Genomic DNA, 267,397 nt, shown 5'->3' on the forward strand with positions numbered 1-267,397 from the left:
AGTCCAATTTATCGATTTTTTTCTTTTAGGGATCATTCTTAGTTTCATATCTAAGAAATCTTTGCCTAACTGAAGACCACAGAGATTTTTCTTATGTTTTCTTCCAGATATTTTGTAGTTTGGGGTTTTGCATTTAGGTTATGATCCATTTTCAGTTAATTTTGGTGTGTGGTATAAGTTGAGGTTCATATTTTTACATATGGATATCCCAGCACCATTTGTTAAAAAGACTCTTCTTTCTCCAGTGAAATTACCTTTAAATCCTTGTCAAAAATTGACCGCATATCTATGAGTCTATTTCTGGGCTATTCTGTTCCATTGATCCATGGATCTAACTTTCACCAATAATACCACACCGTCTTGATTATCTTTATATAAGTCTTGAAGTCAAGTGGGAGTCCTCCAATTTTGTTTTTTTCAAAAATGTTTGGCTATTCTAGTTGTACCTTTCCATATACATTTTATAATCAGCTTGTTGATTTTTACAAAAATTCCTGCTGGGATTTTGACTGGAGTTATGTTGAATCTGTAGATCAATTTGGGGAGAAATGACATCTTAACATGGAATGTTCCAATCCATGAACTTGGTATATCCTTTTTTTTTAAAGTCGTCTTTGATTTTTTTTTTAAATCAATGTTTTCTACATTTCACATACAGATCTTGTACATTTCATGTTTTGTGGTGCTATCACAAATAGTCATTTTAAAATTTCAGTTTCTAAATGTTCATCGCTACGACGCAGAAATACAGTTTTGTATACTGACCTTGCTAAACTCACTTATTCTAGTAGCTTTTTTTTTTTAAAGATTCTTTGACTTTCCTATATAGGCAATCACATCATCTCCAAATAAATATTACTGTCTTATTTATTCATTTCCAGTCTATAGCCTTTTTCTCCCTCATTGTACAGTGACCTCCAACACAATGTTGAGTAGGAGTGCCTTGTTCCCAAACTTAGGAGGAAAACAAACAGTCTTCACCATACGTGATGATAGCTGTAGGCTTTTTGGTAAATTCTTTTTATCAGTTTGAGGATCCCTTCCATTCCTAGTTTGAAGTTTTTTTTTTTTTAAATCATAAATGAATTTTGTTAGATGATTTTTTTGTACCTTTTGGAAAAAATTTTTTGAGATATAATTTATATACCATAATCATACTTTTAAAGCATACAATTCAGCAGTTTTTAGTATATTCAAAAGGTTGTCTTCTGCAACTTTTGAAATGATCATATAGTTTTTCTTCTTTTGTATTTTGACAGTCAATTACATTGATTTTTTTTAGAATGTTGGGTCAGACTTTTATTCCTGGGATAAACCCAACCTGGTCATGATGTATTCTTTTTATAAATTGCCAGATTTCATTTGCTAATATAATAAATTACACAGTGACATTAAAGTCTGTGGCCTTATAATAAACATTACCCTAGATATACTTACTTTCTTATTGCTTTTGAGTAAAAATTAAACATGCCTTAAATGCTTTCATAAATCTTATTTAAAAGTAAATTTTTAATTTAAAAAACATAACTTTCCTTTTATAAAATCACTTAGATCATAAAAAGCTCACATTGGTCTACAGATATTGACAAACCATGCATTAAAGAAACCCTAACAAGGAAAAACAAACAAAAGCCCTAAGTAATTTACATAATAGAAAATAACTCCAGTAGTAAAGGCTTTCTAGCTGATGTGCTTCCCTCTCCTTTGGGCTGCTGCTCCAGAATTCCTACATGAATTGCTTCAGGGATGTAATAGGACCACAGTTAGGGCTGGAGGTCCTGGTTTGAAGCTGTATTTACATAACGAGTATTCATTTTCTTAGCTGTTTGTGTTACAGAACAATAAAAATAGAAAACTTTTCTAAAGGTACTTTTATTCATATTTTACATAAGATTGAGAAAATGTCAGCTGCCCATGTCAAAGAATGGGGAGGCTAAAGCAGGAGTCTCTGCCCAGAGACACTGCTCTGCTGCTTTTATTACCTGTCACATTAAGGTTCTGTTCCTAGACAGTCCAGAGATAAGACCTGCAGGTTGCTTTTAGTTGAGAGAAAAGGAAACTAAGAAAGATGCTCACCATAAGAACATCAAACATTAAAAGAAAGAATAGATTGAGTTTCTGCCCTTAAAAGAAGCAGTGGAAAAAAGAGAAGACATATTTCCGTTTCAAAGCAATATGTTAATAATTGGGAAAAATGCTAGATTTATTTTTTAGTTGTGTACTTTCAGAACTAATGTCAAATTTACTTAAAATCAAATATTTTAAAAGGTTTCTTCCATGTTAAATGGTTAAAAGTGGTGTTATTAAAGAAAAAAATGCAAAACCTTTTTTTTTTACAGAATAGTATAAATGTTTATTTTCTGTATGATTTACTTTGCTGTCCTGTTTTTACAATATAGAAAAGTGTATTCTTTGAATAGCTCTAGTAAATATAAATTTAATCTTTCTACTTTGGGATGTAAATAGAGCTAAAAAATTATATACCCAACCCTCCCCAAATAGTCTTTTAAAATTGTTGAATTAATGTGGATATTAATCTTGTTCAGCAATTTGATGCAAATGCCTAAATACAAAAAGTTGTTTAGTAAGTACTACACAGGAAGGAAAAAGCTTAATACTTTAGATAGCTTCTTGAAAATCAGAAAAACTAGTAGCATTTGATTGCACCTTCAAATTTTTACAAGCAAAACGTTCTCAAGCAATGCCATCATACATAATCTACAATTGTGATCCAAATTTCACAAACATTTTCTGCACACTGTATATAAATACACATCACAAAGGTGCAATTAGAATTAAACACAGAATATTTACAAAATGAACAAAGTTTAGATTTAGACCAAAAAGGTACTGTAATCTTTTGAAAAATAACGTGATTAGATATTATTTTATCCTCTTACACTAATTTACATTTATACAAATTTTAATTAAACATACTAGATTGAGGTGCTAAGAATGTTTGCACTATCTACATTTAAAGTTACTGCACTATAATTTTATAAATCCAAATTTCAAAAGATACTCTAATGAATAACGGAATCTTTTGGATTACTTAATTTCTATTGCCTATATCTTACGTGTTCATATGAACATATATACACACTTAATACATACAACTATAGATTCCTCGGAGGAAATGTAATAATCATATACTAATAATTACTGAGGATTAAGATACCTAACAAAATGCCTCAATTCCAACATGGTTTTTTCTTGTCATAAAATCCAGAGTCCTATTATAACAAGGCTCTTAAATTCATAAAGCTTTGAATTTTGAATTACTGAAAGTGATTTAGGTCATTTTAGTAATTATATTCAGCTTACCAAATCACTGGCTAAAAATAATGCCATATTAAGCTTCCCTTATAAACAGAAATCCCACTACAATTTTGAAAGCTTTGTTAGGAGGCCCATTTCAGTAAATCGAGTAAAAGTCATATATTGGTTTGAAACCTTTTAGTTCAAAAGTGTATAAAGAGAACTGTTTGTAAGATGAAAAACCCTTCCCTAAATTCATCTCTTAGAGCTTCAATATTCTTTATTCTCTATCCAAGCCAAATTTTACACCTGATAATTATGTAAGGTTCTATATTATCGCTACATAATAATAATATGTTTACTTCTATTCATATGCACCTTTCATTTTAATAGTACCCAGTAATCACTTTGAAAATTTATTATCATTTCAAATACATACCACCTCCTTGAAAGAAAATGGAAACATCCCAGGGCATTTCTTAGTCACTCATTATGGAAATACATTGCCCATCCTTTGAGAATTATTTACTGTCCTGTAACACTTTATATGTTTTTTTAAAAAACAACGTTTTTATTTTAAAAGTGTGCCTACGGATTACTTCCCCTTCTGACATTCCCAAAGTGACAATAGGATATTATACCAGAATCTTCCCTAGAAAGTTGACTTCTCTTAAGAAGACAGTACTTTTCTAAACAACATGTCATTTGAATATGTTTCATAAGAATTTGTTTATGTAGACATTCTATCTGCTTATATTCTAGGTCTAACACCAAAGAATGACTGGGTAATACCAATGCTTCTTTGGCTTTTTCTACTGGAACAAAGTCATACAACGCCATACATTATAAATTATAGTAATTTATAAATGTTCTTTGTCAATAGAATCAGAAGGATAGAACATCTAATTGTTAAGAAACCCAAGCAAATTAAAAACATATATAATACAATAAAGAAAAATTCAATTTAGAAGGGGCATAAGCAGATTTAACTAAGATTTAAAATGTACTAACTTCCTCATTTAAAATTTCTTTTTTTTTCAATATAATCTCAGGTCTCACAGGACTGAATTAACAATACAATAATTGTTAAACTATCTTCCAGAAAATAAAGTGTCCCTGCACCTTCAATCTTCTGTACAGTTCCATTTATCAGTCTTTTGTGCAGGAGTTAGCAATTCATGGCACAAGGGTCACTTTTTGCTTTTCCTGCAGAGTTGATGACGCTCATCAAACATCGTCCGAATTCCTCAAGTATCATCCGTTCAGCCGCTGCCTTTGATTTCCCCTTCTTGTCTGCCTGCTCTGCCTGGGCAAGAAGGCAATTACACGTGGCTTCTGCTACTTCCTTAGTTACAAATGTAAATGGCAATCTGAAAGGATTTTTGAAAGAGAGAGAGATGATGATGGTGTTGAATGACAACAAAAGTGAGCGACATTTTTTCATCTGGAAATCTCTGCTGACATTTTCATGATTCACCAGCACACTGAGCATCACAATTTGTGCAGTGAGCACAAGCAATCCTAAAGAGCTTTAAAAAGTTAGACCTGTTTTATTATTGAGCATATTTTTAAAATATTGTCCAGAAAACATAACATTTTAAATAAAATATATGTCTTATTACCTAGACAAGGTTATCTGGTTAACTAGAAGATGTAATTCTACATACTGACTGAGTATTTCTATAACAAAAGTCCTCCCAATTCATGAAGGTATGCTCCATGAGTGCAGTCTTTGCTTCATTTATACTGCTATTTCTTTACTGCCTAGAACAGTGCTGGACACATAAGACACTCGATGAATATTTGCTGAATGAATGAATGAAAGAATATTGAGAATTGAGAGCACTGTCTCCTGGACAACACTGAAAATAAAGCACTTTCCCATAGTCCCACATATTGTTTGTAAAAAACAAAAAAGCACCCCAAAATTTTGTATTCCATTGCAACAAACAAAACAAAACAATGGGGAAACCCAACACTGTTGTTTACATGGAGTTTTGTTCATTCATTCATAAAGACCTTAAGAATTGAGTATTAAATTAGAGCACTCCATCCTGAGGCTTGCTATTGTAGCCAAGTTAAATCTTAAAGTTGTCAAGAGACAAAATCAGGCAACCTAATCTAACCACTAACTCAACAACCTGTTACTAAGCAGTCACTGACAGAAGGAAACTGCAAGATAAAATACATGAAGTCTGCAATTAAAGCCCACTATGACAAGAGAGGGTAATTGATTTAGGTTGCTATACAGTTGTATAAAAATCTTTCAAATAAACAAAAGCACTTTAAAAAATCAGGGCCGGCCCCGTGGCTTAGCGGTTAAGTGCGCGTGCTCCGCTGCTGGCTGCCCGGGTTCGGATCCCAGGCACACACCGACGCACCACTTCTCCGGCCATGCTGAGGCCACGTCCCACATACAGCAACTAGAAGGATGTGCAACTATGACATACCACTATCTACTGGGGTTTTGGGGGAAAAATAAATAAATAAATAAAATTATAAAATAAATAATTAAAAAATCATATTATAATTACAATAATGTTAATATTACAGTAATATTGTATAATTAGTGATACTGTATTTGGAAGCTATAGAAAAGTAAAGGGAAAAAATTCAAATTTTTGCCACTCAAAGACAAAAGCTTATTAACATGCTAGTATAACTTTTTTAATAGTTTTTTTACATAGTTTTGATTATAGTGTATAATTTTCTGTTCTTTTATACTTCATAACATCATGAACATTTTCCCAAGTTGAAATATTAATTGTAAATATTCTACTGTATCTTTAATCTCCACAGGGAGAGTAGATTTAATCATCTAAAGGATTATTGAAAGCAGATGACCAAAAAGGATCCCTTGTTATAACGCTCATGAAGGTGTCTGCCCATTTCCACTTTATTCAGTCAAGAACCATTTACTCATTATATTCCAGTTATAAGAGTTCTTTAGAACTAATAAGTGAAATTTTTGTACAAAAGCATTTTTATAAGCACTGGATCTTATTTCAAACTTAGGCATTTTAAATAATATGCCATTTGCAAGGCTCATTCCATTTAATAATTCCTCAAATTAACCTCTAACGTCTAATACAAATCCAAGTCAGGAAGCTATGCTGCATTGGGCCCTGCCAAATGCTGGGGGAGAGATGCTTCACTCCTCACGGCCTCCTGGTAAGTAAGGTGATTTGAAGAATAAGAAAACCAAGGCTCAGAGATGAAGAGCTTGTCAAATTCACAAACTACTGCAGAGCACAGACAGTATTTTTTGTGTGTGTGTGAGGAAGATCAGCCCTGAGCTAACATCCATGCTAATCCTCCTCTTTTTGCTGAGGAAGACCGGCTCTGAGCTAACATCTATTGCCAATCCTCCTCCTTTTTTTCCCCAAAGCCCCAGTAGATAGTTGCATGTCACAGCTGCACATCCCTCCAGCTGCTGCATGTGGGACGCGGCCTCACCATGGCCAGAGAAGGGATGCGTCGGTGCACACCCGGGATCTGAACCCGAGCCGCCGGTAGTGGAGCATGTGCACCCAACCGCTAAGCCATGGGGCCGGCCCGAGCACAGACAGTATTTAAACTCAGGTCGGCCTCACTTGAAAGCCCCAACTTTCCCACTCCAGAGCTCAGCAGCCTAGTGTAATGAGAAGCTACACTAACACAGTGTGTGACAGGTGCTCCAATAGGATGGCAAAGTGTTCAAGGGCACGGAAAAGGCAAGAGAAGGTAAGAATGTGCAAAAATATGAATAATGACACTACCAGTAAGAGGTAGAAAAAATTTGGTTTTTTTCTTAGGAGTTTGTCAAATTACATAATTACCTCATTTTAGCAGGGAGAAATCCAATTAAATTAAGCACAGTGAACTAAAGCATTACGTGCAATTTAGAACTGTACAACAGATCTGACAGCGGTTTTTCTGTTACCTTTAAAATCCTTTACAAGTAACTAAAGATAGAAAGAAAATGCAAAAGTCAGGTTTGCAACAACCAAAAGTATGAACTCAATTTTGCCCAAAACAAGAAACTTTAAAAAAAATGTACATTCATGTCATACTATAAACAGAGATTAAAATATTGACTTACTTTCCTCCTCCGCTATTCAAAGCTGGTGTTGGCCTGGTAAGCAAGTCCGAAATTTGAGAGGATAACTTAGTCTTCGCTGCTGTCTGTTGCTGTACCCTTACTTCGGCTGCATCTGCCAAGTGCATCAATGTCTTTCTTTCTGGGCTTTCTTCAAAATTCTTACAGCCAATACATTTGCATATCGAGGAACACATTATTTTTGCCTAAAAGATTTACAAAAGAAAAGCTTCCAAATCAAAACCAAAAAACATTACTGTAAGTAGACTCCATGATCAAATTAACATAATAGAATTAACTAGTCAACTGACATAAGATAAAATGGAAACATATGCCAACAAACACTAAATGGGCTAACTACACACGTGAATAGGTCAGGTAGTCTTAAGTCTAAGAGGGGTTCTGCAATGTTTGTGTTTGAGCCCTTGTGTCAATTTTTCCCCCACTACAGATTCTCCTCCTGATATGAATACCATGTTTTTTTTATAAAGAATATGAATGATACATTACAATAGTAAAAAAATAAGGGTCATCCAGAATCCAACCACCTCAACCAAATCACCATTAACATATTGGTGACCTCCCGCTTACACAAACACACACACATTAAAGGGGTTTCACAGATGCTATTTTTATTATGAATACCTCCCTTCCTGAATCCCCTCTCCAGATTCCCCAAACCCTTCGACAGTCTATATTAAACCAGTGTCTCCTTTCATGTCAAAATATGTAAAATATATGTATGTTTATGAAAAACATAGACCTTATATACATACACATATATTAACTCACAAATACAGAAGTCTTTCCTTGTTTGTTTTACAAAATCATATACCCACTTTCTCCATCTTCCTTTTCTTGCACGATGCCTCATGGAATCTCTCCCTCCAAGTCATCTGGCATAGGCTGAATTCATTCTATTTAATGGCTGGGTATTAATCCTTGTTATTTGGGCATTCACTCCCCTACTGATGGGCATTTAGTTTGTTTCCAGTTCTTGAGTACCACAAACAACACACAAACAGATTTTTGTATATATTATGCTTTTATTTCTATGAGCTAGATTTCTAGAATTGGGCTCAATGGCCAAAGGGTACGTGCATTTTAATTTTAATAGATGTGGCCAGATTGTTTTTTCAAAAGGCTGTAACACGTCACATCTCATCAGCAACATATAAAGGAAGCCTTTCCCACATTCCCCCCAATGATGTTTATTATAGCTCATTCAATATTTACCAATCTGATTGGGGGAAAGAGAGAAAGTGAGATCTCACTGTTCTTTAATTTACATTTCCCAGACTCCTAATAAGTCTGAGTATCTTTTCTTGGCTGCATTTTCTTTAGTGAACCCATGTCAATTTAAATAAACAAACCCACCGTCCTTTCTCTCTACAGCACCTAACGAGATAAACGGGTCATATTATGAACACATTTACCCAGCTCCTTTCTTACAAGACACGAATAAATTCCATTTACCAAGGGAAAAAAATGGATATACGTTTTGCATTAATTGGGTTACTATGAGCCAGTCTGGGAATCTAACTAAAGCAACACTTAGGGCCAGCCCCGTGGCTTAGCGGTTGAGTGCGCGCGCTCCGCTGCTGGCGGCCCGGGTTCGGATCCCAGGCGCACACCAACACACCGCTTCTCCGGCCATGCTGAGGCCGTGTCCCATATACAGCAACTAGAAGGATGTGCAGCTATGACATACAACTATCTACTGGGGCTTTGGGGAAAAAAAATAAATAAATAAAAATTAAAAAAAAAAAAAAAAAGAAACTGCCAAACTGTTTAAAAAAAAAAAAAAAAGCAACACAATAATTATTTAATGATGCAGAGATAAAATCCCTGACCTCAAGGGAGAAAAAGACATACCAATAATGGTAATTTGGATTGAGTTTTAAGAACCATAAGAAAGGTATAATAATATCTAACTAATAATGTCTAACTCAGGAGGGACAAATGACAAGGCATCCATTTAGCTTTGCTAAGTCAACTTCCCCTGTGGCCAAAAAAAAAAGAGAAGAAAAAAAGGTCACAAAAAAAAGGCACAACCATTTAAATAACATGAACAGTCACTCATCCAATCAACAACCCTGAAAGACATGTGAAAGCACAGGAATGTGTTATCCAGGTGCAGACAGACCAAAAAAAGCCAATCCAATTCAATGCACCAAGAATTCAAAGCAAACTCAGACACCACCACAGCTAATTCATGGTGAGCCAAATGGCCACTGCTAGTCATAGTTTAGTGTATTCCAAGTTTTTCCATTTCTTGGTCTTTTAGAATGAGAAATTAGTTATTAGACATTGTGTATGTCCTGAATGTCAAGGATTTTATTATAATACATAGGGCAGCATTCTCTCTTCTAACATATTTCAACCAGTCCACTGCCTTTTCTACTTCTATTAATTCACAGATTTGTTAACCAGTTCAATTAAATTCTAAGTTCATGTATGTTTGAATTTCATATGCCTAGCATGTATTAACTGTTCAATGCCATATGCATGAAAGGGTTTCTTTGCTCTTCTGACCCAACTTTACATCAATTTCCACTTTCTCTTTTTTGTGGACTTGGTTTTATAGCTTACATTTTTACATATTCATGACAATTTTTATATGATAGGCTTTATGAACAGAAGTCACCTATTTCATCAAGTCTTCAAACAAGAGTGCAACTTTTCCAACACTGGATGAAAAACTGACTTGTTGAACTCTGAGACACTATTTAAGAGACTTTCAAAAATACTCTTGATTATATGCAATTTTCACTCAATATTGACTTTAGGAATAACAAGATGTTACTTTACTTCTTGAGAGGTGTATTTGACCTCTGAAATATGTAAATGAAGAATTCATTACACAGAGAATACACAAAGCCTTTACCATGACATATTTGTATGGAGGGGTCACTAAACTGCAGGCACATGCTCCTGGAGCAGAGCAAACCTGCCCAGGGAGAGTGTAGTCCTCGGTGGTATTACTTTACCAAGTGCAAGGCTAGGCCTTCTGCCAAAACTAAAAATAAGGTCTCCCTCTGATTATGAAATTTGAAAGAATGAAACATAACAGATGAGAAGAGCCAACTGTAGGAATGACTCAACCCAAAAGATTGTAAAGAGTTTCAGGCGCACAGAGAAATCAATTACAATAATCTAGAGTTAATCTCAGGCAGGACTAGATTGTTATATTTAAGGTTTGAAAGTAAAAATAATAAACTATATAGTACTTGGTCTGAAGCAAGAAGGGAAGATTTACATGGCATCTGTCAAAGCAGAGCTTCAACTACATTCTCCAGAAAGCATGCCTGATCCATAAATAAAAACACCATCAAGTCGGATGGTGAAATGGTAAAAACGGATGCAACCACCTCACAATGACCAATAACCTCATCCAGCAATATTCTATATTCCTTCTTTCCTATTTTTATGCTCACAAAGCAAACTTCTTAACACAATTTAGTTTCCCACAGAGCAGTGTTCTTCAACAGGGCACTATTGGCATTTTCAGCAAGATAAATCTTTACTTTCAGGATGGCACCCTGGAATGGAGGCTATTTTGTATCCATACGTATATTTCCAAAAAGCTCGTGGGGGAGAGAGTGGGTAGGGCTGCCCCTCAGTTGAGAATCACAGCTGTAGAGTTTCTAATCCACTTTGATGTTATTACTTTTATTGAAAAATCAATAAACTGGTACTCTGATTTGCACAGTTCCAGGTATAATGACCAAGAAGTTATGAACTGGTAATCAGCTAATGAGACCCCAAGCTGTCATGACAAAACCAAGGTACTGTTCCTCTGAAGCCCTGCTTGGGATTCCCAAGTGAGGGCCCTTGGGCCAACTGTGCGTATTTTTAAACTCCAATAGCAAAGTAATTCCCCAATTCTCAGGTAAATTTTTATAGTATGCCCTTTCTAAAGTTATTTTCAAAAGATGATTACATTATTTTCCCCAGCCAGCATCTCACCTCATAGCATTCACAATAGTTTTTAAGACATCCTGATCGTTTGCAATTACATCCTTTGCTGTGACGTCGATCTGATTCTCCCTCCTTTCCTTTCCCTATTTTAGGCTTAAAAGCTTCTGGATTTCTGTCGAGGCATGCCTATCAAAACAGATCAAATATCAGCTGGAATTAAATCACAGGAGATTAAACACTGCAAAGGGAATTAATTTTCTTTGTAAACAACTGACATCCAAAAAACAGGTGAAGTTGGAAATTTCTGTCAGCTAAATGAAATAAAAAATAATCACCTTTATTGCTTTTTGCCTTTCATTTTCATGTTCCAAATTATTGTAACAATTAGTACAATTGCAGTTGTTGCAAAATTCACCATTTGCAAAGCAATCACAATATCTGGAATATAAAAACCAGTGTAAGTCATATAAAAAGGTCATTGTTAAACAAAATTAGAATTTATCTGGTTTAATAGCATTATATATGCAGTAAAGCATTTTAGAGATGTACTCAGAGCCACCTAGTTATAGAGATAACCATATATATTGACTGTCAACCACTTACAGCTCAAAATTTTATTTTTTTATTTTTTATTTTTTTGTGAGGAAGATCAGCCCTGAGCTAACATCCATGCCAATCCTCCTCTTTTTGCTGAGGAAGACCGGCTCTGAGCTAACATCTATTGCCAATTCTCCTCCTTTTTTTCCCCAAAGCCCCAGTAGATAGTTGTATGTCATAGTTGCACATCCTTCTAGTTGCTGTATGTGGGACGCGGCCTCAGCATTGCAGGACAAGCGGTGCGTCGGTGCCCGCCTGGGATCCGAACCCAGGTCGCCAGTAGCGGAGCACGCACACTTAACTGCTAAGCCATGGAGCCGGCCCCCACAGCTCAAAATTAAAGTCACCAGCTCCTAGAATTCTGGTTTAGAAACTTAGTTCCAGTAGTAACAACTGTCAACACAAGAGCTATGTGATTTTATGTGCCCCCAAAGCAAGTTTTCTCAAAATTATGAGAAAGGAAAAACATGGGCCATATTCTATAGTGAAACCTGCTCACGTGAACTACTGTCATGCTTCTTTGGATTCTAAACCCCATAAGACCAATGCTTTTCATTTAACTGTTTCATGTCAAATCTCTTAGTTTGGTATTAATAGGCAAATTAATCATCCAACAATTTTTAAAACTACTCAGAGTATCACTTCATTTAGGAGACAAAATATAAAGGTCATAAATAAGATCAAATTTATTATTTTTCAGGACAGAGACTGTGTCTGTCTCATGCTGCTGTGTCCCTAACTCCAGCTCCTCAGGTATGGTAAAGACTCAAAAATTATTTCTTTTTGAATGAAAGAGTATTTTTTACATTGTCATATGTACTTGAACATTCACTTACATATTTAAATTACTTAGACTTATGAAATTGGTCTGTTAAGAATTTTTAGTTAACTCCATTTATTTTTAAAGCACTTTCAGTTATACCAAATGAGAAAACAATAGCAAAAAGACTTACAATTTCAAGCACAGTGATTTTGTACAATTACAGGGCTTTCTGGGCCGACTGGCAGACTCGGATGGGATTATGCTATACAGACACAAAAAAAAGACATACATTTTAATCAATTAAAGGTAACTATTTAAAATTAGAAAAGTCTCCAATCTGTAAATTCCTCCTAAAATAAAGCTTTAACAAATGTATCCATCTCTAATAAAAGTTTGCTATGTTGTTCCATTTACATTAAGTTCTAAAGAAAGCCATAATGTGAAAAGAGACATAGAGAGCCAAGAAATGGATTCAAGAAAAAAAAAAGAAGTTATCAACAGCTTCTAAATAACAATCCACAGAAAATACTCTTCCTCCTGAAAGAACTAGAGGTGAAATCTCCTCAAAACTTTTAGGATTCAATTATAAAAGGTAGTGAGAAACAAGGGTGTGTGGGGTGGGAATTTGGGAGGGGGAGGGGTAGACTGGTTCCATGTAATTAACTAAACACTGCTTCTAAACCAATACTGCAAGGGCAGCAGTTAACAGATTAAAAAACAGACAAATAAAAAAAGCAAGGACCTAACATAATAATTTAAAAACTAGTTAATATCATTTTAAAAATACAATTAGGATGAGACAGAGAAGAGACAGAGAGTGAGAATAATAAAACTCATGTGGCAGAATTGGTTAATCCAAGTAAAAGATACTTGGGTGTTTCTCTGACTATTCCTGTAACTTTTCTGTTTAAAGTATTTCAAAATAAAAAGTACCGCAGAGGCATGCTCACGTGGCTTTGAGGGAAAAAAATCAAATAAATGTATTTTGAAATATACATGTTTGATACTGCATTTAACCTGATCCAACAACCTAACTTACATATTTTCAAAATACTCACCCATTGAATGGAAGCCTTGCCTGGGTCTGGATACCAGGTGTTCCGGTAAAGTTAGAGTTGCTTGCTATAGACACATATGAAGACTGCTGTAGCTACATGTAAAAAAAAGGTAATTTTAGACTATATTTAGAAAAACAGACAATACTCTCATATATAATGCTCAGTAAGAAGCACAAATTCATCTACGAAAATAGTGAAAATAGACTGGAGAATTTCAGGGCTGGCCCCTTGGCCAAGTGGTTCAAATTCCTCGCACTCCAGCTTGGTGGCCCAGGTTCGCAGGTTCAGATCCCGGGTGCGGACCTACTCCATTCATCAGCCATACTGTGGAGGCATCCCACATACAAAATAGAGGAAGACTGGCACAGATGTTAGCTCAGGGCTGATCTTCCTCAAGCAAAAAAAAGAGGAAAACTGGCAACTGATGTTAGCTCTGGGTAATTCCTCCTCACCAAAAAAAAAAAAAAATACAAAGAATAGAGAATTTCATACAAACACACGACCCCAAAGAGTTCTTCTAAAGACCCAAACTAATAGTAGAGGTGAAAACAATGTGAACATTTTAAAGTCTACATAGTACATATATAAAAATTTTTTTCATAGAGGAGTAAGTATATCAGTATTAGGAAATTCTAGATGAATGCCCTGAAAGGTACTGTAATAACCTGTACTGGCTAGAAAAATGCAACGTGGCTACTTGTAAATAAAATAGGCACTATATTGATCATTCATCACAAATTATACAGAGAATGACAAGTTACATGCACAATAATTAAGTTTCTATTTTACACTGATTTCTAAACATAAGAGATGCTAATGATAAAAATACCTAAACATTAATTTTTAAATCAGTAGCCATATAACGTACTCCAAAGTACATTTCATTAAAGTACACAGATAACTTTCTGTTTCTCTCTCTTATAATCTGAGTACAGTCATGCATCCTTTAATGACAGCGACACGTTCTGAGAAATGTGTCATTAAGTGATTTTGTCATTATGCAAACATCATGGAGTGTACTCCCACAAACCTAGATGGTAGAGCCTATTACACACCTAGGCCATATGGTACTAATCTTATGGGACCACCATCATGTATGTGGTCTGTTATTGACTAAATGTTGTTATGCGGCGCATGACTGTAGATCAATTCAACAGCTTAGAACATGGTGCTAAATTCCTTGACTCTTATATGAAAAAGAAAACTTCTATCTGCTTTCTAGAAGGAGTGCTCCTAACCCAAGCCAGCCAACTGGATAACACATGGCTTTGATTCTAAAGATGACCAGATGAGAGTGTCTAGACAGATCATTAAAGACAACATCATCTAGAAATGCATCCTGCTGTGTATTTTCCAAGAAAAAATCAGTGGCATCATATTCATACGTGAGGAAGAGCTTTATTAATAGTCACAGTCCTTTCTAAATTCATCTGGACTCTGCTGACTTTAACTTCAACTTATTTTCTCTTATATTGACAAGATCTTGCCTCTCATCAAACTGCTCTTAGCTCCAAATTGTCTGATCTGTACATTCGACTTGTGCTGTATATTTCTAAATGCTAAAGGTAGGTAAAAATAAATTCAGAAGTTTTTGTTAACATTTCAAGATTTTGGGAAGAGCCATTTTAATACTCAGTTAGATGTTTCTGAGTAGTTTCAGGATGTGATAGCACTAGACATCTTAGACCCAATTTTCCTTTTTGAAATGCAATGACAATTTTTTCCTCCTACCTGAGTAACGTACTGAGCTGGAAGCACTGCGTAACCCACATTCCCTGTTCCCGGAGCTGGTGCCAGCACGGTGCCTGGCGGCAGGTTCGTGAGGTTTGGCTGGATCTGTGGTAGTGGTGTGGCCGGCATGATGAGCCGCTGCTGTGGCTGGCTGGTAGTAACTATTTGTGAAGTTGGATTGATCGGTTTTGGAACAACCTAAAAAGAAAAGAAGTATATCAATGATTACAAAAGTAAATTTACAGCTTCTCAATTCAGTATAAATCTCTTGTACTTAAATCTTTTTTTTTTTGGTGACGAAGATTAGCCCTGAGCTAACATCCATTGCCAATCCTCTTCTTTTTTGCTGAGGAAGAGTGGCCCTGGGCTAATATCCATGCCCATCTTCCTCTACTTTATATGGGATGCCGCCACAGCATGGCTTGACAAGTGGTGCATCAGTGCGCGCCTGGGACCCGAACCTGCGAACCCCCGGGCCGCCGCAGTGGAGCATGCACGCTTAAGTGCTTGCGCCACTGGGCAGGCCCCTTAACTTTCAATTTTAAAAGTAAATTCTGTTTGGGAGAGACTAAGAAAAGAAGTCACATGATACTTACTTGTTTGACAGCCTGCGCTGAGACAAGGGGAACTGACATCCGCACTGGAGTGGTATTAACCACCACTGGTTTTGCTTTTTTAAAAAGAGGAGAGAAAAGGACAATTTATTTACAGAAAATAGTATTTAAAACATTTAAGATACCTAGTTCTCTCAAGATAGCCTCATGAAAGAGCTTAAAGAATTCCATTTGTTTCCTATTTGGAGCGATCTTTAATCTGGATAGTTACCTTTTAAAATTCCTTAACCCATCTACCAGGAAAATGAAAAATTAATTTAAAAACTGCCCTTCGGAAGCTTGAGTAACGATGCTGTTCCACACTATTTCTAATTGCTGTGTCTGTATTCAAACCAGAGAAAATATCATTCTTGTATAATTCATTATTCAGAGTACCTACTATAAGGCAGCGTAGCATGAAGGTGGAGAACACAGGCTGGCTCTTAAACCATAAGACCCTGGGGGTGGAGAGCCCAATTCCGCTCCTTTCTAACTACTTCAACTCTCTTTGCCTGTATCCTCATCTGCAATATGGGGATAGTATCTCCCTTATTGGGTATGAGGATTAAATATATTAATTCATGAATATTTATTAGAACAGTGCCCAAGAAATAGTAAGTGCTTGATAAATGTTAGTTGCCTTTATTGTTATGAGTGTTGTTACTATTACAACCCTTATTACTATATACTAAATGGCATTGTGGACCATGTTCCAGGGAAACTAAAGTACAAGACACATGCTCAAAGAGATTATTTTCAAGTATAGCAGATTAGACAAGTACACAAATAACATAAATACTGTTAAACAAGAGAAAGTGCTATAGGAGTCCAAAGGAGACAGAACACACAACTGATTGGCAAAGGATGGGAATACAGAAAGAATGCACGGAGGACACAGTGTCTGAGACGGGTCCTGATCAATGGACAGGCTGCAGAGAGGGCACACAGACTGGAGGAGGACATTCCATGCAGAGCAAGAAGCATGAGAGGTGGAGGCTTGATGCTAGGAAGCAGCAAAGCATTTCACAAAAGCCGGTGAACAGACCAGTTTGGCTGGAAGCCAATGTTAAAGTAGGCAAGGAAAGGCAAAAAGGCAGATTGTGGCCTTTTTTTTTTTTTTTTTCTGAGGATGATTCGCCCTGAGTTAACATCAATGCCAATATTTCTCTATTTTGTTTGTGGGTTGCTGCCACAGCACGGCCACTGATGAGTGGTGTAGGTCCATGCCCGGGAACCGAACCCAGGCCACGGAAATTGAGCGTGCCAAACTTAACTACTAGGCCACAGGGCCAGCCCCAGATTGTGGCCATTTTGTTGAAGTCCTTGAATGTTAGGATAGAAATCTGTATTTTTAATCTATACTTTTAATTCAGCAGCCAATGAGACATTTCTGAAGTACAAAAATATTATTGGAATAGCACAAAAAGAAATTGTATTTAGCAGCAGTGTGTAAAACAGAATGGATTGCAAGAAATAAGGAAAAGTTAGAACAGTGTAAAAAATGAGGGTCTAATCTGGGGTGACAGCATAGGGAATGGAAAGGAGAGAGCAATTGAGAGGCATGGTAGAGGTGAAAAGAACATGAACTATCAACCAGCTGAATAGCAGGAATTGTAGGTATAAAGGAAGCAAAAGTAAGTCATCATGAAGCTTTCAAGTGACCAGGAAAATGACAACTATTAGAACTAAAAATTCAAGGACGAGCTGATTTGAAGGGAAGATGAAACCTGACATGCAGAAATGCTATGATGAAATTCAGGAGCGAGGCTGACATTACACTGACATATTTGGACCAAAAACAATTTTTAATACTGCCTACTACCATTTCCAGTCTAAAAAAGGATTTAAGAAGACTGAAAGGACATCCCTTCAGGTTTCATTTACGCAAAAAGCCTAGAGTCTGGTATGAAAGAGACAAGTGAGAAAATGGGATCTAAACTGCTCTGAACAATAAAAGGAAAAGAATAGAAAGGCTGTTAATATTAACAGATTTTTTATTTTTGGTGGGGATGAGAGGGCTGATGGCTGAAGAGAAAAAGTTGAGAGTCGTGAAAGAACACGAGAGAAAGAACTCTGATCTCAAAGGGAGCAGACCCCTGTAGCAGGTGACAAACTAGGGAGGCGGTGGCGGGGAAGGTGGGAGACCTCCAGGCAGTGTATGATTAGTGGTGATGACTGCATCTCTCTGAATATACTAAAAACCACTAAATGTATGTTTAAAAGGGTAACTTTTATGGTAGATATGAATTATATCTCAATAAAGTTACTATACAAAAAGAGCATGACCATGAATTATAGGAAGTGACATCTGATACCCAGTTTGAAACTGTTATCCTTTCTGATTCTCCTCAGTTATTTTAGCTCTAGTAGAGTTATAATAACTACTGTAGACTGGTCTCAGGAACACCAAAGGAATTAAAAGGAGTTAAAAGCCTGAATTCATGCTTGGGACATAGAAGAGTGGACTCCCTACACCACTTGCTCCTTGGACAGACGCTGGTCATCATTCCATGAGCACATAGAGCGGAGATCTGAAGCGAGGGCGACAACCAGAGGAATGTAAGAACTTCCTGGTCTGTGAAATAACGGGGAAGGAGCATGTGGCTTGCCCTCAGTCACATCAAATGGGAGACTTGGATGATTCTTATTTGGATAATAAAGAAAAAGTAAGTGTCCTCATGTGTGTAACACACACAAACACAGATAGAAAACTTGGGAACTCTAGGTTTACATTAGTTTGGCATCTCCATGCTGGGTTTTAACGAAAACCCGAGGAATGAAGAAAATATAAAATGAAGTGGTCAGAAAACAGAACACTAGGGGGTCATATTGATGTTATATAACTAAATCAACAGTCTGTATTTCTCCTCCTCCTCAACTTTGCAGCATGGTCTCACATTAATACTACTGCAGTTTTCATTGAAGCTGGCATAATCTTTTATTTTTTAGTCTTTAACAGGAATTCTGAACAGTCCTTTTAGAACAGCCTTCTTCCAAACTTCAGAAACCATACCTGCAAGTGTTTGATACTTTTTAATTTCTTAAACTGATTTCCTCCCTCACCAAGATGGCAGGAGATTATATTCTAAAGAGGTTAACCAAGCACTCTTCTGCGTCTTTCTACTGTGCTGCCTGCCACCCAGCCAGCAATTAACATGGTGGAGCCTTTGAACACTGGTTTTTGTATGGCTTTGGCGGGAAAATGTACAAGATGAGCCCAATTCCCTCTGGCATAAATAAATCCCTCAAAGGAAATTAAGCCCTTAGAAAGACACATTAATACATTTGATGAACTAGAGCAATTATTTAGTGTATCTCTAAACAAAAATTATAAATTTAACTTGTTATTCCTGTGAAATAATATATATTATATATACCCAGATCTATTGTGGGATAGGAGAGAAAGACAAAAAGAGAAAAATATGAGTAGATATAAGGGAAATCACATGTGTGGTATGCGGATGTGAGTGGGTGGGAAGAAAGAGGTACACACAGAGAGAGAAGTGAAGGAGCTAGAGGGACAGAGGGCAGAACAGAGAGGGAAAGTTGAGAGTGGACAGCAAAAAAGGAAGACACAGGGAAGCAGATGGGGGGCTGAGGGATTTCCAAGAGGCCACTAGAGAGTAGAGAGAGGCAGAAAGACAGACATCAAGTTGGAAAACAAGGCAGCAGTACATACACTAGAATTATGAAATGTCCAACCCTCTTCTCCACTTTTCCTGGATCTTCCACTCCTTTTCCTACTTATACCAAAGACTTATCCTTGATAATGAGTAAATTAGTGTTAACATTACACTGGAAATGGATATTCAGGATATTGTATACATACAAACACACACATAAAATATAACCAACTTTATCTAATGACTGCTTTAGATTATTATATCTAAGTAAATTGGACTTGTAGCACTTCTCCTAGTACCCTAAGAATCAAGAATATAAATCTTGACTCTCTTAGTCAGCAATATGCAAGTTTCATTTTTCTTCCCATTAAGAACAGTATAATAAGAGATTTTCTTCCAAAATCAGTTTAAAGAGGGACTAGAAGACACAATTACTTGTTATGTCTAATTTTAATAGAATACACACTAAATACTGTTTCCCTCATGCATCCTCCATTTCCTCCCATCAATAATTTAAAAAATAAGTAGGTTTTTTCTTTCACAGTTTTCCCTTGGTGAACTAGCTATCAGCAATAGAGAGCTCCAACCCCCTGATCCCTTAATAAAAACAAAAGCATCAACAAGCGGTCTTTACTTCTTCTATATACATCCAGTGAACAATAAATCACTCACTTGCCATCAACTGCTTTTTGATATGGATGGAATATGCAGCAGTCTTCCAAGGAAAAAAATCAGGCCCTAAACTATAAACTGTCCTGATCCTTTCGTATCACTCAATTTCTCAACAAGTATATAAATATGGAGAAGGTTATGCGTGTGAGTCTGTGTCTGTGTATCAGGTGGTGGGAACGTTAAACACAGACAACGGAGGGACCACACACAGGAACACCTCTAGGAGAAGTACAACTGAGCAAAATGACAGAACATTTTAATTGCTTTTTATTAGCAATTACAGATTCAAAATAAGTAAAGGATGAAAGTGATATAAAGATCTTACTTATGATTTATACCTTGCCCCCTGGTCATTTCCACTGACCCAAACCCTATCAAGAGGCTTCACAGTTAAGAAAATAAGATAATTTAGTTCCATCTAAATCTATCCCACTGGCATAAATAGTAAGTTTTTAAACCAGCAATAAAATGGCTACTCACAAACTGATGAATAATTAGGATTATGTGGTATTATAGTATCACCTGTGTACCAAGTTCCAGCAGAATGAAATACTATAGTTTATACAACTATAATTCTATTTCACTGCCTTCTGCAACAGCTGCTGATTCAAACTCTCAGCTGAAATGCCATACTTAATCAGGATTTCAGCAAGAAAAGGACCAATGTTCTTTAATAATGTTCAAAGCATTGATTACTGTTTTTAAAAAATGGTTACTAACCTTGCTGAAGAGGCTGAGTGTTTGTACTGGGATTCTGACTAACGGGCTGGGTTGAGCTACTGGCTGTTGTGGCAGTAACAAGTCGGACATAATGAAACTTGCTTCCAGGCACTTGAATCTGCTGGACATTGGGAGCAGTTGCCAGAGGAATAATTGTCTTAAATTGTGATGTGCTCACGCCTCCAACAGTGATAGTCTGCACAGCCGATTTCACTGCCTATTAAACAATACAACACGGCTATCATTAATCTGGGATTTAACTTTCCTACTCCTTTTAACGTATGACAATTGCTCAAGTAAAAAAGCATGTTCCTGTATTTCATCAAAAACTGTTGAAAGGAACAACCTGTTCAAAGAAAAATGAAAAGAACAGTAATGAATACAGGAGTAAAACCAAAATTAATGAGTTCTACCTTCCATCTCTAGCAGTTAACTTCCTTGATAGTCCAGGTCAGATGACTTGCTATGAAGAAATTATTACTTAAATCAAAGAACTTACACAGTTTTGGTAATATCAGGTAAAATTTATACGAAAAAGAATACTTTAAACTCCCAGAATTAAGCCTCACATTCAACATAGAGAAAAGAATATGCAGATATTTGGTTTTCTTGCTATCCACCAAATTAACTATGATAAATTTCATTTTCACATGTTCTAAAGAAGAAAGAAACCCAAAAGAAAAGCCCATCTTTAAAAAGAAAAGAAAAGCTCATCCTATACCCTCAGTAAGTCTAGTCAATTCTGAAAGGCGTATATACTCCACAGATACAAACGTACCCACTAACATTTGGGTAGGAGGCCAAATTCATTCCAAATTACCCCAATTTTGGTTGTCTAGAGAAACTAGTTTGGGGTAATTCAGATCTGAGTCAATATAATCATTTTAATCGTTTTTAATCCTTTCCTTCAGTCCTACAAAAAGCAATGTGACTTCTCAAAAAGCTAAATAAAACATCAGAGGTAGAATGGAACAAAAGTCTTTTAAGGTGCCTGCAATTCATGTTTAATCAATGTACAACAGACTATCATTCAAAGCAAAGATTCTCTAACTAGTTCTATGGTATTATTTTATAAAGAATTACATCCCCACCTATTCATTCAGAAGCCCTCATGCTAAAAGACAACTGACATGATGGAAGAAATCTATATTCATTATGTGGATAGTAATTTATGAAAGAATAATTCTAAAGAATTTGAACATTTTCATAAAAGCTCAGAAAAAAAAAGAAAAATGTCATTTTGTTTGGAAACTCTACAAGAAAGAGTCAAAGGAGATCGCCTGGTGCAAGAGACACAGTCCTTGCTAGAGCAGCTCAAGATGGAAAAAAAAAAACTATCTTAAGAAACAAAGTGCCCCAAACATAATAGTTAAGTTTATTGGTACTTAATACGCATGGAGGACAATGCTTTTAAAAATGGTAAGATGATGTGATCTAAATCTAGCAGCCACATTATGAGCTAGCTAAAGCATGGACCAAGCACAGGGGCTGCTTTAGTTAAATTTGCACAGTGTATCTTTTTCCAACTCATTACTTTCAACCTTTCTGTATCCTAAACTTCAAACTACAACTCTTACAAGCTGTATACAATTGGGTCTTTTAAAAAAAATCAGATCTGACTGTATATATTTTTTTAATTTTATTTATTTATTTATTTTTCCCCCAAAGCCCCAGTAGATAGTTGTATGTCATAGTCGCACATTCTTCTAGTTGCTGTATGTGGGACACGGCCTCGGCATGGCTGGAGAAGCAGTGCGTCCGTGCGCGCCCAGGATCCGAACCCGGGCCACCAGCATCGGAGCGCACACACTTAACCGCTAAGCCACGGGGCCGACCCTGATCTGACTGCATTTTTTATCGCTATTGTCTGTTTACATCTAACATAGTTAACTAAATATTCAGATTTAAACCTACCATTGTACTATTTCCTATATGAAACACTCATTCTCTTCTGCTCCTTTTTCTCTCCTCTTTTTTCTTCTTTCGGGTTAAATATTTTATTATTTCATTTCTCCCCTGTATTAGCTTGTTCTTTATACATTAAATTACTATTCTTTTAGTGGTTACCTTAGAGATTACAATTACAATGTAGGATTTAAATTCGTACTTTCACATCACTCAGACAATGAGAGAACCATAGAACACTAATACCATCTACTCTTGCCCCATCTTTGTGCTATTGTTAAGTATTTTAATTCTACGTATAATTTAAACTCCATAAGACATTCATTTAGATATACTAACAAATTTACCCTTTCTGAATGTCCTACATCTCTGTGCTTCCAGTTGGGATCATTTTCCTTTTGCCTAAAAAAACTCACTTTAGGATTTTCTTAAGTGTGGGTCTGCTGATGAGAAAGTCTCTCCATCCTGTTTCCCAAAAAATGTCCAATCTTTTCTTTATCTGTATCTAATTTGCTGATAAACTCATCTACTGAATTCTTAATCTCAGTTTTAAGTTTTTAGTTTGAAAATATTCATTTGATTCCTTTTTATAGTTTCCTGTTCTCTGGTGAAATTCTTCATTTTCTTAAATAAATATCCTAAATATTTTAATCTCAGTTATTTTAAAAATCTGAGTCTGATAACTCCACTACCTGTTACATCTCTTGGTTTTGAATAATTTGGTCTGGTTGCCTGGTATACCTGATGATTTCTGACTAAATGCCAGACACTGTTTATGAAAAATTAAGGAGATCATTTGAGGCTCTGACTGATGCTATATTCCTCCAGAGAGAATTCACTTTGGCTTCCAGCAGGCAGTCAAGAGGAGCAGCAGACTATCCTAAATCAACTGTGAACTGAGCTTATTTGAAGCACAGCTTCAACCTTTGGGAGGCCTTGTCCACCTCTGGTTCACTCTTCCCCCATCTAGTATGTTAGTGGCCCCAACCAGGACTTGGGTGTTTACCAGAGCTCCTCCTCCTCCTTGCTAGGGCCTGAACCCAAATTTTTGCCCATGAGACCTATAAGAGTGACAGATCTGCTCAGCACCTCAATCTTTCTGTGGCCATTCTCTTCTCATCTTCTCAGTCACAACTCACAAATCAGCAAATGCCCTAAGGGGAAGTGTCACAGTGACGACCAGGCTGACTTCTCCAGGCTTCCCTTTACTTCAGGATGGTGGCCTCTGAAGTCCTGGCTCCCTTGGTAGGTCTCCAATGCCTTTGAACAGATTTTTAAAATATTTTTTATTCTTCTTTTTAGCTGTTCTTGGTGGAATGGTTGTTCTGCAACAAGCTAGTTCTATATAGCCGAAAACAGAAAATATAGACTGCCTAGGTTTTAATCTAGGCTCCAACATTTCCTCGTTGTGCAAGTAACTAAACTTCTCTGTGCCTAAGTTTCTCCATCTAAAAATATGAAAATGGTACCTTTCACATAGGATTGTTGTGAGGATTAAATGAGTTAAATTATATAAAGTGAAAATAATAACTCATCACATATTACAGTGCTCAATAAATGTAAGCTGCCATTTGTAGCATCATCATTATGCCCATTATAGAGAGATACTGAGAGAAACTGAAGCTCAGAAAGATTAAGTAACTTCCCAAAGGTCACACAGAAAAAGTAGCAAAGCCAGGATTTGAACCAGATCAAACTTCAAAGCCCATCCTCTTAACCCAGCCATTATAATGCCTCCTACCATAGATGCTTAATGAACAGTTACTAATTAATTGAATGAAAGTAAGTAGCATCCAGTTGTCGAGAACTCTGTTAAGAACTAACGTTGCACATCTGCCTCTAAGAAACATGAAAGTATTTTTTAATCAGTTTGTATACCGAATAGAAGTAAAAGCAGTGTTTTTAAAAAAATTTTTAAAGATATTTTATTCAGATTTCACCAGTTTCTGTAAACACTTTTTATTGATGTATACTAAAGACCACAGATTCATGGAATCAACATCACCATCAAGATGCAAAATTGTTTCATCACCACAAAGAAACTCTCTTGTACTATCCTTCATATTCACACTCTCCGCCAACCCCAACTCTTGGTAACCACTGATTAAACTGCATTGTTTTAACACCTAAAATTAAGTAACATATAAAAGTTACCACTTTTGCAAAAGACAAAAACATTTAAATATACTTAATTGCTTTGGTCCCTTTCCTGAAGTACAGTGGCGTGAGAAACTCCATTTGAATGTCTCTCTGAACTTACCACATTGCCAGAAAAACAGTTCATGTGCATTCAACAAAAATCTTCAGTTATCGCTATTTCCTGATTAACATCCTTGACAACTTGGGTTAAAAAGCAAAAATCTTAATTTAAATTCAAAATAGCTACATTTAACATGTATTAGCGGCTGCCCTAAAAAACATGGACTTGAAAGATTTTTATTTGTACTATTTCCTAAGCCCTTTCTATTTACAGGTTAATATAATTTCTTTGATTGTTATTCTCCAATTAGCAAATGCCAAAAGTCCTTGCTTAATTGAAGATTTACCTAAAAGAAAAGGAAGAATAAAGCACTCTTCTTGTACTGCAAATGAGGATTCTTATTTTACTTGGTGAAGTTGGAGACAGACAGATGGATAGATGGCTCAACCAATATTCAAAGACACTGAGTTTGCAGGGTTCCATATTAATGTGCTTTTTTTTTTTTTTCTCTTTACAATTAGCAATTTGGTTCTCTTTGTAAACAGGGCTTAGAAATCATTGTTTGGACACATGGGCTTTGGTTCTAGTTTGTCTCGGTTTTGTGTGTATTCCGACAAGCAACCTAATGTTTCTTTATACCTTTGTTTCTCTATTTGCACAGGCAACAACATTACCACTAAATGAAATCTGTATAGCACTTTGGGACACCTGTACAAATAGCGCTGTTTCAAACAGATATTAAGATAGTATTTGTTTAATCTACTGCAAAATCAGAGTAATACTTTCCTTAATGCTGATTGGGTAGTGTTTACCAAAATGCGTTTGTTTCATTAAACATTAGCTCTTCAGGATTAGATGTTACATGAAATGGCCTACTTTTGTCAAATTAATTTATGAAATCCTGAGATAAAGTTAAAGGCCTTTGCAATGGGACTTCTCAGAGCCTTTAATATGCTAATGTGTATTATGAATCTCCTAGACGGGTATGATATATAGTCATGCGCCACATAACAACGTTTTAGTCAGTGACAGACTGTGTATAAGATGGTGATCCCATAAGATTAGTACCATATGGCCTACAAGTGCAGTAGGCTAGACCATCTAGGTTTGTGTAAGTACACTCTATGATGTTTGCACAATGACAAAATCACCTAATGATACATTTCTCAGAACGTCCTCCTGTTGTTAAGTGATGTATGACTGTATGGTGTTTCCCAAACTCACTTAGAATAGCATTTTGGGGGAGAAACTTTTCCTCTTTTTTTAATTTATATATAATATACTGGTGCCAAGAGAAAGACAGACAGTCTCATATCAAGACACCCTACAACAAATAGGTTTCCACAGAAGCTGTAATAAAGAATAGTGATGGTATATGGTACAACAGATAATGAATCCTAAGCAACCTGCACCATAAAGTCCTATTTGTGAAATCTCTTACAATAGCAATTCATAGGCATTTCTACATAGAAAATGATTTAAGACACAGTTTTGAATTTAGGTAACTGGCAGCTAATTTTGGTATAATTTTCTAAGAGGAAAGAGCTTATGTTTTTTTCTTGAAATATAATTGGCATATAACATTGTATTAGTTTTAGGTGTACAACATAATGATTTATGTATATATTGTGAAATGAGCAACACAATAAGTTTAGTTACATTCATCACCACACACAGTTACAAATTATTTTCATCTTGTGGTGAGAACTTTTAAGATTTACCCTGAGCAACTTTCAATATACAATACAGTGTTATTAACCATAGTTGCCATTCTGTACATTATATCCCCAGGACTTATTTATCTTATAACTGCAAGTTTGTACCTTTTGACTCCCTTCACTCATTTCACCCACACTCCCTGGTCTCTGGTAATCACCAATCTTTTCTCTGTATCTCTAAGTTTTTTATTTTTTTTTAGATTCCACATGTAAGTGAGATCACATGGTTATCTGTCTTGCTCTGTGTGACTTATTTCACTTAGCATTATGCCCTCAAGGTCCATCCATGTTGTTACAAATGGTAAGATTTCCTTTTTTGTGGCTGAATAAATACTTTGTTGTATATATATGCATATGTGTGTGTGTATATATATATATATTTTTTTTTTCTTTATCCATTCACCTGTCCATGGACACTTAGGTTGTTTCCATGTCTTGGCTATTGTAAATAATGCTACAATGAAAATGGGAGTGCAGATATCTTTTCAAGATGGTGATTTCATTTCCTTTGGATAAATAGCCAGAAATGGAATTGCTGGATTATATGGTAGTTCTACTTGTTTTTTGGAGAACCATCACACTGTTTTCCATAGTGGCTGCCATCAATTTACATTCCCACCAACAGTGAGCGTACAAGGATTCTCTCTTCTGCACATCCTTGCCAACACTTGTAATTTCTTATCTTTTTGATAAGAGCTATTCTGACAGGTGTGAGGTGGTATCTTATTGTGGTTTCCGTTTGCATTTCCACAATTAGTGATGCTGAGCTCCTTTTCATGTGCCTGTTGACCATCTGTGTGTCTTGTTTGGAAAAATGTCTATTCAGAGTCTCTGCCAATTTTTTAATCAGATTGTTTGACTTTTCTCAATTGAGTTGCATGAGTTCTTCATATACTTTGGGTATTAACTCCTTATCAGATACATGATCGGCAAATATTTTCTCCCATTCCGTAAGTGCCTTTTCATTTTGTTGATGGTTTCCTTTGCTGTACAGAAGCTGTTTAGTTTCATGTAGCCCCAGTTGTTTAGTTTTGCTTTTGTTGCCTTTGCTTTTGGTTTCAAATCCAAAAAATCATTGCCAAGACCTACATCAAGGAGCTTACCCCGTTTTGTTCTAGTTTTGTGGTTTCAGGTCTTACGTTCTTTAATTCATTTTGAGTTGATTTTTGTGTACGGCGTAAGAGATTTGTCTTAGTTTCATTCTTTTGCATGTAGCTGTCCCAACACCATTTATTGAAGAGACTTTTCTTTTCCCCTTGTGCATTCTTGGCTCCTTTGTCATAAATTAATTGACTGTATATGTGTGGGTTTATTTCTAGGCTCTCTATTCTGTTCCATTGATCTATGTATTTGTGTTTATGCCAATACCATACTGTTTTGATTACTGTGGCTTTGTAATATATTTTTAAATCAGGAACTTGTAGGGTTCCATATTAATATGCTTTTTAAAAATTTGTGACAAATGTTTATAGAGCTTATCATCATGGAAAAACTATGTTTACATTACCTTAATTCCCAAACTTTGGGTTATTAAAATAAATAAACCTACCAAGGAGCAAATTTGCAAGCTTTAAAATGCTTTCAAGCTAAGAGAGACAAATGAGAACATGAGAAGAGATAAATATTGTTTGTATTATATGACTAATGACAGAGTCAAACCTTGAGATAGATGCCAGAACTTTCAGCACTGATTTATTGACTGGTGAAATATTATGAAATAGGTGTAAGGAATTCATTTGCTATTTTTTCATGGATATTAACCCCACGGATATTATGTTTTACTAATAGTTATGAATTGTAGTGACAAGGATGAGTAATTTAAATGGGATGTATGAGTAGTCATGGAAGCATTCAAGGAAAGGGTCAAATGACCATATCAGGCAAAATTAGACAATTTGCTTTATAAGGCCTCAGACTGATAAAAATCAGAAACCAGCCCTCATAAAGATTAAAACATATTATCAACATAGGGTAAATAAAATAGTATGAGACTGGTCTAGGAACAGAGTGCTAAAGATCAAAGGAATAGATAAAGGAGGAATAGATAAAGGAACCCATATATAGAAAAGTTCACAATGAAAGTTGGCATTTCAAATCAATGGAGAATGATGAGCTATTTAATAAATGATATGGATTAGCCATTTGGTTGGAAGGGAAAAAAAAAAAAGGAGAATCCCTATATCTCCAAAGATTTAACCTAAAAAATAAAACCAACACTGGCATAAAGCCAGATATACAGACCAATGGAATAGAATACAGTCCAGAAATAAACCTGCACATATGTGGTCAAATAATTTTCAACAAGAGTGCCAAGACTATTCAATGTGGGAAAGACAGTCTTTTCAATAAATGGTGCTGGGAAAACTGGATACCCACATGCAAAAGAATGAGGTTGGATCCTTTCTCAACATCATATACCAACATTAACTCAAAAGGGACTCACGACCTAAATGTTAAGACCTAAAACCAGAAAACTCTCAGAAGAATACATAGGGCAGAAGCTTCATAACAATGAATTTGGCAATGATACTGAATTTGGCAATGATTTCTTGGATATGACACCAAAGGCACAGGCAATAAAAGAAAAAAAGAGACAAAATGGACTTCATGAAAATTTAAAAATTTTGTGCCTCAAAAGACACTGTCAACAGAGCAAAACAGCAAATCACAGAATAGGAGGAAATATTTGCAAATCATATATCTGATAACGGATTAAAATTCAGAATATACAGAGAACTTCTAAAACTCAAACAAACCGATTCAAAAACGGGCAAAGGACTTGAACAGACATTTCTCCAAAGAAGATATACAATGGCCAATAAACACATGAAAGGTACTTGACCATCACTAATCATTAGGGAAATGTAAATCAAAACTACAATGAGATACCACCTCACACCCATTAGGATGGCAACTATCAAAAAAACAAACAGTGTTGGCAAGGATATGGAGAAATTGGAACACTTGTGCATTGTCGGTAGAAATGTAAAATGGTACAGCTATTCTGGAAAATAGTATGGTGGTTCCTCAAAAAATTAAACATAGTATTACCATATGATCCAGAAATTCTACTTCCGGGTATACACTCAAAAGAATTGAAAGCAGGGTCTCAAAGAGATATTTGTACACCCAAGTTTATAGCAGCATTATTCACAATAGCTCAAATGTAGAAGCAACTCAAGTGTCTATCGACAGATGAATATACATATGATGGAATATTATTCAGCCTTAAAAAGGAAGGAAATTCTGACATATGCTACACCACTGGTGAACCTTGAGGACCCTTATGCTAAGTGAAATAAGTCAGTCTCAAAAGGACAAATATTGTACTATTCCACTTATTTGAGTTACTTAGAGTAGGCAAAATTATACAAAGAAAATAGAATGGTGGTTGCCAAGGACTGGGGGGAGGGAAGAATGAGGAGTTATTATGTAATGAATACAGAGTTTCAGTTTTCCAAGATGGAAAGAGTTCTGGAGATGGCTGCACAATATGAATGCACTTAATACCACTGAACTGTATACTTAAAAATGGTTATGATAGTAAATTTTATGTTGTGTGTATTTTACCACAATAAAAAAATAGCTATCCCCTTTGCAAGGTGGGTTATGAAAATCAGTCAGGATCAAAATGATATATTTTTGTGTGTGTGAGGAAGATCAGCCCTGAGCTAACACCCGTGCTGATCTTCCTCCACTTTATGTGGGATGCCGCCTCAGCATGACCTGAAAAGCAGTGCATTGGTGCGCGCCTGGGATCCGAACCCAGGCCACCAGCAGCGAAGCGCGCACTTAACCGCTACACCACGGGGCTGGCCCCACAAAATGATATTTTTAAAAGCTAATATTAATTTAACCATTTCAGAAAGTTTAAGAAATAAGAATGAATCTATGTTGTTCTTGTACTTAATTTGTAATAAAAGAATACTATAGGGGCCGCCCCCGTGGCTTAGAGGTTAAGCGCGCGCGCTCTGCCACTGGCAGCCCAAGTTCGGATCCTGGGCGCGCACCGACACACCGCTTGTTCGGCCATGCTAAGGCAGCGTCCCACATACAGCAACTAGAAGGATGTGCAACTATGACATACAACTATCCACTGGGGCTTTGGAGAGAAAAAAGGGGAAAAAAAAAGGAGGAGGATTGGCAATAGATGTTAGCTCAGGGCCAGTCTTCCTCAGCAAAAAGAGGAGGATTGCCATGGATGTTAGCTCAGGGCTGATCTTCCTCACAAAAAAAAAAAGAAAAAGAATACTATATGTAAAACAAATAAAACCAAATAATGATTTTTAAAAACAGATGAAATGGGGCCGGCCCGGTGGCGCAAGCGGTTAAGTGCGCGCGCTCCGCTGCGGCGGCCCGGGGTTCGCTGGTTCGGATCCCGGGCGCGCACCGACGCACTGCTTGGTGGGCCATGCTGTGGCGGCGTCCCATGTAGAGTGGAGGAAGATGGGCACGGATGTTAGCCCAGGGCCGTCTTCCTCAGCAAAAAAAAAAAAGAGGAGGTTTGGCGGATGTTAGCTCAGGGCTGATCTCCTCACAAAAAAAAAAAAAAAAAAACAGATGAAATATTTTAAAATACTGGGGTAAGGAAGATCTAAGCATGGCTCAAAAATTCAAAATTCATTCATGAAGATACGACAATATTCTGACTAATTTCAAGTGTAAAATTTCTGCAAGAAAAAAAAAGCCAACTGGGAAAAATGTCTGTAACCACATTAATAATAAAGGAGTAATTTCCTTAATATGCTATGGGCTTTTTTAATTCACAAGGGAAAAAAGACAAACCACTCAATGGGCATCAGAGTTCACAAAAGAGAAGTCCCGAAGACACAAAGATATGAATAATTTTTTAAAACACGAAAAGTGAGATATTTTAATCAGATAGATTGGCAACTAAAATGAACTAACAATGACTAAAAATGAACGACAGGAGAGCACAGAAATAGACCCAAACAAATACAGTCAACTGACCTCTTACAAAGGAACAAAGGCAAATTCAATGGAGAAAGGGCAGTTTTTTCAACAAATGGTGCTGGAACAACAGGACATCCCCGTGCACAAAAGTGAATCCCAACACAGATCTTACACCTCTCACATACAGATTATGGACCTAAAACTATAAAACTCCTAGAAGATACTATAAGGAGAAAATTTAGGTTACCTTGGGTTTGGTGATGACTTGTTATTTTTTTATTTTTTTGTGATTATCCACATTTTTTTTTCTTTTTCTTTATTGTGAAATTTTTGTTGTACATTATTGTTTGTCAGTCACCATATAAATGCATCCCTCCACCCTGTGTGCCCAGCACCCTAGCCCCTGGTAACCACCAAACAGTTCTCTCTGTCTGTGTGTTGGTTTATCTTTCACTTAAGAGTGAAATCATGCGCTGTTTGTCTTTCTCTTTCTGGCTTATTTTGCTTAACATAATAGCCTCCAGGTCCTTCCATGTTGTTCCAAATGGGACGATTTTGTCTTTTTTTATGGCTGAGTAGTATTCTATGGTATATATATACACCACATCTTCTTTATCCAATCATCAGTCGAGGGATACTTGGGTTGCTTCCATGTCTTGGCTATAGTGAATAATGCTGCGATGAACATAGGGGTGCATACGCCTCTCTGGATTGTTGATTTTAGGTTTGCTGGGTAGATTCCCAGTAGTGGGATAGCTAGATTGTAAGGTCTTTCTATTTTTAATTTTTTGAGGAATCTCCATACTGTTTTCCTTAGAGGCTGCGCCAGTTTGCATTCCCACCAGCAGTGAATTAGGGTTCCTGTTTCTCCACAGCCTCTCCAGCATTTGTTGCTTTTTGTCTTGGTAATTACAGCCATTCTAACGGGTGTAATATGATATCTTAGTGTGGTTTTGATTTGCATTTCCCTGATGATTAGTGATGTTGAATATGGTGATGACTTTTTAGATATGATACTAAAAGCACAATCCATGAAAGAAAAAATTGATAAGTCAACCTTTATTAAAACTAAAAACTTCTGCTCTGCAAAAGGCACTCAAGAGAATAAAAAGACAAGTCATAGACTGGGAGAAAATATCTACAAAAACACACGGTAAGGTGTAAAGATACAGGAGCCGTCAGGTTTTCCAGGAATTCTCGAAACTAAACGGCACTGTAGGGATGCAACCAGCAAAATCCAGACTGTGAAAGACTATAGGATATGAACAACCGGATTCTGTTTAACAACAACAAAAGACTAGGAAAAAAAAGAGATGAAGAAACTAAGAGAAATATGAATCATTCACAAACTTATCTGAATCCCAAATTCAAACACAGTGTAAAAATAAGTAAGATGATTGAGGAAATGTGAACTAACTAGATATTTAATGGCATTAAAGGAATGTGGGTAAGTTAAAAAAAAAAAGTGTCCCTATATTTTATATATATAAAAAAATATCTACAGATGAAATGACATGATTTATTTTAAAAAAAAGCAAAGCTGGGGGAAGGTTATAGATAGAAAACAAGGCAAAGTGATAATTCTCAAGTTGCATGAAGGGTATATGGGGGTTAATTATAGTATTTTAACTTTTCAATATATTTTAAATTTCTATAGTAAAAAAGTTTTTAAAAATATGGCAACAGGACCCCACAGGTATTCAGTCAACATAATTATAAAAGCATAAAATGAAATCAATATAGTAACAGAGAAAAGAGAATAAATTCTCAGTCATTTATATTCCTTCTGCTCCTTTATCTTGGCTAATGGGTACTGGTATGAGCTATATACAAAATAAAAATTCAGGCAACGGAATCAATGGAGCCTACAACCTATAGTCACCTCAACTCCAACTCCTACTAATCTTTTAACAATCTATGCCAAAATGTCATCAGGAAAACAGATTCCCTTCACTTAAAATTGTTCTCATTACCACCATGACCACCCCCAACTCAAACATGTAAGAGCTCCACAGCAAAAACAAAAGCTATCAACTCCTGAAACCTCTGTCCCAAAACTGTTCTCAACTTTTTAATATTGTCATTGCTCATATCACTTCCTGCCTGGATATTTGCAAAACAAATTCAAAATCAGTTTTATAATTAGTCTCTACCTCCCTTGAATCCACCATACAGACATTGCCTCACTGACTTTTTGCAAACTTCACTTTCATACTTTTACTATATCTCTTGTTGCCTCAGAAATAGTCCATGAGTCTCCGTTTAGTGACAAATTTAAGCCTAAATTGAAAATTACCGACAACCTAACCCTATCTTTATATGCTCTCCACTCCCTCCAAGGCTTTACTAATTCCAATAAGAGTAGCTATCTCACTGTTCCATGTGCACGTATCTACTTCACCTCCAGTCCTTCACTCTCACAGCTGACATCCCCATATAAAACGTTAAGTCATACCCATATAAAACCTTAGTTCAAGGACGCCTTCTCTAATCATCCCAACTATGGTTGGATCCCCTTACACAGGACCTCATGTCATCATGTGTCTTTTCCTGGTTTTGCAAGTTTATATGTTTGTATAATTATTTGATCCATTTCCATGATACTCCCACCCCCACCTCCATAGACTTCAGTTTCCACAGGTCTATTTTTGCTTTCTACTGTTTCCCCAAAGAACAGTCCCTAACACATAGCAGGCATTCAGTAAGGATTTACTGAATGGTGAATCAAGGAAATACTAGGACCTATCTCCTTCTCTTTCCTCTTATATCCCATCTATACCACACAACTTAGCACCTATTTCATTATTCATTATTGTTTTACTTGCATTCAATTTTATCTGCCCACCATTGTAAGCTCTTTTGTATTTCCCACAGCCTCAGCACAGGGCACACACAGCCCTCAATACTTGATAGCCACTGATAAACAGAATGGGAAGAGTGTCTCTTTATAACAGGAAACCTTCATTATTATTCAGGCTCCCACTTTCCTGCCTAACTAATGCCAATTATCTGTGTTAACGTAGCACTATTATACTATATATGGACGATTATGCTACAGACTGCTTGCTGCTAACCAAAATCCATTTTCTCTTCTGCTTCCTAGGTATATAGCCAGATTATATTTCCTAGCCACTCTTGTAGTGAAATAAGCCTACGCGACTGAGTTTTAGCTAGTGAAGTGAATGGATGCAATATGCACCCTTCCAGGTATGGCCCATAAAAGCCTCCCACATGCGCTTTGTCATGTCTTTTCCCTTCCAGCTGGCTAGAATGGAGACAATCTTCAGGGAGATGGAGAATATCACTCAATTTATTATAATTTCCAGTCTATTATAAATATTAGCATTTAAAAATAAAACTGTCACATCACTTTTTAAAATGTATTCAATAGGGCCGGCCCCGTGGCTTAGCGGTTGCGTGCGCGCGCTCTGCTGCTGGCGGCCCGGGTTCGGATCCCGGGCGCGCACCGACGCACCGCTTCTCTGGCCATGCTGAGGCCACGGCCCACATACAGCAACTAGAAGGATGTGAAACTATGATGTACAACTATCTACTGGGGCCTTGGGGGAAAAAGAATAAAATTAATAAAATGTAAAAAATAAATAAATAAAATTATTCAATAGACTCAAAGCAACAAATTGATTTGATACTCACTAGTATTTATATTTTTAAAAATACAAATAAATAATTCTTTAGCAGTCAGAAGTTCATATTATTATTTTTCCTCTGTAAATTTGTATTTCAATTCCATATTCTCTAAAAATTTTACTCTAATGTAACATTTTTGTTTGAAATTCTTTTATCATAACTCTCTGAAACAAAAAGATGTATATATAGCCATGCATCGCTTAACGACAGGGATACGTTCTGAGAAATGCATCATTAGGTGATTTCATTGTTGTGCAAACATCATAGAGCGTACTTACACAAACCTAGATGGTATAGCCTACTATACACCTAGGCTATAGAATACTAATCTTATGGGACCACCATCCTATATTCGGTCCATTGTTGACCGAAACGTTGTTATGCGGTGTATGACTATAAACTGAAATTTTAAAAACATTATTTCCTATTATTCTTGTGTAAAGTTCTAAATGTTAAATAATTTTGCCTGGATTGAGTTAATAATATAATTATTATATACAATTAATCAAAGCAACATAAATATATTACAAATTGTGATTATTACAATATAAGATTTTATTGGAAGCATCTCAATAAGATGGATGACTCATTTTTTTGTGTGTGTGTGAGGAAGATCAGCTCTGAGCTAACATCCATGCCAATCTTCCTCTTTTTGCTAAGGAAGACTGGCCCTGGACTAACATCCATGCCCATCTTCCTCTACTGTATATGGGACGCTGCCACAGCATGGCCTGACAAGCGGTGCATCGGTGCGCATCCAGGATCCGAACCCAGGCTGCCAGCAGCGGAGCGCACGCACTTAACCACTACACCACAGGACGGCCCCGAGACTCATTTTTAAAGATTACTTCCTATATCCATAGACGAATATTACATATTGCTAGAGTGAGATTCAGCACCAATTCTATCCCTATTTTTTCATAAATATAAACATTGAACAACATTGCTTTCACAAATAAGTATATATGAACAGAAGGATATTTATTGTAATAATAATATACATTAATACTTTTAATTCCTTCTGAGTTTTATACCAAAAATCACATTATTCTACCATCAAAAATTACTTTTAATGATCTAAACACTAACTTAAGTCCTCCTTCAATTTAGTATAAAGAAAAAAATTAGAACCTATCTAAACTAGATGCAAAAGAATTTTTAATAATCTACAGTTGTTTATTTCTCAATTTCTAGGAAGTATGTCAAAAAGGCCTTTTACCAAAACCTATCAAATGATAGGTGCCTTGTTAATCCTGATATATTCAGAAATAGGAAAAAAATTTTTTTAATTGTTAACTTCCTGAGGTGATAATAATGTTCTTTATCTTGACAGATGTTTGGTTTGCACAGATGTATGCATTCGATCTAAACTCATCCAGTGGTATCTTTAAAATTTGAGTATTTCGTATACATAAATTTTACCTTAAAGGAAAAAAAACCCTCTAAACAAACAGTGAATTCTAGTTAATGGCACGCTTGACGAAATATATGGGGAGAAGTATACTGGATATATGCAACTTATTTTGAAATGCATTTAAAAAATAAGATGATTAATGGATGGAGGGATAGGTAAACAAACGATAAAGAAACTATAGTAAAATGATGAATCTAGAATTTAATTATAGAAGCTTCATAGAATTCCACCCAAGCTAGAAGACCTAGAAGTAGGAAGAATTCAAAAGTTATACTGGTAATAGAAATCACGGAAGTAAGAAACTTCTACTAAACCATTTGTGCATAGCTTATTCCTCATGTGGGAGTCAAGTACATTCTGCATTCTAAATGGCTATGTGCTGGTTCAATTACTTACCACAGGCTGGGCAAACAGGAAAGATTTGTTTGCCAAATAAAGGCCAAAATAGAAGAGCACTCGCCTGGGTAGAAGAGCTAAAGACAAGCAGTGTATGTACGATGGGTTCAAGGATGTCAAGGAGCGTTTGCATAGACTTAGAAGTAAAGAGAAGGATATTTTGAAGATGTATTCACGTTGATCATAAAGACATTAAGGGCAAGAAAAGTACCCACCGACATCACATGAAGTGTGACAAGGTCTTACATTTTAGAAATATTTACTTACTCTAAGACCCAATTAGTGAGAAAGAACGGATTTCAAGGTTTCTAACTCTCGTTTGTTTGATCCAATTTTCCTGAACCCAAGCTCTGCAAAGCTTTAACCTTTCTTGAACTTCAGTTATCCAAAAGTTCAACTACCCTAAAGTCTTTCTGATCAGATTTGATATCAATCAACAGCCTGGCTATACCCTACGTACTAAGTCATCTACCTTTAAGAGACTATGGTTTCCCCACCCTAGATGTATAAGCTTAAATATCCAAAAACCAAAAAAAAAATTCTGATGGCCATTCCAGTAAAAAAATTAGAGCCAGACTCAGAGATGACACAGATGTTGCAACCATCAGATAAAAACTTTAAAATAACTATGATTAACATATTAATAGACCTAGTGGGAAAGGAAGACAACAGGCAATGAATGAAGAGGGGAAGTGCAGCAGAGAGATGGAAACTATACGAAAGAGTCAAATGGAAATGCTAGAAATAAACTAAGTACTATTATCAGAGATAAAGAAGTTCTTCAACGGGCCCATTGGAGGACTCCACACAACTGAGGAAAGAAATCAATTAATTTGAAGATATGTCAATAGAAATTATCCAAACTAAAACACAAAGAAAAAAAGTGGGGGGGAGGAAAAACAAAAATAGAGTATCCAAGAGCTGTATCAGTCTGACATCTTCGAAATTGGAGTTCTAGAATGAGAAGAGAGAAAGAATAAGGCAGGAGAACTATTTCAAGAGAAAATGGCCAAAAGTTTTCAAAAATAAAAGAAAATAAATCATAGCTCTAAGAAGCTTTAAAATCAAGATAAATATATGTTTAAAAAAGAAAACAACGAAACAACACACATCTGGACACATAATAGTCAAACCACAGAAATCCAAATATAAAGAGAAAATCTTGAAGGCAGCTAGAAAAAAAAAGACACATTACATACAGAAGAAAAAAAGACAAAAATTACAGCATTACTTCTCACCAGAAACTGTGCAATCTAGAAGTCAATGGAATGACATTTTTAAAGCACTGGGGGAAAATTGTCAACCCAGAACGTTTTACCCAATGAAAATATCTTTCAAAAATAACAGCAAGGGCCGGCCCCATGGCTTAGCAGTTAGGTGCGCACGCTCCGCTACCGGCGGCCCGGGTTTGGATCCCGGGTGCGCACCAACGCACTGCTTCTCCAGCCATGCTGAGGCCACATCCCACACACAGCAACTAGAAGGATGTGCAACTATGACATACAACTACTACTGGGGCTTTGGGGAAAAAAAAGGAGGAGGATTGGCAGGCAATAGATGTTAGGTCAGAGCTGGTCTTCCTCAGCAAAATGAGGAGGATTAGCATGGATGTTACCTCAGGGCTGATCTTCCTCACACACACACAAAAAAACCCAGCAAAATAAGACTTTTTCAGGCAAACAAAAGCTGAGAGATTCTCTTGTCAGCAGAGTTCCCTTAAAATGAATATTAAAGAAAGTTCTTTAGGAAGGAGTTTGATATCAGACTGACACTGGGGCCTACACAAAAAAAGGAAGTGTGTAGGATATGGTTAAAATGAAAATAAATAAAGGACTTGCTTTTCTTATTTTTAATCGCTTTATAAAAGGTAATTTTGGGGGCCAGCCCCGTGGCTTAGCGGTTAAGTGCGCGCGCTCCGCTGCTGGCGGCCCGGGTTTGGATCCCGGGCGCGCACCAACGCACCGCTTCTCCAGCCATGCTGAGGCCGCGTCCCACATACAGCAACTAGAAGGATGTGCAGCTATGACATACAACTATCTACTGGGGCTTTGGGGGGAAAAAATAAATAAATAAAATCTTTAAAAAAAAAAAAAGGTAATTTTGTGTAAAGCAGAAACAGTAAAATGTACTATGGAGTTTATAAGATGTAAATGATTAACAAAAATAAAATATTTAACAATGACAGCACAAAGGATGGGAGAGAGGAATTAGAATCACTGTATTGTTCTTACCCTACATGAAGTGATGTAAATGTGAAGTTAGACTGTGGTAAGTCAAAAATGTATATTTGACTCTACAGCAAATGATAAACAACAACAAAAAATTAAACTATAATAAGCCAATAGCGGAGATAAAATACAATCATAAAAAATATTCAATTTGGGGGCTGGTCCAGTGCCATAATGGTTAAGTTCGTGTGCTCCGCTTCAGCAGCCCAAGGTTCACGGGTTTGGATCCCGGGCACAGACGTACACACCACTCATCAAGCCATGCTGTGGCAGCGTCCCATATACAAAGTAGAGGAAGACTGGCACAGATGTCAACTCAGGGACCATCAGAGGAAGACTGGCAACAGATGTTAGCTCAGGGCCAATATTCCACACCAAAAAAAAAAATTCAATTTGCCCAAAAGAACACAGAAAAAGAGTTAAAAAAAGAAAAAGAACAGATGGGACAAAGAGAAAATAACTAGTAAGATGCAAGATTTAAATCCAATCATATAAACGTGGTCTATAAATATTGATTTTTTTATATTGACTATGTATCTAATCATCTTGATAAATTTATAATACATTAATTCTAATAGTTTAATAGCAGATTCTTAAATTTTAAATATGAATAATATACATAAATATGAATAATAAGGATAATAATGTAATAATATGAATAATGTAAATTGTGACAATTTTTTACTTTATTTTGAAGTCTGGTACCATTTATTTCTTGTTCTTGCCTTACTACATTAACTCAGACTTGCAGTAGAATTGAACAAGTGCTGAAAGTGGGTATCCTTTTTCAACATTGCACCATTACACAAAGTTTGATGTATTTTTCCCCCTTTTCAAATTATGAAAGCATCCTTCTATTTTTATTGTTTCAAGTATTTTGAACCAAAATGAAGGTTGGCTACTATCAGGATTTTTCTACATGTATTGAGATGTATATATTCATATAATTATTCTTTTTCCTATTAATGTTGTAAATTCAATGGATAGATTTTTGGATGTTAAACCACACTGTATTCCTGAAATAAACTCAAATATGCCATGAAAAAAATAATACTAAAAGGTAAGAATAAGATTACAGGACAAAAGACGCATTAAATGTCAAAAAGTAGAAGATAACAGCATTGTTAAAACCTAAACCAAGGAGCAAGCAAGCCAGGCAGAATCAAGTTTACATTGGTTTAATGCTTATTTGCATGGCTAATAAATATTTAAGAAAACTGAGGATTACTTTATAAGATAAATATATTTTATAAATACTAATATAATATAAAATAAATATAATTAAATAAATCTGTCATACAACAAAAGACAACTATAATATCAGTAAATTAACAAAACATTAGACATGCCCGACTTCCCACAATGAAGCTGGTAACATTAGTTTCAAAGATGGAGAAGAGAGTGAGAATGGTCTGCAGATCGTAGTGAGAAGAAGCAAGGAAGGCACTTATTCCCACCCTGCCCCCTCCCACCTGTCCAGGCTCAGTGGTATAAGGGCTGAAGGAGAAAGCAGCCATCACTTAAGAGGTCTGCAGGGGAAGCAGTATCCTCAGGGAGAGCCAGGTATCCGTGAGAGCAAGAAGATAAAAGGAACATACAGTGAAGAGGTTGAGGATTTAGGGGATTATTTTGATTATGAACTCCAGATAGGTCACAGTGGAAGGATTTCAAGAGTTGGGGATGGGTGGAAGAGGGGACAGAAAATACTGACAGCCTTTAAGGAGATTAGATGTGGGAGATGAAAGGTGATCAAGGAGTCTGGGCCTTCTGGTGGCACCCAATATAACAGGGATAAATAATGAGAGAAGTCCCGGCAGATTCAAGGCAGATGATGGTCAGACGGTGAATGCTGACAGATAGGGAAGGGTGGGTGCCTGGGGTTTCCTTTTGACCACTTTTGATCAAGGGGAGCAAGAAGATCTCCAGCAAATCCTTACTTTTTCATCTTTTTCTTAATTGACTTTTCTATGACATTTGAAATTGTAGCCCAGTAGCATTCATTTTTTTTTTTTTTGAGGAAGATTTGCCCTGAGCTAACATCTGTTGCCAATCTTTCTCTTTTTTTGCTTGAGGCAGATTAAGCCGGAGCTAACATCTGTGCCAATCTTCCTCTATTTTGTAATGTGGGTCACCGCCACAGCACGGCTTGATGAGTGGTGTAGGTCTGAGCCCGAGATCCAAACTTGCGAACCCGGGCCGTCGAAGTGGAGCACGCAGAACTTTTAACCACTCGGTCATGGGGCCGGCCCCCTGAGTATCATCCTTGAAATCATCTCCCTTTCCTATGTTTTTTAGTTTCTCCTACTACCTCTCTTACCATTCCTTCTCTTCCATTGACTCCTTTTCTTCTACCAACTCAATATTGTGTGGTTCAGCCCTGCTTTTTTTTCACTCTACACACAACCTAGTGCTCCCCGGTTGATTGTTTTAGCCACTGCCTATATTCAGCCTCCTAATGGACATCCTCCTCTACATAATCAGTGGGTACTTCTTGACAAACATCTCCAAGAACTAAACAATATCTCTTTGCCCAAATTAGCTATTCCTTCTATATTCCCTCTCTAGTATATATGTTTTCTACTATCTCAAAATTTGGCTGAAGTAGGGCCCCCAAAGCTGAGAACTACAAATGATAAACTCTATCTCAGTATAAAAAGGACAAGACATCCATGCCACGCTTTCTAAAAGACAGCATCCCTATTATCTCCTGCCTACTGAAAAATGAAACAAAATAGATTTGCAATAGAAATGAATTCATAAACGTAGAAAATGCTAGGACTTTATACCTCAGTGAGAACAAAGGCAGGAGTTCTCCATGAGAACCTCTGGGATAGGCTGGGTGATAACAATAAGAAGGGAAAACGGACACCTGAATCTTTGGCTGGCAACATATTGAGATAAAGAAACTCTTAAGCCCATCTTGGTCTAGCCACTAGAATTGAATGCAGTGAGAGAGTTCTTGAGAGAACCTGACACATATCCCCAGGAGTTCAGGGCATATGTGAACACAGAAACTGGTCCCAGCCTGGAAAATTCTGAAAGCAAGAAGTTGGATGGAGCTGTCAAAAGGGCAGAGCAAGGACATAGAGGACAGCACAGCAGTCAGGCAAGCTGCACTTCTATCACTGGGTTCTACAGTCAAGCAGATGCTGCAGAAGGGCTAAGGCATCTTAATGGGCCAAAGACATGTCCCTTCTGGAGTAAGGGCACTCCGCTGTAACCGGCTGTAGGAAGCTGTGGACTACAGGAAGTGCGAGAGAGCTAAGAAGAGACTGCCAAAGGTAGCTAGACTGTGCACCAGACCCATGACAGGGAACCAGGCAATGTGGACATATCCAAAGGGGCCTCCAAAAACCATCCTAAATGCACAGCTCTACAAGTCCACGCTTGGACAACTGCTACACAGAGGGCACCAGCAGCTGGATTACAATAGTCCCAGTCATATAAAACTTTGTCCTTTTTCTTCTACTCTTCCTTCCAAGCAGAAGCCAAAAACAGAAAGGGAGAGGAGGCAGAAGAGTAAAGAAACAGATCACAGTCCTCTTCTCCACTACACGGTCCCTGAGCATGATTAGGTCAGAGCTGAGGGGAGAAGCTTTCAACTGGATGTAAGCTTTTGACTAGACTTTTATACTTGTGAATTTAGTCACCAAAATAAGGCTTGTTCTTATAGTTAAAAATAACCTCTTGTCAAGAGGCAGAGAGGGAAGATCCAGTATGGCATGGCTAAAGTCCAGGATGAGAGAAAATAAAGTTAGCTCTTATTTGTACGCCATCAGGTATACAGCCCATAAACCAGTCATACTCATTCACAGTGCCACCACCTACTCTGTTATCCAAGTCAGGAATCTGGGAGTCATCCTAGATTCTCCCCTACTAAGACCCTGACATCCAGTCATTATGTCTTAAACCTCTTTCAACACATCTCTTCCTCCCTAGCCCCTTAGCTACTAGTCTAGCTCAAACGTGAAGTACTATAATAGTGTAACCTGGTGATTTTCTACCCCAGCCTAAACTTTAGAATTTTAAAGCACTAAATCTAATAGCTAGGCCCCAGCCTATACAGTGATTTAAATGGGGTCAGGTAGGGCCCAGTCATTAGTTTTTGCTTCTAAAGTGCAGCCAAGGTCCCCAGGTGCTTCTAAAGTGCAGCCAAGGTTGAGAATCACTAACTTAACTGGTCTCCCCCAGAATCCAGGCTTATCTTCCCCCAAACTATCTTTCATAATGCCACAAGAGTCATCTTTTTTAAAATGCAAATCTCATATTATCCTAGAGCAGTGGTTTTCAATCTAGGCTACCCATTAGAATCACTTAGAGAACTTCTAAAAATCCTGATACCAGGCCAAACTGCAGACGAATTAAAACAGAGTCGCTGGGAATAAGAACCAGGCAGTGGTGGTTATTAAAGCTCCCCCAGGTGATTCCAATGTGCAGACAAGAATGAGAACCACGTCCCAGAAGCAACGGGAAGCCACAGAGAGTCTAGAAGAACAATAAAATCGCAACTCCCTTGAAGGTAATGAGAACTTCCATCCAACCCCAGCACCCTCAGCTCTCACACTACCAAGGCAATGTAGCTTCCTAAAAGGGCTACACTTTGACACTTTCGTGTAAAGTATTACCTCAACCCAGAAAGTCCCCTCCACTTACCCACAGCTAAGACCCAAACTACCTTTAAGGTTAAGACTTTTCAAGAATAGTCTCCTTTGTATAAACCTTCCCTGACACACGCAGCAGAGCTCATCAATGCACGTGACTGATATAATTCTGTACAGCAATTCTTAATGTTTACATCTACTTCCCTGTTGAACTACTTGAAATTAGAAACTTATTCATGCTTTTATCACCAACGCCTATCACCGTGCATAACACATAGTAAGCATTCAAATATCTGCTGAATTCATTCCATTTAAGTAAATAATTATCTACATTATTATAGGTAGAATCCCATTTTAAAAAATTGTCAGAGACATCATATTTATACAATAAATGCAAGTCTCATTAAAACAGAAACCAACAGCTAGGCTTGTTAAAAATGTAAGGCAAACATTTAATGTTTGTTCTACTTATGAACAGTAACAAATTAAGGAAAAAAGTGGGTACAAAGGGCAGTATGTTTCCAGAACCACAAGGGTGGCACCTTACATAATAATGACACTTGGATTTCCACCTGAATATGTCCTTTAAAACATACCTTTTCCAAAACGTTACGCTGGTACAATGATATCTGTACGTTTTAGGAAAGTGCGCTAAGACAACTTACCTGACCTAAGGGTAAAATGATAGGTACTCCGCCACCTTAAAATGAAAACAATTATGAAAAACTTTCACATGCTTTGAACGAACTGTACTCAAGCTTAAAAAACTCTGACAATATGTTTACCAGCATTTGATGGCAATTTCTAGTACTCTGAGTACTCTGTTACCCAGCAAAAGCTGAGGTCTCCATAAAGCATAGGATAGCTTAAACAAAAGACACAGAGTATTTTACTTAAAAAAAAAAAAAAAGTTACATTTAACATTTTTAATTTATATAGTCACTATATATGTGACTTACCCAAAGACCATAATTTTGCACAGATATTACCTGAAGAGGAACTAAACACATAATGTACCTCATTCAAAAGATTTTTGTTGTACCCACGTTCATATGGGCCATGGAATTCATCTTAACATGCAAAATGATTACTATGTTACTAGGTGTTTAAAGTAAGTTTTTTATTTGTTATATATCCTTCATTACTAATTAATCCAGTATTCACTGAATGCCTATTACTTGCTTGGAAATATAGGAAAACTGAAGTATCTGAAATGACTAGTAAGAAAATAAAGGCATTAACCACAACACTTGGCATTTGTGGCTAATTTTTTTTTTTACCTTATTTGGCGATTTCAAAGGTGAGATGGCTATTTTATTTGGTGTCTGTGTTGTAGAATTTAAAGTTGATCCAATAACACCACTTTCAGATATTGTTATGGTCTTTGATGGAGTCCCGGGAGTAGATTGTGAAAGAACCCTACCTGCAAATGAGAGGCAGCAATCAGTTTGACTTTTTCAACAATAGTATAAAAACGTATGTGACGATGATTTACACCCACGAGGACTGTGGTATATAAGTTCACTACTTCATATGTATCCACGTATGAACTTAAATACTTGAGTCCCTAATGAACTATGGTGAACCTAGGCTGAAGGAAACAAAACAATGCTTAGTAACACTTAGTATCTTAATACGACTTGACATAAAGTCCAGGAAAATACTTCTGCTCACATTGTCATTAACAGTGTTACGTTATATCTATCAGAAAATAGCCTCAGGACAACTAAGCAGCACGCCCTGTGTGACACAGCTCCTCAAAGCCAGGACTTGAATCCAAGTTTTAAAACTTCAATCTCTGCTCTCAAGTATACCACAGCTGTCTTCCTCTTTGAACTTAAAACTATTCAGGATACAATTTAAATCCACATCTATAAAACAGTTAGTATTGGTTTAATACTGTCTGATTTTAGGCTGCCAAAAGGAACAAAAATTTTCTTCTAGCTGTCCTGGCCAGATTCTAACAGTAATACTGTGTTCCCTTCTGGACAATATCCTTCAGGAACAACACGGAAAAACTATAGTGTGTCTGGGTGGGCTTAAGGAATTAGAAATCATACCACAATGAGTTGAAATATTAGGAATTTTTACCCCAGGCAAGAGAGGAATATAAAGATATGACACACCTCCAAATTCCTGAAAGACTGTGTGCCAGTCATTAGTGCCACTCACGAAGAATCCTGGTCCTCTCCACTGTGGCATGTGGTAGAACTGCACTTCCTACTCCTCCCCACTCCCTGTGTTAGGTTAGGGCCACAGGACTAGTTCTGGCCAATGAATTATGAGTGGAAATGATGTGTGTCATTTCTGCACCAGAACATTTACTGCCTATACAAGACCTTGCAAGCTCTCTTTTCCTCCACCACATCTGAGATGGTGGCTTCCCCATCAGCCTGGGTCCTTGAGTAACTATGATAAGAAGAGCCCCTTTCTAACCCTCAACGGACATGTAGATAATCATCTAGTATAAATAAAAAATAAAATTTGGGTTTTTTTTTTTAAAAACTTCTGAGATTTGGAGATTGTTTATTATGGCAGGAAAATCAAGATTATCCTGACCGATCTAGGCTGTGAAGTTGAAGGATTAGAACAATCTACATCACATCAGATGCACTGCACTAATGCATAGAAACAGAAATTTTTCAGCTCAGCACTAAGAAAACTTCTAACAAAAATGTTCAATTGAAATGACTGTTTCACCATGCGTGAGTTTCTACTCACTGAAGGTGTTCCAAGCAGATGACAGATAATCAAATCCACTGGCTAACGAGGGAATTCGAGAACCCAAGAAGTAGAGAAGGCAGATAACTACATTATCTCTAAAATTCCCTCTAACCTTTAGATGCTATGATTTAACTTGTAAATATATGTAGAGATGAAAGAAAGAGAGAGAGAAAGAGAAAGGGAAAAAGAGAAAAAAGAAGGAAAGTTCTCTTTAGACAAAAATAGAAAACTAGTCCATAAGAGCTTCTGGGCTGCTTTTTCTGATAAGAATGCTGCAGTATTTATAGTTTCTTTTTTTTTTTTTAAGATTTTATTTATTTATTTTTGCCCCCCAAAGCCCCAGTAGATAGCTGCATGCCACAGCTGCACATCCCTCCAGCTGCTGCCTGTGGGACGTGGCCTCAGCATGGCCGGAGAAGCGGTGCGTCGGTGCGCGCCCGGGATCCGAACCCGGGCCGCCAGCAGCGGAGCGCACGCACTCAACCGCTAAGCCACGGGGCTGGCCCTATAGTTTCTTTTTTTAAAGGTGAAATAAGTTTTACCTGACATTTATGAATTTTAAAAATACTTTAAATATAATTTTCTTCAATTTCTTTGTAGTACATGGTTACATTTAATTTTATTGATATATTTCTTAATTAACGAATTTCAGTTGAGAGTTCTGCTGGGTTAACCTAAATTACCTAATAACTAAGTCAGTCAATTCTATATAAACTAAATGAATCTACACCAAATATTTTTAGAAGGCCACCCTCAAGTGTTAAGCCTGCCTGAAGTAACGTGTTTGCCTGTTCTGGTTTCCAAAACTTATATCTGTGGGATAAGCCTGAAGCCCCAATGACCATTATGTTAAGAAAAGAAATTACCAATAAATACACAATTTCATAAAATGCTTATCATTTATGGTTTTTACTATAATTTCCTATTTGTTAAGCATTTTATACATTTCAGAAAACATTCATATAGAAAATCCTCAATTCCTGAGGATAACTGATATCAGAAACAGGCTACTTAAAGCAAATTCATTTTAAAAAGGGACAAAAATTTCATTGTAAATAACAAAGAAAACCAAGTAAAACTTTCACTTTTTTTTGCTTATATTTAACAAAAACACAATTTATAATTACAACTACACTGATTCTTAGCATCCCAAGTTAATCACTGTTGAGTTTTAGGGATAGAGAATTCTTCTGAAAATTTGTATGACAGCACAATGACAGATTCTCTCTGATGGGCAAAACACTATCATATAGTATCATTGAGCCCAAACTATAAGGGTCAGGACTTTATTATTCATTTATAGTTAAAACAAAAAGAAAACCCAGCTTTCCTTTTCTTAATTGCTTCTACATCAACCTGAAGTCTAAACTAGATTTCACTTGGTCAGTAACCATCTGTTTCTACCAAAATATTTCAGGCTTTCATCAATTTTCCCAAGAACCCTCTATATCCTTTAAAATTCAAGTTATTCTTTTTGAAGGGCTATCTATTCATCCAGAGAGCATTTCTCCTGATTATCTAATCTAACCTCCAAACCTCTATTTATCCTTAGCTCCGCAGACGGATTCAAACAAGAATGCAAGTTATACAATTTCACCTTGAAATCAATGTGCAAGACATTTACACTCTACTGTCAGGTGTTCTCCAAAAATCAAGAGACATAATCCCAAAACTACAGATGGAAGAGGCTGGGGGCAGGGAACTAGCATATCTGAGTGAGGACTAATTCTATAAGAGATTAATTCATTAGTGAATATTTCCACATTGATGACGTTTGCTCCGCTGTAGCAACCTTGTACCTTGAGGACTCTGATAATGAGGACCTCTTTATCTCATTTAACATCTCAAAAGTCTTGAGAAGTGGTTGGTATCAACACTTTACAGAAATAAGTAAGATGAACAGATAATATATTTACCCAAGATCGCAGAGAAAAGCAATGGAAGAGCCATGACTAAAACTCAAGACTCCCAATAGCTCCTCCCACACCACTACACTGACTCCATAATACCCACATCCATCCAACACTACACACCCACGGCACCACATCTATGTGCCAGAAACTGTGCTAGGTATTGAAGAGATAGAGACAAACAAGATAAAAGAACTACCATCAATGCGGTACATATGTACAATGGAATATTATTCAGCTTCAAAAAGGAAGGAATTTTTACACATTATAACATAGATGAACCATGAGGACACTATGCTGAGTGACTTAAGCCAGTCATAAAAGGACAAATACTATATGATTCCACTTATATAAGACACGTATAGTTGTCAAATTGATAAAGACAGAAAGTCTCTCCTAGTGGGTGGGTAGGAATGGGGAGTTACTGTTTAATGGGTACAGAAATTCAGTTTTGAAAGATAAACAAAAGTTCTGGAAATGGATAGTGGGGATGGTTGCAAAACAACGTGAATGTACTCAATGCCACTAAAGAGTCTGCTTAAAAATGGTTAAAATGGTCAATTTTGTTATGTATATTTTATCACAATTTTTAAAAATTAATTTAAAAAAACTAGATGGCAAACAAAACCAAAAAAAATCACCATTAAGAAAAATCATTTAGGGGGCCGGCCCGGTGGCGCAAGCGGTTAAGTGCGCGCGCTCCGCTGCGGCGGCCCGGGGTTCGCTGGTTCGGATCCCGGGCGCGCACCGACGCACTGCTTGGTAAGCCATGCTGTGGCGGCGTCCCATATAAAGTGGAGGAAGATAGGCACCGACGTTAGCCCAGGGCCGTCTTCCTCAGCGAAAAAAAGAGGAGGATTGGCGGATGTTAGCTCAGGGCTGATCGCCTCACAAAAAAAAAAAAAAAAAAAAAAAAAAAAAAAAAAAAAAAAAAAAAAAAAAAAAAAGAAAAATCATTTAGTAGAGGAGACAGACACGAAAACCCAGTATTACAATACAGTGTGACTAACAGAAACATTAAAAGCCAGTGTGGGGGCCAGCCCGGTGGCGCAAGCGGTTGAGCGCGCGCGCTCCGCTGCGGCGGCCCGGGGTTCGCTGGTTCGGATCCCGGGCGCGCACCGACGCACTGCTTGGTAAGCCATGCTGTGGCGGCGTCCCATATAAAGTGGAGGAAGATAGGCACCGATGTTAGCCCAGGGCCATCTTCCTCAGCAAAAAAAAAAAAGGAGGAGGATTGGCGGATGTTAGCTCAGGGCTGATCTTCTCACCAAAAAAAAAAAAAAAAAAAAAAAAGCCAGTGTGCATTTTGGTAGGGCTAATAAGTCTATCTGTAATTAAAAGGTGAAGCTATGATTAGTGTGCAACACATTACAAATGACCCGAAGACCCAGCAATGACATCCACTAGCGTCAAATGTAAGAGAGGGGAAATCTTGACATTAACCAAAAATTCATTCAGACACTTCTGCAAGCACCACAGTTGTTTGGCATACAATTTTCCCCCATAACTAAAAATTTTAAGGGACTCTCTCAAACTCAAAAACAATAAAGAACATTGCACTGAGACATTTTTCCTAGTTAACCCCTTCCACCTACCCAAAACCTCCCAGGGGACCGGTGGACCCTTTTTCATCAATACATCTAAGCCCTACTCACTTTCAGCCAACTGAAGGCCCACTTCCTGAACCAGCTTCAAATCCAAACACTGTGCAATCTTTCCTCTGGGGCCATACCTGCCTCCCATGACAGCCCTCAAGACACCAGCTTCCTGTACCATCACTAATCTCGACTGAGGGCCAAAAGAGAAAGAGAACATCCATTCCCTCAACATGCCCTCAAACTACAATCCTTCCATGCCTTCTCTCACTAGCTGAAATGAGAAGCCTTGCTACATACCTTCAAAGCCTCGCTACATACCTTCAAAGCCTCAGGTAAAAGATAAATCACTGGCACTAACTTCAGAGTTGCCTACTATTGTATAATCTATAAATTTATCAAAGACAGTAGTAGGTGGTTTTAATATATATCCTAGGCATGGTTAGTTAACATGTGAAATACTCTCATCAAGAATGCACATTCTAAGAATGGGTAATTAGCGTTTGAAAGTCTCTAGCCAAATTCTTCCATCCAGAGGTGCTTCCATAAGCCCCCAGCACAACAGAAATGAGAAATGAGCTCCTAACTGGTGAAAAGTGTAATGTCACTATAGCTCTGAATTAAAGACCAGTTAGCATGGCTGTATGCTTTTCTCTAGAAGTATTGAGCTGCACGCCAGGCAAGGAATAAGAAGAGAACTGGACTTAAGCAAGCCATTATAGCGACAGGAGAAAGAGAATCAAGTGTTTGCAGGGGAGCGATAATGAAGGGTCATGGACTCCATGTTGAGTAGGGAAGAATTTGAAGACAGGAAGGGGGTGATTATTAACCAGAAAGTGGAAAGGCTAATGGATCAGAGATTTCAAAGTCAAAGAACTGCTAGATTGGGAGTACAAAAGCAGGTAAACTAGAAAAATAAAGAGAATGAAATATTTGAAGGCAAGATTTCTGAGGGGATAGTTATTGGTGGTGACAAATTTTAAAGTACATAATAAAAGAGAATTGGGCCACACTAAGGAATTTGCTGGTAAAAGTAATATAGCTAAAATTCTTTTATCATTTAAGTAATTACTATCATTGTGATAATTTTCTGTTCATGGAGAACTGCATATAGAGCATAGTAAAATACTGAAACCAAAAATTCAAACAGAAACCATGAAATACTATACTCTCACGTGTATTAATTTAAGCCTATTAGACTTAGCACATGTGCTCTAGAGACAAACTGCCTGGGTTCAAATCCCAGCTCAGCCATTTACTTGCTGAGCACCTCTTTCCACTCTGGCAAAAAGGGGCTGTTACTAGTACCTACCTCATAAGATTGCCAGAGGATTATATAAGTCACTGCACGCAAGGAGCTAAGGACAGTGCGGGGCACATAACAAACACTATGTAAGTGTTAGCTAGTATTACTGGAGTTCAAGACCTTGCTACTTTCATGGTAAAATTATACCCAAAACTAAGGAGACTAAAGTAGTGGACTGATTTTGAGATAAGGCATTTTGCTTAAAGCACACAGTTAATAAGTATAACATTTCTTATTAACTAGTTTGGTTTATAATAATAAGCTATACTTGTTGCACTAAAACATTTCAAGGTGCCAGAACCTTTTTTAAACCTAAAAGGAAAATAAATATATAGCTTAATAAACTATAAAGAAATATAACCTGCAACGACTGGTGGTGACACTTGAGTTGTCTGTCCTGTAACTGCTTTACTATTAATTGGTTTTGCAAAGATCAGCTTCGTGATTACTGGACCAGAAGTTGGTGTTCGAGACTTCTTAGCAATCTGAAATATATAAATAACTATGAAGACCATTTGTTTCTATAAAACACCTATTCAATCAAAATTATACAAAAGATTTATATACAGAAGTACATGTGAAACTAGTTCATTTAACAAACTATATCTAAGTATTAATGTTAAAAACATTTAAAATGCAACCATTCATCAAAATATTAATATGATCACAACCTTAAGCCAATATATAGTAATACCTTTGCATTTTACTGCAAATCCTTATTTTAGTCTCTGGGATATATGCATATGATGAAAACCAAATTAATATTTCAAAATAATATTTATTGTTTAACAATAATCCTTATTTAATAACATATTTAACAATAATAAAACACTATGGCACAGCAATATTCTTTCTCAAAATAACAAATTATTCAAAAATAAAAAGATGGAGTAGAGTAAGCTAAGAAAGCATAGTGCAAATAATGAACCCCTTATAAACATAATTACATTGGCCCCTGGAAGCAAAATGTAAATACACATTAAAGATAGGACTACGACTAGATCTTCAGCTTTAGATCTAGATATCAGGGACAGATAAACAAAGAACTGAACAAGTTAACGCCCTAGGACACAAAAAGACAAGTTTGGCAAAACAAAGACTATTCTAAAGGCAAGGCCTCTGAAATATTATTTACTAAAATACTGTTTACTAGACTATACATTCCTTGAAGGGAGGGTCTATATTTTATTCATCTCTGACCTCAAGTTATATATTGGCACACTGTTGACCTGAACTAAAATTCTCCACAAGACAAGACAATATAATTTTTTATATTGAAATTATCAATGTATGCAAAGACACAGCTTCTTTTAAAAGTTAGAAGCAAAACTTTAGCTAATGATAAAAATCATAAACTTTTAGAGCAGGAAGGACATTAAATATTAATTTTATCTTTTGGCAGATATGAAATTGAGGCCCTGAAAGTACAATTTATTATTGGAAATAATGACTCAAAATGAATAAACATGACCAACTTGAATGACAGAAATACACCAGAAGCTGTAACAGATCACAGGCTAGATAAATATCAGCTTTGTACTCAAATTATAAATTAAACTAAATAACATATTTTCTTACGCTATGTAACGAACATATTACTTTCTTACACTCAGCACACATTACTGACAAAACAAAATGTAAATGAAATGTAAAACACTTAAAAAAAAAAAAAGCAGATCTATTACTATATTAAAAAATACCCAGCTTGCAAAACTCTGATACACCCAAATAAATCCATATTTGTACTTTAAAAAACTGATGCAATTTGGGAGACAGAGAAAATATTTCCCAAGTGTGTTTACAGGTCTAAACCTCTAAAATAAGTTAGAATATGTCATCTATTGACTTAGTATCAATAATCCCAAGAGGTAGAAGCATTGATGTTCTTGGAAATCCATGTCTCGCAATAAATAATCTTAGCTATAAAGATTAGGAGCTTAAAGTATTTCCTCATTTTTACTGACTTACACAATCATATGACTATATGAATACTTACCAATCAGGAAAAAGATGTAAACAATACAACCAAAAGCACATTAATTATTCAAATGAACAATCTCAACTTGCCCTTGTAGTTATGTTTCTTTAGTGGAGCACTGCTGAAAATAATGATTTCCAGTTCCGTTAAGGAAGCATGATTTTTGCATTATGAATTCTAAACTACCTTAGAACAAACTTACTTTATTAAGTAAATCAAAGCATAAAGGACCATTTTTAACAAATTTTTGTAATCAGCAGATAAGACAAAAATGAATCAAAAAAGGAAATTTACAAATAAGATAGCCAAATATGTGATCAAACAAGACATGCAGGTAATTTTTGGCACCGTGGTGTACAGATTCAGGATCTAGGAAGGAGTTATGTTGTTCCAGACTGCTGGTTATTTGTTACTCATATATTACGCACAAGAAACATGGGAAAGTGTTTATATATCTGTAATCAAGTGTAACTTTACCTCTTTGGTACTGCCTCTGGCCTCAACTGTCACCTCTTTCTTCCATTTCTCAGAATGGGTCTCCTTCTTCCACCTTACCTATTGTCCATACCCTAAGAGTTTCAATACTCTGATTAAACTTAAGACAATGCTGAGAACTGTCTAGAAAAAAAACCAGAGGACAATATACACCGTGTAATACTAAACCAGATATTCTGGTGCCTAAGAAGGAAACATACAGATGTGTAGCTTTTTATTTGTTTTTTCTGTGCCTCAGAACTTTGTAGGTTACTTTTGCGTTGGAAAGATTTGAGTTGCCTAAAAATAACTGGACAAGTAGAACAATATTCTAAATGGGGTTTCTTTTGTTTTTGTTATTGTTTTTTTTCAAATAGAAGTTGTTTTTTAATAAATAGAATCAGGTTTTATAAAAGTAACAACAATAAAGGAAGTTATAAGAATTAGACCCTAGTCTTTGCTTTTATTGTCAGTACTTACGAGATTATAGTAGAAAACTAGTGGATACAAGTAAACTGGTCATTGAAACAGTGTGTATACATTGCTCTTATAAACGAAAAAAATGACATTCTGATTTACATTGCCAGTTTCTTATGAACATGGTTAGAATCTACATCCCCAAAGCCAGATAAACTCTTGTAAACCAACAAAAACCAGTTTCAAAACTGATTAAAAAAAAAAGCTGAAGACAAGAAAGATGCTTGATGGCAACAGGATATCTCATTCAAGAGATCCTCATCAGAAGAAGTAAAATGAAGTCAAAGGTAAGTAAGAGATGATAATTAACAAGAGAGAAAAGAGCACCAAATGTTTAACAGTGGCAGAAGGGACATGGGAAAATTACAACGTTTCAGAAATCTTATGAAGTTCTCAAACAAAAAGCCCACGAAAAATAAGTTTCTAATTATTTTGCCAACATAATAACCAAAACATTATTTCTAATATCAGCTGAGAATGGATAGTTCTCCAAACCTTCGACTTCCTTATATACCTGCTTTCGTTCTCCAACTCATGCCTTCTCTCTTTTTCTAAAAGGCGACTCTTCCAAACAGGGCATGTGTTTGTGGTCCCTGATCTTAAGTGGATCATTGTACTTCTAAGAGTAGTGGTGACTTAGAAGGGCCTATCTGGGCATGAAAACTGGGGACTATTTAATCTATGTTCTGGTAACCTTCTATCTTAGGGTCCCATTCATACTAATAATAGGTACTATTTTGAAGATCCTCTATGTTTTGAGAACTATACCAAGTACATACTTATCTTTTCCTATGTGTTTCATCATGATCAAACAGCCATCTTACAGCTAACGTCAAAAACTAAGAGAAGATAAGTAACCTATCCAAAGTCCCACAGCTGGGAGGGTAGCACAGAGGCGACTCGAATCCAGCTGGTCCAACTCGAAAGTCTAGATGTTACCCTCCACCACATGGCACTGCCTTTTCCACACTGCAAACATGAGTGACGGCAAGGGACAGTAAACTCCAAAGAAGAGGCACACACTGGCCAGTATGCATGACTGCTTGCTCCAAGAGTTTCTCAGAGCAGCAAGTTTTCCTAGACTTTGGTCATCTGTTAACTGAAAAAAATCATGTCTGAATGATTGACAGCCCAGCAGCAACTCTAGCATCTTTACACCAGCAGAACATCCTTGTAATCAAACTACTACTAAGAATAAAATGCATTTAAAAATGAGTAAAAAGCTATAAATACACCAATTTGGAATTTAACCAAAATTAAGTTCTAAGTTCTCCAGCAAAAATTTTCAAAAGCATTAGACATATCAAACTTTACAAAAAACCACACAATTACTAAAAGCAACATTCAAAAGAATTCAGTAACAACTATGCATTTTATCACCCTACAAACACAACTACGAACCAGTTTAATTTTTAACATGCATTTTAATTAATAAGCCCCCTTTTTTTTTACCTGTACTGTTTTTAACTGTTGGGTCTGTAACACAGAGGGCTGAGTTGTAGTATTAATCAGTTGACTTCCTGGGGTCAATGCTGAGACACCAATGACAGGTTTCACCTCTGGCCTCCCTCCAATGGTAACTACTTTAATTTGCTGCGGTGGTAACTTAGCATCTCCTGACTGGGCCTGAGTTGTAACTTTCTGAGCCTGGGGTAGTTGGCTATGGGGTAGTGCTAAAACAATTGGTGAACCAGACTTGCCCAAAGTTGTTAAAATTAACTTCTGTCCATCTGGTTTAAGGGTCTGATTGCCAAGTTTAAGATCAGATGTCTGTGATACTTTGTTTAAAATAATCTGATTGGCTGATATAGTCACAGGAGTCTGAGCACCAAGTTTTTGAAGGCCACTTGGAAAAGCTGGTTTCACTGTGGTATTAGAATCTGCTTTAGTAATTGTGGTATTCACTGCAACTTGGTTAGTGTGGTTACTGTACACTGTGATTGGTTCCGTGGAAATGGGCGTGGCTGTAGAATCACCAGTAGAATTTATGTTGACAATTTCTTCCAGTTCTGTCTCCATGGGAATTGGGGACGAAACAATAACAGCCTCAATACTATCATCATCCACTAAAGTTATACCAGTGTCCATTATCTCCTCTGGAAGCAAACTATTCACCTCAGCTGGCACCACCTCCATGATCGTTCTCCTGCTAGAAAGTTGATCAGGTGCTGAAATAAAAGTGGAAAAATGAAGAAATTATTAGGTTTCAAAACAGATTTAAGAGAAGAAAAAAATTATTCAAGCAAAATGCAAATGACAAAATAATTTCTTATTGATGTATAAGTGAATGAAGGATATTCCTGATGCATATTTGGGTTAAACCATTTTAACACACCCTCAACCTTCAAGAATCTGCAATATAAGTCATATGAGACACAAAACTAGCAGCAAACATTTTCATTCGCCATGTTTCAACCCAAAAGTATACTGCTTTCAGGCAACACTAAGTCACATAATTACAGGAAACTCTCTTTCCAATGCCCACTCATAAAACTTTTTAATCCTTGACATGACTGATCATCATATTTCTTCCCAGTTATGTTTGTTTTTTTTTTCCTATTGACAGACTTGAAAACTGCTGATTCACACAAGGAAATAAAGATTTAAATCTAAACAGATATTGGAATATATCTTCAAATCTCCAGTGAGCTAGGTCCTAAAACGAGGGTACTACACCATTTATAAAAATACAATAAATACTCAATTTAATGTTAAAGGAATTTCTAGTGTAATCCATCTCAGCAACTGCAGATCAAATGGCTTATCTGGCCCAAGTTTGACCAATTAGCTTCATACCAAAGAAATCTTTATTTGGAAAGAAGATTCTCAGATCCTCCTCAGCCATTTAAAATGTCAAAAAGGAAACCATTTAAGAGTCCCCATAAAGGAAAGTCCCCATAAAGGAAAAAAAAATGGTAATAATAATAAAGCAGATTATGAACAAATCAGAACTGTGATCCTTTCAGCCCAAGGTCATGCAGAACTTCTAATAAGAGAGTCAGTACCATTATCTTCCCATATTAAAGACAGTACATCATGTTTATGACTGACTAAATAGCCATAAGTTATTTGCCCAGAGAACATCAAAGATCCATAGGAACCTAATCAGTAATTCTCTTCTCTTTTTAAAAAATATAAAAATGCAATACCCATTCTGAGATTAACAGTAACAGACATGACTAGTAAACTATAATTAATAGCATTGACAAATACTAATATTGCCAAAATTAATCACCATTACTGAGTGCTTACTATCTACCAGTGATGGCATAATTTAATTTATCTTGACAACTCTGAGATGGTATCATTATCACTCCCATTTTACAGACGAGGAAACTTAGAAAGGTTAAATAATTTGCCCATGATCACATAGCTAGTATATGGTAGAGTTGGAACTCAAACTCAGGATATGTTTTATGATATCGAAGGTCATAATTTTAATCACAATTCTATTGTCTTAAATTTCTACCACTGGTATTTTAAAATGAAAAAAAAATAAATCTACTCCTTTACAGTCAATCCCCTATCCCAAAATCCCACCGTACACAACCACTGATCTGTTATATCACCATAGATTAGTTTTGTCTTTTTGCCTATTCTAGAACTTCATATAAACAGAATCATATTTTATGTACTCATGACATAAGGGAATATATAGTATGAACTTTTTCCTTCATCATGTTTTTTGAGATTTATCTTTATTCTTGCACTTAGTAGTGGTTCTGTTCCTTTTTATTGCTGAGTAATATTCCATTGTATGAATCTACTATAATTTGTTTATCCATTCACCTGGGGATGGACATTTGGATTGTTTCCAGTTTGGGACTATTATGGACAATAATGCTATGAACATTCAAGTTCAACTTTTTTATGGATACATATTTTCATTTCTTTTGAATAAATACCTAGAAATGGACTTGTAGGGTCATAAGGTAAGTTTATCTTTAACTTGGCATGCAACTGCTAAACTATTTCCCAACTTGGCTGTACCATTTTGCACACCTACCAGCAATGCATGAAAGTGCCAGCTGCTCCACATCCTCACCAATGATTAGTCTTGCTGGCCTTTTTAATTTTAGCCATTCTAGTGAGTGTGAAGTGATATCTCATTGTGGTTTTAATTTGCAATTCCCAGATGACTAATGATGTTGAGCATCTTTTCATACGCTATTGTCTATTTGTATATCTCCTTTTGAAAAGTGCCTGTTAAAGTCTTTTGCCATTTTTTTAAAATACTGGGTTTTTTTGGTCTTCTTATTGAATTGGATGAGTTCTTTATATATACTGCAAAATCATCAGTCACAATACTTGCAGCTCAAAGGAATCATTAGCTTTGGGGACCTCAAAGTACCAGCACTTCTCTACACGCAGCTCTTCCTGATCAGGAGAATCCTCTCTGGCACTTCTGGTCATTTACAGCACAGCCGGGTATAAACATCAACACCAATTATATCTTCAGCAGTGGAAGCCACAACAACAAAGGGCCCCACCCACAAGGCCACACTAGCTTCCCTTCCCTACTGCAAACCTTGCACAAGCCCCATCAGCTGAATCTGAACACTCCATCCCCCACAGAACAAAGCAGGATGATGACTTGGGTGCCCGTATCCAACAGAACCATAAAGTTTGACTCCCTCCTCTCCTTGAAGTTCCCCCAGCATATTTAGACATGTGGGTATGGCCTTTGGTCCCCTTTAAGGACAGGGAGACCTCAGCCCAAGCCCTATTCCTCTTTCTCCTTAAAGCATCTGAAGTCAAGGTGTAGGAGGAGGGAGAGGTCAGGCCACGGAGGGAGATAGTGGCCTGATAGTGCACTTACTTTCAGTTTCAAGCACCCACACTTGCAGCTCAACTAAACAAACTTCTAATGTTTTCAATCCACCCAAGGCTCTGTATCCTCATTTCTGACACCATTTTCTCAGCTTTGGGGAATCCTTGTCTCAGCAGCTACAGCCACACTGCCTTTCAGCTGGGGCCATCGAGTTGAGTGTACAAGAACCAAAGCACCATTCAGACTACTTCTCAGCTCAGCCCCTAGATTTCATTAAGAGGTAGAACACTTAAAGACTTTTACTTTCCCGTTACCCTTGCCCACCACTTGGGTCAGAGCATTCATTACCAGATGCCAAAGAGTCTTTTCACATCCCCTAACCCAGCCCTCAAGGTCAGCCTTCATCTTTCAGAAAACCATGTCTCTCAGCACTCCATCCTTATGGTCAAAACTGTCAAGAACTGTGAAGGGTCTGGGAATTAAGACCCTTCTTGCAAGCTAACAAAGTAGCCTGTTACTGTTTCATGATACTGACAGACAACAGAGTAGTCCTAGGTCAGAATCACAGGACTTACTACTCACAGCACAGCAAGGAACACAAGCATCATGTGTGTATCAGTTCCCCTGCTGCTCCCAAGTCCCACAGGGCAGACATGGAGAGGCCCGGAGAGATGCTGTGCAGGCAGTGGGTTTGCATCACAACTGAGGAACTCTGAACTTAGGGAACCTGAATCATTCATAATGGACTGAAGCACACTTGCCCTTTGTCCAAAGGGAGATGTTATCTTTATTTTACTGGACAATAAGCGAATCTGCCCTTTTCTACAGCAGGCGTCACTAACTCTCATCTAAGGCTGTGTGCTATACAAACATCCCGGAAAAGATCACTTAAAAAGGCTGTCATGCCTCACTTGCAAGAGGTGGAGAAATGTAAAGACCCATGGAGAACTGCCCTCCTTTTATTTAAAGATGAATTTCTCTACTTATTTATCTCAGCAATGTTTTGTACTTCAACTGACTGGCTCTTACACATATTTTGTTAAATTTATCCTTAAGTGTTTCATGTTTTTTGGTGCATTGTAAATGGCCTTTTTTCCATTTTACAATTGTTTGTTGCTAGTATATAGAAATACAAATGATTGTTTTATATTGTCCATGTATCCTACAACCTAGCTAAACTCACTTATTAATTCTAGTATCATCTCAATGTAGATTCCTTAGGATTTTCTACAAAGACAACCCACGTTGTCTGAGAATAACATCTGTATTTCTTTCTTTCCAATCTGCACATCTTTTATTTATTTTCCTTGACTTAATACACTGGCTAGGACCTCCAGTAAAATGCTGAATAAAAGTGGTGAGGGCAGACATCTTTGCCTTGTTGCCAATCTTACCTGTTAGCTGTAGGTATTTCATAAATTCCCTTTATGAGGTTGAGGAATCTTACTTATATTTTCAATTTGCAGAGTTGGTTTTTTTTAAATCATAAATGGATGTTTAATTCTGTCATATGCTTTTTCTGCAACTTTTGCGATAATCATATGGCTTTTCTCTTTCAGTCTGTAAATTATATTGATTGATTGTTTTTAAAGCTAGTTTTGCATTTCTGAAATAAACCCCACTCAGTCATGATGTATTACACTTTGTATATACTGCTGAGTTCTATTTGCTAATATTTTGATAAGCATTTCTGTCTATACTCATAACGGACATTGGTCTTTAATTTTTCTTTTCTTGTAGTGGCTGTCTGGGCATAATGCTAGCTTAATAAAATGAGTTGGGATGTGTTCCCTCCTCTTCAATTTTTGGGAAAAGTCGGCATAGAATTTTACTATTTCTTCCTGAAATGTTTGCTAGAACTCTCGCCAGTGAAGCCATTTAGACATAAAGCTTTCTTGTGGGAAGGTTTTTAACTATAATAAATTCAATTTCTTTAATAGATGTAGAGTTTTTCAGCTTATCTCTTTCTTTTTGAGTGACCTTTGCTATTTGATAGTTTGTATCCTTCAAGGAATTTGTCTATTTCCTCTAACTTGTGAAATTTATTAGCATAAAGTTATACATAATAATTTTTTTTTTTTTTTTTGGTGAGGAAGATTAGCCCTAAGCTAACATCTGTTGCCAATCTTTCTCAGCAAAAAGGGGAAGATTGGCCCTGGGCTAACATCCCTGCCCATCTTCCTCTACTTTATATGTAGGATGCCTGCCACAGCATGGCTTGATAAGCAGTGCGTAGGTTCACGCCCAGGATCGGAACCTGCGAACCCTGGGCCACTGAAGTGGAGCTGGTGAACTTAACCACTATGCTACTGGGCCGGACCCTCATTTTAATGTCTGTAAAAATGTCGACTCTTCATTCCTCATTTTGGTAATTTCTATCTTTTTGCCTTTTTTTCCTGATCAGTCTGGCAGGAGATTTATCAATTTTATTAATCTTTTCAAAGAACCATTTGGGCTTCATTGATTTTCTCAAGTGTTTGCCCATTTTTTATTTAATTGACTATTACCTTTATCTCCTTCCTCTGCTTACTTTAGGTTTAATTTGTTCTTTTTCTAGAAGCTTAAGATGGAAGCATAGATCAGGATTCAGCAAACTATAACCCATAGACCAAATCAGGCCCGTGGTCTGTTTATGTTTTGCTCTCCAGCTAAGAATGGTTTTTACATTTTTAAATAGTTGTGGGGGGACAGACTTACGTGGCCTGCAAACCCTAAAATATTTGCTATTTGGCCTTTTATAGAAAAAGTCTGTCAACCCTTGGTTTAGATCATTGATTTTAAACCTTTCTTCTTTTCTAAAATAAGCGCTTAATGTTAAAAATTTCTCCCAATGCTGCTTTAGCTGCAATCTACTAATTTCAATATTTTTCATTATCATCCACCTCACATGTTTTCTAATATTCCTTGTGATTTCATCTTTGACACATGGAAAATAAAGAAGTGTGCTATTTAATTCCCAAATATTTGGGGATTTTCTATCTTATTATTATTGATTTCTAATTTACTCCTGTTATTGTCAGAGAATGTAATACTCTATGATATTTCCATCATTTGAAATTAGAGACTTGTGGGGCCAGCCCGGTGGCGCAAGCGGTTAAGTGTGCGCGCTCCGCTGCGGCGGCCCGGGGTTCGCTGGTTCGGATCCCGGGCGCGCACCGACGCACTGCTTGGCAAGCCATGCTGTGGCAGCGTCCCATATAAAGTGGAGGAAGATGGGCACAGATGTTAGACCAGGGCCGTCTTCCTCAGCAAAAAAAGAGGAGGATTGGCGGATGTTAGCACAGGGCTGATCTCCTCACAAAAAAAAAAAAAAAAAAGAAATTAGAGACTTGTTTCACAGCTCAGTATACGGTCTGTCTGGGTGAACTATGCATGTGCACCTGAAAAGAATGTGTGTTCTGTAGCTGCTGAGGGCAGCGTTCTATAAATGTCAGTTAAGTCAAGTTGGTTGATAGCGTTGTTCACATCTTCTCTATTCTTACTTTTTCCTCTTCTATCAATTACAATACTGAGACAGGCTGTTAAAATCCCCAAATACGATTGTGAAAGATTTGTCTATTTCTCCTCTTCTGTGCATTTTTGCTTCATATATTTTGAAGTTCTGTTATTAGGAAGAACATTTGTCCTGTTAAAAGAGACTACAAGTTACAGGACTAGGACTCTCCCTTTAAACTAGGAGTAAAGTTCAAACTTCCAACAAGAAAAGGTCTGATTGGTTTGGCCAGTCTCTATGTAGTATGGGGCTGTGCAGAGTTCTGGAGCCAGCACCCCTCATAAGCCACTAAGCAGACTATGATAACTGCTTTATGATTAGACATCCATAGCTGTTTCAATCAGGGTCACATGCAGGGCATGGTGGCCTATGCTAAAAGAACTCTCAAAAAGAGCTTGTGGGCATGGCAGGAAAGGGTTTGGCCATCTAGCTACATGAATCATCACTCTAATTTTATCCCTTAGGAATGGAAGATATGTACTAGCACATGCAAACTCATCACCACTGTGTTGAGGACCACTTCAAGGAAAGAGAGGCTCTTCACAAGCCAAGAGGAATGAGGAGCTTTAGCTCACCTCCTCTGTACAAGGGGTTACCTGCCAAGGTACGGTAGGAAAAGAATACAGAACATACAATGCATTCCTCAGGCCTCCAGTATTTTTCGCTCATAAAACAAAGTTCTAAAGGCAAAGTATGATTAGGGAAGCCAAAACATTGCGTTTTTCCCCTTCACAGTTGAACATGGTTGAATAGTTTAAGTCTAAAGAGAGGTAAAGATTCACTCATTTCAGAAAGTCTAATTATTTCTAAATTTGTCTCAGTTGTATTACATTTATAAGATCTTTCTAAAATAGCGCCCCCACTCTCCTCTCTACTGCCCTAGGCATTCTATCACAATACCCTGGTATTTCCATCACAGCATCTATCATAATAGTCTGATTCTCCCTCCCCCACTTCTTTAGAATGCAAGCTCCATGAGGACAGGAACCTGTCTGTCTTCATTACCACTGCATCTCCTATCCCCGATGCCTAGAACAGAGCTGGCAAATAATGATAACCTCTCCAGCCGGCCTGTGGCTTAGCGGTTAAGTGCGCGTGCTCCGCTGCTGGCGGCCCAGGGTTCAGATCCGGGCGTGCACCGACGCACTGCTTCTCCATCCACGCTAAGGCCGAGTCCCACACACAGTAACTAGAAGGATGTGCAACTATGACATACAACTATCTACTGGGGCTTTGGGGAAAAAAAGGAGGAGGACTGGCAACAGATGTTAGCTCAGAGCTGGTCTTCCTCAGCAAAAAGAGGAGGATTAGCGTGGATGTTAGCTCAGGGCTGATCTTCCTCACAAAAAATAAAAATAAAAAAAATAACCTCTCGATACAAACCTGAAGAATGAATAAATTAATCATGGAGAAGGGGTGTTACCTAAAACTCTAGCATTATTTATAGTGGGCTCTGACAGATAACTTTGGTTTGTCTATTCGAATAGGATGGGTTTATATAATGTTCTGAGACTTCACAACACTTCAAATAAAATAACAAACTCACATCATCATGAGGCACACTAACAAACTGAGCAACTCCTTTTCAAATAAGTTTTTAAACACTCAGATTTAGCTTTTAACCAATATCCCCTGCAGTTACATTCCAGCTTAAAATCTACAAGGTTCTCTTAGTTTTTAACTAGTTTATGATTTTTATAAGTCATTTAATTAACAAATACTTATGGCTTCCCAACTTTGTGGAGGGCTATGGGAAATTAACCAAAGACTTTGCCCTGACAGAGCTTAGAAATCGGCAAAAGAATGGCATGATCAGTTTTACTTCAGGAGGATTAACTTCATCTCAGCATTTTATTGGACTGGAGGCAAGGAGACCATTTAGAAGGTTATTACAGTAATTAGTTCAAGACAGAGAAAAATGGAAGGTCTGATGTAGGATAGCGACGATTAAAAGAAATGAATTAAATATAAAAAATAATATGAGATAGAAATGACAAATGTTTTACGCTTTTACATCTTTTAAAGAGTTTCTTATACAATGTTAGCAGTGCTGAAACACTGTTTTCTTAGTTACAGGTGGAGGACAGCCTGGGTGAACCAGGTGCACATAATAATACAAAGTGGTGACCTATCACCCTATTACAGATGTGTGAGTCATTTGTCAGATGTTTACAGAGAAATATCTGAGTGTTTAAGAACTATACTTTTGTACCTAGAGCTTACCACCAGCACTAACTGGTTAACTACATCATTTGGATGTTAGCTTTGATTTCTAAAATCAAACATCAACAACTCAAAAAACTAGGTACAGAACTAGATTTCTCCAACTAAACTGGGAGCAGTGGACTGTAAGCCATGAGTCCTGAGGTAGACTGGAAAAGCCTGTATTTTCATTTCGATAATATATACAAAAAAAGGATATTCTGGATAACCCACCTCATATCTACAATCAACTAGAATTAGGGTGGGCTAAAGAAAAAGGCAAAGAAAGGTCTTATAAGGTAAATGATGTCATTTATGCCAAGTGAAAGCAAAACCACCTAACCTGTGATTTAAGGAGGAAAGCTCTGCAGCATTCAAACACAGAAAAGTGGTATAAAAATTGAGTTATCACAGGATATATAATATATAGAAAACTGCCAGCCTTGCCAAGGCATTCACTATGCAAAGAAAGGTTTCGTTTCAGCAAAACATCATCATCCACCACCCTAAATTTAATTTGTTTTACTGATTTTTTAGTTTTGTTTATATTTCATTTATCAATTTACTTTTGTTTTATACTTGCATAAAAGCAATAAGCATAAGGAATTTATATTTATATATATCTAAAAATTTGTGTGTGTGTGAGGAGATCAGCCCTGTGCTAACATCTGCGAATCCTCCTCTTTTTTTGCTGAGGAAGACTGGCCCTGGGCTAACATCTGTGCCCATCTTCCTCTACTTTATATGGGACGCCGCCACAGCATGGCTTGCCAAGCAGCGCGTTGGTGCGCGCCCGGGATCCAAACTGGCGAACCCCGGGTCGCTGCAGCGGAGCACGCGCACCCAACCACTTGCGCCACTGGGCCAGCCCCGAAAATGTTTTACTAGAATAAAATTATTTAGGCAATACTGGGGATCCACAATATTTTCTTTCCCTTTAAAGGCAGGCTGTATATTATTCACGCTTAAGACTAACATGGTGGAAAAAAACATGGGGATTCAAATCAGAAAGACTCATTTCCAAATCTTGACTCCCGAAGTTGTTTAACATGAAACCCTAAGCAATGATCTCTCTAAGCCTCAGTTTCCTTGCAGGGTTACTGTGAAGACAGTTATGTGGTACACTGTAACTCAAATGAAAATTCTTTTCCTCTTTATCTAAATTAGCTTCTCCTGATTTCTCTTTTTTTATGGCATTCAATATTCTATCAAACAGCAGGGTTTAAGAATTGTCATCTTTGATGTCTCTCCATAGAACTATTAATCTGTCATATATCATGCAGACTACACCTTCACAATGTCTCCTTCCCACTGCAATCAAGAATTTCCAAATCTCCAAAGCATGGAGCTTACTATGGTATTTTTACCCCCATCTCCTCCTACCCACAATAGCCCTCTGTGATTAAAAGAAAAAGAAAGCCAATGAAAAAGCATTCTAATCTCCCTCTTTATTTTAATCACTTTTTAAATTCTTAGTCTTACTACTAACTTTGCAGCTGGGGTGACATGGACCAAATAATTGCAACATAAAAGCTATAAGAAAAAAAAAAAAAACAGAACCAAACCTCTACTGGATAATACCAGAACATCAAATAAATGATTTTTTAAAAATTCATTAACTAAACCTTCTGAGCACCTCTCAGTTATTTCCCCTAACATTTTTTTTGGTCTCTTATTCTTTCAGTGAGTGAAAGCCAAATGTCCAAGCTACACACACACACACACACACACACAAAATATTTCCCCTCTGAATAAAATACATAATGTATGATCATGTATAACATACTATGACATCATCTCTTTGTAGGAAACTTGGATGAGGAAAATTACTGCTAATCATAAACATTACCAATGGGCATTTCTCAAATATTCACCTCTCTGTTCAGGCTCATATACTCAATGTCACTGACCCAACCTTCCACTACAAAAGCTGGAAAAAAAACAGAGGGTCCCAAATTAATGTATAAAAATTGGATTCACTTGTAACTTTTCAGTAACACTACCGTTGTGTGCAAGGAGACAGACTCCTTAGGGATCTGCAGCACAATCTAAAACATACTCGGATCTTTAGGTAACTTAACAAAATTAAACTATGGCTGTCATAAAGTTAATCAATCCAATTCTCCAGCTCTTTAAACAAAGGCTAACAAGTCCAGTATTCAGAATAAAACAGAGGTCTCAATGCATCTTTACCAACTTACTGTACTCACATCAAGTGCGTGCATAAAGCCATCACAACTTCCTTCTTAACAATGAAGGTAAAACTTGTGAATCAAAATAGAGCTCGCAGAGCTGTATTTCATTTGGCTTATAAAATCTCCTGCAAAATCTTCCATAACTTTACTCGCAACAGATTGGGGGGAGGGGGCAGGGAAAAAAATGGATATGAAATATGACTGACAGCATCTCGACTGTTATTTGCCAAATGGCAGGAGCAAAGGGGTCACTCTATGGATGACAGAGCCATAAAAGAAAAAGACAAAATTTTTAATTGTTACAAAACTGGTCCATATGCTCAAAAAATGTGAGCATCCACACCCCAACAAGTTATAGACTATGATCTAAGACACAGAGCTTAAATGCAGAATAAAATGCCAACGCTCTGCCTCCCCAAAGAAACATCCAACCCCATAAACTGCTGAACATCATCACACCAACATCCACCACAGTGGATATTTTAAATATTAAATCAGGAAATCATGGTAAGTGCTAGCGGTTCCTCTAGGCCTCAGCAGCAGCCTTAGGTACAAGAGCAAACTCGAGCCCTCTTAACACTCAAAGAATAATGTTGATGTCATTACGAGGCTACTGATTCTTTGCACTCCGGACTCGTCATTCCTTGATCCACAACGCAATTCTTCCCCCGCCCACCACTCCCCAAATAAAGAGATCTCAAGACAGAGAAGCCCTCGGGTAGCCCCTTCTCCTCTACCTCCGGCGGCTGTTGCTGTCTCCTCCCTCTGGCTCCGAGGTGGGGGCTCCAGAAGGTCCCGGGCAATTCCGAGCCCGGGCGGTGCTTGTTTTGCCAGTGCACGGTAGCTCTGGCCAGCCGCTTCCTTTCCCAGTTTGCCCGAACTGGAGCGCTACAGGAGACCGGGGGGCCGAGGAGGGAGCCCGGGCCGCGACGCCGCCGCTGCCGCCGCCTCTGGTATGTCAGGGGCCGGGATTGTATTTCGAAAGATCCGCCATTTTCACCTCGTCATCACCATCACAGCTCAGCAGCTTCCCCGACAGCCCGAGCCCGGGCCGCCGCCGCCGCCGCCGCCGCCGCCAGTAACCTCCCCCTTCCTCCTCCTCCCCTGCTCGGCCCTCCCCTCCCGAGAGGCGCACACCCACATATCCGGGGAAACCTCCCGCCGGCCCCGCCAACCTTCAAATACACAGGGAGGTACAAATGCACACACAGCCCACGCCGAGACCTTTCACCCCGCAACGAAACATGGTGCTCCTGCGGGCCCGGCAGCCACGCGAAAGGAAGTCGCGCTACCCGCGGGGTCCCAAGTCCGGCATACTTTTGTTTTGAAGAGTAAAAGCCATGCGGAAGGCGGCAAACGGACAATAAAGACCCCAAACTCTTTCATTTTCAGAAAAGCAACTTGAGAGAGATGATGGAATGCGTTTTACTCACTGTGTCCATCTCAGACACTAAAAACATGATCAAGACCTTTAATGTCATTCACCAGCTCTGACATTTTCCTCCACCGTCAGCAGCACTACTTTGACAGAATGAGCTATTTCCATACGCACGCCTGACCTCTCGGACAAATTTGCAAATTACAAGCATTGATCCTCACGTAGATACTGTGGTCAAAACATCTAGTTTTTAAAAAAAAAAAAGTTCTGAACTATTTTCCTCTCCACTTAGTGCTCCTGGACAGAAATAATCAGATGAAATTGTGTCTTCCAGTTTGCTTGTCATTGACTCAGGAGGTCAAAACACAGCTGGGTTTAAAATGTATTGATCCTATTCATGAATGAATAATTTCTAAAATATACAAAATATACCTAAGATAAAATTCTTTGCCAAATGTTTCTAGGATCTAAGTCCGCAAATTAAAATAAAAACCATCTGCTGCTGATATACTTGTTCAATGGTGATAATAAACAGCTTGCTTTAGAACAAAAAGACCCCTGAGTTGTCCACAACCCCCACCAGCTCCTCATGCAGTTTAACAAATAAAGAGAACATAGATATTTTTTAACCATCAAAGAAATAACAAGCAGACATAAACTGCAAGGCTTTTCACGAGACCAGAATTTTTTAAAAACTAAATTGCCCACCTTTGTTAATTTCAGAAAGATCTGATAATCACCCATTCAAAAGCTGAATTCTATAACTAATGCATAAGCTCTAGAAGACCTATCTGAAATGAGCAAACTGAATTTCAAGGTTGCGAATAGGGCTACTCTCCTGTCTTTTTAGAAGTTAGTCTAAGAAGAGCGAGGCAGAAGTTGAAAAAGCCATTTCAACTTACCTTGCTTGAATGACAACTCCATTTAAAAGTCGGTAGATTCAGGCTTAAACAAGTGCTATTTACCACCCAGCCCAATCGCCGTTTCTATATGCAGCCTGCTAGAGACTGAGGGTATCAATCAAATCTTCCCAGCTTCTTCATCTTTAAACTTTATTTCCCACCGCCAGCCCGGTCCACTCGCACTCTGCTTGGTGTTTACCGTTGCTTGGCCAAGCCAAGAGCCGGCCCGCTCCCTTTCCCCGTGCACCTCGGGAACATTATGACATTTAGCTGGTGGGCTTCGCGAGGAAAACGGACATACACGAAGACGACACCATACAAAGGGGCGTAGGGAGAACGAGGCGGCGGGCAGCGGGGAAAGGAGGAGCTGGTACAAAATGACACAGCAGCCAAACCGGTTCCCAGAAACCCGGCGCCGACACGGCAGGCTTCTCGGGCCACGCAGTGTGCGTGTCAACAGCCGCGGGAGCCCTTCCTCTAGACCGCCTGGAAGGGCGGGCTGCCGGCCGAGCGCCGGCCCTGCCGGGTGACAGCCGCCCTCCCGGGTGCCGGCGGGAAGGGGCCGAGCCCGGAGGATCCTCCCGCCCCCTGCGGCCCGGGGATGGGGCGCGGCGGCCCCCTGCCTGCAGGTTCCCGCTCTCCGCCACGACCCACTAGCCCGGGCTCCCGGAGGGGGCGGTCCGGCGCCCTCCGCCCGCGCCACCACCCGCAGCGGGGGCCGGCGCCCGGTTCCCGCCCGCCCGCCCAGATGCCCCCACCCCGGGGGCTGACACTCACCAAAGCCGGCGGCGCCGCCGCCTCCTCCTCGCGCCGCGCTCCCTGGCCTCCCAGCAGCCGCGGCGGCGGCGGCGCCTCCGAGACACAGACCCGGGTTTGTTCAAAATCACGCGCCCAGCGCCATTCCACCGCCGCATCCCATAATACGCTAGGCCCTCCCCGCCCGCGCGCCCCTCTCCGCCCGCCCCTCCACTCCACCGGCCCCGCCTCCCCGGCCGGCTTCCTTCGCCCCGCCCCTTCCGCGGCGCCTTGCCCCTCCCCTTGGCAACCCGAGCCCGCGTCATTCCGCAAGGCGCAGTGAGTACGCTCCAGCTCCACGTGACTCCGAGTGGGCGCTCTGTCAAAGCTTTCGCACGGAATGTTCCATCTGGCTGAGGCTGGGAGGGGAAGAGCGGGATCGCGCCTGCAGTTGGGAGGGCCTGCCTCATCCTCTAGCCTTCCTTGTTAGGAAAACCGTGCTGTAGGTGCGATTTCCAACATCCTGCCGCTGTCTGATGTGCGTGCGGGGGAGGTGATCAATAGTCACAAATGCCAAATCTCTTCGGTTTTTAGGCGCTCATTTTGCAGGGGTTGCTAACAAGTCCCTGGGAGACCACACAGAGTTCAAGTTATTTTTGAAAGGGACTTTTTTGCAGTATGCAGCTAAGACTAACACAATCAAAATTTTTTGTATTTAATCACCTTTGCCTTCTTTTATTTTTCCCGCTATCATTTATTATAAGGAAAGATACTCAAATTTGGAGTCGGAGAAATAGGCACTGACAGATTATTCAGTTAATAACTGGTCTGTGTGAGACAAGAACTACACAAACAAAACAATAGAAAATACAAAAGAGTGTAATGTAAAATGGTGTGGTACGGTCTGTAATTGCTAATGGAGCACGGAGGACATACAGATCAACGTAAGAGGCTGTAGTCCCAGAAAACAATGGAGGAGGTCAGACATGTTGCAGTGGAAGCAGCAATCACTTTGGAATCAAGCAGTCCTGGTTATAAATTCTGCACCTCCACTTATTAGTGTATAACATTTGTCAAGTTTATTTTCCCAACTACGAAATAAAAATAACAAAGCTTTCCAGGATTCTGAGGGTTACCTGGAGTGAGGGGTGTCAAGCAGCTACATAGTCTCTACCTCGAATGTTAGTTCTGTATTCTGTCGTAATCAACGCCACCTCCTACCTCCCTCCTCAAACTCAATGGTTAGGATTTAGCAACGCAAGTGGCAGGAAATTAGCAAAAGCTTGGAAGCAGGAAGGTCTGTGGCCTGTGCAAGGAACGTGAGAAAGCTGAATGATGCACAGGCTTTGTTGGGGATCAGTAGGTGAGTCCAGTTTATGAGGAGCCTAGTATGAGAAAACATCCTTGTGGTTAAATGATTGGTAGTACTGTGGGGCACCTCTGGAAAGAAGAAGGGAGTGAGATGGGGTACCCAAACCTGCATGGATTTTGGGAAACAAAGAATCTCCAAAAAAGGAGAAAATTTCCCAGTTTATTCTACAAAGTTAGCATAATTCTGATAGCAAAACCCAAGGCAAACAGTACCAAAAAAGAGGGGAGGAAATTCTTCTGTTCTCACTCTTTGTTACAAAGACAAAATTGAGTATTAAGATATCAAATCCAGTAATGTGGTAAGAAAAATTCACACCACCACAAAGTATGGTTTATTCCAAGAATGGTGGTTTAACATTAAGAAATCTGTGCGTATAATTTATTAAATTAAAGGAGAAAAGCCAAATGATATTCTCTAGGGATGCACTGTATAACATTCAACAGTCATTTCTGAATCTTAAAAATTCTTAGTAAACTAGAAACAAAAGAACATTTCCTTAATTGGATCAAGATAATCATCAGAAAACAACAGTAACAGCATATATTAGAGTGAAATGGCAGAAGTATTCACATTAAAGTCTGGGACCCAACAAGGATGCAGGGCTGTAACAGCTATTATTTAATATTTTTCAGGGTGTCCAACTAAATGCAATTAAATGAGAAAAAAAGAAAGAAGAGGTTTAAATACTGGAAAGAAGAGACTAAATGGTCCTTATTAAAAATAATCACAAAAGAGCTCAGTGTTGTGGTTAATTGCTCTGGAGCCAGACTGCCTGGTCCCAAATTCCGGCCCTGCCACTTAATAGCTTGTTTGACTTAATAGCAAGTTACTTTCCTCTTGTCTCAGTTTCCTCAGCTGTAAGTTGGGAATAGTGTACACATCATAAGGTGGTTGTGAAGATTAATGAGGTAATATGTGTAAAGCATTTAGACTAGTGCCCGGTGTATGGTAAGCACTCAATGACTGAAGACTATTAATAATCAAAGCTACAATACCGTCTAAAATATAAGCTAATCTTTTACTTTTTCAAAGAAAGTATTTTAGCTTCTAAGAGCCACTTCTATTCAAAACATCTGTGTTTCAAAAGAGACTCTTTGCTTTACATTTGCATTATGGCTTTTCCAGATGAACTAAAAAAACATTTATTCAGCAAATATTTGAGGATCATCTACTGGATCCCAAGCACCATGCAAGGCACTAGGAATAAAGTGGTGAACAGGACAGAGCAACTCTATCCAACAGAACTTTCTGCAGTGGTGGAACTGTTCTATAGCCACACTATACAGTACAGTAGGCATTGATACAGTAGCCACTAGCCACATGTGGCTATTAAGCAACTAAAATGTGGCTAAGGAATGGAATTTTTCATTTTGTCATTAAGTTGTTTTTTGTGTGTGTGTGTGAGGAAGATCAACCCTGAGCTAACATCCGATGCCAATCATCCTCTTTTTTGCTGAGGAAGATCGGCCCTGGGCTAACATCCATGCCCATCTTCCTCTACTTTATATGTGGGATGACTGCCACAGCATGGCTTGATAAGCGGTGCATCGGTGTGCGCCCGGGATCCAAACCTGCAAACCCCGGACTGCCAAAGCGGAGCTCGTGCACTTAACTGCTAAGCCACCGGGCAGGCCCCTATTAATTTAAGTTTAAATAGCCACATGTGGCTGATGACTACAGTACTGGACGGCACAGTTCTAGAGGAAGTGACAGACAATAAACAAGTAGAAAAAAAAATAAAGCTTTTTAAATAAAGGAAGTTTCTGAGGAAAATATCAATACAAAAAATGAAAAGAGAGTGGTATAGATGTATGAGTTGGGTAGAACCATCAATGGACAAAACAAAATGTATTACTGGGTACCTGCTGCGTGCCAGGCATACTACTAGGTAAGAAGTACACACCATGGGCCGGCCCCGTGGCTTAGCGGTTGAGTGCGTGCGCTCTGCTGCTGGCGGCCCGGGTTCGGATCCCGGGTGCGCACCGACACACCATTTGTCCGGCCATGAGGCTGCGTCCCACATACAGCAACTAGAAGGATGTGCAACTATGACATACAACTATCTACTGGGGCTTTGGGGGAAAAAAGGAGGATTGGCAATAGATATTACCTCAGAGCCGGTCTTCCTCAGCAAAAAGAGGAGGATTAGCATGGATGTTAGCTCAGGGCTGATCTCCTTCACAAAAAAAAAAAAAAAAAAGAAGTATACACCAGTTAATAAAAGTTTCTTAAACTAGGTTAGTTTCCAAAAGATTATTCAGAAGTTCCTTTGTTCATGAGTCCATTTGTCATAAGTCCAGGATGTCTCTATATAAGCAACCAACTTGTATAAATCTATATAAGTGTAATTCTCACCTTTATTTCTTTTTCATTATCATATAACTCTTTTTATAACAGATCCATAATCCCTTATCAACAATTTCAAAATCCAAAATGTTTTGAAAACTGAAAGGTTTCTGGAAGCTTATGACAAATTCATTTAGCAGGAAAACCTCACCCACTATGACATAAGGTGTTAATAGTCTTTGTAACATTCAGTGTGAATATCCATATATGTGAGTGCAGAAATATCAGTGTGTTTGGTTATTGGGTTTGATTAAGGCCTAACAGGTTGGAAGGAACTTTCTGGGTGATAGGAATGTTTTTAACCTTGATTGTGGTAGTGGTTGCATGAGGGTATACTATGGCCTAATCTCAGTGGGTACACTTAAAATGGATATGTTTTATTACATGTAAATTATACTCCATTAAAATTGGTTTTAAAAGAAAAAACTGAGAGTTTTAAAAATTGTTTGTGCATATTCTTTTCTTTCTTTTTTTTTTGCTGAGGAAGATTCACCCTGAGCTAACATCCACTGCCAATCTTCCTCTTTTTTTCTTATGTGAGCCACCACCACAGCACGGCCAGTGACAGATGAGCAGTGTAGGTCCATCCCCAGGAACCAAACCAGGGCCACCAAAGTGGAGCGCACCCAACTTAACCACTAGGCCACCAGGGCTGGCCCTGCATGTTCTTTTCTAAAATCCAAAATATCCTCTATTCTAAAACACATTGGTACCCAAGGGTATGGAAAAAAGAAATGTAGATTGGTATCACTTTGAAGACATTCCATGTTTTTTCACTTATGGTACATGATGTGATTAATAATGTCAAACCATCTAAAAAAATAAAATCAACCACCAAAACCATCTGTTGGTGGCAGGTAGAATTCATTTACTTTTCCACCGGCAATAAGATTTCTTTGCCTCTATAATAGTTGTTTTTGTTTTTCTAATTAAAAGGATAGAGGTGGAGGATCCTCTGTAATGTTCTGACGTACTCGTTCCCCTGCTAGGAGTATAACCATCCCTGTGGTTAGGAGTGGGGTTTCTCCTTAAAGGAAGTAGGTATTGCCAATCCTCAGAAGAGGCACATCTTGAGACAGGATATGGGAACTTGAAAGAAGGGCCCACACTGAGAAAGGGAAGTGCTTCCCCTCTCTCAGCCTGGCTCATTTGGACCTGGACGCAAAGAGTTTAATATGTTTAAAGGAATATACCCATCTTTCCACCTAATAGAAAGAAGAAAACGTCTGCCTCTAGAGATACTGGAAACTAGGTAGAGTTTTGTTTATTTTTTTAATTACAAAACATCTTAAAATTCTTCATGGCTTATAACCACAAGCATTTGTTTTTCTCCTGAATTGGCTGGGTTCACTGATCTAGGCTGGGCTCAGCTAGGCCAGGTTGGAAAGCAGGCTTATGGTTGGGTTCCCATCTGGTTCCATATATCTTCATTCTGGGGCCCAAGCCGATAGGGCATTAGCTACCTGGGGCATGCTCTGCTTCTGATGGATCCCAGGAACACAACAGGAATGACTGGAAACATGATGTCCTCTCTAAGGCTACTCCTCCCCCTCAACCAAGTGGCACACTGTCACATCTGCCTGCATTTCATTGGCCAAAATAAGTCATATGGTCAAGCCTAACATCCATGAGATGGAGGAAATATATTCTTTCTACTCTAGTAAGAGGTACTGCAAAAGTACATGAAAAGGGTGTAGATGTATACTTCTAGTACAGAGAGGAAATAAAGAATTGGGAGTGATGATCCAAACTACCACAAGAGGTACCTATGAAGATGCTTTGCACATGGGCCTGAAGAGTTGTAGCATGGTAGGAGACTGGAATACTTTAATACCTTATAATCTCCATGAAAACAACCCATTTTTTTGACATAGACAAATGACTCTTCGGTCTTTTGTAAATTGCGATACCCACACAGCATTAACCTCCTTATTCCAATCAAAGCGCTGTTCTTTGTTCCTCCAATGTAAAAATTCTGGAGCTGGCACTGGCCTGAGGCCTGTGAACACACAAAGATACCCACAAAGCTATCCACTATGTAGTTGTAACTTACTATGTGTAGTAACTAGGCTGCTTTCTGCTACAAATTAGAGAAAACCCAAGTGAAAGTACCTTATATATCTCATAACTGTCTTTATATCTAGAAAATAAATAGTAGAAATAGGTTTTTCCACATGTATATAGAACCTTATTATAATATTTTTTTATGTCTGGCTTCTGTCACTCAGGATAATGTTTATGAGACACATTGATGTTATTGCGTGTATCTGTAGTTTTTTCCATTTTAATGCTGAGTGGTATTTTATTGAGTGAATATACAACACTTTGTTTATCCATTTTCCTTTGATGATGGACATTTGGATTGTTTTCACTTGAGGCTATCATAAATAAAGCAGCTACAACATTTTTACACAAGTAAACATAAGAAAATCATGATTTTTAAAAAACAACATTGAATATATATTGAAGAAGAATGATTGAATCTTGCTAAGTAGCCTGAAAAGTGGAAAAGATATCTCAAAACACAGAGCAAAAAATATAGAGAGAAATTATGATGAAAAAGTCAAGTCACTTTAAAGATAAATCCCAGAGACCTGATATAGGACTATTTTGCCTTCCAGAAGAAGAGACAGGAACAGATAAAAAAAAAAAAGAGATAATAATTAAACAGATAATAATAGGAATTTTCCTGACCTAAAGATAGACTAGCATCTGTATATGAAAGGGATCACTGAGTTTCAGGCAAGATCAATGAGAAAAGATACACCTAGGCATATCCTAGGAAAATTTCTGTAAAGAGAAGATCTTAAAAACTTCTAGGTGGAAAGAACAAGTTCAAAAAGAAGAAAAACAAGAAGAACAAGGTTGAGGATGATGAGGTGAAGAAGAAAGATGTGGAAATAAATGAAGACCAACCAAACGAGAACAAACACAGGCTATCTATTCAGAGCTTGCTATACCAAGGGAGTTGGCCAGCATGGCTTGCATATGGCAATGACTCAAAGGCAGGCAGAGGAATGGGAATGCTTTCTAGTGGAAAAAAGGGAATTCAGGTATGCCCTGATGGAAGGCTGTTGGCATGGGGAAGCTGTTGGCAGGCTGACTATAAGTGGGGCATCCTGTGTGACTGGTTATGAGAGCATATCTGGTTTTCTCCGATTCATCCTAAGTTAGAAGTGGGGGCAAAAATTAGGGAAGCTGTCAGTTATTGATCAAGTACTGGCCGTTTGGGGCTGATTGCTATAGGAGTTGTTATTTGGCTTTCTGGGATGGTTGCTGCAGGTGGTGAATTGGTTTCCTGGACTTGTTGCTGCAGATTGTCAGTCAGAGTTTTATGTTTATATAAAAATAAATGGTCTGGCTATTGTCCTCATATCAAGAGAGAGAAGATGAAGAGAAGAGTAATTTGTGGTCAGTAATTTACTTTGAATTTATACATAATGTAAGTGAATAACAACAATGTAACTAGGAATTATAACACAAGTGGTAAATTAAGGATTCCTAAAATAGAAGAAACATACTGCAAAGGGAAACCAAATACTTGCTGAAGTGGAACAAAGTACCAATCTATCTCAATGAAACCTAGGAATTAGGTGGGGGTGGAGGGTGCAGAAGTAAATATGTTTCACTTATTTGAAATAAAGGGTCAAGAGTGTGGAAGCAAACATATTCTAAGAGTCTCATTTATTGAGGTGTGATAAAGAGGCAGTGAGGGGCTAAAGTGTCTAGAAGGGAGGAAATGGCTAAAAACTTGTTCTCATATAATATTAGAGAAAAAATGATAACGAATGTCAGAGAAGGGAAGATAATCACTAATTAAATTGAAAAGAGGATGATATATATATAATATATATTATAATATATATATTATAATATATATTATATATATATTATACTATAATATATATATATATATAAAGGCTTAATACACTTTTCACACTAGTTAAATAGAAAAGAAAATGATAGAGGACATGACAGAACAACACAATAAGAATTAGAAACAGAATGAGTGGCAGAGCTCAAGAAAGAATTAGAAATAAAAATACCATTTTAGAAATGAAGACTAAACTAGAAGGAAACCAGGAGTAAATGAAAATGACAGATAACGCCTTAAGAGAAATAGTGAAAAGGAGGAAATTTTTAAAAATAAAAAAGATGTGAAAGAAGAAATTAAAGATTTTGAGAAAAGGTGACTAATATTAAAGCTAGGTAAAGAAGACCAAACGTATAGATAATAGTAGTTTCTGAAGAAAGAAACCAAAGGAATAGAACAAGTACAAAATAATTATAACGAAAGATAATGCTGTTGAAAAAAAATTGAAACTACATATTGAAAGAGCACACTGTGTACCTGAGAATGACCAACACCAACACATAGTTTAGTAGAATGAGCAATTTTAGATGAAAAAAAATTAGGGGGCATCTAGGCAAAAAGAGTAGGTGACTTCTAAGGGAAAGAAAATTAGACTCTCATGAGATAGCTTTCAACAATGTTTTATGCCACAGAAAATGGAGTACAGTACCTAAGATTCTCAAGAAAAGTGAGTCAAGATTTATTATCTCTAACAAAACTAATTTTCAAACATAAACGGCACAAGATGTTACCAAGATGCAGTCACATGCAAGAGTATGGTTTCCATGAGCTCGTCCTGAGAAACCTGTTGAAGAAGTAGCTTCAGACATCCAAAATGACCAGAGATATAAGAGCTCATGGTGAGCATGAAACATATATTACTTATAGAACTAAGACTAAATGAGGATTAAAAGGAAGACAGTATAGTTTGTAATGCCACATGTGCTCACAATATAGATATGGTACAATAATAAAAAATGAGAGGAAATGGGGAGAGAAATAGCAGGAAAACATTGAACTCTTTTCAGCAATCACATTGGGGGTGGTAGTATTAGTATTGTTATTCTGAGGCTGTTGTGTGTATAATGTGGGATGAATGAAATGAATAATTGTGGAATATTCTGATTCTATAATCCCCTATGTAATTATGAACCAGGATTCTGGATGTGGAAATAAGGAGATACAGATGTAATATAGAAGAGGTTAAGTAAAACTACCTAAATTGGAAGTGTCAGTATGAACTCATGAGTTACTTATACATATTTTACCCTTTCCTAGTTCTGTCCTATGAAAAGGTCCCAAAATGACCAATACAGTATCAATGAGCATCCACAGCACTCAGACTGTTATCTATAAATATCATTTCTAAAAGGAATTAAAGGAACAAGGGCTTCTTGGAGAACTGGCTAATCCTGGGTCTAGGCTGGAAAACACACAAAATGACTCTAGAACAATTTTGTCACACAGCACTAGCAATATGTGGAATAAATGTAGAATAAGGATTAATGCTCAGAAAAGAGCAGGATATATACCATCACCTATGCTCTTGTTTCTTCTATAACGAGGCGTATTTGAGCTGGGTACATGAGACATAGAGTAAGATGCATCACAAAAAGGACCCCGGGATAATTTCCTTGGCATATTTGCAGGGAAACTGTGAGGGGATAGAAACCATCTAGTTGATTATGTAGAAACGGGAGTTTCCTGGACAGGGACATGGCTTCATTAGACAAGAGTTTAATGAGAAGAGCTCATGTACCAGTGGTGTGGACACCTGGACATTAGAGCAGTGCTACACAAACTTTAACGTGCAAGAATTACTAGAGGGATTTTGATAACATGACAATTTTGACTCAGTAGGTAGGGGCTAGGACACAAGGTTTTGCATAGTGTTAAAAAACTAGGATTTGTGCACTTCCCTTGAGTTAATTCAGATATGCCTAGCTAACTTCTTGCTAAGCAACTGAAAAGAGGGAGGGAATAAGCTTCCAGTGCCATCCAGGTTTGTTTTCCCTCACTGCTGTTGACCTTAAACAAATAGACAGTCAGTTATTTCTCCAACAAAAATGAGTTTATTCGAGATCAGTAAAGAATTGCAATTCAGAGTCTGTAGTGCAAGTCTCCAGCAGCAAAGGGAGGAGAAACTCTTATAGACGTAAAGAGGAAGCTGGGAGGGCTATTGTAAACAAAGAGTTTGAAGTGTAGTGGCTTTTCATTGGCTGAGTTGTGACAGACTCTCATTGGCTGAGCTTCTGGCTGGTCAAGAAGTCTTTCTTCTTCCTGTTTGGCTCTGCTATCAATGTAGGGCATGAGATCTCCCCCTTTTGGCCTCCCAACTCCATTTTAATGAAGTGTCTGTTTATTAATTTCCACATTTTCCCTTTTTGATCAAGATCTTTCTCTGAAAGCATTGCTGATCAAGAGTCAGCTTTTCCTGGTTTCAGCATCCTTTTGTCCCTTGGTGCCAGAAGGGACCTTTCCTGGGTATTGTGTCCCACGTCGAAGGGAAAGTACACAGATTGGAAACCTATTGTGACCATACTTGAGTAACGAGGAGGAGAAAAAGGGAGAACCCTCAGGTACTTTTCTTTTTTCTAAAGTCCACATGTTATCAAGATCATAGGCACTGGAGATCATCTGAAGCATCATGTCATCATCAAAGGTTTGGCAGACAAACTTCCAACAGGCCTGGTCCTGACATCGTGGGAAAGCTGTCTTATCAGATGTCGTCACCTGCAATTCTGAGAAATCTTTACTTTTAAGTCACCAGATGATGTGCAGGTCCACTCGGGGTTTGGTGCTTTCTTTAGGGGTGTCACGTGAATCTAAGAGTCTATTCATTGGAGGTTTATGGCACAAGGGTTAGTTAACAGTACCTGATAGAGGCCTTTCCAGCAAGGTTGAAGAGAGTCTTTCCAGAGGTTTCTTTTCCAATAGAAGAAATCTCCAGGTTACAGGTGTGATGCTTAAGGCCTTCATCTCCCTGGAGCACACTGTGAAAAGACTGCTCTACCAAAACACGGTTATTTATTTATTTACTTATTTATTTTTGAGGGAGATTAGCCCTGAGGTAACATCTGTTGCCAATCCTCCTCTTTTGCTGAGGAAGATTGGCCCTGAGCTAACATCCATGCCCATCTTCCTCTACTTTATATGGGGTGCTGCCACAGCATGGCTTGATAAGCGGTGCTTAGGTCCACACCCAGGATCCAAACCTGTGAACCCTGGGCCGCTTAAGCAGAGCGCGCGAACTTAACTGCTACGCCACCAGGCCAGGGCCAAAACATGGTTATTTTTAATGGAAGCACTTGGCCTTTGCAATATTAGCATGTATCTCCTTTTATCAACTGTGGGTCAAAAGAGGCAGGAGCCAAGTGCACTGGGTGTCCTGTGACTATCTCAAAGGGTGAGAGTTTACGAGTTCCAAAGGGGGTGGATCTGAGATTTAGAAGGACCAATGGCAATGCTTTTGGCCAAGGTATCTGGAGGGTCTCTACAAATTTTGCCATTTGAGCCTTAATGATGCTCTTAGTGCATTCGACTAAACCAGAGGATTGAGGGTGGTAAGTGCAGGGAAACTGTTGTAAAACCAGCCAAACAGGGCAGACTTGTTGAAGTACCCGACCAGTAAAATGGGTTCCTAAATCACTATGAAGTTCTAGAGGAGCTCCCCAGGTAGGGATAATCTTTTCCAAAAGGACTTTAGCCACAGAAGAGGCAGTAGCCTGTCTGCAAGGGAAGGCTTCAGTCCAATGAGAAAACATCCAGACCATGACTAAAACATACTTACATCCATAACATGCGGGAAGCTGTATGAAATCCATTTGCCAAAATAGGCAGTTTAAAATCTCCCAGAGCAGTACCAGCAGGCTCCCCTGAGTTGTATTTTGGACAAGTGGGACAGGCGAGGTGGGCACTTTTTGCACCCTTGTTGATATTTCCCCACCAACATTGATTCACGAATGGCATCATTTTGTCAGTAGACTAACAGTTAAATGCATGTGTAGTGGTCAGGAGTGGGAATTTTAGAGTCTCTGGCAGGACTGGTTGTTATTTTGTCTGAACCAGAGCTTTCTCTTTTTATAAAACAATTGTTTAATTTCCAATCTTGTTTTTCCTTTTCTGAGGCCAGTTGTTGGGCTTCTCTAGTCAGTTTTTCTAAGTTATCATTTGGAGAAATATCCCTTTGGACCATGACAGAGGCTTGACTGCTGTTGGTTCCTTTCAGGGCTGCATTCCTTGCAGAAATATCAGCAAGGTGATTTCCTTTAGCTTCCAGAGAGTCAAGTTTAGAATGCCCCGGGATCTTAATAATAGCTTAAGTGGCAGGTAAAAGTATAGCCTCCAATAATTCCTGAACACAGGGGCCATTTTTAATTTTATTTCCACTAGAAGTAAGGAAGCCACGTTGCTTCCACAACATTCTGAAATCATGAGCTACTCTAGAAGCGTATCTACTATCAGGGTAAATATTGGCAGTTCTGCCCTTGGTTAAAGTACAAGCCCGTGTAAGAAGATATAATTCAGCCTGTTTGTCAAACTAGCCATAGGTAAAGGTGTTGCCTCAACAATATCAAAAGGAGTTGCAATAGCATACCAGGTGAAGTATTTGCCTTTGTCACTCTTTAAATCAGAACCATCAGTAAACCATGAGAAGTCAGCGTTACCCAGCGGGGCTTCCTGCAGATCTTCGTGAGGAGTCAGGAGGTGATCTGTCAGCATTAAGCAGCCGTGAGGTACTGTGTCTGTAATGGGGGGGAGAGGAGTAGCGGGGTTAAGGTTACCACAATGTAAGAGTTATGTGAGGAGCAGTTAACAATAGGATTTCACAGGAGGTGAGGTGGCTGACTGAAAAATGTTGAGTCTGATGAGCATTCAGGAGGGCTTCCACTGCAGGAAGTACAAAAATGGCTCAAGGGGATCCCACAACGATTTTCTCAGTGGCTTTAAGCCAAAAACGCTTAAGGCAAGGGGGGTATCCCCATGCCACAGGGTCCAGTTGCTGGCTATAATACCCTGTGGTTCGATGGTTGTCCCCAGGTTATTGGCTGAGTACCCCAAGGACATTCCCTTCCTTTTCATATACAAAAAGGAAAAAGAAAATCTGACAATTGAGAGGTCCAAGGGCAGGTGGGTTCATTAAACTCTCCCTTAAGGCCCTTAAGGCTATGTCGTCTGGTTCTTCCCATAAAATTGGGTCAGAGTTGTTGTTCTTTAGTCAAACATACAGAGAGAAATTTCGAATCCAATTTTGGCAATAATCCACTAGCCCGAGAAAACCTTGCAGTTGGTGCTTAGTTTTGGGTTTGGGGAAACTTAGGACACCATGAAGCTTATCTGGATCTAGGTGTAGCCTTTCTTCTGATATAAGATGCCCTAAATATCAAACCTGGGTTTGGGTAAACTGCAATTTCTCCTTGGTGACCTTATATCCCTTTAAGGCTAAAAGCTTTAGCAAGTGGATGCTGTCTTCCTCTGAGAAGACTTTGGAGGGAGAGCAAAGAAGCAAATCATTCACATATTGCAAAAAAGTAGAACCCCTAGGGAACTTTATATCATCCAGATCAGCCTTCAAGATTTGTGAGAAATAAGAAGGGCTCTCAGTAAAACCCTGAGGCATTACTGTCCAGGTGAATTGTTTTCCTTCCCAAGTGAAGGCAGAAAGATGTTGGCTAGCTTCATCAACCGGAGTGATAAAGAATGTACTACATACATTAATTACTGTAAAGAATTTGCTTCCAGTGGGAACGGCTGTTAGTAGCATATGAGGGTTAAGAACAACAGCATGTCTAGGGATAACAACGTTGTTTATTGTTCGAAGGTCCCAGACAAAGCTCCCCCCTTGGCCCTTGGGTTTTCTCACAGGTAAAACGGGAGAGTTACAGGGACTAGTGAAGGGATAGTGAGGCCTTGAGCCTTGTAACCCTTTACTATGGACTTTATACCTTGAGAGGCTTCTGTCCTTACAGGGTATTGATTAAGTCTGGAGAGAGGTTTTGGGGGATCTATTTGAATCTTGATGGGAGGTGCGCTGTGAATTTTACTAATGTCAGTTGGAGATTTTGCCCATAAGGAGGATGGTAACTGATTCAATAGAGACAAACAGACAGTTTCCAGAATTAGCTCCAGTACCATCAGAGGAAGGAGCAAATAAAACATGACAAAGGGTCATTTAATTCACCTGCACAACTGTTTTAATAACTACTGTCAAATTCTAGAATTATTTCCCCTTTTTGAGAGAAAGAAAGTCTGGCATGATGCTTTTCCAAGATGTCTCAGCCTAATAAGTGAATAGGGGTGGAGGAACTAGGGAGAAAAGGGTGTGTGTCTCTCAAAGGACCTAAACAAAAGGGAACAGGTTCAGAGACAGAAACTTTTTGAGGTTTATTAGAAATTCCCACTACTTGAACTGTCTTAGTACTCCAAGGCAGGGCTGCGTTATAGTAGTGGTTTGAGCGCAAGAGTATGGCTCCAGTGTCAATTAGGACAGAAAGAGATTCATCCCCAATCTGGAGAAATGCTTCTCCAAGCCAATTAAGAGGGAGGATTAGGAAGAGCCTCTTTAGTTCCTTGGAGTCACATAATTGAGGACTTGGAGGACATTGGAAAGGCTGGTTAGAGGCCTGAAGGCGCCTGAAGTGTTTAAATTAGTAACAATCACTTTTCCAATGTTCTAGCTCTTTGCAATAATAGTAGAAAGTAGGGGGTTTTTGGTTTCGTTAAGGGCCTTCATTTGCTGGAGTTGAAGATTGGAATTTTAGCAGTCTTTGTTTTAGGTGACTCATCTGGAGTGTGAGAGAGCTGGTTTGTCAGATTAACTAAACCTGGAATGGATGGTTTCCCATTTCATCCTGGTCATTTTACTAGAAGGGAAAGGTCCCAGTTAGTCCACTAATAAACATACAGTTAAAAGCTACCCAGGGGGAATCAACATCTGAAAGATGACCAGAATTTTCTTTAAAAAAAACAATCTGAAGTCGATTATAATAGTCATGAACAGGTTGATCGAGTTTTTATGCACAAGCCTGAATTTTGTTCCAATCAACAGGGAAAGCCCTAGGAATTGCCAGATGAAGTCATCTAGCAATTGCCTGAGCCTCATCATTCAACAGGTCAGTGGGGTTGGTTTCCTGGTTGTAATTCTAGAGACCTGTCAAGATTTTCCCAATTAGTGGTTTTCATCCAAAGCTGGGACTGGCCTTCACCGACAAGCATATGAACTAGCTGATACAAGTCAGAGAAACCAGGTCAATAAGTTTGAATGACTATATTAAATACCTTAACAAATCTGCGAGGATCTTTAGTTACTTTGTGAAAATGCTTCACAGTTCAGCCTTAGCCCAGGGAGTATAAGAAATTAAGGGTTTAGGGCTGGCCCCGTGGCTTAGCGGTTAAGTGTGTACGCTCCGCTGCTGGCAGCCTGGGTTCGGATACTGGGCGCGCACCGACGCAACACTTCTCCGGCCATGCTGAGGCTGCGTCCCACATACAGCAACTAGAAGGATGTGCAGCTATGACATACAACTATCTACTGGGGCTTTGGGGGAAAAAAAAAAAGAAATTAAGGGTTTAGCCTTTGGATCCTCAAAAAGCTTAATTTTAAAGGGACAGGTTCGTACAGGTTCAGAGAATGAGGGAGTGGAGAGAGATTCAGGGAAAAGGGGAAGTTTGGCAAGAGAGTTAGTATGGGGGAACTGACGGTATGGAGAAGGCATAGACGGTACAGAAGGGAAGGAGGAAGATGCCATTGGAAGTGGGGCCTGAGTAGGAGGAGCGGGGGGAGAAACATGATGGCGCTGGAGGCAGGGCCCGAGACATAGAAGCCAGGGAAGAGGAACATGAGGCGTTGAAAGCCATTTTACCTTTCTTTAATCGTTTGTTCGCCTCAGTTAATCTGAAAATTTTATTTTGTAAAGAGGCAATTTTAGACCCCTAACAACATTTGGAAGCCTCAAAATACCAATCGAAATAAACATTCCATTCAGTTTTGGAAATTACAGAGCTATGGCTGTCCAATTTAGTTTTAAGAAAAGTAAGTCTGGGGAGTTCAAAAGTCTCCCACAATGGCCATTGGTGTCCTAAATTACTTTTGGTTAAATTGGCCCATTTAGTTAGAAATGTGCATGAGGAATGACTGCGGTTTCTAAACAGAAAATCAGCTGGGGTCCCTGTAGGGGTGGATGCCCTCAAAATATCAGATGACTGAGATCCTATTTCTTAGAGGTTTTCCTCTAGAGCAAAGTGATAATTCTCAAACAGCCTAAATAGCTCAAACAGCTTGTAACTCAAAGGGCCTGAACAGCTCCAACAGCCTGCAGGCTTAATACCAGCCAGTCCCTGTAGAACAGTCCAGTTTCATTATGGCGGATGGAAGGTCGAGAACAACTCACTTCCAATGAACAGTCCAGTTCCCAAGGGAATCAGAGCCAAGGTTGATCAACAGTTCCAGGGGACAGTCTGCTCCCAAGGGAGTCAGGCTGCAGGCTGGACAGCACAGTCCCAGTGAAACAGTCTGAAAGTTGGGCTGAAGGCTAGCACAGTTTCAAGTATGGGAACAGTCCAGTTCCAAAAGGTTAGCACAGTTCTAAGGAACAGCCTGATTCAGAGTCAGGGAGAAGTGCCCCCCGAGTACTCGCAGACAAACAAGGCCTTAACTAGAAAAGGACGAAGCCTTAAAATCTCAAATAAAGCCTGGAGAGCCTCAAATGCAAAGAGGGAGGAAGCTCGTATCCAGGAGAAAAGACTTACCCTCAAACCCCAGGGTCAGCGAGAAAATCATCGAGCTCCATGGGCTCTGTTGTGTGTACTGCACCAGTTTGCTCACCAGCCTCAGAGTCGTTGGGGGTCTTCTCTGGATCTCCATAGGGGCCACCAAAATGTTGGCCTTAAACAAATAGATAGCTAGTTATTTCTCCAGCAAAAATGGGTTTATTTGGGATCAGCAAACAATTGCAATTTGAAGTCTGCAACCATGGCAAGCCACGTGCAAGTCCCCACCAGCAAGGGAGGAGAAACTCTTTTATAGAGGGGAAGGGGAAGTTGGGAAAGCTATTGTAAACAAAGAGTTTGAGGTGTAGTGGGTCTTCACTGGCTGAGTTTTGACGGACTCTCATTGCTGAGCTTCTGGCTAGTCAAGAAGAGGCAGTCTGGGCTGGCCCCGTGGCTTAGTGGTTAAGTGTGCGCGCTCCACTACTGGCGGCCCGGGTTCGGATCCCAGGCGCGCACCGACGCACTGCTTCTCCGGCCATGCTGAGGCCGTGGCCCACATACAGCAACTAGAAGGATGTGCAACTATGACATACAACTATCTAGTGGGGGGCTTTGGGGGAAAAAAAAAGGAGGAGGATTGGCAATGGATGTTAGCTCAGAGCCGGTCTTCCTCAGCAAAAAAAGAGGAGGATTAGCACGGATGTTAGCTCAGGGCTGATCTTTCTCACAAAAAAAAAAGAAGAGGCAGTCTTTCTTCTTCTTTTGGGTTCTGCTATCTGGGTAAGGCATGAGAGCTTCCCCTTGTGGCCTCCCAACTCCATTTTAATGAGGTTTTTGTTTATTAATGTTCACACTGCTATAAGTAAAACCTAAAAATATGTAGTAGTCTCTTCGAAGTTGGGCAGGAGTAATGAGCAGTCTGGAAAGGGGAGGCCTTGTCATGTCAAAAAATTCAGTAAAATTGCGGCCTACAATAACTAGGATGGCAGACAACCTCCCTTCCTAGCTTGTAGCTCTAGTGGAGATATTTAGAAAGAGCCAGTTTGTGTGTGTGGCTGCTTCTTTTTTGCTTTCAGCAAGGTATTACAAGTAAAGTTTGAAGTCAGGGTAAAAAGGGAATAGAATGTTCCAGAAATTCTGGGGCTTCACTAAGTTGAAAAAGCCAACTGTTTATTACCCCTAAATAGCAGAAGAAAAGACTTAGCTTAGAGAATTCTCATAGCCCATTAAGACTTTTTGGCAAATGCACATAAACAGAAAACAAAGATAAGCTGAAGCAAAAATCAAATGAATAGAGTTCTCTTCTCATTTAAACCTATTGTTTTAGATGATTTCAAAGCTTCCATCACTAAAAGGAGGATGTTAAGAATGGACTGAGTATGGAAGCCGGAAAATAGGGCAAGTTTAATAACTACTAGAAAGAACTTTGGGTGTGGTTACTGGCACCAGAAACTGTCTGGAAGCAGCAGAGGTTACTGAATACTCAATGAAATTATATATATATTGAAAAACCTGGCCTACAAAAGCCCTCAATTGCTCAAGTCCTGAGGCATTTCCCCAAAGAGGGAATACTCTTCAACATCCAGTTAACTTGTATGCAGAGGGCAAAGCTTGGGCCCACAAAATACAACGGACAATGGAGATCCTCTCAGAGAGCAGAACTAGGGTCTAACCAAGGAACTTACTCCACTACGAGGATAGTGAGTATTCATAATTCCTGCCCAGGATTCCACCATTGCTATAGACCAGTAACTGCTGTATGTTTCCCATTTTTATTTTTTCTGAGTTTTACCTGGGGTTATCCTACTCCTGCTCCACTCTTGTTTTGTATTACACGTATGGGTATGGAGCAGATAATTTGTTTTGTAGTGTATATGTCTCTGCACCATAAAAAACCATATCCTAACCTGATGGAGAGGATTGTGCCTTATCAGACATCCTGGAATTTGAGCTAATATAGAAACTAAATGGGAAACTGAATTCTCTTTCTTAGAGGGTGCGAGCGTTCTACTGTAAGAAGGAAACACAGATATTTAGGTGGTCAGAGGGACAGATTGTAGTAGAGAGTGTTGACTGTTCCTCTAAAACCATCCTTTCCTTTTTCCTGGGCACAAGACTGCCAACTGGAAACTAAATTTCCAGTCTCACTGTTGCTAGCCATGGTCATGTGACTAAGCTCTTGCCAATAGAGTGAGATCTGAATTGATGTGGGCACTCCACATTACTTTCTTAAAAGGACTTCCTTATTCTGGGCTTCTTTCCTCTTCTCAATAGAGGGAACATGCTAATTATGACATATCAAGCTGGTAAAATTAGAACGTTTGACGTTCTTTGTAGGCAAGGCTGTAGAAAATTGCACTCCTACATATCGCTGGTAGGAAGGCAAAAAAGTACCATCCCTATAAAGTGCAATTTGGCAGTATCTATCAAAATTGTAAGCACATCTACCCTTTGACTCTCTTCTTGGAATGTATTCTACCTGTACACATATAAAATGATGGATGTACAAGGTTATTCATTGTAGCATTGACTAAAAACTATTTAAGTGTCTAGTTTAAGGATTAAATAAGCTACGCATCCCCTCATTATGTAATACTCTCCAGTTCTAAAAAAGAATGAGGAAGCTTTGCAGACTTATGGTAAGATCTTAGGAAAAGTGAAAAAATCAAGGGCAGACTAATGATATGGTGTGCTATCTTTTGTGAAAGCAAGAAAGGATAAAAATGTACTTTTATTTGCTTATATTTGCAGAAAGAAATTCTATACGGATATATGAATAATGAACATAATTACATATAAACGTAGGGTGACCATATACTTTTTCATCCAAATCAAAGTGTTTCTAGAGTGGAAGGGCGTGTTATTAATAATTACCCCAGGACAACAGATGGAAAATGCCACTGTCCTGGACAAACTGGGATATATGATCAACTTATACAAAAGGTACAGAGTGGGAGGGGGAATGGGGTCATTTTTTACCGTATTTTACAAAAGTGTCGGTCTTTGGTGAATTGGAAAAAAAACAGCTCCTTCTTTACCACAGGTAGTTTAAGGACTGCCTTAAAGAACGAGGATCGGTAAACTATAGACGTGACACACGGAACTTAATGAAAACGCGATAGTTTTGCATACCCGACACTTACCGGAGTTGCACAAGCGACACACTCCCTTGAAGTTCATCCTCCAATCCGAAGTGGGAGCGTGAGAGCCCCAGCCTGTGGGAGAGACCTGCTTGGGCCTCGGACTCGAGGAGTGGAGCTTCGCGTCACTCAACCCTGGGGGCGGACCCAGCGCAGGCTCCCACCGCGGCGCTCTGGCCCACAGAAACGCTACTCTGTGGCATCTCGAGTTCCCTCTGGCTGCACTCTGGAGGACTACACTCGTTTTCTTTCTGGCAGTGGGAGGCCCTGCAACCTCGGCTGAGCTGGAGGAAAGATGGCGGCAGCCGTGCGACAGGATTTGGCCCAGCTCATGAATTCGAGCGGCTCTCATAAAGATCTGGCGGGCAAGTGAGTACTTCTCAGGGGCATGGGAGGTGGGGAGGGAAACCACAGACTTGTTCTCCTGGGGTTGATGGCGGCTTTCGCATGTGAGGCTAGGCGCTGGCCTGACGACCAAGGGGGCGGGCCTGAGGTCGGTTATGGAGGCAAATGTTGGGATCAGCAGAAGGCTGAAGGGGACCTTGTGCAGGGATCCCTCGGGGCCCTAGACCTAGGGTGACTGTCAGCTCGTTCAGTCCTTGAGAGCATCCTTACCGGTCTCGTAAAATTCTGGAAGCGCGGTCTGAGGGACGACTGCTCCCACGGCCTTCTCAGCCTTCTCTGGTGCCTCTTCCCATCGCTCTCTGGCCTCTCACACCGAATTCTCGCCTCTCTTTGGACTTTTTTTTTTTCCTTTTTGATTGAGGGAAATTTATATTCTGGGCCTTGATGCAGAGTTTTGCGGGGAGATGGCTTTTTGAGGCTGGTGGGGGCTGAGGAGGTATGGCCGCTATCATGTCCAGAACCCCTCGGACCGTCTTCTGTGGGTCATTGTTTTGGGTACTCTCTCTCCGCCACCAGCTCTGAAAAAGGGCACATAGGCAGAATGTCTTCATAACGTGGGTCAGGATGTCTAGAGTAGTAATGTTTGCAGGAATCTGGATTGTTTAGGAATTTTGTCGGAATTTGTGTAGAAGGCTTAGGTCCACTCCAAGTTAAAATTTGTGACATGTCCCTCTCCTGCAAGCAGTTATTCAGCAGTGTTAATCATAGGTATTGTCCGTTTTTTCTTTGTAGATTTCACTATACTGTTCTTTTGTAATGAACGTGCATTCTGTTTAAAGTATGCTTCTCAAATTGATCCTAATATTTACATCCTGACAGCTGAGATCACTTTGATCTGTATTGATGGGATACACCTGCTCTAACCGGGCTGTTGGAACCTTGACTGTGCTTTATGTAGGCTGTGCTGCCTTTTCTGTGGTGGTGAATGTAATCTACTTTTATCAGTGGGAAATTTAGCTGTGTATCTTAGGCTTAACTATTTTGTGCTGCAATTTCTCCCTCAGGAAAATGGGGATAATTATAGGACTTATTCTTGTCTGAGAACGAAATGAGTATGTGTGTGCGTATACACTTGTGTTATATCACTTAGAACAGTACCCAACACTTAGAAAGTGTCACAAAATTGTTGTTATTATTACCCAGCTAGTAAATATATATTGACTTATTCCATGGGTTGGAAATAAGTTGAATATGTCTTCATGGCTTAATCTTCTTTGCATGTAATTTTTATAGAATGGATGAAAGTAAAACTAGCTTATATTTTCCCGCATGCTTGCTTGCTTTTTTGTTTGTTGAAGAAAAATAAGTGCGTTAGTTATCAGAAGAGATATAGTTTTTCAAGTATTTGCAGAATTCTGAAACTTAAGCTAAGCATTTACTTCAACTCTGAATTGCAGATAAACAGTAGTACCTATCTTATAGAGTGCTTCAGTTATTTATTGTTGTGTAACAAACCAAAAACTTAGTGTAAAACAACTGTTATTTCTCAGGATTCTTTGGGCTCTTTTGCTGGTCTAGTCTGGCCTCCCTCATGCAGGTGCAGTCAGCTGGCAGCTCAGCTGGGGCTGGTAGGGTAAAATAGACGCAGATGCACATCCGGCTGTTGGCTGGGTCTCACACTCTCTCCACGTGGTCTGTCATTCAGTAGTTTAGCTGAGGCTTCCTTACAGGGCCATAGGAGTGTTCCTGGAGGGTAAGAGTGAGAGCTGAAGGTCTGTTAAGGCCAGCCTTGGAAGTCTTGCAACATCAGTTCCCTGATACTGGTCAAAGTAAGTCACAAGCCCAGCCCAGATTCAAGGGGAGGGGAAATGGAGTCTACCTCTATGGGAGCAGTGGCCAAGTTATGTTGCAGAAGGGCGTGGTCAGAGGGAGGCATGATTCATTGGAGTCCGTTACTGTCACAATCTACTCCATGGGGTTATTGAGAATGTTAAATGAAATAATGTGCTTGATAACTGATAGCCAGTGTTTTGTGAGAAAAGTCTTGGCCTTGCCTGGTCCTATCTGGGCAAGAATGTGTCAGGGTATTTCTTTTCGTAACAAAACAGTTCTGCCAGCTAGTGCTTTATGAGAGAAACACTCTTGAAATATATCAGTAGTTTTAGGGTTTATGTTAGGAGCTGAGTAACAGGATTCTATATTAAGGAATCATGGAGAAAATTCTTTTCTAAAATATTGATACTCTGTGTTCCCTGCAGTTAGCAGGATATCTATAACAGAGTAGTTATTCAACAAATGTTGGTTAAATCAATGAATAGCTAGAAATGTGCAGAGCTTATATTTGAACACAGGTTTGTCTACTCTAAAAAGCTCATTTTTAACCTTACCAGCCTATACTGCTGCTGTTGCCAAAACTTCAATTAGAAATGCTTTCCTATAACTATGAATTAACACAACAGTCTAAAATCGAAATAAGAAATTGGCCATATGAGAAGCATATTTGCAGATTTTATAAACTGCTTTTGTACCTATTATGCATTGTGTTCATCATCTCATATAACGCTTTAGAAGAGGAGAGTCTTGAGAGGGAGCATTTGAGTAGATAGATAGCTGTTGTGATAGCCTGTCTTATTGAATTAGCTAAAACCTACTTGGTTCTTCGAAACTCAGTTCAGATGTTATTTCTTCCAAAAAGCCTTCTCGGAACAACCACCAGTACACACTCGTGCTCACCCCACACGGGACCTGGGTGGTTGCTCTTCCTGTGCCTACTGGCATCCTATATTTCCCTCTACTATAGCGCTCAACTGTTTTCTTTACTTGTCTGCTTCTCCAACTAGAATGTGATCTCTTTGAGGGCAGGTATGAGGTCATGGATTATAGGTCTTTGTTGAGTTAATCCTACAGAAATAGGACCTTTTTTTTCTTTTCTTTTTTTCCCGGTTCTGGGGTATGGAGGATCCCCAGAGGAGCATAGTGGGCCTTTGGAGTATAAACGTTTCATTTTACAGGAAGCTGTTAGCCTGGAGAAAGGAAAGTAATGGGAGACCTTTTAGCTGCCTTTGACTATTAGAAAAGCTGTTTTTCAGACAAGAAAATAGACTACTCTGCCTTATAGACGTAGACTTTGGATTAGAACTTTGTAATAATAGAGTGGAGTAGAACTGTCAAAAAATAGAGGATACACACACACACACACAACCAACCAACCAACGGAGGATATACTGTATAACTTCATAGGCCCCTTCTAACTCAGATTCTCTGGTTCTCTGTTGTTATTCCCACACACAACAGTTTTAGGGGTTTTCATCTCAAGAGTGAAGTTCCCTAACATCTAGTGTTCACTGTGCGCCAAGCACAACTTTACCTACATTTTTTAATCCTTAACAAGTAATATTGTTTACGTTATATATGAAAAAACTGAGGTATAGAGGTGAAATACCTTGCTCCAAGGTCACATAGCTAGTGGCAGAGACAGAATACAGCCTGTCAGCTTGGCTCATAGCCCTTAACTCTAATCGACCTTTTGGCCTTTTTCACCAAACTGGACTACATTTCAGATAGTGATTTTTTGCTTAGAGTGCCTGCCTTTCCCTAGTCTTTGCCACTTCACACTGAGTTGAAGTATTTAGAATGCTTCAAGATCGACCTCATTAGTAAATTATTTCTTTCTCCTAAAAACTATATTAGCAGCTACCTGTTTTTAAGATTTTGTCTTTAATTTTCTGCAGCTTCGTTATCATGTATCTATGTGAATTTTTTACTTTTCTATGTCGGTTAGCTTTTGCTGTGAAATAAACCACCCCAAAACTTAGTGGCTTAAAACAGCAATCATTTATTTAGCTTACAGTTCTGTTGGTTGGCAGTCTGGGCTGGGCCCAGCTGGATGGTTCTTCTCCTCTCCGCATGGTCTTTGTTCCACACGGGCTTCCACGTGTCAGCTCTGCTTCTGTGTCGGCTGGGGCAGTAGAGGTGACTGGGCTGCATATTTCATTATCTAGTAGGTTAGCCTGGGCTTGTTCATGTGGCAAAAGCAGGGTTCCAAGGGATAAAATGCATACAGGGCCTCTTGAGGTCTAGATTCGGAACAGGCACTTCACTTCTACTGCATTCTGTTGGTCAAAACAAGCCTAGATTGGGGCCGGCCGGTGGCGTAGTGGTTAAGTTTGTGTGCTCCACTTTGGTGGCCTGGGGTTTACAGGTTCGGATCCTGGGCATGGACCTATGCACCACTTATCAAGCCATGCTGTGGCAGGCATCCCACGTATAAAGTAGAGGAAGATGGGCACGGATGTTAGTCCAGGGCCAATCTTCCTCAGCAAAAAAGAGGAGGATTGGCAACAGATGTTAGCTCAGGGCTAATCTTCCTCGCCAAAAAAAAAAAAAAACCAACCCCCAGATCACAGAGTGGGGAAATAAACTCTACCTCTTGATGTGAAGAGCTGTAAAGTCTCATTGCAAAGGGGCATAGATACAGTGGGTGAAAGAATGTGGCCTCTTTGTAAATGCTCTACTGTGTTATCCTGGTTGAGCTTCCTTGTGTTTTTTAAATTAATGAATTGGATCCTTTCATTGTCCTGGAAAGCGTTTCTTGAATTAATGAATTGGCTTCTCATTGTCCTGAGAAGTTTTCAGCTATATCTCTTTAAATGTTGCCTCTGTCCCGCCTGTTCTATTTTCTCCCCTGGGACTCCAGTGAAACCCTCTTTAGGCCCCCTTCCTGTGACCTCTGTGTCTCTTACCCTGTCTTCTGTACTTACCCATTTCAATGCTTTATTCCGGATAGGTTCTTCTAACCTGCTTTATAGTTTATCTGTTCTTCAAGTGCGTCTAATCTGCTAAGAACTCCATTGAATTTTTAAGTTTGGTTATAATATTTTTTAGTTTTATAGTTTTTGGTGATTCTTTTTTCAAATGACACTTTTTATGATTACCAGTTTCTTTCTGAAAGTTAAAGCTTGTCTTTGTTTCCATAAACATGATTATCATAATTGTATCTGATGACTCCAGTATCTGGAGTCCCTGTTTGTTGCTATTGTCTGTTGCTTTTGTTCATTCTAGCTTATATTGTCATGTGCCTTTTAATCTTCATTTGTTAAGCAAATTATTTAAAAATGTATTTTTAGAAACAATTGGAGGCTAGGATGCTACCTTTCAGGGAGAATTTTCATTTCCTTCTGCCAGGCACCGAAAGGTGCTAGCAGTCTAGGACCAAGACTTCAGAATTTTTTGGTTTACCTGCGTGATCCTTGGAATAGAATTTGTAATCTTACTCCAAAGAGCTAGTGTTTCCTCCTTTGACAGGCAAAGAACTCAGATCCCTGTTATTCTAACTCTAATAGTTGGCTAGAAATTGCAACTTGCCTCTCAGTTTTTCCAGCAGATGGCAGAATGCCCCAAAACAGAGCCCACCCACTCCTCCCCACCAGAAGTCCTGCTCTACTTCTCAGCTGTCTTTCCACAGTTAGCAAATGCTTTCAGACAGAAGCTCTGCTTCACCTCTTTGTGCTCTTATTCTCACCTCTTTTCTGTTTCTTGTTAGGATTTTATGCTATTAAAATTTTTTTTCTTTACATTTCTTTCAGCTTTTTATGTTTGTTTGTTTTTTTTTTGAGGTAGGTTTGGTCCAATCACCCAGTTCACCATTACTGTAAGTGAAAAATCTATTAATACATGCCTATTCCACTTATTTTGATCTTAAATAGTGACTCTGCTACATTTTCATGTGTATATGTTTTATTTACCTCCAGATTCCTTTCAAGTGCCAAGAAATCAGAAATTGACATACTGAAGTTCATATACATAATAGATGCTCAATAAACATTTGTTGATGATAGATGGATAGGATAGATGCAAGGTTCCTTATAATGAAATTTACTTTCCTCTATAATATTTTTTTTCTACTTTTTTCTTTTTTGAGGAAGATTGGCCCTGAGCTAACATCTGTTGCCAATCTTCCTCTTTTTCTTTTTTCTCCCCAAAGCCCCAGTACATAGTTATGTGTCCTAGTTGTAGGTCCTTCTAGTTCTTCTATGTGGGATGCCGCCTCAGCATAGCTTGTTGAGCAGTCAGTAGGTCTGCGCCCCGGATCCAAACCCGGGCCACTGAAGCGGAACGTGCAAACGTAACTGCTATGCAACCAGGCTGGACCCGTCCATAATATTTTTTAAGGAAGAAATAGTTGGTACTCGTCATGTTCTCCACATCAATCACTTTTCCATCTCTTCTACTGAGTGCGTATTGAGTGCTCAGTAAAAAGCTATTATTATTATCAATGAAGCCTTCTCTGACTAATCTGTTCATTTTGGTTTTATTCTCTTCGGAATTAAAATATTACCTCTTCACTTGTCATACCTCTTATATTGTTCAGTTTTATTGTAACTGAACAATATGTTTGTTTTTTTGTAATTTAATACTTGGTATATGTATATTTTTTTTTGGTGAGGAAGATGAGTCCTGAGCTAACATTTGTTGCCAGTCTTCCTCTTTTTGCTGAAGAAGATTGGCTCTGAGCTAACATCTGTGCCATCTTCCTCTATTTTGTATATGGGATGTTGCCACAGCATGGCTTAATGAGCAGTGTGTCCGTCTACGCCTGGGATTTGAACCTGCAAACCCCGGGCCACTGAAGCGGAGCGCAAGAACTTAACCACTATGCCACTAGGCCGGCCCCTTTATTTTTTTAATTTTTAATTTTTATTTTCCCAGCTATATTATAAGATCTTCAAAGACTAAGGTTATTTAAAATTTTTTTAGTATCATACACAGAATCTCATATACCATCTTAAAAAGCCTAGGTGCTCAATTAGCATTTTTGGATGATTTTATATGGCAGTATTAAAGGGCTATTTAAATCTCTGATTTAAAATAGATTCATTAGTTGTTACATATTATTATTGTGAAAAAGTAAGTTCCTGTTCTTAGATACTAAAATGTACATATTAGAGAAGGAGCAAGGCAGCGTCTGGCCCTAACTCTGTACCTTACTTTCCTAATCGGTGAAAGTCGAGAATTTGAGTAGGCAGTTTCTGAGGGAAGTTATATAATTTAATTAATATAAAACTTATCACTCTTTAGATTTTTTTTTTTTGTGTATTCCCAGTATACCTTAGTTGATTGATAAGTTATGAAACTGTGTGTTAAAACTTAGGTTAATCAACAACTTTCTGTAAGTGAGACATTGTCATCTTTGAATATAATATTATTAGTATAAAATAATCTGTGGGGATATGGGATGTAGGGGTAAGAGGGCTTAGCCTTGATTTAATTGAATATGAAAAATAAGCTAATCAAAAAACGAAATAATAAACCATTGAATGTGTTAACTAAAAGCATGCCCAAGCAATAAAGTAAATGTGCAAATATAGATATGGAAAATATATGTGTATGTGTATGTCTATATATGTAGAGAGAGAGATTCTATATAAGTGAATTTTCAGATAACTGAATTTTATCCCTCAAATGTAGCAATTTAAAAATAACATTTTTGGGGCCGGCCCCATGGCTTAGCGGTGGAGGCACGCACTCCGCTGCTGGCGGCCGGGGTTCGGACCCCGGGCGCACACTGACGCACTGTTTTTCCTGCCATGCTGAGGCTGCGTCCCACATACAGCAACTAGAAGAATGTGCAGCTATGACATACAACTATCTACTGGGGCTTTGGGGGAACAAATAAAAAATTAAAAAAATAAAAATATTTTTTTATTTTAAAGCTTAACAATATTTCCTTGCTTAGAATAGTTCATCTCTTCTTTTGGAGTTTGCTGTCTTTTTTGTCAGTATACCTACTTTCTTACAAAGTCAGTTTGACTTTGCGGTTTCGAGAAATCGTATAACGTAGGTTGTGAGAATGTTGTATGAGTTGAGAATCAGTAAGTGCTGAATAGTAGCTTGAGGGTGTGCCCTGCAAAATACAAGTCATAAATATGAATGAGTTTGGACCCTATTTGTATATTTTTATTACTTGACTGTGTTCTGAATGATGTTCTGAATAATTGCAATGCTATTAGTTTTGTAAAATGCATTAACTAATGCTTTTAATAAGTATTATGATACAGACAGACAAAAGGGATAAAGAATAGTATAACATCCCTGTACCCACTACTCAATTTAAGAAATAAAATAATTACCAATATGTAAAATGAAATAAAATATTATCAATACTGTTGAATATTTGAGTGCTTATGATGTGCCAAGTACTGTTCTAGGCATTATGTATATAGTAGTGAACAAAACACAAAAATCCCTGTCCTCAGGGAGTTTACATTTTTGAAGGAGTTTCTCATTACCTAATAATTGTCCTTGTTCCTGTTTTTAGCGTCTCCCTCACCTTTTTTAGAATGCTGATTTGAACTTATGCGGTCGTGAATATTAAGCGGAATAGTTATTAGAACTGAATGCAAATAAAGAATTAATAGGACTGACTGACAGCATAAAGGGTGTGCTATCAGTGCATTTGGCTTGGTGGAGTTTATTTTATACACACTAAGACGTTCAGTCTCTAATATTTGATTTCATTGCCTGGTCAACATTATCCTATTGTTGGTGACCCTAGGTCCATTAGGTCCACAAGAGAAAGAGTTCTGGGTCACCTCAAATAATATTCTTGTATGTCAGTGTAATACATAGTTGAAGAAAATATAGCTTATCTTTTAAGGCATTTGAAAGGAAATTGACTTTTTAGTTTAAATTCAAAACTAAAACTTTAAGAAAAAGTGGCACCTTAGATTCAGTAACTTGGAGTTATAGATGCACTGTTTCTTGTGATGGGCTTGAAAACTTTTTAAAAATTGTGGTATACTGTAAAGAAAACTAGAAGTGGCACCTTAGAATTAGAGATTTAGCGTTTCTTGTGATGGACTAGAAACTTAAAAAAAAAAATCTGTAATGTGCTATAAAGAAAACCACAAACTAGAGCACTGTGAAAGGAACCAGGGTAAATAGAAATGAATAAACATCAAAGTTAGCATTAGAGTAGATAGTGCCATCTAAACGTTATTTTTATTTGGTATTGTTTTAGGTATCGGCAGATCCTGGAAAAAGCCATTCAGTTATCTGGGGCAGAACAATTAGAAGCTTTGAAAGCTTTTGTGGAAGCAAGTAAGTGGAATGAAAATTTCATGTTTGCCTTATATTACTGAGTTAGGACTTTAAAGCTTGCTCTAGCCTTGTTTTATATCAAATTGTCAATATAAGTTGCATTGAAATTAAATATGCATTGAGATTGATTGATTTTAGAATTTAAACTATTTACAACTTGAATTTTATTTATTTATTTTTGCTGAGGAAGATTTGCCCTGAGCTAACACCTGCACCAGTCTAATTCTACTTTTTGTACGTGGGTTGCCGCCACAGCATGGCCACTGACGAGTGGTGTAGGTCCGTGCCTGGGAACCAAACCCAAGCTGCCAAAGCGTCGCCCAACTTAACCATTAGGCACAGGGCCAGCCCCTTGATTATTTTTTTTAATGAGTTGTCTTCATTACATTCAGAGTTACATTCCCAATTAAGGATTTGTATGGTTATTGATACAGTACTGATGAGAGACAATGTAGCGTAATGATAAAGAGAATAGTCTGGATTCAAGTCCTGGTCTGCTGTGTCATCTTGGGTAAGTTATTTAACCTCTTTGTGCCTCTTTTTCTTGTCTGTAAGATGAGGATATGATACCTACCCTGTAGAATTGTTGGGAGAGTAAATGAGTTAATATACATAATAAAGTGCTTAGAATAGTACCTGGCCTGTAAGTGCTGTATAAGTGTTAGCTGTTATTAATGTTAAGAACATTCCTTTTGAATGGGAACTGGAAATTTCCATTCTTCAAGACACTCTCCCCCACTCCCTGACTTCAAACATATCCAGTTATCTTGAAAATTACTCAGAATTCAGGTTGGAATTTATACTGAGTTAACAATATTAATAGTGCTTTACACTTTACAGTGTGCTTCCACACATGTTAGCCATCACAGAGGCTCCTTTTAATAACCCTGTGACTAGACAAAAATAGGTATAGATATTCCTGTATAATATATTGTAAAATAAGTCTCAGGATTAAGTGAGTTTTTCTTTTTTTTGTTTTTGAGAACATTCAGTTAGTCAGAGGCAGAACCCAGACTAGAAACTAAGGTTTCTGATTTATAGTCCTTATTACTTATATTTCCCCGAGAAGTGCTAGTTTGGGTAGAAATTTCTTTCTAATACTTCTTAAGTGCTAATGGCACTTGTGACGAAACTGTTTTATCAGTTGCATCCAATGTTATTCGTAATGTGTATAAACTGATTAGTTTAAAGACCTGTCAGTTACTGCCTAAAAAATTGGGGCCTGCAATGTGAGACAAACTGGCAATGGTTTCAGAAAAACTGTTAGAAATGGCTTTATTGAGAGCACTTCACTGTAGTAGCAAAAGAATAGTGTTTTTTATAAACTTGGATCTTTAATATAAACTTTGAATCCAATGAGCTGCCAAGAAAAGCAGTCTATTGTTAAAATCATTTATATTAACTGAATAGTTTTTAAAAATTTTTAATTTATCTGTATTTTCTAACTTTTTTGAAATGCATGTGTATTGTCTAATTTTTTTATTTTTATTTTATTGAGGTCACAATAGTTTATAACATTGTGAAATTTCAGTTCTACGTTATTATTTGTCAGTCATCATATATATGTGCCCCTTTACCCCTTATGCCTACCCCCCAAACCCCTGCCCCTCTCATAACCACTAATCTGTTCTCTTTGTCCATGTATTTGTTTATCTTCCACATGTGAGTGAAATCATACAGTGTCTGTCTTTCTCTGTCTGGCTTATTTCACTTAACATAATACCCTCAACGTGCATCCATGTTGTTGCAAATGGGACGATTTTGTCTTTTTTTTTTCCTTTATTGTGAAATTTTTGTTGTACGTTATTGTTTGTCAGCCACCATATAAATGCATCCCTTCACCCCTTGTGCCACCCCACACTCCCTTTGCCCCTGGTAACCACCAAACAGTTTTCTCTGTCTGTGTGTTAGTTTATCTTCCACTTATGAGTGAAACCGTGCGGTGTTTGTCTTTCTCTTTCTGACTTATTTTGCTTAACATAATACCCTCCAGGTCCATCCATGTTGTTGCAAATGGGACGATTTTGTCTTTTTTTATGGCTGAGTAGTATTCTATTGTATATATATACCACATCTTCTTTATCCAATCATCAGTCAAGGGACACTTGGGTTGCTTCCGTGTCTTGGCTATAGTGAATAATGCTGTGATGAACATAAGGGTGCATAAGCCTCTTTGGATTATTGATTTCAGGTTCATTGGGTAGATACCCAGTAGTAGGATAGCTGGATCATAAGGTATTTCTATTTTTAATTTTTTGAGGAATCTCCATATCGTTTTCCTTAGAGGCTGCGCCAGTTTGCATTCCCACCAGCAGTGAATTAGGGTTCCCGTTTCTCCACAGTCTCTCTAGCATTTGTTGTTTTTTGTTTTGGTGATTATAGCCATTCTAACAGGTATAAGGTGATATCTCATTGTAGTTTTGATTTGCACTTCCCTGATGATTAGTGATGTTGAATATCTTTTCATGTGCCTGTTGGCCATCTGTATATCTTCTTTGGAAAAATGTTCAGATCCTATGCCCAATTTTTGATCGAGTTTTTTGGTTTTTTTGTTGTTGAATTGTTAGATCAACCGAATAGTTTTTGAACCGTCCTTTATTTTCACAGTAACTGCTGATTTAAGACTTTATCTAAGCAGTGGTTCACAAGCATAATGCATTTTTTGAAATGTAGTAATAGTGATGATAGTAACTAACATTCCTTGAGTGCTATGTGCCAGATATTATTTAGAGTGCTTTATATGTATTGCATTTAAGCTTCACACAACCTTATCCACATTTTACAGATGAGGAAACAGAAGCACAGAGAAGTTTCTTGTCTGAGGGTGTTTAATTGGGAGTAGTGGAAGCAGTGTGGTTCCAGTTTCGTCGTTAATCACATACAGTACCCATAAATGCTTATAAATAATGTCATAAAATATGTCAATACATCTAGTGCTGACTTAAGTTCTAATTTTAAGTTCTAATTTGTTTTTATTGGGAAAGTACAAGTGGCAGTAGCTGTCGCTACTTGCTTTATTTAAATTTTGTGAAAATTATTTCACTGTTTTCTTCTTTAACTCCTTTTTGTAGCTAAGTAGGATATAAGTAAATAAATAAAAGTATAGGTGTTTCTTTGTCTTCATTTTGTAGAAAAATAAAGACGACGAATATAAAATTCTCAACTGTTAAATTTTTTTTTCCAACCATTTCTGTTTCTTAGAAAAGTTATGGTATTTTTACTCTTTTAGTGTAGTCATTATGTAATCAAATAATTCAGCATAAGGAAAATTTATTCTATAATATAAGGTGATAAGGGTGTGGAAATCCCTGAATAATGCATTAAAGGTTGCAGTAATATATATTGTTTTTAATACTAATTTTAGGTAAAGATTGATTGCTTAATGAAAAATTTATAAATGACCTGTGTTTTCTTATCTCTTGTTTTTTTTCAAGTGGTAAACGAGAATGTCAGCCTCGTGATCTCTCGACAGTTGCTGACTGATTTCTGCACACATCTCCCTACCCTGCCTGACAGCACAGCCAAAGAAATCTATCATTTCACCCTGGAAAAGATCCAGCCCAGAGTCATTTCATTTGAGGAGCAGGTAAAAATCTAGAGCAGTGATTTCTGAACTTGAGATAATATCAATTATTTTGAGAGAGATTCTTAAATTTTTAAAGGAGATAATCATTCAATTTCATTTTTGCTAAAACGGTGTGCCAAACAGCTTTTTACAATGTAAAATCAAATAAATGTTAGGATGTTGTAACTCCAGCTGACATTTGCTCATATATTACAATTTGATTTTGTGAACCAAATATTACTCTTTTTTGAAGAGAACTTTTTAAAATCAGTAAAATTGTTAATTACGCTGAAAATATAGGAAAACTCCAGCGTTATGTATGCAGTAATGTAAAAGCAAAACTTACTATTTAAATTATTGCCATAATCCACATTGCAGAAATGTACTATTTTAGTTCATTATTTTGATACTCTATGAATGTAAAATTCATAGAAAAATTTGGGTGGTCTAGATAAACTTTTACTATTTACTTGCCAGCTTAATATGTTGAATGAGAGCATTGTCATAATAGATAAACTTAGCTATGTATTTTAATTAGTTACTAATGTCAGTTGAAATAATTTAATATGTATACCTACTATTCCAGGTTGCTTCCATAAGACAGCATCTTGCATCCATATATGAGAAAGAAGAAGATTGGAGAAATGCAGCCCAAGTGTTGGTGGGAATTCCTTTGGAAACAGGACAAAAGTATAGTAAATAGTGGATATTGGATGGAAATATATAATTGTTCACTTATGTTTTTTCTTATATCCTAGTATAGGAAGAGATAATAAACAATTTAATAAGTAAATAAATTTTGTAGGATTTATTTTTAGAAGGTGATAAGCAGTATGGGGAAAAGAAAAGTAAGGGGCAAAGTGGAGGACAGGTTGTATCATTAAGTAGGGTGATTGGAATGGTAGGGTGGTCCTAATATCACCTTCTCAAACACTTGAAGGAGGTGAGGGAGTGACTGTGAGCTATCTGAGGGAAGAGTAACAGTAGGTCCTCTGAGAGGATGGCTAGAGCAAAAGCCCTAAGATGGGAGCATGCTTGGAGTGTTTTAAGAAGAACAAGGAGACCAGTGTGAGTAGAGTACAGTCAGCAAAGCGGGGAGAGAGAGAGGATGAGATCAGAGAGTACTGGGGACTAGATTATGTGGGGTCTTGTAAGCCATTTAAAGGCCTTTGGCTTTTCTCTAAGTGAAATGAGGGGGAGCCATCAGAGAGTTTTATACAGAAGACTAACATGATCTGACTTATATTTAAAAAATCATTCTGACTACTGGGTTGAGAATAAAATCAGCATAGAATAATAGAAGTAGAGACATTAGTTAAGATGCTTATACACTACTGCAGATGAGATGGAGATTGTGGGAGAAATGTCGGATTCTGGATATGTTTTTAAGGTAGAGCTAAGGATTTCTTGACAGCTTGGATACAGAGTGTGATAAAGAGAGCCAAGATATGTCCTGATTTTTGGTCTGAATAACTGGAAAGATGGAGTTGTCATCTACTGAGTGGTGAAGAATAAGTTTGAGGAAAGAGAACGAGTTCCATTTTAGGCGTGTGATAACCAAGTGGAAATATCTAGTAGGGAGTGGAATATATTAGTCTAGAGTTTAGGAGAGAGGTCTGGGCCTAGAGATACACATTTGGGTGTCATTGGTAACTAGATAGAATTTAAAGCCATTAGATTGGATGAGATCTCCAAGGGAGGGAATATAGATAGAGAAGAGAACTAAGTACTGAGGCCTGGAGCACTCCAACTTAACAGGTCAGGGGCAGGAGGAAGGCACAGCAAGTGAGAAGGATTGTCCATTCAGGTAAGAAGAAAACCAGAAGAACATGGAGTGTGGTGTCCTAGAGCCAAATGAGGAAAATGTATCAAGAAGAAGTGAGTGATCAGCTATGGTGTTGATAGGTCAAATAAGATGAGGAGTGAGGGCTAACCATGAGAGCTAGTAGTGGAGGTCATTGGGGACCTTGACAAAAGCCGTTTAGGTGAAATGGTGAGAGTGAAAGCTTGATTGGAGTGGTTTAAGAGAGAATGGGAAGAGAATAATTGGAGATGGTGAATATGGGCAACTCTTTGGGGAACTTTTCACAAAAGGGACCAGAGAAATAGGGTAGAAGATGACAGCAGAGGCTAGGTTAAGAGAGTATTTTTTCTTTTATGATTCAGTGGAAAGCAAAAATTTGATATAAGAGAGTAGGGGAGGGTCAGCCCTGGCGGCCTGGTGGTTAAGTTCGACATGCTCCACTTTGGCAACCTGGGTTCGGTTCCTGAGCATGGACCTACACCATTCATCTGTCAGTGGCCATGCTGTGGTGGCGGCTCACATACAAAAAGAGGAGGATTGGCATGGATGTTAGCTCAGGGCAAATCTTCCTGAGGGGGAAAAAAAAGAGTAGGGGAGAGTATTCTTGCAGGAGTAGACAAGAGGGAAGGAATCTAGTGGAGGGATAGGCTTTAGATAGAGGCATAGAGTTTCTCTATAGCACAGTTTCTCAACCTTGGCACTGTTTGCATTTTAGATTGGATAATTCTTTGTTGTGGGGGCTGTTCTGTGTATTGCAAGATGTTGAGCAGCATCCCAGGCCTCTACTCACTAGATGCCAGTAGCATCACCACCCCCAGTTGTGACAATCAGAAATATCTGTAGACATTGCCACATGTTCCTTGATGGACAGAGTAGCCCCCGGTAACCTTGGTAACAGCCAGGAACACAGAGTATGTGGGTGCAGATATTGGTGATGTGGTGGAGTTTGTGCAAGTACTCTTTGATTCAGTATTCTTTGTGAAGTCAGAATCAAAGTCATCAGCTGGAAGTGTGGATGGAGGTGGGAGTGGTGAGGTTGAGGAGAGGCAAGAATATGAGAAAAAATTCTCTAGGAGAGTAAGACAGTGAATGAACTAGGAATGTATAGAATACTTGGCAGCATTAAGGGCTCATTTGAAGGTCATAGTGATTAAAATGAGATCAGTCAGATTGGTTGGGTGTTTTTCTCCATCAGAATTCATGGGTGCAGGAAAGAAGTGGACAAACTGTTAGGTTTAAACTGAGTTATGATTTTGCCCAAGTATGACAGCAAGAGAGGGACAAGGAAGGTGAGTGCATATGCAATTCAGTGATTATAATGATTGACCATAGGAGTTAAGCTAGCTGTGGAGGGAAGTGAGGCTTTTAAGGGGAAAAAGACAGTAACAGTGTAATACGATCAGTGGTTTGAAAGTCACAGTGGGTTCAATGGATTGTTGGGTTTGGGATACTAGAGAAAGTGAGATGGGAAAATAGTAAAAATTAAGATGATAGTTTGTAACTCTTATTCAACCAATCTTACCTTTTTATATGTATTTTTAAAAACATTTATAGTTCTTTATGAAACATTCCTCTAAAGTATACTGCACAAGGATGAAAGATGTGAGACTCTTGGTTATATTATTAAACACACTAGCCCTTTCAATTGGCAAGTTTAAAAATACCAATTGTGAATGACTTAAAAATAATTTTAAGGGCCGACCTGGTGGCGTAGCAGTTAAGTTCTCAGGCTCTGCTTTGGCCGCCCGGGGTTCGCAGGTTTGGATCCTGGGCGTGGACCCATGCACTGCTTGTCAAGCCATGCTGTGGCCTATATAAAGTAGAGGAAAATGGACATGGATGTTAGCCCAGGGCCAATCTTCCTCAGCAAAAAGAGGAGGATTGGCAGCAGATGTTAGCTCAGGGCTAATCTTCCTCACACACACAAAAATAATAATAATAATTTCCGCTGCTTCTCTACTCTTTGACTGGGTGAATGAGAGATTCTTTTTTTGTCTTCAGTAATATTTTTGATGATGAGGCAGACACTACTTCAGGCATCTTGCCTTTTATGCATTACTTATTGTTAGGCAGTGATGCTCCTTGAAAAAGCAGCCAGTTTATGAAAAAGCCTTCATATGTAGATGTTGAATTTTGCTGTCCAAGCAAAATTTTTTTTTTTTCTGATAGTTTGAAAAGGCTGGGTTTTCTTAATTGCTTTGGTCTTATTCTGTCTGGAGCATTTTCTCCCTAGCACAGAGCAATCGATTTATATTCACTGGTATTTGAAATAAATATAAAATTAGATATTGTTCTTTGTAGCGATGGTAATTATCATTTGATAGTACTGTAGCATTATCTTTATCTGTGAGGATACCAAAGAACTGAAAATTCAGTGGTTTCGTAAACAAGTTAAAGTGATTAAAAGTAGGGTTTGGATAAATAATTGAGAGCTTTTTTTTTTTTTTTTTTTCGGTGAGGAGGATTGGCCATGAGCTAACATCTGTTGCCAATCCTCCTCTTTTTGCTGAGGAAGATTGGCCCTGAGCTTGGCCCATCTTCCTCTATTTTGTATATGGGACACCGCCACAGCATGGCTTGGTAAGCGGTGTGTAGGTACACACCCAGGATCCAAACCTGTGAGCCCTGGACTGCTAAAGCGGAGCACCCGAACTTAACCTCTATGCCACTGGGCTGGCCCTGATTGAGAACTTTTTTCTTTAAAAAATGATTCATTCTGATTATGAAAGTAATAGATAGAATAAGCACACTTGGCATAAAATTGGAAAAGTTTGAAAGTATAGTGCCATTTATAGCATTTCATGTAAATTTGAGTTGTGAATGGAAATAATATAGTACAAAATATTAATAAAGTATGGCTTATGGAAAAATTTGAATTAATATAAAAAATTTAGAAAGTGAAGAATTAATTTCAAAGCTGAGGCCAAGTGAATTGTAAACTCTGTTCTTGCCACATGGTGGCACCACTTTTGCTGGTAAATAGAAAGGATTAATTTTTTTGTGAAGACTAATCTTGAATTATGTGAGTTTTGAGTTATGTGAGGTCTTCAGTTATATATTTCTTGCATAAAATGTGACCACTCGGGTAAAGAAGAAAATGAAAACCACTTGTAAACCCACTACCCGGAGATAATTGCTATTACTGTCTTGATATATGTGTATAGAAATACATTTTAATGGTTTTTTATATACTGTTTTATCCAGTTTTTTCGCTTAGCAAAAACACGTGATGACTATTTTCACATAGTAATGATTATGTATATATTATTCTATGGTCTTTATGTACCACAACTTAATTGAGTACCATAAATATCATAATAGGTGATTTTCATTTTCTTCCTATTACAGATATTTATGATTAACTTTACAGATGAATATCCTTGCACGTACATATGTGTGCACATCCATGATTATTTTCATAGGATTTATTTTCTAGAGGTAAAGTATAGTGGATAAAATATAGTGCATACAGTAAATGCATTTTAAAGGATTCAAAGGATTGTTGGAGGGCATATTGCCAAATTGTTTTCCAGGATGGTTGTACTCATTTATAGTACTATCAGTAGTAGTAGTATATGCTATACCCCTGAACTGGGCATTTTTTCCTTTTACTTGTGAGATTATTTGAGGATTAGAAGAAGCTAAAATATAATGTGAACAACAATGATAAAAATAAAAATTCAATAAAACTTATTTCACAAATATTTTTTAGCTTTTATATAATGCAATAAAAAGTTTGATTCTCTTATATTAAGAAAATATATATAAGGAAAAAACGTATAATTATATGTATATTATATAATTATTTTCTACCATGCCTAAAAATTTTCTTGATAAAATATTTATCATTCTGTGTTTTTCTATTATCCTAGACAGTACAATGTAGATTATAAACTGGAGACGTACCTGAAGATTGCTAGGCTATATCTGGAAGATGATGATCCAGTCCAGGCAGAGGCTTACATAAATCGAGCATCATTGCTTCAGAATGAATCAACCAACGAACAGTTACAGATACATTATAAGGTAACAGATGAGCTGATTTGGAATTAATTTTGTGTTGGAGAATCCTACTATACTAAGATGCTCCAGAACATCTGATAAATGCTATTATGTATTAGAAATTGTCTCTTTTTTATTTTTTGCTTTTTAATTTTTCCCCCTATTTAAAACATTTTCCCTCTGTAGGTATGCTATGCACGTGTTCTTGATTATAGAAGAAAATTCATTGAAGCTGCACAAAGGTACAATGAGCTCTCTTACAAGACAATAGTGCATGAAAGTGAAAGACTAGAGGCCTTAAAACATGCTTTGCACTGTACCATCTTAGCATCAGCAGGTAAACACATCATTTATGCTTTAATGAATAGTCAATTAACTTTGCTTAATAATTTCAGGTTACTAATGGAGGATTTAGCAAGGAAGTATTATTCTTCAAAGGGTTGTCTTATTAATACAATTAGGATATATTAAGTTTAAACATTTAAACACTTAAAAACAGCAATAAAATGGATTGGTAACTTTAATAAAATTTAAATATGCATGTGTTAGTTTATTACCAACTTGTGTTAGGCATAGTAAGAGAGAGAATATGACGTTTAGTTCTAAAATACCACCAAAAAAAATGGTTATGAGGGACTGGCCCGGTGGCGTAGGGGTTAAGTTCGTGTGGCCTGGGGTGCGCAGGTTCGGATCCCGGGCACACAGCCATGCACGGCTTGTCAAACCATGCTGTGGTGGCCACTACGCCACCGGGCCAGCCCCCATTTTTTCAGTTTTCATCCTTTTCTTGGTGACTTATAAAAGCTCTTCACGTATATTAAAAAATTGACAATTTTTTGCCAATTTGTCATCTCTTTTTGGCTTTGTTTATAACTTTTTTGACATGCAGAAACTTTTAATTTTTATGTAGTTAAGTGTATTAATCTTTTATTTTTTTGGCTTCTGGGTTTTGTTGACTTGCTTAGAAAGGCCTTCCCTGCAAAACAAACAAACAAAACAAGGATGTCTGCACTTGTCTTTTCTATGAAACACTGCACTGGAGGCTCTAGTCAGGGCAGTTAGATGAGAAAAAGAAATAGAAGACATCCAGATTGGACAAGAAGCAGCAAAATAAAAAACCCAACAAACAAAACACTGAAATTATGTAAATTCTCCCCCATGTTTTCTTCCAGTACTTTAGGTTCTCAGATCCTTTGGTCTCAGGACCTCTTTACACTCTGAAAAATTGAGAACCCTAGAGAGCTTTTGGTTGTGTAGGTTATATCTATTGATTGCTATATTAGAAGTTGAAATGAGAGATTTTAAAAATATTTAATTCATTTAAAAGTAACAATAATTGATCCATTACATATAAACGTAAAGGACATATTTTTATAAAAAGATATATTTCCCAAAGCAAGAAAAGTTAGGAGAATGGAATTGTTTTACATTTTTTCAAATCTTTCTAATGTCTAGCTTGATAGACAAAAGCTGAATTCTTAAAGGTGCTTCTGCATTCAGTCTGTTTTGTTGTATTGTTTTAGGGGATGTATGTGAAGAAAATTCAGCCTCACAGAGATGTGTAGTTGGAAAAAGGAGGCATACTTAATGGCTTTTTCAGATAGTTGTGGATAATCTTCTTTGATACTACACTGAACTTGACAAGTGGTATAGTTTCTTATAGGTTAGTTGTGATGTGGCATCTGAAACCATATCAATGAGCCTTTTGCACTCTATTATGTAAAATCTTGGTCCTTCTTGCACTTTAAATGAATCTTTTACACATGCAAGATTTTGTACCATCGTGTATTGGTTGGTTGGAGAATATTGGTTCACTGAGTTATACAGAACTTCCACATATTGATGTACTTTGTTATACAATATAGAAAAATTACATTTGAATCTATTACCACTGATCTCGTAAAAAAAAAAAAAAAAAAAAAATTAAGTATTGGAAAGCTGTCCAGCTCATGGTGGCAGATACAAGTTTTCCAAAATTCTAATTTTTTCTCAAAAACTTTAATTTTATCAGGGGCAACAAATACTGTTGGTTGTTGGTGACAGACTCACTTTGCTCATTTTTAAGAAAATGTCTGCCAGATACCCAAGTCTGAAAAACCATAATTTGTCAATTCTATTTCAAGTAAATGGTGGTCTATGGAAGAAAAAGACTGGTTCAGCTTGCAGTGTTTCCCAAGTACAAGAACCATTGTGCTTCTGTTTGCAGCAGAGGTGCTTTATGTGCATTTCCCATTTTGTCACACAAAATATCAAAAAGATGTGTTCTCAAGTGTCAGAATTTAACAAAAGTAATTTTTACTGCTGCAAGAACATTCTTAAGTGAAACTGGCTGTTTTGTTTTGACTGTGAGTGTGTGGCACGATACAGTTTGGTGCCACTGCCTTGATTTGTGCTGTGGTACCAGTAGTTTTAGCCACCATTGCTTTTGCACCACCAGTGCAAATGTCAGCACAGTGAAAAAAGCAAAGGATGTCTTTGTCTTTTAAAAAAAAGTGGCGTTTTCCTCACTGATCCCTTGAAAAGGTCTTGGGGACCCCCTTTGAGAATTGCAGCTTCAGGGTTTCATGTATTACCTTCACACTTCCTCCTCATCACTACCTCCAACCCCCCCACCCCCTAAGAGTAATCACTAGTATGGATTAGTTTTGCCTGCTTCTTAAATTTACTTGTAAATCTTAATCCATTTGGATTTGTTTTAGTGTAAGGAATGAGATAGGGAATTGACCATTTTTTTTTTCCCTTAATGGCTAGTCATTTGACCAAGCATCCTTTATTGAATAATACATCTTTTTTTCCCTATTGATTTGAAATGCATTATAGTAAGATTTCTAGACATAATATTCTGTTCCATTAATTAGCCTATTTATGAATGTACTAGTACTATGCTCTTTGAATTATTGTAGCTTTATGTTTTATTATCTAGCAGGGCTACTCTCCCTTCATTATTCTTTTTCTAAATTTTCCTGACATTTTATCATATTTACTTTCCCCCTGTCTCTCCTGGCATTTTGTCATATTTGCTTTTTGCTTTGTCTCTCTCTCACACACCACACCGCCCCATGTTTTTTGATGTATCATTTTAAAGTAAGTTGGAGGCCATCATGACACTCCCTCCTTATATATCGTCATGCACCTGCTAAGAATAGGAACATTTTTCTACATAACTTCAATACCGTTATCATCCCTAAAAAATTTAACAAGTGATTTCGCTATAGAATGTAGCATCTGGTCCATATTATCATTGCTCCAGTTGTCTCAGGAATATCTTTTATAACTGCCTTTTTTCCCCTTAACAAGGAAAAGTTCATATGTGGCATTTGGTGATTATGTCTCTTTAGACTCTTTTTAGTCTAGAAAAGTTTCCTCACTTTTTTTTTCTCCACCTTTATTGAGATATAATTGACGTATAACATTGTATAGTTTCCTCACTTAAAAAATACTGACTTTTTGACTAGTTCAAGGAAATTGTTGTGCAGAATGTCCTTCATTCTAGATTTGTTTGATATATATTGTTTACTTATTCCTAATTCCATGTATTTTCTGTAAACTGGAAGTTAGCCAAACGTTAAATCAAGTTCAGGTTAAAATTTTTCTAGCAATACCTCATAGTGATGCTGTGTGGTGTACTTGCTGTTGCATCACATCAGAGGGAGCATGATGTCAGGTTGTCCCACTATTAGTGGTGCTGAGTTTGGTCATTTAGTGAAGGTAGAGATTCCACTGTAAAGGGTACGTTTTCCTCTTTGCATTTTATAAATAATTTGTGGGGTGCTACTTTGACACTCTACAAAAATCCTGTTCCCTGACTTCCTTGCAATAATTTAGTATCTATTAATAATCCTTGCCTGGATCATTTATTATATTGTATGCTGAAAAAGGGTGATTTACTCCTAATTCTATTCTTCTGCATTTATTAGGTACTATTCTTCTGTAAGAACTTTCCTTTCTATTTTCTTTTTTCTCCTTTTTTTAGTATCACTCAGGACTTTTTTTTATGCTTATTTTTCTGTGTGTATAACATACGCACAGGAAAAGTGCACATATCAAAAGTGTACAGCTTGATGAGTTGTCAGAAATGAACATCATCATGTAACCAGTATCCAGAACAAGAAACACTGTTACCAGTACCCTGAAAGCCTCTCTCATGCTTTCTCCTAGCCACTAGGCCCAACCCCCACCCCGAGAGCAATTACTAGTATACATTAGTTTTGCCTGCTTCTTATATTTATATAAATGAAATCATATAGCATATATACTCTTGTTTTGCTTCTTTTGCTCAACTTTATGAAATTTATCCATTTTGCTACATAATTATAGTTTCTTCATTTTCATTGTTTTGTAGTATTCCATAGTGTGAATATACCACAATTTCTTTATCTTATTGCCTTTAGGTAGTTTCTTATTGTCTATTAGGACTAGTACTGCTATGAAGATTCTTGTATATTTGACTCCGTTTTTTATTTATTTGATTATAGTAAATTATACTTGTAATTTTTTTGATGCTCACATTGTCCCAAATATGACCAGATCATGTCTTTTTTGACATGGCACCATTAGTTTTTGAATAGTTGCCTGCATTGTAGCATAAAAGATGCCTTAGGTTCTTCTTGTATTTTTCCTGCCCCAGGCTGGAAATCAGCTATTTTTCGAGGATCCCTAGTTCCTTTTAATGAAGACACCAAGATTGGGATGCTAGGTATGCTCATTGCTACTGGGTGTATTAGGCTCTTTCAGTATACAGAGCTAGAAAATAATTAGAAAAACTTTGTTCATAGAAGTATTTCCATTAGTTTGATTTTTTTATTGTCATCAATTGTTATGCACTTTTTCACTATTTAAAGACCCTTGAGAGTATAGATTGAAACTCTGAATATTGTTTCCCATCTGAGAAATGTTTGTTCATCTTTTGTAATTTTTTTTATTACCAAAGGAATGACGTGTTCATTATAGAAATACAAATAAGCGAGAAGAAGAAAATAATTACCTATAATTTGAACTTCTCATAACATGCTGGTGGATACCCTACTCTTCACATATGAATGTACAGTTGATCCTCATTATCCATGGATTCCATATTTGTGAATTTGCCTACTCGCTAACCCCAAAATCAGTGCTTGTGCTTTCACAGTCATTTGTAGACTTGTGCAGAGTAGCAAAAACTTGGAGTCCCCTGACTTATGTTTCGAGCTGAGGTTGAACAAGATGGCCCTCTGCCTTCTTGTTTCAGCTCTCGTACTAGAAACAAGTGTCCCTTTGGTGGTCAATTTAATATTATGATTTTCAGATTTTTTGCTTTTTGTTGGTGATTTCACTGTTAAAAATGGCCCCTAAGCATGGTGCTGACGTGCTTTCTTTAGTTCTTAAGTGTAGGAAGTCTGTGATGCACCTTGTGGAGAAAATACATGTGTTAGGTAAGCTTAATTAAGGCATGTTGGCTGTGAGTTCAATGTAATGAATCATCAATATATATTAAATAAGGTGGCTTGAAACAGAAACACATGTAAACAAGGTGTGACTTATTGATCAGCTGACAAAAATGTTATGACCAGAGGCTCACAGGAGCCTAACCCTGTATTTCCTCTAGGAGCAGCAGTTGAATATTCACAAATTCAGCGATGGCAGCAACTTTATAGAACATAACCACTGCAAATAATGAGACTCAACTTTATATTTTAGTAGGCAAAAAATAGATCATGCAGTATTTTTCGTTGAAGAAATAGATGGTGAGAATATTTGATGCTCATTTGTTTCCCTTAGGACAGCAGCGTTCTCGGATGCTAGCTACTCTTTTTAAGGATGAAAGGTGCCAGCAACTTGCTGCTTATGGGATCCTAGAGAAAATGTACCTAGATAGGATCATCAGAGGAAATCAACTTCAAGAATTTGCTGCCATGCTGATGCCTCACCAAAAAGCAACTACAGCTGATGGTAATGATCATGTCTTATAAGTGTGTGGTAGTAAATATTTAGGTACATGTTAGTGGAAAGTATGTTAAATTTGAAGCATCTTGATATCTTCCTATAATATTTTTACATAGCACTTGATGATTCCCTTTTTTAAGAAAGGAATATTATATTGACTGAAGATGAGTATCATACACAGATATGGGTTTGAAGTATAAAAGTAGCCCTATTGGAAAGTATTTTGTGGAATAATGCATTTTTTGGAAAGTGTAAGGGCAGAAGAATTATAGGATATGCTTATAGTGACTAGTTTTAAAAACTCAAACCATTTGATTAAGTACCTTAATTAATTTTAAGCATCAGTTTGTAACAGAGCATAATTATCCATAGTTATCTATTTTAGATAGAGCAAAATTTGGCACAGTAACTTGCCCAAGGTTATTCAGGGTGAAAGTGTTGCCAATAAGAATAGAAATTGGTGTCATGTTTCCTAGCTAAGGGATGTATATACCTAAGTCAGATTGCCTTTGCCAGGAAATAAGTTTTTAATAGTTGCTTGTTCATAACATCAATTATTTTAAGTATGTTTGTATACAGAGGTATTAAAGTAGCTTATAACAATAAGACACATGATACTAAAATATAGATGTAGACCATCAGAAACCTGGAAAAGGTTAAGATAAACATGCAGATCTATTAGACTCACTGCCTGGGATTCATTGTCATCCTATATTGAGGAGAATTTAGCTGGAAAGAGTCATTTATGTAGGGGTTGGCTGAAGGGTGTACACTTTACCCAATATTACAGCCCCGAATTAAACCAGATCAGTGAAGGGATTATATTGACCTCCCATTGAATTTCTTTTATTTAATTGCACTTTAAGAAACAAAACAGGTGATTCTCATCTTTCTGTCTAAAGGAAGTGTTTTTTCTGTAGGATATTCTTTATGCATATCCTCAGGAAAATTTCTTTTACAGTCTTAGGATTAGTTGTGATTTTCCTGGGTAGTTGGTTTTTATCTTATTTGAACACCCTGTGAATTGTAAACCAATTGGTTGTCTTATTTTGGTTGGCTACTAGAAAGCTTAAAATTAAATTTGTAGCCCACCTGTAAATAATGTGTGTTTTGATTGTTGCTTTTTACTTTTAAATTCTCTTTTGTTCTGTATATTTTTCTGAGTAGCTTTAAATTCTTTGTGCAAGAAAATGTCTGACAAACAAGTTAAAAGCTAGATAATTAAGAAAAAGTTTCCAGAATTGATACAGCTGAGCTGCAGATTGGACTTTGAGCTTTCTGGCTGTGAAAGAAAAATGAAAAGGTATAATCAGTTAGATATTTTTTTTCTAAAAAGAAGGGTGCTCACTAGGATCTCGGAGGACACAAATGATTCTCAGATTTCTCACATGGAACTTGATACAGAGGGCAGATGTTTTGTTGTCTTCCTCTTCCATTTTAGACCTTTTTGCTCATTTATCTTTCTTGGACATTTGTGTTTACTGGCATTACAATCCTAGGCTAGCAATCTTAAGACAGTTATTATTTTTTTAAATTATAGTTCAATGATTTTTAGTATATTCTCAGAGTTGTGCAACATCGCTACTGATCTACTTTCTCCTCTATAGATTTGCCTATTCTGGGCATTTCGTATAAATGGAATCATGTAATATAGGCTTTTTGTGACTGGCGTCTTTCACTTAGTGTATGGTTTGCAAGGTTCATCTGTTGTAGCATGTATCAGTACTTCATTCTTTTTTATTGCAAAATAATATTCTATTATATGTACCACATTTTATTTCTTTGTCAGTTGGTGGACATTTACGTTGTTTTCACTTTTTTGGCTATTAATAATGCTGCAGTGAACATTTATGTAGACATTTTTGTGTGGACATAGGTTTTTAATTCTCTTGGTTATATACCTAGGAGTAGAATTACTGGGTCAGATGGTAGCTCTGTGTTTAGTCTTTTAAGGAGCTGCCAGATTGTTTTCCTAAGCAGCCGCTCCATTTTACATTTCTGCCAGCTTTCTGTGAGGGTTCCATTTTCTCCGTATTGTCTCCCACACTTGTCATTATTTGTCTTTTTGATTTAGCCATCCTAGTGGGTATGAAGTGATACCTCATTGTGGTTTTGATTTACATTTCCCTGAGGGCTGATGATGTTAAGTACCATTTCATGCGCTTATTGGCCATTCGTATATCTTTAGAGAAATGTCTATTCAGATCCTTTGCCAATTTTTTAATTGGGTTATTTGCCCTTTTGTTATTGAATTATAAGAATTCTTTATATGTTCTAGATCTGATCATTATCAGATAAATGATTTACAAATATTTTCTCCCATTCTGTGTGTTGTTTCTTCACTTTTTGGTGGTGTCCTTTGAAACACAGAAGTTCTTAATTTTGATGAAGTCCAATTTATCTGTTTTTTTCTTTTGTTGCTTGTGCTTTCAGTGTCATATCTAAGAATCCATTGCCTAATCCAAGGTCATGAAGATTTGTTCTGTTTTCTTCTAAAAGTTTTATAGTTGTAGCTCTTACATTTAGGTTTTTGATTCCTTTTGAGTTAATTTTTATATGTATGGTGTAAGGTAGGGGTCCAGCTTTTTACTTTTCCATGTGGATCTTCAGTTGTCCCAGCACCATTTGTTGAAAAGACTGTTTTCTCCATTGAATTGTCTTGGCACCCTTGCTGACAATCAACTGACTGTAAATGTGAGAGTTCGTTTCTGGACTGTCAGTTCTATTCTCTTATTCTGCATGCTTGTCCTTATGGCAGTACTGCACTGTCTTGGTTGCTCTGTGTAGTAAGTTTTGAAATTAGGAAGTGTAAGTCCCCCAACTTTGTTCTTTTTCAAGATTGTTTGGCTTTTCTGGGTCCCTTCAATTTCCATATGAATTTTAAGATCAGCTTGTCAATTTCTGCAAAGAAGCCAGTGGGGGTTTTGATAGGAATTGCGCTGAATCTGTAGATCAATTTGGGGAGTATTGCCATCTTAACAATATTAAGTCTTCCATGTATTTCTGTTTATTTAGGACTTCTTTAATTTCTTTCAACAATGTTTTGTACTTCTCAGACTATGAGGTTTATATTTTTATTCCTAAGTGCTTTGTTCTTTTTGATGCTATTTCAAACAGAATTATGGTCAGCCCTCTGTATCTGTGGGTTTTGCATCCTCGGATTCAACCAACTGCGGATTCAACCAACCACAGATTGACAGGCCTATAGATAGATGCGTCTATACTGATCATTTACAGACTTTTGTTTCTTGTTATTATTCCCTAAACAATACAGTATAACAGCTATCTACACAGCATTTACACTGTGGTAGCTTTTATTAGTAATCTAGAGGTGATTTAAAATATATGGGAGGATGTGCATAGTTTATATGCAAATACTATGCCATTTTATATAAGGAATTTTGAGCATCAATGGATTTTGGTATCCATGGGGAGTCCTGGAATGAATCTCCCCTGGATACTGAGAGACAACTGTATTTTCTTAATTTCATCTTTGGCATGTTCATTGATGGTATGTAGAAATACAACTGATTTTTGTACTGTCTTAGTCTATTTGGGTTGCTTAAAAAAATTGTAATAAAGTGGGTGGCTTATAAACAACAGAAAACTACTTCTCACAGTTTTAGAGGCTGGGAAGTCGAAGGTCAAGGCGCTGGCAGATTCAGTGTCTGATGAGGGCCTGTTTCCTTGTTCATAGATGGCTGTCTTCCCACTGTGTCCTCACGTGGTGAAAGGGATGAGGGAGCTCTCTGAGGTCTCTTTTATAAGGGCACTAATCCCATTCATGAGGGCTCCACCCTCATGACCTAATCACCTTCTAAGGCCCCCATCTCCGAATACCATCACATTAGGGATTAGGTTTCAACGTATGAATTTTGGGGGACACAAACATTCAGTCAGTCTATAGCATGTAGATGCATAGATTTTTATAAGTTTCACCTTTAGGGAATTTCAGTTCTGCCACTGCTAAGCACTGTTCCTATTTCTGAGCTGCTAAATTAGTGTAGTAATAATTTTCCCACTTACCACATAAATAATTCTGAGAAATAAGATTTAAAAAAATACCACATTTTTATCTTTCATTTTTTCCCCCGTCTAAAGATATAACCCTTTCAACTGGGTGTATTGCTGTACTACTTTTTTTTTTTTCCCCCAAAGCCCCAGTAGATCATTGTATGTCATAGCTGCACATCCTTCTAGTTGCTGTATGTGGGACACAGCCTCAGCATGGCTGGAGAAGCGGTGCGTTGGTGCGCGCCCGGGATCCGAACCCCGGGCCGCCAGTAGCAGAGCGCGCGCACTTAACCGCTAAGCCACAGGGCCGGCCCTGTACTACTTTTTAAATTGTGGTAAAATACACATAAAATTTACCATTTTAACCATTTTTAGAGGTATGGTTCAGTGGCATTAAGTACCTTCACATTGTTGTGACTCAAGAGCATCCATCCCCAGAACTTTTTTTATCTTCTCAAAGTAAAACTTTGTACTGGTTAAACATTAACTCCCCATCCTCTCCTCCCTTGGCCTGCTGTACTGCTTATTGAGGTGGAGTAGACTGGGAGAGGAACAGACTTGAGGAGAGAAGTCAAGAAGTCCTCTTTTGAGCATATTAACTTTGATATGTAGGGGCTGACCCCATGGCATAGTGGTTAAGTTTGGCGCGCCCTGCTTCAGTGTCCTGGATTTGCGGGTTTGGATCCCTTGTGGGGACCTACGCCATTTGTCGACCATGCTGTGGCAGCGACCCACATACAAAATAGAGGAAGATTGGCACAGATGTTAGCTCAGGGCTAATCTTCCTCAAGCAAAAAAAGAGGAAGATTGGCAACAGATGTTAGCTCAGGGCAAATCTTCCTCAGCAAAAAAAAAATATATATATATATTTTTTAAAAATTGAGATGTTTATAAAACTTACAAGTAGAGATGTAATTTAGATAGTGGATCTATAAAAAAGCTCAAAAGAGAGATTTGGATTAGAGATAGATATGTGATAAGCATCTGCATATTGATGGTATTGAGATAATATAGGAAGAGAGAAGAGATGAGGGTGTAAAATTGAGCCCTCTAATTTTAGAGGTAAGAGAGAGAAGGAGGAACCAGCAAGGGAGACTGAGAGAGAGGAGTTAAGAGATAGGAGTTAGGGCTGGCCCCGTGACTTGGCGGTTGGGTGCATGCGCTCTGCTGCTGGCGGCCTGGGTTCGGATCCTGGGCGCGCACCAATGCACCGCTTCTCCGGCCATGCTGGGGCCGCGGCCCACATACAGCAACTAGAAGAATGTGCGGCTATGACATACAATTATCTACTGGGGCTTTGGTGGAAAAAAATAAATAAAATTATTAAAAAAAAAAAAAAGAGATAGGAGTTAACTAGAAGAGTATAGGTAGACGTGGAACGTTGCAAGAAAGAGGGATTCACAGAATACTTCCCTTGGGGGCTCTAAGTATATCTTGTCCCCAGCACTATCTGCTCGCCCCGAGACAAAAGCCAATCATCAAGAGGCAACATAGTGGAAAAGACAGGGCAGTTTATTACAGCTTGCTAGCAAGGGGGAAGATGGTTGACTAATGTCTCAAAGAACCATCTTAAGGGGGCACAAAATCTTACAGCAGTTATATAGACCATTGGGTTATAGGGGAGGGGGTTAGGAATGTTGACCTTCTGGTGTTACAGACTGGGAGTGCCACACCAGATCCTTCAGTTTTCATTGATGATGGCTATCAGCATAGATTCTCTGTTTGGGAGTCATCACATTCCTAAGGAACTCAAAAGAACAAAGTTATCATCTCATCGCAGCTGGGAGGAACGTGCACAAGCACGGGTTGTAAAATCTACAGAGCGGTTACATCTCCTGGAGGGTGCACATCCAGCTGGGTTAGTTTGTCAGAGGTCATTCAAAGTTACAATAGGGTTTTTCTTTTCTACAATATGACTTCCCTTTTATCAACCTTGTCTTGAGCTGGTATCACTATCATAGTACTTGGCCTGTAATAAGTGCTCAACAGAAACATCAAATAAGAATGGGTAAGTGGTCGAAAGGTACAAACTTCCAGTTGTAAGATAAATAAGTTCTGAGGATGTAATGTGCAGGATGGTGGCTATAGTTAACAATACGGTGTTGTATATTTGAAAGTTAGTAAGAGAGTAGATTTTAAAAGTTCTCATCACAAGAAAAAAAAGTGCAACTGTGTGAGGTGATAGATGTTAACTAAATTTATTGTGGTAATCATTTTGTAGTGTATGCATATATCAAATCATTATGTTTTACACCTTAAACGAATACAATGTTATATATCAATTATATTTCAATAAAACTGGGGGAAAAAAAAAAGAATTGTGTGAGTCCAGCAGTAAAACACCTTCGGGATGGGGTCTTAGGTCCAGAACCTTGTCAGGTCCTGTATTACCTCACTTAAGGGAGGATGCTATGCCTAATCTCTCATAGGAAGGTTAGTAGATCTTGCCTTCCAAACATTTCTCACGTTTGCCTCAGAGTAAGGTGCTTATGGAGTGCCCAAAAGAATAGAGATCAGGGGCTTTATCAAGCTTGTAGAACAGGTTGCGTGATTGTTTTGCTGCTACTTGCTAATAAAAGTTTATGCTTGTAGCAAGAAAAGAAAAGTTAATGAATCTGACAGCTAGCCTAAGGAAGCAAAACCCCAAACCCAAAGGGTTTAATCCATTCAGCTAGTTAGTAGCTACTTGCCAATCACTCATTTTCTAAATATATTATTTGTATTTAATTGTATATTATTCAAACTGTATCAAATAAGGCATTTTGGTTACTTTTTAAATTTTGATAGGAATAAAGACAATGATTATAAATTATTACATGCCTAGAAATTTCAGGAAAAAAAGGATGCATCTTTTTTTGTGTGTGTGTGAGGAAGATCAGCCCTGAGCTAACATCTGCTGCCAATCCTCCTCCTTTTGCTGGGGAAGATTGGCCCTGGGCTAACATCTGTGTCCATCTTCCTCCACTTAAATGGAATGCCACCACAGCATGGCCTGACAAGTGGTGCGTCGGGGCGCGCCTGGGATCTGAACCCCGGGCCACAGCAGCAGAGCTTGCACACTTAACCGCTCCACCACCGGGCCAGCCCCATGATGCATCTTTTAAGAGTGTAAAACAGTGCCAAAATTACAACTGTCTTATTTATATTTATTTAAGGTTCCAGCATCTTGGACAGAGCTGTTATTGAACACAATTTGTTGTCTGCAAGCAAATTATATAATAATATTACCTTTGAAGAACTTGGAGCTCTTTTAGAGATCCCTGCAGCTAAGGTATTTTCTTATTTCCAATACATAAAAAGGAAGCTAAGAGACTAAACTATTGATGTAATGAGAAAATAAAATATATAATTGATAAGTATTGGCAACTGCAACAAAAATACACATAAAAAGCCTTAGGTAAATGGAAATAAATTATTTGAATGTTAAAATGGTAATGTAATGGAATTGTCTACGTTTTTTGGTTTCTGTAAATTGTATTTTTTGATAAAGTGACCTAGAATGGAAATCTTAAAGGGGTTCCAGGTTATGATATCCGTTTTGTGAGAATATTTTTGTTTGGTGTCTGTTTAAATCCACTTCTTAGTCGTTTCTGATTTATGACTAACTTAAGATTTCGATACATGCTTTACTTCTTTTTTCTGCCCTGGATTGGCTCCAAGGTTAAATATTTCATCTCTTTGAGAGAATGACTATGGTGATACTCCAGGCTATTCCATTGTGACTTCTGTGCTCAATTTAACTTAAGTTGACTGAGTTACTAGGGAATTAATTTCATTCTTAAAGGGTTTAATTGGCTATGTATAAATTCCAACAAAGTACCAATAATATTTAGAGGATATTTCAGGTATTATTTACAAAGCATTCTTGTAAATTTAAATAATAGTAAAAGCAAGCAGTCAACTTGAACTTTACCTAACTTGCAAACCTTAAAGTGATGTAGTTATAGGTCAAATCCCCTTTTATCTGTTAGTGAAATTTTAATTTAGTATTTTCTAACACAATTCCTTTACATATACACATTCAATACACAGTAAAGGAAGTGGAACAATATGGGAACCAAGGCTTCAGTTACGCTTAAAACAGGCTTTCTTAGGCTTTGAGGCATGATCCCTTGCTGAGACTAAAGGAAGTGAATATGTTTTTAACAGTAAATGCTAGTCACTGTTCAGGAGTGATTTAAGATTGATTGTGAAGATGGTCAGAATTACTAAAATGACTAAGTCACCACCCAGTTTGCTTACATACAGTATAATGAGATATGTCTTTAGGAGTGAGGTAGAGGACCTTTTGCTCTCCTTTAATTGTCTTTTAGATTCTTTCAGTTCCCTTTTAAATTTGAAAATCTATTCTTCCTTTCAGTTTTTTCTTAAAAAATATTCTTAAAGAGTTTTTGGGTGATAAACACTATGAAAATGGAAATGAAATAAGAAAAACTAGTGTTTTTTTTGAGGTGTGGATCCCAGTGAGAAGAAAAATTGTTAGTTTGATTTTGAGCAGAGGAAAAAATTGGTAAGAGGGCTAGATTCTTGTCTAAAATCTCACAACAAGAAAAACATCCTAATTAACTTAAAATAATGGATTGTACCCAGAAAGAATTGGGGGGGATATAATAGGCAGATTTACAAGATTTACTCTTGTAATGAATGGCAGATGAACACATATGTAAAGCTTAGTGATGGGTAGCTAAACCAAGAGCTTTCAATTCTCTTATCATATGTGACTAACAGTTAGAGATGATAATTAGAGTGTCTGAGAGTTTGTTTGTTTTTTAACAGGCGGAAAAGATAGCATCACAAATGATAACAGAAGGACGTATGAATGGATTTATTGATCAGATTGATGGAATAGTTCATTTTGAAAGTAAGAAGCTTTGTTTATTTTTGTCATAATGAAATGTCAGTGAAGTTTGTATATTTTTGATTAAAACATGTTGAACAGTTTCCTTTGACCCAGAATCTTATGACTGGAATGAGCTTATTTCCCAAAGAAATAATTTCAAGTAATTTTTACAAATTTATATTCATGAATCTACTTAATGCAGCATTTTCTATTCTGCAGTAAATTGTTATATCAGTTCATTCATTTACTCATCAAACATTTATTGACCACATACCATGTATTGGGCATGTAGAAATGACAGTTACATTTCCTATTCAGCAGCTCATTTTAACAAATATCCTTTTATCTGTCAGGCCTCATCTTGACTTTTCAACATATTGAATAGGGTTGATCACTTGCTCCTCTTTGAACCGCTCTCTCTCCTGGCCTCCATTATCTTGACTTCTGTTATCTTCTTCACCCCATTCTCCTTTACCTCCTCCTTCTCCAGGTATTCTTACCAGTCATCTTTGTAGATTCTATAGTGCCTTTAAATTTAAGTATTGAGGTTGCTTGAGGCTTACTCCTAGCCCTTTTTCTCCTCACTCTGCTAAGTTTCCCTAGGTAATCTTATCTATTCCATTGATTGAGTTACCATCTCTATGAAGACAATGCTTAGATTTACCTTTCTAGTCTAAATCTCTCTTCTGAGTCCCAGACCCAGTGGCTCGAATTGGCTTCTAGGTCTTTCCCACCTAATTGCTTCCTGGGCATCTCACAATGCATATCATCTCCCCTCTGTACCTGCCTCCTACAACAGCCAGCCAACCAGCCATCCATCCAAAAACTGCATTGTTCACTTTCTCCAGCATTTCTTATCCTTGACCCTTCCTCTTTGCTGCCCAGCATCCTTTCAGTTTTACCTCTTAGGTGTATCTGGAATCCATGTACTTTTCTTCATTTCTTACTATCACCAGCCTATTCTGAACTCCATAACCCCTTCTGGGTTTGAGAAATAGCCTCTTAACTTTTTTTCTGATATATACAATTGCTCCTTTCTAGTCCGTTTGCCCTGGTATATAGCCAGAGTGATTGTGATCTTTTAAAAATGCAAACAGAAAAAAGAGATAAATTATTAAATCATGTTACTCTCTTCCTTGACACTCTAATGAATGGCTTTCTCATTGCTTGTAGAACAGAGTTCTACAAAGTCTCCAAAAGATCCTGCATGATCCTTTATAGCTTTCTCTTTCCAATCCAGCCACACAGGTCCTTTTATTTTTTCCAACATTGTAAATTCTTCCCACACCAAACATTCCGAAATATCTACCCCTCTCCACAACCAACCTCTCCAACCATGTTCTATTTGTCTCCATGTCTTAGTTTGAGCAATGTTACTCAGTAATGATTTTCCTGATTCCTGAGGTTAGGTATGGCTTCGAGTTATATGTTCTTGTCACCCTGAATTTCTTCCTAGCATTAATCATAATTATTTTCATTTCTGTAGCTATTTGTCTAAATGTCAGTTTCTGCTTCCAAGCTAAGCTTCCTAATGGTAGATATAAAAGTCTCTTGTTCTCCATGGTAGTCTGTTTCAGTGCCCCGCACATTGTAAGTGGGAAATAAATAAGTATTGAATAAACAAACACAGTATATGATGAATAATGTAGCAAATGGGGTCACCAAGTGAAAGGACAGCTTAAATTAATGTATTCCAACTTCATAGAATATGGAATATTTTTTTCTAGTTTTCTTAGATTTAAAAAATTACAATGATAAATATGCTCATAATAGCAAGCAAAGCATTACAAGAATAAATAAAGGAAGAGTTCATAATATCTTTTTACTTCCACCTCCGTTCCTCTAATCCCAGCTCCCTGGCGTAACTAATATTAGTCTAAAGTCTTGTGTCTTTCTACAAGCTTATACAGATAAGTAAAAACATATAGAGATTTTTTTTAAGTGGCATTATAAAGTACATGGTGTTCTACAAATTGTTTTTAAAAGTTAATGTACCATGGACATATTTTCAAGTCAGTAGGTATAAATCTAATTTATTTGTTTTAATAGCAGCTAGTATTTCATCAAGTTCAACTATTCGCCTGTTGATGGACATTCAAGTGGTTTCCTGGTGCATATCTTTATATACTGGTACACTTAGTTCTATAGAACAGAGTCGCAAAAGTTGCATCCCTTGTTGCATACGTAGTTTGGTTCTTAATAGTTACTACCAGTTTGCTTTCCAGAAAGGTGAAATCATTTACACTTCTACCAATATGAGAGAATGAAGCAACAACTGGTTATTATTATTCTTTTTATCTTTTGCCAGTTGATGGGAGGAAATACTACATTATTGTTCTATTGTGCATTTCCTTGGCTGTAGTGAAGTTTGATATCTTTCCATCTATTGGCCATTAGTTTTTTCTCTTCTGTGAATCAATGTTACTTTTTCTTGTCTATTTTCTTCCTTTCCCCATCACCTCTCCTTCAGATGTCCCAGTATCAATTTGCTGTAGCTTTTGGCTTAATGATAATTTTAACTCTTTGTTTGCTATGTGTGTTGCAAATATTTTCTTATTCTGTCAGTTGTGTTTCTGTAAGGCAATGTATACCGTGAACACATTTAAAAAAATTTTTGCAGCCAAATATGTCCATTTTGAATTTTATGGCTTTTGAGTTTCCTGTATTGATTAAGAAGATCTCCTTCACCTTGGGGTAAAACTAATATTTTCCTAAAATTTCTAATATTTTTACTTATTGATTTGTATTTAAAAATTTATTCTGTCTACAGTTCACTTTTGTGTATAATTTAAAGCTATGGTCTAGTTTTTTTTTAAGATGGATTGCCAATTTTGCAAATATCATTTATTAAATAAAACATCCTTTCTGGTCTGTGACATATATTAGGTTTCACGTATATATTTGGATCTATTTTTGTATTCTATTTGGTTCACTGATCTGTAAACAATATGGTAATAAACTAATTTAATAATTTAATAGTAAATTTTACTGTTGGTAAAGTAACTCCTATCCCTCTAGTTTTTTTTTAGTTGAGTTGAAATTCATATAACATAAAATTAACCATTTTAAAGTGAACAACTCATTAGCATTTAGTTTTCACAATGTTGTGCAGCCACCAGCTCTACCTAGTTCCAAAACATTTTCGTCTCTCCAGAAGGAAAGCTGTGCCCATTAAGCACTTACTCCTCATTCCTCCCTCTCCCCAGCCCCTGGCAACCACTGATCTGTATTCTGTCTCTATGGGTTTATCGATGGCTGGATATTTCATATAAACGGAATCATACAATATGTGACCTTTTGGCTTCTTTGACTTAACATAGTATTTGCACGTTTCATTCGGGTTGTAGCGTGTAGTCAGTATTTCATGCCTTTTTAAGACTGAATAATATTCCATTGTGTAGGTGTACCACAATCCTGCCACTGGTTTTAATTTTCAAAATTATCTTGGCTATTCTCAAACATCAATTCTTCCATATTAACTTTAGTAATTTTGTCCTATTTGGAAATCAAAACAGAGAAAAGGGGGTGTCTTTGGAATTTCTTTGAATTTATATATCAATAGGAAAGGACTGATATTTTTATGAAATTGCATCTTTCCATCTGGAAATGTGATTTGGGTCTACTCAAGTTATTTTTGTGTTTTTTATTAAGATTTTATAGGGTTTTTTTCTTCCTTAATTCTGTGCCCATTTTTGTAAATTTTGGTGCTGAGATTTACCCCCCAATTTTTTATTTCTAACTACATATTGCTGATATAGAGGAAAACCTGCTGTATTCCTGGTGAGTTTTTTTGTTCTGGGTTTAAATATTAGAGTATTTATCCTTCAGAGTCATAGTAGAGACAGCCTTTAATATATAAATTTACTTTCCCCAGGAGGTGGCAGTGTTTTATGAATCAGGAAACGGTGGTGATGAGACAGTTGGCTTCAGTGAAGCTGTCGTATTGTGGTTGTGGTTGAGGTTCTTTGGTTGGTTGGTTTTATTTTGTTTTCACAAATAATAATAATAATATGTATCTGTGCATATATATTTTTTGGTTTGGTTTTGTCTTATGTCTTGTGTCAGTGATATGGGTACTTTTCTTAACTTGCTTAATTAGCTTAATTTTATTAGCCACGTTTTTTGAGTAAACTTTTAAAAATTAATGCTAGTGTATTTATCTTTTAACTCACATTTGCTGTGTAAAGACAAAGGAGTAATTTCAACTTTGTACAATATTCCTTTTTTCTTTAGCACGAGAAGCCCTGCCAACGTGGGACAAACAGATCCAATCGCTTTGTTTCCAAGTGAATAACCTTTTGGAGAAAATTAGTCAGACAGCACCAGAATGGACAGCACAAGCCATGGAAGCCCAGATGGCTCAGTGAATCCCTGCAGAACTTCTGTGCACACTACATCTGTTTCCGTGTTGTACAGATTAATTTCACTATCTCTCCAAAGCATTTGCATCATGACCTTACATATTTCGATCTCTTTTATGCTGGATTCCATTTAAAGAAGACATTATTAGAGCAGGAAGTAACAAGCATTTAAAAATATGTAGTTCCCATATAGTCAGGGTCTCTGTGTATCAAGCTAACTCAGATGTTTTGAAAGCTTTTTGTTTAAAAGGAGTAAGTGAAATATCCGTGGCTAAAAAGTTTGGAATTTGTGATAACTTTGTAGTCATGTAAAACTTAAGTGCATTGTGCCTCTCCAAATGTGGTTATTCTAATAAATGGAGAAGTGAGCCAAATAAAGTAGTACTTTGTTTTTAATTAGTAAACAGTGTTTTATTCCTTTTTCCTTTCAATTCAGCAGACAGTGATTTATACCATATGGTAGAAATGCAGAGATAAGCCATAATGCCTGTTCTCCAGGAGTTCAGAGTCACAGAGCCAATAGACAATAAGTGTAATACTTGTAGTTGTAGCAAGTACTAGAGCACACAGGGAGGAGCTTTTCATTTAGCAGAGAGAGATCAGGGAAGGCTCCTTGGAGAGGGTTATTTCAGCTTAGCTTTATAGAGAAAATGAGGAAAGGAATTTTTTAAAAAAGTTTGTGGGCAACTACCAGTTTCAGCTCCAACATATAAAGAGCTTGGAAGTCATCACTCCATATTCACAACAAGAAAAAAGCTGAACAGCCTGAAAATCAATGGCTTTTCTTAGATCCACCAGAGAATTGAGGTCACAGGGCAAACCACCACCGCAAAACTTGAGAGACAGGCAAGTATAATCACAGTCGAGATCAGCTTACCAGGAGCAGAATCTGCTTGAGCTAGTAACTGATATGGACAGTGAAATGGTAACTTGGACAAATTATTGGAGGCTGAGTGTGGACTAGCTTGACAGTTAAATACCCCTTAGGGCCCACTTTAAGGGGAGCCTCCACATTTTCTCAGATTTACCACCAGGAACCCCACCTACCAAGTTCTCATGATTAAGATCAGGGATCCCCTTGTATTTCGGGCAGGGCAGGGGAGGAGAAAGTAACTATTTTCAAATACACCCAGATCATTTTCCATGACAGCCTGCCCTTTAAGGGAAACTACTTTACCAGAGCCTTATCTAATGTGGGGAAAAGGCAGTTAGACAATTCCAGCCACCTTTACCCTTGTATCATGTAAGAGGAGGGAAAAAAGGCTAAGAAACACTTCTGAAGGTCATAGCCCAGGCACTCAGGCTAAATAAAAAATAAATAAAAGATTACAGCATGCTTCCCAAATACCCCCTCAGTGTAACATCAGTGGATTATGACTGGGAGCTGCAAGACAGACTCATTAAGAAAGAATTCTTAGGGAAACACAACACAACAGGGAAGAAGAAAAATAACAAGGAAAATAGAGGAAACAGAAGCCTCTGCCACTTACAGCTACAGCAAACATTAAGTGCAGCCCAGGTCCTACCTAGATTAACATGAAATCTTACACTAAAAGCCTAATTGCCTCAGTTCCTATTACCTGATACATCATGTCTGGCTTTCAACCAAAACACTACAAAGCATGATAAAAAGCAAGAAAAAACACAATTTGAAGAGACAAATCAAGCCTCAGAACCAGACTCAGATCGGGGGTGTTGGAATTATCAGAAATTTTTAAAACAACTATGATTAATTTGCTAAGGGCTCTAATGGAAAAACGAACAAAATTATGAGATTGACCCTTGAAATTAACTAGTGTCATAAAGACATTTTGTCGAGGGCTGACCCCGTGGCTTGGCAGTTGAGTGCGGGCACTCCGCTACTGGTGGCCTGGGTTCAGATCCCGACGCATCGCTTCTCTGGCCATGCTGAGGCCACGTCCCACATACAGCAACTAAAAGCATGTGCAACTATGACATACAACTGTCTACTGGGGCTTTGGGGGGACAAAAGAAAGACATTTTGTTGAGAGCAAAGAAACAAAGAATCGTGTTAGTACAATCTTTTATTTGGTTTACATTTTAAATGTAATACAAAATTTATAAGCCAGAAAAATATAATAATCAAGGAGAAACTTGGGCCATTTAGCAAAACTAAAGGACAGTATTCATTTAAAATAAGTAAAAATTTCATTTTTTTTACACCATGGTTGTGATTAAATTTATCTATCATATTTCAGTAGCAAAAGGTAGAGAAGTACTCAAGCTGAAGAGGTATCTGCCGATTTCAGTTGCTTCAATAAGAGCGCTTCACCTACAAGAGACACACAAAGAATAGGTTTGAATTTTCTCAATCTAGGTTTTAATTTTTAATAAACTTGTAACTTTAGTATTTTAGATTTACAAAAAAGTTGCAAAGATAGTATAGAGCGTTCCCATGTACTCTGCACCATTTTCCCTGTTGGTTAACATCTTACTTTGTCACTACTAATGAGCCAATGTTGATATATTATTATTAACCAAAATCTATCCTTTATTTTGATTCCTCAGTTTTTACCTAATGTCCTTTTTCTGTTTCAGGATTCCATCCAGGATGGCACATACATATAGTCGTCGTGTTTCCTTAGGCTCCTCTAAACTGATAGTTTCCCAGACTTTCCTTGTTTTTGGTGACCTTAACAGTTTTGAGGACTACTTGGGTGTTTTGTAGACTGAGTCTCAATTTGGATTTGTCTAATATTTTTCTCATGGTTAGACTGGAGTTATGGGGTTTTGAGAGGAAGTCCACAAAGGTAAAGTGCCATTCTCATCACATCATTTCAGGGGTACATGCTATCAACATGACTTATCACTGATGATGTTAACTTTGATCACCTGGCTGAAAGCTTTCTCCATTGTAAAGTTACTTCCCCGTTCCCCCCTTTTCCTACTATACTCTTTCAAAGGAAGTCACTATGCAAACCCATACTTGAGGAATTATGCTCCATCTCCTTGAGGGAGAAGTATCTACATAAATTATTTGGAATTCTGTACTTCTGGGAGATTTGTCTATTCTCCCCCATTTATTTATTTAGTCATTTATTTATATCAGTATGGACTCACAGATATTTACTTTACACTTTGGGTTATAATCCAATACTACCTTATTTTGTTACTCAAATTATTCCAGTATTGGCTATCGGAAGCTTTTTTAATTGGTTCCTATGTCCTTTTGTCTCAATCTTTTTTTTTTTTTTTTTTTTTTGGTGAGGACGATCAGCCCTGAACTAACATCCATGCCAATCCTCCTCTTTTTGCTGAGGAAGACTGGCCCTGAGCTAACATCCATGCCCATCTTCCTTCACTTTATGTGGGACACCGCCACAGCATGGCCTGACAAGCGGTGCATCAGTGCGCACCTGTGATCCAAACCAGGCCACCAGCAGTGGAGCACGCACTTAACCGCTACGCCACAGGGCCGGCCCCCTCAATCTATTTTTTAACATAAATCATATTATTCTTTGATTTTTGTCTCTTAATTCTCCCACTTCATGTATTTGTATCTCTAAAGTTTTATGGTCCATGAATAAAGTAGTTGATGAGCCAGAGTCAAGACCACCAAGATTGGGGGCCCGACCAGTGGCGTAGCGGTTAAGCTCGCGCGCTCGCTTCCGCGGCCTGGGGTTCAGATCCTGGGCGCAGACTGACGCACATTTGTCAAGCCATGCTGTGGCGGCGTCCCATGTAAAATAGAGCAAGATGGGCACCGATGTTAGCCCAGGGCCAACCTTCCTCAGCAAAAAGAGGAAGATTGGCAACAGATGTTAGCTCAGGGCTGATCTTCCTCACAAAAAGAAAGACCACCAAGATATTTTACTTCAAACCAGTTCAATGATACAGTGAGATAATTTCCCTGAGATTAAAAAAAAAATAGTTCAGATGTCAGGATTCATTATTATGTATGTGTGAGCAGATATTTTGTCCAAATTGTCTCATGTATTTGTTTAAATAAACAGTGTTGAAATGGTCTAACTCCATATCTTTGCTTCTGACCTCATCCTGTCCAGTCTGTGCTGTATATCATTATCAGATTAATTTTTCTAAAGTATAGCTTTATTTATATTACTCCTTTACTTAAAGCCTGCAATAACTCCCCATTGCTTACCAAATAAAAGGCCAAATCATTGGTCTAGAATTCATGACATTGCATGCCAAAGCCCCAACTCACTTTTTAAAATCTTTCAGTTCTCATTATTTTTCTACTTATACCATATGTTCCCGCCAAGTTGGACCTAAGCTTATAAAGATGTTTTTCCTTTTTTTTGCCTCTATAGTTTCACTAATATTGTTGCTGATTAGAAGCAACATACATTTCTATTAATTAAGATCACATCTGTGTCAGAGATCTGTTTGCCCATTTGATCCGTTTCCACCATTGTCCGCCCTGCCCTGTGCCCTGGGAGGCTGACCTGTGGAACACAGCAATGTTTCCTGCAATACGTTCCTGCCCTCTGCCCTCTGCCCTCTGCCCTCTGCCTTCCTGGTGGCTTCAACTAAGGGGAAGCCCAGAAGGACATGGAAAGTGAGGTCAGGGTACTTTTTCCCTTGACTCCTTCCTGTGGTATGGGGTTGCCTCAGGCTGCTCTTGCCTCTATTGAGAGGTTACTGTTCCTCTCAGGGCAGCTTTCACACAGCTCTCTCCTTTGGGATTCAGGTAACTGCTCCCTCCTCTCCTTGCTGAGGCCTAGAGGTGGTAACAGTTCAGCTGTTGCTAGCCCAGGTTACTGTACCATCCCTCGTCATTTCCCTCCACCTCCCATCAAGTCGATTCCAACTCCTAGTACCCTTAAAGCCTGCAGAGCTGGACCTCTATCTTCAGGTGCCATATCAGACAATGCTCTGCTGCTATATATAGAGTTTTCATGGCCAATTTTTTTTTTCCCCTTGGAAGCGGATGCCCAGGGTGGCCATGGCCAGGTCCTTCTTCCTAGTCTGTCTAGTTGAGGAGTTCTGCTGAAACCTGTTCACCATGGGTGACCCTACTGGTATTTGAAATTCCGGTGGTATAGCTTTCAGCATCACAGCAACACGCAGCTGCCACGGTATGACAAGTGACAGACGGGTGGTGTGGTTCCCAGACCAGGAAACGAACCCAGGCCATGGCAGTGAGAGCACCCAATCTTAACCGCTAGACCACCACGGCTATAAGTGCTCTTCATTAAATCTGTGGATTATCACAATTTGAGTGCTATTTCCTGTTGTGACTGATACTCACTTCCTCTTTAGAATCAAAAACCACTTCTTTCCAGAAACTTTCAGTTCTACATCTCACAGAATATGATCTTTTCTTCCTCTGAACATAAAATAGCACTTTGTCTAAGGGCATTAGTTTATTTAAGGGCATGTCTAATCCCCTCTTTTTGAGTATGAAGTCTCTAAGGACAAGAGGAACAGCTTATTTACTTTTGACCCCACAGCACCTAGCAGTGTCCTGCATAGCACTAGGTACTTGATACATTATTTGCTAAATAAATGAATTTTTTAAATATATATCCTCCAAGAGTTATTTTTGTTATACAGAATTCTCATTGACTTGAGAAAGGAAGTAGGATATTGGAAAGAATGGAAAATTTGTTTTCTTCCTATACTCAAGATATATTCTATACAAGACTGACAAAATCATGTTGCCTTCTACTTTACTACATCCTCAATAGCTAATTCTGAGAATCTTGGAAAAATTGGTTGGAAATGACTTGACTGAATTTCAGATGGTGAAATTTCCAAATATTCTATATTCTATATCCACCTCTCTCAAAGTTCTCCTTCTCTAATAGGACTTATCTGTTTATCTCACCTCATTATTGATAAATGCTTTATGCCACAATCAATCCAAATATTACATAATATGTAATTTTCCTTTGCTCTACTAATTTACAATTATTTACCGGTTTCTTTTGTCAGTTCATCTTAGTAGGGAGCATGTTTTCTACTTCTTTTGTATCTCACCACACTCTGGTATTTTACAAGTTGTAAGTGCTTCATTAATAGACTAGCAGAATTCTGGAGAAGTCTAGAAAAGTCACCATCCCTTTATTTACTAAAATATGGTTTCAAAATATAGAGCTATTATTATGGAGTAAATATTTGTGTCCCCCCAAAACTCATATGTTGAAACGTTAACCCCCAATGTGATGGTATTAGGAAGTGGGGCCTTCAGAGGTAATTAGGTTTATGTGAGGTCATAAAGGTGAGGCTCTCATGGTGGGATTACTGTCCTTATAAGAAGATCACTTTCTTTTTTGTTTTTTTGTGAGGAAGATCAGTCCTGAGCTAATATCCATGCCAATCCTCCTCTTTTTGCTGAGGAAGACCGGCCCTGAGCTAACATCTATTGCTAATCCTCCTCCTTTTTTATTTTTCCCCTTTTTCTCCCCAAAGCCCCAGTAGATAGTGTATGTCATAGTTGCACATCCTTCTAGTTGCTGTATGTGGGATGCCGCCTCAGCATGGCTGGACAAGCGGTGCATCAGTGCACGCCCGGGATCCAAACCCGGGCCGCCAGTAGCGGAGCGCGTGCACTTAACCGCTAAGCCACGGGGCCAGCCCCCAGAAGATCACTTTCTTTCCATTATTTGAGTACACAGCAAGAAGGTGGCTCTCTGCAAGCTAGGACGAGAGCCCTCACCCAGGAACTGAATTGGACCATACCTTGGTCTTATATTTCCCACCCTCCAGAACTGTGAGAAATAAATTCCTGTTGTTTAAGCCACCTAGGCTATGATATTTTTGTTATGGCAGCCCAAACAAGCTAATATAACTGTCTTCTCCATAAGAAGAAATCAAAATCAATCTTTATTTTAAGATAACATTTGAGAGACTTAAAGAATTATTATTATTATTATTCAAAATAATGCATAATTTACAAAGCTCTTAATTATATTTCTAAAAGTCCACAGATTCTGGGACTTACCAGTATTTTTCTTTTAGAAAGTATTCATGGCTCTCCTTCTGTTGATGTCTCTCTTGATTTGGCAAAGAGAACATTGAGGACAGCAAAGGGTCACCATAAAGTCATCACAAATGGATCCCTGATTGAAAACACAAAAGAAATAGAAATGTAAAATCCACTTATTTGGGAATTAACAAAATTACAAGATGTTTTGAAGAGAAGCAGGAGGCACTGATCCTTTGAATTCAGAGTTTGGATGGACACCTTTAGGAAAATGTTAATTGATTTTTTCTATAATGCCTGTCTCTTTTTATGACATCAAATGTTTTCCTATACTTTGTAATATTGAAAATAGGAGATATTCAACCGAACTATCAATGTAAGGGTCAAGAGTTTCAGAAAGTAAAATCTCAAAATTTTTTCTCCCACATCCCCTCCCTGTCTCAGGAAGCTTCCAGAGGATGCCTCCATCCAAAGGAGGGAGTAAACCAAGAAAGAGGAAGATATGGGATATAAGAAACAGGAGTCCAACACAGGCTAGAAGCTCATGGAATCTCCAGGGTCCTGGTGAAGGAGATCCCAGGGTGACAGCTAAGCTCCGAGAGTGAAGAACAACTAGTTCAAAGAGTAGCAGGTCAGTGAGGGATTTCATCAAGAAGACAAAAATGATAGAGTGTCTGATGTGTTGGGAAGAGATTTAGAAAACTGGGAAAGAGTTTGGAGTTGAATTACTCATAGGTAAATGGAAAACTCCTAATGAAAAAGGCGAGAGTTATTAAAACTAGGAAAAACAAATTCTAGCAGGAAAAGCAATCGTAGTTCACTACATGACTCAACTCTGAAGAGTAAACATAGGTATCAAAATGTAAGTATGGATTTTACCAAAATGACATATAACTATATTGGAAGGGGTGGGGTCAGGGTTGGGTTCAGGTTTGTGGTGGGGAAGGAGGAGAAAACGGAACTAAATTCTCATCTTTCATGGTGGGAGGTCAATAGATAATGGCCCAAACTAAAAAATCAAAATGTGGCGATACAAGTCTATGATTTGGAGATACGGAGGAAAATACCCAAAATCAGCTCTGGGAAAGAGGAATTAGGCGAGGGAAGTTTGGAAACTACCATTTTTCTTAACAAACCTTGTAAATTAGATAATTTAAAAAACTATGTGCTTGCAGAGCTTTAATGAATAAAATTAAAGCTGTATTAGAAAACAGGGATGGGGGGATTTAGTGGGCCAGAAATTCTGAGCAATTTTGGGGAAATATGAAGCAGATGGGCTTATCCTGATGGAGAAAGTGAAACAGAGCTAAGGAACCTGAAACCTAACACAGTCATGGGCAGGGCAGTCGGTGAACCCTGAGCTCAAAACCTGGAGCTGGAATGGAAGACAGGAGATGAACTGAAGCCTGCCTGAGCGCTGGGCCAGCCCACAGCTGCCGGTTGTGGATTTGCCAGGGATACAGCATGCAAATAAATTTAACAGAGACCCCTAAAGTGGGCTTTGGGGGCCCAGGAGAGAAGAGAGGTGAGATAAGAGGGGCAGTTCTTCACAAATCTCATAATAGGTCAGACTCCCTAAGGCTCACCACAAACACACTGAGATAAAAAATAAAAAATAGAGACATTTTAGCACAGCAGAGAAATCTAAATCACTCCCACCTATGAGATAGCCAGATTGTTTCATGTTTAGTATTCATTGAATTTTTTTTTCTCCTTTTCTTCTTTTTGCTGAATAGACCTTTCCTGGTTCCTTTTGTTCCCTTTTGTAATTTTAGATGCTCCACCACTTATTTTTATCCTATTGGTGGTTACCTTCAAATTTTTACCCACAACTTAAAATTATATTTATGTTGAGATTCATCCAAATTGTTGGGTGTATCAATAGTTCATTCCTTTTTATTGCCAAGTAGTATTCCATTATATGGGTGTATCACCATTTGTTTATTCATTCACCTGCTGGGGGACATTTGAGTTGTTTTTGTTTGGGGCTATTACAAGCAAAACTGCTCTGAACATTTGTTGTCACGTCTTGGCATGGATGTTTATTTCCTTGGGTAAATATCTAGGAGTAAAATGGCTGGGTCAAATGGTAGGTGTATCTTTAACTTTTTAAGAAAGTGCGTTTTACATTCCTACCAGCACTGCATGAGATTTTTGGTTCCTCCATATTTGCAACACTTGGTGGAGTTTAGACTGATTAATTTTAGCCATTCCGATAGGTGTGTGGAGGTAGCTCATTGTGGTTTTAATTTGCATTTCTCCAATGACTAATGATGCTAAACATCTTTTTATGTGCTTATTTGCCACCTAAGTATTTTCCTTTTTTTCCTAATTTTATTTTATTGTGTTAAGAGCACTTAACATGAGATCGACCCTCTTAACAAATTTTAAGTGTACACAACACAACTTGGATGAATCTCAAAATAAGTATACCGAGTGAAAGAAGCTAGACAAAAGAGTACACATTGTATAGTTCTATTATATAAAACCATAGACAATGCAAACTAATGTATAGTGACAGAAAGCATATCAGTGGTTACTTGGGGAAGGGGAGCAGGGGACAGAGGGAAGGATTACAAAGGGGAATGAGTAAACTTTTGGGGGTGATGAATACGTTCACTATTTTCACTGTGAGGTTGGTTTCATGGGTACATACATATGTCTAAACTTATCAAATTGTACACTTTAAATATACGCAGTTTATTGTAAGTCAATTATTCCTCAATAAGGTTGTTTTTATAAAAATGAAAAAAAAATCTATGTTTAGCTATGTGATCTGGTCTGTAGAATGCCTTTATTTCTTCCTCTTCCATCCAATCTTCCAAATTTTAAAACCAACAAAAGTTTTAGTTTCAGACTGTTATTAATTTTTCAAACTCCTAAGGAGCATTTAAAAAAATTGATTATGTACTAAGGCTTTAAAAAACTTGATAACTTTCATATTAAACAATAATAGCATAATAAATAAAGAGCTCCCACAAATCAGAAAGAAAAGGCCAAGAACCCAATAAAACAATGAACAGAGGATATGTACAGATAATTTATATAAGAAATGCAAAAGGACAATAAATTCTCAAAAAGTTGCTTGATCTAACTAATAAAAATTAGACTAAAACAACAATGGAATACCATTTTTGCCTCTCTGGCAAAATGAAAGAAAGTATTATCCAATATTGGCACACATATAATGTTAGTGGATTATGAATTGATACAACCTTTTTGGAGGAATATTTCACAGTATCTTTCACATTTTGAATGTGCATACCCTATCATCTATCGATCTAATCTAGGACACTTCTACAAAAACACCAGTGCGTGTACAAAATCGTATATGCACAACTATTTCAACTGCAATATTATTTAACCTTTCCTCAATAAGGAAGTGATTAAGTAAATTATCCATATGATGGAATACTATGCAGACATTAAAAAGAATCTGTATTACCAACAGAAAGGAGGTCTACCACGTATTAAGTATAAAAAAGACAACAAGTTACAGTGTAGTATGATCCCATTTTTAAAAATAAAAACAAAACAGAATAAAAGAGCCCTGCAAAGCCCCATACGTCTAGATCTATAGGTACAGCTACCTCTAATCTACATTTATACGCCTTACAGGCATAGAAAAATACCTGAAAGAGGATTCACACCAAATTATTAATAACGTTTATCACTGAGTAGTGGAATTAGGTATAAAGGGGTTAGATTTTCACTTCTTACTTTATATACCTCTGTGTTTGAATTTGTCATAAAATTATCTATAGCATGCATTATTTTGTAATTAAAAAACTAATAAATATTTTTAAATGAAAACATAAAATAATTTCAATGAAATAAAATAAGTTCCTAAAATATTCTGCCTATTCATTTATTTCCTGTGATGGTTAATTGTTGTTGTTGTTGAGGAAGATTCACCCTGAGCTAACATCTGTGCCCTTCTTCCTCTATTTTGTATATGAGTCGCCGCCACACCATGGCCGATGAGCAGTGTAGGTCCATGCCTGGGATCTGAACCCGCGAACCCAGGCTGCCGAAGCGGAGCACCTTGAACTTAACCACTACACCACAGGGCCGGCCCCTGTGATGGTTAATTTTACTTGTCAACTTGGCTAGGCCATGGTAGACACATATTCAGCCAAATGCTATTCTAGATGTTTCTGTGAAGGTATCTTTTAGATGAGATTAACATTTAAATCAGTAAACTTTGAGTAAAGCAGATTTGCCTCCATAATGTGGGTGGGCCTCATCCAATCAGTTGAAGGCCTTAATAGAAAAATTGACCTCCCTTGAGCAAAAAGGAATTCTGCCAGGAGGCTGCCTTTGGACTTGAACTGCAACTCTTCCCAGCCTGCCTGCCTACCCCACTTTTTGGACTTCCAGCCCCCACAATCATATGAGCCAATTCCTGAAAATCTCTCTCTCTTTACATAGCTGTATCTATATCTATATATCTATGTCTATATATCTATGTCTATGTCTATGTCTGTGTCTATATCTATGTCTATATCTATCTATATCATCATCTATATCTCCTTTTGGTTCTGTTTCTCTGGAGAACCCTGACTAATACATTCTCCTACTACATAAAGTGAAGCTTATGGTGTAATGGAATGTGCTTGCACGGAAAGTTTGAGTTGAATACTGACTCTACTACTAGTGCTTATCTTTGAGTGAGTTACTCCACCTCTTAAAACTTTAAAGTCCAGGGGCTGGCCCCAAGGTGTAGTGGTTAAGTGCGTGCGCTCCGCTGCTAGTGGCCTGGGTTCGGATCCTGGGTGCGCACTGACACACTGCTTGTCAGGCCATGCTGTGGCGGTGTCCCACATATAAAGTGGAGGAAGATGGGCACGGATGTTAGCTCAGGGCCAGTCTTTCTCAGCAAAAAAAAAAAAAAAAAAAAAAGAGGACTATTGGCATGGATGTTAGCTCAGGGCTGATCTTCCTCACACACACACAAAAAACTTTAAAGTCCTCTGAAAAATGTGGTGGACTTACTCACTTTGCAGGGATGGTGTAAGGATTAAGTGAGGTAACATATGTAATGTACCTGGCGCATAGTAGGTTCTGAATAATCCTCTTCCATTGTATGATATACATCGCAAATATAAGAGTTGTTTATTTTCTAGGGTTTTCAACAGAAACCTAGAAGGAGGTCACATAACTAGAGGACCTATTGCTAGAATTGAATACAAGGTTGCACATGCTAGGAAACTCCTACCAATGGCCTCCATGCTTACAACAGGTATTCTGGAGGTGGGTGCGTATTTGAATGATAAGCATTGTAAGAGACTCACAGGGATGCCGTATCGGGTCCTGTAGAGGGTCCTCATGGCGACACTTGTTCCACAGAGACAGCATTCATTCATATCAGATGCAACTTGACATGCAAGGCACATGAAACAAAATGTGCCACAGAAACCTGGACACACGAAACCAGAGGTACAAGTTACTCCACTCTGCCGCCACTACAGTCGAAAGCTAGTTTGCTTTCGTGAATGGCAGTCCAAACCATGAGGCCTTTGCCGCATGCCCTGCTGCCAATCCACCCTCAGTGCTTTGTTCAGCATCGCAGCAGCTTCTCCTTTCTCCCTACCCAATCGTTTCAGGAATGGACACACCTTGGAAAGTATGTATGCTTTTTGTAGCACTTTCATCCTTTTATTGAATGATTCCCTGAAATTTAGCCATATTCCAGAGATTATCCTCAGTGTCTCTGTCTGAAATCTGGTAGGGAAGTCAGATAATATGAAAATTTCTCCAACAGAAAGCTACTCAAGATGCCAAGGGGTCACCCACAGAAATGGGGCCTTCAAGGCATGGAGAAGGAAACGCTGCTTGATCCAAATATTGAAGGCTAATTAGGAATTTACAGGTAGACAAAAGGGCAAAGAGCCTCTTTGAGATAACTTGGCATGTCTTGGCAATGGCTGGTGTTCCTTCCATATGGCCAGAGCCCAGGGATGGGATGGGGATGAAGCTGGAGGACGAGGCAGGTTGGGGACTGGGTGATGACTGTGAGTGCTCAGAGTCGGTTATGAAAGTCATGAGAAACCACTGAAATATTTTAAGAAGGGAGAACGATTGGGTCAGATCTACAGTTAAGAAACCCTGCCGTGAAGCAATTAAGCTCACATTAGAACTTGTAATTCACTTACCTGAGTAACAATACTAGTGGCTGGAAGATTAAAACGTTCATCTTTAGAGGGTTTTACTGATGTAGTCTCATTATCACTGTGATCTGCAGACGTTGAGCTAATGTTCTGAGATGTGGAACTCATCACCCCAGGTCATCAGTAAGACAATGAGAGTGAATAAACAAACCCCATTGTTCCATTTCCTAGGTAATTTTTCCCCTCTATGCTTTTCAATGTAATTACCTACTCGATTCCAAATTTCAGTTTCACTGGTACTTTAAAGGTTAACGTATCTTCTTTCCTTGTCTCAGAACACTATGTAGACTTGAGACAGGCAAATAAACTTCAAAGCAAATTTTTTTGTAGGCAGATTTGTTTGTTTCTTGGTTGGTGCTGAGAACAAAGCGCTTTGATCCTCTCTGACACCCCTGTCGCACCCCCAAACTTCCTTTCCCATGTTCACTTAGATCTCATAAAAAGAAAACAAAGCAGAGTCAGAGATATTCTCCCAATGAGAAGCTAATTGCCTTTAGAATTCTTTATTCTCAGATGTATAAAACACCTAAATGTACAAATTAAAATAATCCTTCTCTGAGCTCACGCTGAAACCATGGACAAAACCCTCGTGCGCTGGGCACAATGTAACTACAAAGTAGTAAGTCTAATTTATAACAAGAACAGTCTCTCTCCTTTTTTAAATCAAGTTAAACTTGAAATGTCTCTCTTAATTCAATGTATGGTCTATTTATAATCATTAGGCCAGGTCTGTTCATTGCTAGAATCATCAGCTTTTTTACTGTTAACTCCAGAACTTATTTTAGGAGTAAGACTGCTCTTTGAAGGGCTGGAGAAGCATTTACCTATAATCAGCACAGGCCTTTTATGTTAACATCCCATTGCCTGACATGCAGGGTGCCCTGTAACAGGTCAGGAACTTTTACTATACAATAAGGGAGGAATGAGGGAAGGGTTGGTCTCTGGTAATTCACCTCCATGTCAAGCACGGGGGCACTTTTCCCAGTACTTACAGACTCCGCAGTCGCTGAAGCAATCGCACATGCCAGTCTGCCAGTTGGAGGTTTGGGCAATGCGACCAGATCCGGGCTGAGTCACAATGACCACCGGCGCAGAAGTTTGCATTTTCGATGCAGGGTCTTAAATGGCTGTGATCTGAAAAGGAGAAAATTGGTTTTAAGTTGCCCGGAGGTTGCTCTTGGAGCCTGTTTTGAGGCACTCTTTTCACAGGTGAGCGAGGTAATTTAGTATCAAGTTGCTTGTTTATCTTTGAAGAACGTAGTTTCTATCTCCACTTCCCAGAGGACAGAGGCCCGCGGGGCAAGGAATTCACTGAACCAGTAAAAGGAACAGATGCTTCCCTTGGAGTAATAGAGCGGAACAGGGTGGTGAGTACTGTTTTCAGACCTAGTATCCTAGTATCGTAGTACCTAGTATCCAAACAAGACAGGGCAACAAATGACCAACCTGTGATTGTGGTCAGAAGTGGCAAATTACAGGAAACAGGCTTCTCTAAAATTGCACCATCCTAAGCTTTTGTGCACACGCACCCTTCCCCCTCTCGCTCCTCTTTGTGTTACTTCTTGTTTTGGATTTCTGATTAGCAGTCGTAAGAAAAAACTGCCCTGTTTTCTGTCTACTCACAGAAGACTCTGCTTCACTTCTGATCACCAAATGTGTGGTAGTTTTTCCCACGCCAAGTCATTCTGCAACACCAGCTGGAGTGTCCTACAATTCAACTCGATTCTGACACTGTCTACAGGAGATAGTGTCAGATCCCACAGGTTAAGGAGTTAGTCCCACAAGACTGCCCCCTCCTCCACTTTAGATGCCACTTGGCAGTCCAGGTTGCCACCTGTGCTTCTGACCTATCGGCTATAGATCAGAGCTTCCCACGAGCCCTACTCAGGTTCGGTTAATTTGCTAGAGTGGCTCACAGAACTCAGGAAAACAGTTTATTTACTAGATTATTGGTATATTACAAAGAGTATTAAAGGATACGAGTAACAGTCAGATGAAGAGATACATAGGGTGAGGAGAACCTGTGGAGTTTGGGGTGTGCCACCCTCCCGGCACCCCAACCCAAAAGCTCACTAAACCCGATCCTTTTGGGTTTTCATGGAAGCTTCATCACATGGGCATGATTGATTAAATCATTGGCCATTGGTGATTGAACTTAGTCTCCAGCCATCTCTGCCCTCCCCGGAGGTCTGGGAGGTGGGGTTGAAAGTTCCAACTCTCTAATCACCTGGCTGGTTCTCCTGGCAACCAGCCCCCATCCTCAAGGGCTTTCCAAAAGTCACTTCATTAGTATAAACTCCTCTGTAGTTGACAGGGGCTTGTTATGAATATCAAGACAACTTTATTGCTCTTATCACTTAAGAAATTCCAAGGATTTTAGAAGCTCTGTGCCATGAACAGAGATAAAGACCAAACATCTATTTCTTATTACAAATCACAACATCACAGCAGCCCTCTCCAATCTTCCTGCGTCCAAGTTGGTCCTTCACTTCAAATTCAGCTGGAGCCTGTATCCCTGTCAGTGCTGGCTTGACAGACCCTTGACGCATGTCAGGGGGAAGCCCTGATAGTGTGTCCCAGCAAAGTTTATTATGAAGTGCATTTTGTTAGATTACTCCTAATTTCTCCCCATCATGAGAGGCAGTGTGGGGTCATGGAATATACATCAGATTCAGAGTGAGAATATCTTTGCTCAAATCCTGGTCTCCTAAACTGTGTGATCTTGGACTAGTCATTTAACAGCCCAGTCATTTAAATTTCCACTTACTAATCTGTAAAATGGAAATGGTTTCTCACCTACCCACCTCACAGGCTCATTGAGTATTAAATGAAATAAAGTCTGGGGATGAGTTTCATGAACAATAAAGAATCAGATAAATATAGAAGAGAGTGGCTATAATGTACAAAAATGTAGCAAGAAAATTTCTTTTGATGATTTCCTTACACATTTACTGGCAATCATATCAGCGAATAGTAAATGAGATTCTACTCTAGATCAGACACTGTACTAGACTCACATTGTCTGCTAACCTTACAACAGTGCTGCAAAGTAGAAATTATGTTTATTGAGTTGATAAGGAAATGGAGGCTCAGAGAGTTTAAGTAAATTGTGAAATTCAGATCCTTCTCTGGGTCGCTCCACAGTCCCTGTTCCTCCCCTTGCCCCTCAGCTTAGAGCCCCCTCCATCATAGCACTTATTATAGTGTGGCATTGTCATTGGTTTGTTGTGATCTCCTTGAGGGTTCTCCTTGGAACCCTCTTTTCATATTTATTCCTTTAGCATCAAGCTCAATGTTAGGCTCATAGAAGTTACTTTTCATTGTCTTGTTGAATTAAGTACTTATAATATGCTTTATTCCCTTACAGTGTGCTAGGCGCTGGGATGTAATACATTCCACTTCAGAATTCAGGACATGTTTCAAAAAGCACAAAAGGAAAACACTAAAATTGAAAATACAGTGCCTCCAGATACTCAGGAAATGGGATTACAGTATTTGCTTTCTTACATTCTTTCCCTCATAGAGAGAGCAGTTTCAAAAACAAGCAAATTACCTCAATTGTTTCATATTATTTTACACTGTTTCTATTTGTTGAATTAGTTGGTTTCTTTCTAGATCTCATTCCTTAGTAACACCTGGCTGGTTTGGTAGTTCTCTTGAACAAGAATAGAGCAGTATGTGAAACCAGGAATGGTTTTAAAAACAGGGCAACGTCTTGGATATTTCTCCACACAATTGAAAGTGTATCATGCAGGAATGGTTCAAACTTGTCTAAATCTGCCCAGGCTTCATCATAGCTAATTATAAATTAAGCAGGTCTACTCTTATAGATGGTACCCTGAGTCCTAGCAAATAGTCTTATGCCAAGGATGCTCAGTTATTTTGGATGAAGATAAAACCAGTTTAATTTTTTTTAATAAAGAATGAAGAAGCTTAAAAATGTTCTTTTAAATGTTTGTATCTGTTGAACATCGTCACCATCAGAAAATAGCTCTAGGTATTTCCCTTCCCATTAGTGAGTGTAGTATGCAAACACCATGTATTTTTTTAAGTTTTAATAAAATTATTATAAGTACAAAAAAAGAATACAAAATCTGACATTAAGTATTTAAAAAAACCTCTAAAAAGAGAGACATTTGAAAGCCCTAAGGTTGAGAGAATGGCAAAAAGGCAGGAACAGATAATTTGCAAAAGAATACATGAAAATAACCCTTAATATATTAAACAAAAGTTCAGACTCACTCAAAATTAAAGAAATGCAAATTAAACACTTGTCAGATTGGCAAAAATTAAAAAGTATGCAACATATTCTTTTGGCAAGGCTGTGGAGAAACAGGCACTCTAATATATTGCTAGTGGGAATGCAAGTTAGTACAACCATTCTGTTGTTGGGAAGGAATTTTGGCCTAACAAACTATATATGCACCTACCATTGGACCCAGTGATCCCACTCTAGAAATTTATCCTGAAGATATACTTCCAACAATGCCAAAAATACACATGCATGAGGTTATTCATAGCAGCATTGTTTGTTTTTGCAAAATATTGTAAACAATCCAAATGCTTCTATATGGGAGAGTGGTTGAATAAACCATGGTACATCCACGCAACTATGCAGCTATTGAAAAAAGAATGAGGACAATCTCTATAAACTGATATGGAATGATTTCCAGAATATACTGTTAAGTGAAAAAAGCAATGCACAAAAGAGTATCTATTGTAGGATATCCTTCATGTAAGGAATAAAGGGATATAAGAAAACATACATGTATCTGTTCAATTGTGCAATAAGAATTACAGGACGAATAAACCAGAAACAACTGAAATTTGTTATGTTCAGAGTAAATGGGGTGGAAAGATTGGGAGAATGGAAATGCAGTAGTAGGGATGGGGTGACACTTCTCTGAGTATACCTTTTTGTATGGCTCTGACTCTTTGAACCATGCTAATATTTTACATATCTAGTCAACACATAAATGGATAATTAAAATCAACCAGAATGTGGAAGGAACACAAAATACAATAAAAACAGTAACAAATGGCCCTACTATTTAGGTGCATATTACAATTAATATTATAACCACAGTGAAGGGAGTGGGGAAGAGAAAGGTAACCTAAGTAATTTTGGAAAACAGTAGTTTGACTATATAATGTAAAGCTAAACACAAAAAGAACTGACACAAATATTGTAGTCTAGTTAGCACACTTGTTTTTCACAGGGATATGGGTTAGCAATTCTGAAACTTCTCTCTCTCTCTCTCTATATATATATATAAATATAAATACACACTAGGCTTGAACAAATATATTGTGGATAATGAGATTGAGGTTTTTCACTATCAGGGAAAGAAATTACAAATAAGGAAAGGAGAAACACTAGTAAGAATCCTGTGCTGTTGGATTGGAATCAGAAGTATGAACTCATGGTTATTTACACACACACACACACACACACACACACACACACACACAGTGTTGTAAATGAGGGGTAAGTCCCCCTCATGGGGTCTTTAAGGATCACTCCAACATGGACATTGGAATTACACTCAGAGAGGCATATAAAATTAAAAGATTTATTCTACTCACAGGTCCTAATGAGGGAGACATGGCATGCCCAGAGGGTCACACAAAGTCACCCAAAAGCCCAAAGTTTGGTAACCACAGGTAGAGAGAGAGCAGAGCAAGGGCCCATGGGCAAAGAAAGGCCTTTTTTGGCATGCAGGAAACATTCTCACGGGGTAATTTGAATGTAACTGGGTCAACACGGCAAGGAAGGAAGAGTAAGATGGAGAGGTCATCATAAGGCTATGAACACATATGTCGGGCTGGGTACCCAGAAATGGGCAATAATGAGATAAAAGTTCAAAACAAGCACTCAGGGAGCCATTGAAGCAACAAATAACAGCTTTACATTACATAAACACACACACACACACACACAGATATAGATATGTGTATATACATAAATATATTTCCTAGCTCTGTCCATTGAGAGGATCTAGAAGCAACAACAACCCAGTATCAATGAGCACACCTCGTGCCCAAATCTTGGTTTCTAAATACCATTTTCCAATAAAAAGGTACTAGAGTTCATTGGAGAAATGGCTGATTCCAGGGCTGGGGCAGGGAAAGTACAAGACAAGCCTGGAACATCTTGTGGGACCAAAAAGTAAAAAAGGGCTCAAAAATGGATTAGAGACAAGACCTAAGAGCCAACTTAATGGCTCTCCCAATGGCCAAATCTGAGACATTTTGATCAACAAAATAATGTTAATAATGGATTATAAGTCATCAGCTAAAATATCTATCCATAATTCCATACTGATATAAATAAAAGAATAAATTTCAAAATGAGGGAGAAGAGATAGTGCTTTCTTATGGTAGAATTCCCAATAATGAATGTAGAAGGAATGATGGGCATACTAGATCACCATTTGGCCAACACCACAGTAATAATGGTTGTAGGCAAGACTCATGGATGGATGCTAAAATTAGTAGGCTTTGAAAGTATGATGAGAAACAAGATATTTGCATGGCCTCAAAGTACCTCCCCACAGGTTACTCACTAATTACAAAGGGGAAAACAGCAACTTTACAGTGGAGAAACCTGGCAGACAATATCTTAGTCAAGAGATCAAAGTTAATATTACCAGTAATGGGACATATTGACATCATGTGCCTCTTTATTATCATGCACTGAAGGACACAACATCATTTCTGTGTTATTCCTGCCAAAACCGCATATATCAGAATCTAGTCACAAGAAAATATTAGACAAACACAAAGCAAGGGATATATTATAATATAACTGGCCAGCACTCTTTCAAAGTGTCAAGATCATGAAAGACAAATAAAGACTGAGGAAATATTCCAGATGGAAGGAGACTAAGGAGACATGGAGACCAAATGCAATTTGGGATCCTGAATGGAATCTTGAACAGAAAAGAGACTGTCAATCTTCTCCAGCCAGAGACCATGAAGAACACATCTGTAGTTGAATAAGCTGGATTCATTACTTGTTCATTACTTGCAAGGGAGAAGGCACACCCTGGGGAAAAAAAGAGGGTGTCAGAAAAGACTTTTTACAGAATTTAGGCTTTGGTGGGTGATTTGGAGGAGGATCAAGGAAGTGGAGACAATTCTATAATTGGGTATAGTAATAAATCTTATCTATAGACAGGGCTGACTAGAGGGAGGGCAATCCCGCAATAGGTAACGCAGCAGCAGTCACTCATATTAGCCAGAAAAGGGAAGTGTTTGGTATTTTGTGGCTTGTGGCTTAGATAATGTTTAAAGTTCATCTGTGTTCAGATATGATTATGGAGTGCTAGTGTTTTTATCTTGATTGTCATGGTCACAGAGTAGCCTTATCCGATGCTGTCGCTCTGTGAAACTGTTTATGTGCAAGAGGAGAACATCAAGACCTGGTGTGATTGACAACATGGACGGACCTTGAGGGCATCATGCTAAGTGAAAGCAGCCAGACAGAGAAAGACAAATTCACTTATACGTGGAATCTAAAACAAAACAAAAGACTGAGCTCATAGGTAACAGAGAACAGATTGGTGGTTGCCAGACTCCGGGAATGTGTGTGTGTAGGGGGTGGTGGAAATGAGTGAAGGGGTCAAAAGGTACAAACTTCCAGATATAAAATAAGTAAGTCTTGGAGGTGTGATGTACAGCATGGTGCCTATAGTTAATAATACTGTATTGTATATTTGAAAGTTGCTACGAGAGTAGATCTTAAAAGCTCTCATCACAAGAAAAAAAAATTTGTAACTATGTGTGGTGATGGGTGTTAACTAAACTTATTGTGGTGATCATTTTGCAATATACACAAATATTGAATCATTATGTTGTAGTACACCTGAAACTAATATGATGTTATATGTCAATTATGTCTCAATTAAAAAAAACACCCTGGTGTGAGCGCCAGGCCAGCTTGCAGCAACACCAGGGCCTCGCTGATAGCACCAGGCCTGCTCCGGGACGGCCCGGGCTGCTCTTCTCTGTCTCAGGACGTTAGTGGAACAATTGGTAAAATTTGAATAAAATCTCTAGGTTAATTAGTTAATGGTAGTTTATCAACATTAATTTCGTGGTTTCAATATTTGTACTATGGTTATATAAGACATTAAGAACTGGGAAAACTGGGTGAAGGGTATATGGGAACTCTGTGTGCTATTTTTTTTATAGCTTTATTGAGATATATTTTACATACCATAACATTCACTCATTTAAGATGTACAGTTCAGTGATTTTAGTATATTCATAGTTACACAACCATCACCATAAACTAATTTTAGTTTACACACCCCTAAAAATACCCCATTTCTCCTCACCTCCCCTAGCTCCAAACAACCTCTAATCTGCTGTATGTCTCTATTGGTTTACTTATTCTAGACATTTCATATAAATGGAATCATAGACTACACAGTCTTTTGTGACTGACTTCCCTCACTTGGCATAATATTTTCAAGGTTCATCCATGTTGTAGCATGTATCAGTACTTTTTTTTACGGCCGAATAACATTCCATTTGTGTGACTATACCATTTTGTGTTTATCCATTTATCAGTTGGTAGGCATTTAGATTGTTTCTACTTTTTGGTTATTACGAATAATGCTCCTATTATTATTTGTGTCCAGGTTTTTGTGTGGACATTCCTTTCATTTCACTTGAGCGTATACCCAGAAGTGGAATTACTGGGTCACAACGGTAACTCTCTGTGGAGCATTTCGGAAGGCAGCTCTGCTCCCGGCTACACCTCTAAGGCCATGTGTAGCATTTTGAAGACCTGCATCAAACTGTTTTTCCAAAATGGCCACATTTTACAAGACAGTTCCAATTTCTCCACATCCTGGCCAACGTTTGTTATTGTCTGTCTTTTTGTGTGCTAATTTTGCAACATTTTTCATAAATCTAAAATTATTTCAAAAAAAACCCAAACAAAACATAAAAAAGAATATGGGAAGAGGGGGAGCCCCATAGAATTTAGAGTGAAAACTACAAAAATAATCTGTTACAAATGCTGTAAAAATATATTCCCAAAATCAAGTCGTATATAATGTAAATATAGCCTTTATAAAAATTTTCAACTATGGGTTCATTTCCCCCTTATAATTCTTAGGCACTATTCTAAAGAAATTTCTTTTTTGTTTAAATATAAAATACCATAAACTGCCTTCAGCATACTTGAAGCTTATTTTAAACTTATTAGGTTTGCCCTTTTATTTACACTTAAGTGGTTTTTGGTTTTGATTTTTGCTTTATTTAAAAAAATGTACCATAATCGCCTTTTCCTGTTCTTTTACAATAAAAGAGAGAGGCTAACCATTGTGGGTGTCACAGAAAACAATGCGAAAGGTTCTAGTAAGTGAACACAAAACCAAGGGGGCTGATCATTCCAGGCGTGCATTATTTGTGGGTGTCTGCGTGGGGAGAAGGCGTCTATCTTGAAGGGTATCATCATCAGGTGACGGAACGAAGTGGACTCGAGTGGGCTGTTCTCTGGCTCCCTTCTAGGGAGGAGGGTCAAGGAGGCGGAGAGGAAAGCAGGACAGTGTGCGCGGGGAGGGGCAGGTCCGTGTCAGGCTGAGTCAAGCGGTCAGACCCTCTGCTCCCATTTATGGTGCACGGGGGAGGTGTGGTCTCCCCAGATGCGGGGGCCGGCGGGCTTCGGGAGGGCTGCGCTGAGGGTGGGGTGGGCTTCTCACCTGGTCTGACCTCTAGGCACTTAGGTTGGTGACAGCGAGCCGCAGCTGGGCGCGGAAGGCGGGTTCCACCGGGCACCCGCATTTGCCATCCACTAACGTTGGTTATGTCCCCGACCTGATGTGCCTCGGAATTCTCCAGGGCGGCTGCACAGAGCCCACAACAGGGCCGGCCGCAATCAGGGGACGGCCGGCTCCAAGTGGCTGCCCTCGCGGCCGCAGGGAGGGTCCGCGGGGCCGGGACCCGGGCTGCTGCCCCCTGTCGGACGCGGCGGGACACGCTGGGCGCGCGTCGGGTCAGGGACAGGGGCGGGCGCGCTCCCTTGCCGGCACCTGGCCGCTCCGCCCGTCCGGCCGCCCGGTCTCACCAGGCATTTCTAAATTTAAAAAAGTTTTCAGATGGTGCAGGCTGCTCAGCTTACCTTTGATCAGGAGGTGAAACAGAAACTATCACCTCCCCGCCGATTTTAACACCATTAGGTGGGCCCTCGATTCTACTTCTGGGGCACATGCCCCATTTACCATCTTAATAGGTGGCTACCTGAAAGCCACTTAAGCAATGGTCGTTCTTCCCAGGACCGCTTTACATGGCCAGACATACTAGCACCCAGTTCTTCCCTAGATCCCAAACTGCAATTCAAAACTGATAGAAACCATAGTTTTGGGTGATGACTTCCCATATCACCTGGGGCCTGGGAAGAAGAGGCATTACAGGAAATGCTAAAATAAGTTTATATTAAAATTTTCTTTCACATTTCCTTTTATTTATTTATTTTTTCCCCCCAAAGCCCCAGTAGATAGTTGTATGTCATAGCTGCACATCCTTCTGGTTGCTGTATGTGGGACACGGCCTCAGCATGGCTGGAGAAGCGGTGCGTTGGTGCGAGCCCTGGGTGCTGAACCCGGAGCCAACAGCAGCGGAGGGTGCGCACTTAACGGCTAAGCCACGGGGCGGGCCCTCACATTTCCTTTTAAAAATCAAATACCAGAAAAACATATGAAAGGCTATACAACAAAATGTTGGGTGGTTATCTCTGGGTGATTGGCTGATAGATTTTTTTACTTTTATCTTTATAATTTTGTGTATTGTCTGAAGAAATTTTTCACAATTAGCATTATGCCTTTTATAATCAACACAAGAAATATTCATTTTGGAAATGAAAAGCAAATCCAGTGACTAAAAAAAAAAAAAAGTAAAGAGTTCATGCTGACTATCCTAAAGCTGTTTGTATTTTCTTTTTTTCCTTAGCCCCTTGCCAATGCCTGGTATACAGTTGGCATTCAATAAATACCAGCTGGAGGGCTGGCCCTGTGGTGTAGTGGTTGAGTTTGGTGCGCTCCGCTTCAGCGGCCGGGTTGGTGGGTTCAGATTCCCAGCACAGACCTACACCCCTCATCAGCCATGCTGTGGTGGCGCCCCACGTACAAAAAAATAGAGGAAGATTGGCACAGATGTTAGCTCAGGGTGAATCTTCCTCAAGCAAAAAGAGGAAGATTGGCAACAGATGTTAGCTCAGGGCCACTCTTCCTCAGCAATAAACAAACAAATAAATAAATACCAACTGAATGAATGAATGAATATCCTTTCCACAATCTCTCTCAGAGGAAAAACATGTTCATTTAATTCACTTATTTTTCAAGTAGTCTACACGGTGATTTTTAATATAACAACAACAGTCTGAAGATTTCGGAATAAAAACTTGCCTGCAATTGTAGAATCATCCTTTCCTTCACCTGACTGTTCTCACTCAGTATAATGCTATATGGATTTGTATATTCAGATTGGCTGCTCTTAGCCCTTAGAGCAGCTTGAGACCTGAGCATTCTCTGAGTGCCTCTGAAGTCGAATCAACGGTAGTCTGTATATCCTGTGGCAAGCAGCTTCATCCAAACTATCCATGTGCTGACTGCCAGTTACTTTGTATGGAAATGTCAATGCAAATAATCAATAACCAATCTATAGCCAAGAAAGGTATTTCATGAGCTAATGCTGAGGACTAGCCTGGAAGTTGTTGTGTTCCCCAGGGGAATAAGCACTCTGGAGAAACCTGGTTTACAGCGTGGTTATATACCGTTTCAGAACACAGAACATACCTCAAGCATGACGGAAAATACAATTTTTTTCCCAAAGTCACGAGGAGGTGTTTTGCCACAGTTTAGCACATACACAGCAGGTCAACTTGACCTTGGTTCTCTGGGAAAAAAGCTTATCTTCAAACAAGTACTGATATTGGTGTCAGAGAAAGGCAGACATTCATCCCTATCTTTAAGGAGTGCATTCTTTGCTTTGGGAAAATGTTTGAAGTGGATGTACAACGCATGTTCCGTGGGCCATAAGTCAGGCTGCTCTGGGAAAAACAAGTTTTAGGCTGAATCAGATTTAAATCAGAATAGCCTCCCCATATACCTCAATATGTGAAAACTTATTATTATTCTTATTATTTTCATCAAAAGTTTACTTCCTCAGTGTAGTGCCCTAAACAGTCTTCAGCCCAACAGTCAAAGGTGTAAGTTTCTGTTTCTTTCATTACTTTTGACTTCCTCTCTGAAAATAGGAAATTGTGGGGACCCAGGTGCTTCTGTTTACTTAAGCACAGAGAACTGAGCAGGGAGTGGGGGCCCAGGAGGTTTCTCATGCTGTTAGAAGTTACCAGTCTCTAGTGAATGTTACCCACAGCAGTGGGCAAGGCTGTTGTACTCAGCCCAACCCAGCCCAAAAGAGCAGAACCAGAGGGAACCAGCATCGCACACCTCCATTTGACAAATTTAGCTTATTCTTCAAAGGGTCTTGTAACCTCTCACATGAGATTTCTTACTCAAGGAAATATGCCTTGATAGTTCTAAAACTGAGAGGAGGAAACAATCACACTCTTATGTAGCTCTGTGATTTAAATATCATTCCAAAATTCTAGGGATCCTTTAATTTGCAACAAAATATAAAACAGAAACAAATGCTAAATGTCCCAAACAACTGCAATTCTCTTTGCTTCGGCCAGTAAGTATCCAGTAGTTTTTAACCTCAGGCATTCGAGGTAAGAGATCAATAGCAGGAGTTGGGGAGAGATAGCAAAGAACGACTTCCCTAAAATCTCTATGCGCCAAGTGATGTTTCTAAGAATTTCTTAGGCCTTAAGTACAATCTTGTCTCCCCTGTTCAGTGGTCCTCAAAGCTTACTGTGCGTAAAAGCCACTTGGAGAGCTTGTAGATTCCTGGGCACTATCCTCCAAGATTGTGATTTAGGTGGGATAGGCTGAGGTCCAGGAATCCGCTGCTCCTATGCCATAGGGTAGTGTCATGTAAAGTAGAGAAAGGTGGCCCTCCTACGCAGACACAGCTTGGTGAGAGTTAGAAAAATGGTTTCCCTCTCTCCAGGCAGATGCAGCCTATGGCGAGGCCTCCAACTTGCCCCAGGAACACAGACTGAAGGAGCCCCACTCGCCCCTTCACTGCCTGCCTGGGACAGAGCCCTGGTATCCTGGGAGGTTCCAATGCCAGTGCTTTGTAACCCATGGCCCTGGGCTTTTTAATTTCTCTTCTGTTATGAATAACCACAGATCCAACCCAATTCAACAAACATTTATCGGGCGCCCAAGGTATGTAAAAGCCTTGTGTTAGGTTTAGCAGGGGTTGGGAGATGTCTGTAGGTCCCTCTCCACAGCCAGCAGCTCTGCCCATCACTGAACGGCCACACAGCTGTTTCATTTCATGCCACCTTTGATCCCACAGGGGCAGAGAGAGTGATGAAAAAAGTTGGCAGGGAAACTCAGGAAAAAGGAAAAATGGAGGCAGGAGGAATTGAAATGGGAATCTTGGTGGACAAGCTTTGAATAATGATATTACAACTCCTTTCTTTAGAAGGTTCCTTTCATGGAATGGCCTCAATGCCAAGAAACGTTGCAGGATTTGGCTCACGTTTTTAAATATCCTAATTTTATCCGTTAGTCTTAGTTAGAGCTAAACTTATGTCTGTCTCCCCTGCATTGGAACACCTCACTCTTGAGAAGAACTAATAATATTTATTAATATTAATCAGTCTGAGTACTAAATACATTACTTACATTTTCCTCTTCTTTCTAGTGTTTATTGATGTTAAATTTAAATTTTTTTTGCTTTGATTGCAACATTTCCATTTCGTAATCTCTCATCTCATAAGCTATTAGATACGAGATGAGAAGGGTAATATCTTTCTTCACAGATATAAATGAAATACCAGAATTTAATTTTGAAACATTCTAGTCTATTTTTCTTACTTTCATACTGAAAATTCAAGGATTCTCATGATTCATTAGCTAAATCTATAAAATCTCATCTGTTTCTAAATATTTCAAATGGATAAAGTCAAGTAAAATATTTTCAAAGCACAAAGAAATTAGAGTAGCACAAGTAAACATTCATTCATACGCATTGAAATAAAGAGAGAAACTAATGATCAGGTTAGTAAACTCAATACCTAATATGTATTTCCTCCTGAAAGCAGTAGTTGATGTGGATTCAAGGCTATCTTACACTACTTTGAAAAACACAGCACCTAACACACGTTTGGCACATACTTGTTGAATTTGACTAAATTTACTAAATTTAAAGCAATTAGATAAGAAAACATTGGTCTTTCAGCTGAATCTCAAAATACAGCATGTTAGAAATAAAGACAAGAAAATCAAATACTTTTAAAGAAAACTTTTTTTTTTTAGTGCTAAGATAAGCTTTTAAAGAAGTACCCAATTTTAAAGTACTTACAGTTAAGAAATCAGTTCCAAGCAGGAAGTGTCTTGTGACTTGGGAGACAATCTCACTAGAAGTGAAAGATGTGTGAAAGGGGAGAAGTAATGTGTTTCCATTGCCGTGTGCAGGGCAAAAGCCAGATTCACAGGTTTTTATTGGCCAGTGATTCAGGCAGAGGGTTTTCAAGATAAGTTTCTGTTCTCTTAAAAACGAAAGTGGGCCGGCCCCGTGGCTTGGTGGTGAAGTGCCAGAGCTCCGCTACTGGCGGCCCGGGTTCGGATCCCGGGCGTGCACCGACGCACCACTTCTCCGGCCATGCTGAGGCCGAGTCCCACATACAGCAACTAGAAGGATGTGCAACTATGACATACAACTATCTGCTGGGGCTTTGAGGGAAAAAAAGGAGGAGGATTGGCAATAGATGTTAGCTCAGGGCCGGTCTTCCTCAGCAAAAAGAGGCGGATTAGCATTGATGTTAGCTCAGGGCTGATCTTCCTCAAAAAAAAAAAATAAATAAAATAAAAATTTACTCTCTCCCTTTTAATACAATAAATAACTAAGATTTAGTGTCTATTTATTGCCATCTTTTGATTGGGAAGCTTGTAGATAATGTATGGGAGAAAACAGGCTATCTGGAATCCCATACCTAATCAGACATTAATTTTTTCCCCCCTACTTCTTTGGACTCCTCTGTTTGTTTTCCCAAGCATTGATTAAATGCTTACTAAGTGTTAGGCACTGTTCTAAATGTTACCGAACCAAGTGTGTTTGACTCCTGGCGAGTTAAGTAAGACTCTACACCAGTGGAAGTTCTCTCACAAAGTAAAGTGTATTTGCAGCAAATAGCAGACCATGAGGAATCATTTCCAAATTCATGGCATCCCTGAACAAAGGGAAGCAGGGTCCTTTTATTTCAGATGAGGAATGAATATTCAAAAGGGAGAGGTGGGTTTTCGCTTATGCAGGCTCAGTTGGAAAGCATGCTTCCACATACACTGCACGTTCTGGTAATGAGGCCTAAGCTCCTCCTGGAGAGATCTTAGCATTAAACATAAGGCACAGGTTATGGGCGTAGCTCTTGTGGTGAGGCTTGTTCTGGTCCAGGGTGGTTGGTGGTTGCATCTCCTTAACATAACAAAAGGGAAAAAGAAAACTTGGAAAAACAGTTAAATGCTTCCAAACCTACTCTTCAGTTCCTCGGGGCACGTATTTGGTGACAAATCCTTCCTCCAGTTTTATCCTGCTTCTCATTCTTGAGGGGCACAGGTCGAAGGTCTGTCTTCTGTAACTGCTTCCTGCTGAGCATGGGCATTGTCATAGGGACCAACAGAGGAGCAGAATTTCCAGCTAATCTCAAATAGCTTTGTGTGTCACCAGAGGCATAGTCCCTAGTTGTTCGTAACAATCATCTGTAACTTTATAGCCTCAGTGTGTTTAGTATGTGGTTAGGGTCTGGGCATACTTGCCCCCCCGCCTCCAGATTCCACCAGCTCTTTATAGTCTAGATACTGGGTTGCACATTTCTCTGATGGACCTAGTCTTGCTGCCCAGGAAGATGCAACCTCCTTGGAAGCATACCATGCCTAAAGGGTATGGGGTTGGTTAGGATCCAGGGCAGAGCCTGGGATGGATAGCCAGTCATTACTTATCTGCATAGTGTTGCAGAAACAAGAATTTCAAATCAGAGAGTGGTTTGCAGGAAAACTCAGAGTCATCAATTGTCTGTGACAATCTCTCTTGATGTTCAGGTGTGGGCACCTTTTTTACCCACGTGTGGTGGATCCAAGGGGTGACTCCTTCTAATTTTAGGGAAGAATGTGTGGTTAGTAACACCAAGCAAGGCCCTACCAAAATAGGATTTAGCTGATCTTGGTTTTCCAAGTTTTAAGATAGACCCAATCTCCCAGTTCATATGAGTGGAGTTTGATCTCCATGGGCAAGGGAAGACAGAAGTTTCCATACTTATTGAGTGCATCTACCAGCTGCTTCAGATTGATCATGTGTTTGATTGCCATGGAAACCTCTGGGTCTGGGTTTGTGAGCAAATCTGAGTCTTTAGGGAATGGCCTCCCATAGGTCATTTCAAAAGGGCTAGGCTTCAGTTTGCCTTTTGGAGCTGCCCTTATCCTAGTGAGGGCTGTTGGCAGTAATTTTAGCCAATTTTCCTGCATCTCTTGGCACAGTTTAGCCAAGGTTTTCTTTAAAGTTTGATTGGCCTGCTCAGTTTTTCCAGACGTTTGTAGTCTCCATGTGGCATGTAGCCTCCATTTAATTTTCAAAACGCTGGCTACTTCAGAGGTTACTTTTGATTTAAAGGCTGGCCCATTGTCTCTCTGTATTGATCTAGGCAACCCAAAATGGGGAATTATTTCTTTTAACAACACTTTTGTTACCTCATTTGCTCTTTCCCACCTGTGAGGAAAGGTTTCAGTCCATCTAGTAAATGTATCCACAAACACCAAGAGGCATTTGTACCCTCCGGGGCCGTGGCCGTAGCAGCGAGGCCAGCTTGCCAGTCTCCCCTGGTAAAGGCCCCCGGCTTTGAGTTGCTTTGGCCAGGGGAGGTACAGGGGGTCTGGTTTGTACATTATTCTTCTGGCAATAAACACATTGACCAGTTATTGTTTTTTTTCAATAAATTCTTTTATACATGGGGTGCGTATGACCCTTGTCAACCATAGGTATAAGATCTCTTTTCCATAATGGTAGAATCATTAACTATATATATATAATACTTAAAACAAGCATAGAGAAAGACTAGAATAAAATATTTCAAAATCTTAACTTTAGCTATTTTTAAACAGCATGATAAGAAAGTAGTTTTGTTTTCCTTTGCAATATATGCTAATTTTTCTGTAATGAATATGCATTATAGAAGCCTGAAAGCACAGCCCCCATTCCTGAAAGATTAAGCATAGGACATTACAATGGAGCGAGTAGTACATTACAAGGTGGGTGTGCCAAGAGCCAAACTGATGTGGTTGAAACCTTGTGTGGGAGATCAAGATTTGGCCACCCTGAAATCTATCTCTTTACCTTGGTTGTTTTCTCTGAGGACGTTTGACCTCCCCCACTAACTGCCTAAAGAATTTGACATGGTAGCTCCTTCCTGGAACAGATCTATCATGATGGCTGTAAAGATAACGTAGGGTAAATGTTACAATAAGAAAGTCACCAACAAGCCCCTCTTATCAGAAGTTCTGTCTCTCTGGCCACATTCTCTAGATGACCCTGCGAAGAGTTGCCAGACAATCATTTACATTTATAAGGGAAATCTCCATTTGTAAAGGTATCTCCCTCTCTGTTTGGAGAAGAGAGGGGGATGAGCTCATTTCTAGTGACTTATCAATGTGGAAGGCGAGGCCTTGAGCTACATAATAAACCTTACTCTTGTTTACTGTGCTTTAGTGGTAATCTCCTGTAACTGACTCCCCCCACCGCCAAAATCCTCCTTTGTCATTGGCTGAAAAAGATATTTAAGACGAGAATTTCTGCTATTGTGTTGAGAAACGCAGTGTTCCTGCTTTCTCCCATGTATACATGTTATTAAACTTGGTATTATTTTCTCCTGCTAACCTGTCTTGTTGATTATTTGGCCAGCCAGAAGAACCTTAAGGGAAAGGGCAGAGGGAGATTCTCCCTCTTCCCCCGACACTTGTTTATGACTCGTTTTACAATTTCCATAAGACTCCCCTCAGTCTTGCATTACTCAATCGCCTCTGGCTAGGAGCGAAGGAATTTAGCTCGGGAGGTGATCAATGACTTTAATCTCCTGCCTACATCTTCCTTGAGGTATACCGTACCTTGGAATGCAAGGACACATCTCATTCATCTGCTCTCATGCCCTAATCTTTGAGACTAACCAGACCACCTAATACTTTTTCCTCTGGCATTTCTTTAGAGTAGTAAAATAGCTAAAATCGTATATAATGGCCCCACACAGACACTTGCACTGCAGATCTCTACTGCCCACGGGCCCTGTCCCCATGCTGAACACAAAATAAAGGTGCATGAGCGAATGAGCAGCTCGTGTCTGAAAATTCTTTTTTGACTCTCAACTCAGCGGCCCCACTTCAAAATGAGTGGGGAAAACAGTCACACTACAGACTTCAAAGGAATTCTGGAACAGTTCCCTGATTTGAGCAGTCTGGGAATTTTCACAGAGATGAGTCTTGGAGAAAGAGTATAATTTAACCAAAAGAGATAAGCAGGCCTACCACCCTAGGCTGACCCAGAAATATGTAGAAATGGCATAAGGAATAATATGCCATTATATTTTATTACTTAATTTCCAAAAACAAGAGTTTGTATTTTGCCTTGTATGCATGAGAACTATGGAAGATTGTTGAGCTAACTTACAAAAAGATTAAACTGTTGTAGGATGTGTCTGAATCTGGGCTTCTCCAAAAGCAAATGATGAGATTAAGGCTGGGTAATTTATTTGGAAGAAATCTCAGGAAGCACAAGTGAAGGAGAAAGGAAGTGGGACAGGGAAGGAAGAAAAGCGTTCAAGAGTGGGCTATTGCTGTGTGCCAGTGGGGCTCAGCATCACCGGGTAAACCATGCAGAACACATCTCATAATTATTCTATCCACAGATGGGAAGGCCAGAAGGCATTTATCCATCCGTTCCCATCCCTTATTGATTGCAGATTGCCCCTGAGGGTATTGTTATTATTATTAATTTTTTCCATATTAATTTGAGAGAGTGGCTCACAGAACTCAGGAAAACATTTTACTTAATAAACAGATGGAAGAGATGTGGAGGGCAAAATATTCAGGGAAGGGACATAGAGCTCCCAGACCCTCTCTGAGTGCACCACTCTCCCCAAATCTGCACGTGTTCATCAACCCAGAAGCTCTCCGAACACCATCCTTTTAGGCTTTAATGAGGACTTCATTACATAGGCATAGTTGATTAGATCATTGGCTTTTGGCAATTGAACTCAATCTTCAGCCCCTCTCCCCACCCCGGAGGTGTGGGGAGGGGGATGGGGCTGAAGTTCCAACCCCCAGAGCACACAGTTAGTTTCCCTGACAACCAGCCCCCACACTTAGGGGCTTTCCAAAGGTCACCTTATTAACATAAATTCAGGTGTGGTTGAAAGGGGCTTGTTAGGAATAACAAAAGACACCCATTTCATCTTCATTGCACTGGAGTTATTTCGGAACTGAGGACTAAAGTAATTATTATAATAAAAGATGTCCCTATGGCTCTTTTTTTTTTTTTTTTTTGTGAGGAAGTTCGGCCCTGAGCTAACATCTGCCAATCCTCCTCATTTTGCTGAGGTGGACTGGCCCTGAGCTACATCCATGCCCATCTTCCTCCACTTTATATGGGATGCCGCCACAGCATGGCTTGACAAGCAGTGCATTGGTGCGCGCACTTAACCACTTGCGCCACGGGGCCAGCCCCCCATGGCTCTTACATGGGAAATTATAAGAGTTTTAGGGGTTCTGTGCCAGAAAGAAAATGAAGATATTTACTATTATAAATCCAGTACTGTATAGCCTTGACAGCACTAAATTCTTGAACAAATCTATATTCCCCTGTTCCCGGCCTTTTACTGGGTAACATGGGAGTGTTCCATGGGAATCTCCATGGCCTGATCAATATCTGTTCTAAAAGCCCATTGATTACAGGAAAGATTCCTCTTTATGACTTCTGGCTTCAAGGGGTATTGTTTTACCCAGGGTGAGTAATCTATCTGCTTCAATTTTACGCTCTGTGGATTTTATGGCCCCTCCCAGCTGCAATAAGTCAGTAACTTTGTTCCTTTGAGTTCCTTAGGAATGTGATTACCCCTGGGCAGAGAGTCTATGCCTATAGCCATCATTAAGGACAACTAAAAGATCAGGGTATAGGGCCTTGCTCTGGAATCTGATGCATACCCAGTAAAACCAAAAACTACCAGATGTCTGCCGCCACCCAGAGACCAGATGGATGCCCCACCCTGAGCCCAGATGCTTCTCCCACACAAAGACCTGCCCCCTGTATAACTGGCCTGTAATCTTTGTTCTTGTAAGATGGTTTTTTCAGACATTGGTTGGCCATCTTCCCTCTTACTGGCAAGCTGTAATAAATAGTCCTTTCTCTCCTACCTCCTTGCCTCTTGACTATTGACATGTCTTGCGGCAGGCAGATGATACCCCCTCTTGGGCAGTAACAGCCCCACCTGTCCTTGTGCCCATAATTCCGAGTTAGCTCAGCTTAAAACATTGATGGGAATCTCTTCCTTCTCAGGTGCTGATGTAATGGCCATAAGCTCAAGTCCCCGACTTTTGTCACACTTTCATTTAGAAAGGTTTCTTTTTGTGGGCATTTGACATGGAGAATGTGGCTCCAGTATGGAGCCAGAATTTTAACATGTTCTCCTCCTACTGCCAAGGTCACCCAGCGCTCCTAGAGCCAACTGGGGAGCCCCATGCCCCCATCACTTCTCATCTGTAGTCAAGGGAAGTTGCCATAGCTTGTGGCAATTCCTTGTTCAATCCCTTCTTGTTCAATCCCTTCCCTCTATGGGGACACTTTGGGCAGTCCTGTTGCCAATGCCCTTCCTGTTTGCAGTATGCACACTGATTAGCCCCCAACTTTGTCGGTGGCTTTCTGGTCCGTTGGTGGGGGCTGTGGTCACTCACTCATGACATCTTCCTTCTCTCCCTCAGGTTACCTTGAGTAGGCTGGAGGGCCACAGCTAACAGGGCAGCTTGACTTTTTATCTTCTTGTCTTCCTTTTCATCCTGGTTATTGAACACCCTAGATATAGCCTCTACTAGTTGTGCAGGATTAGTACCAGGACTTTTAGCCAACTTCTGGAGTTTCCTATGGATGTCTGAAGCACTTTGAGATATGAAACAGGTATTAAGAATCACTTTATTGTGCTGGGCCTCAGGCTTCCAATTTGTATATCGCCTGAGGCAGTCCCACAGCCTATGAAAAAAAAGAGGAGGGGTTTTCACCAGGGCCTTGTTGGACCTCTCCTAATACAGACCAGTTAATAAGTGGCTGGCTTACCATTTTCATGGCTTACGAAAGCAGACCCCGAAAATATCCTAGCTTTTCTTGATCATTAGGATCATTGGGATTCCATCCAGTCTTAGTCCCTGGCACAACCTGTTCACTAGGCCTACAAATGCCTGATCCTGGGTCATATTCATTATCTGCTTGTTCCCTAGCTTTTAATAGAACAGATGACTTTTCCTTAGCGATGAGGAGTGTAGTTAACAGGCTTTGAATATCTGCCCAGGTTGAATTATGAGTGGAGAAGATTCCCTTTATCAGGTTTATGAATTCCTCTGGGTCAGCCCTCAACCCGTTAGTGTGTGCCTTCCAATTATACAGATCAGAGGTGGACAAGGGGACACGCACGTTAATAAGTCTTCCCTCACCGTCAGGAACCTGTCTTACGGGGTATATCCCAGGTGTGTAACTGGTTCCTAATCTAGTTGTACTATCTGGAAGAGGAAGGTGAAGGGTCTTTGGTTGTTGGAGAGTCTAATTCCCTGTAGAAGGACCACTCAGGGAGGGGGAGGTGGGACAGTAAAGGGTTTGGCCCTGTTACAGCCTCCGGAGGCCTCTCGGGGCTCAACAGCTGGTCTAGTGGTGGGGCTGATGTGGGAGTATCTGAGTGAGGTGGACTCTGAGGTGGGCTTTCCTTTGTGCCATGGTTCCTGATTTGGAGGAGCAGGTCCTCCTCATCAGAAAGATCTTGTAATATGGGAAGTATTTTTGAAGTCTTAGATTCAACCTTTAACCCTTCATTTAAACATAGTGCCATGAAGCACTGGACATAAGGGATTTCTTCCCATTTCTTGATTCTTTTGCAAAATATATCTAATTGCAGTATGGTGTTAACATTTAGGTTCCCGTTTTCTGGCCATTTTTCCCCATCCTCCAGTGAATATTGTGGCCAGGCTGTGTTACATAAAAAGATCATTTGGTCTTGGGTCAATGGAGGATACCCCAAGGCCTTCCAATTCTGGAGGATGCAGCCCAATTGGCTTTCCTCTGGGATGGAACTTGCTTCCCCCACATTCTAGTGCCTTCTCTTATGGTCTGTTTCTAACCTCCTGGGAGCTACCTGTAACAGGTAGTGGTGATGCCGATGCCACAAGGTTGTGCCCAGAGGAGGTTTATCACCCTAATAGCCTGAAACTAGACCCAGGCTGAGTAACTAAATCCTGAAAAGGAAAATAAAATGGGTGGACGCTGGGTTTCACACAGCAACCATTAATAGGGAGGGCAAGGAAAAAAAGAAGACCTGGGAGTCCAGAAAAGCCAGACTGTGGATAAACAAGATTGATGTCAAGTGTCCTTGACAAAAACACACAAACAAACAAAAAATAGGCTCAGCAACTCCAGAGGGTTTAACCCCATCTGCTCAGAAGATCTCTGAGCAAAGTCTTCAGTGTGGCTGCTGGGTCTCCCAATGGGGCAGTGACGTCAAGCTGGCAGCACAGTCACCACGAAGGGGTATGTCTCATCTGGGTCACCAATTCTGTTACTGAACCAAGTGGGCTCACCTCCTGGTGAGTTAAATAAGACTTGACACCAGTGGAAGTTGTCTCACAAAGTAAGGTGTATTTGCAGCAAATAGGAGACCATGAGGAATCATTTCCAAAGTCATGGCATCCCCAAACAAAGGGAAACAGGGTCCTTTTATTTTGGATGGGGAATGAATATTCAAAAGGGAGAGGTGGGTCTTCGCTTGTGCAGGTTCAGTTGGAAAACATGCTTCCACATACACTGCATATTCCGGTAATGAGGTCTAAGGTCCTCCTGGAGAGATATTAGCATTAAAAATAAGGCAGAGGTCATGGGTGTAGCTCTTGTGGTGAGGCTTGGTCCGGTTCAGGGTGGTTGGTGGTTGCATCTCCTTAACATAACAAAAGGGGAAAAAACAACTTGGAAAAACAGTTAAATGCTTCCAAACCCACCCTCGACTTCCTGGGGGACCTAGTTGGTGACATAAAGGCTTTGCATGTATTAATTTATTGAATTCTCCCCACAATTCTGTGGGGTAGGTATGATTATTACTTCCATTTAACTGACAAGGAAACTGAGTCACAGCAATGTTAAGTGGCTAGTAGGTGCCGGGAATTGGCTGAAACAGGACTCTAATCTGTACACTCCGGTGCCTGCACCACATACTGCCTCGAATTCTCACCGTCCAGTCCTAACACCAGCCTTGCTCTGGTGGGAGAGATTTGCCATTCTAAACCACCTCAGAGTGGGTGAGAGAAAGGCTGGCCATTCTCAGTTCTGACAGGTTTGGATTATGGAATCAGAAATCTAAAGATGATGAACAAGTATTTCAAAAGGAAATGTCAAAACACGGTATGAAGAAATTGGACTTGATGTAGTAAAAATAGCCATAGTTTGTAGCTGTGCTGACACAGGATAAAATCCAAGTTGTGCAACTTGTTAGCTCTGTAGCCTCTGCAAGTCAACTCTAAAATCTGAGCTTTGGTTTCCTTACTTCTAAAATTAGAAAAATAACGCTTACCTACCAAAGTCATTAGGGAGTCATGGATAATGTTTGACCAATTTTAATGCTCGATATATGTAAGCTGATATCACTGACAGATGCTTGAGATACCAACTATAATCTGAAACAACGATCTTTTTTTTTTTTCCCACAAAGATGACATCCAGTCTAGACAAGGTTTTACAAAATGGAGAGACTTGTTAATTTTTAGTGGCGTTATAAATTTGTACTCTCTTTTTGGAAGTCAGGCTTGGATATACAGTACATAGCAGAATCAAAAAATATACATATCCTTTGGGCCTGCAATTTCACTGAGTGAGTGTCGTCTTAAATTTTGCACCCACAGGCACTCTGTTAGCCTCACCCTGGTCTCGTGAATGAATACATCAAGTCTGTGTTTAGCATTATGCTACCCAGAGTAAGGAATAAAAGAGCTTAACTACCCAGCCCAGCCCTTTGAGGTATGTTGGGGGCAACTGGAGAAGAACACAAGATGACATATTGCAGACAGCTAGAAAATGTGGACAGAACACAATGTAGTAGGAACTAACTATTGGTGAGGTTCACTGTGGGGTGGGAAGTAAATGAATTCTATGTGAAGTAAACATGAAAGGATGGGATTCGAACTGGTACAAATGCAGAGTGGAATAGAATGAGCCAAGATGAAGAGGGAGGAGTCATCAGGAAAGCCGAGTGATTACTTTGCTGACCCAAACCCTTGACTTAATGGGGATAATGGGATAAATCTGAAATAGGGTCTGTGCCAGAAAAAATGTCCACTTTACGTGCCCTTTGAACCTCTAATAGGCATCTCAAGCTTAACATGTCCCCACTGAAACTTTGGATTCCTATCCTCTGTCGCACACACCTCCTGACCTTCTCCATCTCAGTCACTGGTACCACAATCTGTTACTGAACCAAGTGGGTTCACCTCCTGGAGAGTTAAATAAGACTCTACACCAGTGGAAGTTGTCTCACAAAGTGAAGCATATTTGCAGCAAATAGGAGACCATGAGGAATCATTTCCAAAGTCATGGCATCCCCGAACAAAGGGAAACAGGGATCTTATTTCAGATGGTGAATGAATATTCAAAAGGGAGAAGTAGATATTTGCTTGCACAGGCTCAGTTGGAAAACATGCTTCCACATACACAGCACGTTCAGGTAATGAGGGCTAAGTTCCTCCTGGAGAAATGTTAGCATTAAACACAAGGCAGAGGTCATGGGCGTAGCTCTTGTGGTGAGGCTTGGTCTAGTTCAGGGTGGTTAGTGGTTGCATCTCCTTAACATAAAAAAACAGAAAAAAAACAATTTGGAAAAATAGTTAAATGCTTCCAAACCCAACCTTGAGTTCCTCAGGGCACTTAGTCAGTGATAAATCCTCCCGTGGTTTCAGCCAAAAACCTAGAAGTCATCCCTCACCAATGCGTCCCTTTCATTGGCTCTTGGTTTTCCCTCTAAAGCGTATGCCTAAACTGTCATTCTTCTCCATCTCCACTCGCACACTCTATTGCAAAAGGCTGCCTACTGTGAAAGCTTCTTATTGTGAAACCTCCTTGCAAAATCTCCTTTTTGCAAAAATCTCCTTCCCGTTTCCTTGCTTTCACTCCTGCCCTCCTACAATAGATTCTCCACACACAGCCAGGATGATCTTCTAAAAATGTAAATCAAATTGTGTCATTCCCTGACAAAAAACATTCCAATTGCTTTCCATTATACTTGGAACAAAATCCAAATTCTACCATGGTCATTCTCCATTCACACTGGCATTCTTTCTGTTCCTGAAGCAAAGCTCATTCCTCCCCAGGGCCTTTGCATTTGCTGTTTCCTCTGCCTAGAATGTTGTTCCTCTGACTCTTGTCAGGTCTCAGTCCAGAGACACCTTTCGTATAATCCTACTTGAAATAATTCCCCATTACCCTTTATTACATCATTTTGGTTGAGTTTTTGGGGGGAGGGGGAGTACTTAGCTCAACCTCAAATCGTCTTTTTATTTTATTATTATTTTATTTCTCTTCCACTTAGTAGGTCACTTTGCGTAATTTTGGGGGCAGACTGAATGCCTATTGCTAGGACTCACTTCCATCATTGGGTGTAGCTGTAGATCATTATTTTGGGCATTCTTTGCTCCAGCCAGGAGAGCACCCTTGGGATTGGGTACTTCTGTGCTGTTTTTACTCACAACACTTCTGACACCAAATATGTGGGGTTTTCCACACCAAGCAGTTCTCCAGTTCTCTGTGAACACCAACTAGGTGTCCTACGATTCAGTTTAACTCTGACGTTAACTACCTGGAGTTAGCATCAGACCCCATAGTTTAAGGGCTCAGTCTTACAAGACTGCCCTCACTTCTTCAGGTGCCAATCACAAGTATCAGGTCCCCAGGTTGCCCCCACTTCTGACCGACTTGGTTACAAATTTAGGGAGTTGCCACAACCCTCCCCTCCATTTATTAGATTTGATAATTCGCTAGAATGGCTCAAAAAACTCTGGAAAACACTTTGCTTACTGTCTTGACATGAGTACAGCCATGTTTGGCCGCTCCATTGACCTACAGCCACCAGCACAAAAAGAAATATAAAAGCTGCTTTCTGCGTGGTGGGAATTAGCCCTTCTCCCACGGAGAGAGTTACAAGTTGTAACATTTCAAGGCTCTTGGAGCGTCGTAGCACTGGATGGACTGGGCATCTGTGCCAGGTTAAGACGATAACCAAAGAGAACAATGCACGTACACAATTACTGGGCTGGGCCTTTAGCCAAGGGGCTCAGTGCATGTACGCCACCGATAACCATTTGTGCATGGGAACACTAGATGCTTGCTCTGTAAACTCTGTAACTGCTTATATAAACTGCTGGAGACTGAGACCCAGTGAGAGTTCCACCTGTGGAAGGGACACCTTGCCCAGGATGTATAATTCCCACCCAGCCGTGTGGATTGACAGGACTCTCCCGCAGTGGGGCATCGATGTTGTGAGTAATTGATTTATTGTGAAGTAATTGATCTGATGTGTTCTCTTTTTAGTCAACCTGGTGTTTCTCTTTTTGGTTGATTTGTGTCATTTCCCTTCAGTCGATCTGGTGTTTCCCTTTCCGATCGATCTGATGTTTTTCCCTCTTATTATATGACCTATTCAAATCTGCTGCTATCTCAGCCAATGTGGATGTTTTCCCTTTCCAGTGGAGCTGGTGTTTTTTCCCTCTCTTATTATTTGACCTATTCGGATCTGTTTGCGGACTATCGCCTTTACTATCCTCTACATAATAAAATATACCTTCAGTCCATTTGTTTGGAGTGGAAAGTTTCTTTTACGTCTCCGATCGAATCCCCAAACCTCTCATAACACTTACTATTACTGGTTTATTATAGAGAATACAAATGAACAGCCAGGTGAAGAGGTACATAGGAGAAGGTCTGGAAAGGTCTCCAGAACAGGAGCTTCTGTCCCTGAGTAGTTGGGGTGCATCACCCTCCTAGCACGTGAATTTATTCACCAACCTTGAAGCTCTCCAAATCACTTCTTTTAGGGTTTTGTTTTTTTTTTTTTTTGGTGAGGAAGATTGACCCTGAGCTAACATCTGCCAATCCTCCTCTTTTTTTGCTGAGGAAGACTGGCCGTGGGCCAACATTCATGCCCATCCTCCTCTACTTTATATGGGACGCTGCCACAGCATGGCTTGCCAAGCGGTGCGCGCCCCGGATCTGAACCGGCTAACCCCGGGTCACCGCAGCAAAGCGCGCGCACCTAACCACTTTTGCCACCAGGCCAGCCCCCTTTTAGGGGTTTTTATGAACGTTTCATTACATAGGCATGATTAAGTCATTGGCCATTGGTGACTAACTCAATCTGTAGCCCCTCTCTCCTCACTAAAGCTTCTAATCAAGGCTTGATCTTTCTGGTGATCAGCTCCCCATTCTGAAGCTAAGGTACCCCCGCCAAGTCACCTCATTAGCATAAACTCAGGTATGGATGAAAAGGGCTTGTTACGAACAAAAAAAGATGTTTCTATCACCCCTATCACTCAGGAAATTACAAAGGTTTTAGAAGCTCTGCACCAGGAGCTGGGGACAAAGACCAAATATATATTTCTTATTATGTCACAGTGCTCCAGCCTGGGAAAGGGGTGGACAACGGGGTGGCCACCCCACTGAACTCTATCTGTGGTTCATAGTCTATGATGGAGAGAAGGTTTCATATGGCTCTACTAGGCCTTCATATATTGTTAAAATCATTGTAATAAGCCTACAATTAAGTTGAGAGATTCATATGGACCCATCATCCCGCCTCAACAATTATCAATTCATGACTAATATTGTCTTATTTATACCCACATCCAATTACAACTTCTTTCTCCTCTGGATTATTTTGAAGCATTTTTCAGACATCGTATCATTTCCTCAGTAAATATTTTAGTATCTCTAAAAGATAAAGAACAGGAAATAATTTAGTATTATCTCTAAAAGAAACTCTTTAAAAAAATAACCACAAACCAAAATGTTATACCTAGCTCTGCCCCCCAAATTTCTTAATATCATCAAATATTCAATCAGTGTTCAAATTTTTCTGATTATCTCATAAATTTTCTTTTTCAGTCAGCTAGTTAGTTTGATTCAAGATCCAAATAAGGTGTATACATTGCCATCTGTTGACATATCTCTTAGGTCTTTTTATTTATTTTTTTGTGTGAGGAAGATCAGCCCTAAGCTAACATCCACGCTAATCCTCCTCTTTTTTTTTTTCTTTCCCCCAAAGCCCCAGTAGATAGTTGTATGTCCTAGTTGCACATCCTTCTAGTTGCTGTATGTGGAACGCGGCCTCAGCACGGCCGGAGAAGCGGTGCGTTGGTGCGTGCCCGGGATCTGAACCTGGGCCGCCAGTAGTGGAGCACGCGCTTAACTGCTAAGCCACGGGCCAGCCCCCCACACACAATTTTTATAGGGAGTAAACCTAGTTGTTTGAGTGTTCCCTACAGTCTAGATTTTGTAGATTACACCCCTATGAGGTCATTTAGCATATTTCTCTGCCCCTTATATTTCCTGTAAAGTGATAGTTAGATCTAGAAGCTTGATCCAATTTAGGTAAAATTTTTTTGGCTAGAACATTTCATAAGTATTGCTCTATACTTCCATAACAAGGTGCATGATGTTTAGTTGTCTTTCTCTGATGTTGGTTGATGACCAGTGCCTAGTCCATACTTTCATTAGAGGTTGCAAAACACTGATATTCTAATGTTGTCATTCTGTGGCAGCCATGAGAATGTGCCTAGGAGACCTCCTACTACAGGGAGCGTCATTAACCAAGTCTTCAGCTGCTGCGCCTTGAAATCCAGTGCTGCATTGGTACTGAGGCCCTGCCGCCCACGAGCTGCTCCTCCAATGACTGATTGCAGTGGGAATATTAAGGAGGGAGACATGGACTTCTGTATAAGTTGACTTTGGCAAAACTTCCTTAGACTGCACAGCAGTTTAGAGTGCCTTCAACCAGGTTTCTCTCACTCCTTCACTCTGGAATTGGATTATGCATCACAGTCCGACAGCTTTCCCAGCCTTTTCCAGCTCCATCTCTCTGTCCTTTCACGTAGTCATTTCCCGAAGTAAAACCCGTGCATGTTTCATCCAGTCTTGCATCTACTTCTCAGGGCACAAAGACTAACAAACATCACTTCTTCATTTATTACCTGGAATGCTTCTAAAATGAGAAAATTCTCCTCATCAACTATTTGGTCACCTTAAGATATAATTCCTATAAAAAGGCAAATAAATGTTTGATTTGTTCCCTTTACTTACCAGTTTTTAAAATAATGAGTTGTTCCCTAGCATTTTTCACGAGTATCTAATGAGTTAAAAAAAATTGGGGCTGGCCGCTCTGCTGCTTGCGGCCCGGGATTGGGATCCTGGGCGCGCGCTGATGCACCGCTTGTCAAGCCGTGCTGTGGCGGCGTCCCATATGAAGTGGAGGAAGATGGGCGCGGATGTTAGCCCAGGGCCAGTCTTCCTCAGCAAAAAGAGGAGGATTGGCATGGATGTTAGCTCAGGGCTGAACTTCCTCACAAAAAGAAAAAAGAAAAAAAATTTTAGTATCATTATGAACTCATGTATTTAAACATATTTGGTGTGTTTCAATCCATTGTAGTTCTTATTCTTATTGATGCTAAAATTGTTTTTTGATGGATTCCTTGATTTCTTCATGACGAGATGTTCTCAGCTCATTTAACATATTTTCTGAGATACGTATATCTCAGACCTGAAATTGACCATTTCTCCAAGGAGTCCTGGCTTGTGAAAGTTTAGTGGGGGGTTAACATCTGTGAAAAGAAAAGAGGAAGAAAGATTCGGCAAGGGAGCCATCAGATCACCATCAGACAACATCTTTCAGCTAACCACATTTCTCACAGCTGGGCAGCCAGTCCTTTCTTGAGGGGAATCTGGATGGTGCATTTCAATGCCAGAAACAGCGTGTACCCAGGCTTAGCCAATCCTTGGAGCTCTATATCCTTGTAAACAGTGGTTGGACCAAAAGATTAGGCATGTGACCTAAATAGGGCCAATTCAGGTTCTTTCTGAAGATTGCTACAAGGAGGCTGAAAGGAAAAAGGTCTCTCTTTTCTGCTGGAATTGTTTAACTGGAATGAGAGTCTGGCATTGACAGTGGCCATCTTCCTTCACTTCCTGGAGGAAGCTTGACTGTAGCAGGAGAGAATGATCCCCATGTGCAGGCAGAGGTGAGAGAGGAGCGGAGAGAAGTGAAGGAGCACTGAGGTTCCACTCTTCACCCTGAGGCCCTGCCTTCTGGTAGCTCTCTCTTAGATTCCACGAGCTGCCTCAATAAATCCCGCAGCTACGTGAGCCAACAAATACCCATCTTCCTCCCCTCTTCTTTTCCTTGCTTAAAGAAGCTTAAGTTGAACTTAATTCCTGTCACTTTACAGCTGAAAAACCCTTGAGTGATAATTTATTTAAAATTATACTGTCCTGGCGGTGGAAGATTACTCTTTGAGAGATCAATCAATATTGATTCTTATCTGATTTGAACTCCCAAGTAAACAACAGAAACATCACCGAGGGAAGATTGTTTTTAGCATTCTATTTACAAGATTTTTGTGGTTACTGGCAACTGATTGGAGTAGCTATATGGATATATGTTGGAGAAATGGGACAAGATTATTTCTCCTCCAGATGCCTAAAGATTTTTTAAAATTTTGAAACAATTTTTGACTTAGAAAAGTTGCAAAATAGGATAGAGTTCTCATATGCCCTTCACCTAGCTTCCCCTAAAATTAACATCTCATGTAACCATAGTAAGATTATAAAAAACAGAAAATTAACATTGGTACCATATATTAGCTAAACTACAGACATTATTTGAATCTAAGTGGTTTTTCCTTTTCCTGTTCAAGGATCCAATCCAGGATCTCACATTGCATTTAGTTGTCATTCTCTCTTTAGTCTCCTCCAATCTGGAGAAGTTCCTCAGATTTTCCTTGTTTTTCATGACTTTGACATGTTTAAAGACTACTGATCTGGAATAACCTCTTCTCCTGATCTATGTAAACCATATAAACTAAATACCGTTCTCATGTGGTATTTAGAAACCAAGATCTGGGTGCTAGGTGGGTTCTCATTGCTTTTAGGCTCCTTCACTAAAGCCATTCATTATGTACAGTATAGTTACTTACTTGTTCAATCCTAGTATGTACACAAGATGGTTTCAGAATTTTGCTAACACGTACCTCTGAAAAACAAATTTACTAACTAGATTACAGTGTTGTGTACAGTTCTTTTTGTTTTAGCTTTACAGTATCCAGTCAAAATACTGTTTTCCTAAGTTACTTAGGTTAGTTCTTTTCTCTCCTACCCCTAGTAGGGTGGTTATGTAAGATACACTCAGAAAAGTGTTATTTCCTCCTTGTCTCTGCTGCCCTATTGACACAACCCCCCCACTCCTCTTCCCTTTCTTACCCATCCCATGTATGTAACCAATCTCTTTAGTTTCTGGTTTATCTTTTTAAATTTCTTTTGTACTTATGTGGAGAGGAATTGAGACCCAGCCCACAGCCCCAACTGAGCTCCCAGCTAAGAGTCAGCACCAACTTGTCAGTCATCTTGAAAGCAGAACCTCTCTGTTCAGCCACTTCAGCTAAGGCCATGTGGAAATAGTTGCACTGTCTCCTCTGAGCTCTGCCCAAGTTGCGGATTTGTGAACAAAATAAATTATTGCTGGTTTAAGCCACTAAGTGTTGGGTGGTTTGTTTTCAGAAATAGATAACCGATATAGCTCAGGGCAAACAACATAATTTAAAAAATTTCATTATGAAAGAGGTAAATTTGGCACTTGAACAAATTTCCTCATGCCTGACTCCAGCTCCTCGTGAAAAACAGCATTAAGAAATGAAATGAAAATTGAAAATGGAAAAAATTCACCTTATACCATTACCTCTTCATTTCTAAAGAAACAATGATATATTCTCTTTCTATCATCTTTAATCTGTGGTCTATAATTACATAAAGCATTTTTATACTATCACAAATAAAATTCACCTTTTCCTACTCTGGGTGTGATGCCAGAGTATGGCAAGGGGCTGCTCCATTTATATGCTGTTTTCTACTGTACTCTAATTTCTAGTCTTGCTTCCTCCAATGTGTGTCTTTGTATGTGCCCCTACATCTAGCTTACTCTTATAATGATAAAAGGTGCTCAATAAATGTTAAATAATGAATGAATAAACAAGTAAACATTATGAATGGCTGCTGTATTTATCAGCAGCCTATTTAATCCCTTGGTTTCTAATTTACTGCTCCCCCTACACACATAAAAGTATATAATGCTTAATTTGGTGGTTTATATACATCAGGAGAAAAACTGATCAATATATAGATCAAACAAAAAAACTGTGAGTTGAGACATAAAGCAGATTAGCAATTGTCAAAGGTTGCAGGGAGGGGAGGTGGGAAGCGACTGTTAATAAGTATGGGATTTCTAAAAAGAGAAAATATTCTGGAATTAGATAGTGGTGATGGTTGCATATTTTTGTGACTATACCAAAACCCACTGAATTGTACTTTAATTTTGAATTTTATGGTATGTGAATTTTATGGTATGTGAATTATGTCAAATTTTTAAAAGCTGTGAGTTAGAAATCTTTTTCTTTTTATCCTTAAAAAGGAAACTAAGCAGGAGCCAACCTCTATATTCAATGCATTTTTCTAATCAATCTGGAATAACTAGAGCCATCATTCATGTCGAACAAAGGGCCAGTTGCTTTTGAAATTATAATCAATTAATATTCTTCTCACCAGAAAATTGGCCATTGTATAAATATTTTCATAGAAAAATTAAACATTTCCAGATGTGAATGAGGACAAAACATTTATATTCCTGGAAAGGCTTTTATCAGGTCCTGTGTAAAATGAATCTTAACTTCCTTTGCTTGTACTCTGAGCCCATTGCTATAAACACTGTTAGAAATCAAGGCATTTCTCCAGATGAAGTAATATCCCAAAAGGACTGTGATGCCAAGGATCATTTTGACTTATTATCCCTTGTTTTTTAGTTAAAGCATACAAACTAAATACAAATCATTAAGCTTAATGGGAATAGAAGACTGAAGAGTCTATGCCCTGTGAATGTTGAGGAGCCAACTTGGACAATAAGCACAGTGCAGAGAAGTAGTTCACATAGTTATTTCCCTCACCAAACATTCTCACAGGGGGAAGGAAAATGAAATCATAAATGTCACGGACTAGTGCCCTGAGGAACTCAAGGGTGGGTTTGGAAGCATTTAACTGCTTTTCCAAGTTTTTTTTTTTTATGTTAAGGAAACACAATCAGCAACCACCCTGAAGCTAACCAAGCCTCCCTATAAGAGCTACGCCCATGACCTTGCCTTATTTTTAATTCGAAGATCTCTTCAGGAGGAGATTAAGCCTCATTACCTTAATCTGCAGTGTACCCGCCTCTCCCTTTTGAATATTCATTCCCCAACCAAAACAAAAGTTCCTGCTTCCCTTTGTTCGGGATGCCATGACTTTGGAAATGATTCCTCATGGCCTCCTATTTGCTGCAATACACTTTACTTTGTGAGACAACTTCCAGTGGTGTAGAGTCTCACTTAACTCACCAGGAGGTGAGCCCACTTAGTTCAGTATCATGAAGACCAAACGATTTATAACTCACTTGGTAAAGGAGAACATTAATATTACAAAACTAGTTTCTATGGAAATCTATTTCTGTGGTTAAATTCCTCATCCACTTCCAGCTCATGCTAGCAACTTAAGTCAGTTTATGTCTGGTGGAAATACCTTCCCAGAAGGTTACAACTAAGAATATGGTTTTATGATAATGAGTAGGTGCTACAGAAGAAGTTGTGAGATTTGTTTCCCTGGGTACACTCTGTCTTTATTGTGGGGCTCTTACCTGCAGATTAAGTTCTTGTCCTTCTGCAACCAAGTGGAAGACTCTCCATTTCTTGGGGGATACTGTCTCCATACTCAATAGCTACAGACTTGTAGGTGGGCCCCGCTTTCTATATGAAATTTGATAACTCTCTTTAGGGAGAGACCATGTAAAGGCCACAGGTACCAGAACCCACTTACCTGCCCCACATCCCCAAACAAAACAAAAAAATAAGAAACAAGAGCCTGAGGGCAGGGATATAAATAGCCCTTTGAAATAATCTCAACCAGGGACTTGAACATGATTGAGATCTCTTTCTGTTTCTTATCTTTGTTCTTCTTCTTCTTTTTTTTTTTTTTGGTGAAGAAGATTGGCCCTGAGCTAACATCCATGCCCATTGCCCTCTATGTGGGACACCGCCACAGCATGGCTTGATGAGCAATGTGTAGGTCCACACCCAGGATCTGAACCTGTGGACCCTGGGCTGCCAAAGTGGAGCACACGAACTTAACTACTATGCCACACCAGGCCAGCTCTTATCTTTGTTCTTTTTGATTGCACATTGGCCTTCTCTGAAGTAGGGAGTGGTTGCATGGCTCTGGGTAGACAAAATCATTTAAAATGACAAGATTCCTCTCTATAGGCTAGAGCAGAAACTGCAAAGATTCACCCTATGATAGCACAGGCTTGCCTGGCACTTGGAAGAAGTGTGATGTAGAAGGCACAATTGCCCCAGTGTGTCCCTTGGTCCCTGGGTAATGGCTTAGTAGGAAGCTGGGATCTCAGCTGTGTGTTTCTGGCTTCACTGGCATCACAGCCCTCTCAGATGTTCCCAGGCTGTTGCACTCAGCTCTGTCACTGGGCCTGCAGATCCTTAAGAGATCTTGAGGCTCCTCCCCCAAATCCGCCAGCAGCAGAGCATGTGCACTTAACCACTAAGCCACGGGGCCGGCCCTGAAGTGACACTTTAAAATTATCATCTAGTAAATGCTTTGAAAAGCCAAAAGCAGAGTAGCTGTTACAAGCACAACTAACACCCACGTCGTTCACACAAGGCTTGAAAACTCAGAAATTAGAGCAAACTCAAGATGTTAAAGCCTATAGATAATATAAGACTGACCACAGATCAGATTCAGGGTTCTGCTATCCCAATAAGCATCGATATTCAAATTTCAGTGTGTCTCAGAGTCACCAGGTAATTGTGTTAGAAATGCAGACTCCTCCCTCTTCTTCCCTTTGAGTATTTTCATGCAGGGTGAGGTTTGGGAATCCTCATGCAAGTTGACTATAGGCAGCTCAACTTCATCATATATTCGAAAATATGTTTGAGTTTTGGCAGTGGAGACAGCTTGGGCCGAGGCAGAGATGACCAGTCTGGGCTTCTCCCTGGGCTCTTGAAGTTAGATGCCATGTCATATCCATCCTTGTGTCTCCAGGAGCACACAGTCCCCAGAGCACACTCAGGAGATGTCGGCTGAGTGGAGGCCACCACTGCAGGCGCTGTTAGAGTGATGGTGCTCCCTCCAACATCATAAAGCAGCCAACTCCTACGCAAGCTCCCCAAGCAAATGCTTACACTTTAGGGAGATGACTCATCTGTGAGACTCTTAAGAATTTTCTGCTTCTTTAGGGTTTCTTTAATGACTTGAGATGGGGGAGCTTGCAGAAAGTGAGTAGAGAAGAGAGATTTGGTGAGAAGTGTAAAGGGAAACATTTCACATGAATTTTTGGTAAAAATTATTCATTCATTCAACAACAACTTGTGAATTTAAGTTCCATGATGATAGGGCATTTTGTTGTTGTTGTTGTTGAGGAAGATTGGCCCTGAGCTAGCATCTGTTGCCAATCTTCCTCTTTTTGCTTGAGGAAGATCGTCCCTGAGCTAACACCTTGCCAATCCTCCTCTATTTTGTATGTGGGATGCCTGCCACAGCATGGCTTGATGAGCGTAGGTCCATGCCTGGGATCCAAACCTGTGAACCCTGGGCTGCTGCAGCAGAGCGTGCGAAGTTACCCACTAAGCCACTGGGCTGGCCCCTATTTTTTTTTTAAACCACCATATCCCCAGAGCTTCAAGTAATGCCTGGCAAATGACAACAATGATAACAAAGGTAACTAACTTTTCTTGGGCACTTACTAGGTGTCAGGTACTGTTCTAAGCACTTTGTGTATAATATTTCATTTTATGTTTACATCAACCTGGTAATGTAGGTGCTATTGTTATCCCCACTTTACAAGTTCATAAACTGAGGCTCAGAGAGGCACGGAGTAGCCACTCAATATGTACATATTGAATGAACTATTTTGTGGGGTGCTTCCTATTTGTAAAGCTATCTGTGTTCTGAAGCAGGTAAAGAAATGAAGACGACATTGTCCTGTCTCAGAAAGTTTACCGTCGTCTGTGCAATCTGTTCTGTGAGATTCCAGATCACAATGCCATGAAATGTAGACAGAGCCTGTCTCCTTCCATCCCCTGCTTTCCCTCCTGCTGTGAGCTCACATTCTTGGCTGAACCTCTGAGAAGGCAGTGCAAAAAAAATGATTCAAGGATGAGATGACAGCCGTTTCCTTTAGAACGCCAGAATGATACTTTATCTCTACAGAAATTCAGATAACTCCTTAGCAGTCGGTTTCCTGGAAATGATTATTCAGTACAGGGTCAGCCCTTGGACTTTGACTGTTGGAGATCCACACCATTAAAACTGAGTCCACTTTGGGGGCTCAGAGGGACACAAATGAGGGAAGTTTTCTTGTGCCTAGCCCTTTCCCTGTCCCCCCCGCCCCCCCATTCATTTTTCTGGCCCTATCACCCTCCAAATGTTTCATTTCCCCGACATAGTTACCCCTTTTGTAGCCATCCCTATAATTTTATTTATTTATTTATTTATTCCCCCAAAGCCCCAGTAGATAGTTGTATGTCATAGTTGCACATCCTTATAGTTGCTGTATGTGGGACGCCGCCTCAGCATGGCCAGAGACGCGGTGCATCGGTGCGCGCCCGGGATCCAAACCCGGGCCGCCAGCAGCGGAGCGCGAGCACTTAACTGCTAAGCCACGGGGCTGGCCCTGTAGCCATCCCTAGCAGACATCATTTGTCCCCCCAAATGAGGGAAGCTCCCCAAAATGTCTCCAATTCCATTCCAGAGGCCAGATTCAGGGGTGCCTCTTTGTCTGCGTATTGTTTGGTCCCTCACTTTTGCCAGACCCTCCTCTTCGTTCTTCCTGGGTTTCACTCCCCCACTACAAGCTGCTGCTTCTGAGTTTTGCTAACGTTTCCTTTTCTAACTAATGTCCAAACCTTGGAGGTCCTCAGGGCTGGCCCTGGACCCTCTTCTTGTCTCTCTCTACGCTTCCTTGCTGGTCTCATTCATTGCCATAGATTCAAGCACCATTTAGTGCCAGTGAATCCTAAATTTGTATTTCCACCCTGAGTCTCTCCTTTGACTGACAAACTTTTGACATGTGCTTTCTTGACTTTTTCCCTTGGGTGTCTTAGAAGCACCTCAAACTTAACGAGTCCAAGTTTTAGATTTTCTCAAAACCTATTCTCTTAGGCCACTCTAGTCTTCCTCATTTCGCTTAGTGGCTCCACCCTCCACCTGGCTGCTCAAGCTGGGAAAGAAGTCATCCTGCATTTCTGCCTTCTCTTCACATCCCCCAGTCTAATTCATTAGCATTTAGCTTTTCTTTTTTTTTTTCTGTGAGGAAGATCAGCCCTGAGCTAACATCCATGCCAATCCTCCTCTTTTTGCTGAGGAAGACCGGCTCTGGGCTAACATCCGTGCCCATCTTCCTCCACTTTATGTGGGACGCCGCCACAACATAGCATGACAAGCAGTGCGTCGGTGCGCGCCCGGGATCCGAACCCGGGCCACCAGCAGCTGAGCACGTGCACTTAACTGCTGCGCCACGGGGCCAACCCCTGCATTTAGCTTTTCTTGATTGTGTCTCTCAGGGTTTGGACCTACATACTCTTGAAGGCTGGAAATGTAAAAAAATGGCTATCTTTTAATAGCCAGAAATTTGTATCTTTTGCTCTCAGTGAAAATTGCAAATTTGTGGGAAAGATTCTTCTTTTGTTCTGGGAGAAATAATTTTGTTTTCAGTTTTAGAAAAAAACATAGTTTCCTCGTTTGAACTAATCATCATCAGATGTTTTAAAAGCATGTCTTCAACATGCAGGTCTAGAGTGCTCAGAAGCAGAAAACTAGTTTGATTTTAAATGTAAGTAACTTAATAGTCATGTCTGAACCTGAACACACAAAACAGAAAGTGCCGCTTCCACCGGCCATCCCTGGGTTGTTACAGGTCAAACTGAAAAGACTTGATATGCGCTGTATCCCGAGAGAGGGCGGACGGGGATAATGCTGGAATAGGGGCTACAGGGATAATCATTTAGGGGAAAGTGTACGGGTTTCTGTTCTTCAAATTTAACGCTGAGAAACATCAGCCTCAGCATCTAAGATGAACACATCTACTCTGTTTTTGTTTCAATCAGTAAAAACAAAAAGATGCACAATAAAGTGAACATTCTTGGTCATGCTAAGATAAGACCAGTCTCCCAGCCAATAACCCCCTTCCTCAGCCCTCCCCTCACTGCCTTTGGGAGCATCTGGACCTTGACAAGGTTGTCCAAAGGCAAATGCATCGGATTAGGATATTAAATACACTGCTTAATAATCCAGAAGTTTGTTCCTTGGTGGTGGTTTGGGAGACACGGTGGGCAGGGGAAGGAGCACACCAGGGAGGTGTTTTTCGTGAGATGCTGTGAGGAGCAGGGAGAGAGGAGGATAAATTTTGGAGAACTGTGGGCCTGTGGGAGGAGAGAAGACGGGAGAAAACACCCTGAGAGAGGCACAGGATTGCTGGGTGCCTGCTTTTATTTTTCTCCGTTCAATAGTCCTGTATTGAGGCTTACTTCTGAAAGCAAAGACATGCCATTGAGTGACTTATTCGTAAGTGTCCTTGCTCATCCTTAAGCTTGTACTATGTGCTGAGAGCAGGTGCCACACGGCTTGGTGTGCCTGCTGGAATCACATGATCACCCACCTGCCTGTGTCCCAGCTCCACGGCCTGTGATTCCTCTGCGGGGCCCTCTGAGGGTTTCGGCTTCGTAAGGAAAGAAGCAGTCTGGATTCTCCTCCAGATGCAGACATTCAGCCCTCACTCTGACATCTTTCACAATTTAAATTCCTTCCCTACCACAGGCCCAAAATTCTTGAAACCAACACAGGGTACAACACAATGAATTACTTTGCAGGCAGTCTACAATGCCGCCAGGCTCCACTGCTTCCTGAAGATATCGCTCGTGATTTTTTTTATTCCAAATGATAAACAGATCTCTGGCTACATTATGTGGCTGTGTTATTGTTGTCTTTTCCCTCTTGGCAAATGAATAAGGTGAAGGCTCAGTGAGGCTTTTTGCAATGCTGTGTTATAAGAGCTGACATTATGGAGCAGAGTTCCTTTCCCCGTTCACAGTGTATGTGACCAAAGCCAGGTGAGATTTTGGACTCAAGAAATTATTGATGCTTATGCGTATTACACTTTGTAGTTGACAAACCCCATTCCTATACCAGGATATTGTTTCTTTTAAACCTTAAAATCTAGTGGGCGGTAGGAAAGCCTTGTCTCCATTTTAGAGGTGAGGAAACGTGCTCAGAAAGGCCAAGTGATCTGCTGAAACTCACACAGCTGGCAAGGGCATTGTTGGGCTTGGATTTCTTTGTGGGCTGCTCTTCCTTTGCCAGCCCCTAAATACTGATGCCACCCTGGGCTCTGACCTTCAGCCCTGCTCTCCACACCCTCCACATTTCCCCCGGCCATCTCATCTTCTCGCTTTAGCTATCAGCTGTATGCTGATGATTTCTAAATCTCTGTCTCCATCCCAGACCACTCTTTGGAGCTCATACACTCAAACATCAGCTTAATATCTCCAGCTGAGGGTCATGAACATCTCAAACTGAACACGCCCCCAATCAAACTCTTTTCCACCCAAACCTTCCCTCTTCCTATAGCCTCTTCCTTCCTCTCTCCCTCTCCACACCCTTGCTCATTCTCTCTCTTTTTTTCTTTCTGCGAATTCAGGTTTTTCTGCCTGATTACTCTTCTTAGCTTCAATTTCGGGACTTTAATACATAAGAAAATATGGAATTTCCATTTAAGAAGGACAGAAAGAGGAAATAATAATCAAAACTATCAAGACCATAATTGATTATAGCTCTGAAATACTTAATAAAAAATAAATCGACTGTGAAATTACTAACTTTAGTATTTTAATACAAAACATTTCTTAGTGTAAACTATGGGGAAATGATTAAATTTGAATGCAGCATTTCAAAATGTCTGTGTGGCCTTTGTAGACATGTCCTGTACTCTGAAGTCTGTTTGAAGGAATTGTCCTCTTTTCAGTACCAATTTTGTTTTGTCTGATATTTTATTTCTGTCTTAGCAAAAAGAACTCTTTTTAAAAAATTTTTTTTTGTTGTTGATGTTTTAATGGTTTTTAACATTGTGAAATTTTGGGTTGTGAATTTTTGTTTGTCCATCACCATATATATGACTCCCTTCACCCCTTGTGCCCACCCCCCACCCCCCATCCCCACTGCCCCTGGTAACCACAGTACAGTTTTCTCTATCCATGTGTTAGTTTATATTCCACATATGAGTGAGATCATACAGCGTTTCTCTTTCTCTTTCTGGCTTATTTCACTTAACATAATACGCTCCAGGCCTATCCATGTTGTTGCAAATGGGATGATTTTGAAAAGAACTCTTTTTTTGTTCTTGCCATTGTTTTCTTCCGACATTTACTTTTTAGGGCATAAACTTTATCTGGATCTGAAAATACAAATAGTCTAGCTCTGCTGTCTGCATCAGGAAGCAGAGACCTGGGTCTGGAGACTAGGACTTGGAGGGGGGCAGGAGAGGAGCAGGACTCAAAACGCAGGGAGGGTTAGTGTGACAGGCAGGACCATGGCCATGGAAGCTGGGCTGTGGGTATTAGTCAAGGGAGATGGGTCCAGAGAAAGAAGGCAAGGATACAGTCTGTAGGGTTGGGTACGAGAGTCGTGTTGGGCATTAGTTGGCAGCTTTGTGTTTACTGATCTTAACTTTATTACAAATGTTCCATGACGGTTGTGAATTCTGGGGACCCAAAGTGTGGAGTCCCACACAGCAATGTGTAGAGTTCAATAATAAGCAGAGAAAGAGAAAGACGCATGAAGACCCTCCACTGTACAAGGACCACATCATCTTCTAAGTTGATGTGAAGAAAAGATGTAGTGGATCTTAAACCCAAACTAAGGAAATAAAAAAAGTCCATGCTTAGAACACTCCAATTCTGGATAACAGTTTTTTTTGTGTTGGAAAAACCTCAGTGAAAAGGTAAGAAGACTTTCAAAACTAAGCACAATCAAAGATTCAGAAGTGAGGTGGTTGATATAAGAGTATTTTGTGACCTGTTCCATGAGTCAAACTCACCAAACAAACGAGAAGGCCTTAGGTATGTTATAATAAGGATCTCTTCACTTTTTGAATATTCAAGGGATAATATACAACAAAGAATTTTAAATCCCACAATTGTGTAGGAAATTCTTATCTTTCCTTTACTCACTCTGGCCTTATTAGGCTTCTTAAGCCAACTACAAGGCATAAATTACCTAATTCAAATGCTGTTCATCTCTTCACAATTCAAAATTATCGCTTAGGCTTTAGAAGCAAGATCACAGACAATAATGTAAAAATGGGTTCAGTTTTTCAGCTTTATAGTAACAGATTTTGACCTTGTAGTCAACATGGATTATAGAAAAAAGAAAGAAAATGAAGGAAAATATTGTGATTCAGCCAATGGCTTAGCTTTACACATGGTAGAGGATGAACTGAGCTAGTTTAAGAAGCATACTGGGTTAAAAAAAAAAATAGAAGTGAGTCGTGCATGGAACACCAAAGAGAAGTGGAGATAAAATCCTGCGAATGGAAAGGATTCTGGGAAGACAGCAGAGTAGAAAGCACCAGGAATCTGTCTTCCCACCCAGACAAAAATTATACTGCCACAAAAAGGCAACCCACAGAATGGGAGAAAATATTTGCAAATCATATACATATATATGATAAGAGATTAATATCCAGAATATATAGAGAACTCCTAAAACTCAACAAAAAAAAATTAAACAATCCAATCAAAAATGGGCAAAGAACTTGAATAAACATTTCTCCAAAGAACATAAACTAATGGCCAATAAGCCCATGGAAATACACTCAATGTCACCGATAATTAGGGAAATGCAAATCAAAACTACAATTATTAGGCACATGTGTGTGGTAATGGATTGTAATTAGTATTTGGGTGGTGAACATGATGTAATCAATGCAGAAATAGAAGTATAATGATGTATGCCTAAAGTTTATACAATGTTACAAAACCAATGTTACTGCAATAAAAAAATAAACTAAAAATTAAAAACAAAACAAACAAACAAGAAAACTACAATGAGACACCTCTTCACACTGATTAGTATGGCTACTATCAAAAAACACAGAAAATAACAAGTGTTGGCATGTATGTGAAGAAATTAGAACCTTTGTGCACTGTTGGTGAGAATGTGAAATGGTACAGCCACTGTGGAAAATAATATGGCAATTCCTCAAAGAATTAAAATAGAATTACCATATGATCCAGCAATTCCTCCTCTGGGTTATACCTCAAAGAATTGAAAGCAGGATCCCAAAGAGACATTTGGACACCCGTGTTCATAGCAGCGTTATTCACAATAGGTAAAATGTGGAAGCAACCCAAGAGTCCATTGACAGATGAATGGATAAGCAAAATGTGGTATATACATATAATGCAACATTATTCAGCCTTAAAAGAGAAAGAAGTTTTGACAGTAAAACATGGATGAATCTTGAAGACATTATGCTAAGTGAAATAAGCCAGTCACAAAAAGATAAATATTGTATGATTCCACTTATATGAGGTACTGAGAGTGGTTAAAATCATAGAGACAGAAAGTATAATGGTGGTTGCCAGTGGCTAGGGGACTCGAGAATGGGGAGTTAGTGTTTAATGGGTACAAAGCTTCAGTTTTCCAAGATGAAAAGAGTTCTGGAGATAGATGATGGTCATGGTTGCACAACAATCTGAATGTACTTAATACTCCAGAACTGTACACTTAAAAATGGTAAATTTTACCACAAAAAAAAAATCGAAAAAAAATGCTAGTAGCAGATTTAGAACATGCTGCTGCATGGAAATTTGTGGCAGAATGGATTTATCTACCACCTCTGAAATATATGTTACGCAAAAGACAGAGACAGAAGAAACTCAGTAAAGACAAGGCATGGGGGAGAATTGCATCAAAGTCTAAGGTGACCTCGACAGTCACTCCAGTTCAGAGGTTTTTGAGGGGCATTCTCCACGAGGAGGATGCTGTACCACCTTCTCCACTCAAAAAATACAGAACAGAAAGCAGCTACTGTAGAATAAATGGCCTGTGGAAACCTTGACATTCTGTCTGCAGAGGGTGGAGAAAATTAGACTGATTAACAGGAGGTTGAGATTGAGGAAAATGCAAAGTTACTCCTTATATTGTGATATGCCCTGCTCCTAAGATAGAATGGAGGCTGTGTCCCTACAGAGAACCAGGTTGCCAGAATGCAGGAGTCAGAGCAGAAGTGGAAAAGAAAAATAAAGTGGAGAGGAAAAGTAAGGGAGAGGGCAGGTAACACAGGGTACCCCAGCTCAGAGCTCCACCCCCCAGCGCTGTAAGCAGGGTCGTATCTGAATTATTACACCAGAGCTCCTTCAGTCTACTCACAGGGAAAAGCACCGGTCTTACAGCAGGGGGACGACGTGCATCAGAAATACCGGTGGTGCTTTTTAAAATCCAGACCCCTGGATCCCACCATAGACCTGAATCAGAATCTCTGGAGGAATAGGTGGTTGTTACAAGCTGCAACCACACTTATGCTCTGAAAACCTTTTCAAAGTCATCAGAAAGACTTAGCTGGCATTACAGAATTTATGCCACCATAAGTGACAACTTGGGCTGGGCAGCTGGCCATCACCGTGCTGTAGCCCTCCAAGAGGGGTTTTAAGGAGATCAGATGGATTATAGCTCTGATCCCAAGAGATACAAGACAGAGCACCTCATGGCATCTGTGGCAGATTGTGTTTTCCAGAGATGGCTGCAACAGAATCTCCTGTCCTTTATGCTCTTCAAGCACCTTGCCACACCCCATTAAGAGTTAGTTTCCGTCCCCTCCCCCTTGAACCTAGGTGGACTTTGCAACTGCCTCACCCAAGAGACTTCAGCAGAGGTGATGCTATATGACTTCTGAAGCTAGATCATAAAAATGTCATGCACTTCCATATTGTTCTCTTAAGAGGCTTGCCCTGGATGCCTAGCAACCGTATTATGAGGCAATCCAAGCAGCCTTTGGCATGGCTAGTGTGGAGAGGAACCCAGGTCACCCCAGGCTCAAGCTCTGGCTGAACTTCCAGCCAAGAGGCAGCACCATCTAGCCATGTGAGTGAATCATCTTGAAAGGCTATCCTACAGCCCCGAGTTGAGCTAACTGAGTTTGCATTGCATGAGCAGAGACAGGGTGTCCTGCCCAAATTGTAGACTCTTGAGCAGAAGAAATGACTGTTGTTGTTTAAGCCACTAAGCAGCAACAGCTAACTCTGAACAGCATCCGTGGGAGGTGGGAAGTACGGATAATCATCACATACTCTGGAAAAGTGAGATGAATCCTCTTCTGCTGTTCTTTGCTTTGTCAATCTGTAAAGCTTCTACCTGTCTCCCCTCGTCTGCCCTCAACTACCTTCAAGGAGTTGCTGCTTCCTGCCTCTAGCAATTTACTTCTTATGTGCAGTAGCATTTAAGGAGGGTTTTGATATAATTGAAGGAAGTAGCCTGATATGTGGGAGGTTGTGGCATTTGAAATACACAGGATAAAGCACGATATCAAGAATGGGAGAATGAGACTAAATAACTATTCTCGGCTAGATCAAAGATTTAAGAAAAATCTCATTTATCATAACTTTTATGTACAAACACGTATAAAGTGTGTTGTAATTTTCTTTTTTTGTGTGTGAGGAAGATCAGCTCTGAGCTAACATCCATGCCAATCCTCTTTTTGCTGAGGAAGTCTGGCCCTGGGCTAACATCCGTGCCCATCTTCCCCTACTTTATATGGGACGCCACCACAGCATGGCCTGACAAGTGGTGTGTCGGTGCGCGCCCGGGATCCGAACCTGGGCCGCCAGCAGTGGAGCACGAGCACTTCACCACTATGCCACGGGGCCGGCCCCCTGTAATTTTCTAATAAGCTATATGGAAGACATACTATTTTGCTTACTGGCAGAATTCCATCCCTATCCTGCACCTTGGGGGCTGTGGTTCCTGGGACTAGAAAGCTGAGAAGGAACTAAATCACTCTGAGTAAGAAAGGTGTGTGGACTGCACCCCGTGTTCATGGCAGCATTGTTTACAGTAGCCAACTCATGGAAACAACCTAAGTGTCCACTGAAAGACGAATGGATAGAGAAAATTAATTAATAATAAAAATTAATTAATAATAAATACATATTAATTAATGATAATGAAATATTATTCAGCCATAAAAAAAAGGAAATCCTGCCATTTCCGACAACCTGGATGGACCTTGAGGGCATTATGCTAAGTGAAATAAGTCAGACAAAAAAAGACAAATACCGTATGATCTCACTTATGCATGGAATCTAAAAAAACCCCCAAAACCAAACTCATAGATGCAGAGAACAGATTGGTGGTTGCCAGAGGTGGTGGGTGGGTGGGTGAAATGCGTGAAGGGGGTCAAAAGGTACAAACTTCCAGTTATAAAATAAATAAGTCCTGGGGGTGTAATGTACAGCATGGTGACTATAGTTAATAATAGTGTATTGCATATTTGAAAGTTGCTAAGAGAGTAAATCTTAAAAGTTCTCATGACAAGAAAAAAATTATAACTGTGTGGTGATGGATGTTAACCACAATTATTGTGGTGATCATTTTGCAATATATATATACACACAAACACACACACACATCAAATCATTATATTGTACACCTAAAACAATACAATGTTATATGTCAATTATATCTCAGTAAAAAAAAAAGCTGCGTTAACTTGTGGGGGGGTGGTGGGGAAGAAAGGTATGTGGAGCCCCTGTGCTGGCTTGCTGCAGGAAATAGCTTTGGGGAGGATAGAAATGTCCCATGGGAGTTTTAATTAGGTGGTTTGCTGTATGACATAGTTGTATGTCATAGCTGCACATCCTTCTAGTTGCTGTATGTGGGACACCACCTCAGCATGGCCGGAGAAGCAGTGCGTCGTGTGCGCCCGGGGGTCCAAACCCAGGCCTCCAGTAGCGGAGCGTGCGCACTTAACCGCTAACTCACGGGGCCGGCCCCTCTCTTTTCTTTATATAATCTACGGTAAACTCTGCATTGCTCAGCAAGTACTTCCTGGATGGATTTACTTTATGGGGCTGTAAAGAAGTGCCAAATGCATTTCAGACTCCCAAAGGAAGGAAGCCACACTTTCCTGGGGTGAGGGGCCGCAGAGAGTAACACCTGGCCTCCCAGCGGAGGGAAAATCCAGAATAATAATACATAAAGGTAAAAATATAGAATAAAGAATCTCCATGTACTGGATAAAGACAGCAGATTAGTGGTTACCAGAGGGGAAGGGGGTGGGAGGTTGGGTGAAAGGGGTAAAGGGGCACATATATATTGTGACAGATAAAAACTAGACTATTGGTGGTGAGCACGATGCAGTCTATACAGAAACCGATATATAATAATGTCCACCTGACATTACACAATCTTGTAAACCCATATGATCTCAATAAAAATTAAAAGAAAAAAAAAGAATCTCCACGTACTCATCATTCAACTTTGACATTTGACAACCTTGGGTTCATTTTTTAAAAGAAGCATGTTGTAATTTTCCATGAAGCACGAGAATTGTTGAGCAAATTAATTTTTTTAGTGGCAGTCATCTTAGAGAACAGCAATGGAAATATATTTCTTTCAAAATAAACTGGAAATTAAAAATGTTTTGAAGCCATTTGAAACCATCTGATCAGTGGAATTACTTTCTAAGATTTGAGGTGAGATAACACTTAATAGATGCAATATTTCATTCCAGCATTTTCTTTCACCACAATGTGAATTTGGCCTGTAGAAATAAGAAAACAAAAGAAAAAAGAAAGAATAAATGAATGAAAGAATTAGGATTTATGCGTTCCACCTTTCTTTACACTATCTTGTTCCAAATATCAAAACTTCCATTCCACCCCTACCCTACTGCCAAAATGCTACATTTTAAAAATCGACACCAAATAATGGCCCCTGGTTCAGTATAATCTATTAGGAAGAGTTGTGACCTCCAAGTAAGATTCAGATGAGTCTCCTAGGTTAGGGCCTCATTATGTTTCTTCCTTGAAAGTTTCGATGATTTACTCATCCACAGTATTTAATAAGTGCCTACTATGTGACAGGCACTGTTGCTAGGTGGCTGGGTGAACCAAAAGAATGCTCTGTGATTGCCCGAGTTACCTTCTGTTACCAAATGTTGATGAATCATCAAACATGTGAAGGTAAGAGTCTCCAAAGGGCGGAGAACCGAAAACAATTTTTTTCATTGTCTGGATGACAAGACCAGTAAACTGCCACATTCTAATTCCCTTAGAGCTAGTTTGGCATCCAATTCTGAGTCAAATTGGTAACATAGGCCTTTAAGGAACGTTACTGCTTGGGAAGAAAGACAACAGTAAATTCTTGGGAGGTAGGGTCTAAGAGGAAAAAGAATGACGAGAAAACTCCCCATCTTGACTTTGCTTGAAAGTGAATAAAGCACTTCAGTCACTGAGGAAAAGCATTTACAAAGCAATCAGAAGACAAATACGAGGATACCAACATGGTACCAAAATGCAACATACTGAAGCGTGGTTCATGCAGAGGACATTATTTTGTGCTGCTTGTGGCAAAACAGCTTAGTGAGACAGACAGCACCAATGTCAACCAATCATACAGATGAACGTACCATCCTGATCAAACACTGTCAAAGACCTCTTGGGAGACAGGAGTTTTACAGAGAATAGCCATTTCCAGGTGATAACTAAACTTTGATGACAAACTCCATGGGGATTTGCAACAAGAGATTGAAAGACAAGACTGAGTAAGCCATTGCCCTCTTGCCTGAGAGAAACAGGAAGAATTGAGAAGATTAAAAATGTGACTAGGAGAGCTTAGGAAACTAGGTGAATGACTGGCTGCCCAACTTTGACAATACAGTCACCAAAAAGTCAGTAATTCTTCTTTATAGTGGGGGCTTTGGGAATTTTGGATAACTGAATGAATTGTCCACACTTGGTTTATGGAGACTAAAATAGCTTCCCACTACTTTGGAGAATGAACTGGTAGTTTAATATTGTGGTGTAGACAAGAACATACAACTAGGTACATTACACAGTCACACTTAGTATAACATCTCAATTGGTTGCTGTTGGTAGCAGTGGACCTGAAATCTAGGCTTAGGGAAATGAATGTCTGGCCACGCACATATCTCTACTACCTTAAATCATGGTGTGTTAAGATAGGCATGGTTGATGTGTGGCACGTGGATTTGTTACGTCACACAGCCACTCTACCTGTGGCAGTCATCCTAACAAATCACAGAATTCTTCCCTATTCAAGCAGGCTTAACCATCTCAACCCAGGCTCTTGGAAGCCGACTTCCAAGATTGGTGTAGGCTGGCAATTAAAAATCATTTTCCCTCGCTTTGTTAAGGGATATTTCATGTATCTGTGACAGAGTACCAAGGAAATAAAAGACATCTTTGAGAATTTGTTTTAATACTCATAAATCAAAGAATTCCCACCAACTTACCAAACACCTTTTAGAAAGCATTCATTGCTTTTCTTTTTTCAATATCTCGCTTGAGTTGACAAAGGGTGCAAGTAGGGAAAAATGTCAGGCATAGGCAATCATTGCAAATAGATCCCTGTTAAAACACAAACAAATGGATCAAGATGTAGCCTATAAATATAGTCACACAATTCCTTGCATTTGTATAGCTTTTCAAACCTCTTTAAAATGTACGTTTTATGTTACTTGTTTATCATGAGAATTCTGTGACATTATCCCCATTTTTCTGATGACCCAGCAAAGTTAAATAACTAGCTAAGATCACATAACAAATTGGTGGCAGAACGTGGTCTTTCTCTTCTCAAGCAAGTGATTTTTTCCTAATATTACAACATTTCAAATGATCTGCAGGTTGCAACCGTAGCCCCAGTCCTCTATCTGTTCTGGAATGGTTCCCTTTAAAGCCTGTTGTGTAATGCACCAATTTTTCTATAGTTTGTGAGTAGTGCCAGACCTGGCCTCACCTTGTATCCCTCTAGCCATTTTTGTTGACATCTCGCATGTTTATTCTGCAAGGGAGGAAGTCCAGAGCGAGGGAGGGATATAAATTACAGGGAAAAGAAAGAAGGGAATGAATAGTGTTTGGAAAAGCCACAGAATGGGCTACTTTGCACGGTTCTGAGGGCCCTCTCCCTGGAAGGATCCAGTTGGGTCCTCAGTGACCCTCTGGTCGAGATGCCCCTGAAGAGAGTCCTGTTCTGCACAGGGGGCACTGGGTGATCCAGGGGGTTCTAGTCTGACAACCAGGTTCTATGACTGTGTGTCTTGACTGATTGAAATAATTTTGAACTCCATTTTTTGGTAGCACTTATTTTAAAAAATGTTGAGTTTAATCCGATTCCCAATTTACAGTGTGAGCTGAGAGAGAGAAAGAGAGATTTCTATAGTAGATTCAGTTTTTAAGGGTTAGGAGCTCCTAAGTGGTGAGATTATGAGTGATTTATTTTTCATGAAACTTTTTTTCCATTGCTACAGTGATTTTGATTCTCTTCTGACAGGGTAAGCATGTGGGACAAAGAGTGGACAAATAAATAGCAACATTAAAAATCTTCTAATGTTGTATCCCTCATCAGATGGAGGAATAGACATGCAGCTTGAAGACAACTCAGTCTCTTAGCCTTCTCTTTTTTCCTGTTAGATAATCCAAATTCCTTTAACCCTTCCTTATAGTACTTGTTTTTTTCAGTCTTTAATTCGTTATTTACTTTTTATTCTTTTTATCTTTTAAATCTTCATTAAACCAACATTTACTGAATATATATAACATGCCACAAGGAAGAAAATATTCTCATTTGATAAAGAGTTAATTACTTTTCTGTTCCAACATGTCTATGTCTTTTAGCTCAGGTAGGTTTTTTTTTATTTTTTTGGTGAGGAAGACTGGCCCTGAGCTAACATGTGTGTAACATCAGTGCCCATCTTCGTCTATTTTGTATGTGGGACGCCACCACAGCATGGCTTGATGAGCAGTGCATTGGCTGGTGCCCGGGATCTAAACCCTCGAACCCAGGACTGCCAAAGCAGAGCAGGCGAACTTAACCACTATGCCACCGGGCCGGCCCCTACCTCAGGTAGTTTTCAGGGGGAAAAAAAATCCCACTATTACTTGCTGAGAAATCTAGAGAAACCTATAGAAAACACACCTGATCCTAAGTCTGTTTCATAATGCAGATATAGGGAATAGAGAGAAGAAAAAACTCTCCTTTTTCAAAGTGAGAGGAAATGAATTATAGGTTTATAACACACTGAAGTTAACAAGGGACATAAATGCCTTGACCAGAACAGTTGCTCGGGAAACAGATGGCAGAAATAAAGATTCTGAGTTCGCCACTCTGTTTGGTTAAAGGGGATGGTGCTTCACTTGTTTGGAAACTGTGAAAAAAGAAGTCTTGTTTTGAGCACTATATACAGAATCGTTGACTGAGTGGATAAATGAATGGCTTGTGGTACATGGCTGAATACACACCTACTCAGGTAGGCAAGATGGGAAAGTGGGAACAACTAGACCTTTGGAGTTAGTCAGAATAAACTTGAGTCCAAATTCCAGCATTTATGGGTTCTGTGACCTTAAGCCTTTCTCTTTCTCTTTCCATATCTACAAAGTGGAGACTAGAATCCTTGCAACACAAAGAGTTTGTAAGTGGTAAAGAGCAAATATATGTCGAAATAATATCCTAGCACATGGTAGTGCAATCAGTGTTTGTTTCCTTTCTTTCTCCTTCTCGCCCACAGAGGCTGTGCCCCTGGCCAAAGGGATTCTCTCTTGGCTGTGTCCATGAAGGGAGGGGCGGATCAGAGAGGCTGCACTGTAGCAGCCCTGTAGAAGTTTGTATAGATGTGAAAGAGAAACAAAGCAGAGAGTCTGAATTATACAAATCGGTCTGAGGAATTACTAGCCATTTTAGAGGCTGTTCTAAGGAGCAAGAATAGAGATACATTGTCTATAAATATACTTGTTTAATGTATGCTGAGGAAATTTACTACATCATAAAACCCTAGACCTAGCAGTGACCTTAGAAATCATCTTGCACAACTTCCTCGTGACAGATAAGAAAACTGATGCCGCCAAATGACTTCTTAGAGAGTCCAAAAATTAGTTTTTTGCTGAGCTGTTCCCAGAACCTTTATCTCCAGCACCCAGGTAAGCACCCTTTCCTTTATACCATTTTGGGGTCATGGACCACTTTGAGAATCTCACCATCACATCCGTATACATAACTACATACACATGACACTTTCCATACAATTTCAGGAAGTTCATGGTCCAGTCACAGAGTTAAGAGCCCCTGTGTGTTATGCTGCCTTAGGAGAGCAACCAAGTCAGATGGCTGAACCAAACGAGAAATGAAACCAGGGCCCTGAACACATCCCTGCCCTGAGAAAACTGTCTAGTCATTTTCTGACATGAGAACAAAAATAATAACAGTTATTTATTGAGAACTTATTACTTGCCAGGCCCTGTGCTAAGCCCTTTCCACGCATTAACTCCTGTAACTCTTACTATACCACCACGGGGGAGGTAGATAAAATTATTACCATTTTATCAATGAGAGAGCCAAGGCTTAGGAAGGTTAACAACTTGTTCTCGGTCACATGGGACCAATGAGTGAGGCAAAGGCTAAGTTTTCAGGAACAAGAATCCATTATGTCACTTCTTTGTTTAACACTTTTCAGTGGCTTCCCAGCTCACTCAGTAAAAGCTCAAGTTTTTATAGTGGTCTGCAAGGCCCTGAAAGGTCTAACTCTTGCTAATGCTCTGACGTCATCTTCTGTTACTCCTCTCCCCCTCCCCTACACGCTCCATTCCTGCCTCTCTGGCTGCTTGCTGTTTGTGGAACATTTCAGATAAGCTCTACCTCAAGGCCTTGACTCTAGCTCATTCCTCTGCCTGGACATTCCCCTTATGGGTCATCCTTTTAGATCTTTACTTTCTTACTGAGGTCTTTCCTGATAACCCTATTTAAAATTAGAACCCTTCAACACTCTGGTCCTCTTCCTTGCTTTATTTTTCTCTGTAGCACTTATCAACATCCCATGTATTATGCTTTCACTTAGTTGTATTGTAGCTGTCTTCTCCCATTAAACAGTAAACTCTACCGTTGACAACCATGACAGTGAGGGTTGATTCAGGCAAGACTCTTCAATGGATGTTAGAACTAGTGGTGGAGGTTTGGTGAGGAACAGGATATTTACATCTCTGTACAAGGTCCTTATCCGTTATAAAGGGGAAAATAGCAACTTTATAGTGGAGAATCCTGGCAGACACCATCTTAACCAAGTAATCAAAGTTAATATCACCCATAAAGGGATCAATCGATGTCATGTGCTTTCTGATATGATGCATAGCAAACAGCATTGCTTCTGTGGAGTTTCTGCCCAAAATGTATAACCTAAGTCTAATCATGAGGAAACATTTGACAAACCAAAGTGAGGGATGGTCTACAAAATAACTGATGTGTAGTCATAAAAAAGAAAAGAAAAGACAAGACTGAGAAACTGTTCATATTGTAGGAGACTAAACAGGCATGACAACTGAACACAATGTGTCATCCCAGATTGATTTTCTTTTCATCTAAAGAATGTCATTGGGATAATCGGTGAAGTTTAAATAAGATCCATGGATTAGCTAGTAGCATTAATGCTAAATTCTGGATTTTGATAATTGTATTGTGGTTATTAAGAGAATGTCCTTGTTTTTGAGAAATACACGCTAAAACAGAGGTAATGGCATCGTTTGTGATTTACTCTTAGATGATTCAGAAAAAAATAGAATAGATAGATAGATGATAGAGGAAAGTGAAGAAATAAAGCAAATGTGGCAAATTTTTAGTATTTGGGGAATATGGTGTTCAGGAAGTCTGTACCATTTTTGCAAATTTTCTTTAGGTCTGAAATTATGTTAAAATAAAAGTCTCAAAAAAAAAAGAACATAAGCGTCATGAAAATGCACTTTGATTTCCTTTGTTCACCGATGTGTCTCCAGCACCTGCAATAGTACTTGGCACATTCTGTGTACCCAGTAAATCCCTGTGGAATGAATGAACACTGGCTTATGAGTCACCCAGGAGGCAGATGTGCCAGCTATTGAGGGGATCCACTTCACACTCTTTTGTTTTTGTTTCTGTGAGGAAGATCAGCTCTGAGCTAACATCCAATGCCAATTCTCCTCTTTTTTTGCTGAGGAAGACTGGCCCTGGGCTAACATCTGTGCCCATCTTCCTCCACTTTATATGGGACGCCGCCACAACACGGCCTGACAAGCGGTGCGTCGGTGCATGCCCGGGATCCAAACCTGGGCCACTGCAGCGGAGCACGTGCACTTAACCGCTACGCCACGGGGCCGGCCCCTACACACCCATTTTTACCCAAGGCTTTCTAAGAAACTGTCACCAACCCTGCAGATTTGCCAGGTCCTCTCTGTGACTCCGAGTAAAGCCAGTAGAGGCTAAGGGCCCTGTGCTGGCCTCCACGCCTCATCTACTCACCTCCAGCAACTTTTTCAGAGACAATAAAAAGATTTTATTACTAATGTATTCCAGAGTATAGATAGCTGCATGGCCCCTGTAAATCACTAAAAAATTTAGGACAGTAGTGGAGAAAAGGCCAGCCCTGGTGGTCTAGTGGTTAAGATTCAGCACTCTCACCCCTGTGGCCTGGGTTCATTTCTGGTCAGGGAACCACACCACCAATCTGTTGGTTGTCATACTGTGGCGGCTGCGTGTTGCTGTGATGCTGAAAGCTATGCCACCGGTATTTCAAATACCAGCAGAGTCACCCATGGTGACTGTCCACCATGGTGGACAGGTTTCAGTGAAGCTTCCAGACTAAAATAGAGTACGAAGAAGGACCTGGCCACCCACTTCGGAAAAAGTTGGCCATGAAAACCCTACAAATAGCAGCGGAGTATTGTCTGATATAGTGCCAGCAGGTAAGAGGATGGCGCAAAAATACCAGGCTGGGTGCCGCTCTGCTGTACACAGGGGTGCTAGGAGTCGGAATCGACTTGATGTCACCAACAACAAGTGGACTAGGGTCAAGCCATGAAGGTGAGGAGGGCAATCATGGAGATCCAGTCATACTGGAGGAAAGCCCTCAAGGTGTCTGGGCTACCACCTCACAGTGGACACTTGGGTGACTTACCGGGATGCCATATCGGGTCCGATACATGGTCCTCATGGCAACACTTCCACCCCACAGGCAGCATTCGTTCATGTCAGAGGCGATCTGACATGAAAGGCACAGGGGAAAGAAAGTCCCACAGAGGCCTGAGTGCAGGGTGAAACACACAGAGGAATTAGTCAAAGTCATCATGGTTTCAACTAAATCACTTGGCTTTGAAAAGGATGCTCGCTCAGGTAATGGCCTTAGTGGACACTCTGAGAAAACAATGTGGTCATCTGGCTTTATGTGTTGCTTCTAGAGCCTACTGTCCAGGAGTTGAAGAAATTTGCATGTCATTATACTAGGTCAGATTTAATTGCAAAAGCTCCTGCTTTGCCAATCTGAGCATTTTCAAATTATCTTTCTTCCCTGCCCTTGATTACATTTGAGTCATGCTTGCATAGGAAGTTTGTGGCGTCAGAATGTCTGGGAGGACGACTGAAAACTATGGTAGGGTGTTGAGGGTCAGAAAATGCTCAGTGGAGAAATCATTAGGATCAAAGTGAGAAAAGCAGTAAGGAATAGATTCTAGATGGTAGTTTGGGCAAAGAGTAGAGCCCTGTTACCGTTATGAGGATGGAAGCAAGTGGAAGTTATGAGATATTGGCATCAAAAGCTTAAAAGCCTATTGCAATTTCACTTGAAAGAATCTGTATGAGACAAAAACAAGCCTAAGAAAATAGCAATAAATGGAAACTGTTCTCAAATATGCTCTGAGAACAAGTGTATTTCGAAAAGCTCTGGGGTGGAGTTTTGATATGGCTGTACCCTAGATAAGATAAGACAGTCTGTGGTTTTTGATTGATTGTTTTAAGCAAAAGGCTATTTCCAATGAACTTGGAACTTCCATTATACACAAAAACGGAGGCTTTTTCTTAGAGACAGTGGAAAGACGAGCTGCACAGAAAATGTCTCCAGCTCATGGCAATAGACTCTGAAATAAGGAAAATTTTCTCACACAAAAGTGTGTTTCATAGTGTAAAAGAATTAGAAGTCAGTAAAGCTAAAAACCTGCAATGCTTCCCGAAATGGAACAATCCCAAGAGGCCAAGAATATCAACAAATGCTGGAAAACACAGAGTCAGTGCTGTAGGAAACGGCAGGGGTACATGGAAGACAAACTGGAGAAACATGTCAAGAAATGAGGGTACTTAAGAGGTGAAAAATGTAGTGGTTAAGTGCGTGTGCTCCGCTTCGGAGGCCCGGGGTTCGCAGGCCCAGTCCTGGGTGCACCTATGCACCACTTGTCAAGCCATGCTGTCACAGCGTCCCATATAAAGTAGAGGAAGATGGGCACAGATGTTAGCCCAGGGCCAGTCTTCCTCAGCAAAAAAAAGAGGAGGATTGACATCGGATGTTATCTCAGGGCTGATCTTCCTCACAAAGAAAAAAGGAGGGGAAAAATGTTAACAGTGTTTGATCTAGACAAGAATCACAAACTCAAGGCCAGGCAGGTGAAATAAATGAGTGCAATAGGTTGGAAAAAACACAAAATAGACAATAATGGATGGTGGACATAAATGTGGCAAACTGCAGGGTGAATATCCCTTCTCCTGGGGCTGGCAGCAGCTGACCCCTGCCACGTGAGAAGGAGGACTCCTCTTTCCAGATTTTCCAAATTTTCAAGAGAAGTTGAAAATCTGGATTGGAAAGCAAGATTTTTATGTGAAATCTGATTTTTATGTTTCCCACTATTTTAAAATTAATACGTCAAGAGGATTCATGATGCTCAGCACAAACAAAACATATCTAGTGGCTAAATCCGCCCATGGGTTTCCAGCTTGTGACTTCCAAGTTAGAGAATAAAATATGGAACTCTGTGAGAGGATAAATAAATGGTTTTCATGATGTCAGCAACGTGCATTATTGTGGTCAAGGGGAAAACGGTAACTGTGCACTTACAAATCGCCATGTCGTCGAAGCAGTCAAAGACGCCACTTTGCCACTCACTAGCCGTCGCACCCCCTGCGCCAAATCTTGGCTGCGTAACAACTGGATTCATTTTTAAAGCTAAGCTCGAAAGGGCACTGCCTGTGAAAACAAAACCAAAAAAATATTCAACCCCTAACTATCAGTTGGATGTAATGTAGATACCAATTGAGAAGACATTTCTTCACACCTCTCTGCTTAGGGGTGGTCACGTTCAATTAATTTAGCATAACATTCCAGACTATTGTCAATATTGGGGAATTAAAAATATAAAGGAAAGGGGATGAGGGTTCTTTTCTCAGGTTTTGTGGGTTTTTTGATTTGTTTTTGCCCCTTTCACCAATCTCTCTCTCTTTCTTTTTTTTTTTTTTTGGTGAGGAAGGTTTGCCCTGAGCTAACACCTGCACCAGTCTTCCCTTATTTTGTATGTAGGATGCCTCCACAGCATGGCTGATGAGTGCAGTAGGTTGGAACCCGGGATCCGAACCAGGCCACCAAATCAGAGCTCATGGAACTTTAACCACTTGGCCACAGGGCTGGCCCCATCACCGATCTCTCTATTCATCAGCAGATTTTTTTTTGCTATTTTCAAGACAACCATCCTAAACAATGTCTGTTTTGCATTTCAGTGTTTCTATTTAATAGTAATTATAATCATTTTTACAAAGCTATTCCACAGACATAATCTCAATTGCTCCTTAAAAGAACTCTGTAAGACAGAGTTACTTCTCCAGAAAATCGTGGTTATTAAAACTGATACTTCTAGCTAATGTCAGCATTCATTGTACAGTTATTAGTGGTCTCCTGAGAGCTAAAGTTTCAACAGATGACCTAGGTTACTTTAGAAAATGATTAACTTCCTTTTGGAAGGTGTTGATACCAGACCCGGCGGGACTGGGGTCCCGGGTGAGACCGACCCTCAGTGTGGGTTCTAGACCTCACACATGAAGGAAGTCAAGAGTGAGCCAGGGGCCCGCCTGGTGGTGTAGTGGTTAAGTTCACATGCTCCGCTTTGGCGGCCCAGGGTTTGCAGGTTTGCATCTCAGGGGCAGACTGACGGACTGCCCATCAAGCCATGCTGTGGAGGTGTCCCACATACAAAGTGGAGGAAGATGGGCACAGGTGTTAGCTCAGAGCCAATCTTCCTCAGCAAAAAGAGGAGGATTGGCAATAGGTGTTAGCTCAGGGCCAAACTTCCTCACCGAAAAAAAAAAAGAGCAGGTCAGGAGAGATTATGCAAGTTTATTAAAAGGCAAAAGCCAGGCTGGTTAGAGAGACACTGAGGAAGGATAGCAGGCTGGGCTGACCGGGTGGAAACTGACTGACCAACCCTGAGTGTGGGTCTGGGGTCCTGATTTATAGTGGTTGAAGTGGGCAGCTGAGGATTGCTCAGTTTAAAGTGGGGAGGCGGGCTGGCCACTGGGCTCTGGTCAGTCTGAAGTGGGATTCAGGTTGGTCACTGCAGACTGGTCAGTTTGAAGCGGGGATGTTTAGGCAAGTGGAGGGGGATGTTCGCGGAGCGTGGAGTTCCTAGAACTTGTGAGTCGCAGGCAGGCCGATGGTTAATCCCAGACGCTGGATGACAGCTGCATGCTGCAGCTGCTCAAGAGACAGTTTTTGGTTCTGTCTTTCCCCTGTCTCAGTGTCAGGGCAAAATCTGAAAAAAGAGGCTTCAAGGTCCCACAGAAAAACCCAGTTGTTGCAAAACCACTAGGAAATAGTGGACCCTGAAGCCAGGTGGTGCCTATAGTTTTCATATTTCATCCAGCAATCAAGTTAAGTCTCCTGAGCTCTTACCCAGTCAGAACTCGCAAGAGAGAAAATGTGTTTGGTTTGACAATGAGTAGTGTTAAAACTTACTTTTTTACTATTTCCTGTCCAACCATATGCTGTGCTCTGTAGTCTGGGTCCCTGCTCACTTCTAACACTTCCCTTGGCCAGTCGCAAGGCCACCCTCACCCCTATTATCCCTCCCCTTTGCTCTCTCCATCTTCCTCCACCATGTTGCCAAGGAAGGCCCCAGTGAAAGATTTTACCACAATGCTTCCAATCCCGACTGGGTACTAGGTTGGTCCTTAGTGCTTGGTTAGAAATATAGATAACTTGATTCTGATTCAGGAGCCTGGGGTATGTACAGTTTTTAAGGAGTGACTCTGATACAGCCAGCTCTGGAGACCACTGTTTACATGTCATTTCACTCTCTCTCAGTCCTTCCTCAACAGTCTTCTTAGCTCTTCGCCTTGCCCTGCTCTTCCTCCAGATAGATTTTTGTCTACTCTGAAACCCGTGGCTGTGATCAGTTGATTCCCACCAACAGCTGAGGCCCCACAAAGAGGGCTGGAAGTTCTATGGAATAATAAAAGCCCAGGCCCTTTGAACTGCCTTAGAAAGGTACCGCTAATGTTTCTTATCAAGCACTTGCTTGATGATGCAAAGGGAAAACCACCCAGATTGAGACGGCTCTGTAATTATGGTTAAATCACACCAGGAATCATGTTTGAAACGCAAAGTGTAGATCAATGTTTAACTAGAATCTGAAGGTCTTTCTCCTCTCTGATTAATTGGGAGGGTAGTGGCATCTGTGCAGATAATGCAGGAGAACGTCGGGCTATCGGGTGGTGCACAGGCTATGACCTGACAGGCTAAAATCATAAAGGGCTGACCGGGGAATCCTACAACACTGCTTGGCGCACAGTGGACATCTAAGAGAGTGTTGCTGAAAGAATGAATTAGCAGAGAGGAGGTGGTTAAAAGTCATGAGAATAGATAGTATTGCCTTGCCTAATCAAATGCATTTAAATTGTGCAGGATAAGGCACAAACTTTTTAGTTTTTGTACAGGAAGAGTGTTTTGTAGTTCTGGTTGTGATGGAGTCTTATTAATTAAAATATTCTACTTAGCAGATATTTTCCACTGGTTTCTGTCTGTAGACATTCTGTCTTAGAAAACTACTGTCACATTTTTCTCTAAAATTTGTGGTGTACTTATTTAAATACAACAGAAAACTTGCTTATAATTAATGAATTTTCCTTTTATTTTTCAAAGTTTTCTATGGGTAAGAATCACCTGAGGGGCTTGTTAAAAATTATACAGTCCTATGCAGCATTATTCACTATAGCTGAGACATGGAAGCAACACAAGTGTCCATCAACAGATGATTGGATAAAGATGTGGTATACATAGACAATGGAATACTACTCAGCGATAAAAAAAAAAGACAAAATCCTCCCATTTGCAACAACATGGATAGACCTGGAGGGTATTGTGTTAAGTGAAATAAGCTAGACAAAGACAAACACTGTATGACCTCTCTCATATGTGGAAGATAAACGAACACACAGACAGAGAGAACAGTTTGGTGGTTACCAGGAGAAAGGGAGTTGGGGGGGGTGGGCACAAGGGGTGAAGGGGTACATTTATACGGTGACTGACAAATAATAATGTACAACTGGAATCTCACAATGTTATAAACTATTATGACATCAATTTAAAAAATTGAAAAAAAATTATACATTCCTAGAAATTTGAATTTAACAGGCCTGGAAAGGGATCGAGGAATCTGTATGTTTAATAAGTTCCCAAGGGAGAGGGATTGATAAAAAAGTGAGAGTGATGAAGGGGTCCACAGCAGTATTATGGCCTAATCTGACTGCTTTTAAATCTAAATTGTATTTTTTTTCAACTCCCCTCCCAGACACGGGGAACCAAATCAAAAGAGCACAGTAAGAGAAAAGCATAATTCATCCAAAATCTTTTTATCCTGCAAGCCTGGCTTCATTTTGGTATTGGGTGTGTTATGAAGCCAGAGGGAGTGTAATAGAAATTTGAACAAGGAGGAGAAACTGAGAAGAGAACTCAGTAGGTGGAAATCTCCAGCAGCGAAATAAAAGATCTAAAACTGCAGAAACACTTGCACCGCCCAGGAGGATAGGTGTAACTCACAGAGGAAGTGGTAGTATTTAATTTTGATCAAAACATCTGTACTGAGAATCCCTTGGCCCCCTGGGAGGTGTAAGAGAAGCATCTGATCCGAGGCTCTGAGCTGAAGTCCAAACACATGATCTGGGAATAATGTGTTTTTGGTGCTTTTGTTGTTTGTTTTTTTTCCAAACTAGCAGAAGTAGAATTATCGTTCAGTTCTGGAGAAATTGGTGAAGGCTGGTTGGAGGGCAGGGGTTCTTGTCCAGGCATAGAAAGTAGAGCATTCTAGGCAGTGGACACAGTGTGAGGAAATGCCCAGGGGAAAGAATGTGGGACACATGAGGAACAGTGAAGACATCAGCTTTTTGAAGCAGGGGGCAGGGTCTGCGTGCAGGGATGGCAATGTGTGACGGGATGCACCTCAACGTCTCCTTCCCACACCCACAGCAGACATTGCTAATCGATCCCAGAATGTTCCTGCTGGACATATCTTAGAATCCTTCACAAGACAGTGTGTAGGCTGCTACTGCCATTTGATCAGAGTTGGCACATGATGTTAACTCAATCTGTAGTCTGAGAAATAGTTACACATAAGAATAAATTGTACAGGTAATGTGCTGTTCAATTCTGACTGTTATGGCTATACCTCTGGCCTCAAGAATGAATTATCTATTACCTTTAAAAAATATACTGGGAAAATTAGTGTAGTCAAAACACATACACAGAGAGCTACTGCTGCTGCTTTTATGAGTATCATTATCGGAAGAAAAATGTACCAGTAGGGCTATATTCTTAACAGAAAATTACTTCTTTAATAAAAACAATTCTTTGAGGGAAAAAAAATCAGTATAGCCAATCAAAATCAGTTTAGCCAATATATCAAAATGGAAAACTATGCTACAGTTCTTTTCAAGAGATCTGCTAAACATGCTAAAAATTACTCCAGGGCAAGGACGGTATCTTAAATATTCTTCCAATGCTTCATAACTGTTTATACAGCACTGGACACATATTTGTTGTGTTGAGTAGTTTGGTGTAAGGGTAAAATTTGCTGTGTTTGATGTAAAAAAAAAAATACCAGTGAGTAAGTTTCGAGAATAAGAATTTCTGATATAAATCCTGGAATGGGCATATGCTGCCATTGCTATGTATGCAAATCGTCTATCTTGGTATGTATTATGTATCTGCTAATTCAATTAATTCAATGCCTAATCTAACACAGGGACTCATGCCACTTGCTTTTAAATCTTTAAATTCCCCTTCTTAAAGTGCAGGCATACCTCGTTTTATTGTGCTTCACTTTATTGCACTTTGCAGGTATTGTGTTTTTTACAAGACCCTCCACCAGCAAAAAGATTACAACTTGCTGAAGGCTCAGATGATGGTTAGCATTTTTAGCAAAAAATTATTATTGTTATTATTTTTGGTGAGGAAGATTAGCCCTAACTTCTGTTGCCAATCCTTTTTTTTTTGCTGGGGAAGATTGGCCCTGGGCTACCATCCGTGCCCATTTTCCTCTACTTGTATGTAGGACGCCTCCACAGCATGGCTTCATAAGCGGTACGTAGGTCCGTGCCCAGGATCCAAACCTGCGAACCCTGGGCCACCAAAGCGGAGCTCGCGAACTTAACCACTACGCGACTGGACTGGCCCCGCAATAAAGTATTTTTTAATTAAGGGATGTACATTGTTTTTTTAGACATAATGCTATCTATCGCACATGTAATAGACTTCAGTATAAACAAACTTTTTTTTTTCTTTTTTTTTGTGAGGAAGATCAGCCCTGAGCTAACATCCGTGCTAATCCTCCTCTTTTTGCTGAGGAAGACCGGCTCTGAGCTAACATCTATTGCTAATCCTCCTCCTTTTTTTTTCCCCCCAAAGCCCCAGTAGATAGTTGTATGTCATAGTTGCACATCCCTCTAGTTGCTGTATGTGGGACATGGCCTCAGCATGGGCGGAGAAGCGGTGCGTCGGTGCATGCCCGGGATCTGAACCCGGGCTGCCAGTAGTGGAGCACATGCACTTAACCGCTAAGCCACAGGGCCGGCCCTAAACATAACTTTTATATGCACTGGGAAACCAAAAAATTGGTGTGACTCACTTTATTGCTATATTCACTTTATTATGATCTGGAACCAACCCCACAATATCTCTGAGGTATGCCTGTAAAATGTTTAAAAGTGTATTTTAAAAACACGCTACGATATGTGGATGGATGGATGTGCGTATGTGTTTATTTATAGATTTTGCACTTCAGTATATCATAGATAGATCTACACTGAGCATCAATAGAGATCATTGGTTCTTAAATTATAATGTGCACAGGACTCACCTAGGTATCCTTTTAGAATGCAGATCCTGATTTAGTAGGTCCAGAGGGGTACCTGAGGTCTGCCTTTTTAACAAGCTCCCTGGTGGTGCGAATGCTGCGGGTGTCTGGCCCACGCTTTGACTAGCCAGGATCTAGATCATGATTAGAAACTGTGGAGACAAATGAACCTGGGTTCCAATCTACTTTCTACCAGCTGTGTGTCTTTGGACAAGTAAACTAACTTCTCTGAGCCTGAGTTTTGACATTTTATTTTTATTTTTATTTTTTGAGCTGTTGTCTTTTATTTGTTAGTGGGAGGGGACTCAGAAATCTTTTTTTTTTTTAATTTTTTGTTTATTGCAGTAACATTGGTTTATAACATTGTATAAAGTTTTGATATTTTAAAAGTGAGTATAATACGACTTTTCTCCTTGGGTTGTGGTAGTAATGTGATGAGACTATGTCAATAGACTATATCTGTTAAGCATTATGTTTCCTGTTTGTCAGTGACCTGACATATGCACGGCTGTGTCTGTTTTAGGCCAAATGTAGCTAAGTAGCAGGGCCTATGCCTGATTTAATGGTATGGAAAAGTGCCTGGGAGCACAGTACCCAGGAGGACAACGATGGTGTGGTGATAGGGTGACTAGCGAGTCAGGAATCGGAAGGCTTGGATTGTACTCAATGCTAGTATTTGGGAGGCTCAAATACAATCTTGTATGTGAAGACATTTGAAAACTGCAAATCACCATTTACATGAGAAAGAAAGTCTAAGTGACAGTGAAAGTTGATGGAAAGACCTGAACGTGGAATTTTGCCAACAGGACAGTGGCTTACACTTGTATAGAGCATTATACTTTTCAAAATATTTTTGTATTTGATCCCCAGTCAACATTGATGTCTATTTAATAGTCACGGCAGACTAGACCACTCGGGGAATTAAGGCTGATAATGTTCTTTTTACTGCAGAGAAGAAAACTGAGGCAGAGAGATTGAGTGCCAAAGCCAAGGAAAAGTCATGATCGCTCGTCCAACCTCTTTAATATATAGACAAGAAAATGAGGCTTGTCTCGAAGGCTGAGTTGGCCTCTCATCCTCTTCCTAGTCTCTTCAGAGAACGATGTGAAAGCACCTCACAGGAAATGTTATAGAAACCGAAAGATGGGAAGGTGAACCGAGCAGCACAATCCAGTAGCTAAGATTGTGGACTCTGGCCCTAGACTCCAGCCTTCCCAGGGACTAGCTACATGAACTTGGGTGAGTTACTTCACTTCTCTGTGCCTCAGTTTCCTCATCTGGGAAATGGGGATCTCAACCGTACCTCGCTTATAAAGCTGTTGGGAGGATTAAATGAGTTAATATTTGAAAAGGCCTTAGAGTGGTACCCGGCATAGGGTAGGTACTTCGTGAATATGAGTTAAAAAAGAGAGAGCACTTGGCCCTGGAGGAAAACACGATACTATCCCTCCCCTTCCCCCCCTCCTTTACACTCTCCTAGATGTTGTAAGAGGTGGCTAGCTCATCTACAAGGCTACAGAAGAAAGAGAAAGAAACAGAAAATGTCACATGTCCAAGTGACAGAGTGGCAGGGCTGGGATTTGAATTCAGTTCTGTGGGATCAAAAGCCTTTATTCTTCTTTCCACTGAACTCTACCAATTAGGCATCATAAATCTTGGCCAGCTGAAAGGAGCAAGCCCTGTTCAGGAATAAAAGGTAAGCATTTTCCTAGAGTGTCCCTTCTTAGGTAAATTTTGGGACTATAGGAAGCTAGACAGTTTGTGACTAACTTTGCTTTCTTTTTATGTATGTATGTATATATGCATGGATTTTCAATATTTTGAAACGAGTCACTCAAAAACTTGCCCTAGAGTTCCACAATACAGGTTTATAACTGGTTCTCAACCAGAGGTTATTTTAACCCCCAGGGGACATTTAGCAATATCTGGAGACATTTTTGATTGTCACAACTGGGGGTGAGTGCTATTGTCATCTAGTGGTTAGAGGCCAGGGATGTTGCTAACAACCTGCAAAGCACAGGAAAGCCTCCTACAACTAAGAGTTTTTATCCCCAAATGTCACCAACAGTGCTGAGGTGAGAAACTGTGGTTTAGAGAACATCAGGAGCATCATGAAGCGTGAGCTTCGGGATGGATTCTAAAGATTGTCTACTTCAGTTTCCTAGCCGGTACATAAACCATGTCTGCATAGGCCTGACAAGCAGTCCTGGAGAAGAATGAAACCTAACGTGTTGCTTCTTGGTTCAAAAATGTTCAAAATGCAAGTGCTGGAACTCAGGAACCATTCATGACCACGGTCTCACCACATATTCATTCATATCCTGTTCTGAAACTCCTCTTCTGTGTGGCAAGTCCTGCCAGATCCAACCCCCTACCCCCAACCTTCCTCTTTTATCTTCCCTCTGCTTATTGCTTCTATGTTGACAGTTAAACCTTTCTAGTTCTACTACTTTTTTTCTCTTTAAATAAACTTTTTTTTGGGAGGGAGATCAGCCCTGAGCTAACATCCTTGCTAATCCTCCTCTTTTTGCTGAGGAAAACCAGCTCTGAGCTAGCATCTATTGCCCATCCTCCTTCTTTTTTTTCCCTTTTTCTCCCCAAAGCCCCAGTAGATAGTTGTATGTCATAGTTGCACATCCTTCTAATTGCTGTATGTGGGACACGGCCTCAGCATGGCTGGAGAAGCGGTGCGTGGGTGAACCTCTGGGATCCATACCCAGGCCGCCAGCAGCGGAGCGCGAGCGCTTAACTGCTAAGCCACTGGGCCGGCCCTAAATAAACTTTTAATTGAAGTGCAATATACATAAAGTGCAGAAATCATAAGCATGATTGATAAATTTTCACAAAGTGAACAATTCTTGTAACTACAACCTGATTTAAGAACTAGGACATTACCAGAACCTCAGAATACCTCTTTACCCTCGTAGGGAGTCATAAGTCATAACCCTCCACCCAAAGGCAACCTCTACCCTGTCTTCTAACACCAGAGGCTCATTTGCCTGTGTTTGAGTCTTATATAAATTGAATTATGTATGTTATTTATGCTTCTGTGTCTGGCTTCTTTTGCTCAAAATTATGATTGTGAGATTCAGCCACATTGTGTGTAGCAATAATTCATTTATTCTCATTGCCATATAATATCCCATTATATAGTGTTAAAAAGAAAGAACAGGCCCAAAATGGAGTCACTTATGCTAGCCCTGCCAAGACTGAATAACTAACCTAATTGCAGTTTGAGTCTCTCCCAGGAGTGGAATTTTAAACCAATCAGTCTGCAATTTCCTGATCAGCACTAGTGAGGTAATCTACCTAAAAAGACCCCTTGCCTTCCCCTAAGGGAAGGTGACTTTGCCTGAAATACTAATCCACTCTTTTAACTTCTTTGTCCCACTCTCTTTCTGCCTATAAAAACCTTCCATTTTGTGGAGCTCCTTGGAAACTTTCTATTTACTAGATGGGACGCTGCCCAATTCATGAATCTTTGAATAAAGCCAATTAGCTTTTCAAATTTACTCAGTTGAATTTTTTTTTTTTAATAATAGATATACCACAGTTTATTTATCCGTGCTGTCATTGTATTGTTTCCAGTTTGGACTATTATGAATAGTATAGAACTGCTATGAATATTCTTATACATTATCTTTAGTTGACTATGTATGTATTTCTGTTATGTCTATACCTAGGAGTGGAACTGTTGGGTCCTAGGGTTAGTAGATAGTGCTGAGCAGTATTCTGAAGTGGTGGTACCAGTTTGCATTCTCATCAGTAATGTATGAGAGTTCTAGTTGCTCCACATCCTTTCCAATATCTGGCAATGTCACCATCTTTCTTTTTACCCATAGGTTGCTAAGAATCTGGGAAGCAGGAAGCTAGGTTTAAGATTGAGAAAAACAGAAATTATGGTTAAACGGTTAAATAGAGTTGCCATATTTAGAAAAAAAAAATACAGGATATTCAGTTAAATTTGAATAAGTATATCCCAAGTAATATTTGAGACATTCTAAAAAATTATTCGTTCTTTATTTGAAATTCGAATTTAACTTGGCATCCTGAATTTTATCTGGAGAGTTGGAGGAATAACTTTGGTATTATATAATACTAATTAGGGGGCACTTATCGATCTCTACGTTTACAGGAATGGGAAGTGGTGGGGAGGACGCAAAAACAATGGGGCTTTGTGCAGAAAGCCTTTCTCTCCCCCTCCCCACCAGACAGTGATCAGAGGCCAAAGGACACTCATGGCGGCAACGATTTTTCTGATTTCTATCTAAATTCTCACAAGAGCATTTCCTCTGGGAACACACAACTGTTTATTTATAGATAAAGGAAGGAAAACTGAAATTTCTTGAGCTGTTTCTACTGCCAGTTTCCACGTTAAGCAATCTTTCACATGCTATTGGATTCTAGCCTCATAACAATTGTTTCTCCTATTTTGAAATCCAATACTTGTAGAAGTTCAGCAGCTCAGCCAGGTTCAAAGCCAGGAGAGCTAAAGCCAACGTCCATGCTCTTCCGTTCTACCAAGTCCTCTGTCTTTTGGAAGGCGTTCCATTGACTAGCCCAGGTCCTGCGTGGGATCTATTTCTCTCAACCAGACAGAGCTATCCTGATGGGATCAGGCAAAAACGCTGAATATCGCTTGCCTTGGGCTTCCCAGGGCTCTTAATTCCCTCTATTTCCATCCCCTCCTTTCTCCTCTGTCCATCTCCTTTTGGCTGTCAGCTTCCTACCAAATAATGTCTTGGGTTATGTGCAATCCATTTCTCGAACAAGAAAGTAAAGTCAATTGAGAAGGCCCTACTTTTTATCACTTTGAGCTTCTCCAGCACCCAAAACCCCAAAGCAGGCCTGCTTTTCAGTCCTGAGTCTGAGCCTGCCACTGGACCCAGTTGCCTCACCCCATTCCCTCACACCTCGCATCTCAAGCAGAGTTCTGCAGTCTCTGCATCACACCAGGACTCTGCCAGTTGTACTGGTGATGTTGTAGACCAGAAAATGCCAGCACAAAATATGCCTCTTTGGCATAAGGGATATTTTGAGCTGATTATTTTGAGAAACAGCAGACATGGGAGAAGCTCTGAAAGAAGAGTGGAAGTGACCCTTTAAGGGAAATTTACGCTTAAAGAGGAAATCTCCATTTGTAAGGATGTTTCCTTACGTCTATGTTCCTTACAACAAATGGATGTCTTCATTTGTAAGGATCTCCCATGTACATGAGATATGTGTTAATAAACTTCTGTTTGTTTTTCTCTTCTTAATCTACCTTTGTTACTGGGGCCACAGCTGAGAACTAAGAAGGGTAGGGGGAAAATTACTTTTCCTCCCCAACAATGTCATTTCTGAAATTTTAGCCAAAACAATGAAAACTCTCCATTATAAGGCAATTAAAAAATGATTATGCAGAATTGAAGGTATGGCACTTCCTAATTTAAGCTAAATAATTTCTATTAAAAAAATGCCACTCCAAAACATTTTTCCTCATGTTAAAAATGGTGCTCATGCCTGATAATGCTTAAATTAGGAGCCCTCTCAGGAATGTTTATATTTTTGATAGTGTAAGATTTGGAATTTTTGTGACACCAGAAAAGTCCAATTATCCTCCTTTCCTCAAGAAAGTGAAGGGGACTTGGCTCACTGAAACGTTTAATTTGGGGCGAGGGTAGGGGATAAAGAGCACATGAGAAATTGGGTCGTTCCATGCCTCCACTGTCATTCAACCATCACTAACCACTCTGGTGACCTAATTCATTAAGCTTCTTCTCTATTTTTATAATTTGTTAATCTGGTGTCAGACATACATAGTTCTAGGGGAAGATCATCTTTTCACACTCAAACCCTTTAGGCTTGCCCTTGGAAACTCTTCACAACGTGACCCACCCTATTTGTCCAGTCCTTTGATTTCCACTCCTTTCCCTTATCCAGTCAGGCCAGATTCCTCACCACTCTGCAAGCTTTCTCTCTATACCATCCCTGCTGTGAGTTCTTGCCTCCTGTTTCCGTATGTACCTGTTAACATCTCGTTTCAAATGCCACCTCCTCCATGAAGCCATTCCTAATCCTCCAAGTTGGATTTGCCTCTCTCCCTCCCTTGAACTTGCTCAACACTTTCATGGTGTGGTGGGGAGCCTATCGAACTTGGGGCTCAGGACACTGGGCTCTAACCATAGCATTGATATTTGATTACCTGTGCGCCTTTTCTCTAAATGACAATGATAGTATCTACACTTCCTTCTTCCTAGGGTCATTGAAAGAGCTACTGGAAGCTATATTAACTTCGGATATGAGATTTAGATACGTGCTTCCTAAGCACACACACACATATATATATATTTTATTTGTTTGCAGGTTTTTCTGAGGGTGGTAACTGGGCTTCAGTCATCTTTGTGTCCCCCAAAGATAGTGGCCTGCACATAGGCTAGAAAATACTAAGACTTGATGGGGTTCAAGACACACTACCCCAAAATATGGCACCTTGGCATGCTGAATATCTTAAGTTGAAGGAGTTTGAGAAAATGGCAGAAGCAGGAAGGTTACTCTGACCTCCCTCCCCTCGCTCTTCTTACCTGAAAGCAGGAGATAAGTCTCTCATGTGAAAGGTACCCTCCCTGTACCAGGAGGAAGGGAGATGTCCTTATCACCAGAGACAGGGAATTTAGGGCTGAGAACAAACAAACTTTGTTATTTCTTCACCATTTAGGACCCCTAGAGCGAACCCTTTGTCTTGTCAATTCTTCACAAATTTATTGTTTCTTTGTCTAAAAGGTATAAAAGCTTCCTGCCCTGGTCACTTCTTCAGGTCTTCATTCTCTTGTGGAGGCTCCCATGTACATGCAAAAATTTAATAAAATTTGTATACTTTTCTCCTGTTAATCTGTCTTTGTCAGTTTAATCCTCAGACCCAGCTGGGGACCCAGAGGGCCAAGGAAAACTTTTTCCTCCCCTGCATGCCCAAGACCAGTTTATTTATTCATTTATATCAGTGATTTTCAATCAGGGGTGATTTTGCCCCCCAGAGGACATTTGGCAATGTCTAGTGACACTTTGGTTGTCACAACTTGGGGTGGGGGGCAGAACTGCTATTGGCATCTAGTGGGTAGAGGCCAAAGATGCCTCCCCCATCCTTCTCCCCAACTTTGCCCCCACCCCCCTGTTCCTGCCAACAAGGAATTATTTGACCCACTAGTGTCAAGGATGAGAAACTCTGATTCATACTCCCCTCTTGTTCTTAAGAAGATCTAAGCAGTTTACAAACTTACATATACAAGATACAAATGAAAAATGAAGAAATCAGGCACAGGGCAAATAAAGCCTGGAACAAATTTAGCCCGTGCTTTAAGGTTCTTGTACAGCGCTAGACATGGGCTGCAAATTAGACTCTGAGCTTCCAACCAGGCAAAGCAAAGAGGGAACACAAACATTTAAGGGATTGACCACATCCATCAAATGAAAACAGATTGAGACCTAGAGAAGTTTCTCATCAAGTTCCTCAAAAAGGAGACAGTATGTGACATGGAGTGGTCAAAGCCTTTAACAGTATCTCTAAAATAAACAAAACCGTGACTTTCCTGAACCTATTTCCTATTATAGGGTTAAAGCACGATGCTGGAGGAGAAACACTGAAAGCAATCTCTGAGAAGCTAAAATGATCCCACCTAAGTGTTTACCTCTCTGATGATCTGGGATGATTCAAGATTAAAAATCAGATGTTTTTAGATTGTACCAAGAAACACGTGGATGCATATTTTTTGACAATCCTCCATGAATAGTATTTTCACCAGGTGGGGTTTAATAAGGATTAAGCAGTAGTGAGACTGAATTAGAAGTCTTTGGCAAGAACCTGAGTTCAGAGTCCCAACTAGGGCTATACATAGTGACAGGTAGGCAGAAGGAAAGTCATATAAGGTAAACGCACTGGTATGAAAGTTAAAGGATGCAAGCAGGACACACACCAGAAGAGAAGGCCACCCTAGTGTAGCGTGGATGGAAGCTAACGGCTATCCCAGTGCATCATGGAGATAAGCTAAAGGCATAGCTTCAGGAGATCCTGTGTGTTCCTCAGAAACCTGTTCTGGGACTGCTTTAGCAAGTGACCAGTGGGGAAGTTTAGAAAGGAAAATTAGCCAACACAGGCTACAAGTAATATTTAAACGATCAGGATTTTGTTAAGCAGTACATCTTGTGCAAGCACTAATGAATTGCATGTGACCCTATGACTGATCCAATTCCCAAAGTTCTATACCACAGAGCCTGGAAAACTTTCATACCAGATGTTACCAAAACCCACCTACTGTGACAATAAAAGAATGCAGTAAAACACTTGTGGGGTCTAATTTTAAGTAATGTAACTTACTGGTCAATGCTATAGAGATAAAAAGAATTGCAGGGGCCAGCCCAATGGCGTAGCGGTTAAGTTCATGCGCTCGGCTTTGGCAGCCCGGGGTTTGGATCCCGGGCACGGACCGATGCACCACTTGTCAAGCCATGCTGTGGCGGTGTCCCATATAAAGTAGAGGAAGATGGGCACGGATGTTAGCCTAGGGCCAATCTTCCTCAGCAAAAAGAGGAGGATTGTTAGCTCAGGGCTAATCTTCCTCACACATACACAAAAAAGAATTGCAATATGGAACCTTAGATAACACAAGGAGTTGAGCTTTTAAGAATATCAACCACTTGGCTCCATTCTGGTTCTGACCCATTGTTCTGGGTGGAGGGCGTTAGCAGCCTTGGAATTGGTATTTTCAATGCTTCCCATGTGATTCCAAGGTGTTCTGAGGGTTGAGAATCACTGTATTAAAGGAAGTCTATATAAAATGATGATTTGAGTATGTATTTAAGTAGTCAAGCTTAGGTCTTTTACACAAAAATAAAACACATTCCCCCCCGCCCCATTTCAAATTTCCCCTACCACTTAAATTTTCACCCTAAACATGTATAATTTTTAAAAATTAGTCAAAATAATATGTTCAATGAAGACAATCTAAAAATCACAAACATATCAAAATAAAAAATCTCTAGTAAACTCATGTACAAAGGTAGCCACTATTGACATTTTTGATATATGTCCTTCCATTTAATCTATTAAAAAATAATTTGTCTGCAGTACCATGTATTAATGAGGATACTCCCAAATGTGGCAATAAAACCATTTCTCCTGCAGTGTAGAGAAGGCTGCTTCCCTTTCTGTTTGTTACACCTTAGGAACAAGCATCCATCTTTTCTAGAAGTGGTATCCCATCATCATGCTTTAGCTCAGAATTATTATCTGATTAGTTGAGACCCCTACCATGACTCTTGAGTTGGTGTAAAGAAGCAGAAAGAGAGTCTTTCTTTGTAAGAAAGAGTTTAGTTTAAGTTCATACAGCTCATCCCACAGTTTATTTCTGTCTGCAGAATTAAAGGTTGAAATACTATTGGTTGAGTGAATGAATCTTTGAGTTACCTTAAAAGTCCCAATTCATATGCCAACATCTTGAAACCCTCAACTAAAATGAGATTCCTCACTTAACGCAATTATTTATTTCCCTAGACTCATGTCTTATGCCTTTATTCTGTTTCTCTCTTCACATCTTTCTTGGAACTCTGTCTCCAAAAGGAGCTCAGTGGAGAGGAATTCCAAAGGGAGAAAAGAGTACCACCAGCTCCTGGACTTGTAGAGGGCTTGGCTCTACCCATGCTTAGCATATCTGGTATCTGATCATATCCACAGTATAGCAGTCTTGTAGATGTCTCAGATGTAATATCTTGACTAAAAGAACCGGAAGACCTATGAAGTATAGCGCTGTATTTTAAATTTTGCTGCTAGTCAAATTTGAATTGGAATTATCTGTCCTTTGAATCTTGTGGGCTGAAGATCATTTTAAAAATACCAACCATCTTGGCTCCATTCTGGTTCTGACCTATTGGTCTGGGTTGAGGGTCAATACAGCTAATAGCTGTATCCATTTTGGTACAAAACATCTCGAAGGGACTTGGTTGATTTTTTTGTTTTAACTTTTTCGGTAAACAATCCTTCAACTTTGTTAAAGGATTTTATATTTTGTTTTGTGGTATGTGAGGGAGACAGTTCCCTTTCAAATGCTAACAACTTCTACTGGTGATGGAAGTAAAGAGGGCTAAGATAGTGCTGGTCCTCAGTCATAAAATCAATAGTCAAGTGGCCGGCCTGGTAGCGTAGTGGTTAAGTTTGTGTGCTCTACTTTGCTTCGGCAACCCAGGGTTCATGGGTTCAGATCCCAGGCATGGACCTACACATTGCTCATCAAGCCATGCTGTGGTGGTGTCCCATATACAAAATAGAGGAAGACAGGCACAGATGTTAGCTCAGGGCCAATCTTCCTCACCAAAAAAAAAAAAAAAATTCAATATCAAAACTTACAGAATGTTGAATTTGGGTGGTGTCTGTAATCTATAACTTAAGCAAGTCCCATCCAATACTTTATAAGAAGATAACAAAACCATTTGTGAGTGCTGTAGTCAGTATAAATGGGTCTCAAAACTTCAGTGAAAAATACAATTACCTGATGGCCATGAAACACTTAAATATTGACAAATATAATTCAAGCAAAAAGTATCAGCCTACACACTTGACTGTAAAATATTTCTTTTTCCCCAAAGCCCCCAGATGTATTCTTCCAGAACATGGTCTATGCACTAAGAGGGGCAGCCATTAAATTCACACACATTTTTCTCCATTTTCACTCTCCCAACTAAAACCCAAATGAATTTCAATGCTGTATTAAGTGCTAATTTCTCAATAAAACTGACGGCTAACCACAGAGTCCCTCTCAGTCCTCAGGGCGTCCTCTGCATCTTGCTAACACGTTCAAGTGCTCTTAGTGTCGGTTATCTCCCAGGAGAGGAAGTGAGCATATCCTTAGGGCCCCAGTAAAGCTGAGGCAATAAAGGAAAATAAAAGAGAGAAAATTTTGGAAAAATATTTAGTGCCCCTCCTCAAATAAATGTAATCCTTGAAGGAAATAATCACAATTATATTGGACTTCTTGACACTTATTTCCAAATGGAGAGGTGTGGACAAGTAGCACATCATAAATTTTTCAGTGAATTTAAGGCCTCTAAAGATGTCTGTCTGGTCCTGGTTATACTTCTGAAGCTGGGTATCTGAGGGGTACTGTAGATATTAAACCAATTTGCTATTTTTCCAGTTTAACTTGAGGGGTGACTCAGGAGTCTTGAGGATTTGTGAGCTGGTTTTGCAGGAGAAAGAGAATGCCGTTGGGGAGGTTGCGATCGCCGATCACCGGATGTGGCGATCACCAGAGGGATGGCGGCCCTCAGCAACTGTGGAAGCCCAGAAGTCAGATTGCCCAGAGGCTTATTGGGAGTGACCCCTTTGTTTCCCTGAAGCCTCTCCTGCCAAGCCCCTTAGGTTTATAAAGCACCCCTGCTTTCTGTTCTCGGGGAGGTGGATTTGAGCAAACTTAGGCTCCCACCTACTTGTTTTGGCCAATTCGAATAAACCTTTCTCATCTCCAAGCACCGAGGTCTCAGTGTTCGGCTTGCTGGGCATCAGGCACACAAATTTGAGATTGAGAGGTTCGGTAACACTTCAAGGTCAGCTGTTTTCAGGTCCCTCACCTCTGCTGGGCTCTGGGCTCCACAGGTGCTGGCCATTCATCTGTTTATCCTAACACAGTGCCTGGAGCAGAGTAGATGCTCACTGGATTTTTTTAAAGAAAATAAATGAATGAACAAATGTATGAATATGGAAACTGTAAGACTCATACACACAATTTTGAAATCTCTAGACTAGACATCTAGACGTCAGAAATACCATCTCCTAACCCCACTTCCCTTTTATCCACCATCTTTAAGAAACGTAAGGACCTGGAGGTAAGAGGGAGAAAAGCTTTTTTCTCTAAGTCATGCAAGTGGGAAAAGGTAATCATTCCCTCAGAGTGAAAATAGTGAGAGTTTCTTTGGTAATATTGCTGATAACAAGGCTACAAATCAGGAAAGGGAACGAGCAGCCAGATCATAACAGTCTCAAAAAATTGTTTTTGTTCTATAAAAACAGAGACATTTAGAATTAACTTTTGACAATAAAATAATAATAAACCTCAAAATGACTGAAGCAGAAATCGTGCCCCTACAACTAGCAAAACTAATTCTAACAGCAAATCTTGAAACCAATCACAAAATAAGAGAGAAACTTTCTAGAAGGAATTTAGAATATTCTGTTTAAACACACCAGTCTTAATGGTGATACAGTGATTTCTTCTTTACTAATCATGAACATTTTTTCTCTGTATCTTCTAGCATATTTTAAAGCAACAGTCACGATATATACAGGCTCTTAAGAATCACTACTGTCAAATTTAATTTAAAAGACAATTGCATGTTACAGACGTGTGGGCTTTTTAAAAATTCACCTAGGCAAATGGTTTATACCTACCATTCAATTCTGCCTTGGCTTGTGTTAGTTACTTGGTAAGATTTTACTGGCTCTATAGGTTTTTTTTTTTAATAAATTTTTTTCTTTTGAAAGAGGATGGGAGAAAAAGGGAAAAGGTTTGCAACACTGAAAGGTATTCTGTATCGCAAAAATACTCACCACACTCAGATGAACTAGAGGACAGCAGCCCAGGACAACGGGAGGAGCCTTGGGAACAGTGAACTGCTTTGTTGCTGCAGCCCAGGGTTATAATCAAGAAGGGTGGGGTTGGGGGGTGGGGAAAGTTAGGAGGTGGAACTGGAGGCAAGAAATATTGCCAGGAAAAAAAAAAAGAAATCTTGCCAGGGATGTCTTTACTGCTTTGGGGGTCAGTGTTTTTGTGTTTAAGAAAGTGTGCGCTGCATTTTATCTCATTGCATTTATTTTACGTGACATTTGCTTGACAACGTTGTACCCTTAGACAGCAAGGTTTATTGATGATTGGACAACACATTTTATGAAGGTTGTTTATTTATTTAGGATTTCTATAATTCATGTACTTCCTAAGGCATCTTTTAAGGGTCTTGAAATGTTTAAAAGTAACAATTGGGCAGCTGTTCTTAGGTCTCAAAAATGCTAAAGAGATATTCAACCTTCCTTCTTGTCAGGTTATTGGGACTTATGTTCCAAGCTAGAGAGCTGTATGGCAGAGAGAAGGGAAGATAGTGAAGGGTAGGGGGCAGAGCTGGGACATGGCTGTGGCATTTTGGAGCCAACTGCCTGGTGCCAGTGTGGAACCTGGGTTCTAGAAGGCAAGACTGAGCCCACTGCAGGGGCAAGTTCATGGAGAGTGAAGGATGTAGAGGTCCTGAGCAGGGATGGAAATCACGAGGATGGATTTAACAGAAAATCTTAATAGGAATTGGGCAGAGAGATGAGAGAGGGAATGAATCACTGAATGAATCAGCGATAGTCACTTAGACACACAATTCTATACATAAAAACCTTAACTGTTTCCAGTTGCTGCCTATAAATTTGTTAGTTTAACAGAGGTTAAAATGTCCTGCATTCCTATCAGTGTGACTCTAACAAGTTGTATTTTCTTTCATGACGTTTGAACATAAAACTCGAATGACTTACATCACTAAAACTCTGTTTTATGTTCTCCGGGTTAGACTTGTGTACAGAGGGAGTTCTCTGTAGTTAGTAATTACATGTACTTAATAATATACATCATAAAGATAAGGAGACTAAGTAACTTGCCCAAGGGCTCTGGAGCCATAATTAGGGAGAGTGAAATGTGAACGCAGGCCTGTCTGACACAAAAGCTCATGTTTTTCCAGTACTCTCAGCTACAAAATGGTGATAAAAACATCAGCATCACAGGACTGTGGTGAGGATTAAATGAGATAATATGGGAGAGAACCTGGAAACGTGGAAGATATGCATAGAGAGCTGTGTTTCATCCCTCGCCTGTCATCCCTGCCTTTCCTCAGGAAAGGCTCTGTGTTTTAGGTTCTTCCAGGGCCCCCTGTGTACCCTTCTCCTCCACAGGGGGATATCTCACCTGCCTCGCTCCCCGGCTGGATGCTGAGCCCTTTGAGGGAGAGGTGAGGGACTGTGTCATTAGCATGACTTTAAATTGGGGCCGGGGCTGGCCCGGTGATGTAGTGGTTATGTTCGAATGCTTCACTTCGGTGGCCTGGGGTTTGCCGGTTTGTATCCTGGGTGCCAACCTACACACCGCTCAACAAGCCACGCTGTGGAGGCATCCCATATACAAAAAATAGAGGAAGATGAGCACAGATGTTAGCTGAGGGCCAAACTTCCTCAGGAAAAAGGGGAAGATTGGCAATGGATGTTAGCTCAGGGCCAAACTTCCTCAAGAAAACGGGGAAGATTGGCAATGGATGTTAGTTCATGGCCAAGCTTCCTCACAAAAAAATAAATAAATAAATAAATAAATAAATAAATAAAAGATAAAGTTGGGGCCAAGCCAGACAAAGGCAAGAGAGAAATTCAGGGTCCCATGGGATAAAAATTAGTGTCTTTAGAGTTATGGCCTAAGCCAGCCATACGAGAATAGGAAAAGAATGCAGAAATCATTCAGGGATCAATTAATTCTATCAAATGGACAAAGATCCAGGGTTTGGGGATTTTACCTATTTTACCCATTTATACCAATCAAGCAGTTTAAAAGGGCCTCCCCCAGGTCATCTGTGATGGGGTGAAATCAGCCCCTTAGGTCCTACGTTATAGTTTCTGATTCTTTTTTTCAGTCCTTCTACAAATCCATGTTGGGCACTTGCTATACGTCAGGCCGATGTGAGGTACTAGGATTACAACAACAACAAACAGGTTTCCTGCTCTCAAGGTGCCTATTCGATTTCATTCAAATAAAGGAGAAAGACAGAAGGAAAACACATGCAGGGGCCGGCCCCGTGGCTTAGCGGTTAAGTGCGCGTGCACCCCTACTCTGGGCCCCGGTTCGGATCCCAGATGCGCACCGATGCACCGCTTCTCCGGCCGTGCTGAGGCCGCGGCCCACATACAGAAACTAGAAGGATGTGCAACTATGACGTACAACTATCTACTGGGGCTTTGGGGGGAAAAAAAAAGGAGGAGGATTGGCAATAGATGTTAGCTCAGAGCCGGTCTTCCTCAGCAAAAAGAGGAAGATTAGCATGGATGTTAGTTCAGGGCTGATCTTCCTCACAAAAAAATAATAATAATAAAAAAAAGTAAATAAAAATAAAAATAAACAAAAAAACACATGCAAACAAACAAAACCCAAAAGTAAACTTACAAGTGAATAAAATAGTTGCATGATGTTTTAAGGGTTGTAAAGAAAATCATTAAGAGGCTGAGATTCTGAACAAGGGGGTGGTGGGAAGGGGGGCCTGCGTTAGACAGGGTGGGCAGAAAAGGCTTCCCTGAAGCTGAGACCTGAAGGAAGAGCAGTGGCCGGTCATTGTGGAGAGGGGTGGGAGGTGTGTCCCGGGACAGGGCAAAAGTCCCTGCGTGAGCTCAGCAGGTCTGAGGAGCTGAAAGGGGCCCCCAGATAGCACAAGCAATAAGCATTCTAATGGACAACTCGAGGAGCCCAGGAATGGCGGCAGAAATAGATTCACAGGACTATTCAGGAAAGACTCCAGGGAGAACTATATTTTTAAGGAGATGGTCTGACGGCCTGGCTTGTGTGTGTGCATGCACGTGTGTACACGCGTATGTGAACTCGCGCTGGGAAAATCACCAGGCCACTTGTTTGTCTTTCTATGATTGAAGGATATGGCGTGGCCACAATCTCCTTAGTGTTGCTCCTTTCTTTCAAACAGGCTCAGCAAACTTTGGGGCTGAGAATGGGTAGATTTAGTGGTTGATGACCAGTTCCCTGAGAATAATGGTCAGGATGGGTGTGTGTGACTCCTGACCTTGACCAGATTGCTTTAGGGTCATTGCCATTTTCAAAAAGGACTAAGTAGCCACTGGCCTGTGCCATGTGGGGTACTGCCTGGACTGAGTTCTGTAGGTATGACTCCTGGGGTTAGCCATTCAGCAAATGTTTGTCAGGACAGTGTGGCATAGTGGTGCCAAGTGTGGTCTCCGGAGCTGTAATCACCACTGGCTCATTGTGTGACTTTGGACTGGCTATTCCCCATCTGAGTGCCTCAGGTCCCTCGTAGTGTTGTTGTCAGGATTAGAAAGTGAACATGTGCTAGGAGTCTATAAACACATAACAAGTACTCAGCAAATATTGATATTCTTTTTTTCTCCCCTGAGTTAGAGAAGTGGAAAAAGGAATCATAGTGAAAAGAAATTGAGGAAGTAGAATATTCAGACGTGCCATATTAGGATATGGATAGTTAGGGAGAGAGAAGAATCGAAATGGTTCCCAAATTTCTAGCTTGCAACACTGCTCAACAGTTGCATCATTTAAGACTCCTTCTGACTCAAGTCACAGAATATTAAGCAAAAAAGGGATTTATTGGGGCCGGCCCGGTGGCGCAAGCGGTTAAGTGCGCGCGCTCCGCTGCGGCGGCCCAGGGTTCGCTGGTTCGGATCCCGGGCGCGCACCGACGCACTGCTTGGCAAGCCATGCTGTGGCGGCGTCCCATATAAAATGGAGGAAGATGGGCACAGATGTTAGCCCAGGGCCGTCTTCCTCAGCAAAAAAAGAGGAGGATTGGCGGATGTTAGCACAGGGCTGATCTCCTCACAAAAAAAAAAAAAAAAAAAAGGAATTTATTGTTTCATGTGTGAAAAATCCTGGGTACAAGTGGCCTTAGGACCAACTTGTTCCAGATGTCAACATAAATAATCCATAATCAATCTGTAAAGCAAAATTGGGGTGAGTTTATTATGAGCCAACTATTGAGGACCATAGCCCAGGGCCTTCCTTCCCTAAGGAAGGAAGGGCACCAAAGAAGTGGGGTGTACAGAGCGGTTATATACCGTCAAAGAGCATGTATCACATATGATTGCAATGTCCCTTTAACAATAGCCACAAGATTGCCCTGCCAGATTGCCCTGCCAGATTGCCCTACCAGAATAGCTACTGATGGACACAGTGGGTAGCAGGTCTGTTGTCTCGATGGGCGTGGCTGGTGTCAGGTCTGTTGTCTCAAGCTGGGTGGTCACAGGATGAGCGCAGCAATCAAATCCTAGCCTACGGAGAAATGCTTATCTTTAAGGAAATGCCAATGTGGGGAAAGTTGAGTCCTTATCTTAAGGGCGTCCTTCTCTTTGGGACATGGTAAAGCAGATACACAATTCATGTTTAAAGGCTACAGGCCCTTTTGGAAAAAAAAACTCAGGCCGAATTAGTTTTACCCCAAATGGCTTCCTCATATGCTCCAATATATCACATTGCTTGCCATTTATTTATCACAGGGTTCAACCTTGTGATCAGGACCCAGGTCTCTCCTCCACTTGGCTCTGCTCTCCTTCATGCTGACTTCATTTCTTATCAGACTTTATATGGCCTGCCAACAGCTACAGGCTTCTCCTCCCAGATCCTGGGGCAAGAGAAGATAATAACAATAGTTAACACCCATATTTGCTTCATCACAGGCACTGTTCTGACTTTTTACATATATTGATATTATAATTATCCCAAGAATGAGGTAGGTAGGAAAACTGAGACAGATTAAGTAACTAGCCCCAAGTTGCAAAGAAGAGACAGAGCCAGGATTTGAGCCCATGAGGTCTGGTTTCAAAGTTTATGTTCTGAAGTGCCTCTTCTGAAAGACAGCCGCCATCTTTTTGGATCCAGTTGCACTGCATAGTTCTGTTTGGGTCTATATGGCTAGAAGAAGGTAAAGTCTAATTGGTCAGGCTGCAGTCACATGCCTATCCTGAAGTGGGTGTAAGGAAACGCCATCCAGAGCTCCTGGGCAAGGGGTGGGTAGAGATTGCCCTGCAGAATATCTGGATACTCTATTTAAAACAAACAAACAAAGAAGAAGAAAGGGTTTTAGGGAGAAAATGATGAGCTCAGTGTTAGAAAGCTGAAGTTTGACGTGCTAGAAAAACGTTAATGCTAAGATGTGGCTCATTGGACATACTGATCCATACTTGAAACAAGGTGATAATAAAATGGTGAAAATAAAATAATAGGCAAAGAAATACTGTGCAAATGAAAACAGGAGTGGTAACATTAATATCAGACAAGGTGGAGATCTAGGCTAAAAGCACTTAGAGTATAAGGAATATCCTTCTAGAGTCATAAAAGGCACAAATAATGAAGAAGATATAACAGTCACAAAGCAGACAACAAATTTAGCAGCTAAACACATAAAGGCAAGGAGAACTTTATAAATATAGTTATAATGAGAGCTGTCAAATACCTTTCTCACAATTAGCCAGAATTAATAGTCAAAAAATCACTCAGACCAATAAAATATTATACTATATATATATTATACGTTATACTACACAACAACTATTATACTATAGAACAATGTTATACTAGTCAAAACATTATTCAGATTGTTAAAAAAGGAATAGGCCCCAAATGAAGTCATTTGCCAGCACGACAGCAAAGTAAGACTTAATTACAATTTCAGCCTATCCCAGAACTGTGACCTTCTTCTTTTTTTTTTTTTTTGTGAGGAAGATCAGCCCTGAGCTAACATCCATGCCAATCCTCCTTTTTTTTTTTGCTGAGGAAGACTGGCCCTGGGCTAACATCTGTGCCCATCCTCCTCCACTTTATATGGGATGCTGCCACAGCATGGCTGACAAGCAGTGTACTGGTGCATGCCTGGGATCTGAACCCTGGGCAGCCAGCAGCGGAGTGTGAGCACTTAAATGCTATGCCATGGGGCCGGCCTCTGAAATGTGACCTTCTTAACAGGCAATCTGAAATTTCCTGATTAGCACCAGTGAGGTAATCTGCATGATAAGACCCCTGCCTTCCCTTTTCCCAAAAGAAGATGTCCTGGCCTGAAACAATCCTTTCTTTTCTTTTGCTAGTAACTTCCTTGCCCCACTCTTCTGCCTATAAAAACATTCCATTTTGTACAACTCCTTGGAGCGCCCTTCTATTTGCTAGATGGAATGCTGCCCAATTTATGAATCATTTAATAAAGTCAATTAGATCTTCAACTTTACTCAGTTGAATTTTATTTTTAACAAGATGAGCTGAATTATATAATCAAATAATTTGATATGGCATATATAAGGACTTCTTACATCCCACAAAGTATTTTTTTTCATAAAAATGAAAAATTATAGATACATGATAAAAGATGACCTAAAAGGCTTAAAAAGTTAGAAGTTAAGGAATTAACTCCTAGGTAAGTCTTGGATAAAAGAGGAAATAAAAGAGAATTCATGGACTGACATCAGCATCATGGTGGAGTGAGTTGTTCCCTTTGTCTCTTCCCTCTAAGTTACAATTAAATGGACATCCATTAACCAATAGAGGATTCCCTACACAGCACAACAGGATGCCTGAGAGATCCACGCAGTCACACCTCTGAAGGTGGGTGGACTGGACCCCCAGGAAGCAGTGGAACTAGAAGAAAGACCCCACCCCCTCCTCGGCAGCAGCGATCAAGGACTGGATCCTCACACAGTGGCCAGCGTGACTGTGAGTGGAGGCAGGGGCAGCCTGGCCCATGCACAAATGCTTGTGGAGTGGCAGTAGCCCAGCTGGCAGGGGCACCCACCATGCCTCGGTGGCCCCGCCCTTGCAAATACTCCCTGCAGAGTGGCAGCAGCTCAGCCCTCACAAAGGCACCCTGCCCAAGTGGCAGCCCCACCTGTGTAAGTGTGACCTGCCAAGCAGCTGTGGCCTGGCCTGCGTGAACGCAGAGTGGCTGACCAAGGTAACCATGAGCAGATGGGATGGGAGCAGAAAAAACAGCCCCTGCCCTCCCTCAATGATGGCAGGGGGAATCTGCAACCAGAAGCAACAGGAACCACAGCAGAACTGGTGACTCAGCCCCCAGTGTTGGCAACCCTGACACTAGCTCCTCCAGCAGTGGGGGCTGTATACAAGCTCCCAGGATCCCAGGGCTCTGCCAGCAACAGTGACACCCATGAACCTGGCACCCCTGCCAGTAGTGCAACCAGCACCTCAAGACAACCTGGGAACACCTGCAGAGGTGGTGCATGGGAGAGCAGCATCTGAGCCCGTGGAAAGCCAGAGGAGGAACACAAGCCCAGGTGACCAGAACCAAAGTAACCAAAGCTGTACCCAAATAGGAGTAGGTGATTACTACCACGAATGTACCAGAGAGTATCAATTCATCAAACACCCTGAAGAACTACAGTAACACTGCAGAACAGAAGAAAAATGATAACTCTCCAGAAATCAAAACTGAAGTCACAGAAGACTACAATCTAACTGACAGAGAGTTCAAAATAGTTATCATAAAGAAACTCAATGAATTACAAGAAAATTCAGAAAGACAGTTCAATGAGCTCAGGAATAAAATTAATGACCAGAAGGAATACTTCACCAAAGAGATTGAAGTGCTAAAAACAAACAAACAAACAGAAATTCTGGAGATGAAGAAGACAATTAATGATTTAAAAAATAATGTAGAAAGCATGAAAAATAGAGTAGATCTTACGGAGCAGAGAATTAGTGATCTCAAAGATAGAAACCTAGAAATGCTTCAAGTGGAGGAGGAGAGAGAAATAAGATTTTTAAAAAATGAAGAAATTCTTTGAGAAATATCCAACTCAATTAGGAAAAGTAACATAAGGATTATAGGTATCCCAGAGGGAGAAAGGAGCAGAGAGCTTGTTCAAAGAGATAATAGCAGAGAACATCCCAAACCTGGGGAAGGAACTGGACATACAAGTACATGAAGCCAATAGAACTCCTAATTACATCAATGCAAAAGACCTTCTCCAAGGCATATAATATTAAAACTATCAAAAGTCAATGACAAAGAAAAAATATTAAGGGCAGCAAGAGAGAGGAAAATAACCTATAAAGGAACCCCCATCAGGCATTCAGTGGATTTCTCAGCAGAAACTTTACAGGCTAGGAGAGAATGGAATGAAATATTCAAAATACTGAAAGACAAAAACTGTTAGCCAGGAATACTCTATCCAGTGGAATGATCCTTCAGATATGACGGAGAAATGAAAGCTTACACAGAGAAACAAAAGCTGAGGAGTTTATCACCACTAGACCTCCCTTACAAGAAATAGTGAGAGGAGCTCTCCTACCTGAAACAAAAAGGCAAAGTTTTACAAAGCTTTGAGCAAGGAGATAACCAGACAGACACAATCAGAAAATTGCACCTGTTTACAGCAGAACATCAGAATAGGCTAGCAAACACTTAATTATAACATAAAAGATAAAGGGAAAGAAAGCATCAAAAATAACTATAAACACTTCAATTTAGTCACAAACTCACAACACAAAAAGGAATAATTTGTGACAACAAAAACATAAAAGGGAAGAGGAAAGGGATGCTTAGGCTAACAGAGATTAAAGGCTATCAGAAAATGGACTAGCTCATCTATGAGATCTTTTATAAAAACCTCATGGTAATCATTAAACAAAAAATCAGAGCAAAGCCACAAATCATAAATAAAGAGAAAACTGAGAAAACCACCAAACTGAAATGGTAGTCAGAAATACAAGAGAAGAGAAACAATGGAAATATAGAACAACCAGAAAACAAGAGATAAAGTGGCAGTATTAAGCCCTCATATATCAATAATCACTCTAAATGTTAATGGACTGAATTCACCAATCAAAAGACACAGAGTGGCCGTATGGATTAAAAAACAAGACCCAACAATATGCTGCCTCCAGGAAACACATCTCAGCTCTAAAGACAAACATAGGCTCAGAGTGAAGGGATGGAAGATATTAGTCCAAGCAAATGGCAAGCAAATGAAAGCGGGTATCGCCAAACTTACAGCAGATAAAGCAAACTTCAAGAAACAAAAGAAAATGAGAGGGGCTGGCCCGGTGGCGCAAGCAGTTAAGTGCACGCGCTCCACTGTGGCGGCCCGGGGTTTGCCGGTTCAGATCCTGGGCGCGCACTGATGCACCGCTTGGCAAGCCATGCTGTGGCGGCATCCCATATAAAGTAGAGGAAGATGGGCACGGATGTTAGCCCAGGGCCAGTCTTCCTCAGCAAAAATGGAGGATTGGCATGGACGTTAGCTCAGGGCTGATCTTCTTCACAAAAAAAAAAAAAGATAATGAGAGACAAAGAGGGGCATTGTATAATGATAAAAGGGACATTCCACCAAGAAGACACAACACTTATTAATATATATGCACCTAACACTGGAACACCAAAGTACATAAAGCAACTATTAAGAGACCTAAAGGGAGAAATTGACGGCAACACAATAATAGTAGGGGACCTCAACACCTCACTTACATCAATGGATATATCATCCAGACAGAAAGTCCACAAGGAAACAGTGGCCTTAAAGGAAATACTGGACCAGATGGACTTAATAGATATGTATATAGAACATTCCATCCAAAAACAACAGAATACACATTCTTCTCGAGTACACATGGAACTTTCTCAAAGATAGACCATATGTTGGGAAACAAGACAAGTCTCAATATATTTAAGAGGATTGAAATCATATTAAGCAACTTTTCCAAGCACAATGCTATGAAACTAGAAATCAACTATAAGAAAAAAGCTGGAGGTCACCTATCCAAGAGCAGGAGACGTAGCTGACCTACCTAATACATAGACACAAGCACAGGGAAAGAGGCAAAATGAGGAGGCAAAGGAATACATTCCAAGTAAGGGAACAGGACAAAACTCCAGAAAAGGAACTAAGTGAAACAGAGATGAGCAACCTACCCGACAGAGAGTTCAAACTAAGAGTGTTAAGGATGCTCACTGATCTGGGGAGAAGAATAGATGAACTCAGTGAGAATGTCAACAAAGAAATGGAAGATATAAAAAAGAACCAATCAGAAATGAAGAATACGATACTGGAAATGAAAAACTCACTAGAGGGACTCAAAAGCAGAGTAGAGGATACAGAAGAACGGATCTGCGAGCTGGATGAAAGACTAGAAGAAATTACCCAAGCTGAACAGGTAAAAGAGAAAAGAATTAAAAAGAGTGAGGACAGTCTAAGGGACCTCTGGGACAACATCAAGCACACTAACATCCGTGTTATAGGTGTCCCGGAAGGAGAAGAGCGAGACAAGGGGGCAGAGAATCTATTTCAAGAAATAATAGATGAAAACTTCCCTAACCTAAGGAAGGAAGCAGACATCCAGGTACAGGAAGCACAGAGAACCCCAAACAAGATAAACTCAAAGAGGCCCACACCAAGACACATCATAATCAAAATGTCTAGAATTAAAGATAAAGAGAGAAGCCTAAAAGCTGCCAGAGAAATACAAGTTACATACAAAGGAAACCCCATAAGGTTATCAGCTGACTTCTCAGCAGAAACCTTACAGGCTAGAAGAGAGTGGCACGATATATTTAAAGTGCTAAAAGGAAAAAACTTACAGCCAAGAATACTCTACCCAGCAAGATTATCATTCAAAATGGAAGGAGAGATCAAAAATTTCCCAGAGAAGCAAAAATTAAAGGAGTTTGTCACCAAGAAATCAGTGCTACAAGAAATGTTAAAGGGACTGATTTAAGGGGAAAAGAGAAGACCACAAATAGGAAAAATGATCTATTTCCATGATAAGAGGGCAATGGATACAAATGCACAAAAATGAGGTTAGATATGATATCAAAAACATAAAATGAGGGAGGAGGGGAGTTAAAGGGTAGAGCTTTCAGACAGAGGTCAAACTAAAGAGACCATCAATTCTGTATAGAAGGATAAAGGAACAGAGAAGGACTACTAAAACATTGAGAAAAAAATTTTAAAAATAGCAGTGAGTACATACTTATCAATAGCTACTTTAAACGTCAATGGACTAAATGCCCCAATTAAAAGGCATAGGGTGGCTGATTGGATAAAACACCAAGACCCATATATATGCTGCATACAAGAGACACACTTCAGACCTAAAGACACTCACAAACTGAAAGTGAAGGGATGGAAAAAGATACTCCACGCAAATGGCAACGAAAAGAAAGCTGGGGTGGCAGTACTCATATCAGAAAAAATAGACTTTAAAACAAAAACTGTAAAAAGAGACAAAGAAAGGCATTACATAATGATCAAGGGAACAATCCAACAAGAGGATATAACACTTGTAAACATCTACGCACCCAATGTAGGTGCACCTAAATATATAAAGCAATTATTAACAGACATAAAAAGAGAAATAGACAGTCACAGAATAATAGTAGGGGACTTTAACACTCCACTTACACCAATGGATAGATCATCCAAACAGAAGATCAATAAGGAAACATTGGCCTTAAATGGAAGACTAGAACAGATGGACCTAGTAGATATATACAGAGCATTCCATCCAAAAACCGAAGAATACACGTTCTTTTCAAATGCACATGGAACATTCTCCAGGATTGATCACATATTAGGCCACAAAACAAGTCTCCATAAATTTAAGAAGATTGAAATAATACCAAGCATCTTTTCTGACCACAACGGTATGAAACTGGAAATCAACTATAGGAAGAAAATCAGAAAAGCCACAAATACGTGGAGATTAAACAAAATGCTACTGAACAACGACTGGGTCAACGAAGAAATCAAAGAAGAAATCAAAAAATACCTGGAGACAAATGAAAATGAAACTACGACATGCCAGAATTTATGGGATACAGCAAAAGTGGTTCTAAGAGGGAAGTTTATAGCAATACAAGCCTATCTCAACAAACAAGAAAAATCTCAAATAAACAATCTAATAATGCACCTAAAGGAACTGGAAAAAGAAGAACAAACAATGCCCAAAATCAGTAGAAGAAGGGAAATAATAAAAATCAGAGCAGAAATAAATGAAATAGAGACTAAAAAAAAATAGAAAAAATTAATAAAACCAAGAGCTGGTTCTTTGAAAAGATCAACAAAATTGACAAACCTTTAGCTAGACTCATCAAGAAAAAAAGAGAAGGCAAAAATAAGTAAAATCAGAAATGAAAGAGGAGAAATTACAACAGACACCTTAGAAATACAAAAGTTTATAAGAGAATACTATGAAAATCTATATGCCAACCAATTCGACAATCTGGAAGAAATGGATAAATTCTTAGAATCATACAACCTTCCAAAACTGGATCAAGAAGAATAGAGAATTTGAATAGACCAATCACCAGTAAGGAGATCGAAACAGTAATCACAAACCTCCCCAAAAATAAAAGCCCAGGACCAGACGGCTTCCCTGGTGAATTCTACCAAACATTCAAAGAAGACTTAATACCTATCCTTCGCAAACTCTTCTAAAAAATTGAGGGGGGGGAAGCTCCCTAACTCATTCTACGAAGCCGAAATTACCCTGATACCAAAACCAGACAAGGACAACACACAAAAAAAAGAAAATTACAGGCCAATATCACTGATGAACATTGATGCAAAAATCCTCAACAAAATACTAGCAAATCGCATACAACAATACGTTAAAAAGATTATACAACATGATCAAGTGAGATATATTCCAGGTATGCAGGGATGGTTCAACATTCGCAAATCAATCAACCTAATACACCACATTAATAAAATGAAGAATAAAAATCACATGATTATCTCAATAGATGCAGAGAAAGCATTTGACAAGATACAGCATCCATTTATGATAAAAACTCTGAATAAAATGGGTATAGAAGGAAAGTACCTCAACATAATAAAGGCCATATATGACAAACCCACAGCTAATATCATCCTCAATGGTGAAAAACTGAAAGCTATCCCTCTAAGAACAGGGACCAGACAAGGATGCCCACTGTCACCACTCCTATTTAACATAGTACTGGAAGTCCTAGCCAGAGCAATCAGGCAAGAGAAAGAAATAAAAGAGATCCAAATTGGAAAGGAAGAAGTGAAACTGTCACTATTTGCAGATGACATGATTTTATATATAGAGAACCCTAAAGAATCCACCAGAAAACTTTTAGAAGTAATAAACTTATACAGTAAAGTTGGAGGATACAAAATCGACATACAAAAATCAGTTGCATTTCTATACACTAACAACGAAGTAGCAGAAAGAGAAATTAAGAATACAATCCCATTTACAATTACAAGAAAAAGAATAAAATACCTAGGAATAAACTTAACCAAAGAGGTGAAAGATCTGTACACCGAAAACTATAAAACATTTCTGAAAGAAATTGAAGAAGACACAAAGAAATAGAAAGATATTCCGTGCTCTTGGATTGGAAGAATTAACATAGTTAAGATGTCCATACTTCCTAAAGCAATCTATAGATTCAATGCAATCCCTATCAAAGTTTCAACAACATTTTTCACAGAAATAGAACAAAGAATCCTAAAATTTATAAGGAACAACAAAAGACCCTGAATAGCTAAAGGAATCCTGAGAAAAAAGAACAAAGCTGAAGGTATCACACTCCCTGATTTCAAAATATACTACAAAGCTATAGTAACCAAAACAGCATGGTACTGGCACAAAAACAGACACACAGATCAATGGAATAGAATCGAAAGCCCAGAAATAAACCCACACATCTATGGACAGCTAATCTTTGACAAAGGAGCCAAGAACATACAATGGAGAAAAGAAAGTCTCTTCAACAATTGGTGTTGGGAAAACTGGATAGCCATATGCAAAAAAATGAAAGTAGATCCTTACCTTACACCATACACAAAAATTAACTCAAAATGGATTAAAGACTTGAATGTAAGACCTGAAACTATGAAACTTCTAGAAGTAAACATAGGCAGTACACTCTTCGACATCGGTCTTAGCAACATATTTTCAAGCACCATGTCTGATTGGGCAAAAGAAACAATATAAAAAATAAACAAATGGGACTAGATCAAACTAAAAAGCTTCTGCACAGCAAAGGAAACCATCAACAAAATGAAAAGACAACCTAACAATTGGGAGAAGATATTTACAAACCATACATCTGATAAGGGCTTAATCTCTAAAATATATAAAGAAGTCATGCATCTCAACAACAAAAAAACTAACAACCCAATTAAAAAATGGGCAAAAGACCTGAACAGACATTTCTCCAAAGAAGATATACAGATGGCCAACAGACACATGAAAAGATGTTCAAAATCATTAACTATCAGGGCAATGCAAATCAAAACTACAATGAGATATCACCTCACGCCCGTCAGAATGGCTATAATTAACAAGACAGGAAACAACATGTGTTGGAGAGGATGTGGAGAGAAGGGAACTCTCATACACTGCTGGTGGGAGTGCAAACTGGTGCAGCCACTATGGAAAACGGTATGGAGATTCCTCAAAAAATCAAGGATAGAACTACCATATGATCCAGCTATTCCACAGCTGGGTATTTATCCAAAGAACTTGAAAACACCAATGCATAAAGATACATGCACCCCTGTGTTCATTGTAGCGTTATTCACAATAACCAAGACTTGGAAGCAACCTAAGTGCCCATCAAGGGACGAATGGATAAAGAAGATGTGGTATATATACACAATGGAATACTACTCAGCCATAAGAAACGATGAAATCCAGCCATTTGTGACGACATGGATGGACATTGAGGGTATTATGCAAAGTGAAATAAGTCAGAGGGAGAAGGTCAAATACCGTATGATTTCCTTCATTAAGTAGTAGATAATAACAAAAATAAACAAACACGTAGAGACAGAGATTGGATTGGTGATTACCAGAGGGGAAGGGGGGAGGGAGGAGGGCAAAAGGGATAATTCAGCACATGTGTGTGGTGATGGGTTGTAATGAGGGTTTGGGTGGTGAACATGATGTAATCTATGCAGAAATAGAAGTATAATGATGTACACCTGAAATTTATACAATGTTATAAACCAATGTTACTGCAATAAACAAAAAATTAAAAAATAAATAAATAAAAGAAACATTAAATTGTTCTTCAATGATAAAAAAAAAAACCTGGGAAAGTCAAAAATATGTGGAGATTAAACATGCTACTGAACAACCATTAGATCAATGAAGAAATCAAAGGAGAAATCAGAAAATACCTGGAGACAAATGAAAATGAAAATACAGCATACCAACTCTTACAGGATGCAGCAAAAGGGATACTAAGAGAGAATTTACAGCAAAACAGGCCTACCTCAACAAACAAGAAAAATATGAAATAAGTAATCTCAAACTACACCTAAAAGAATTAGAAAAAGAACAAACAAAGCTCAAAGTCAGTATAAGGAAGGAAATAATAAAAATCAGAGCAGAGGGCTGGCCCAGTGCTGCAAGCGGTTAAGTGTGTGCACTCCACTGCGGTTGCCCAGGGTTCACTGGTTCGGATCCCAGCGTGCACCGACACACTGCTTGGCAAGCCATGCTGTGGCGGTGTCCCATACAAAGCGGAGGAAGATGGGCATGGATGTTAGCCCAGGGCCAGTCTTCCTCAGCAAAAAAAAAGAGGAGGATTGGCAGATGTTAGCACAGGGCTGATCTCCTCAAAAAAAAAAAAAAATGGAAATCAGAGCAGAAATAAATGAAATAGAGACTAAAAAACAACAGAAAGGATCAATGAAACTAGGAGGTGGTTCTTTGAGAAGACAAACAAAACTGACAAATCTTTAGCCAGACTCATCAAGAAAAAAAGAGAAAAGACTCAAATAAAATTAGAAATGAAGAGGAGAAATTACAACAAATACCACAGAAATACAAAGGATTATACAAGAGTACTACGAAAAGCTATATGCTGATAAATTGGATAACCTAGAAGAAATGGATCAATTCCTAGAATCATACAACCTCTGAAACTGAATCAAGAAGAAACAGAGAATCTGAATAGACCAATCACAAGTAAAGACTGAAACAGTAATAAAAAACCTCCCAAAAAACAAAAGTCCAGGACCAGATGGCTTCTCTGGTGAATTCTACCAAATATTCAAAGATTTAATACCTATGCTTCTCACACTATTCTGAAATATTGAAGAAGACAGTATGCTTCCTAACTCATTCTACGAGGCAACATTACCCTGATGCTAAAACCAGGCAAGGACAACACAAAAAAGGAAAATTACAGGTCAATATTGCTGATGAACATAGATGCAAAAATCTTCAACAAAATGTCAGCAAATTGAATGTAATAATACATTAAAAGGATCATGCATCATGATCAAGTGAGATTTATTCCAGGGATGCAAGGATGGTTCAATATCCACAAATCAATCAATGTGATACAACACATTAACAAAATGATGAACAAAACTCACATGCTCATCTCAATAGATGTAGAGAAAGCCTCTGACAAGATCCAACATGCATTTATGATAAAAACTCTCAATAGGGCCGGCCCCGAGGCTTAGCGGTTAAGTGAGTGCGCTCCGCTGCTGGCGGCCCGGGTTCAGATCCCAGGCGCGCACCGACACACTGCTTCTTCAGCCATGCTGAGGCTGTGTCCCACATATAGCAACTAGAAGGATGTGCAGCTATGACATACAACTATCTACTGGGGCTTTGGGGGAAAAAAGTAAATAAAAATTAAAAAAAAAAAAGAAACTGCCAAAAAACAAACAAACAAACTCTCAATAAAGAGTATAGGAGGAAAGTACCTCAACATAATAAAGGCCATATATGACAAACCCACAGCCAACATCATACTTAATGGTGAAAAATCGAAAGCCATTCCTCTGAGAACAGGAACAAGACACGGATGCCCACTCTAACCACTCTTACTCAACATAGTACTGGAAGTTTTGGCTAGAGTAATTAGCAAGAAAAAGAAGTAAAAGCTATCCAAATTGGAAAAGAAGAAGTAAAACTCTCACTGTTTGTGGATGACATGATTCTATATATAGAAAACCCTAAAGAATCCACCAGAAAACTATTAGAAATAATCAACAACCACAGCAAAGTTGCAGGGTACAAAATCAGCATACAAAAATCAGTTGCATTCCTATACACTAACAATGAACTAGCAAAAAGAGAAGTCGAGAATAAAATCCCATTTACAATCACAACAAAAACAATAAAATATCTAGGAATAAATTTAACCAAGGAGGTGAAAGACCTATACCCTGAAAATTATAAGACATTATTGAAAGAAATCAAAGAAGACATAAAGAAATGGAAAGATTTTCCGTGCTCATGGACTGGATGAAAAACATAGTTAAAATGTCCATATTACCTAAAGCAATTTACAGATTCAATGCAATCCCAATCAGAATCCCAATGACATTCTTCATGGAAAGAGAACTAAGAATCCTAAAATTTATATGGAACAACAAAAGTCCCTGAATAGCCAAAGCAATCCTGCAAAAAACGAACAAAGCTAGAGATATCACACTCCCTGATTTCAAAATATACTACAAAGCTATAGTAATCAAAACAGCGTGGTACTGGCACAAATACAGACACACAGATCAATGGAAAAGAATCAAGAGCCCAGAAATAAACCCACACATCTATGGACAGCTGGTTTTTGACAAAGGAGCCAAGAACATACAATGGAGAAAGAAAAGTCTCCTCAATAAACCGTGTTGGGAAAACTGGAAAGCCACATTCAAAAGAATGAAAGTAGACCATTGTCTTACACCATACACAAAAATTAACTCAAAAGGGACAAAAGACACGAATGTAACAAGTGAAACCATAAAACTCCTAGACGAAAATAGGGAGTACACTCTTTGAGATTGGTCTTAGCAGCATCTTTTTGAATACGATGTCAACTCAGGCAAGGGAAACAAAAGAAAAAATAAACAAATGGGACTACATCAGACTAAAAAGCTTCTGCAAGGCAGAGGAAACCAGGAACAAAACGAAAAGACAATCTACCAACTGGGAGAAAATATTTGCAAATCATATATCCAACAAGGGTTAATATCCAAAATATATAAAGAACTCACACAACTCAACAAAAAAAAAAACAAACAACTTGATCAAAAAATGGGCAGAGGGTATGAACAGACATTTTTCCAAAGATGATATGCAGATGGCCTACAGACACATGAAAAGATATTCAACATCACTAATTATTAGGGAAATGCAAATCAAAACTACAATGAGATATCACCTTACACCCATCAGAATGGCTATAATTAACAAGACAAGAAATAAGAAATGTTGGAGAGGATGTGGAGAAAAGAGAACTCTCATAGACTGCTGGCAGAAATGAAAACTGGTGCAGCACCATGGAAAACAGTATGGAGATTGCTCAAAAAATTAACACTAGAAATACCATATGATCCAGCTATCCCACTACTGGGTATTTATCCAAAGAACATGAAATCAACAATTCAAAGAGATTTATGCACCCCTATGTTCATCGTAGCATTATATACAATAGCCAAGACATGGAAGCAACCCAAGTGCCCATCAACGGATGAATAGATAAAGAAGATGTGATATATATCTATAATGGAATACTACTCAGCCATAAAAAAAAGACAAAATTGTGTCATTTGCGACAACATGGATGGACCTTGAGGGTATTATGCTAAGTGAAATAAGCCAGACAGAGAAAGACAAACACCACATGATTTCACTCATATGTGGAAGATAAACCAACATATGGATAAAGAGAACAGATTAGTGGTTACCAGAGGGGAAGGGGGCAGGGGGAGGGCAAAAGTGGTAAAAGGGCACATATGTATGATGACGGATAACAATTACACTATTGGTGGAGAGCACGATGCAGTCTATACAGAAACTGAAATGTAATAATTTACACAATGTTATAAGCCAATATGACTTCAATAAAATAATTTTAAAAAAAGAGAGAGAATTCATTAACTCTTTAGAAACCAATGAAAAGGCAACCACTTCCTGTTGAAACCTACAGGACCCTGAAAGCAGTACTAAGAGGAACATTTAGCGTTCTAAAATGCCTTCGCAATTTAAAAGTGAAACTGAAAAATAAAGCCACTAAATATTTGTCTTAAAAATTTAGAAAAAGAAATCAGGAAATTGGAATTAATAAAGGTAAAAGTCTTCTATATCTATTAATGATATAGAAAAAATAATAGAAAGAATAAAAACAGTGAGAAGGATAAATAAGTCAAAATCTACTGAAAATAATTCCAAAAGTTTGTTGAAGAGACTAATAAACTACATATTTATGTAAAATAGACAAACAACTTGCAAAGTTGAAGAGAAAATATAGAAGAGGTTAGGAATGAGAAAAGAGTCACAATGGCAGGGAGAAATTAAAAGATTTAAGAGACTCACTACAGGCAACTCTATGGCAGCGGGTATGAAAACCTACAGGAAATGTGTGATTTCCTGGCAAAATACAAACTGTTAAAATTGACCCAAGAAGAGAGGGAAAACATGAATGAACCAACGATAAAGTGATTGGAGGATACTATTGAGAACACGACAGGGCCAGATGGCCTCACAACTGCGTTTTAGTTTACCACTGAAGGTCTGATAATTCCAATAAGTTATTTAAACCCTTGCTACTTGAAGTATGTCCACAGACTGGTAGCATCAGTGTCACCTGGGAGATGGTTAGAAATGCAGGGTTAGCTACTCCAAGCCATAGAGAAATATTTTAAATTCATGTTTTAAACACAATATAATTTTAATATCAAAACTTAAGAAACAAGTATAGATTCCTTATAATTATTAATTAGAATTAGAATCTCGCTTATGACTTAGAGATAAAAATTATAAATAAAATATCAGCTTATAGAATTCTTCATTATACCAAAAGAATAAAAAACAATAAATAAGCTTTATTCCAAAACTGCACGAGTGGTTTAATAGCCAAATCCATTAGCACAATCCATTACATTGATAAACTAAGAAAGAGAAAACATTGGTAGATGTTCAAATGACACTTGCTAAAATTCAGCAGCCATTCCTATAAAAATTCTAAGTAAGTAGGTATAGGAGAAAATTATTTAAATAGGCAAAAGAGTATTTACCAAAAGCCAATAGCAAATATTATCTTAAGAGAATGTTTATTAGGTGGATGGATGCTAGATAAACATACAGAAATCAATAGCTTTTTTCCTACTCAAAAGCCAACTAAAAATAAAAATGGGAGGGGCCGGCCCCGTGGCTTAGCAGTTAAGTGTGCGGGCGGCCGGGGATCGGATCCCGGGTGTGCACCAATGCACCGCTTCTCCGGCCATGCTGAGGTCGCATCCCACAAACAGCAACTAGAAGGATGTGCAACTATGACATACAACTATCTACTGGGGCTTTGGGGAATAAAAGGAGGAGGATTGGCAATAGATGTTAGCTCAGAGCCGGTCTTCCTCAGCAAAAAGAGGAGGATTAGCATGGATGTTAGCTCAGGGCTGATCTTCCTCACAAGAAAAAAAAAAGAAGCTGGGAAAACCTGTAAAAAAAAAATGGGAACATATTTTTCCTTATATAATAGTGACAAAAACTATAAATTACTTAGGAATAATTCTAACAAGAAAGTAAGACAAAATATAGGAAAGGGAAAAAATTCTTAGTATCTTGTCAAAAGACAAAAAAGATCTGAATAGCTGGAAACGTCTTCCATGTTTTTGGATGGGAAATCTTACATCATAAACAAGTCAATTCTCCTAAAATTCATTTCATGCAGTTTCCATTGGAATGAAAGAAAGGTTTTTTTTCTTGGAATTGGACAAAATGATCATACAATTCATTGGAAAAAATTAATGCCCAATATTAGTTAGGAAAACTATGAAAAAGAAAAACAGTAGGGAGACTTGCCCTAGAAGATAATCGGAACCTAAAGCCATAGTTATCAAATCAATACAATGTGGGCATAGAATTAGATACCAGTGAGATGTTCATGCAGGAAAAATGTGGTAATTTAATTCAGGGGGAAAGAGGTGGACCATTTAATGAACTGACTTCTTTCTGGAAGAAAATCAAAATGGACTCCATTTTACACCATATATGAAGATAAACTGCAGATGAATCAAAGGCTTAGATATAATTCTTTAAAAGCTAGGCAAGAAATCTAGGCAATTACACAAACACTAGAAACCTAGAAGCTCTGAAGTAAGGATAGCCATATTTGATCATATGAAAAAAAAATTTTAATTTAAAGCAAAACCTACAATAAACAAAGTCAATAAGACCAACGATAGACCTGAAAATATTAATAATGCATACGATAGAAAAAGAGTTGATTTTTTTAATATACAAAGAGCTCTCACTCTTTGTATATTAAGAAAAATGTATGTGATATACATGATATACGTAAGAAAAATCATATATGATAAGAAAAATGATCAATAACCCAACAGAAAACTTGCAACTGATATGAATTAGTAATATGCAGAAGAGCAGACCCAAAGACCTACAAACGTTTGAAAAGATGCTTAAATTCCCTAGTGCCAGGGACACGCAAGCTAAAGTAACAAGAAGATATTACTTGACACCTGTCAGATTTGCAAAGTTAGAATTGGTGGAAACATGAGGTGTTACAGCCTTTTTGGAAGATAACGTAGCATTAATAAATGAGTTAGTATTTATGAAATGCGTAAAATGGTGTCAGTCACGTAATAAGTGCTATGTATATTTTTGTTAAATAAATGAAGTTTCTCTGAAAAATAAAATACATATACCTAGTGACTCAACAATTCCACTCCCAGGAGCCTATCTTATCGGTACAAATATACGTGGAAAGATGCTTATTATAGCACTGCCCATAGTGGTTAAGAGCTAGAAACAAAGTGGATGTCCATCAGAGGAGAATGATGAATGAACTGTGACACATCCACACTACGGATACAATGTGGTCTTTCAGAATAACGAATTAGAAGTTTTAGCAGATGACTTGCTGGAATTTTCACCATGTGCTCTTGAGTGGGAAAAGCAAGATGCAGAAAGTAGATGTGGTTTCATTTTTGTAAAATTGTGACAAAAGCCATATATGTGTGTAAATGTATGTAAATCTGTATAGAATTGTCTCAGAGAAAGATGTGGAGACACACACGAGGTTGTTAACATGACTTACTTGGGGTGGAGATGGAGGGTAAGATGCTGCTCTGAAGGGAGAAAAGGGGAGAAGAGAAAGAAAAAGTATCCATGATAAAAATAGCATGTATGATATGATCGCTTTTATGTAAAATTATATGTAGATATAAGAATATTATAATGAGATACCATCAAACTATTAATGAGGTTTATTCCAGGTGGTGAGATCTCAGGTGACCTGAAGGTGGACGAGGACTGGCATTTTAGGATCGTAGCCAGCTGGGTTCAATGGACATTTACTCTGGAGGATTGATGGGGTGGGCCCACAGAGAATCTATTATCACGAGGACTTAAGGAGCTCCCTGGGAAATAACTCATTCCAAGAGAAAAAGAAGCAAAGGTCATATGTTGAGGTCAAGAACAGCTGATCAGTGAGGGAGGGAAGGGAAAATTCTGAGTACATGTATCTATCATGTAATGTCCAGTCCAGCCTCAAATCATGCTTGCATTCTAAGGCAGAGACCTTTAAAAAAGGCCAAGTGAGGCCAGAAGGGCTGTTACAGATTTGCTCACCCATTCATTCTTTCAAAAGCTTCTTACTAAGGGCCTGCTATCTGTCCAGCACTATTCTAGAGGCTGATGATACAGCAACGAAGGAAGGCAGACAAAAATCCCCACCCTTAGGGAGGTTACACTCTGCTCCTCCTCTCTCTCCTCAATCCTCAGTCCCCTCAAGCACAGAAAGCATGTCTTATTCTTCTTTTTATCCCAGTGCCTAGAAAAGTAACTGACACATGTGAGCTACTTAGTAAGTATTTAGGTAATGACACAGTGCTTTTGACTTTTGTATATCCTGCTTTCTGTTTGTGGGTATGTCTGTTCTTCCCTTTGAGTTGTAAACTCCTTGAGGGCAAGATAGCATCTTACACATAGTAGGAACAACAGACATTTGTTGCCTGACAGGTGTGATGAAACGCTGGTGCAGGTAATGGGAATGGAAATGGAGATGAAATCGGAGAGACAGATGTCCAAGTCTTTGTGAAGGGACACTCAGTGGATTGGGTGACACACCAGAAACCAGGGCAAAGAAGAAGAAAATGAATCTAAAATTTTGGCAGAACAATATTGTTAGAATGAAAGTAAGAAACTTGAAAAGCAAAACTTGTTTTTGCAGAAGACCAATCGTTTTCCCTATTTTATTTAGGTGACATTATTAGGATGCCCATGTGGAAATATCCAGCAGCTAATGTGAAACATGCATCTGACAAGAGGGTAGGCCCACAGAGGTGGGTCTGTGAGCTTTCTGTTGAGGTCATGTGAGTGAACGGAAGAGAGAATGGTACTCCCAGGACTTAGCGTTGGAGACCTGGGGTCAGTCCAGTGGTGCTACTTATTCACCACGTGACTCTGGATATGCCGTTTAATGGCTCCGAACCTTTTGTCCTCAATTACATGAAGGGCTAATAACGCTCTGTCCTCCCCCACAACAGAGCATCAGCATGATGTGATGTTGGTGGAAGTGGTTTTAACCAGCAAGCACTAAGCAAATCAAGGATGTCAGTGAACACGGAGCTGCCAGAGATTGAACATTGGGTTATGGCCTCGCCTCTTCACCTCGTCCACAGGCGCTTACTCCTCTTTCAGATCTCAGCCCCAGTGGCCTTCCCTGAACTCTCCATGGCCCAGTGTCCCCATTATGGGCTGTCATTGCAAGTCCATACTTGTCCTGTGATGATTTGATCCACACCTATCTCTCCACCCTTAGGGACACCCTAAGGGAGTGGGCTCCACATCCGTTTTGCTCCCCGTTGGGAGCGCAGTGTCTGGCACATTGCAGTCCCTCCAGAAATATTCACTGAGTGAACAGAGGAGAAAAGCAAGTGAGGAAAGGCAGCAGGAAGGAAAGAGTCAAAGAAGGACGAAGAAAAACAGAAAACCACAGCTGGAGACAAGCAGCAGAGAACTTTTCAAAAAGGAGGCGAAGTCAACGATACTGAATGCCTTAAGAAGCAAAAGTGAGCGAGGAATGTGAAAAGGCCCCGGATTAACTGTGCTTTGCTGTGATTAGAATGTTGCTGCCATTTAAACAATGGTTTAAATATGATAAGTGGTAAAGCTATTGGATGAATATAGTTGGGTTTCTAAAGAAGATAAATGTAAATATTGAAAACCCTTCCTATTTCTGTTTGGCAGTGAACTCGAGGTAACTCTGCCCTGTGAAGCAAGAAGACAAAAGGCGGGTGAAGTCAGCACAATAACTTGAATGGAGCTGTGGAACTCTAAGAGCTGAAAACCAGGCGTGTCTATTCTCCCCACACGTCTGTAGTCGTTGCTAGAGAAGTTTCTAATTACTAAACCTTTGTTCAAAACTCAAGGGGCCGGCCCCCTGGCTTGGCGGTTGGGTGCACACGCTCCGCTACTGGCGGCCCGGGTTAGGATCCCGGGCGCGCACCGACGCACACTTCTCCGGCCATGCTGAGGCCGCATCCCACATACAGCAACTAGAAGGATGTGAAACTATGACATACAACTATCTACTGGGGCTTTCGGGGGGGGGGGGGCGGGGGGGAAGGAGGAGGATTGGCAATAGATGTTAGCTCAGAGCCGGTCTTCCTCAGCAAAAAGAGGAGGATTAGCACGGATGTTAGCTCAGGGCTGATCTTCCTCACAAAAAAAAACCCTCAAGTGCTGTTAATAATACTGTATTGTATACTTGAAAGTTGCTAAGAGAGTAGATTTTAAATGTTCTCACCACAAAAAAGAAACGGCAATTACGGGACGAGACAGAGGTGTTAGCTAAGGGTATGCAGGTGTTAGCTATGGTGGTAATCACTTTGCAATATATAAGTGTATCAGATCAACACATTGTATACCTTAAACCTACACAATGTTAAATGTGAATTAGGGCCGGCCCCGTGGCTTAGTGGTTGAGTGCCTGCGCTCCGCTGCTGGCGGCCCGGGTTCGGATCCCGGGCGCGCACTGACGCACCGCTTCTCCGGCCATGCTGAGGCCGTGTCCCACATACAGCAGCTAGAAGGATATGCAACTATGACATACAACTATCCACTGGGGTTTGGGGGAAAAAATAAATAAATAAAATTATAAAAAAAAAAAAGTCAATTATATCTCAGTAAAGCTGAAAAAAAAAACCCACAAAAAAAACCCCTCAAGCACTGCAACGAATTTCAGTTCAATTACTTTGATTTACTTCTAGAGAAAATGTCAGAGTTCATTTGGGTCCATGTATTTTGTGCATTTAATAACTTTTACACACTATTTAATAGTGTGGACACATGTTCTAAGCTCATTTTTCAACTTGGCAATATGAAATATTTGGACAATATTTCATTCCTATTTGATCCTACAGATCAGTGCTTATATCTGAAAGAATTCCAGAGGTGATAAGAATACCCTCAAGCTTTCTATACAATCTGTTATAAAATAAAATGCAATATCTTCATCCCTTGGTGTTTTTACCCTCTTTCTTCAGTGTATGGTGGAGACTTCTGATGGTTACATTTTAAAAAGTTGTAGTAAAATACAACATAAAATTGACTGTCTTACCCATTTTTAAGTGCACAGTTCAGTAGTGTTAAATATATTCACATTTTGTGCAACCAATCTCCAGAATTTTTTCTTCTTGTAAAACTGAAACTCTGTACCCATTAAACAACTCCCCATTTCCTCCACCCCCCAGCCCCTGGCAACCACCCTGATGGTAACTTTTTTTATTGGGCCAGTTTCCCAGAAGTTCCGCCTCAGTGGGTGTCCTTAACACATCCCTGAGAAATCAGAATCCATAGGTACCCACAGAAATTAGCGTGTCATTTGGCTAATCCAGAGATTTAGTGATTAGATATAATCCTATGCCAAGAGGAAACAAAATTCGGGGGTGGATTCATAAACACTAAAAAAACAGGGGTGGACAGAGTTTAGATACAGGTAAAACAATTTAATGGGCGGGTTCATCAGTTGGAGGAAATGCAGAGATCATTTAGCTGGTCATGTAGTCCTTCATTCAGTAAATATGTACTGAATACGCCTGGGCCTGACCCTGAACTAAGACTTGGCGCTCAGTGATGAATAAACCAGGATCCCTCACCCCAAGGAGATTGCAGTCAGCTAGTCTGAACAAGATAAGGCAGATAATAAACATGGGTTTATTTGCTGCCACTTCCACAAGCTCCTACATGCTACAGATATCCACTTTACCTCATATAAACTGACTCCAGATGGCAAAGATACAGATGGCCATATCCTCAATTTTTAAATTACTCATCTTCCACATAAAGTTCTTTTATAACATCAGTGCTTAAATATTCACCACTTGACTGAATTTGGCTGATGTGCTTTGAATATCTGCTTAGAAGCCCATAATCACATGCGCTCCTTAGAAATGCCCCAGAGGAGGATATTATTATTATCATCCTTATTTTGCAGATGAAGCAGTAGAAGCTCAGAAAGGCTAGGTGACTTTTCCAGAGTCACAAAACTAGAAAGGGTAGAGCCAAGATGGGACCCAGAGGCTCTGATGGAATTCGGTGCTCTTTCTGACTTTCCACTGTGTTAATCACAGCTAGAAGGGTGTCAGTCAGTTGGTCGTCAATACACGTATTTATTGAGTCCTTACTGCGCCAGGCATCCGGGATACAGTAGTGAGTGCGGTCTAAGACAGCCAGTCCCTTCTCGAGCTGACTTGTAGTGCAGTGAGACAGATAATTACAAACAACTATAAATGCCAAGCATTGCAAAAAGATGTGATTTAGGAGAATAAAACCCAGGAACCCCGCCTAGGCTGGGGTGGGGGTAGAAGCTGGGAGGCTCCCAGACAATTTTTCTTCTGCAAACAAAGCTTTAGGACCCTGCCCTTAACTGCTGTGGCTGCAGCCAGACACATTCGAGCTTGTTTTGTTCTGTGGTAGGATTCAGTTACTGCTCAGGTGGGTTCAATTGAATTGTGGGTACAAAGTCCGATCCCCACCCAGACCAGCTGAAACCGGTTTCAGTGTTTTCACAGCTTGTGAAATACACACTCTGACATGTCTGTTTAAATACACTCAGTTTGGAGCAAAAATTAGAATTAGCACCCGAGTGGAGAAGTAACCCTTTGATGCATCAGTTTAGTGCTATTTTAAGCAAGGTAAGGACATCTCAGTTTTGTGAGAAAAAAAGTGCCATTTGACTTAGTGCAAATCTTGAAAAACTGTCTTCTACATTGTTCTCTTCCCCTAGATTGACACAATCATGGAAAAAGTTGACAGGAAAGTGCTAACAAGACACAATTACAAAAGTTAACAGTAACACTAGAAGAAATTCACTTCTCATTAAAACAAAAAAAGAAAAGTTTCTTCAGTGATTTGCATATCTGGTTGTTAGTGTTCATTTTTACACACTGTATGAACTTTAACTCTCATCACCGGATGTCGCCAGACTCAGAACATAGAACACGCTAAGTGGATCACTGCGCTGGCCCTTTGGTTACGAAGATGCAGCAAAGACTTTATTCTTGCCACTCTTCTGCAGATTTACAGTCTAAGACCCCAAGAACCACACTTTCTGGACTCTCTGAGGCTGTCCCAATTTCAGATACTTCAGTTCCTCGACAAACCACAGCTTCTTGGAGACAGCGGACTCCCTCGTCTCATATGTTGCTGTATATCTGTCTCCAACAGAGTATTTGCACATTGCACATACTTAATAGATGAATTGTATGTCTGACAGTATAGAAATCATAGTCACCACAATTGTGAGAGATATTTAATAAGGCCAGAGATGTCAGCGTGTCAGTGGAGAATCGCCATTCATATCAAATGTATTGATACGTTGAATAAACGGTTATTGAGTGCCCACTCTGTGCCACGCACTGTTGTAGGTGCTGGGGATAGAGAAGTGAACGACAGGCAAAAATTCCTGCCCTGGTGGAGCTTACAGCCCACAGGGGAAGACAGATGACTATGAATGCTAAGTTAAATATATGGCATATTAGAGGGTAATAGAAGGTGTGGAGAAAAACGAAGCAGAGAAGGGGAATGGGAGGTACTGGAGTGGGGCTATTGGCAGTTTTCGGTAGAGTAGTTGGGGCAGGTGATAGCTGAGCAGACATCTGAAGGAGTTATGGGGTGAGCCATGCAGAGACCTGGGGACAAGCCTTCTGGGCAGAGCGACTGCAAGTCAAAGGCCCTGAGGTGGGAGCTGCCTGGCACTTTGGAGGAAGAGCAAAGAGGTCAGGTGACTTGAGTGGTGAGGGAAGCAAGAGGTAACTAGGGACGGATCATGAGGGGTTTCGTGGGCCATTGTAAAGACTTCAGCTTTTACTCTGGGTCAGAGGGGAAGGTGTAGGAGAGTTTTGATTACAGGATACTAATGATGATTATAGTTAACCTTTACATAGCATTTACTAGATGCTGGGCACTGTTCTAAGTACTTTACATATATTAACTCACTATATCAACTCCATGAAATGGATATTATTCTCATTTATACAGATGAGGAAACTATGGCTCTAAAAGATTAAGTAACTTCCCCAAGGTCACACAACTAGTAAGTGATAGAACCATAATTTAAACCCAGGCAGTTTGGCTGTGGCCCACTTCCTCTTTTCCAGGCCACACAGTGAGACAACATTTCCCAGCCTCCCTTGCAGCTAGGTTGTCGCCACATGACCAACTTGTGGCCAATAGAATGTGAACAGAAGTGAGGCGTGCTACTTCCAGCTTCCACATGCAATCTTTCATCCTCTTTTCTTATCTTCTGGCTAAACGCAGAGAACTGCAATGTCCTAGTGGAAGATAGAGCTTCAATAAGAAAGGAGCCTGGGTTTTTAAATGACCACATGGAAGCCCTTCTGCAGATCAGGATCTGTTGTTTGGAATTCACAATATATTACTATTGTATAAGCCACTGAGAATTAGGCATTGTTCTAAAAGTCTTGAATTTAGGATTGAAGGTGGATTGGCCCGCATTTAGAAGAGTACACAGTCTATTAAGGGAGACAGACTTGTAAATGATGGCGATGCAGTCCTCTAATACAGGCATCAAGAGAGAAGTCTGCTGCTCAGAGAAAGGAGTTCTAAACACTCTCTAAGGAAGTAGAGGTCGCCTTTATCTAGTGACATCTGAGTAGAGTGATGAAGGGTGCATAGGAGTTTGGGGTGAGGATAGTGGTGGGGCCATTTTAGTGACAGCTTCTGCAAAGGCATGAAAGGGCAGAGGAGTCTGAGAAGGATGAAATGTTCTGTCACCCAGCTTATCTCATTTCCTGCTAACTCCTGCTTTCCTTCCTCACACCTCTGATTTCCATACCTTCAGCCCTCTGACCTCCGACCTGAGGAGGCAGCATACCCCAGTGGTTTGGTATGTTAAAGAGAAACTTATGCTGACACTTGTTAAAATGGCGAATTCAGGACTATTGTGATAGGTGTCAAGACTATCACAATAGGGAAGTGAGATGAGGTTCAACTCAGAATACAGCAGAGACTGCTGGGGATTTATAGCCAATGAGCAGACTGAGCCAGCCGGTGGATAGAAAATGTCATCTAAGAGATGACATTATGGTAGGGGGATTCCTGACAAACCAACTTAACAGGATTCTCGCTGAAGACAGGCCAGGGTGGTGAGAAATCAAGGGTAGGGATAAGGAATTTGATCAGATATCAAGGGAGATCGGATATCAAGGGTGGGGGATTTTCTCTAAACTGACTTAGCAAGATTTTTGTAACTTGGACTCAGAAAGGAATGGGGAGGGGGTCGAGGTCAAGGCCTAGTTGAGAAGAGGGCTCAGAGGAGCCTGACTAAAGTTTGTTTCAGGAGACAGTCTTTATCAGGTACTTGACCTCTTGAACCAGAGTGACTGGATCTGGATTCTCATTCTGTGTCATCTTGAGCTAGTTGCTTGATCTCTCTGTGTCAGTTAAATAGGGATAATAATAATACCTACCTCATAGGGATACTGTGAGAAATAAGTGAATTGAATATACAAGACAGTTAGAACAGGGCCTGGCACAATGTAAGTGTTCAATGAATGTTAGCTGCTGATGCTGGTGTTGCTTCTTCTTACTATCAAACTTCTATTACTTCTTTGACCATAGAACATTCAGAAAGCAAAAGAAATGAAGTTTGGTCAAAAGGCCTTATTTGAGTCTAAGCACAGCCATTAACTTGGGTTATCCAAGGGAACTTGCCTGACCTATATTGAGTCTCTGATTTTCTCATTTTTAAGTGAGATCATTGACTAGTAATACTCACGCCCTCTCCCTGCAAGGTTTCTGTGATAATCAGTGGAGGCACCTTTTGTGAAGTTGTAAAGCTCTATTCAAAGGGAAGGGACTATAAAAGTCACCATACTTTCCCTTGCTTCACTTCCTAGCCTAGCCTACAGAGTGATCTTTCTAGAACAAAAATCTGATTATTTCCCTGCTTTAATCACCTCCTTTGATTTTGCAGGGGTCTGTAAACTCTGGCCCCAGGGTGAAATCCAGCTGCCTCTTGTTTTTATAAATTTAGTTTTATTGGAACACAGCCATGCTCATTCATTTATGTTTCATCTGTGTCTGCTTTTGTGCTACAGTGGCAGAACTGAATAGTTGCAACAGAGACTGCCTGGCCTGCAGAGCCCAAAATATTTACTATCTGGCATTTATTTTAAAAAACTCCCAAATGTCCTTTGTCCTCCTTTATTCCTGGAGAAATCCTGCCCTAAATGTGAGATGTCTCTCTATTTATACCCCAGAATCCTTGCTTCTTTGTGCTCCCATAGTATTTACAGCTCTGTAGCACTTATTAAAATCTGTTGTAATTACAGGTTTGTCATCTATCTCCTCTACTACCAGTGGTTTCTTTGGATGCCAAGAGCCCTATTTTGTTTTTCTTTGTAGCACCCTGAGCTCCTATCACAAGGCAAGCACATAGTATGTATTTGTTGAATGAATGGGAGAGGTAGCTATAATGGGCAGAGTCTAGGTGTTAGATCCAGAAAGACCCATTTTGAGGTCCAATCTCTTCCTTTTACTAACTGTCTACTTATTCAGCATTGATTGAGCATGTTCCTTTACCTTTATGAGCCTCAGTTCTCTCAACTATAAAATGGGGACAGCAATACTCAGTGAGGCTTCAGTGAGATAATGCATATAAAGCACATGGTATATTATTCACTCTCTTTCTCCTTTCTTTGAATGAGTGAAGAGAGTGGAGAGAAGAAGGGAGAGCAGTGGTTTCCAAGGAAGGGGTAGGTAGAGGAAGGGATGAGGAGACCTGATGGACAATTTGGTACTCAGCATTAAAAACTTCTGAAGCCCGTAAGCTGCTTGCTGAGCCTCTCTACAGACCATCTCCCTGCCTGTGTCTGATTCTCTCTGAGCACAAGAACAAGAGTAGGTACAGACACAGCTGTGTTGTGCTCTGGGATAGTCACTGCACTGCAAACCAAAGCTCTGTCTGGACAGAATCACAAATACACACAAAGCCTCAAGTAGAGATAGTGAACAAGATGCTCATCAAGTCCCACAATAGAACCACAGCTGGTTCTGACGACCCTTCTCCAGACTGTGGGCATCTCACAGCCTGGGCCTTCCAAGTCCATGCCATGCATGAGGAGAGCCCTGCCCTGCTTTGCACCTGGTCTTCAGACTCACTTAGACAGAAACTTTTTTCCCCCAAAACTAGAAAGTTAACTTTTGAAACAATGGGTGAAAGACTAAATCACAAGGGAAATTAGAAAATACCTTGAGACAAATGCAAATTAAAACAAAACATATTAAAACTTACAGGATGCATACAGAGGAAAAAATCTACAACCAAGAATATTCTACCCAGCAAGGTTATCATTCAGAATGGAAGGAGAGCTAAAGAGATTTCCAAACAAGCAAAAACTAAAGGAGTTCATCAGCACTAAACCAGACTCATGAGAAATGTTAAAGGGACTTATTTAAGTGGAAAAGAAAAGGCCACAAATAGGAATAAGAAAATCATGAAAGAAAAAATATCACTCATAAAGGCAAATATACAGGTAACGTAGTGGATCAACCACCTACAAGCTACTATGAAGGTAAAACGACAGAAGTACTAAATCTTACTAAATTTTAGTACTAAAGTACTAAAATCATCTATATCTACGATAAGAGGTTAAGTGATACACAAAAATAGAATAGGTAAAATATGATATCAAAAACATAAAACATAGGGGGGAGAGTAAAAGTGTAGGGCTTTTAGTAAGAGGTCAAACTTAAGAGACCATCAACTTAATATACATTGCTATTTACGTGGGTTATTGTATGTGAACGCCATGGTAACCACAAACCAAAAACCTGTAATAAATATACAAAAAACAAAGAAAAAGGAACCTAAACAACACTAAAGATAGCCATCAAACCACAAGGGAAAATAGCAAGAGAAGAAGAAAGGAACAGAGAAGAACTACAAAAATATCCAGAAAAAAGTAGCAAAATGGCAGTAAGTACATACTTATCAATAGTTACTTTAAATGTAAGTGGACTATATGCTCCAATGAAGAGACAGTGAGCGACTGAATGGATAAAAAAATAAGACCCATATATACACTGCATATAAGAGACACACCAGACCTAAGACACTTACAAACTGAAAGGATGGAAAAAGATATACCATGCAAATGGAAATGAAAAGAAAGTTGAGGTAGCAATACTTATATCAGACAAAATAGACTTTAAAACAAAAACTGTGACAAGAGACAAAGAAGGGGCACTACATAATGGCAAAGGAAACAATCCAATGAGAGGACATAATGCTTATAAATATCTATGAGCCCAACATAGGAGCACCTGAATACATAAAGCAAATATTAACAGACATAAAAGGAGAAATTGACAGTAACACAATAATAGCAGGAGAATTAAACATTCCACTTACACCAATGGATAGATCATCCAGATAGAAGATCAATAAGGAAACATTGGCCTTAAACGACACAATAGACTGGATGGACTTAGTAGATATATACAGAACATTCCATCCAAAAAGCACAGAACACGCATTCTTTTCGAATGCACATGGAACCTTCTCCAGGACACATATTAGGCCTAAAACAAGCATAAATAAATTTAAGAAGATTGAAATAATACCAAGCACCTTTTCTGACCACAATAGTATGAAACTGGAAATCAACTACAAGAAGAAAACTGGAAAAGCCACAAATGTGTGGACATTAAACAAAATGCTACTGAACAAGTATTGGGTCAATGAAGAAATCAAAAAATACCTGGAGACCAATGAAAATGAAAATATGGGATATAGCAAAAGCATCACTAAGAGGGAAGTTTATAGCAATACAAGCCTACCTCAACAAGCAATAAAAATCTCAAATAAACAATCTAACAATACACCTAAATGAACAGAAAAAGAAGAGGAAATGAAGCCTAAAATCAGTAGAAGGAAGAAAATAATAAAAATCAGAGCAAAAATAAATGACATAGAGACTAAAAAGACAATATAAAAGATCAATGAAACTAGGAGCTGGTTCTTTGAAAAGATGAAAAAAAATTGACAGACATTTAGCTAGGCTCAGCAAGAAAAAAAGAGAGAAGGCTCAACTAAATAAAATCAGAAATGAAAGAAGAGAAATTACAACAAACACCACAGAATTACAAAGGATTATAAGAGAATACTATGAAAAGCTATACACCAACTAATTGGATAATCTAGAAGAAATGCATAAATTCTTAGAATCATACAACCTTCCAAAACTGAACCAAGGAGTAAGAGAGAATCTGAGTAGTCCAATCACTAGTAAGGAGATTGAAAAAATAATCAAAAACCTCCCAAAAAGCAAAAGTCCAGGACCAGATGGCTTCCCTGGTGAATTCTACCAAACATTCAAAGAAGATTAATACCTATCCTTCTCAAACTCTACCAAAAAAGTGAAGAGGAAGGGATGCTTCCTAACTCATTTTATGAGGTCAACATTACCCTGATACCAAAACCAGACAAGGACAACACAAAAAAGGAAAATTACAGGCCAATATCACTGATGAATATAGATGTGACAATCCTCAACAAAATATTAGCAAATCAAATACAATAATACATTAAAAGGATCATAGACCATGGTCAAGTGGGATTTATTCCAGGGATGCAAGGATGGTTCAATATCTGCAAATCAATCAAAATGACACACCACGTTAACAAAAATGAAGAAAATCAAATGATCACCTCAATAGATGCAGCATTTGACAAGACGCACCTATTTATGATAAAAACTCTGAATAAAATGGGCATAGAAAGAAAGTACCTCCTCATAATAAAGGCCATATATGACAAACCCACAGCTAACATCATATTCAATGGTGAAAAACTGAAAGTTATCCCTCTAAGAACAGGAACAAGACAAGGATGCCCACTCACACCACTCCTATTTAACACAGTATTGGAAGTCCTAGCCAGAGCAATCAGGCAAGAAAAAGAAATAAAAGGGATCCAAATTGGAAAGGAAGATGTAAAGTTGTCAGTATTTGCAGATGATATGATTTTATATATAAAAAACCCTAAAGAATCCACCAAAAAACTATTAGAAATAATAAATGAATACAGTAAAGTTGAAGGGTGCAAAATCAACATACAAAAATCAGTTGAGTTTCTATACACTAACAACAAAATAGTAGAAAGAGAAATCAAGAATATAACAACAAAAATGCAGCAAAAAGAATAAAATACCTAAGAATAAATTTAACCAAAGAGGTGAAAGACCTGTATACTGAAAACTATAGAACATTGTTGAAAGAAATTGAAGAAGACACAAAGAAGTGGAAAGATAGTCTATAATCATGGATTGGAAGAATTAACATAGTTAAAATATCCATAATTCCTAAAGCAATCTACAGATATTCAATGCAATCCCTATCAAAGTTCCAGTGACACTTTTCAGAGAAATAGAACAAAGAATCCTAAAATTTATATGGAACAACAAAAGACCCCGAATAGCCAAAGCAATCCTGAGAAAAAAGAACAAAGCTGGAGGAATCACAATCCCTGACTTCAAAATATACTACAAAGCTGTAGTAATCAAAACAGCATGGTACTGGCACAAAAATAGACACACAGATCAATGAAACAGAATCAAGAGCTCAGAAATAAACCCACACATCTATGGGCAGCTAGTTTTTGACAAGGGAGCCAAGAACATACAGTGGAGAAAGGAAAGTCTCTTTAATAAATTGTGTTGGGAAAACTCGACAGCCACATGCAAAAGAATGAAAGTAGACCATTGTTTTACACCATACACAAAAATTGACTAGAAATGGATTAAAGACTTGAAAGTAAAAAACCATAAATCCTAGAAGAAAACATAGGAAGTGTGCTCTTTTACATCAGTCTTAGCATCATCTTTTTGAATACCATGTCTCCTCAGGCAAGGGAAATAAAAGAAAAAATACACAAATGGGAAAAAATAAACAATCAAACTAAAAAGCTTCTGCATGGCAAAGGAAACCATGAACAAAATGAAAAGACAACCCACCGACTGGGAGAAAATATTTGCAAATTATATATCTGAGAAGGGGTTAATTTCCAAAATATATAAAGAACACATACAACTCAACAACACAAAAATGAACAACTCAATCAAAAAATGGGCAGAGGATCTGAACAGATATTTTTCCAAAGAAGATATATGGATGGCCAACAGGCACATGAAAGGATGTTCAACGCCACTAATATTAGGGAAATGCAAATCAAAACTATAATGAGATATGACCTCAAGCCCATCAGAATGGGCATTATTAAAAAGACAAGAAGTTACGAGTGTTGGAGAGCATGTGGAGAAAAGGGCACCCTCATACACTGCTGGTGGGAATGATTTCTCAAAAAATTAAAAATAGAAATACCATATGATCCACCTATTCCACTTCTGGGTATTTATCCAAAGGACATGAAAACACTAATTTGAAAAGATATATGAACCCCTATGTTCATTTGAGCATTATTCACAATAGCCAAGACTTGGAAGCAACCCATGTGCCCATCAAAGGATGAATGGATAAAGATGTGGTGTGTGTGTATATATATATACACACACACAATGGAATCCTACTCAGCCATGAAAAAAGATGAAGTCATGCCATTTGCAACAACATGGATGGATCTTAAGGGTATTATGCTAAGTGAAATAAGTCAGATAGAGAAAGACAAATCCCATATGATTTCACTCATATTGGAAGATAAACAAACACATAGATAAGGAAAGTAGATTGGTGGTACCAGAGGGGAAGTGGGTGGAGGGAGGGTAAAATGGGTAAAGGGGCACATATGTATGGTGACGGATGGAAACTAGGCTTTTGGTGGTGAACACGATGCAGTCTATACAGAAGCTGAGATACAATGATGTACACCAGAAATTTACACAATATTAGAAACCAATGTGACCTCAATAAAACAATTTTAACAAACCCCACGTGATAACCTCAACTGATGCAGGAAAACATTTGACAAAATTCTATACCCTTTCATTCACTCAACAAATTAAGATTGGGAAGAAATTACCTCAACATAACAAAAGCCACATGTGAAAAGCTCACAGGTAACATCATGTTCAATGGTGAAAAACTGAAAGCTTTTCCTCTAAGATTAGGAACTAGGCAAGGATGCCCACTCTCACCACTTCTGTTCAGCATAGTACCAGGTGTCCTAGCCAGAAAAAAAAGAGAGAAATAAAAGTCATTCAAATTGGAAAGGAGGAAGTAAAATTATCTCTGTTAACAGATGACATGATCTTATATGTTGAAAACTCTAAACACCCCACCAAAAACTGTTAGATGTAATAAACAAATTCAGCAAAGTTGCAGAATAGAAAATTAACACACAAAAATCAGTTGCATTTCTATACACTAACAATGGACAATCTAAAATGGAAATTAAGAAAAAATCTCCTTTACAATAACATTAAAAATAATAAAATATTAGAAATAAACTTAACCAAGGAAGCAAAAGACTTACACTGAAAACTACAAAACATTGCTGAAAGAAATTTTAAAACACACAAATAAATGAAAAGATATTCCATCTGTGTTCAAGAATTGGAAGACTTAATATCGTTAAAATATTAATACTACCCAAAGTGATCCACAGATTCAATACAATTCCCATCAAAATTCCAATGGCATTTTTTGCAGAAAGAAAAAAATCCATCCTAAAATTCATACGGAATCTCAAAGCACCCCGAGTAGCCAAAAAAATCTTGAGAAAGAAAAACAAAGCTGTAGGCCTTACACTTTCTGATTTCAAAACATATCGCAAAGCTACAGTAATCAAAACAATATGGTACTGGCATAAAGACAGACATGTAGACCAATGGAACAGAATAGAGAGCCCAGAAATAAACCCTCACACATATGGTCAAATGATCTTCAACACGAATACCAAGACAGCACAATGGGGAAAGGAAAGTATCTTCAATAAATAGTGCTGGGAAAGATGGATATCCACACGCAAAAGAATGAAATTGGATGCTTAACTTACACCATATACAAAAATTAACTCAAATGGATAAATGACTTAAATATAAGACAAGAAATTATAAAACTCCTAGAGGAAAACATGTCATACATTTGACATTGTATTTGGGAATGATTTCTTGATATGATGTCAAAAGCACAGGCAACAAAAGTAAAAATAGACAAATGTGAATACCTCAAACATTAAAACTGTGCAGCAAAAAACATAAATAAATAAACAAAACAAAACAAAAAAGAATAAAAAAGCAACATACAGAATTAGAAGAAAATATTGCAAATCATATATCTGATTAATAGCTAATATCTGGAATGTATCAAGAACTTTTACAACTCAACAACAAAAAAAACAAACAATCTGATTCAAAAATGGGGAAAGGACTTGAATAGATATTTCTTCAAAGAAGACATACAAACGGCCAACAAGCATACAAAAAGATGCTCAACATTACTAATCGTCAGGGAAATGCAGATATAAACCACAATGAGATATCACCTCACACCCATTAGGCTAGCCACTATAAAAAAAATAGAAAATAATAAGTGTTGGAGAGAATGTGGAGAAACCAGAACCTCTGCACATTGTTGATGAGAATGTGAAATCCTGCAGCCACTAGGGAAAACAATGTGGGGGCTCCTCAGAAAATTAAAAATAGAATTACCATATGATCCAGCAATTCTACTTCTGGGTATATACCCCCCAAAATTGAAAACAGGATCTCAGAGATATTTGCACATACATGTTCATTGTAGCATTACTCACAATAGCCAAGAAGTGGAAGCAACCTAGATGTCCAATGATGGATGAATGCATGAAGAAAATGTGGCATAAATGCAAAATTAAATATTACTCAATCTTAAAAAAGAAAGAAATCCTGTCATATACTACAATGTGGATAAACATTAAAGATATTATGCTAAGACATAAGCCAGTCACAAAAGGTCAAATACTGCATGATTCTGCTTATATGAGATATCTAACGTAGTCAAATCCATAGAGACAGAAAGTAGAAAGGAGGTTGGCAGGGGCTGTGGGAGAGGGGAATAAGGAATTATTGTTCAATGGGTACAGTTTCAGTTTTGGAAGATGAAAAAGTTCTGGAGATGGATGGTGGTGATGGCTGCATAACAATGTGAATGTACTTAATGCCACTGAACTGTACTCTTAAAAGTGGTTAAAATGGTTGGGGCCTGCCTGGTGGTGTAGTGGTTAAGTTTGCACGCTCTGCTTCAGTGGCCCGGGGTTCGCAGGTTTCGGATCCCTGTGCACCACTCATCAAGCCATGCTGTGGCAGACGTCCCACATATAAAGTGGAGGAAGATGGGCAGGATGTTAGCCCAGGGCCAGTCTTCCTCAGCAAAAAGAGGAGGATTGGCAACAGACGTTAGCTCAGAGCCAGTCTTCCTCATCAAAAAAATATGTAAGTAAAAAAAATGGTTAAAATGGCAAATTTTATGTTATGTATATTTTACCACACACATGCCCGTGGGCTACATCCCTGAATGTCACCCCCAGAGATCTTGATTCTGTAAATCTGGGGCCCAGGAATCTGCATTTTGAACTTGCAACCAAGGTGATTTTGATAGGGGTAAACAAGGAAATAGAGACATAGGGAGATAGACTGTTGCAGGTAATCTGGGAGCCCTCTCAGAAGGTGAGGCGCCCCAGATCTCTTGATGACTGAGAGGCACTTCCTGCTGCTCTGCTGAGCTGCTCATGTTTCACTTTGCTGATAAATTGTGGTTGAACACCACCTGTGGGTAAGGTGCTATGCTAGGTTCTGCGTAAGAAAGACAAAAATCTAGCTTTAATCTGGGGGCAAACACAAAGGAGTATAGAACCGAAAAGCTCAAAAGAAACTTTGGTAACCTCTAGCACTTCAATTCTTCCTTTCCTCTTCTGGGTGGTGGGGCAATGATGCCCAGCTCACAGGGTTGACCTGGGGACAAAGTGAGACAAAAGGTGTGAAAGTGTTTTTTATTTTTGTAACCAATTATTCAGTGTTTACTTGTAGGATGAGTGCTTGAATCTTGGCTCCATAAAGCGCCAGGGCAGAAGTTCTCAATCCTGAGTACGCATTAACATTACCTGGGGGAGTTTTTAAAAAACACCCATGTTGACCTCTACTCGTCTGAGATTCTCATTCAGTTGGTCTGTGGAGGGGCCCGAGCATGGGCATTTTTTAAAAACCTCTCAGGTTTTTCAACCGGCAGCTGGGGTTGAGAGCCACTGTGCTATGGAACACACAGGAAGGAATGGTGAATTCAAACTGGTAGGGTGGGAAAGCCTCATAGAAAAGGTCATGTTTGTGCTAGACCTTCAAAGGATATGTAATATTTGGGGAATAATATTTTTGGACTAGGTAATATGTACACAAGATATAAAATTCAAAAGTCCAAAAGGCTCTATCATGAAAGGTGTATCTTCCTTTCTCTCCCAGCCCCTTCCCCTGTTCTCTCGGGAGCAAATGCTTTTATCAATTCTTGTTTACACTACCACAGATTCTCTTTACAGTTGCTATTATGGCACTTGTCAGCTTGGTAAGGAGAATGGAGAAGAAAAGTACAGGCATCATTTTCTGTCACAGGACCTTCCACCAGGCGCAGAATATCATCTACATAGGATATAGCTTGATTGAGGAAGTTCATCTAACAAAAAACAAAAAGTTGATTTTCAGGATGGGGCTCTTTTTTGGAAGGGAGGGCTGCTATTTCTTTCTTTCTTTCTGGCACAGTTGAGTAGCTTGATTTTTTAAATTACACTTTGTATTTTGAGATAATTGTAGATTCACATGCAGTTGTAAGAAATAATACAGAGAGATTCCATGTACCTTTTACCTGAGTGGCTTTATTTTAATTCTAGTGCTAATCAAGATGCTTCAGATCAAATTCTCTGGTATGGTTTTGAAAAACTGTACCGGGGAATTGAGAGTGAGCTTGCAGGGGAGGGGTGGGGAGGGGAGAGGAACAAAGTGTTTTCAGTCTCCCCTGTGGTTTCTGGGAAATCAAAACTAACATGCTAACTGGGTTACTTCTCGTGGTGACAGATGCTGCCCTTCCTTTGCAGCACGCTCCTAGTGCTCGCCGGGGAGTCATGGCCGCACCGGTGAGGGACGCTAGCTGGGACAGCGGCTTTCTCTCGTGAGGCTGAACCAGCAATTTCTACCTATGTCCAGGCCACAGGTCAGAGCGTGCATGAACGATGGGTCTGCCTCTTCCAAATCCCATCTTCCTGGTTTCCAGACTCCTAGGAACGAACAAACGTAGGCAGCAAGTCATTCCTGACTCTCTTAGGTTGTCTCCGATTTGTTACTGGATACCTGAAGAGTACAGCCCTCTGTTAAAAGGGTTTCACAAACAGATTACACAGTAACAGGATAGTTGTGGCCCTTCCCCTGCCTCTTCCTTTCTGAACTACCTTGATGGGAAGGAACACGTGGTCAGAAAGATGAAAAAGGAGTTTCGATCTTCCCCCAATTCACCTTCCACTATTTACCTGTGTCCTGTGTGGCAGGTGTTTTACTTATTGAAAATGCAAATTGTCAGGCTTGAGATTCTGTCAGTGTGAGACTTCTTGAGTCATGCGTCCCCTCCCTATGATGATTTTGGCCCAGCATTTGGTTCTTATGCTGAAGTCATTTGTATTAATACTTCAGGGTACAATAATACTTGGTATTTTATATGGTGCTTTTTGGTGAGGGAGCAGGTACAGATGCATTGGGCTTCATAACAAATGTTTCTTAAGATATTTAAGGTATACTACAGGGGAAAGAGTGGAACCCAACCACTAATAAACATGATCCCCGGGCATTGTAATTATGTGAAATAGAGAGCTATGCATATGTGTGACATTCAAGCATATTCTTTTCTATATTGATAATAACTACCATTTATTGGGTGCCTAATATAATTTGGTAGAATGTCAATATTTTACATGCACAATCTCATTTAATGCCTACAATAGGTCTGGGATACACACTGTTATCATCTCCATTTTATTGTTGGAGCAACCAGTATTTGCAAAGATGAAGTGCTTGCTCAAGGTTCACATGGCTGGCGGGTGAGGCAGGGAAGATCTGAACCCAGGTGTGTCTGGCAATAGAGCAGAGACTCTTAACGTATTTGTGCTATGCGTAGCTGGAGGAGCCTTTGGATCCCTTCTTAGAGTGATGTTTTTAAACGCAAAAAATAAAATACATGAAATTACGAAGAAAAGCAGTTGTGTTGAAGTATAGTTATCACTTGTGGTAGACAACCTTGAAGGTGACCTTCAATAATCCTGCCTTGGTGTTCACGCCCTTGTGTAATCCCCTTGCCTTGGGTTTGGGCTGGACCCAGTGACTCATTTCTAATGAATAGAATATGGCAGAAATGATGAGATGTCACTTCTGAGATCAGGTTATAAAAAGACTTTTGCTTCCTGGGTGCTCCCTCTCACTCGCTCTTGGGTTGCTCACACTGTAGGAGGCCAGCTGCCCTGTTCTCAGGCAGCTCTGTGGAGATGCCCGTGTGGCAGGGAACTGAGGCCTGTCCACAACCTTGTAAATGAGCGTGGAAGCAGATCTTTCCCCGTCCAGCCTCAACAGGACTGAGGCCCTGGCTGACACCTTGATTACAGCTCCATGAGAGAACCTGATCCAGAGCCACCCGGCCAAGCCACACCCTAATACCTGACCACAGATACTGTGAAATAATAAGTGTTTGTTGTTTCCAATCACTAGTTTTGGGGCAACTTGTTACCCTAAAAGGCTCTTGCCCATGTTTTCCCCTAACTCTCGCTGCCTCCTGACTGATGCTGGTGCTTCCTGTTTGACCCCTCTCTCCCAGCCATGGTATGAGGTGCCTTCTTCTCTTGGGATCTGGGAGTATAACTGTTGTGGACTAATGTTTGTGTCCCCTGAAATTCATATATTGAAGCCCCTAACCCCCAGTGTGTCTGTGTTTGGAGATGGGCCTCTAAGGAAGAAAGTAAAGTTAAATGATGTCTTAAGGATGGGGCCTTGATCTGATAGGACTAATATCCTTATAAGAAGAGACACTAGAGAACTCTCTCTCTCTCTCTTCTTCTCTCTCCCTGTTCGCATGCACCATGTAAAGGCCATGTGAGCACACAGTGAGAAGACAACTGTCTACAGCCCAAGGGGAGAGCTCTTACCAGACACTAACCATACTGGTGTCTTGACCATGGACTTCCAGCCACCAGAACTGCGAGAAATAAATTTCTATTGCTTAAGCCACCCAGTCTGTGGCATTATGTTATGAGCGTATGAATATAATAACCTGACCAGATGAATATAATAACCAACTGTCTTGTCAATGGCACTCATCTCCTGATCTACGGGCCTTGCCATAAGTGAATAATAATAAAACCAACATTTTAAAACAATAGGAAATATGCATGTCCTAACAGACATTCAGTTCATTTTGATTTTTCTTTTGACAATTGCAAGGGTTAAAAGTACTGTTTCACAAAAACCTATTGTTGCAAATGAAGTGACAGTTTCCACATATTTTACAAAGCAAACACAGGCGACTTCTCGAAAGGAATACCAGAATGATCCAAAACTTTTAAACTACAACTCCAACTGAAATAAGCATTTCGTTTAAGAGGATAATACCTGTAGTATTAATATTTTTGTGTTAATGCAGAACCTCTACATACCTAATGTCTTAAGTAATTGTAATGTTTAAAAGAATTTGGCCTGTTGAAACAAGAGATCAGTCTTGTGATTCCGCTTAAAATATCAAAGGGAGTAATTGACTTATACTTTTGATTTTAGGTTGGATTCTGACTAAATCTCTTAAGAACTTAAAAATCACCATATTTGTAAGTTTGATTTATTAGATTTGTATGCATTATTTATATTCCCAGGAAAGTTTTGATATTAAATAAAATAATTATATATTTATGAAGAAAATAAAATATATTAAATTTATAAATGCACTTTAAAAGATTTCAGGGAGTTTAATAATATTTATAAATGGCATCAAATAATATTTACGGCCCTTCAAAGTGGTTTTTTAAATTTGCTATATTTATAAAAGAATTTAGAATAAGAATTCTAAGTTGAACTTAAAATCTTAAGGTAAACTAAGTTTTTAAATTGCAACTTTAATAAATTAAATATTAATTTTTACAACAAAAGTAATCTCTGAATAATCTTTTCCTATGCACAAAAGCCAACCTCAAGGGCATCAAAAGACTCATACTGACAACTTATATTTGAACTCTGTGACTCCTGGATATTGTGCACAGCATGCCTTCTGGAATGAGAGGGACCAGGCGTAATGGGGTTCAACTGCACTGGGAGGTTGGAAAAAAGGCAGGGTTCTTCTCTTCTATAGCTATTCTCTTCTTGTCCTGAGAGTTCCATTTCCTCTGATGAGGAGATGGGGTGGTGAAGCGAGGGTGAATCACTGAACATAAACTTTCCAATTAAAGATAACCAGAGACAACTTTTGGGTTAACCCAATCTCTTTTGGTTAAGTGCTCAGTCTCTCAGGCCTTTTTCTCTCTCCTCCTTCCCCTAGCCAAGATGGCCGCTGGGAAGGTGAAAGTTTACGTATCCACATGGCGTTGGGTGGAGGGGTGACTAGTCTACAGTGGGTTTTTGTTTTGCCCAGTAGCTCCTTACTGGGCTCTGGTTGCAGTGCGTTGTCCCTCTTAGACCAGAACGTTGGTCTATGCTCGCACTGAATCCTCTTGGCCTCCAGTGGCATTTTGCACTGACTGGGGTTTCTGCAGGTCCACCAGGCCTGTCACACTTTTCCTGACTCGTCCAAGGCACACAGGAGGCGCCATAGAAAAGGACACCTCCCACTGTCTCAGGAAGCCTCTCCAGCCTCTGCCTCTGAACTGCTCTCTCTGTCCTGCTTGTCTTCTACTCCAGACCTTTCCCCTAGGATTAAGTTCTTGTCTTCTTGGACTGGATCCTTTATATCAGACTGAAAGCTACCTTACGGTGGGTGGGGCTTAAGTCTTCCTTTGCTCCCACCCCATACTCCTGGGCCAATCCTTCTCATTGCAAGTGGAGTCTTGGATCCCTGGCCTGGGTCTGCAGCAGGCTCCCATTTCTTAAGGAGTTGAAGCAAAATATATCAAATCTAGAATGTCTTGGATTGCTTAAGAATTCACAAAATAGCACTTGAAAAAGATGTGATAAGAATTGTTAGGAATATAAAACTTATAGGATACTAATTGTTTTAAAATAAAAATGCTGGGGCCCGCCCGGTGGCTCAAGCAGTTAAGTGCACGTGCTCCACTGCTGCCGCCCGGGTGCACACCAACGCACTGCTTGACAAGCCGTGCTGTGGCGGCATCCCTTATAAAGTGGAGGAAGATGGGCACAGATGTTAGCCCAGGGCCAGTCTTCCTCAGCAAAAAAAAAAAAAAAAAAAAAGAGGAGGATTGGCAGATGTTAGCACAGGGCTGATCTTCCTCACAAAAAAAGAAAAAGAAAAAGAAAAATGCTAAATTTCTTCCTAATGAAAAATTTTTTCTAATAAACATTTACATTTGAAATAATTTGGAAGAAAACTTTAACTATAGATCAGAGCCACTATTAGCCAAATGGTGCCTTTATGAAAATTAGAGAGAGGCCCTTTCTCTGAGAAGGGGTACAGCCCTAAGCAGGACTCATGGCTTGGCAAAGGAAGCAGAGCACAGACTAAATTCAGTCTGCACCCAGCCCTCAGCTGGTTTGCCCTTGGGCAATAGACATCCTGCCTGACAGTACACAGTGGCCTGATAGAGATGATGTTTCAATGCAGAGTTTTATTAATTGTGTGACTTTGGGCAAATACGTCAGCCCCTATGACATTAGATGTCTCATATGAGAAGTGATGGGGTCTTTACTGACCTCTAATGTCCTTTATTTTTTGTGAGGAGGTTCGGCCCTGAGCTAACATCCAATACCAATCCTCCTCTTTTTCCTGAGGAAGACTGGCACTGGGCAAACATCCGTGCCCATCTTCCTCCACTTTATATGGGACGCTGCCACAGCATGGCTTGACAAGCAGTGCGTGCCTGGGATCCAATCTCGTGAACCCCAGGCTGCCAAAGCGGAGGGCGAGCACTTAATCGCTATGCCTCTGGGCCGGACCCTCTAAGGTCCTTTTTATCTAAAAAATACCATGCCAGGGGAGTAGCAAGTTTTTCTAAGTGGGAGTTTTCTCAGATAGTAGAGTAAGTACCAAATTCTAGCCACAAGAAGGAACTGGTCAGGAAAGTGGAAGTGACATGAACTCATGGAAAAAAAAAAAGATCAAGTTACTTCAGAGTTCATGACAGTCAGGGAGAGGTGAATGTGATCAGATCTATATCCTAGACTTTGGTGAGACAGAGCTAACATTTTTCGATAAATGGTAGGATTCCCTGGATAGAGACCCCTGGAGGAAAGATGACAAGTGTTTGGGAGAAGTACTCTGAAATGCAATTCCTAATCTTACAAACAGGGATGATCTTGGATAGGAAGAAAAGAAGCAGTAACCTAAAGAGACAGACTTGGCAGCCTGGTGAATTCTCTAGTAAACTCAGGTATCAAAGGCCATGCATGGAAGATGGAAGAGGATTGAATTTCAAGTGTGGCCCTGAATTGAGAGGCAATTGTTAGGAAGCTCAATCCTTAGAATGATGTGATACTTGAGAAAAATTTCAAAGGCAATAAAAAGGACTTAAAAATCCAATTTATTGAGATATAATTTACATACAATAAAACCAATACATTTAAGTGGACAGTTGGACGAGCTTTGACAAATATATACACCTGTCAAGATACAGAACACTTTCAGCGACCTCAGAAGTTCTCTTGTGCCCCATCGCCGTCATTCCTCCCCCACCTCGCCCCAAGGGTCCACTGATCTGACTTCCATCACTACAGATTAGTTTTGCTGATTCAAGAACTGCGTATACATAGAAGCATCCAGTCTACATGCCTCCCTTTGTTTTCTCAGCATAATGTAAAAAGAACCAAGAGCAAAGAAAAAGTAGAGTTTGCCCCTTGGAGCCAAAGATCCTGAGTTAATTAATAACAAGTAAATGTGGAATTCCTCCATGCTGGGCTAGAATGCCCTGAGATGAAGGAGGACTTTTGGGACTGTGTGTGTAAAGTCCATAGACCTTAAAATCGGTGTGTTCAGCCTCATTAAACTTTATCAGCCTATGGCCTCTGCCCTACAAACTTCCACCGTTTCCCCACTGATAAGAGGGGAGGGAGAAGGGCACTAAGAGATTATTAAAAAGCAGTGTGGAACTACTAAGGCTGGCGGTTGAGGGTCGGTTTCAGAGCTTTGACTATAGATATCATATAAGGAAGATGGCTGCCTCAAATTCACCAGATTTCAAGAAGAGCTGACTGGTTCTATCTGTTTACACTGTTTGACCAAACCAGTTGCAGTTGAATGTGGATATGTTTTGCTATAAGTGTCTCCTAAAAAGTTTGAAAGAAACCTCACATTGTGTCCCCTGCTGTGAGTGCAAGGACTCTTAGAGTTGAGAAATCCAAGCTATACCCTGCACTGGGGATGACGGCTAAGGTAACAAAGGATCTGGGACCTCCCTTAATGGATTTCAAAGATCGCCGACGTGAGATTCGGCAAGAACCACTGCTATTGCCCTGTGTGGTGGAGCAGGGGCCCCCTCGTGACACTGGCTCTGACGAGCTTCACATAGGATTTGCCATTGAGAAAGCCAAAGAAATCTTCAAGGATGAGGTCTAGGAAATTCTGAATATTTTATCCAAGGCACTAGAATTTCACAAGAGAGGACTTTCCTCAGAAGAGAAAAATGAACAGGCATTGAACAGGAATTAACAGAAGTGTCACTTCTGTTTTCTTAACTTTCCCAAGTCTGTTTTGAGATCAAAAAGCACAGAGTCCTTATCCCACTATGTCCCCTGGTTTGAAGAATGTGGTTAATTAAGATGTTAATCAGGACATGGTGAACCAGCTTGAGATATTTGAATATCCTGCTGTCATGAGAACCCAGACCTACCTCTGGACTAATTATTGGGAGGGAATTGTGTGAGATAATAATGATTGGGAAATAGGAATCTCCAAGGTGTCCTTGAGTAGAAAGAATTTCTTATCCGATAAGTACAAGTGTGTTTGGCATGGATAATACTATTTTTTCTGCAACCCCAATTATTTAGGATTAGTTTCTTGTAAAAAGTTTCTTAGAAACAAAGTGGGGCTTTTACCAGCCGATGATTTGAGGACTGCCTTATTTTATGATGCTATGCAAGATTGTCCCCTACTTTGTCAGTTTTGCCATTAAGACCTCTATGTCCTTTCCTTGTTCCCACAATAAAGATGGGATTTCTGAACCATTAGCTATTTTCCCAGCACACAAAACTTTAAGAAAGAAAGCTTCCTCTTAACCCTCCTCAGAAAACACAAAAGAAAATATGAACGAGAAATATGGAGCTTTGGAACATCCTATTAGGTACAATGACAGGTAAAATATAAACGTGGCTGCTGCCCTCAGGAAGTTTAGAATTAGAATTGTAGTGCATATTGAAACAGTTTATCAGGCTAATGGCTATACTAACTGACAGAAACAGAATATTATATACTTTCTTTCAAAATTACAGATAGTAAAAATGTTAACTAATGCCTGGATTTTACTTACTACTCCTAAGAAAGCATTGCCAATCCTACATTGACTTTTTTCTAATAGCAATGGTATGTATTGGATAAATTGATTGGTAATGATCAGAAGAGACTTGAGACCGAGCATTTAAGTTGCTGTCTACACTATTGGAAATGATATGAACATAAAAATTTAATAAGATGAGAGGACTATTCTAAAATTTATATGCACCTGACACAAACTGAGATTAATATATGCAACCTGCCAACTTTATCCTCCCTCCACCCCCATCTTGCAGCAGGATTAAGCTATTTGCAGACTATTTTTCTTGGGAATGTAACACTCACAGAAGTAATTCTTTTTCTTTAAGTTTTAGAAGAAAAAGATCTGAAGAGGTATGATGAGACAAATCCCATGCAAACTACTAAATCTTGGAAAATGTAGGCTTTTGTCTTAGGTAGCTTGAGATAGCCAAAACAATCTTATTTTTATACAAACACGCATTGTTTAATGACGGGGATGAGTTCTGAGAAATGCATTGTTAGGCAATTTTGTCATTGTGCGAACATCATAGAGTGTAACTACACACACAAACCTAGATTGTATAGCCTACTACACACCTAGGCTCTGTGGTACTAATCTTAAGGGACCATCATCATACGTGTGGTACATTGTTGACTGAAACATTGTTATGCGGTGCACGACTGTAATCTATTCTTGAAATGTATCCTCAAATGCTTAAAATCATAAAGAGAACTGTTTCCAAAAAGGTACATTCATAGAAACTTTATTATTGATTTACTTTTAACATAGGATCTTTAGCACTTTTCTAGAATTTCATATTTGTTTTCATTTTCTTGAGTATTAAAGCATTCCATGACTATTAAACAGTCAACTAGTTGAATCCTAATGAATACCTGATTAAAGTTAAGTATTCACTGAAATAAAAACAATTCTGATGTCTGGGGTCCATACAGCCTCCCTGCAGGGTCTATCTCCAGAATGAGAGATGAAATAGGGAATTAGTCACCAAGACACTCAGCAGACAAACTCTGAGAGAATTTAAAACCAGCTCTCAGAACCTGAGCTCAGAGGTGCCCAAGTGGGGACCTCCTGTTGCAAAGGACAACCACAGTCTCAGAGTAAAGCCCCCCCACGTCGGATTCATTTTGTTAGCTCTTACTCAGAATGTGGAGGCCAGGGAGGTGACAGTGATGAATTGAACATAAAATTTGTGAAGAGTCGGTACAATGGGACAACAGCAGTGGGGCAGCTTTATGGTTTCAAAAGCCTCTTAACATCCTCTCTGTTTTGCGGTCATCATCCTCACTAAGGGTGAATTATCTCCAGACCAAGTTATTATACAAGCCAGTCTGCAATGGCACAAGCTGGAGAAGACTTAAATTCACTAAGAAGTTCTCTAGAGAAGAGGGGTCAATTTGTTTAAAAGAAATACTTTGAAAAGCCCATGAGGGTGAAGGGTTAAGACCCAAGGTCAGACTCAAGCAACAGAAGATGGTTGTAAAATTATTGTCCATCAGTGAGGAGAAGAAGTTATGTTGCTTCTAAGAGGGAAACGGGAGGAAAGGAGGGGAAGAGAGAGAGTAGGATAAGAAGAGAGGCAAGCAAGGCGGCGCAGTGCGGGCCGGCTGGCTCCTAATACTTGTGGGTTGGGCAGGGGTGTGGTCTGCTCCGACAGGCTCAGGAGAGCCAGGGGTGCACTCCATCAGTGACATCATGTTGACGGATTGAAATAACCCATAATGGAAGGAATTACCACAGAAATTGGCAAACATTACAAATCAGGGCTCGCCAACCCCACCCTTCCTCTGGGAACCTGCTTCCCAGAACACCTATGCACCTTGGGCAAGAGTATAAATAGAAGCCAACCTAACATATGTCTAAATATTTAAAGTTATAAGTCAGGGTAACAAACCATTAAATAAAATATGTTCTACCCTCTTACTTTGACTGGTATACTTTCAGAATGACCTGGAAGGGTAGGTTCAAATTACGCATTCTCAGACTCCCGGTGATTTCACAATAGAATATGGAGACAGCTGGCTCCCTGGCTGCTCATCCCTGGCCTGTAGGCAGTTCCTCTTCTATTTCTACCCATCGCACCACGCCACACTGCAGAGGGCCTTGCGTGCCCATGTGTGGACAGCCTGAGCTGTTTATCTCAGCTCTATATACACCCCGTCCATAAAACACGTGCCCCTTTGGCACCCTTGGGGACTGTGGGTGTGTATTCCAGCTGGGCAGTCTGCCCTTGGGTGGAATGAACCAGGAAAGAGGCTGCACAAGCCCTGAGAGGCTCAAGGCTGCTTGGGCAGAAAATTCTGGAGTCTCAGGCACCCTGAGCATGGTATAGAAGGGAGTGGTGCAGGACCCACGTGGGCATCTCCTCAGCCCCGCAGACTCCTTGCCCTGGAGGGAGGACGTGGTCAGAGGAGTGTCTGAGTAAGGCTGCCTGTAGCGCAGAGCCTAGCGCAGGTGCTTTTCCTGCCAGGTCTGAGGATGCTATCGTGTTGGCTGCTGCACAATGGACCCTTCTCTACGGATCCTCCAAATTCTAAGTAAATGCTACAAAAATTATTAAATGCCTGGGTTACTAGATTTTTTCCCCCTAGAAACTTGAAAAAGAATGAGTTCTGAGTTCTTGGTTGACAGGGAATGAATTAGAGGCCATACATCTGGACACAGTGAGCATGAGGAGCTAGAGGTTCCCGCTGACATTCAGCTTCCAAGTGTTGAGTTGAAAAAAGTAATTCCTCCAGCTGTGCT

The 267,397-nt window shown here is 39.4% G+C and overlaps 4 protein-coding genes across 13 annotated transcripts; 1 reads left to right on the forward strand and 3 right to left on the reverse strand.

The window, feature by feature from the left end:
- Positions 1 to 2,233: 2,233 nt before the first annotated feature.
- On the reverse strand, positions 2,234 to 89,670 carry LIN54 (lin-54 DREAM MuvB core complex component). Of its 6 annotated transcripts, none has more exons than XM_058547393.1 (14): positions 89,602 to 89,668; positions 86,498 to 86,633; positions 56,618 to 56,670; positions 51,935 to 52,058; positions 45,319 to 45,461; positions 21,015 to 21,231; positions 16,003 to 16,076; positions 15,407 to 15,604; positions 13,676 to 13,767; positions 12,808 to 12,879; positions 11,593 to 11,695; positions 11,306 to 11,443; positions 7,340 to 7,542; positions 2,234 to 4,628 (listed from the first exon to the last, which is right to left on the reverse strand). In XM_058547393.1, exons 2-14 carry the CDS (start codon positions 86,610 to 86,612, stop codon positions 4,427 to 4,429), a joined length of 1,734 nt encoding a protein of 577 aa, XP_058403376.1. In that variant the 5' UTR covers positions 86,613 to 86,633; positions 89,602 to 89,668; the 3' UTR covers positions 2,234 to 4,426. The 6 variants fall into 6 exon arrangements, with proteins under 6 accessions (XP_058403376.1, XP_058403377.1, XP_058403372.1 ...); XM_058547389.1 differs by having other exon boundaries at positions 2,235 to 4,628; positions 55,955 to 56,670; positions 89,602 to 89,670; XM_058547394.1 differs by lacking the exons at positions 86,498 to 86,633; positions 89,602 to 89,668 and adding an exon at positions 70,221 to 70,339.
- Positions 89,671 to 89,794: 124 nt separating this feature from the next.
- On the forward strand, positions 89,795 to 127,954 carry COPS4 (COP9 signalosome subunit 4). Of its 3 annotated transcripts, XM_058547395.1 has the most exons (11): positions 89,799 to 89,967; positions 98,963 to 99,042; positions 102,477 to 102,628; positions 103,194 to 103,297; positions 108,284 to 108,437; positions 108,600 to 108,750; positions 113,041 to 113,109; positions 114,171 to 114,341; positions 121,505 to 121,620; positions 123,126 to 123,210; positions 127,423 to 127,954. In XM_058547395.1, the coding sequence occupies exons 1-11, from the start codon at positions 89,894 to 89,896 to the stop codon at positions 127,554 to 127,556; spliced, it is 1,290 nt and encodes a 429-aa protein (XP_058403378.1). In that variant the 5' UTR covers positions 89,799 to 89,893; the 3' UTR covers positions 127,557 to 127,954. The 3 variants fall into 3 exon arrangements, with proteins under 3 accessions (XP_058403380.1, XP_058403378.1, XP_058403379.1); XM_058547396.1 differs by lacking the exon at positions 113,041 to 113,109 and having other exon boundaries at positions 89,802 to 89,967; XM_058547397.1 differs by lacking the exons at positions 113,041 to 113,109; positions 123,126 to 123,210 and having other exon boundaries at positions 89,795 to 89,967; positions 127,423 to 127,567.
- Positions 127,955 to 129,577: 1,623 nt separating this feature from the next.
- On the reverse strand, positions 129,578 to 155,248 carry LOC131409749 (placenta-specific gene 8 protein-like). Of its 3 annotated transcripts, none has more exons than XM_058547411.1 (5): positions 155,082 to 155,248; positions 141,623 to 141,764; positions 139,755 to 139,879; positions 134,479 to 134,596; positions 129,578 to 129,843 (listed from the first exon to the last, which is right to left on the reverse strand). In XM_058547411.1, the coding sequence occupies exons 2-4, from the start codon at positions 141,732 to 141,734 to the stop codon at positions 134,492 to 134,494; spliced, it is 342 nt and encodes a 113-aa protein (XP_058403394.1). In that variant the 5' UTR covers positions 141,735 to 141,764; positions 155,082 to 155,248; the 3' UTR covers positions 129,578 to 129,843; positions 134,479 to 134,491. The 3 variants fall into 3 exon arrangements, with proteins under 3 accessions (XP_058403394.1, XP_058403395.1, XP_058403396.1); XM_058547412.1 differs by lacking the exon at positions 155,082 to 155,248 and adding an exon at positions 150,347 to 150,526; XM_058547413.1 differs by lacking the exon at positions 155,082 to 155,248 and adding an exon at positions 146,217 to 146,265.
- Positions 155,249 to 187,920: 32,672 nt separating this feature from the next.
- Positions 187,921 to 216,365, reverse strand: LOC131409750 (placenta-specific gene 8 protein-like). The gene is made up of 5 exons (XM_058547414.1): positions 216,318 to 216,365; positions 197,467 to 197,595; positions 195,544 to 195,668; positions 189,865 to 189,979; positions 187,921 to 188,151 (listed from the first exon to the last, which is right to left on the reverse strand). Exons 2-4 carry the CDS (start codon positions 197,564 to 197,566, stop codon positions 189,875 to 189,877), a joined length of 330 nt encoding a protein of 109 aa, XP_058403397.1. The 5' UTR covers positions 197,567 to 197,595; positions 216,318 to 216,365; the 3' UTR covers positions 187,921 to 188,151; positions 189,865 to 189,874.
- Between the last annotated feature and the right edge of the window lie 51,032 nt (positions 216,366 to 267,397).

The sequence above is a fragment of the Diceros bicornis genome, chromosome 8, assembly GCF_020826845.1.
Source record: "Diceros bicornis minor isolate mBicDic1 chromosome 8, mDicBic1.mat.cur, whole genome shotgun sequence".
In the NCBI taxonomy this organism is placed as follows: Eukaryota; Metazoa; Chordata; class Mammalia; order Perissodactyla; family Rhinocerotidae; genus Diceros; species Diceros bicornis.

Coding starts and splice junctions, on each gene's coding strand:
- LOC131409749 (XM_058547411.1), bottom strand. CDS start 141,734: ATGCAAACTTCTGCGCCGGTGGTCATTGTGACTCAGCCCGGATCTGGT. Junction 139,880..141,622: donor CTTCAGCGACTGCGGAGTCT/GTAAGTACTGGG, acceptor TCGTGTGTCCAG/GTTTCTGTGGCACATTTTGT. Junction 134,597..139,754: donor GGACCCGATACGGCATCCCT/GTGAGTCTCTTA, acceptor GTTTTCAATCAG/GGATCCATTTGTGATGACTT.
- LOC131409750 (XM_058547414.1), bottom strand. CDS start 197,566: ATGAATCCAGTTGTTACGCAGCCAAGATTTGGCGCAGGGGGTGCGACG. Junction 195,669..197,466: donor CTTCGACGACATGGCGATTT/GTAAGTGCACAG, acceptor CCCTGCACTCAG/GCCTCTGTGGGACTTTCTTT. Junction 189,980..195,543: donor GGACCCGATATGGCATCCCG/GTAAGTCACCCA, acceptor GTGTTTTAACAG/GGATCTATTTGCAATGATTG.
- LIN54 (XM_058547389.1), bottom strand. CDS start 86,612: ATGGAGATCCAGAGAAGACCCCCAACGACTCTGAGGCTGGTGAGCAAA. Junction 21,232..45,318: donor CTTTGAAATCGCCAAATAAG/GTAAAAAAAAAA, acceptor ATTGTTTAATAG/GCAGTGAAATCGGCTGTGCA. Junction 15,605..16,002: donor CAGCGCAGGCTGTCAAACAA/GTAAGTATCATG, acceptor TTTTCTTTTTAG/GTTGTTCCAAAACCGATCAA.
- COPS4 (XM_058547395.1), top strand. CDS start 89,894: ATGGCGGCAGCCGTGCGACAGGATTTGGCCCAGCTCATGAATTCGAGC. Junction 113,110..114,170: donor CACCAAGATTGGGATGCTAG/GTATGCTCATTG, acceptor TGTTTCCCTTAG/GACAGCAGCGTTCTCGGATG. Junction 121,621..123,125: donor TAGAGATCCCTGCAGCTAAG/GTATTTTCTTAT, acceptor GTTTTTTAACAG/GCGGAAAAGATAGCATCACA.